Genomic DNA, 258,405 nt, shown 5'->3' on the forward strand with positions numbered 1-258,405 from the left:
TACTGGCAAAATATGGAGTGGTCAAGTTAAAAGTTTTGACTTACTCAACAATTTTTTTTTTTGCTAAGCGTTTTTTATCTTTGTGCCAATGTGTCAACTATAGTTATTTATTTTTTTCCATATTTGCCCCTCTGTGCTCCCTTCAGAGGTAAACCGCACCAAATGATCGCTTTCATTCTTTAGTGTTAGGCGTTAAGGGGTGGACCCCTCCTGACACCCATGCACAATGACTTGACCGTTTTCCTGAGACAGCTGTCCAACTCATCTCCTGACTCAGTCCCCCTGCCTCATTCATCACTTTTGTTGTTTCTCCTTCAATTTTCTCAGCTACTTAGTATCATGCTGGGATTAGCTCAGCTTGATATAATGTCAAATTTTCCATTTCTTTTTTTACCACCTCCTACATGGTTGATATCCTGGATAATGGTAAACTGTTAAACTAGACTGCTTTACTAGAGATTCTCTGCTGACATTTTGGTCATAGAGAGAGTAGGTACATTCAACTCATGATTTCCAAGCTGACAGTTTATGTAATGTGCCTCTAGGACCGTGTTACTGCTTTTGCTTCTGGAAAGGGCGGGGCACACCAAGTTTATTACATGCAAAATTTTCCTTCTAACCTTGGGGAACCCTTTCCAACTGCTATTATGGTATCCTGTAATCTTTTGCTGCCCTGATCAAAAAGAAAATAGACTCAGAATCAGATTCATAGGTGTAGAGAACAGACTTGGGGTTGCCAAGGTGGGGGGGGGGGGATGGAGTGGGAGTTTGGGATTAGCAGATGCAAACTATTACATATAAAATGGATGGACAACAAGGTCCTACTGTGTAGCACAGGCAGATATATTCAATGCCCTGGGATAAATAGTAATGGAAAAGAATATAAAAAAGGATGTATGTATATGTATAACTGAGTCATTTTGCTGTACAGCAGAAATTAATACAACTTTGTAAAACAAATACACTTCAATTAAAAATAAATAAATGTAATAAATGAACTCATTATATAACCTTTTTTGAGCCACCTCTTTTCAGTAGAAGGAGGCTGATGGTTCCCTTCTTAGCATATGGTTTTTACAGTCACGCTATAAAAGACATACCATAAAGAAAACCACTTATATTGAAATACAGACCTCAAACTATCTTTTTTTTTTTTTTGGCCTTGCTGCACAGCTTGTGGGATCTCATTTCCCCGACCAGGGATTGAACCCTAGCCCCGGCAGTGAAAGTCCAGTCCTAACCACTGGACTGCCAGGGAATGTCCCAAAATGTTTTTTAAAAATTGTGATATAGGGCTTCCCTGGTGGCGCAGTGGTTGAGAGTCCGCCTGCCGATGTAGGGGACACGGGCTCGTGCCCCGGTGCGGGAAGATCCCACATGCCGCAGAGCAGCTGGGCCCGTGAGCCATGGCCGCTGAGCTGAGCCTGCGCATCCGGAGCCTGTGCTCCGCAACGGGAGAGGCCACAACAGTGAGAGACCCGCGTACCGCAAAAAAAAAAAAAAAAAAAAATTGTGATATTGTAATATGTGCTTCATTCATTAAATAACAAGATTTGGAGATAGGTCTAATAACTATTGTAATTTCAAAGTAGTGATCCGTGATATTTTGCTATACCTGCAATATTATATTGTAATGTGATATATTTTAAAATATTGATGATTTCTTTAGGAATTAAAGTTACAGTGCTAATTCTACAGTGATTGATTACATTCATAATTGAAGGAAACGTTAAATTTCACTTAGGGATTAATGCAAACAAAAAGTAATATATTCCACTGCTATAAATTGTAGGTGACTTAATGCATTACTTCTTTCCTAGGTATTTGCATTTTAAAATAAGACCTTCAGGGAGAGAGAAATGGTTTACAAAACATAATAATGGAATTTCAAGCACTGTATGGTCCTATTTAATGGGGGGGTGTGTATATATTTTGCTGTAATAGTGGTATATGTTTTAACAAACATGACAAAATCAAACATGTATAAATGCTTTCTCTATCAATGTTGTCACTTCCTTAAGCTATGATAACATTTGCAAACTATTTATATTAGAAATTTCGTGGGAAAAATTCTTCCTTAATTTTCTTTATAGACAGAATCCTAATCTCCTTTGTCCATAGTATATCTTTCAATAGCAGGTTGTTAGAAAAAGACAAAAGTCATGATGAGATAAACTGTTTAGGATTAAAAGAAAAAGGGTGTACATTTAAGGCAGTGAAACCAGTTTTTTATGTTTCATAAATTACTTTTTAATTTAATCCTGAGAGAGATTTCAAACATCTTTTGAGGAATGGCAGAAACACTAAAGAAACATATGGACTCCCCAAGGTAACTTTCTTTGTAGATAACGTTCATATGGATATAAGTTAAAAAAATTCTGACCTCAGGGGCTTCCCTGGTGGCGCAGTGGCTGGGAGTCCGCCTGGCATGCGGGGGGCGCGGGTTCGTGCACTGGTCTGGGACGATCCCGCGTGCCGCGGAGCGGCTGGGCCCGTGGGCCGTGGCCGCTGCGCCTGCGCGACCGGAGCCTGTGCTCCGCGGCGGGAGAGGCCACAGCAGTGAGAGGCCCGCGTACCGCAAAGAAAAAAAAAAAAAATTCTGACCTCATGAGCCATGTGCTATAATTTGGGAGTAGAGAGACCCTCCTGTTGAACTTCAAATCCCACGATTTAGACATTCATCTTTTCTGCTTCAGTGTGAAACTAGTTCTGGCTACTTAGACTCTGCACATTCCAAGTAAGATGATGCACTGATGATGGTGGCATCCATTGGTTAATAATCATGTTTTGGAGTTTCCCAGGATTCTGCTGCTTGAAGCATCCTATGATTTAATTTACATTGAGATGCCTCTGTGAATCTTTTTGAGGAGTTTTATGGGAGCAGAAACAAAGTCTTGTCTGAATCTGTCATCAGAAATAATCTAGCTCTCCTCCCCTCTGTGAAAAGTTTGTGTAAATTAATCTAGTGATTGATTTCATTGTCTCTGCTTTCAAATGCCTGCGTAACAAACAGCCCATGGATGCAAGTAGACCCTTTCCAAGCATTCCTCTTTTTCTTCTGCCTCAGGGGCTGCTGTTGACTTTCTCAGCTTCTGGGGGGATTTTGCTGTAATATTATATTGTAATGTGATATAAAAATATGGATGATTTCTATATAAATTAAAGTTACTGTGCTAATTCTACAGTGAGTGACTGATACATTCAAAATCTCTGGAGATTTTTGCCATCCCTCCCTCCACCTTGCCGCACACTGTCAGAGCTCCAATGGCAACAGTCATCACTCACTCCCTTCTCCCATTAGGGAGAACTCAGCCTCTGCCACCACTCCCCTGTGACCTTGTCCCATTTTCAAACTCTGTCCTCTTCCAGTGGGGTTGGCCTAGAAATGGGGGAAGAGCCCTGGGGGAGCAGGATTGGGAGAGTCTTTTTACCTTCCTCGTACAACTTGCCCACTTCCCTGTATCAGCTTTCAGCTTTCCATAGTTATTTCTGGAAGGACATTCCATTACAGTGCCTATTAAATTGCATTTTTAGTATGATAGTTCTAATTTTAGAAGTTAAATTGGCTTTGTGGATTGAACTGAGAACTTTAGTTCATTTTCCTATGTTCTTCTAGAAAACCAAAGCAGTTTGCGAGTAAACTTTTCATTTCTGTAAACTGAGAATTACTGTAGTGTACTTTTCCTTTGGTTAGTCCTAAAGACATGTATTTTAACCAATTCTTGTAAACCAGAACACTGAGTTCATGGACCCTAAAATAGTGGTTCTCAAATTTTAGAATTTCCTAAAGGCTTGTTAAAATATAGGTTGCTAGGCCCCATCTCCAGAGTTCCTGATTTAGCAAATCTGAGGTAGGGCCTGAGAATCTGCATTTCTAACAGATTCCCAAGTGATTCCTTGCTGCTGATCCAGAAGCAGACTTTGAGAACCACTGGTCTAGAGGACAGGCCACAGACCTAAAATTACTGTCAATCTTTATTATTCCTAATACAGTTTGAATCCCAAATTTTCACCATAGTGTGAATTTTAAATTTCTCTGGCAAAGTCACAACTAAATAGAGGTGCATCCAGGCTCACTTAGAACTTACATTTAATTGACGATTATCAGGTTTGCTATCAGATATTAACTTCATAATTTGTAATAAAAATTTTTATAAGTTGGCCATAAATGGGCTAGTATTCATGAATTCACATAAAAATGCGTGTTCAACCAAACTAAGCTTACTTTTTTTGTCATCAGTTTTCCTCCCAGCTATTTCTTTTGCTTTTGAGCCATACTTTCTTAAGTCATGTTTTTCAGGAGTTTTAAAAAAGAAATTCCACCAAGTTTGTTATCTTGGTAAAGTTATTATTATTTTTTCGAGGCTCTATTGACGAACAGCTGCCAGTATGTGCCTGCTGCTGTAGATGGGAAAAGGTAATTGATTTTATAGTGATTCTGAGTGCTCAGCTCTGGGACCTGCCTGCACTATGCAGACCTGTGAATTGAATAGGGATAGGAGACTTCCATTGCTAATCACGGCAAGACTCCAGACTGTGTTTGGGAGGTGAATGGCCTGGGATTGCTTTTCTTTTCTGGAGAAAAAGAGAAATCAAAGCTATATATATATATATATATATATATATATATATATTTTTAAATTGAAGTATAGTTGATTTACAATGTGTTAATTTCTGCTGTACATCACAGTGATTCAGTTATACATGTATATACATTCTTGTCTATATTTTTTTCATTATGATTTATCACAGGATATTGAATATAGTTCCCTGTGCTATACAGTAGGACCTAAAGCCACATGTTTTATTTCTGTTAGCTCTCATGATCTCACTTCCAAAAACAAGCACCTTTTGATCATCGTGGAGCTGTCTTAGTTCAGTTGTCATCCTGAAAGATGAATAATTTTGATATACTGGGTTGAGGTTTGCCCCTAACTGAAAGAAGCCTAGGTTTGGCCTAATTTATGCAAATTAATGGGTATTCCTGTGTTTGAACTGGAAACTTCTAACTACTGGGGAAGCAGAGCAGCATCAAAGGACAAGCCCAGCCTTGGGGACATCAGTTTTGAGTTCAAAGCCCAAATGTGTCATTTGTTAGCAAGTGTTCAGTTTCCTTGTTTATAAAATCATACGGAGCCTGCAGGCTGTAAGGGATGAGAAACACTAGATGGAAAACACCTGATACACAGTAAACAGCTAATAAATGGAAATTATTTTTATAGACAGAAATTTGCTCAAAAATTTCAAATTTTCTGACTTCTTCATTTGCAAAAGCACAGCTGCTGTATTCATTTGAGAAAAAAAATTTCCCAAGGCCCTGAATAATAACCAGAGAAATACCTGTGTACCTCTTACTGAAGTTTTATTCAACGTGATTTATGCTTATTTGTCCTCGCTTTCGTCTACTGTGTGGAGATGGATTTGTGATTGGTTTGTTGAATTTTAATAGCCACATCAGACCTTTTACCAATTTGATCAAATTCTTATTTATTTGTTTATTTATTGAAGTACAGTTGAGTTACAATGTTGTGTTAATTTCTGCTATACAGCAAAGTGATTCAGTTATACATATATATATATATACTCTTTTTTAATATTCTTCTCTATTATGATTTACCATAGAATATTGAATATAGTTTCCTGTGCTATAGAGTAGGACCTTGTTGTTTATGAGTAAATTCTTTAAAGCAACGTTTAAGTATGTCATACTTATATATAGGATTTCTATCACGAGTCTGGTAAATGTTGAAAATCTCTACCGCATTGCTTAGCATATACCATTTATCTGATAAATATTAATGATTTTTGTTAGTAACTGTACTATCGAAAGATTCCATGATACATGTTTCCAGATTCTAAATGTTTTAAGATATGAAAGGGCTATTTTTTTCTCACCACTACTTATATGGGGCCATAGTTAGGATGCAAGTTAAGATATCACTTCAGTGATATCTCACAAAGAACTGCTTCCTCTTTTTATTCCTGATGGCCTCCTGGTTTCCCAAGCCATTGAGGCAGTCTTCCCAATGACTCAGAGCCCAGCACCAAGGCTACTGCCTCCCTCTATCTAGAGTCTGTCAAGTGATGCCCCCAGGGGTCAGTCCACGAAGCCAACCCAAGACTTGCATTTGTCACTTGTTTCACTACAGTTAAAAGAGGGGATTTGAATGAGTATATTTCATCATTACAGAACCATTTTTTATCTCATTTTTTATGGTTGACAAATGATTCAAAGGGTGAGAAGATAATTTCTATCCCAGTTAAGAATGCTTTTCAATAATAAGGTGAATGATTTCACTGGTTTTTAGCCTTCTAAAGCCTCCTGCTCTAGTGAGCATCAGATGATACATTTCTGACCTTCCTGGAGAAGCACTTACCTCCCTGCAATCACCCATCCTTCCCTGCCCCAATGAGTTTGGGATGAATGGATGTACCGGGGCGGATTAGGATGGAAAACCTAAGGCCCCTCACTGTAATCTCCGTTGGCCTTCCCAAAGCAGCCCCCCCAGCCAGATAATCATAAATCTAGCTAAAAATCGCATGCTGACTGCGCAGTCAGAGGAAAGTGTGGATACTGTTTTCCTCTACCCAATCCACACCTGGTTGATGTCTCTGGGCTTTGCTTGAACAAAGGCTACTGGACCATCTTGCTGGAGGAAAGCATCTTTAGGGCACTGCCAGTAAGATTTAGTTAAAATGAATGCAATGTAAGGCACACATATTCTGTGTGAGGCGTGTCTGTGGCCAGTGTTTGATGGAAACAGAGAGCAGCCTCATAGATGGTCTCTGGGTGGCTTTTCCCAAGCTTCAAAGAATAAATTTTGTATAGTGTCCTGGAGGTTCCACCAACATAGAAGCCTGAATACAGTTTCATCTAAAACCGCCCTGCATGAAAAGTAATGCATCTCCTATATTCCCCAAATGAGTGTGTACCAACTGATTAGGAGGACTGGTTTGGGAGTGTGTCTAGGCGTGATTTCGGCTAGTGTTTTCTGGTGGTGAGGGTGGGATTTGACAGAGGCTAGAACTTTAATGGATTTTTTCAAAAAGATAAAAGGAGAAAGACATCAAACTGAGTTGTTAACTTGATTCTTATAGCAACTGGATAACTAGCTCTTATATCTGCCAGGAGCAAAGGATGGAGGTGAATGACCCACTGAGAATGGTTTTTGCATTAGACTGAGTGAGGAGAGAGCCCCTTTGCCAGGCAGTGTGTGTGTATGTGTGTGTGTGTGTAAAGCTTTATTGAGATATAGTTCACATATCATGCAATTCACTCATTTAAAGTGTATAATTCAGTGGTTTTTAGTATACTACAGAGCTATGCAACCATCACCACCATTTAATTAATTTATTTTTCTTTATTTTTCCATATATTTATATTATTTATTTTTTAGTTATATTTAACATGCAAAATTTTATTAGTTTCAGGTGTACAACATAAAGATTTCATATTTTTATACATTTTATACAAATAATCACTGCAATAAGACCAGTTATTATCTGTCACCACACAATGTTGTTACAATATTGTTGACTGTATTCCCTGTGTGTACTTTCTATTCTCTTGACTTATTTATGTTATAGCTAGAAGTTTGTACCTCTTAGTTTCCTTCACCTATTTCATCCATGTCCCCATAACCCCTACCTTCTGGCAACCACAAATTTGTTCTCTGTATCTATGAGACTGTTTCTGTTTTGTTTTCTTTGTTTTGTTTTTTTAGATTCCACATATGAGTGAAATCATGCAGTATTTGTTTTTCTCTGTTTGACTTGACCTATTTTACTTAGCACAGCACCCTACAGGTCCATCCATGTTACCAAAACTGGAAAGATTTCATACTTTTTAATGGCTGAGTAATATTCCAGTGTGTGTGTGTGTGTGTGTGTGTGTGTGTGTGTGTGTGTGTGTGTGTGTGTGTGTATACCACATCTTCTTAATCCATTCATTTGTTGATAGGCACTTAGATTGCTTCCATATCTTGTCTATGGCTTGTGCTCCCATGAACTTTTCAAATTAGTGTTTTGAAACACTAATAGTGCTTTTCAAATTAATGTTTCTGTTTTCTTTGGATAAATACCCACAAGTGTAATTGCTGGATCCTATGGTAGTTCTATTTTTAGTTTTTTAAGGAAACCTCATACTGTTTTCCATAGTGGCTGAACCAATGTACATTTTCATCAACAGTGTACAAGGGTTCCCTTTTCCCCACATCCTCACAAATACTTGTTATTTATTGTACTTTTGATAATGGCCATTCTGACAGGTATGTCAGAGAAGGTATCTCATTGTGGTTTTGATTTGCATTTCCCTGATAATTAGTGATGTTTAGTACCATTTCATGTCTGTTGGCCATCAATGTCTTCTTAAAAAACATCTATTCAGATCCTCGACCCATTTTTTTTTCTCTACCCATTTTTAATCAGTTTATTTTTCTGATATTAGTTGTATGAGTTCTTTATATATTTTGGTTATCAACCCCTTTTTTTGGATATCAGAAAAAGATATTTGCAAATATCTTCTCCCATTCAATTGCATTTTCTTTTTGTTGATGGTTTCCTTCAATGTGCAAAAGCTTTTGACTCTGATGTAATCCCATTTGTTTGTTTTGCTTTTGTTGCACTTGCCTGAGGAGACATGTCCAAGCTGACAGTGTTTTAGACTTTGTCTCTCTTCACTATGCAAAGCCTGAATTATCAAAGCTGCCGTACTATTCTAACTATATCCAAATCAGCTCCAGAGGAGCGATCTGTCCCCTTGACTGGTGGTAAATGTTTGTTTAGACCAGAGGTTGGCAAATCTTTTGTGTAAAGACCAGAGAGTCAATATTTTAGGCTTTATAGGCTGTAACTATTCAACCCTGTGGTTGTAGCAGAAGACAATGTGTAAATAAATGAGTGTGGTCGTGTTCCAATAAAAGTTCCTTTTCCAAACTAGGATGCAGGCCAGAATTGGTCTGTGGACCTTAGTTGCAGACCCCTGGTTTAGACCATTTATGGTCAACCTATAAAAAGTAGACTATATTAATATATTCAATATTCAAAATAATTATTTAATGTGATCTTTCTTGAAAAACATACCAAACTCAACTTTTCCTTAAAAAATTAAAATGGGAAGGAAGCTTTAAAAACCACATGCCCTATAGCAGTCAGAGACTGTGTGTCTTATTAAGGTTGGGAAAAGGACTTCCATCTACAGACTGATGAAAAAGTGGGACCCATAGCAGCAACAGTTTAGAGCACCAGCTGACCTTGGCACAGCATTTATAGTCTGCAAGCAAGCAAGCAAGCAAATGCTTTAAGAAACATATGGGTAAAGCTCAATCAAGAGCGTTTATCTTCCAAATACATGACTCGGGACATATGTTTTCTTGCCAGACATATAGTTGGATTATTTAAACTGTTACTGAAGGTTATGGACCATTTTTGCATTAATGAGAAAATAACTTTAAATTCAGGTCAAAATCGACTGTTTTATGTATCTGGAATCCACTTTGCTATGGTCCAGGTTGTTCTCGTTTTCACTCATCAGTTTAACAGAAAAATGGAATAATGACCTGAATAGGTTGTATGACCATCTGACCTACTGTCATTTTGGCAGAAATGTTTCAACTGGTTCCATTTACTGCTCCTGATAGCCAGGGGGGTCTTTGTTGTATCAAAGCTACTCCCTTTGAGACACCTATTGCTTCAGGCTTTCACAGATTAGGTTAACAGTGCTTGAAAATGAATATGTAATCAATTCATTTCACCCATTTCTCCCTTAAAAAATGTGCTTATAAAATACCACACAGAGAGTTAGTAGACAAAGTAGATCTCTAGCTCTTGTTTGGGTCTTGGCCATTTTTAGCAAATAGAAACACAGGAGGCCCAGTTGGACGTGAATATCAGGTAAATGACAGATCTTTTTGGAGTTTAAGTATGTCACATGAACTATTTGGAACACGCTTATACTAAAAATTATTCCTTCTAAATATTTGTTGGGGCATAATTATATTAAAAACCTATTTGGTGTTTACCTGAAATTCAAATTTAACTGTATACTGAAGCATGTTCTAGTAAACGGAGCTTTTGCTGTCTACTATGTTTTATATTGGGTACTGCTAAAATTGAAAAATGCAAATGCTTCTAGTGGACAATTCTTTAAAAAACATTTTAATTGAAGTATAGTTGATTTAAAATGTTGTGTTACTTTCTGGTGTACAGCAGAGTGATCTAGTTATATATATTCTTTTTCATATTCTTTTCCATTAAGTTTTATTACAGGATATTGAATATACTTCCCTGTGCTATACAGTAGGACCTTGTTGTTTATCCATTCTATATATAGTAGTTTACATCTGCTAATCCCAAACTCCCAGTCCATCCCTCCCTGCCTCAATGCCTTGGCAACTACAAGTCTGTATCTGGGAGTCTGTTTCTGTTTCCTAGATAGGTTCATTTGTGTTATACTTTAGATTCCACATATAAGTGAAATCATATGGTATTTATCTTTCTCTTTCTGACTTACTTCATTTAGTATGATCATCTCTAGTTGTAACATGTTGCTTCAAATGACATTATTTCATTCTTTTTTATGGCTGAGTAGTATTCCTTTATATATCTGTACCACATCCTCTTTATCCATTCATCTCTGTTGATGAATATTTAGGTTGTTTCCATGTCCTAGCTATTGTAAATAGTGCTGCAATAAACATTGTGGAACATGACTCTTTCTGAATTATGGTTTTCTCTGGGTAAATTCCCAGTGGTGGGATTGCTGGGTCGTATGGTAGTTCTATTTTTAGGTATTTAAGGAACCTCCATACTGTTCTCCATAGTGGCTGTATCAATTTACATTCCCACAAACAGTGCAAGAGGGTTCCCTTTTATCCACACCCTCTCCAGCATTTATTGTTTGTAGATTTTTTTGATGATGGCCATTCTGACCGGTGTGAGGTGATACCTCAATGTACTTTTGATTTGCATTTCTCTAATGATTAGTGATGTTGAACATCCTTTCATGTGTTTGTTGGCTATCTGTATATCTTATTTGGAGAAATGTCTATGTAGGTCTTCTGCCCATTTTAGGATTGGGTTTTTTGTTTTTCTGATATTGAGCTGCATGAGCTGCTTATATATTTTGGAGATTAATCCTTTGTCAGTTGCTTCATTTGCAAATATTTTCTCCCATTCTGAGGGTTGTCTTTTCATCTTGTTTATGGTTTTCTTTGCTGTGCAAAAGCTTTGAAGTTTCATTAGGTGCCATTTGTTTATTTTTGTTTTTATTTCCATTACTCTAAGAGGTGGGTCAAAAAGAATCTTGCTGTGATTTATGTCATAGAGGGTTCTGCCTATGTTTTCCTCTAAGAGTTTTATAGTGTTTGGTCTTGCATTTAGGTCTTTAATCCATTTTGAGTTTATTTTTGGTATGATGTTAGGGAGTGTTCTTATTTCATTCTTTCACATGTAGCTGTCCAGTTTTCCCAGCACCACTTATTGAAGATGCTGTCTTTTCTCCATTGTATATTCTTGCCTCCTTTATCCAAGATAAGGTGACCATATGTGCATGAGTTTATCTCTGGGCTTTCTATCCTGTTCCATTGATCTATATTTCTGTTCTTGTGCCAGTACCTTACTGTCTTGATTACTGTAGCTTTGTAGTATAGTCTGAAATCAGGGAGCGTGATTCCTCCAGGTCCATTTTTCTTTCTCAAGATTGCTTTGGCTATTCAGGGTTTTTTGTGTTTCCATACACATTGTGCAATTTTTTGATCTAGTTCTGTGAAAAATGCCATTGGTAATTTGATAGGGATTGCATTGAATCTGTAGATTGCTTTGGGTAGTATAGTCATTTTCACAATGCTGGTTCTTCCAGTCCAAGAACATGGTATATCTCTCCATCTGTTTGTATTATCTTTAATTTCTTTCATCAGTGTCTTATAGTTTTCTGCATACAGGTCTTTTGTCTCCTTAGGTAGGTTTATTCCTAGGTATTTTATACTTTTTGTTGCAATGGTAAATGGTAGTGTTTTCTTAATTTCACTTTCAGATTTTTCATCATTAGTGTGTAGGAATGCAAGAGATTTCTGTGCATTAATTTTGTATCCTGCTACTTTACTAAATTCATTGATTAGCTCTAGTAGTTTTCTGGTGACATCTTTAGGATTATATATACTATATATAGTATCATGTCATCTGCAAAGAGTGACAGTTTTACTTCTTCTTTTCCAATTTGGATTCCTTTTATTTCTTTTTAGTCTCTGATTGCTGTGGGTAAAACTTCCAAAACTATGCTGAATAATAGTGGTGAGAGTGGGCAACCTCGACTTGTTCCTGATCTTAGTGGAAATGGTTTCAATTTTTCACCATCGATAATGATGTTGGCTGTGGTTTTGTCATATATGGCCTTTATTATGTTGAGGTAAGTTCTCTCTATGCCTATTTTCTAGAGAGTTTTTATTGTAAATCGGTGTTGAATTTTGTTGAAAGCTTTTTATGCATCTATTGAGATGATCATGTTTTTTATCCTTCACTTTGTTAATACGGTGTATCACATTGATTGATTTGCATATATTGAAGAATCCCACATTCCTGGTATAAACCCCACTTGATAATGGTGTATGATCCTTTTAATGCGCTGTTGGATACTGTTCGCTAGTATTTTGTTGAGGATTATTGCATCTGTGTTTATCCGTGATATTGGCCTATAGTTTTCTTTTTTGGGACATCTTTGTCTGTTTTTGGTGTCAGGGTGATGGTGGCCTTGTAGAATGAGTTGGGAGTGTTCCTCCCTCTGTTACACTTTGGAAGAGTTTGAGAATAATAGGTGTTAGCTGTTCTCTAAATGTTTGATAGAATTTGCCTGTGAATCCATCTGGTCCTGGGCTTTTGTTTGTTGGAAGATGTTTAATCACAGTTTCAATTTCAGTGCTTGTGATTGGTCTGTTTATATTTTCTATTTCTTCCTGGCTCAGTCTCAGAAGGTTGTACTTTTCTAAGAATTTGTCCATTTCTTCCAGGTTGTCCATTTTATTGGCAGATAGTTGCTTGTAGTAACCTCTATGATCCTTTGTATTTCTGCAGTGACAGTTGTTACTTCTCCTTTTTCATTTCTAATTCTGTTGATTTGAGTCTTCCCCCTTTTTTCTTGATGTGTCTAGTTAATGGTTTATCAATTTTGTTTATCTTCTCAAATAACCAGCTTTTAGTTTTATTGAGCTTTGCTATCATTTCCTTCATTTCTTTTCATTTATTTCTGATCTGATCGTTATGATTTCTTTCCTTCTGTTAACTTTGTTTGTTTTTAATAAATTTATTTATTTATTTACTTATTTATTTTTGGTTGTGTTCGTTCTTCATTGCTGCATGCACGTTTTTTCTAGTTGCAGTGAGTGGGGGCTACTCTTCGTTGTGGTGTGTGGGCTTCTCATTGCAGTGGCTTCTCTTGTTGCGGAGCATGGGCTCTAGGCACGTGGGCTTCTGTGGTTGTGGTGCACGGGCTTAGTTGCTCCACAGCATGTGGGATCTTCCTGGACCAGGGCTCAAACCCGTGTCTCCTGTATTGGCAGGCAGATTCTTAACCGCTGTACCACCAGGGAAGTCCCAACTTTAGGACTTTTTTGTTCTTCTTTCTCTAATTGGTTTAGGTGTAAGATTAGGTTGTTTATTTGAGATTTTTCTTGTTTCTTGAGGTAGTGTTGTATTGTTATAAACTTCCCTCTTAGAACTGCTTTTGCTGCATCCCATTGGTTTTGGGTCATCGTGTTTTCATTGTCATTTGTTTCTAGGTATTCTTTGATTTCCTCTTTGATTTATTCAGTGATCTCTTGGTTATTTAGTAGCATATTTTTTAGCCTCCATGTGTTTGTATTTTTTACATTTTTTTCCCTATAATTGATATCTAGTCTCATAGCCTTGTGGTTTGAAAAGATACTTGACATGATTTTACTTTTCTTAAATTAACCAAGGTGTGATTTGTGACACAAGATGTGATCTATCCTGGAGAATGTTCCATGAGCACTTGAGAAGAAAGTGTATTCTGTTGTTTTTGGATGGAATGTCCTATAAATATCAAATAAGTCCATCTTGTTTAATGTATCATTTAAAGCTTCTGTCTCCTTATTTATTTTCATTTTGGATGATCTGTCCATTGGTGAAAGTGGGGTGTTAAAGTCCCCTACTATATTGTGTTATTGTCGATTTCCCCTTTTATGGCTGTTAGCATTTTTCTTATGTATTGAGGTGCTCCTATGTTGGGTACATAAATATTTGTAATTGTTATATCTTCTTCTTGGATTGATCCCTTGATCATTATGTAGTGTCCTTCTTTGTCTCTTGTAATAGTCTTTATTTTAAAGTCTATTTTGTCTGATATGAAAATTGATACTCCAGCTTTCTTTTTATTTCCATTTGCATGGCATATCTTTTTCCATCCCCTCACTTTCAGTCTGTATGTGTCCCTATGTCTGAAGTGGGTCTTTTGTACACAGCATGCATATGAGTCTTTTTTTTTGTATCCATTCAGCCAGTCTATGTCTTTTGGTTGGAGCATATAACCCATTTACATTTAAGGTAATTATTGATATGTATGTTCCTATTACCATTTTCTTAATTTTGGGGGTTTGTTATTGTAGGTCTTTTCCTTCTCTGGTGTTTCCTGCCTAAAGAACTTCCTTTAGCATTTGTTGTAAAGCTGGTTTGGTGGTGCTGAATTCTCTTAACTCTTGCATGTCTGTAAAGGTTTTAATATCTCCATGGAATCTGAATGAGATTCTTCCTGGGTAGAGTAATCTTGTTTGTAGATTTTTCCCTTTCATCACTTTAAATATGTCCTGCCACTGCTTTCTGGTTTGCAGGGTTTCTGCTGACAGATTAGCTGTTAACCTTATGGGGATTCCCTTGTATGTTATTTGTTGCTTTTCCCTTGCTGCTTTTAATATTTCTTCTTTGTAATTAATTTTTGATAGTTTGATTAATATGTGTCTTGGCATGTTTCTCCTTGGATTTATCCTGTATGGGACTCTCTGCACTTTCTGGACTTGATTGACTATTTCTTTTCCCATATTAGGGAAGTTTTCAACTATAATTTCTTTAAATATTTTCTCAGTCCCTTTCTTTTTCTCTTCTTCTTCTGAGACCCTTATAATTTGATTGTTGGTGCATTTAATGTTGTCCCAGAGGTCTCTGAGACTGTCCTCAATTCTTTTCATTCTTTTTTCTTTTTTCTGCTCTGTGGTAGTTATTTCCACTATTTTATCTTCCAGGTCACTTATCCGTTCTTCTGCCTCAGTTATTCTGCTACTGATTCTTTCTAGAGAATTTTTAATTTCATTTATTGTGTTGTTCATCATTGTTTGTTTGCTCTTTATTCTTCTAGGTCCTTGTTAAACGTTTCTTGTATTTTCCCCATTCTATTTCCAAGATGTTGGATCATCTTTACTATCATTACACTGAATTCTTTCTCAGGTAGACTGCCTATTTCCTCTTCATTTGTTTGGTGTGGTGGATTTTTACCTTGCTCCTTAATCTGCTGCTTATTTCTCTGTCTTCTCACTTTGCTTAACTTACTGTGTTTGGGGTCTCCTTTTCACAGGCTGCAGGTTCTTAATTCCTATTGTTTTTGTTGTCTTCCCCCAGTGGGTAAGGTTGGTTCAGTTGGTTGTGTAGGCTTCCTGGTGGAGGGGACTGGTACCTGTGTTCTGGTGGATGAGCCTGGATCTTGTCTTTCTGGTGAGCAGGACTGCGTCCAGTGGTGTGTTTTGGGTTGTCTGTGAACTTAGTATGATTTTAGGCAGCCTGTCTGCTAATGGGTGGGGTTGTGTTCCTGTCTTGCTAGTTGTTTGACATGGGGAGTCTAGCACTGTAGCTTGCTGGTCGTTGAGTGGAGCTGGGTCTTAGCGTTGAGACGGAGATCTCTGGGAGAGCTCTCACTGATTGATATTATGTGGGTCCAGGAGTTCTCTGGCGGTCCAGTGTCCTGAACTCATCTCTCCCACTTCAGAGGCTCAGGCCTGACACCTGGCCAGAGCACCAAGACCCTATCAGCCACACGGTTGTTGTTGGCAGGAGCCAGTTCCTCAGAAGCTGGCAGACTGAGGAGGTCAGTTCCTCACTTGTTGTTGACCAGAAGTCTCAATCAGTTCTTTGCCATTTGAGTCTTTCCATAATGTATCTTACACATGGCAGGTAGCTTCCATATGTATATGTCTGCAGATCCTCTCCCTGGTAGGCTGCTGTCACACCAGTGTTCCCTGTCACTCATGGAACGTCCAGAAGCTGCGGAGGCACACTCAGGGAGCTAGGCGCATGCAGCAGGAGGACGAAGCAATGCTATGAACATAGGTGTGCATGTATGTTTTGAATTATAGTTTTGTCTGGATATACGCACAGGAGTGGGATTGATGGATCACATTAGGAGAGTTCTCTTTTCTCCACACCCTCTACACCATTTGTTATTTGTAGTATTTGTTCCATCTTTTACATGTATACATATATAATAAGTAGAGCAGTTATGATGTCTTGAATATTTGAAAACACTTCAGCTGTGAAACATCACCTTTAGCATTACCATTCTCTGATGGACCTTCAACCATCACCCTGGTTGTCACTCTTCCTCTTTTCACATTGTTTAATCTCACATTAGAAATGGGCCCTCTCACTGCATTCCTCCAAATGCCACTAACACAACACTGTTGTATGAAGTTGACTTTTACTGGAGGTTAGAAAGTCAGTGGGGGTGGATCTACAATGTAGCACAGGATGGGAGGTACTTGACATTGAGTACAGAACATTCTGTTCTTAGAAATTTCTCTGCCATCACCAGCTGTGGGGCTTTTTCACTGGGCTCTGGCCTCCTGCCCTGTTGTAATTCCTAATGCAATACAATACCCCTTCCCCAAGACTTCTACTGGGTGCCTCTTCTCATTCTAGAACCCTGAATACCCTTCCCCCAGTGCCTTTGCTTCTCTCACCTCCTTTAGACTCTAAACTCCCAAATGCTTATGACTTTATTATGTAGAGCACACAGTAGATGCTTTGTTTCACCCTCTCCTCTCCCTGGCCTTTCCCAGGGCTCTTAGATGTTCTCAGATAAAAAAGTTATATTTTTAAATTTACATATTTATGTTTTAAATTGATATTTATATTTTTCATATATTTATATTCTGACTTTTACAACAAAGTCATTAGATTAAGCCCCTTTATTAACCTTTAATAGATTAATAGATTTTAACAGATTTAAAAATCTATTTATCTACCTATCATTGTTCTCTCTCTCTCTCTCTCTCTCTCGATATAGATATATATAGATATATATAAATTTTTGTCTGAGAAAAAATTATATATGTACCACACCTTCTTTATCCATTCATCTGTTGATGGAAGTTTAGGTTGCTTCCATATCTTGACTATTATAAATAATGCTGCTATGAACATTGAGGGGCATTTATCTTTTCAAATTTTAGTGTTTTTGTTTTTTTCAGACATATATGCAGGAGTGGATTGCTGGGTCACATGGTAGTTTTATTTTTAGTTTTTTGAGAAACCTCCATACTGTTTTCCACAGTGGCTGCCCCAATTTACATTCCAACCAAGAGTGTACAAGGGTTCCATTTTCTCCACATCCTTGCCAACATTTGTTATTTGTGTTCTTTTTGATAATAACCATTCTGATAGGTGTGAGGTGATATCTCACTGTGGTTTCCATTTACCTTTCCTTGATGATTAGTGATGTTGAGCATCTTTTCATATGCCTATTCGCCATCTACATGTCCTCTTAGAAAAAATGTTCAGTTCTTCTGACCATTTTTTTTTAACATCTTGATTGGAATATAATTCCTTTACAGTGGTGTGTTAGTTTCTGCTGTATAACAAAGTGAATCAGCTACACATATATCCCCATATCTCCTCCCTCTTGTATCTCCCTCCCACTCTCCCTATCCCACCCCTCTAGGATTCTGCCCCTTTTTAAAATTGAGTTATTTGTTTTTTTTTTTTTTGATATTGAGTCTTATGAGCTGTTTATATATGTTGGATATTAATCCCTTATTGGTCATATAATTTGCAAATATTTTCTCCCATTCAGTAGGCTTTCTTTTCATTTTGTTGATGGTTTCGTTTGCTGTGCAAAAGCTTTTAAGTTTAATTAGATCCTGTTTAGTTTTGCTTTTATTTTCTTTGCTTTAGTAGATGTATCCAAAAAAATATTGCTGCAATTTATGTCAGAGTGCTCTGTCTATGTTTTCCTCTAGGAGTTTTATAGTATCTTACATTTATGTCTTTAATCCATTTTGAATTTAATTTTGTATATGCTGTGACTGTTCTAATTTCATTGTTTTACACGTAGCTGTCCAGTTTTCCCAGCACCAGTTATTGAGGAGTCTGTCTTCTCTCCACTGTACACTCTTGCCTCCTTTGTCATAGATTAATTGGCCATAAGTGGGTGGCTTTTATTTCTGGGTTCTCTATCCTACAGATAGATATATAAATTTTTGTCTTAGAAAAAATTGTATCTATCTAGATAAAGATATAATATAGATATATAGATATAGATGATATAGATATAGATATACCATCTACCCAAAGAACCAGAAGAAACTATGAAAGTACTGTGCACTTTCTGTTTCACTTGAGTCAGACCAATTGTTCCTGGATAAGACTTCATCACCAGTCTTGGTGAAAGAACATTTATTTCACCTCCTTTTATGCTCTGCTTCCCCCAATCTTCCTTACCCTGACCTCACAGATCTTGTTTAAAACGAGCTCTATTCCAACTCTTAAGAGTCATGATTTTGTGATTCTGCCTGAAGTGCCCTTCAAAACTTCTGTGAAGGGCCATTTTATTTTATTTTACTGTTCAGACCAGCCTCCCCACCTCCCTGGTCCCCTCTGGCAATGATGTACCCGCCTCTGGTGCCCTCGTTTATTCACGAGTCTCTCTGGGAGCTTCCTGCAAGCAGTAGATTACTTGCAATTCACCTTCCTCCATTTGCTCATGACAGTGGCTGAACACAGTAGGTGATTAATAAGTGTTTGTTGACTACACTGCTGAACTACTGCATGGCGACATCAACAGAGAGATGCCATCTCTCTCTTGCTCTCAACATCCCTCCATGGCTGCCCACTGGTGGGATCAAGCACTGTTCAGTATCACAGAAAATATTTTGCTCTGAAACTGAGTTGCTGTCAAGCAGTTTGATTTTCAAGAGGAGCAAGATCCTGGGGAGGCGCTACTTCCATATTTGTAAGACGCTCCCAGGTTTCCATCGGTGGCGATGAAAAGAGGGACATTTAATGCTTGTGCAGATTACATAGAATATTTGATCATAGCAACTATGTTCAGAGTCTCAGTTGCAAGCAAATGAATAGAAAGCAGTGAGCCCTCTAAATCAGTGTTTGGATGAATATATTTTTATCAAAAAAATTTAGGATATTCTGACTTCTCCATGGCAGATTTATTTTTTGATACCATAATGACCCACCATCATCTTATTCACTTTAATTTCAGTGTTATTTACCTTGAGGCAGAACCAATTGCTCCTTTACCTCTGCTTTTGTTGCAGTTTTGGAGTTTATTGTTAGTATCTTAAAGTAGTTCTGATCCATAAGAAAGAGAAATAATGACCTTTCAATATTAAAGGAAACTTCTTATCTACCTCTTTCTATCTTATTTTTCTCACTCTTGCCCAGAGTTTACTATCCTGGGTTTAGTGTTCATAATTTTCATGAGCATTTTATACTAATACCACCTATAATCTATAAAATTATATGTAGCTGGTTTTGTGGTTTTTTGAATACCACACAAATCATGTTATGGTAGTTATTCTTTTATAATTTGCTATTTTCACAATATTCTACTTTTAAGAGAGAGGTAGGTTGATACATATAATTCTAGGGAGTTAATTTTATTGCTTTGTACTATTTCACGGATAAATACATCAGATATATTTATCTATTCTTAAGTTGATGGGCATTTAGACTACTTTCTTCTCGTTTTCCTCTAATGTAAAACATCAATACAATATTCATGTACGTGATTTCTTGGGCCGGGTGCAGGAGCTTCTCTCGGGTATACATCTAGGGATGAGACTGCTGGACATTGAGTGTACCCACGGTCTCCTCTTCTGAGGTATTGCCAAACTGCTTTCCAAGGTGGCCTTACTCTCCCTTTAGCTGTGTGTGATGCTACCTGTTGCTCTGCATTCTGGCAGCATCTAATGTTGCCAATTTGGTGGGGAGGATATGACATTTCATTATGGGTTTCATTTGTGCTTTCCTGATTACTAGGAAGATTGCATATCTTTTGCTGTTTTGTTTTTGTCATTTGCCTTTCTCATTTTGTGAATTTTCTCCTTCCATAATTTGCTAATTATTCCATTTCATTTTTTAAAACTTTTTCTTAAATAATTATTCCATTTCTTAAAAGCTGATTTGTGGAGCCCTTAAAATATATTTTTGACTTCTGAATCCTTTTTTTTTTTTTCGATTTTATGTACTACAAATATTTTCTCCCCATCTATGAATGAGCATAACATTTTCCCCATCTATGGATTAACGTAACAGTTACCTCATTGTGCAATATTTTGTGCTTGTCTCTTTCTCTCCTAAGGCTATGAATTCAAGTGAGAGCAAGAACAGACCTTTTCATTTTTATTTCCTTAGTTCCTGGCACATAGATGATACCTAGCCAAATTGCTTGAGTTGACTTGAGAGTGCCACTTAATTTAATGTAGATGCTATTGTAAATCTGAGGTTTTTACTTAAGGCTTTCAATTTAAAGTTGTTTCTGTCAATCTTTGTCATTTGATATATACATATATATTCATATACACACACATGTATATACATGCATACATACATACATACATATCACTTGAAAGAGTGACACTTTTGCAACCAAATCAGATTAGGCCCTTTTCATAGCCTTTAAAATAGGGCTTCCCTACATTTCCAGAGGAAGAGTTTCTCTTAGAACACTGCTAAGGTTGAGACAGGTTGATATATTCAGATGAGATTGCAATAACAGATGCATTTCTATTTCTGGTCCAGAGTTGTTGGGGAAGCGGGAGGAAGGAGGGCATAATTGTACAATGCTTTGTCGTCTTTGCAGCTCATCAATATCAGCAGCTGGCACAGGCAAGTGTTTGTCAATTAAGGTCTGTCGGCTGACCCTGACCTTGTCGTTACAATCACTGCTTTCTTGACATCTACTAGTTTGACATGTGGCACCAGGCTCTGTAGGCAGCCTGGACTTGAATGTACTGTGAGTTCTCTGGCATTACTACTGAAATTCCTTGTTATTGTCACCATGTCATACTTTTGACATCTACGATTACTATGTCCTGTCTTCGTGTTTCTTCTTTCAAATGGCAGTAGTTATGATGTAGTTGATGTGACTGTTTACAATGTAAAGATGACAAGTGTTCAAGTTGCTGTGGATGCTCATCTTAGAATTGCTCCAGGAAAAGTTGATTTTACTGTAACTTTATATAACAAGAAGTAATTTAAGTAAATTTTGGGTTGGACTGAGCATCATGAGTTTAAAGAATTACTTTTTATTTAAGATGTAACTAAACTTTGAAATGTATTAAAAACACATTTCAAAATGCAATTTTAACTTCCTAACATATTCTTAGTTATGCATTGGGATAGCAAAATTCAGAAGCCATGGTTCTCACTCTTCCCCCTTGGTCCTTCCTTGAACTTCCCTCCTATTTCTCTTTCTCCCTCTCTCTCTCCATCCCTCCCTTCTCTCTTTCTTAGCCTGGCATTCGAACATTCCTACGCTCTTCAGGTGACACTTTGCACTCCACTTATGAAGTTTCATTACTGTATTTTTTTCCAATAGTGTCCTTTGAAACTGAAATTTATCCACAGTAGTAGCTGGAGATAACGTTGTTTATGGTGCTGTACATAATTACATTTTGTGTTGGGTATGTCAGGCCTATGACGATGAAATAATAAATGGGTACAGAATGTTCCTGCAGCTTTTATTTGCAAGGAATTGCTCATGCAGTCAGGGTCACATGCAAGATGCAAGTGAAATAGGACAGGGAGAAGAGGATTTATCTATTCCACCATGAATGCATTCCAGAGTGATTTGATTGTTTTTCTATACCTTCTAGCAGGTGGATATGTGTACAGCTGCAATAGCTGGGGACATTTTTTATTTCAGCTAATAAGGAGATAAAAGTGTTCTTTGCTTGCAAATTCAGGCATTTTTTTCCTTCTAGAATTCCTCAAATTGGGAAGATTAGTGCATTTTCATTGCCTTTTAAGCTTGTTCACCCAGGGTAGCACAGCTGTAACTCTTCCCAATATATCCTGGCTATTGTAAAGGCCTTTTTATCTCAGAGTCAAGGGAGCAGCTGAATACTAAGTTTTTGTTCCAGAAATTCAGCCGTTGTGAATTTCTGTAAACTTCTGTCTTTTCTTCAGTTATATTCTGTCTGAAAGTTGTATATGTTAAGACTTGAAGGTTCTTTGAGATGATGTCAAGTTACTCTAGAAATGTGTTCCGGTTTTGTAACAAGCACTTATATTTTGCAAGATCCAATAAGCATGGATAGGTCTGATTTCAAATCCACTGCACTTATCCTGTAGATGGCTTTTCACCAGGAATTGCATCCATGGGAGACTTTTCACCTTTAGTAAATCCCAGGCTCCAAATGGGAGTTCCTTAACTGAGGGACATGGCCAGGTTAACTGAGAGTACGTCTCCATCCAACTCCTTTCTCTTTAGTCCAATCTTTTCATTTCCAGCCGGCCACTGTCACAAGTTGCGCGTCTGAGAGGCATCTCTCTGAGAAGTATTTTAGGATAAAATGGTTAAGATCACAGTTCCATGGAGTCAGAAAGACCTGGGTTTGAGTTCTGGATCTATCATTTTCTTGGTGTAGGTCCTTGTGAGAGGTTATCTAACCATTAAAAAAAAATTATTAGGACTTTATTTTTTAGAACAGTTTAAGGCTCACAGCAAAACTGAAGGTCAGGTATAGAACTTTCCCATATACCCTCTGCCTCCACACATCCATAGCCTCTCCCATTACTAACATTCCTCACCAGAGTGGTACATTTGTTGTGGTAGATGAACCTATATAGACACATCATAATAACCCAAAGTCCATAGTTTTGTGACCATACAGTCTTTCACAGTGTTCCCTTGTTATTCTTTTAATGTCCATAGCATCTGTAGTGATGTCGCCTTATAACCATCTCCCAGATCAAAATATAGAATCTCACCAGAATCCCAGAAGCCCCTCATCCTCCCTTCCTTCGAAGAGGTCATTGTATATAGAGCTGCCTACCAGGGTTTGTCCTCCTATAAGCATCTATTCATACTCATTTTCTTACTCAGGTCCAAAACTTTGGAGTGACCATTGACTACTCTCTGTCATACCTCATATCCAGTCCATTAGCCTCATCATAGATCTACTCTGAAAATATATTGACTCTCCTCAGTTCTCACTTCCTCCACAGCCATTGCCCTGGTCCCAAACTCATGCTTTCTTGTCTATACAAAATTAGAGCCTCCAATCTGCCCTCGTTTCTTCTCCCTTGTCCCCCTGTAGTCTATTGTTTTCTTCTTCTTTTTTTTTTTTTGCTGTACATGGGCCTCTCACTGTTGTGGCCTCTCCCGTTGCGGAGCATAGGCTCCGGACACGCAGGCCCAGCGGCCCCTGTATTCTAGTTTTAAGTGTAAATTTTTATTCTCTTGCAAAGTTTTAGATCCCCCCACCCCTGTTCTTTCCTAGGATATCTTGTCATAACAAATCAGTTTAAATAAGCCCGTATGATTAGCATCTATTGCCAAATAACTGTCTGTACCTTCAAAATAAGTAAGTAGTGACAGTTCAATTGTATTTTTGCTTCTGGCTAACAAAAGCACATTGATAGCTGATATTTCTGATTTGTTAGAACTAAAATATGCATATTAAAACAAAAACGTTTTAATAGATATATTCTTTTCAAACTTTTAACCTTTTTATTTTAAAAATATCAAAGCTACAGAAAAATTCCAAGAAAACTACAGTTAACACCAAATACCCTTCACCTATATACATCCATTATTTAACATTTTTGCCATATTTGCTTTATATCTCTATCTATCTATGTATCTATTTATGTATCTATCTATGTATCTACCTATCTATCTATGTATCTATCTGTCTATCATTGTCATCAACATTTATAATATTCTGCTTCATTTTTGTTGAACAAGTTGAGAGTAAGATATGGACATCACAATATTTTATCCCTAAATACTTCTACATGGATCTTCTAAGTATAAGAAAATTTTCCTATATAACCCATTACAGTTATCAAATTTAGGAAATTTAGCATAGATACAATACTGTTTTTGAACATATATTTTATATTAATTTCCACAGCTAGTACCCTCATCCCAAATCATTCTTTCTTGCCCAGATTAGTGCAAAATTAGTGCACTGTCCTTTATAACACTGTTTTTATAACACTGTTGTTTTTCAATCCAGAATGTAACCCGGAGTCATGTATAATATTTAGATGTATGCCTTTTTGGTTTCCTTTATATAGGACGTTTTCTCAGCTTTTCTTTGTCTTTTCTGACATTGACATTTTGAAGACTGAAGATATCTATTTTGTAGTCCTTTTTTAAAATTTTTTTGGTACGTGGGCCTCTCACTGTTGTGGCCTCTCCCATTGTGGAGCACAGGCTCCGGACGCGCAGGCTCAGCGGCCACAGCTCACAGACCCAGCTGCTCTGCTGCATGTGGGATCTTCCCGGACGGGGGCATGAACCTGTGTCCCCTGCATTGGCAGGAGAACTCTCAACCACTGTGCCACCAGGGAAGCCCTGTAGTCCTTTTTTTTTAAAAAAAAATTATTTATACAGCAAGTTCTTATTAGTTACCTATTTTATACATATTAGTGTATATATGTCAATCCCAATTTCCCAATTCATCCCACCACCCCCACCACCCCCACTGCTTTCCCCTCCTGGTGTCCATATATTTGTTCTCTACATCTGTGTCTGCCTTGCACACTGGTTCATCTGTACCATTGTTCTAGATTCCACATGTATGCATTAATATACGATATTTGTTTTTCTCTTTCTGACTTACTTCACTCTGTATGACAGTCTCTGGGTCCATCCACGTCTCTACAAATGATCCAGTTTCATTCTTTTTTATGGCTGAATAATATTCCATTGTATATATGTACCACATCTTCTTTATCCGTTCGTCTGTCGATGGGCATTTAGGTTGCTTCCATGACCAGGCTATTGTAAATAGTGCTGTAATGAACATTGGGGTGCATGTGTCTTTTTGAGTTATGGTTTCCTCTGGGTATACGCCCAGTAGTGGGATTGCTGGCTCATATGGTGGTTCTATTTTTAGTTTTTTAAGGAACCTCCATATTGTTCACCATAGTGGCTGTATCAATTTACATTCCTGCCAACAGTACAAGAGGGGTCCCTGTCCTCCACACCCTCTCCAGCATTTGTTGTTTGTAGATTTTCTGATAATGCCCATTCTAACTGGTGTGAGGTGATACCACTTTGTAGTTTTGAGTTTCATTTCTCCAAAATTAGTGACATTGAGCAGCTTTTCATGTGCCTCTTGACAATCTGTATGTCTTCTTTGGAGAAATGTCTATGTAGGTCATCTGCTCATTTTTTGATTGGGTTTTTTTTTTTTAATATTGAGCTGCATGAGCTGTTTATATATTTTGGAGATTAAGCCTTTGTCTGTTGATTCGTTTGCAAACATTTTCTCCCATTCTGAGGGTTGTCTTTTCGTCTTGTTTATAGTTTCCTTTGCTGTGCAAAAGCTTTTCAGTTTCATTAAGTCCCATTTGTTTACTTTTGTTTTTATTTCCATTATCCTAGGAGGTGGGACAAAAAAGATCTTGTTGTGATTTATGTCGAAGAGTGTTCTTCCTATGTTTTCCTCTAAGAGTTTTATAGTGTCCTATATAGTGTCCTATATAGTGACTATAATGTTTATAATCTAACATTTAGGTCTTTAATCCATTTGGAGTTTATTTTAGTGTATGGTGTTAGGGAGTGTCCTAATTTCATTTATTTACATGTAGATGTTCAGTTTTCCCAACACCACTTATTGAAGAGACTGTCTTTTCTTCATTGTATATCCTTGCCTCCTTTGTCATAGATTAGTTGACCATAAGTGCGTGGGTTTAACTTGGGGCTTTGTATCCTGTTCCATTGATCTGTATTTCTGTTTTTGTGCCAGTACCATATTGTCTTGATTACTGTAGCTTTGTAGTATAGTCTGAAGTCGGGGAGTCTGATTCCTCCAGCTCTGTTTTTTCTTCTCTCAAGATTGCTTTGGGGGGCTTCCCTGGTGGCACAGTGGTTGAGAGTTTGCCTGCCAATGCATGGGACACGGGTTCAAGCCCTGGTCTGGGAAGATCCCACATGCTGTGGAGCAACTAGTCCTGTGAGCCACAATTACTGAGCCTGTGCATCTGGAGCCTGTGCTCCGCAACAAGAGAAGCCATGATAGTGAGAGGCCTGCGCACCGCGATGAAGAGTGGTCCCCACTTGCCGCAACTAGCGAAAGCCCTTGCACAGAAACAAAGAGCCAACACAGCCATAAATAAAATAAATAAATTTTTAAAAAAAAGATTGCTTTGGCTATTCAGGGTCTTTTATGTCTCCATACAAATTTAAAAATTTTTTGTCCTAGTTCTGTAAAACAATGCCATTGGTAATTTGATAGGGATTGCATTGAATCTGTAGATTGCTTTGGGTAATATAGTCATTTTCGCAATACTGCTTCTTCCAATCCAAGAACATGTTATATCTCTCCATCTGTTTGTGTCATCTTTCATTTCTTTCATCAATGTCTTATAGTTTTCTGAGTTCGGGTCTTTTACCTCCTTGGGTAGGTTTATTCCTAGGTATTTTATTCTTTTGTTGCAATGGTGAATGGGGTTGTTTCCTTAATTTGTCTTTCTGATCTTTTGTTGTTAGTGTATAGGAATGCAAGAGATTTCTGTGCATTACTTTTGTATCCTGCTATTTACCAAATTCATTGATTAGCTCTAGTGGTTTTCTGGTGGCATCTTCAGGATTATCTATGCATAGTATCATGTTATCTGCAAAGAGTGACAGTTTTACTTCTTCTTTTCCAATTTGCATTTCTTTTATTTCTTTTCTTTCTCTGATCGCCGTGGCTAGGACTTCCAAAACTATGTTAAATAATAGTGGCAAGAGTGGACATCCTTGTCTTTTTCCTGATCTTAGAGGAAATGCTTTCAGTTTTTCACCATTGAGAATGATGCTTGCTGTGGGTTTGTTGTATATGGCCTTTATTATGTTGAGGTAGGTTCCCTCTATGCCCACTTTCCGGAGGGTTTTTATCATAAGTGAGTGTTGAATTTTGTCAAAAGCTTTTTCTGCATCTATTGAGATGATCATATGGTTTTTATCCTACAATTTGTTAATATGGTGTATTACATTGATTGATTTGCATATATTGAAGAAGACTTGCATCCCTACCTGGGATAAATCCCACTTGATCATGGTGTATCATCCTTTTAATGTGTTGTTGGATTCTATTTGCTAGTATTTTGTTGAGGAATTTTGCATCTCTATTCATGAGTGATATTGGTCTGTAATTTTCTTTTCTTGTAGTATCTTTGTCTGGTTTTGGTATCTGGGTGATGGTGGCCTCACCTAACTCCTTCCTCTGCAGTTTTTTGGAAGAGTTTGAGAAAGATAGGTGTTACCTCTTCTCTAAATGTTTGATAGAATTTACCTGTGAAGCCATCTGGGCCTAGAATTTTGTTTTTTGGAAGATTTTTAATCACAGTTTCAATTTCATTACTTGTGATTGGTCTGTTCATATTTTCTATTTCTTGCTGGTTCAGTCTTGGAAGCTTATACCTTTCTAAGAATTTGTCCATTTCTTCCAGGTTGTCCATTTTATTGGCATAGAGTTGCTTGTAGTAGTCTCTTAGAATGCTTTGTATTTCTGTAGTGTCCGTTTTAATTTCTCTTTTTTCATTTCTAATTTTATTGATTTGAATTCTCTCCCTCTCTTTCTTGATGAGTCTGGCTAAAGGTTTATCAGTTTTGTTTATCTTCTCAAACAACCAGCTTTTAGTTTTATTGATCTTTGCTATTGTTTTCTTTGTTTCTATTTCATTTATTTCTGATCTAATCTTTATGATTTCTTTCCTTCTACTAACTTTGCGTTTTGTTTGTTCTTCTTTCTCTAGTTCCTTTAGGTGTAAGGTTACATTGTTTATTTGAGATGTTTCTTGTTTCTTGAAGTAGGATTGTATTGCTATAAACTTCCCTCTTAGAACTGCTTTTGCTGTATCCCATAGGTTTTGGATCGTCGTGTTTTCATTGTCATTTGTCTCTAGGTATTTTTTGATTTCCTCTTTGATTTCTTCAGTGATCTCTCAGTTATTTAGTAACATATTGTTTAGCTTCCATGTGTTTGTGATTTTTTATGTTTTTTTCCCTGTAATTTATTTCTAATCTCATAGCATTGTGGTCAGAAAAGATGCTGGATATGATTTTGATTTTCTTAAATTTACCAAGGCTTGATCTGTGACCGAAGGTGTGATCTATCCTGGAGAATGTTCTGTGTGCACTTGAGAAGAAAGTGTAATCTGATGTTTTTGGTTGGAATGTCCTGTAAATATCAATTAAATCTATCTGGTCTATTGTGTCATTTAAAACTTTTGTTTCCTTATTAAGTTTCTGTCTGGATGATCTGTCCTTTGGTGTAAGTGAGGTGTTAAAGTCCCCCACTATTACTGTGTTACTGTTGATTTCCTCTTTCATGGCTGTTAACATTTGCCTCACGTATTGAGGTGCTCCCATGTTGGATGCCTATATATTTACAATTGTTATATCTTCTTCTGGATTGATCCCTTGATCATTATATAGTGTCCTTCTTTGTCTTTTGTAATAGTCTTTATTTTAAAGTCTACTTTGTCTGATATGAGAATTGCTACTGCAGCTTTCTTTTGATTTCCATTTGCATGGCATATCTTATTCCATCCCCTCACTCTCAGTATGTATGTGTTCCTATGTCTGAAGTAGGTCTCTTGTAGACAGCATATATATGGTCTTGTTTTTGAATCCATTCAGCCAGTCTGAGTCTTTTGGTTGGAGCAAATAATCCATTCACATTTAAGGTAATTGTCAATATGTATATTCCTATTGCCATTTTCTTAATTGTTTTGGGTTTGTTTTTGTGGATCTTTTTCTTCCCTTGTGTTTCCCACTTAGAGAAGTTCCTTTAGCATTTGTTGTAGAGCTGGTTTGGTGGTACTGAATTCTCTTAAATTTTGCTTATCTGTAAAGCTTTTGATTTCTCTGTCGAATCTGAATGATATCCTTGCCAGGTAGAGTAATGTTGGTTGTAGTTTCTTCCCTTTCATCACTTTTAATATATCATGCAACTCCCTTCTGGCTTGTAGAGGTTCTGCTGAGAAGTCAGCTGTTAACCTTATGGGAGTTCCCTTGTATATGTCATTTTCCCCTTGTTGCTTTTAATAATTTTTCTTTGTCTTTAATTCTTGTCAATTTGATTACTCTGTGTTTCTGCATGTTTTTCCTTGGGTTTATCCTGCCTGGGACTCTATGCTTACTGGACTTGGGTGGCTATTTCCTTTCCCATATTAGGGAAGTTTTTGACTATAATCTCTTCAAACATTTTCTCAGGTCCTTTCTCTCTCTCTTCTCCTTCTGGCACCCCTGTAATGCGAATGTTGTTACGTTTAATGTTGTCCCAGAGGTCTCTTAGTCTGTCTTCATTTCTTTTCATTCTTTTTTCTTTATTCTGTTCTTCAGCAGTGATTTCCACCATTCTGTATTCCAGGTCATTTATCCATTTTTCTGCCTCAGTTATTCTGCTATTGATTCCTTCTAGTGTATTTTTCATTTCAGTTATTGTATTGTTCATCTCTGTTTGTTCTTTACTTCTTGTAGGTGTTTGTTAAAAATTTCTTGCATCTTCTTGATCTTTGCTTCCATTCTTTTTCCAAGGTCCTGGATCATCTTCACTATCATTATTTTGAATTTATTTTCTGGAAGGTTGCCTATCTCCACTTCATTTTGTTGGTTTCTGGGGTTTCATCTTGTTTCTTTATCTGGTACATAGTCTTCTGACTTTTCATTTTGTGTATCTTTATCTGAATGTGGTTTTTGTTCCACAGGCTGAAATACTGTAGTTCTTGCTTCTATTTTGTAGTCCTTTAATTTAGGTGTTTTTTGCTTGTTTCTTCATGATGAGATTCAGGTTATTATTTTTGTGTAGAATGAAACACAAGTGATGTATTCTGTTATATCACATGAGAAAGCACATGATTTCAGTTTGTTAATTTATTGTTGATGTTCACATTGGTTAGTTACATAAGTTGGTGTCGACCATAGTCATCTACTGTAAAGATATCCTTTCCCTTTGCAATTAATAAGTAATATATGAGGAGATACTTTGAGACTATATATCCTGTTTCTGAACTTTCACCTGATGGCTTTAGACTTCATTAGGATTCATTTTTTTCTAATTCTTATATTGCTTCTCTTATTAGTTGGCACTTTCCTGCTAGGAAAAACTTTCTCTCTACCCCATCTATTTATGTTCTATATGTAATTTTTAGTATTGTTACTGACCAGGGTTCTTGGCCTCCTTAATCATTAGAAATTGATCAGAGGCCAGACAAGAAATTCAGGCAAGGCTTTATTGGTGCCCCTGTTGCAGCAGAGGGAGCGAGGACAAGAAAGAGTTTCCCTTGCTTGTTCCCTGAGGGGGGGTGAGCTGGTTCCTTATATGGCATGAGGGTAGAGGTGTGTCCAGTGGTTGGGCTGGATCAGTAGCTTAGGTGGTTTGCCCACCCCTTTGGTGGTGCTGTGTGCAGGGGGGCATGCGCAGTACCCTGCTTTTGCTCCCAGCTCTTCAGAAGTGACATTTGGGTTGTTTTGGTCTTTTTGTATCTTATTGTCCATAATTTGCCCCATCTGTGCATGCATGCAGCTATTTTTAGTCCCTTATAGTTTCTTTGTATTTTGTTCCTCAAGGAGGCACTGCAGTAAAGGGTCCCAGGTCCCAGGTCCCAGCCTGTCTCAGTATCATCTTGTACTTCTCTTGACTCAACTTTGGAATCAGTCATTTCTCCAACCCTTGTCCATTTTAGGGGGGAGTGGCATATAGGAATCAAGATTTGGGTGTCCAATATGCTCATTGTTTCTGGGGTATCCTTGCCTCTAGGTCCTTTCAGCAGACAAAACTAGGATAAACCAATATTTTTCTTGTCACCTCTAACATCCAACAGATTGGGGTTCTTCCTTATCTTCCGCCTTCATATTTGTATCTCTTTTCTCCCACAGTAAAGTTTCTACAACTGCACATAACAGTATGCATTAACCTTACACATATAATATTGAGAAAAACAAGCCAGACTTAAAAGAGTTCATACCATATGAGTCCATTTATATGCAGTTAAAAAAAAAGGTGGGGGGGACACCAATCCATGCTGTGAGAAGTTAGGTAGCAATTACCCTTGGCAGGCTGGGGTGTTGGTAGTGACTGGAAGGGAGGATGAGGGCTTCTGGGGGTGCTGATGAGGTTCTGTTTCTTGATCTGAGAGATGGTTGAAGGGTATATTTGATTTTATAAATACTTTCAGTTGTACACTGATGTTTCATGCATTTTTTTGGTGTATATATATTAAACCTCAAAAGTTACTTGGATTAATTTCTTTTGCTTTCCTTTGTGTGATTATGTTGTCACTTCTATATCTGACTATGTTAATTTGTTTCTTTTTATAGGCACTCGTAGGATTCCCCCCATTATTGTTGATTTAATTTTATCTTTTTGAATATGTAAAAGACTAGGGTTATATCAACAGTCAAAACTATACAAAAAAAAGTGTCCTGGAGTAGACTCCCTTCAGTATCATCCTGCTTTTCCGACCCCCTCCCGATTGCAAGTCACCAACTTATTCATTTCTGTCTTATCATTTCCTATTATTTATTCCTAATACAGCCAGAATGACCCTTCCAAAGTATAACAAGATCATGTTACTGCTTTGCTCCAAATATTCCAGGAGTTTCCTGTCTCACTCAGGATAAAAACCCAAGTCCTCACAGCAGCAGACAAGCCTTTGCATCTGACCCCTGTTCTCAAGCCTCTTCTTGCCTCATCTCCAGGGGCTCTTCCCCAAGATGACTCATCTTCAGCCACCCCAGCTTCTGTTCCTCAAATATGTCAGATCTTCTCCCCTCTTTGGTTCTTTACTTTTGCAGTCCCCTCTTCCTGGGGTGTTTTCTCCAGGTATCTGCATGGTTCATTTCCGCACTTCCTTCAAGTTTCTTCTTAAAAGTCACCCTCAAGGAAGGCTTCCTGTTCACTTTATTTAAATATATTATACTCCCATCTCCACTCCATGGCACTCTCTATCCAGCTTCTACAGTTATCTTTTTCTCAGCATTATCACATTCTAGTACATAACTTGCTTTCTTTTATGTTGTCTGTCTCTCTCCTGTAAAATAGAGGCTCCAAGAGGGCAGGGAGTTTTGTGTGTTTAGTCCACTGCTGTGTCTCCAGGACCTAGAATAATACACAACTCATGCTCAGATTAACATTTATTGAACAAACAATGAATGCACACAGTTGAGGAGATAACAGTAGGGAAAGGCCTTTGAAAATTCCATACCAATATGTCACCAAAGCCAAAATGACATATTTTAACAGCAACTCTTCTGTAGCTGTGAGGGTGGAGGGTGGGGCGGGGGTGTTACAAAATCTGCCTCAGGGACATACACTGCTGAGGATGTGGAAGTTTCAAATTGATAACAATAAGCTTTGCGGTTTAGACTGTTTACCAATTAATAAGAATGAACCTAATGACTCAATTGAGGTGGATATTTCATGGAGGGAAAGTGTTTCAAGAAAAGGAAGGGAAAAAAAGAAATGGAAAATAAAGGAAATGAGGGAGAAAAAAATAAGGGCAAAGGGAAAATGAATACAATTAAAATAGCCAAGGAATTTCAGGTAAGTAAGAACACCCTTGAAAGCTCTTTGTGGCTTCTCCTGAGTGCTCCTGCTTCTGCACCGTGGGGCACATGCTCTTAGAAGTATGCATCAGTGAAAGGAAAAGAAGGCAAGCTCTCAACCCTTGTGGACACATTTCTTGGGAGAATACTACTTTGCTTAAATCAGAGAAAGCAGATTTAGCCTGGGCAATGCTGCCATTTATTGAACTGATTAAGAAAAATTTAAAAAGCATAGGATATATTCAGATGCTTGTGAAGGAAATTCCCGTTTTGGACTCTTCTATTTTCCCTTGAGATCCTTACCCTTTGCCAGAAGGCCTGTCTTTCTGAAGATCCTGAAGCACTGCGTGGGGAATGTGTCCAATGGGAAAACACCTGGGGGGAGAGGGGAAGGCCAAGCTTACTCTGTATTGAACTTAACTTCTTGAGCTGAGCAGCTGTGTTTGGGAGTCTTCAGAAAGAACCCTGGGGATATTTTCCCATTTGCTCTTGTTCCGAAGAAGAAATGTGCATCTTCTTATGCTAATGTGTTTTCCAAATGTCAGACATTTAGTTGAAACCAGGTGGTTTTAGAATTAAGGTACAAGAGTTTGTCTTTTCTGAAGAAAATCCCAGGAAAAGAGAAACTTGTGTGAGGTCTCTGAGGTATCCAACTCCCTGAAGACATCAAGGGTCCGATGCTGGAGGTTCAGGGAAGGAAAAGGTGTGAATATAACCTAAGTGGGAGATCTGAGGGACTGGCAAGGCACACAAGTGTAGGACTGGCAAAGTATAGATTTATTTTACCCTTCATTGCTTCCATGGGGTTCTGTGGCAAATGAGACAATGTCCAAGCCAGAGTTGGAAGAGGCCAGAGAACATGACCAGCCATAAAGCCTGGGTTGTGTCTTAACCTTACGTAAATGCCCCTTATCCATCCCCACCATCTCTCTAGCCCATTCTTTAAATTACAGGGACATCAAAGAACGTCTCCAGAAGCACATCTGTCTCTTGAATGTTAGGGCAATCTGGCTTCTCACCTTTGGTGAGTATTGTTTACCAATCCCCATGAAGCTCAAGAAACACTGCATCATAAAAATCAGCCATGCGTGGTGCTTGAGTAGCTTGAGTTATACCTATTGCTGTGGTCTCAGAATGGGTAACACGTCTCAGCGGTTGTGCCAGGCAACCTGTTAGTGATCTTGGCAGTGAGGTGGCTGGAAGAAAGACCTTGGTCCTTGTCTTCTTTGAAGAAAGAATTCAGCAAAGAGACCAAGATAGTGAAACAGATAAAGCATTTATTTGAAGCAAAGTACATGTCGAAAAGCACACGGGTAAACTCAGAGTGAGTTGCATGCAACAGGGGCAGCTTAGGTTGCTTATATGGGGTTAGTTTCCAGGTTGTCTCTGGTCAGTCATCTTGCTTGTGCCCATGTTCGGTCTGAGTCAGGGTCCTTCCTGGTGGGTACACGCATCTCTCAGCCAAGATGGATTCCAGCGTGAAGGTTTCTGGGAGGTTGGCAGGACATATTGTGGGCTGGCGGCTCTTCCCTCCTTTGGTGCCTCCCTAGACTGAGGACCTTCTCTGTGCATGTTCCAGGCTGGGAAATCCCCTTGACCACAAGAATGAGGAAATTGTGGTCTCTTTGTCTTCTACTCAATCAGAGCCTGATGCTCCTGCTAGTATCTTATCTTGAAGTCTCAGCAGGAGACTGGTTGCAGCTGCTCAGCCTGGGGCCCATCTATCTCCTACATCATTAGGGCATGGGGAGAAACTAGGGCATAGGGCATGGGGAGAATCTGAATTAATTTTTGTTTTCACTATTTTGATTGCCCTTTAGGTTCAAGATTTACACTGTACGTTTGTGCTGGAGTACATGCACAAGATAATGAATAAATAAGTAAATAAACAAAAAAATAAATATTCATATAATGGATGCATGTGTACAGATTATTTTACTGATGGGTGCATACTCCAGGAATCTTGGAGACCACTGCATGCACTTTTTTTTTTTTTTTTTTTTTTCTGTACGCGGGTCTCTCACTGTTGTGGCCTCTCCCGTTGTGGAGCACAGGCTCCGGACGCGCAGGTTCAGCAGCCATGGCTCACAGGCGCAGCCGCTCCGCGGCATGTGGGATCTTCCCGGACCGGGGCACGAACCCGTGTCCCCTGAATCGGCAGGCGGACTCTCAACCACTGCACCACCAGGGAAGCCCCGCTGCATGCACTTTGATATCCCCACCTCAATCTAAACAATCTTTATGTGCTAACCCGTGAGACTGACACTTAAGTGTTTGTGTCCTGTATTTGCAACATGATAGAGGATGCTGACCCACTGGAAGGGATTTTCTTTGTCTTTTTAAAGGGATATGCTCATTCTTATGCTGTAGATGATAACTCAATACACTTCCCTAAAATTTTTTTTAAATTAAGCGTTTTTTCCCCAAATTAAAACTTTGTTTTTTGAGGCCAATAGCAAAGAATTTGAACTGTTTCTAGTGGAACATTAAAAAAAAAGAATTTAGACAAAATTCTGGTGGATTTTTAAAAAAAAATTGTTTCCATAGCAAAAGTATAACATAAGCATCTTTCTTTTCAAAGACACCTGGTTTTCTCTGAGAGTTTTAGTTAAATTAGAAACAAATCGACTTCTTAGGATTTAAAAGATATATATGAATTTTCAGAGGTTCTCTATACTTGTAGCCGTGCTGAGTTACATTACTTTAATGATTAAAAAGAGAAGTCTTTTTATGATAATAGTATTTCAACAAGGCTGAAATACCTATTTTTCAGGATATAAATATTATTGGGAATTACCTTAGCTGAGCTCGAATTGTGGGCTGCTTGACATTTTATATTACCTGAATAAGCTTTTATCCCAAGGTCACAAGATAATTTTCCTTTCAGGATTCAAAACCGTACTTCTCTTAATAGAGTGGAGAATGTGATTGAAAATACATTTTGGTTCTGAGGAATGACAGGTGAGCTGAAAGTTCTAGATTTTGGGACAGTTCTAATTCTGACGGATGGAATGCTCATGCAACAGCTCAAAGTCTGAAACTGTCCCTCCCACAGAATTCTCCTACCTGACTGAGTCTTTCAGGAGCCAGAATCAGAATCCCATTGAAACACCATCTCAAAAAAACAAAATGAAAGGCCAGGTCCCATTACACCAAATATCCTTGAAGAATTTGCTAAACCCTGAATTAAGTCCAAATATTGAGTTTATTTTTTAAACTAAAATCTATATTGAACAAAGATATTTTTAAAGGATTTCTTTTGAACTGCTGCCAAACTTGAATATGTCAAAAACTACAGGACTTTTACCAAACAAGGCCATCAATATATCCTCTGAATGAAATTGGACTTGATCCAGTGCCTTGGTGGTATGTCCCTGGATTGAACCTGCTCACCCTCCCACACCTCTGCAACAAATTTCCCATGAATCCTTATGGATACTACCTCCCCGCCTCTTAAATAACCTTGTCTCTAATTTGGAAACATAATTCCTAGAGAGATGAAAGTGGATAATCTAACAGGTTTTGTTTCCTGATTCTTGATTTCTTTTCCTGTGCAGTTGCACATTTAAAGTAGGAAGAAACATGGGGCTTCCCTAGTGGCGCAGTGCTTGAGAGTCCGCCTGCCGATGCAGGGGACATGGGTTCGTGCCCCGGTCTGGGGAGATCCCACATGCCGCGGAGCGGCTGGGCCCGTGAGCCATGGCCGCTGAGCCTGCACGTCCGGAGCCTGTGCTCGGCAACGGGAGAGGCCACAACAGTGAGAGGCCCGCGTACCGCAAAAAAAAAAAGAAGTAGGAAGAAACATAAGCAGCGGGACTCAGACTTCATCTCCCCATCATCAGAGGGACTCTGATCCCTGAGGGATTTATGTTTTCTTCTCAACTCTTCATCAGTAACAATCCTCCTACCATGTCTCCTTTGGCAGAAAAGGCTCAGACGGCTGTATAAAGTGCACCAGCTATCTTATAAGGATGTCTCGAGATACAGACGTTATACACAAGAATTATGTTGAAGATGCCTATTCTCTGTTGGAATCCACTAGACTTACAGATAACTCTAACCCTCTCAGCAAGATACTCCCACTCTGTCATCAGTTGGCATATCTGGCAGCCTTATTCTAAGTTTTTCACTTTAGTTGGTTTTAATTTTCACCTTCTCTCCAGAGCAACTTTCTTTGACCGTTAGAATCTTCATCCTTCTGACTCCAAGGTAATCATTTTAGCCCTCTCACTCTGAGGTTGGTGTGGGTAACAGCCTTCACAATGGAAGGAGCACAAGTAGTGTGCAGGGCATTCTATCTGTGTTAAGTAGAGTGTGTGTGTGTGTGTGTGTGTGTGTGTGTGTAAGAGAGAGAGAGAGAAGCGCCCCCGCACCTACACACACACAAGACAGGACCGCAGATTTTAACAGGCATGACTTTAAAATTCTCCAGCAATCCTGAATTGCTAAGTCATGGAGTCATGAAGGGATCTGCAGCTTTGCTAATCATGAAGTTGAATCCCATCTACTTGAAGTTAAGGTGGGGGAGCAAGTCACTTAGCTAATATTTAAGCCAACTGTACAGACCAAAATACAACACTGTTGCAATCATGTTGTTGTTTTTGTTGTTGTTGGGGAAACACTGTAAAGCAGGTTTGTCACCCTCTGCACTACGGATATTTTGGGCCAAACAGATCATCGTTGTGGAGGGTGACCTGTGCATGGTAGGATGTTTAGAAACATTCTTAGCCTCTACCCACTAGACACCAGTAGGAAACCTCTCTCCATGTTTGTGACAACCAAAAGCGTCTCCAGCCATGTCCTTGGGGGAATAAAATAGTCTGGGTTGAGAACCACTTCTGGATTGATAAGTGATACTTAAGTCACTGGAATTTTATTAAAACTTTTATTTTTTAAGGACATTTATTAAATATGGAAAATGAAATACTCTAAAATCTATGTTTCTTTTAAGGAAGACATCTGACAGAGAGGAGGCCTCTAAAATCTTATTCACTGAAGTTTGAACTAATATCTTCTTTTTCTGTTGAATATCAATGTCTCCAATATAGGCATTGTTCTTTAATGTTGTTTGAGAGAAAATATTTATCAATTGAAGATAAGATGAAATGGAGAGTGGGGAAGATTTTATTCATAGAATCTGTTTGGGAGACTATATGGACTGCCTTGTCAATAAGATAGGAGTAAGGATGTGTTTTCAAGATCCTTGGGAAGAAAAATCAGTAAGTTCCAAATAAATGCTAGTTAAAAAAATTTATTTTATTTTATATTGGAGTATAGTTGATTTACAATGTTTTGTTAGCTTCAAGTGTACAGCAAAGTGATTCAGTTATATATATATACACATGTATACATTCTTTTTCAGATTCTTTTTCCATATAGATTATTACAGAATATTGAGTAGAATTCCCGGTGCTATACAGTAAGTTATGCTAGTTTTTATTACACCAGTGAAATCTAACCATCCCCTGACTGCAGTGTGAACAAGCAAAAACTTGACCCTTATAGTCTGGGAACAGCCCATGTACTCAGCCACTGCTCTGAGGATCAACTCTGGTGATCCTTCTAAATCCTGGGTCTCCAGCTATAGATTTCTTTTAATTAAACTCATACCAGTTGTTGGAAAACTGGTAGACATTCAAAAATTCTTATTTTACTGTCTCACTTCTTTGTACTAACGAGTTTTACGATTTCTACTTTTAATTCTTGTTTTCAGTCTTTCTGTTTTCTGCAAAACTGGCACTAAACTGAGCTTGTGTTTCTGAATACTAATCCATGAAGATGGTTTTCAAAAGGGAAACGGCAGCTAAAGGAAATGGCACTGATAATTTGTCAATTTGGATACTTTTTACAACATGACTTGACTAGGATCTGGAATTAAATGCCCACAAGAGAGGATTAAAAATAGAAAGGGTTTCAGTTTCAGAAAGTGAATTCTTGAAGTGTCTTTCCTGTCCTCTTCATTCAATTTATCACACACCCTGGCACCACCATTTCTGCAAATGGTGCAGAGTGTCCTCTGGGGTTTCCAGATTGAAATGGAACCCAAGTGCTGAATTCTTTTGGCTGGATTTTTTCTACAGACTGGTGAGTTGCCATTTCAATGAAAATTATAACATACTGGTCCAGCACGAGCATTGACTATGTCTTCATTTGGAAACAAGAACTGGAAAGCTTTGTCCTCTTTGTATATCTTGGTACATGTTTGATTCTTTTCAAAGTGGTTCCTACACATATATACACTACCAAATATAAAATAGATAGCTAGTGGGAAGCAGCTGCATAGCACAGGGAGATCAGCTCGGTGCTTTGTGACCACTTAGAGGGGTGGAATATGGAGGGTGGAAGGGAGACGCAAGAGGGAGGAGATATGAGGATATATGTATATGTATAGCTGATTCACTTTATTATAAAGCAGAAACTAACACACCATTGTAAAGCAATTATACTCCAATAAGGATGTTAAAAAAAAAAGGGGGTCCCTACGAAATGTTTTATTTGGTCTTGTTTTACTTATATGTAGGCAAGGAGGGACAAAAAATCAGGCAGGTTTTTCAGAACTTATTTCTTTTTTGATCATATTTTCCCAAAGTATATTTAAATATAGATATAATGACATTGTATCTATAATGTAGCAAAAGTGTCATTACTATTAGTTAAAGTATTCATAGTGTTACGGTAATGATCTAAAGAGCATTGTAATAGAATTCATAATATAATAGAAACGAATTTATAATAATAATAGAATGGTTATAAAGAATTTCCCAACAATTGCCAAGACTGAGTGCTGGGGAGATTTGTAAGAATTAAAATTCTATTGACTTTCCATCACTTCAGTGTGTGGTTTGAGTGGTTTTATTGCAGTGAGAATAGGTTAGGGAGTTATTGAATCTTACAGCTGCACAAAGCTCTCAGATCATTTGGTCCAATGGCTTTCAAATTTGTGGCCCACAAATCCTGTGTGTGTGTGTGTGTGTGTGTGTGCACGTGTTTATATAAATCTGAAACAGTCTCTCAAACAGTGCTTATTGGGATATTTTCTATTACATTTGATTCTTTTCCATTCTGTTCTTTTCTTTAATTCATTTAAAAATGCTGACCGCAGTTCACCATGGTCATAACTTGTAGTTTGAAAAACACTGATCTAGTGGAAATTTTTTTTCCTAAAATCTATTTGTTACTATCTGACACCCGTTTTTTCTAAGTCCGTGTCTCATTAAAGGGAGGACTGGTTCAGGGAATGGAAAAAGTTTTCCTAAGTTAAACTGTAGAGATATTTTTCGGCATCGCGATGCTTTCTTCAAGGCTTGGCTGTGTTTGCCCTGTATATTGGTTCCTGAAACTGATAGATATGAAAGTTTGTGCTAGAAAAGCTCGAGAGGTATTCTTCTCAATCTGTTTATCCAGAAAGGCATCTAGGTTTTCTTTTGTAGATGAGTAAACTATAATCCCCTAAAAACCCCCAGAGAACAACAACAACAAAAACAACCCGAACAAATGCTGACAGAGTCCAGCAGCTGTGTTTCCTGAGTCAGAATCTGGGGCCCTCGTGACTTGCCTTTGGGCCAACAGCTCACTGGCAGCTAAAGCGAGCTCTCTTCTAAACACACATATGGAATTTCAGATTCATGCCATTCAGCACTTGGCTCTAACAAAATGATTTATGGCTAGTCCAGAAAGTACGTTCAGATTGCTCTGGTGGAAATCAGGAGGCGGGCTTACCCACTGCCACTGTGCATGCACACACACACTTGCTCATCTGGGTGACTGGCCCTGTGACACCCAGGCCAAAGAAACCCGACTCATGTTGCTGGCTTTTAGTTACCTTGATACCTTGGGAGAAATAAGAAATTCCTGAGTTTGGCTCTTTACAACTCTGAGCCCTGGAGAACCCACGTGGATGACACAGCAGGAGGAAAGAAGGGAGCCGGGGCCAGGTGAAATGCCCCCTCTGCCCCAGGCCACTGTCATGGTGCTTGCCTTTGAGAAACCATTTAACCTTTTTGTACCTTAGTTTTTCTCATCTGCTGCATGGGCATAATAACATAGTACTTCTCTTCTTCTTTTTTGTGAAAATCAAATGAGAGAAAAGAGTGAAAACTTTTTGAAAGGCCAAAATGGCACCTACATACTGAATGAATATTGAAAAAATTTTCCCTCTTGTCAACCATCAGGTATTTTTTTTCTTTATTTTTAAAAAATAGGAAGGCACAAAAATGATTATTGATGATTGTTCTTGTGTTTCATCTGAAGAAAAAACAGTAGTAAAATCAAACATTGGATTTTCTGGTTCTATTTTTTCATGCATTTGAAAATAAGGGGAGCTATTAAAATGCTTACACGTGTATTTCCTAAAATCATCTTGAATAGCAGTCAGGCGTACGTGTAACACACTGACAAGGTGGAGAGCAGATGGCTGGTTGCCCTGGTGATGGCTACACCTAGGGTCTCACCCTACCCTCCATCTGCTCCCTGTGTGACTGTGGACAAATGACTCCATCTCTGATATGCCTGGTTTCCTCACCGGAGGAATGAAGATGCTCCTGCCAAGCCCACAGCCTCGTGAGGATGCTGATGAGATGATGTGAGCTGGTAAAGCAGGGCCAGCAGCCCACATCTGGCCCACCGTCTGCTTTTGTAGATAAAGTTGATGTGCACGTTTTTGTGACTGCTTTTACCCGACTGAGTAGTTGTGCCAGTTGTGACCCCAAAAGCCGAAAATATCTACTCTCTGGCCCTTTACAGAAAAAGTTTGCCAACTCCTGAGAATTATTTCATCATGAATGTAGAATACTTACTGTTTCTGGCACATGGTAAATTCCAAAGAAGAGCAGCTATTCTCATTATATAGTGGTAATAGAGTTTAGGGTGAATTATGATAGTGTTGTTGATGATATTAATAGAGATGATGATGTGTTAATAGTAAAGATGGTGATCATGATGAAAAATTAATTCTTTGGCTACCAGCTTCAAATTCTTTTACCCTATTATAGAAACCACCCCTTCTATTGCCAGATACCTAACACTTAAGGAGTTTTTCCCTTCCCCTGGTATCAAAATTAATTTTCAGGAAAGGATCTGAAACTTTGCTACAAGGTAAAAGAATGAAGTTCTAGATTTTAGGCTTAATCAGCAGATGTAGGGACATATTTTGAAGGGAAGACCAGAACTTCTCCTTGTCCATTTCTGAAAAAAGTGGCCACTAATCTCTTCTTATTTTTTCATTCTGGACAACTCCTTTGAAAATGTATGTGGAGTGTTCATGATTTTTGTTTTACCCTAAGATCACGCTTAAGTGTGTACCAGAGGCCTTCACCTGTGTTGGGCTTTGTGATGAGTCCTGGTCATTTTCCCAGATCCCATGGATTTCCTGGGGAAAATGTTGTTTGCTTTTCTTGATTTGCAAAGCTAAGAAAAGGGGAAGAAAGAATTGTTTTTATTCTTAATTTCTAGGCTACAGTAAGAAGGTTTCCTATACAGTGTATAATTTTGCTAATCTATGGCCTAAAAAATGTAACCCATTCTTACCATCAAGTACAATTCGAAGTGAGACTCACTCAGAAACTTAGCATCTGTTTCTTCTTCAGGTTATAAATTCACAAATAGGATCTGTTTCTCCCTTGCAAGCAGTTTCCCTGGCAACGAAACCACCTTTCTATGATCAGAGCACTTTGTCACTTTGGAGGTTTGACTTTCTGACAAGGCTTCTGGCTCAGGGAGATGAAAAAAACAACATCCAAACACAAACATTTCAAAGACACCCAAGTGGTGGATTACCAATAGGAACTCCATTGAGGTGGCTTTGCTGTGGACAGTGTGTCAGACAGCATCACCGTCACCCTCCCCAGCCAACCGGCGAAGACAGCAATCTCTGGAAGTAGCTATCTTTGTAGCAGAGAACAGATGGGAGTGATGCTCTGAGTGGATAAATTACCATAAAGTTATATTCTGGGAAGTGGCAGGTAGAGGAGAGGTAGAAAGATTTGCAGCAGGCCGCCACGCCAAGTGAGCTCACCTAGGGATTGTTCAATCTTGCTCATCTCTAGGCTAAAATAAAAGTATTGGTCACAACCCAGATACATCATAGGAACACAGCCTTCTCCTCCCTATGCTCACAAATGACCAGGATCAAGTGAGAGGATGCTGGTCTTGGCTGATCCTCCGACTGGTTTTTGACTTATTACTATTATTATTATTGTTTAGCCTTGGTGCTTTCTCCCCCTGCTTTTTTCCCCCATGATCAACCAGTGACCAGAGTCAGAACCTCATTCAATTCTGGGTTTCCTTCCCCCCAAATCCTGTGCCAACCCCCGTTGTAATTGGAGTGCAGTTGGGGGTGGATGGTGTACTTGGGGTAGGAAAGTGGGCAGAGTAAACAAGAAAGGTGCCTGTTTCCTTATGTCAACGGCTACTCACCCTTCAGAAAGGGTGAAAAGACCTATAGAAATTGACGAGACTCTGCAGAGACCCCCGGATGAGCTTAGAGTGAAGGAGGATTGGAGGATCAGAGAAAAACAGAAACCATAACGGGGGAAACTTCGTCAGAGTGTTTTTGTCGTGAGCTTGCTTCCGCGCTCTCCAGATGAATGGTGAGTTTTCTTCCTAGGAAGATTTCCCCCAGGAGAACAGTGTTCCTCATAGAAGCAAGTCGAATGGGCAGCTCCGTCCCACGTACTCCTACTTCATATTGTGTGTGTTTGAAGGCCCTGGCAGCATGGTGGGAGGCATTAGATGGAATTAAGAAAAAGGCATGTTCTGCAAAACAACGGATTTAGAGCTTTTGTGAAGTCAGTGCTGATTCCAGGAAGCAGAAGGAAAAGGTTTTAAAAAGTTTCTTCTTCCTTTTCTTCCTTCCTTCCCTTCCTCCCACCCTCCTTCCCTCCCCCCTTCCTTCCTTCCTTCCTCCCACCCTCCCTCCCTCCCCCTTCCTTCTTTCCTTCCCTTCCTCCCACCCTCCTTCCCTCCCTCCTTCCTTCCTTCCTCCCTCCCTCCCTACCCCCTTCCTTCCTTCCTTCCTTCCTATGTTGGCTGCTCTGCACGGTTTGCGGGATCTCAGTGCTCCAACCACGGATCAAAAGTGGGCCACGGCAATGAAAGTGCCAAATCTTGACCACTGCACCACCAGGGAACTAAAAAGATCTTTTCTTATAAAGGCACTTTTAAAGACCTTTTCTAAAAGTGTGAGTGGATTCACTCAGGAATTTCATACTGATTACGTTTCTTAGGCTAGGCATAGAGTAAGTTTTCTGTAAATATTTATCAGACACCTATTGTTGGTTTAATATTAAAATTGGTGTGTTGGGCAGAGAAGCATAGAACTCAGACACAGGGGGGTGGGCACAGAGATGGGTACCCAGCTTCCTCTTTGAGGAAGGTCTTACTGCCCAGTGCAGGGAGTGTGTTGGGCAGACAGCTTCTATCTGTCACCTCGCTCAGGTCTGCCTCACCTGCAGAGAGATGCCATGCTAAATTCACACCTTCCCAGGGCAGCCCACATTGGGCAAAGGCCTGGCCACTTTGGCTGGATGTGGGATGCTATTGTGGTAATACTCACTCCTGAGCTCCCTACACAATCAGCCTCAGAATCACAGTTCAACTTCTCCCTCTCCCAATTCTGCTTCTGCTCCATCCCTCTCACTGTTGTTGATCTCTTGTAAATACCTGACACTCTGGACTTTGTCTCGGGATCTGTTTCTGGAGAACCCAACTTGCGACCCCAGGTTATTAATGATCTTACAGATAATCCAAGAGGCAAGATTATCCTATGGGGATAATTGATGATGTGGAACAGAATAGAAATGCTACAACATTCAGATGAGAGGGAGAGAGGTGAGCATTTCAAAAATCAGTTATGGGCTCTTGCTGGATCTGGACCGTTTTGCTGAGCAAGCCCAAGACACTTGAGGGTGAGAAAGCAGTACAGGCAAAGTGAGTGGGAGACTGTGAGGGAAGGGGACCTGACTAGAGTAAGGGGTGCATGTCAGAGGAGAGTCAGCAATCGAAATGTTGTTAATTCACTTAAGATCAGATCTGGCTGTAGACAGGAGAGAAACCTCATGATAGACATTTACTTCTCTCTCACATTATTAAAAAAAAATGTTCAGAGCTTGTTGGTCCTGACCTTGATTGGCGGCTCCCCCTGTCAATTCATGAATCTATCATCTTTAGAGTGAAGCTTTCTATCATCAGGGTCTCATATAGCTGCCAGAGATCCAGCCATCACATCAAAATTCCAGACAGCAGGATGGAGAATGAGACAAAGAAGGGCATGCCACAACATTTTAAGGAGACTTACTTCTAATTACATCTCATTGGTCACAGCTTAATCACATGGCCACACCTATAAGTAAGGGAGGCTGTAGAATGTAACCTTTAAACTAGTCAATGACATATACAGCTGAAAAACATTCTTTTTATTACAACTGAAGAATATATTACCATATTTTCTTTCAGATGATGGAAACAAATGATAGAAAATAATAAAAAGCCTAAAATCTTGTGTCTTGAAATTGATGGGGACAGTAAAACATTTTAGAACTTACGGAGAAGAAGAGTTACTTAACATAAGAGTGTGGAATGGCAAAAGATTTTGGACATATTCAATTGGACATTAATATTAATAATCATCTAACATGTTTTCTGTGGACCAGGAACTATGTCAAATGATTTATATCTGTTGTATTGTTTAATGGAGCCTAAGAGGTAGATTTTCTAAATGATCTATTACAGATGAGGAGATGGAGATTTCCAGAAATTAAGAAATTGATCAAAGTCACACAACTTGCAAACGGCAGAGCCAGGCTTCAAACCCATGTTTGTCAAGCCCCCCAATCCAACCACTTGCACTATGGTGCTCGTATCAAACATCAGAGAGGAAAAGCTGGAGCTCAGGAGAGAGGGCAGAGGTGGAGGTGCTGGTGGGGAGCCAGCCAGCGCCTAGGAGGGTTGAAACCATGAGAGCAGAGGACAACCACTGGGATGGAGAGAATCAAGCAAAAGGAAGAGGAGGCATTAGGTGCTGAGTCTTTGGGCTCTTTCTCCTGGAGGAGGAGAAGCAAAGGAGAGACTGGGGAAGAACTAGGCGGGGTGGGGGGGTCCGAGAGACCCAGAGAAAGACTTTCTTGACTGTGAAAGGAGCCAACAATGTCTATAACACAGACGTTCAGAAAAAAGTCAATTATCTGAGCAGTAAGAGGTCATTCATTCTTTCGAAGTAAGTGTTGAAAATGGGATGTGGGAATGGGTGGAGGAAGGTTGGAAAAAATGGACCAACTATTTCAAACTTATCTGGTCATCCTGTTGTTAACAATGGTTGATCATAACCGTGAATATTTATGGAGTGTTTACTCCATGCTGGGTTCTGTTCTAAGGGTTTACGTGCACCCCACGGGGTAGCTACTCTGATTATTCCCATTTTACAGATGAGAAAATTGAGTCATCGGTCTAAAGTCACACAGCTATTTAGTGGTAGAGTTGGGACCCAAACCCAGCAGTCTGGCTCATGAGCTCATGGTTAGGAGTCTAGAAAAGCCAAAGTTTTCTTAAAAAGTAATGAAATGGCAAGAGTCCACAGATGTTTTTTTCTGAGGTAAAAATCTCACATCCATCTTCATAGGAATTGTTAAAGGTATTTAGTGATTATTCATTCTTCTTTCCCTAAAAACCTGTTTTGAAGAGGGATCAGTTTTGTTTTATTTTTTCCCGTGTCAGTTTTTAAAGAGAAAAAATAGTTTAAAAATAATTTAAGTGAAATTTGAAAATATTGAGGGAACATATATTGCATTTTTGATGGTAAGCTTATTGAGAGAATTGAAATGATACATTATGGTCCTTAGTAAATATCTCCAGAAAGAAAGAGGGCATTCTCTTTTTACAGAAAAACATTTTAATAATTCTGCACTGGAACAATGATTTTTTGTGTCTCAAATTCCTTTATGCCTACAGACTGTCCAGCTGAATGTCATTAGAACCTCTAGAGCTTATTTTCACATAGCTTGAAGCCTCACTCATCGCCTACACAGTCACATGTTGATTTGAAAAAAAAATATATATATATATACATGTAACTGCATATGAGACACATGGGCAGCCTATTGGGATCTAAGACTTACAGATACCAGCCTTACAGCATTCCTAACCCTTTCAGGTAACCAGATTTATTCATGTCAATATGGGCTTTCAAAAGACTGAGAAGTAATTCTTAAAATATTTCTACCTGGAATCTTATGGTTCAATTTTCAAATAAAATTGTACTATGATATTCAAAATTAGAGACTCTGGAAAAGTGTTTCTGTTTAGAATTTGCTGGTTACTGTAATAGGCAGATTTGAAGGGAATAGATTTGCCTCTCCATGCAGACTAATCAATGAACAAAATCATAGGTGGGAAGAGAGTTTCATTGTATATAGAGATGTAAAATAAAAAGGCAAGAAAAAATAGTAAAAGTTGATCAGAAAAAAAAAAAAAAGAACTCAAAATACTCATTTTAAAGAAAAGTACTTGGGAGTATATATTCAGTAATAATATATATTTTTGAAATTTTAGAATGATTACAGAACTTGCATTTATTGGTTTTAAATATATACTTAATGTTAGATTGCTGGTCACATTAGGCAACACAATATTATAGCCTACAGCTACAACAATAGCTGATCATTTCTGAGATTTTATCATATGGTGGGCCTCATATTGAGAATGTCTCATGTATCATTTCATTTAATTATCCTCAAATCCCTATGAGTTAGATAATCTAGTTTCTTTATGGAAATGAGGGAGCCATTCTTCACTGCAAATTTTATTTTTTTAATAATTTTTTTAATTTTTATTTTTGGCTGTGTTGGGTCTTCTTTGCTGCACGTGGGCTTTCTCTAGTTATGGCGAGCAGAGGCTACCGTTCATTGTGGTGCGCAGACTTCTCATTGTGGTGGCTTCTTTTGTTGCGGAGCACAGGATCTAGGCACACAGGCTTCAGTAGTTGTGGTACATGGGCTCAGTAGTTGTGGCTCACGGGCTCTAGAGTGCAGTCTCAGTAGTTGTGGTGCAGGGACTTAGTCACTCCGTGGTATGTAGGATCTTCCCAGACCAGGGTTTGAACCCATGTCTCCTGCACTGGCAGGCAGATTCTCAACCCCTGTGCCTCCAGGGAAGCCCCCTGGTTTTTCTTGAGAGCACAAAAGATGCAGGAATCTCCCATGCACTTGTGAGTTGTAAGCTGCCTAAAGCTACGTCGAAAGATGTCCAAGTGCCATAAAACCTTATCTTTGATAAAGGAGGCAACAGTATACAATGGAGAAAAGACAACCTCTTCAATAAGTCTTCACTGCAAATTTTTAATGCTGTCTTTATTCTAACCTGTGGACAAATTTTATAAGTAGGTAAAGTGCTTTTTTCAGGTAAGATGGTTGCTATTTCAGTTTCCCTTTCATGATGTATAAAATACCTTAAAATGATCTATTAACTTGAAAATCTTCCTTCTTACATCCTGCATATTACTTCATTGCACACTGAGAGAAGATAATGAAGAAACATGTTTTCCTTGCATTATCTCCTGTATTGCTTCTTAAAATCCCACCTTTGAAACCCTAGCCATTTCTGAACTAGGAAGCATCCTGTCATCTAATGTGATGTAGTCAGAGAAGTGACAGTGGACGGCTAAATTACGGTAGCTACTGACTTACCACTAATAAGGTGAGTCATGGGGAGAAAAGCTTTGCCTTTTATTTTCTATTTCTTTATACTTGACCCCTAGCACCTTTATTTCTGACCTCTTCTTTTCTTTAGGGTTGGCATGAACTATTAATTAATTCATTCAACAAATATATATTTAGTATCTACTCAGTGTTAAGTACCAGAGATGCAGTGGTGATCCAAAAGGGCATCATTAATTCCTGTCTTCGTGGAAGACTGCTCAGCAGTGTTGGTCCCAGGGACACCTCTCATCCTGGGGCAATATACTGGCTACTGTAGCGGTCAGCTGGTTTTTCCCTCTGTGGAAATTCTGGTGTCCACCTAAAAAAAAAAGAAAAGATCATCCCAGTGTGCTTTGATTCACTGGCATCTCTTCACCCACTGAATCACTCTTTTACAAATGCATATGCACCTTCTTTCAGGACAACCCTTCGGTCTAAGTCATGGTTGATTCTGGAGGATATGGAGCACTGAACGTTGAGTCTATTAATGTGCTGCTGGAGTGTTCTGTAACTCCTGATGAATCTGGTTTTCTGCAGTTGTGGGCAAGTCACAGCGTTTGTAAAGGATCTTTAGGATGACAGTAGATGAGGATGAAGATGGTTAAAATCTGCCTTTCTGTTTTGCTTTGGAGTGAACACATTAAGGGGAGAAAATAGAGGACACCACAAGAAAACATGGTAGTATTCTGAGACTGTATCCATTAGAGATTTTTGTTAAACCTTATACATTTCATCTGTCCTAGAAAGAAAGAGAGAAATTAACATTTACTGTGTGCCAACTGTGTGTTGGGTCATACATCAGGATCTTATATGTCATCTCATTTAATTTTCACATTCACCCTCTGAGATTTGGATGCCTTTATTATGCCCATTTTATAGATGGAGAAATGAAAGCTCATGGAATTTAAATAACTATCATAGTGTTGTTGGCTAATTATTGGTAGATTTATGGTTTGAATCTGACTCCACATTTCATTGTTTCCATTAGTAGAATTAATAAATCGATGGTATAAAACATGTCAGAGTTCACACATTAGTTTAGATGTTTTTGAAGATAAATATTGTTTATTAAATATAAGGAAATACTTGTCATAAACATATTTAGTGATCCAACAATATTTTTCTGGGTCTATGTTGCACTATCCATATTGAAATTTAGGTAGCTTTAGCATTCATACCAATACAATTGGATTTTTTGCTGATATCTCATTTCCATTTTAAAGTTATGTTGCAAAATAACCATGCATTGTTTTTATAGCAAGAATGACATAGAGACAGAAAATAATGGTGATGAAAGCTAGAAAAGTCAGAGTGTATAGCCTCATTTTGGGAATGAATACTGGAGGCTTTAGGGAAACATTCACCTGAGTCCAATTCTCTTTAACGTTGTTAACAACAAAATCTTTGCTGGCTGCTCTCTCCTGAACCTTTCTTATCACTTGTCTGTAAGTGAGTATCTCTATGGTAAGGCTGGGAGAAGCAGTCAGCAAATAAGAGTCCACATGAAACTGGGTTCTAGCCAGGCAGACAGGGATTCAAATCCAATTACATCTTGTGCTCGTTAGGCAAGTAATTTAATCTCCCCAAGTCTCAATTTTCTCACTTGTCTGATGGACATGATAATTCTCTTGCTGGCTTGTTGTGAGAAATTCAAGAGATGATCTATATTAAGTACCCAGAATAGTATCACATAAAACTCGTTAAATGGTATTTATACATAGTATAAATTTGATCAAATCTGTTCCTGTGTTGCAGGAAGGGGAAGCCCTTCCAGGGTCCAAGACTGGGCTCTTGTCTAACACTCAGAAATGAATCGTCTGTGGAGACACACGTGCTGACAAAGCAGAAGACTTTATTGGGACAGGGCACCTGGGTGGAGAGCAGCAGGGTAAGGGAACCCAGGAGAACTGCTCTGCCACGTGGCTCACAGTCTCAGGTTTTATGGTAATGGGGTTAGTTTCTGGGTTGTCTCTGGCCAATCATCTTGCCTGGCCCATATTTGGTGTGACTCAGGGTCCTTCCTGGTGGTGCATGCATCTCTCTGCCTAGAAGGATTCCAGCGCGAAGGATTCTGAGAGGTTGGTAGGACATATTATGGGCTGGCATCTCCTCTCTCCTTTTGGACCCTCCCAAATTCTCCTGGTTAGTTTTCCTTGGCAGCACCATATTCCTTGTCGGGAACTCCTACTGTGAGATAACTCATGCAAGTGGTTATCATGGTAGTTGGCCAAGGTGGGCAGTTTTGGTCAGTGGTTCCCTAACAACTGTATGTTCCTTGAAGACAGAAATCTCTCTTGCCCTCTCTGAATCCTCCATACAACCCTCATGTATGCCCATGGTCATTTGTTTATTTAATGGACATTTATTGACCCCCTGCTATGTGATAAGCACTATACTAGGTGCTGGGGGTACAGCAGGAGACAAAATAGAAATGTCCCATTGACCTGGTGCTTATGTTCCAACTGGGGAGCCAGACATTAAAGAATTCACTATACATGTAATCACATAATTTTAATAGCAGCACATGCTATGCAGAAGTACAAGGCCTAAGAGAGCAGCAACAGGTGGCTGTATCTCACCCAGGAAATCATGGAAGGAGTCTTCAGGTAGTGATTTTATGAAGTATACTGTGGGTGAGCAATTGTGTTAACCTCATCATGCAAATTAGAATGATTCACCATAGAATCTCTGAGTGTCTTAGAACTCAGCAGGGTGAAGAGAAATGAAGCAGGGAGATGGTTGCTGGAGAGCACTGCAAGCAGAAGAAGCAGTAGGTCAACCATTTATCTTGCTCCATGTTTTAAAAGATAACACAATTAGCCCTTCACATCATCCCCATCCCCAACCAATACCCAACTGTTATTTATGAGAAGGGAAAAATAACTTATTGAATACGTGCTGTTAAACTTCCTCCGTAGCCTATTATATCATGCCATTTTTAACCTCACAACACTTTTGAGATATTATGGCCTCAATATTGCAAGTAAGTAGGCTGATTATGCCTTGGTTTGCCCCTTATAGTCCCATTTTATGCCTGTTGCCCTGAAGGAATTACTAATTGTGCCCCCCATGCCCCCATCTTTCACACTCGAGAGTGTCCCAGTTTGTGTGATGAATTCTGTGGTCCTAAATAAAGGAAGTTCAGAGAGATCAAGAATCTGCACAGCTAGTAAGTAGCAAAGGGTGGGGATACCACACCAGTACTCTCTCACCCAAAGCCCCATGTTCTCTCTTCTGTATTGCAAACACAGTCAGTTAGTTCTACCCTTCTTCTATTGCTATTTTATTCTTCTAATTATGGTTAGGTAGTTCAGGAAAAGAATGGACCGACACTGGCTTTCTGACATCTGTCTTCAGTTATTCTGCAGAGTCATGAATTTCGATACAGTACAATGAAAAAAATGATGGATTAAGATAAAATATAAAATATGTAGAGGAAGTAGTAGTTGTTTTCTTGGTATGCACATTTTTACATTTATATCTAGCCTATTCTTTATGTTGACCAATATAAGGAAGCTAATTTAAAATACAGTTGCTTCGGAAAGAGCAGATGTGACTCTAATGACAAAACATTGGTTATGATCTCTCTGTGACCAGATACCTGTGGGCAGGGGTGTTTCCTGACTTGTCCTGGTGGGCAGAGCCTGAATGTAAAGAGCTTAGAGCTTTTAAAAATAATCAATTAAAACTTTTATCTGAGCCATCCTAAAATCACTTTTTGAACACAGTTTTCATCAGCAAAACTGAGTAATACAGATAAAATTTGTATGTGTAGTATATGATGAAGGCTTTTGAGGGCATTCTTCATATGTAAGTATACCTGGAACATAAAATAGGAGGTTATTGCTTCGCCTTTGTTTTATTTTTTTTTAACATCTTTATTGGAGTATAATTGGTTTACAATGGTGTGTTGGTTTCTGCTATATAACAAAATGAATCAGCTATACATATACATATATCTCCATATCTTCTCCCTCCTGTGTCTCCCTCCCATCCTCCCTATCCCACCCCTCTAGTGGACACAAAGCATCGAGCTGATCTCCCTGTGCTATGTGGCTGCTTCCCACTAGCTATCTATTTTACATTTGGTAGTGTATATATGTACATGCCACTCTCTCACTTCGTCCCAGCTTACCCTTCCCTCTCCCTGTGTCCTCAGGTCCATTCTCTACGTCTGCGTCTTTATTCTTGTCCTGCCCCTAGGTTCTCCGCGACCATTTTTTTTTTTAGATTCCATATATATGTGTTAGCATACGGTATTTGTTTTTCTCTTTCTGACTTACTTCACTCTGTATGATAGTCTCTAGGTCATCCACCTCACTACAAATAACTCAATTTTGTTTCTTTTTATGGCAGAGTAATATTCCATTGTATATATGTGCCACATCTTCTTTACCCATTCATCTATTGATGGACACTTTGGTTACTTCCATGTCATGGCTATTGTAAATAGAGCTGCAATGAACATTGCAGCATTGTGGTACAATGTTTGACTCTTTTTGAATTACGGTTTTCTCAGGGTATATACCCAGTAGTGGAATTGCTGGGTCGTATGGTAGTTCTATTTTTAGTTTCATGAGGAACCTCCATACTGTTCTCCATAGTGGCTGTATCAATTTACATTCCCACCAACAGTGCAAGAGGGTTCCCTTTTCTCCACACCCTCTCTACCATTTATTGTTGTAGATATTTTGATGATGGCCATTCTGACCAGCGTGAGGTGATACCTCACTGTAGTTTTGAATTGAATTTCTCTAATGATTAGTGATGTTGGGCATCCTTTCATGTGTTTTTTGGCAATCTGTATATCTTCTTTGGATAAATGTCTATTTAGGTCTTCTGTCCATTTTTGCATTAGGTTGTTTGTTTTTTTGATATTGAGCTGCATTAGCTGCTTGTATATTTTGGAGATTAATCCTTTGTCAGTTGCTTCATTTGCAAATATTTTCTCCCATTCAGAGGGTTGTCTTTTCATCTTGTTGATGGATTATTTTGCTGTGCAAAAGCTTTTAAGTTTTATTAGGTCCCATTTGTTTATTTTTGCTTTTATTTCCATTTCTCTAGGACATGGGTCAAATAGGATCTTGCTGTGATTTATGTCATAGAGTGTTCTGCCTATGTTTTCCTCTAAGACTTTATAGTGTCTGGCCTTGCATTTAGGTCTTTAATCCATTTTGAGTTTATTTTTGTCTATGGTATTAGGGAGTGTTCTACTTTCATTCTTTTACTTGTAGCTGTCCAGTTTTCCCAGCACCATTTATTTAAAAGGCTGTCTTTTCTCCATTGTATACTCTTGCTTCCTTTATCCAAGATAAGGTGACCATATGAGCGTAGGTTTATCTCTGGGCTTTCTATCCTGTTCCATTGATCTATATTTCTGTTCTTGTGCCAGTACTGTACTATCTTGATTACTGTAGCTTTGTAGTACAGTCTGAAGTCCAGAGCCTGATTCCTCCTGCTCCATTTTTCTGTGTCAAGATTGCTTTGGGTATTCGGGTTCTTTGTGTTCCTATACAAATTGTGAAATTTTTTGTTCTAGTTCTGTGAAGAATGCCATTGGTAGTTTGTTAGGGATTGCATTGAATCTGTAGATTGCTTTGGGTAGTATAGTCATATTCACAATGTTGATTCTTTGATTGGAAATCCAAGAATGTAGTATATCTCTCCATCTGTTTGTATCATCTTTAATTTCTTTCATCAGTGTCTGCATACAGGTCTTTTGTCTCCTTAGGTAGGTTTATTCCTAAGTATTTTATTCTTTTTGTTGCGATGGTAAATGGGAGTGTTTCCTTAATTTCTCTTTCAGATTTTTCATCATTAGTGTATAGGAATGCAAGAGATTTCTGTGCATTAATTTTGTATCCTGAAACTTTACCAAATTCATTGATTAGCTCTAGTAGTTTTCTGGTAGCATCGTTAGGATTCTCTGTATATAGTATCATGTCACCTGCAAACAGTTTACTGTTTTACTTCTTCTTTTCCAATTTGGATTCCTTTTATTTCTTTTTCTTCTCTGATTGCTGTGGCTAAAACTTCCAAAACTATGTTGAATAATAGTGTCAAGAGTGGGAAACCTTGTCTTGTTCCTGATCTTAGAGGAAATGTTTTCAGTTTTTCACCATTAAAAACGATGTTGGCTGAGGGTTTGTCATATATGGCCTTTATTATGTTGAGGTAAGTTCCCTCTATGCCTATTTTCTGCAGGGCTTTTATCATAAATGGGTGTTGAATTTTGTTGAAAGCTTTTTCTGCATCTATTGAGATGATCATATGGTTTTTCTCCTTCAATTTGTTAATATATGGTTTATCACATGATTGATTTGCATATCTTGAAGAATCCTTGCATTCCTGGGATAAACCCCACTTGATCATGGTGTATGATCCTTTTAATGTGCTGTTGGATTCTGTTTGCCAGTATTTTGTTGAGGATATTTGCATCTATGTTCATCAGTGATGTTGTTCTGTATTTTTCTTTTTTTGTGGCATCTTTGTCTCATTTTGGTATCAGGGTGATGGTGGCCTCATAGAATGAGTTTGGGAGTGTACCTTGCTCTGCTATACTTTGGAAGAGTTTGAGGAGGATAGGTGTTAGCTCTTCTCTAAATGTTTGATAGAATTCTCCTGTGAAGCCACCTGGTCCTGGGCTTTTGTTTGTTGGAAGATTTTTAATTGTAATTTCTATTTCAGTGCTTGTGATTGGTCTGTTTCTATTTTCTATTTCTTCCTGCTTCAGTCTCGGAAGGTTGTGCTTTTCTAAGAAGCTGTGCATTTCTTCCAGGTTGTCCATTTTATTGGCATGTAGTTGCTTGTAATAATCTCTCATGATCCTTTGTATTTCTGCAGTGACAGTTGTTACTTCTCCGTTTTCATTTCTAATTCTATTGATTTGTGTCTTCTCCCTTTTTTTCGTGATGAGTCTGGCTAATGGTGTATCAATTTTGTTTATCTTCTCAAAGAACCAGCTTTTAGTTTTATTGAACTTTGTTATCATTTCCTTCATTTCTTTTTCATTTATTTCTGATATGATCTTTATGATTTCTTTCCTTCTGCTAACTTTGGGGTTTTTTAATTCTTCTTTCTCTAATTGTTTTAGGTGTAATATTAGGTTGTTTATTCAAGATGCTTCCTGTTTCTTAAGGTAGGATTGTATTGCTATAAACTTCCCTCTTAGAACTGCTTTTGCTTCATCCCATAGGTTTTGGGTTGTCATGTTTTCATTCTCATTTGTTTCCAGGTATTTTTTGATTTCCACTTTGATTTCTTCAGTGATCTCTTGGCTATTTAGTAGTGTATTGTTTAGCCTCTATGTGTTTGTATTTTTTGCTGATTTTTTCCCTGTAATTGATATCTAGTCTCATAGCATTGTGGTTGGAAAAGATACTTGATATGATTTCAATTTTCTTAAATTGACCAAGGCTTGATATGTGACCCAAGATATGATCTATCCTGGAGAACATTCCATGTGCACTTGAGAAGAAAATGTATTCTGTTGTTTTTGGATTGAATGTCCTATAAATATCAATTAAGTCCATCTTGTTTAATGTATCATTTAAAACTTGTGTTTCCTAATTCATTTTCATTTTGGATGATCTGTCCATTGGTGAAAGTGTGGTGTTCAAGTCCCCTACTATTTTTGTATTACTGTCGATTTCCCCTCTTAGGACCGTTAGCATTTTCCTTATGTATTGAGGTGCTCCTATGTTGACTGCATATATGTTTATAATTGTTATATCTTCTTCTTGGATTGATCCCTTGATCATTATGTAGTGTCCTTTTTTGTCTCTTCTAATAGTCTTTATTTTAAAGTCTATTTTGTCTGATATGAGAATTGCTACTCCAGCTTTCTTTTTATTTCCATTTGCATGGCATATCTTTTTCTGTCCCCTCACTTTCAGTCTGTATGTGTCCCTCAGTCTGAAGTGGGTCTCTTGTAGACAACATATATATGGGTCTTGTTTTTGTACCCATTCGGCCAGTTTATGTCTTTTGGTTGGAGCATTTAATCCATTTATATTTAAGGTAGTTATTGATATGTATGTTCCTATTATCATTTTCTTAATTGTTCTGGTTTGTTATTGTTCCCGTTGTTTTTGGTGCCTGCTTCCAGTAGGTAAGTTTGGTTCAGTGAGTTGTGTAGGCTTCCTGGTGGAGGGGACTGGCGCCTGTGTTCTGGTGCATGAGGCTGGATCTGGTCTTTCTGGTGGGCAGCACCATGTCTGGTGGTGTGTTTTGGGGTATATGTGAACTTTTTATGATTTTAGGCAGCCTCTCTTCTAATGTGTAGGGTTGTGTTCCTTTCTTGCTTGTTGGCATAGGGTGTCCAGCACTGTGGCTTGCTGGTTGTTGAGTGGAGCTGGATCTTAGCGTTGAAATGGAGATCTCTGGGAGAGGTTTCATTGTTTGATATTATGTTGGGCCAGGAGGTCTCTGGTGGACCAATATCCTGAACTTTGCTCTCCCAGCTCTGATGCTCAGGCCTGACACAAGGCAGAGAACCAGGACCCTGTCAGTCACATGGCTCAGAAGAAAAGGGAGAACAAACAAAGAAAGAAACAAAAAAAGAAAAAATGAAGAAGTAAAATAGTTATTAAAATAGAAAATAATTATTAAAAATAAAAAAATTAAAAAGTAATAAAAAAAAAAAGAAAGAGAGAAATAACGAAGAGAGCGACCAAACCAAAATACAAATCTACCAATGATAACAAGCACTAAAATCTATGCTAAAAAAACCCCAAAGAACCCAAAAAACCCTAACTCTAAATCCAGAACAAATGGCAAAAGCAAAGCTATATAGACAAAATCACACAAAGAAACATACACATACACACTCACGAAAAGAGAAAAAAGAAAAACATGTATATATATATATATATATATATATATATATATATATATATATAAAAGAAAGAGAGAAACCAAATCAATAAACAAATCTACCATTGATAATAAACTGTAAATACTCAACTAAGATAAACATAAAACCAGAAACCCATTAGGTGCAGAAAGCAAACTCCAAGTCTATAGTTGCTCCCAAAGTCCACCGCCTCGATTTTGGGATGATTCATTGTCTATTCAGGTATTCCACCATTGTAGGGTACATCAAGTTGTTTGTGGAGATTTAATCTGCTGCTCCTGAGACTGCTGGGAAAATTTCCCTTTCTCTTCTTTGTTCACACAGCTCCCGGGGTTCAGCTTTGGATTTTGCCTCGCCTCTGTGTGTAGGTCGCCTGAGGGTGTCTGTTCCCTGTCCAGACAGGACAGCCTTAAAGGAGAGGCTGATTAGGGGACTCTGGCTCACTGAGGCTGTGGGGAGGGAGGGGTACAGAATGAGGCGGTAGAGGCCGGGGTGTGTTCTTCCCAGAGAGTTGTCCCTGGATCACGGGACCCTGGCAGTGGTAGGCTGCACAGGCTCCCGTGAGGGAAGGTGTGGATAGTGACCTGTGCTTGCACATGGGCTTCTTGGTGGCTGCAGCAGCAGCCTTAGTGTTTCATGCCCGTCTCTGTGGTCTGCGCTGATAGCCGCAGCTCTCGCCCTTCTCTGGAGCTCCTTTAAGCGGCACTCTGAATCCCCTCTCCTCGCGCACCCCGAAAACAATGGTCTGTTGACTCTTAGGCAGCTCCAGACTTTTTCCCGGACTCCCTCCCGACTAGCTGTGACACGCTAGCCCCCTTCAGGCTGTGTTCACGTAGCCAACCCCAGTCCTCTGAAGCCCGAGCCTCAGCCCTCAGCCCGCACTGGCCCTGGTGGGTGAGCCGACAAGCCTCTCGGGCTGGTGAGTGCTGGTCGGCACCGATTCTTTGTGCGGGAATCTCTCCACTTTGCCCTCTGCACCCCTGTTGCTGTGCTCTCCTCCGTGGCTCTGAAGCTTCCCCCCACACCCCCCGCCCGTCCCCACCAGTGAAGGGGCTTCCTAGTGTGTGGAAACTTTTCCTCCTTCACAGCTCCCTGCCAGAGGTGCAGGTCCCGTCCCTCTTCTTTTGTCTATGTTTTTCCTTTTTTCTTTTGTCCTACCCAGGTACGTGGGGAGTTTCTTGCCTTTTGGGAAGTCTGAGGTCTTCTGCCAGCGTTCAGTAGGTGTTCTGTAGGAGTTATTCTACATGTAGATGTAGTTTTGATGCATTTGTGGGGAGGAAGATGATCTCCGTGTCTTACTCCTCTGCCATCTTGAAGGCGCCCCTCTTCCCCTTTATTTTAAATAAAATACATTTAAATCATACTATACCAAAAGTCATTTTGGAAATCAATATTACTTTGCTCTGTTCCTTTATGAAATTATGCTGTAAATTCTAAAGATGCTAGTGTTACTCTATTCACTTACAAATAAGACTTTATGAATAGTGTTGTGGGCCAGAATTTAGGTTTCTCTTATGATGTATATAGAAGTGATTCTCTACATATGGAATCTCTGAGTATTTCTATTAAATAATATGCTTTATCCCCAGTGTTTTGCACCACACTTTATTAATATCTCTCTGGATATGTTTCAAGATCTTCTAGTCAATTTATTATCCATATTTTCAGTTCATATTCCTGTGCTGCTGAATATATTCATAACCCATGGGCCCACGTGTATTTATAGTGCCCACTAGACATAGAATGTGGACCACCTCTTCCTTTCTTCCTAATTCAGAGGACTTCTGCCAATATCCATCTATCTCACTGTTCTCCCTTCCAAGCCCAGATCAGGAATAGCACTTCATCTAGTAACTTTGTGGAAACTTCTTGATTTGTTTGACCAAAATATCTCTTTTTCATGCCTTCATCAAATATCACAGCAGAAAGACACCTTTGTGGACAGCCCAGTTCAGGAGTTCACACTGTGAGTGGGTTGGAAGTGGGCATTGGGAAAGCCAGGGCTTCTGTGGCCAAATAAATGTGAGAAACTGTGGGCTAAGCCAAGCTTGAAGGGCCTCTGGACCATGAGACAACTCCACAAGGTCGATATGGAATAAACCAATTCCTAAATTTATTTGACCACATAATCCTTTCATCACTATTTATCTTGCAAGGCTGGTATTCTAAAGAAGGCACATCGGGAAACCAACACTGATTCTAGAATGTTGTTTTAGAAACAAATTGTCCCTGAGAAGTTAAGTGACTTACCCAAAACCTCACAAACTATTTGGTGGAAAATCTGAGATCAGAACAAATTTTGTCTGCTTTTGACCTAGATGGTTGGACAGTGCATAGCTCTGAGCATCTTGGTATTTCTTGCTACAGGTATTTGTATGTAAGAGTCATGGGAGGAAGCTGACTGCAGTTACTCTCATTTTGCTATGACCTTTAGCCTCTAGACCTTTGATTCTTAGTAAGGACTTGTGAGCCCCAGCAGCAACTGGCCCAGTGGAACCGAGAAACTTGAGATTGGGATGATTCTGTTTTCTTTTAGAAAGTCAATTCAAATTTAATCAAAATTGTCCTTTTCATTAGAAGAAAAGAAGTGCAAGAAATATCCACAAATAAAGATCTCAGTCAGTCAAGAAGTTCACTGGATAAATATTTATGGCGTGGTAATAAGTGCCACATTCTATTCTAGGAAAATAAAGGTGATCAAAACCAAATCCTTACCCTTATGGAGTTTAAAAACCAATGATAAAATTGTATGTGTATTGTATGTATAACTGAATCACTTTGCTGTACACCTGGAACTAACATGACTTGTAAATCAAGTATACGCCAATATAAAATAAATTTTTTTTAAAATGACAAAATTAGATAGGAATCAAGCGTGAGAAGTTGTTACAGGCTCTAGAGCAAATAACATGGGCAAAAGTGGATAGAGAGTACGGGGAAGGGGCTTGAATTGGGGTTGCAGTCTCATGTAGGGTGGTGAGGGACGTTTTACAGTTAAAGTGACTTTTGAGCAGAGACCTGAGGAAGTGAAGGGACAGTAATAAGCTTGGGAAAAACATTCGAGGGAGTGGGATTTGCATGCTGTAGGAATACACAAAATTCAACGTGGCTGGAGCTGAGGAAGCAGGAGGGAGAGTCATAGGGACCAAGTCCTGTTGAGCTGTTGACTATTTTAGGGAATTTGGCCTAGCCTCTGGGTGTCAGGGGAAGCTGCTGGAGGGTGTTGAATAGAGAAGTGATGTGGTCTGACATGTTTTAAAGGCTTAATCTTGCTACTGTGTGGAAAGCAACTGGGGAGATGTGATAGATCAGTTTCCCAGGAAGAAGATTCTGAGATAGAGATTAGCATACAGGAAGTTTTCCCTCTTGGAAGTGCTCTCAGGACCAACACCAGTGGGAGATGGGAAGGAAACAAGATTACACAGAGGGAGAATTGGGCTGCAATGAAGTCTCAGTAAAAGGTTCGCCAACTTGAGTGTAGCTCTGAAACTGGGTTCACCCTTCAGCATTGTCTCAAATTGGAACAGGGGTGCCAGGTTTTTGTATGGATGTATCAAGCAGCCATTGGATACAGGCTGCCTCTGAGAAGGGGGGTGACTTTATAAGGAGCTTTATTCAACCAGGAACAACTCTTGGAGAAGATAAACAGCTGAGCACTGTCACAGCACTTCCAGCATCTGGGGATAGTCCTCCAGCCAAAGGGAGATGTGGGTGGTTTATCAGATATTGACTATAGGAGGCAAAGTAGAAGCAGGGAGACCACTTATGAGAAAGTGATTCAGAAAGGAGATTATGGTACGTTCTGCTACTAGGATGTTAGAAGTAGAAGTAATGAGATAGATTCATTTTCTAGATTTATTTTGAAGGGAGAGCTGACAAGTTATACTAATATATTGATGGGAGGTTTTGAGAAAGCAAGAATATCAGTATATTGACCAATACTGATATACTGATGGGGGATTATGAGAAACCAACAAAAACCAATATAAGCCCTCATTTCTGGCTTATGCAATGAGAAATAAGTACAACTATATGCTGGTGGGGAGAAATTAGGGGGAGGGGTGGGAAACAATTTCAGGAGAAACACAAATAATTCAGTTTCAGACATATTAAGTTTCAAATGTTTGTAAAATATCTAAGTGAAGATGTTAGTTGGCTATAGGGGTGTATTATCCAAGGACACTGTACAGGCTGGGGAAACAAATTTGGAACTCAATGGCTTATAAATGTTAATTAAAGCTATGGGACTGGATAAGATTATCCAGGAAGTAACTCCTGGGTCACCTCAATGCTGCAGGGTCAGATGGCACAAAGCAGGCAGAGAGGGAGGGTATAGGGGCTACGAGGGGACCAAGAGAAATGGTATACCAGAAGCCAAGCTGGACAGTGATTCCACAAGGGGAGAGTGACCACCAGACACTTATTCCTGTTGGATATATGTTTCTTATCATTGTCTCTGTTCCCCTTTCAAATTCTACCATGTACAAGGCCTATTTGCCTCTTCTGAATATCTAAGTATGTCAAACATTTTCACTTAGGTGCTAGATTTTCTTCAATACTTTGAAGCTCTTGGTTTACTTGAATTAAGGTGGACTTTTAGTATCATTTTACCTAGGAGGATATACCCTCAAGAGAAGAGACTCTACAAGGAGTAGTAACAGGAATAGAAGAAATCCAGATGAGGCCAGCACACATGCCAATATAGATGAGGACAAACTTAGACTGTGACAGTGTTACCAAACTCAGGTTTGGCTGCTTGTTCCTCAAGAATCCAATACTGAGGCACAAGTGTTGGGTAAAAGGAAAGATAGCTTTATTGAGGAAGCCAGCAATCCAGGGGAGAAGGTGGACTCATGTCCTAAAGAACCAACTCCCAACTCCCCAGGTCTTGTTTGGAGATAATATAGAGAAAAGAGAAAGGAGCTACATGCTGGAGAGAGGGTAGTATTCTATTTTCAGAGATGATTATCATGATCATTGGTGCCAAAGTTTCGTCACGTCTTGCTTATGATTGGAACATCATTTTGCCATGAGTCTCTGGTTAGTTATCTCTAAAAAATAAGGAGCAAGTGTTAAAGCAAAATAGAACAACTAATCTTCCATTTCAATATGTATCATTAGCTTATTCTTCTGTAAATTAAGTTAAAGTTGAAGGGGAACTAGGGCAGGAGTCAGGCTTAGCATACTTGAAGCTGAAATTCCTCAGTTACAATAGGATCTCATGCTTTTTTTTTTTTTTTTTTTTTTTTTTTGCAGTACACGGGCCTCTCACTGTTGTGGCGTCTCCCATTGCGGAGCACAGGCTCCAGATGCTCAGGCTCAGCGGCCATGGCTCACGGGTCCAGCCGCTCCGCGGCATGTGGGATCTTCCCAGACCGGGGCAAGGACCTGTGTCCCCTGCATTGGCAGGTGGACTCCCAACCACTGTGCCACCAGGGAAGCCCCCTCTCATGCATTTTTTATGAGATGTCAGGATTCATTTAAATATCATACAGCTAATTCTGAGTTGTGATTATGATTCCTACAATCACCTATTATTCTGGAGCAGGGGTCCAAACCCTGGGTGATTCCCATCTTCAGAGGAAAAACGCCACCCAGGGCTAAAACAGAATGAGAAGTGATTTTGATGTTGGTTACCAGGAGTAGAAACTAAGTGCAGAAGCTGAGTGAAAGCTCCCTGGGGATGGCCTGAGGCTGCTTCCCCGAACAGCCTAGATTCAGCACATCACTTGCCCTCTCCTCTAACTTCATTCACCAGTGGTGTAGCTGTGAAGGTGTCTCCTTCATGAGAAGGAGACTTCATGAGAATGGGGTCCAAGTCTTTATCTTGATGTCTCCTAGAGCTTAGAATAGTGCCTGTCACTCAACAGGAGTTTATTAAGATGAATAAATGGGATTTCTAGTGACTTTTTTTTAAGCACAAGGCATAAGAGCAGTCAAATAGACTTCTGGATGGTCTTGACAGCTGGATCTGTTTAATAACTTACATGTTTCTTAGCAATATTTTGTAGAGGTGTCTTTTTTTTTTTTTTTTTCCCTCAAATTTGTTTTCCATGTCAGGAAGAGAGACTATTTGTTCTATACTGTTTGTTTTAAAAGTAATACCTTAAGATTCTCTTGGCTGGAAGGTATTGCAGTAATATCTGTTTAGTAAGAAGGGTGAAGGATGCCCTACTTCAGCCATCAATAATGCCAAATTTTAAAGAGAATTTTGGATTATATTTGTCTGTTGCAATGTTCAACAAACTTTACTTTCTTTTGGGAATAGATTATTCAACAGAAAAGTTTGTGTTCCTTAATAGGATAGAGATCATTAAAAGTTTGTGTTTATAAAATGCTTCAGGGTCTTAGGCAGACCCTACATGGCCTTCTTATCTATAGAAAAAAGTAGTTGTAACTGGAGGCTAGACTCTCCCCTTCTCCCACCCCCAATCCTGTGTCGGTAACTCACTTGGTCTTCATCATCCAAGACTGAGGCCTATTTTTTGACCAGGTGCCATGATTTTCTATTCCAATGAGGATGGTTTCTATAGAAATTGTTCTAAATACATGTGCTCTTTGAGTATATATGCAGTTACTAAGCAGATGGCTGAAGCATGCTATTATAATGCATGACTGTTCTGCTTTTTGTTAAGTAAAACTTGCCTTCTATCAATATAAGGAATAGTCTATAATGCCAACAATTACTAAGAAAACAAGGGAAAGAAAATGAGTACAGAAAAGTTCCCAATAAGACACAGAACAAAATAGCAAAATAATGGATTAATTTCATTGGTTCTTATTGTAAAATGACTCAAGGAAGAAATCAAGTAGGACAAAGGATAGGGGCTGAAGTATTTCCTCTCCCAAATCTGACTGTACCAACATGTGTGAATATTGCTTTATGTTTGGGGGAGGGAATGAGAAAAATAACAGAGGGAGAAAGACAGAATGAGATATAGGAAAATAGCTTCCTTATTGTTTGAATCCACTTAGAATAAACTGATTGAACCACTGACAAGGGATGGATCGTGGAGATGAGTGTGGTCTCTAGGATTTGTTAAGGCTCCCCTATTCAGTAAGGAATAGGAATTAGGATTTTATATATATATATATGATGATATATATATGCATATACATATATTTATGTAATTATATAAGATCTTTGTTCCTATTCCCTACTGAATAGCATCAAAACATCTTAATTCAAGATCTCTGATGATCTACAAAGGGGAGGAGAGATGAATCTGAATGTAGAAAGTAGAATAGTGGTCACCAGGGATTGGGGGTTGGGGTAGGGAATGAGGAATTATTGTTTAATGGGAACGGAGTTTCAGTTTGACAAAATGAAAAAAAGTTCTGTGGATTGATAGTGGTGATGGTTGCACAGCAATGTAAATGTAATGCTACTCACTAAACTGTACACTTAAAAATAATTAAAATGGTAAATTAAAAAAAATCTCATGATCTAGACTGAACCTACTTTTCTAGTCTTATTTGCCTTTATTCTCATGTATGTTATTTACCAAACTGAGTAACAATAGTGTTCACAGGTGTAACATTTATTTGCCTGACACAGAGCTTTACATGCTGAATTTAATTGTAATTTTCATGAAAACCCTGTGAAATAAATACTATTTTGATCCATATTTTGCTGGTGGGGGACTGAGCCTTCGAGAGGTCCTGTAACCCCGGCTTGGACCCAGGTCCCACAGCCAGTGGGTGATCTGACTCCCTGGTTCCCTGCTCTGTGGCTACCCCTGCTGCTTACTGCCGTTCTGATAGGTGCCTTCACCTGAGCTTTTCTCTCTGCCTGAAATAAGGGCTATTCTATCTCACCTTCAGAGGTCCTATTCCGCTACTCTTCTAAGTGAGTCCAAATGCCACTTTATCCTTGAATTACTTACCCCAGGTGACTATGATCTCACAACCCTCCAAAAATTCCTCTAAGTCTTTGCTACTCTGAGTGTCACAGACCAGCAGCTGCGTACCACTGGGAGCTCGTGGGAAATGTTGAATCTGAGGCCACACCCAAGATCTCCACAATCAAAAACTGCATTTAGGGTCTTCCCTGGTGTCGCAGAGATTGAGAGTCCGCCTGCCAATGCAGGGGACACGGGTTCGTGCCCCGGTCGAGGAAGATCCCACATGCCGCGGAGCGGCTGGGCCCGTGAGCCATGGCCGCTGAGCCTGCGCGTCCGGAGCCTGTGCTCCGCAACAGGAGAAGCCACAACAGTGAGAGGCCCGCGTACCGCAAAAAAACCAAAAGACAAAAAACTGCATTTAAAAAAAAATATTTTATGCATTTAAGAAAAATTATTTACGGTTGATTTACAATATTGTGTTAATTTCTGCTGTACACAAAGTGATTCAATTATACATGTACCTAACAATACATTCTTTTTCAGATTCGTTTCCATTATGGTTTATTACAGGATATTTAAGAAACTGCATTTTAAGATCTCCAGGTGGCTTATGTATAAACTTTGAGAACTGCAGGATGGGAATTTTTCTCTTCTTTTTTGCTTTGCATCTCTGTACTTGTACACCTGTTTTATATTCCCAATTGGACTGTAAGCTCTTTAAGGGCAGGAGGGTATTATAGTCTCTTGAATATCCATAAATATACATAGCATAGAAGAAGGCACATAATTTGGTCTCTGATGTAACACAGCACTCACATTAAAAAATTTAGATCATTTACTAGGTCAAAAAGTACTGGGTTATTTGAAATAGTTTTTCCCAGTGTGCTAACAGTATCACTTTTGACAATTGGTTCACTTGTAATGTTTCCAAGAATTCAGGCTTCTGATAATGGTGAAAATGTTAAGAGGTATAATCTAGGTCCCTAAAATAAAACCTTCATTCCTTCCCAGAGCCTTTGGTCTATAACCAGCCCTTGTGACACAACGTCTTTCATCACCAAAGCACAAATATAGATATTACAGATTTGGAGAAAATTCAACACTTAGAAAATGGAAGTGTGAAAGCTGAAGACTCCAATCAATTTCACATGTAAAGCTTTGACGTTTGTCTATAGTCAGGAAACTCACTGTCTTCCAGGAACATTGGAATGGAATTTAGTTTTGACAAATATTTGATTCCAAGCTCTATTTTAGAGCAAATTTAGTTAATAGCAAAACTTCAGTCCCTAGAGACACTCCTGTACCATTGCTCGCTAGGTACATGCCAAGGACCACTAATTAAAGCTATTGATTTTTGAAGGGATGACTGTGTATTTTCTCATTCTTTATTTAGACCCAGTGTTTGCATGTATTTGTACCTCTAAATGTTCCCAGTGAGTGTGACCAACTGGTTGCTGGAATTGTCAGCTGTGCAGGTCCTTCGATCAGCTTCTTGTTGCTGTACAATCTGGATTCTCTGTTCTTTTTGCAGAATGTTTAATTGGACTACATGCATAAAAAGAAAAGAGGGGAAACACATATAGGTGGTAATTCTTCTTTTACTTCTACTGGCTCCATTTCAGCAGTCAATCTGACCTCTCCTGAAGTTCCAAATCTAAAAATTGTCTGAACATAAATCTACTCTTTGGAGCTGACAAAACCCTTTCGTTCAGGGAGGATTCCTCGTTACCTCTTTTTTAGAATTCTTTTTTTCCCTGCGAGTGTGTGTGTTGTTTCAGGGAGTGGCTCCCTTCCCACCTCACTCATTGGTTTGCTCACGCCCTTATGGGATGAATCAATGCTTCCAGAAAGCCGGGGGCTTCCGAGGGACTGCGGGAGCAATTACTTCCAAATGATCTCGTGCATCTTAGCAAGGAGCATTCAGACCACACCCCAGGTAAAAGGAAGTCTTTCCTTCATGCTTTTGAGAACTTTGAAAGGCTATGCACTCTGGTGTTTACTGCAAGAGGGTTTGAGGGAGAGATGCCCGGGTGTAGATAAATTTGACTATGTCAAAATGAAATGTTATAGGCAGTTAGTGGAAAGGATGAGCAGATAAAGGCAAAACTGCTTACTGGCAACCAAAGAAGATGCTCAGGACAGTCCTTGGCGCAGTGTAAATGCTGAGAGACACCCTGTCATGTCTCTTCTCAACAAGAAGCTAGTGGCCATCTGTGAGTGTGGGTGTCAACGTCAGAAGGAAGAGAACTTATAGGGAAATAGAAGAAAGGAAGGCACTGGAGCCTGAAACTGAGCAAAGAAGCAGTGAGCCTGCATGGCACGGGGGGAAAACAGTTTCTTAAATTATTAGTCGAGTGGCCAGTGAGAAGGTGACAGTCTCAGAGTTTCGAGCACTTGAAACTATACTTAGGAAAATATTTTCATCCTTTCAGCTCTAATTTTTATTATTAAACTAGTTTCTCAAGGATAGGAACTAAAATGCGTTTTTAAACAACACTGACAATGGAAAGTGTTAACTGGCATTTAACCAATGCAATGATATTAACATGCATCTGGTTCTGCTTTGTGTGGAAAATGATTTTTCATCACCATAGCAATTCATTTCTGGGCTCCATTGGAACTGGGCTACGGTATGCAGTAAACAGCAAAATTTTTGTTTTTCTTTCCTGAATAAGGGATTCAGCAGTCTACCGGCTAACACGGGGCTCTTCATCTAAATGTTGTATAGAGTAGCTAGTATAATTTCAAATCCTTTTCCAACTAAATTTTGTGCAAAATATTCTGTACATCCTTGTTAGGATAAGACGATGCTAGGTAAAAGTGATAAAAAGAGCCTCATGCTAACAATGTACTCTCAGCTTAAAAGTGAATACCAAACCATTGCCCTTTTTGTGGTTAATCTGAGGATAGGAATTTATCCCTGATCTTGTTCTCTGACAGTAAACTAGGAAGATGAAAAGTCTTTAGTACTGTTGGATTTTCCATTTTTAATGTTATTCTTGTTGACATTATATGTTGGCTCAACTAAAATTAAAAACAAACTGTTCTCCTTACCTGGTGAAGAAATTTTATGGAGACTATGGATGTTCCTGTAAGAAAATATAACAATAAAAAAGAAGGAAACAGTTTTACTTATTTTCAGTTGCTTTCATTGTCAACATTTGGTTATGTTTAGAAATTCCTTTGAGGATATGTTCTAAAAGCACACCTCATTCATTGAAGCATCCATTTTTATTCATACTTTGTTTCAATTTTATTCACTAAAATTGTAACTATTAACCTTTAAAAAGTCAATAGTTCACAATGTATCAGTAGTGACGATCTATTTGTATTTTAGAGACTTTAGTAGCAAGCTAAAGTAAAGAAGTAAATTTTTGGAGAAATAAATCTTGGTCACTGTATATGCTTTAGAAGGCAAAGCCACTTACTGTTAATAATGGTTATATGTATTTTGTAACCACAGGGCACTTATACTGAAGTGCATACCTCAGTATTTAAATTTCATTTGGATAGAACATAAGATAGACCTGTAGTCATCATGTGGGGAGATGAGGGCAGGCCTATAGCACCTGAGGACAAAGTCACACTTTCACCTCTTCTTTGACTCCTAAAAGACTATCTTTATTTCCTACCCAAATGAAATTCTATGATAAATTATCTGAACTACCCTCAGTGATTTTCTTGTTAAAACCCCTCTCCACCCATCAAGATATTGATGAGATTAGTCATGTAAAGAAGACTTCCTAGAAAATAATCCATCTAGAAAGTGTGTTGTATTGTGTATCACTGATAAGACTAGTGGGTTCCCTGAATCTCATGAGGGATCTAATGTCCCTTCCTACAAAGGAAAGCATTGATTTATTATTTTTGGATGATAAGCCTGGGAATTGCGACCTGAATGCCATGGGGGAATAGACAATTATTTTTAAAGGCAGAAAATAATATTGAAAAATGAAAGTTGGCTCAGAAGGGTTTCTCTGTGTATTTTTTATGCCCTAAGGAATAGACATTGTTTCTAGAAACCCTAACCCTAACCCTACTCTGTTATAAGCCTAGACCTTATAATCATCTAGTCTTACCACCCTACTAAATCCTAAGCTCTCATAACCCATACTGTGACCCTGGGCCATTCTCCCCAACACCCACCATGCTTTCAAATCTGATTCCTGAACCAAAGAGACCACTAGTCCCTTAGTCTGAAGTCCCTCTTCTTCCCTGTCCACGTTGAACTTCATGGTTGACCCTTTGCTCTTCTCCCATCAGTACCCTCAGTTTCCTGACGCTCACAACATTCTTCTGCCAGAGCCACCTCTGAACATCAGTTCTATAAATGCTGCAATTCACTTTCTCTGCTCCTATGATAGGCAGTTGAGCATTCCTGGAGACATTATCAAAAAGCCAAGCAAATTGCTTTTACTACAAATTCACAGATTTACATTTAGGCTGGGCCCTCACAATAGTCTGTCAATCCTTTTACTTATTTATAGTCAGGCTTCTTTCTCACTGCATCATCCTACATCAATGGTGTTCCAGGATTTTCCATTTCTCTTAAAATCCTGTGTCACCTTTGCTACTTCTTCCTCAGCTACTGGACCACTTAATGGTAGAGCTGGATGGTTCAACATTGGACCTCTTCTTTTCTTATTTGTGCTGACTCCCCTGATGATCTCATCTGGTCTCATAGTTTTCAATACCATGTAGAGGTCAACAACTGTAATAATTTTATCTCCAGGACAGACTTTCCTCTGAACTTTTCTCCCATCCCCACATTTCCACTTGGATATATATTTGTCATATCATATTTGATCTTTATTTTCAAACCAGCTTCACCTCTTGTTTTCCCTGTTTCAGTGAAGAATATCTTATTTCTTTTTTTTTTTATTATTTTTTTTTATTTTTTTTTATTTTTTGCGGTACGCGGGCCACTGTTGTGGCCTCTCCCGTTGCGGAGCACAGGCTCTGGACGCGCAGGCTAAGCGGCCACAGCTCACGGGCCCAGACGCTCTGGGGCATGTGGGATCCTTCCCGGACCGGGGCACGAACACGCGTCCCCTGCATCGGCAGGCGGACTCTCAACCACTGCGCCACCAGGGAAGCCCCAGAATATCTTATTTCTTTCAGTTATTCAGGTCAAAAATTTTGTACTTGTGTTGACTCTTGTCTGCCTCTTATATCGCACCTCTAATTTTTCAGCAAATTCTAAGTTTTTCCTTTAGATTCCAGCCAACCCAAGTTTTACCTATCATTTTCTCTCCTATGGGTTATTATACTAGTCTTCACAGCACTTATCACAATTGAAAATCCTATTTTATTGCATATTTATTTGGTTTCCTGTCTCCCTCCCACCAGAATGGGTACAGGTTTTTGTTCACTGTGTGTCGTCAACCCCTAGAATAGAGCCTAGCATCTGGCAGGCATTTAATAAGATCTTGTTGAGTAAATGAAAGTAAGTAGAAGGCAACGTATTCAAGTGAGGTTTGGTTTAAGTAGGAGTGTAGTAGCAGGACTGATGGCTATGTAAAAGGACAAAGATGTAGGTGGGTGACTAGATGTGGTGATGAGGGTTTTGGAAGTTCTCTTCGGATTGCTTCAACTGTCTCAGTGAAGTGGGAAACAAAGTTGTCAGCTCAGAGTGAGAATGAGGAAGAAGATGTAGGGGTTTGAAGAAAGAGGAGAAGGTGTGAGTTTTCTAGCGAGTTGGAGAGTAAATGGGCTCTGGAACTGTATAGTATGATTACAAAGAATTAAAGTGCCAGATTGAGGCTCAGGGTCATAAATTTGAAGTGAAACCAGCAAGCGGGGTTGTGTGATTTTTTTCTGTGACCACATTTACCCTTGTGGTGCAGGAGGAGAGTAGGTATGTGGTAGACTGAGTGATCACTATGATTTACCCGAAGTGGATGGTGATGTGAGAGAAGGTAAGGTATTTGAAGGGCATGCACAGGAGGAGTTGTGGTCAACTCGGTCATTAAGTCTGGCCAAAAAAAAAGAAGTCTGGGAAAACTTAATGTTGGAAGGATCAGTAGACTTTCATTTTGGTGGTTTCCCAGAAATGTTGGAGTCCAGAATTGAAGAGATGGTGTGGAAAGAAAAGAAGTGTTGATCCGAGAAGGAAAAAACCCTGAAATTATGGTGGTGTTGTGGCTACTGGTTGTTGCTAAGGATGTGACGGGCAAGGAAGAGTAGAGGTAGTGAAATACGCTATTAGAAAAATTACCCATGGGATAGCATATTGGGTATTATAAAAAGTGCGGTGTTAGAAGGAGTGGAATTAACCCCAGAAGTAAATCTTCAAAGAAAGAAGGGTTTGACTTGGGGGTGGGCAGATGGCTGTAACAAGAAGAGGTAGTGAATGGTGTAGACTTGTGGATGGCAGGAGCTTCAAACCTGGAAGTTTGTAGGTAAGAGGGAAGAAGAATGATCTGGAAGCAGAAAAGAGTGCACAGAGGATACCTAGCCTACTTCTGGTGGGTCACCCAGTGTGAGAGGAAACAGAGAGCTTCTTGGGAAGCAGAGTCCTTCAGCAGGAACCATGTTTAGTTAGAGTCAGAACATGTAAAGAAGAGGTTAAGGATGTGGAGGGATGTGTGACAACTGCCTGAATTCCAGAAAGTGTATGGTGAAAAGTTTCCAAGAGTTGGATCGTGGTATGTTGCTGAAACTCAGTCTCTGTTCACCAGTACTGAATAGAAACTCAGAGACAGAGTTTTGGGTGAAGTAGAAAAGACTAGCTTTTATTGCTTTGCCAGGCAAAGGGGGCCACAGTTGGCTAATGCCTGCAAAACTGTGTGTCCCGCCCTGGAGAGGGTAGTGTTCAAGGAACAGGGTGTGGTCAGCTCATGGACATTCTTCTGATTGGTTGGTGGTGAGGTAACTGGGAGTCAGCATCATCAGCCTTCTGGTTCCAACCGGTATGGGGTCTATGTGCTTATGGGCAGCAAACAGTTAACTTCCTCCACCAGGTGAGGGTTTCAGTAGCTGCAAAACAGCTCAAAGGACATGGCTCAGGATATTATCCATAGTCCTTGAGGAAGAACTAAATGCCCTTGACTTTGTTTAATGGCTAAAGTATTATTATTTTGTCTTGCTTGACTGTTTTCCTTTCTTTCTGCCTTTTCTCACTTCCCTGATTAAATTTATTCTTTCACTAAAGTTTTTCTACAGGCAAAAAGCAGGTGAAGGACATGGGTGGGGATCTATTCTGGGAAGGCCTCATAGGGTCCTTCTCGGTTACAGGTACAAGAAGGGAACAAAACTAGGGGTGTGCATTGCACACAGAGACACAGGGATGGCTGGGTTTCTCATGCAGCTGATGTGATCGGGTTTAAAGGGCATGTTGAGATATGACACACAAGGGTGGCACGACCTGAAGGGAGAGGAGCCTGGGGGTTCCTGCCGGGGCTATTGCATTTCTTGTGACAGAGGCATGGAGGTGGCAGTGTGGCAGTTTCCCTCTGACTAGATGGGGCTGATCCCATCATGAACATGGATTACATACCAAATGAGTCCCCTCATCTTCCAGCTTCTTTCACTGCCTCACAGTCAGAGCTTTTCTGTATCTCCGTTAATTTTCTCCATTCTCAGAAGAGGCCATGTTCTTTCTGTTGTTGCTTGAGCTTTCGCTGCCTGCTTCCTCCAGGACTTTGCTCCACTTTCCTTCCTACTGGTTCCTTCCCCGAGTCTACAGACGTCTTCATGTCTATCCTGTTACAGACCAACAAGGGCACCTCTTTGACTGGACTTTCCTTTCTAACTACTCTCCATCTCTCTTCCTCCTTCTCACCCAAACGTCTCAAAAGAGAAATCTCCAGCACCATCTTCTCTTTCTGCCTTTCCATTTAGTCCTCCGTCTATTACTCTTGGCTTTCTGTCCTGATCACTAGCCTTGAGTCTTATAAAACCAGCATTACCTATCTGACATGCTAATGAGACGATCTCATTCCCAATCTATAGCACATGGTTCTCAGTGTCAAAAGGACAGGACTCAAGCTTGATTCTCACCCAGTGCTGTTTTCCATGCCTTCACTCAGCTGGTTTCCTCAGCCTGGAAGACCCTTATCTTTCTCTTTACTAGGACTTAAATTCCAGGTGCTGCGTTTTATGGAGCTTCCCAGACTGGCTAGGCATCCCTTATCGCTTTTCCCTTCCTATTCTGTGCGTATGCTTTTCCGACTTGTGACTGGTCTATTGGCTGTTTCTTATTTGCTGTTATATCTCTAGCTCCTGAGTACCTGTCACACAGCAAATGCTTAACAAAATGGTTTTTGAATGAATAAAGAATGAATGAAAGAGAAGGTATATCCTCGAGAAGAGGCATTGGTATCCTGGCAGCAAGAAAAGTAAACTTTCAATTCACATTTTAGCATTCTCATTCATGATATATGTCAGAAGTTTCACACATGCTTGGTGATTATGAGTCACACTGAACCTGCTAACCCAGAGTTAAATGGATAAAAGTCCTTGACCTCTGTGGGGTCATCACAAACACAGCATCTGGTCTGTTTTGAAATTAACTTTTATCCATGTTAACTTGCAACATTCCAGCAGCTCAACTTGCCAAGCTGCTCTTCTGTTGCCATGTCCTACAGTAGGATCTTCCTTGGGTTGTATTTCTTTCTCCGATAAATATTTTCACAAAAAAAGTGTCAGATAAACTATGAATATTTTAATAGATGTTCTCTTTGCCAACCATACACATGATCATAGGACAATAGGCAATTTATCAAAATAAATGAGATAAATATAATATGTAGAGAGTAAAGTCAAAATAAACCTTTGATAAGACTGAAAGTCTAATTTATTACGTGTCTCATAGGTCTCTTCTGGTGATTCTGAAGCCAAACCTCTGATCTTCACATTTGTCCCCACTGTCAGAAGACTACCAACCCAGTCCCAGTTGGGTGACACCTCTAAATTCATTGTTAAAATTCCTGAGGAACCAAGTGATAAGACTCCAGAAACTGTAAATAGGGTAGGATTATTTTTTACTATTTTTTATATCAAGCAGTTAACATTAAATTATCCATCATAATGACTTGCAAATTTGTATGGTTGTTTATTTTCTCTGCTTAAAGTGAGATAACTGGGAAATCTAAGATTGGCTAAAAATATAACTATGTAATAGGAACTTCAGTGTTACCAAATTTCAGGTTCTCTCCAATACATTATTCTCAACCCTTTTGATTTGATATCCTTTTGTTTGCTGTTCACGTGATATATTCGGCCTCCTGACACCTCCCCTCCCAAATGTATCTTAAAATAATAAAAACAAAATATTTACAAAGTTTAAATTTATCTTTAAAGAATACTAGATAAAACAGCAAGGTGTTATTTTACGTGTAACAGATTAGCAACATTAAAAAAGTGTAATATCTGAATTTGGGGCAATTGTGGATATGTTGGCAGGCTCACACTTTGCTGCTAGTTTTGTGAATTTGTACAATTTTGGTGGAAAACCCTTATCCACAGTCATACAACTGTGTATAACCCTTTAATGTTTAAACTCTTGGAAATGCATCCCAGGGAAATAGTACAGAGGAAAAAAAAGTGTTATATAGGAAAATAATTAGAGAAAAATAAAAGGAGCCTAATATCTAACAATTAGAGAAAAGCTAAGCATATGATAATACATCACCTTGACAAAGTTATAATTATAATGGTTATATAATTTCATGGAACATGTTAATCTTACAATATTAAGTGATACAATAGATTATAAAGTTGTATTTATACCCTGATTGTACATATCTAAAGAGACACCAAGACTGAAAAAGAAATTAAAACAGACAAAAACCTAAAAATGACTTGTGTTAAGTAGTGACATTTTGGGTAAAAAATTTTTCTCTTTAAAATGTATTGTAATACTATCTTATTATAAATAAAATGTGACTGGGGGAACTTTGTGGTATTTTTGAGCCAACTTGTAGGAGATAAAATTATCTGATTCTCGTTGTCTATATGAAAACATCTTATCTAGCAAGAAGTAATATATAACCTGGGACTTACAATGTCACCTTATTTCAAAGACTGTTAGGACCAAATTATTTCAGAGAAATTCTGAATGCCACATAAAGCACTTCTGGGAAATTTCTCCCTAACAGTACTCAAGTACACATAATATATTCATGGGATCCTTTGTGATTAGGTGCTATTAGTGTGGGACTATAGATGTATGAATCAATCTTGGTTGCATATCTCTGAAGCCTCCAAAGATAAGGATACAGATGGCAATGGTATCTACACAGCCATAAGTTTTGCTTGACCATTAACTAAACCCATGACACATCCCCATTTGTTTTGTGAATGTCTTTATGGAAAACATTGCTCTCTTCCTCTCTTTTTAAAAAGTCATACCAGGATTTATTTGAAAACAGGTTTTGCTGACTTTGATCCTGAGCCCTAAATTGTTTGGGCTTGGACCAGGACAAACAAGTGGGTTAGTAAAAGTAAACCATTAGCTTCAACCCAAATCTCTCCTATGCCAACCTGATTTTTAGATATATTTGTAAAAACTTTTGTCCTTGGGGGTTATAAGCAGATTAAGGTTTTAAGAAAGAGTACATGCAAAAAAAATTTACCAAAGCAACATCAACGCTTTTATGTCTCTACATTTATTGCAGTCTGATTCCAATGAGTACTTGACCTTGAATGTTGGGAGCCAACGGGAGAGAGACCGAGGAACATTGACTTATCCTTTAGAGGTCAAGGACAAGGCTTCCCAAGGAAGGGGATTTAAAGCAAACGAACCTCAAGGAATGCAGCAAAGTGACCTCTTCAAAGCTGAATATGTCTTTATTGTGGACTCTGAGGGGGAAGATGAAGCTCCAAGCAGACAAGGTGAACAAGGCCCCCCAGGAGGGATGGGCACCACAGCTGCTCGGCCCACGTCTCTAGCAATCTCCTCCAGTCTGGTCTCTGATGTGGTACGCCCCAAAACTCGGGGGGCAGACCTCCAGGTTCTGTCACATCCTGAAATGCCTCATGGGATGGCTCCTCAGCAAAAACATGGGCTGGTAGGTTTTTCTCCTTGTCATTAAAAAAAAAAAATGTTTCATACCCTTTGTCTGCAAAGACCTTTCTATTTATTCAAGGCAGCAAGGTGTACAAAACTCTCAAGGAAAGAGATATTAAAAAACGAAAATCGCAAGATCATAAACCATCACAGTGTAAATATAGATAATAAATTCAAAAGAAATAAATTTCATAAGATGAAAAGGATTATATACAATTATGCTGTGAACTGGCTGAAGAGAATATGTAAAACACTTAGCTGGAGTGGATTTGGGGGAATATTAACCCTTCCTTCTGAAAATTCTTGGAGAAGGTCAGTACAGGGAATTTCTTAGGAGAGAGTTCTTGGTGGGCTGGGTGCATGAAGAAGCACATTTCAGAGATGAGAAAGATCCAGCAAAAAGACATCAACTGGATGCAGACACTTTACTTTTAAACTAGTAAAAGAGTAGTAAAAGGATACACTAGGAATTAAGAGTGTGTAAGGAAAATCATTTCCTCCTGTGTGACTTCAGGGAAATATTGACTGTATTCCTGGAAACCACCAGAAGCAGGGCTGGCCTCAGAGAATTGGGGAGAAGATCCCACCCCAAAGCTTAGCAGCAAGATTGAATGGTTCCTTTAAGGTGTCAAGGGTTTGATACTGTAGGAGAAGACTCATAGCTGTGACAGCAGGAAAGAAAGGGGGTGAAGAGGGTGGGATTTTGAAGGGAAAAAAATAGGATGACTGGCTATTTGTTGTCATGAAGCTATCAGATGACTTTGACAAGGCGTAGAATGTTAGGAATGCAGAGACTGGCTTGGCTTTGGGAGTAAATAATGGGTGCAGAGCTCCCTGTGACAATGAGGATGAGTCAGTACCAAGATGTTCTATTTAGAAACTGCTAGACCAGGCACTTGCAAGCATACCAAAGTAGTTGGGAGAACATTTTTATTGTTGAGTTGGCCTTTTCGTACTACTAGGACCTATGCAAAACTGTAGCTTAGGCATCTTATCTTTGGTGCCACCTTATCTTTATTTATGCAGCCTTCACTGGACTTCCTGATGATGTATTTATGTCACTCTCAAGCATCCAGTATCCTCATGCTGTCTTTTGGTGATAGAAGACTCTCACTGGGGTAGCACCACCCAGGTCTATTGGATTAAAACATTTATTTCTTCTTGAAATTTATTCTTAGCTAGTTATTGGGAATATTCTAATCATATAATTAAACATATTCTCAGTAAGTGGTGGTAGGCTTAAACATTTCTTTCTTGCCTTAGGAAAGATGATGAAATAAGCAAGTTGGCAATGTGGAAGTTTCCATAGTGTGTGGAGTGTAGTTTAACATGGCCTTTGAAGACATGGTGATACCAAATATAAATAAAGAAAAGTATTCTTAATGAAGCAATGTTTGGATTTTCAATTTACTCTTTTCCCCAACTGATAGATTTCTTCTGCTGAGTTGGTCATTTATTTTGTTTTCATGTGACCAAATATATAGAGGGCAAACCAGAGACAAAACACACATTTGGGATCTTTTTGCCAAAATCAGTTAGTTAGAAGTACGTTATAGCTCATGGTATCAAAGCTCCAAATGAAAAGGCAAAGCTCAGCCTAATTCATTAGTGGTGGATGAGCATTATGATTACTGCAGATGGAGGAAAACTGGGTCCTGAAATGTTTGGGAATAACCATTGTTCCGGATTCCATTTCCTATAGTAATCCGTTTGAGTGATGAATAGTAGGTCATCATGAAATAAACATTAAAAAAAAGAAAAGTGAAAATGAGATGACTGTTAAATGTAAGCTAATCAGAAATGGCCAGAGCATTAAAGAAGTCACTCTGAGAAGTTAGTACAGTCAGTAGTCGAAGCTTAGTGTAAAAAGCCCAAAGATTATCCCATAATTGGATTACCTGATGCCAACAACATCAGCTTTTCAATCAGAAATGTAGTTAATTATTTCTGGTAAAAATGAATCCATGTACAGAATTGTCTATATATTATCACTATCAGTTAGTCAGGAATAATTTATGAAGCTATTCCTAAAAAAAATTTACTTAGCTCCTAGTCTGACCTTTATCCTTTCTATAACCTAGCCTAGATGTCGTTTTCTATCCACATTGGTACTTCTATTCTTCAGCTCTCCTGAACTGTCATCGAAGTATACACGTCATACCTTTGCATCCCTGGTCCTTGATTCCTCTGTGTGTGATTCTTCTCTCTTCTCAGCCCATCTACATGTGGCCACGGCTATTTGATGCTCTAAGCTCAGCCCAAGCAGTACCTTTTCCTAGAGACATTCCCTTTGAAGATGAGTTAGTTTCTCTCCTATATCTTTGTCATTTTCCTTGTAGTTTGTAGTCGTTTTAGAAAATCTCCAATATAACTCCTTTTCACCTGATTATAATGGTGGATTTTATCTTTCTTCCTCACTAGACTGAGAACTATTTGAAGTCAAGGTCCGTCCCTTGTACATTTCTGTACCTCTAGCACTTAGTAGAGTGTCTTGCATATACATGAGGTTCAGTAAGGTGTATGAAAAGCATAAATATTTAAAAATTCACATCTTTGAAGTCCTTGCTCAGATATTGACTCCTTCATGAAGCCTGCTTTGGTTCCTTCAGTGAAAGCAAACTCTCTCTCAATATAATTCTGGTAGCTTTTTCTGTACATCTTCTATAACAATTATCCTATTCCAGCATGTATTATAACTATTTAGGTTCATGCCTTATCTCACCTAACAGACTGTAAAGTTTTTAGAGGTAAGGTCCACGTTAAGCCCATTTTTATTAAACACTTTTTTCTCTATAGTGGTTACTATATTATCTTGAACAAAGTCAGTATAAATATTGGGTTGAGTGTATTTTGTGTTCCAAATACTTTTGCTGAGGTGGCATGTTTAAGCAAAAGTACATTATGTTAAAAATCATTAAAGAATTTAAAATTTTAAAGTGTAAGTCAAAATTAAAAAGACTGTATAATATAAGCAGTTGAATCAAAAGCCTTTCAAATAAACTTCAGAAAGAAAAGAGTAATGTTTTTGAATGTTAATGTCTTGAATGTTGGTGTAGATGGCTAAGAATTGACTTTCCTAGGGATAGTATTAGACTTAAAAGAGAGGTGAATATACACGTATAAAAACAGAATGATTTGTCTGAAAGACCTACAATAAAGCCTGGAGCTAAGACAGTGTCTGTGGGAATAAAAAGAGGGACTTTGTGGGGGTAGAATGAACTGGATTTGTTCATTACCACATACGGAAAAAAAAATCAGTGATGAATGAAATTTATAACCAAGGAAATTGAATGAATGTTGGCATTAACTGAGGAAAGAATAACAGGTCTTGGGAAGGGATAAGAAGAGATGACATATCTAATGTTGAGTTTGAGATGCCTGGTGGCAGAATGCAATGCTATCAAGAAAGAAGCTGGAAATATAAATCTGGACATAAGAGGGAGATGGGAGACTGGAAGTATTTCCCATATGAGCTGAAGCTATGAGAATGGAGCTGTTTACTTGTGGAAATAATGCAAAACAGGAAGATACAAGATACAACGTAGGACGCAGTCAAGTATAAAGGGTCAGTGAAAGATGAGAAGCCAAAGAAGGAGGCTGAGAGGGGACCAAAGAAGTTGGAGAGAGGGGTTTCATGCAGGGAAAGCTAAAGAGACTTTCGAATAAAAGGTAGTTTATAAATGAGGCCAAATGCATAAACTATATAAACATTAATTAATTAATCAATAATTTAAACGTAGCCCAGTAATGTTTTCTTTCTAAAACTCAAATGAATCTGTTATCAATCATATCCATTCTGGGATACAAAATACCAACCGTGAAAGAACGTTCGGGTGGCATGACATGTTTTGAGAATGAACATGGAATTATCACATAGGAATCATATGGTTCTCCCTGTTTTACGCCGGGAGACCTCCTGGAGAATGCAGCTTTCCTCTCCAATATTGTACTTTCATATTTTCTAGCTGCCTTGATGACAGATTTTCTTACTGTCCTGCAGCAAGTAATTCTGCCAAGTGGGACAGCCAGGTTAATATATGCTGCTGCTTGATTTAGAGAAGATTAGAAGCTAGGAGATCAAGAGGCCAAGATCAAAGGGAAGGGAAGGATCAAAAGGCCTTTTGCTGATAGAGTTGGAGGTGAAGCACTAGGGGTCCCTGCAGGGAGGTGTGTCCTCTGCAAGGAAGGGAGGGGACCCTCTCCTGCATGATTATTATTAGAACCAGATGTGTAGGGATGGGGCTAGGGATGCGGGGTCTGACCTGGCCGCTGTCTCAATTTGGGATATGGGAGCCCTTCTGCTCTCCCAGGTTAGAGCCCAGAGTCTGGTCCCATTACCTGCTTGGACACACACCTCCTCTGGGCTCCTCCTCTGGGAGAGAGGATGGGGTTGTCCAGCATGTGACCAGCTCTGCTCCAGAAGAGCAGCCTGGCACCTTCTACTAAAATATTATTCTATAATATGATTTATGAAAATAATATAATATATAACACAATAGAAAATATTATAAATTTAATACAAGTCAAAATAAAATACAAAACAAAGCCAAATAAAGTAGGGCCTTCAAAGTCCATTAAATATAGGACTTAGGAGGTCATTTGGTGACCTTGATGGGAACAATGTGAGTGGGGTGATGGGGCAGAAATCAAGTTGAGGAATGGATAAGTAGTGAAAGGGAGATCACACAGTAGAGAGATGGTATGAAAAAGCAAAAATGAGACTGGCAACTTATGTTCACACTCCTCTGGGCAGTTACTTGAGGTCGTAAACTTTAGTGTCCTCATTTGTAGAATGGGGTGATGCTATCAACCTTCCTTGGGAAGATTAAATGAGATTAAATATATGGCCTAGAACAGTTCCTGGCCCATAAGTGTTCTCAGGAATGATTCAGTGTATTTAAAAAGTTGGAAATGGCAGCATGTTTGGGGGCACAGGGTAAGGAACATGGGAGGAGGGAAACATTTTATATATTCGTTCAAACATAGCTTGGATGTCAGAACGGAAGAAAGGACACAAAAAATAAGATCAGTAGAACTAGTGGTGGCCAAATAGAGGAGGCTCTTACAAAAAATTCTGGGAAATTTGGACATTGGCACACATATTAATTAAGAACCTAGATTTTAGGGATCCATGGAAAAGAGATTGCAACAAATTATTTGGACAGGGCATCAGACATAGAAACCTTTTTTATAGTCGTGGGCCTTTGTTCTATAGTGAAATACCCTATTCATACCAGCACATTGTATCAGAGTAGCTTTTATATGTCTCTCTTACACCAGTAGATTTGTGAGCCCTGTGATGACAAAAAATCTTCTCGCCTTCTGTCTGCATCACCTAACTCCAATGCCTGAGACACTATAGGTACTAAGAGAGTATCTGATGAATGAATGAATGAATGATCCTCCTTTTCCCATGACACTGCCATATAAATAGGGAACAGACATCATTACATAACTCTCTTAATTTACAGCAGAGAAAAATTATATTAGAGGAGGGAAGACAGCCTAGGACTCCAGCCTCATAGCTTGGCTGTTGTTTTGTATGTTGCCTGTTAAAACACATTGTCCATAGCTTTGGGCCTAGGGATTTAGAGGTTTAAGACTTTGAAAAAAGCTGGGAGGTTAAACTTCCATGTTAGTTCTGCTAACTGCTAGTCTTCTGCTACTCTAACTGCTGAGAAGACTAGCTTGGAGACACAGGTTCCTGAAAAATGGCATGTTTCTATTAAAATGCAAGGAAGTCATTTGTACATGCCCATCAGCAGGATGACTTCCTAACTGTAGGCAGAGCAGAGCTACATGGGGCCCAGCAGCAAAGAAAACAAAACAGGAGTCTGCCTTGCATAGCAGGTGGGAGGTCATCCAAGTAGTATCGCAGATTCTGGCTGGGCCCACTTGATCGTATAATTGCCTTGAGGCAGTTGAGATGATTAAAAATGTAGAGGGGGCTTCCCTGGTGGCGCAGTGGTTGGGAGTCCGCCTGCCGGTGCAGGGGACATGGGTTCGTGCCCTGGTCCGGGAGGATCCCACGTGCCGCGGAGCGGCTGGGCCCGTGGGCCGTGGCCGCTGAGCCTGCGCGTCCGGAGCCTGTTGCTCCGCAGCGGGAGAGGCCACAGCAGTGAGAGGCCCGCGTACCGCAAAAAAAAAAAAAAAAAAAAAAAAAAAAATGTAGAGGCCCTCATTCTTTTAATTGATATACATACCCCTGACCAACTGATTTTATTGCTTTAAAAACCTTTCTCTAGCGCTCTTCCCATTGCCAACTCCCCATTTCCTTTCTTGTTTAGGGTGAGTATATGATTCCATCCTATTCCACTCACTTAACCTACGTTGTCACCGTCCATGGTGAGTGACACTGGACACACCAAGGAGAGTTCCTCTGACTCAGTGGGGGACCCTGGCTCTGCTCTGATGCTGGCAGAATCCCTGTGATGCCTCGCTGGTCGTTGGTTGCTTCTTCTGGTTGAGATCAATTGTACCAATAGCCCGAGGGGCAGAGGAAGTGCATTTATGGAAAATCAAGTTGCTTTGACAATTTCAGCAGAAGGGTGAGGAAGACTTTTAAAAGGAGGGACTCCCGACTTTTGGTATCAGAACTCAAATATTTGTCTTGCTGATGAGGAAAAGACAGACCTGTGGATCTAAGAGCCATCAGTCTCTCCACCCTCATGCCCAGAGTCTGGAGCAGAGTAAGAGTGGCCAACTGTGGAGGGAGGTGATGATGCCACTGTGGAGGGAGGTGTCAGGATGTGACACCACACCCTCCTCTCTGGCTTTCTGTTCCTACACCCACTTGACACTTTATTCCCTCATTCCTGCATGAAGGTAACATGCCAGACATTAGACACTAGGAGAGTAAACTTTAAAAGAACTTAGTACCTGCCTTCAAGGAGCTTGGAAAACAATTGCACCTGAAAATGATGCCAATGAAAGGTGACAGGTTCAAGGAACAGTGGGACGTCTAGAGGGAGGACACCTAGATCATCCTGGATCACCAGGAAGGGTTCACATTGTCTGAGCTGAAATGTGAAAGATGAGTAAAAGTGTTCTTGGCTGACGAACAGGGCCCAGGCATTCCAGACAGTGAGGACAGCCAGGGAAGTACTGACACACAAGAAGAGGGTGGAAAAGAGAAGGAGTATGATAAGGGCTCATCAAATATCCTAGGAAATACACTAGGAGAGAGAGATGTTATAGAGGCCACAGATAAAACAGTTTTGAAAAGGAGGAAGAGATTGCAAGTCAGATTCTGTAGAGAAATCAGAAGAGATAAGGGATTCAAGTGCCTGAGGGGCTTAGGAAAAAATAAACCATTGTAGATATTGGTGATAACAGTTTCTGCAGAAGAGCTGGGGGTAAAATCTGTTAAGAAGTCAGGGGAAGTATATTACTTTTCTATTGCTGCATAACAGATTATCATATATTTAGTGGCTTAAAAAAAACACCTATTTATTTTCTCCAGGGATTTTTAGATCAGAGGCCTGGGCACAGCTGAACTGGGTCTCACAAGTTTGAAATCAAGATGTCAAGTTCATCTCACCTGGAAACTCTCCTAAGGGAAGGGTCCGCCTCTAAGTTCCCCCATGTTATTGGCAGAATTCATTTCCTCGAGGCTGTAGAATTCATGGCAGCTTGCTTCTTAAAGCTGCTACCTTGATCTCCAGCTTTCTGACCCTCTTTTAAAGGGCTCATTTTATTAGTGTTGCCAAGTCTGAGCTCGTACTGTTCACCGCATGTCAGGCTAATAAATTGAGAGATGAGTTGTTGGGGCCAGGAATAGTGACTTTATTTGGAAAGCTAGCAGACCAAGAAGATGGCAGACTAGTGCCCCAAGGAACCAGCTTCCCTGAGTTGGAATTCAGTCTTCGTTTATCTAAAAAGGGGAGGTGGTTTAGTTAGTTGTTGCAAACTTCTTGGTGTTGGAATCCTTTGTTTTTGCAGCTGTCCACATAGGTCTGTAGGTCTGGTCACAATGTTCCTATAAACCTTCAAGACAGATGTTACTCTGTTCTGCAACTTTTTATCTCTATATGAATGGAAAAGTGTTACACCTTTAAAGGTTAGAGCCTTGAGAATGCGCTATCCTGCATATTTCAGGCTATAGGCAACATTCTTAACTTGTAGCTAAAGCAATAGATACACAGGTTAAAGTAAAAGAAACACATCCAATATGGAGTCAGATTTGTTCTTCCCTATTGCATTAGGGCATGCCTACTCAGGAGGATCTCTTATTTGATTAAGTTAAAGTCACCTGATTAGGAACCTTAAATACATTTGCAAAATCCCTTCACCTTTGCCAGGTTCTATTAGCTAGAATCAAGTCACAGTCTCCATCTACATTTAAGAGGAGGGGATTAAGGCAGTCTGTGTGGGGGCGGCTGTTTGAGAAGTCATTTTAGGGTGTGTTGGCCAGAATAAGTAAGTAAATCAACACAGTGATGGTAGGGAAAGGTGTGGCTGAGAAGAAATCTACATAGACCTGTAACTAGGGCATTTACAGGCACCACAGATCTTGGTGCATGTGTGTGCATGTGTTTTTATCAGTTAGATTTTGTTGCTTAACAAACAGTACCAAAATTGTGTTTTCAAACAGCAACCATCTATTTAGCTCAAAAATCCGCAGGTCAACAATTTGGCTGTGTTCAGCTGCGTGGTTCTGCAGCTCTGGGTCAGGCTTGGCTGATCTTTGCTGTGGTTCACTTACGGGTCTGCAATTGGCTGCTGGGTCAGCTGCTGGCTGGTTAGCTGTCTGGTGGTTGGTTAGCTGAGATGTGGTCTGGCATCTTCCAGTGGACTAGCCTGGGCTCATTTATATTGTGGTGATGCTCTGCACTCAGCAAGCCAGTAAGCCCCAATGCACAAGTGCTTTTCAAGCCACTGTGTCTTGTATCACATTTGCTAACATCCCACTGGTCAAAACAAGTCATATGGCTAGGTGAGGTTAAAGGGTGAATGAGGAAAAGGACTTTGCCTTTCTTACGAAAAGAGTAGAAAAATGTGGACATTTTTACAGTCTACTACATGATAGTTATTATTATCTTTTTAATGATGGGAAGTATTCTGCTTTATGTTAGGATGAGAGAACCAGTAAAAAAGAAAAAGGATGAATACATAGCATACAGGGGATAGTTAATGAAATGGGATCCCTGAGAAGGCAAGAGCTGCTGGGATTCAGAGTACAGAGGGAAATTTACTCTTAAAAAGGGAAAAGACATTATTTTTCTTTAGAATGAAGGAAAGGGGATAAGAATAGGTCTAGAAAAAATTTAATTTTCCCAGTAATCATAATTTTCCTTGGAGAAAAGGAATTTCAGTTATCTGTTGCACACAGTGAGGGAGGTTCTGGGAAAAGGGTTAGTGAGTGCTAACTTTGTGGAAGGCTGTTGTTTAGAACAGGAGAGGAAGCTGAGGTCAAAATATAAGAAAAGAAAAAAAAAATCCCAAATGACCCACACAAAAGCTGAGTGGTACACAGCCCAGCTGAGACTATAGACCTTAAGTTTATGATGACACCAATTTACAGTGCCTTACCCAGCCCATGTGTGAATTAGAAAAATGTACCCCCTCTGCTTAGTGTAGGAAAGTTCAGCCCCACTCTCACCTGGTGCCCTTGTACAGGACAAGTTCTTAAATCAAGTGCAGTGGCCCTGGGTTCCATTATATTTTTAAAATAACAGCTTTAAGTAGACTAGGTCTAGGAGCATAATTGATTTAAGAATAATGATTTGCCAAGTGGATTAGCAAAAGAACAAGATGGCTAGAGTGTTGACTATATTGGCAAGAAGGTTGAGATTAAATAAGTATTTCTAAAACCTAAAATGCAAAATAGCAGGGGATGAGGGAGATGAGACTGGCTAGGAGGAGAGGGGCTCTGTTGTGAAGGAACAATCTTGAGTTCTTGGTAGATGTGGGAAAGTATTGGTGACATCTTGAGCATCGGTGTGTTTTGATTAGATTTTTTTTTTTTTTCTGTATGTGGGCTTCTCACTCCTGTGGCCTCTCCCGTTGCGGAGCACAGGCTCCGGACGCGCGGGCTCAGCGGCCATGGCTCACGGGCCCAGCCGCTCCGTGGCATGTGGGATCCTCCCGGACCGGGGCACGAACCCGTGTCTCCTGCATCGGCAGGCGGACTCTCAACCACTGCGCCACCAGGGAAGCCCTGATTAGATTTTTAACAGGTCAGTCTGAAGATAGGTGCAATTGGGTGCAACTAGAAATAGGAATACCAAAAAGATGACTTAAATTGTTCAGGTAAGAAAGGCTGAGAATCTGCTCAGTCACATTGCAAGTGTCCATCAGTGAGAAGAGGACAGATCAGCAGGTTTGTTTAGGAGGCCAAGGAGCTATAATGTAATGATTGCATGCAAGGACAAAGGAGAATCGGGAGTTTCTGCCTTGCAGAAACTGTACAGATTCAGGAGAAAGATCACAACTATATGGACCAACATGGTTTAAATCTTGGGAACTATTCAGACCATCAGGCAGCAGATCAGACATTTTCGTTTTTATTCAGATGTTTTGGAATCTCATGGACACATTAGGAAAAACTGAATATACACAGAAGCAGTTAATTTTATTTGTTTATTATTGAACTATAATTTATTTACAATGTTGTGTTAATTTCTACTTTTCAGCAAAGTGATTGTTACACATATATATACATTCTTTTTTTTAATATTCTTTTCCATATGGTTTACCATAGGATACTGAATATATTTCCCTGTGCTATACAGTGGGACCTTATTGTTTATCCATTCTCTCTATATATAATAGTTTGCATCTGCTAATCCCAACCTCCCAGTCCATCCCTCCCCCAACACCCTCCCTTAGCAACTGCAAGTCTGTTCTGTATCTCTGTGAGTCTGTTTCTGTTTCATAGATAAGTTCATTTGTGTCGTATTTTAGATTCCACATATAAGTGAAATCATATGGTATTTGTCTTTCTCTTTCTGACTTACTTCACTGAGTATGATAATCTCTAGTTATATCCATGTTGCTGCAAATGCCATTATTTCATTCTTTTTTATGGCTGAGTGGTATTCCTTTGTATATAATACCACATCTTCTTTATCCATTCCTCTGTCTATGGACATTGAGGTTGCTTCCATGTGTTGGCTACTGTGAATAGTGCTGAGAAGCAGTTAATTTGAGATTGACTAAAGTGACAAGGCAGCTATACTACAGAGACTGGTTGTTAAAATAACTGATAGCCTCTATTATGCAGGATCCAATATGGATTTAAGATTAAGACCATCCACTTGATGAGAGCAGAATATTGTAAGCATCCTCTGTTACAGAGATTACTGTGAATGTATTCAGAGCTCAGGATAGTTTTTCTAGGAGAAGAGAGTTCTGAAAATGATTTTGGAGGAGGTATGTGGTAAGGGGGCTCAAGGAATCAGAAGAGGGCTGGGGATTGGAGAACATAGTCAGCGGTGATTTTAGAGAGGTGCCTGAAGCGAAGACATCAACAAATATCAGGTTAGAAATAAATGGTGGAGAAGACAGAGAACAGGTTTGAGAGAGAAGGAATTAGAGAACCTAGAGAACAGAACTGGGGTTATTAATGGGAGAGGATGGAAAGATTGATACAATTTGTAGGCATCATCAGAGAAGTTTATTATCATCAGTAAGGGATTTACAGGAAAGAGCTAAAATAAAGGGCCTATTTCGAGCTACTTGACTGAACATTTGACAGGTATCCATCCTTTCTTCCTGCATAAAATCATTCATGTCTTTACTCGCTCTTTTTTTAAAGTTATTAATAAGAGGAACTCAGGAAAATGAATCTTTTTCATTAAAAAATGCATTCCCTTCTCCTGGAAATTTTATAAAAATATGGTGCCACATTTTTATATTAGTATAAATTAGGATAACATCAAATTAGAAAAAAACATATTGCAAATGCTTATTAATACATCAAATAGGAAAATATAATAAAAAACATTCTTAGACTTTTCAGAATCTTTCCCTTTGAACTTTTCTTAGAAGTTCTTCAATGATAAGCTATTAGAAAGTACAGTAAAATTAAGAGTTACTTATATTAGGTAAGATATGACTTCATGTAATAGAATGTTTGGTAATTAGAAGCCATAGTCTTGGGGAAATTGAAGGGAACAGTCTTTTCCTCTGATGAGACCCTCAAAATCACAGTCCTGAGATTTTAACATGATAATTTGGTAGATAATCAGGATGAATTAATGAGTTTGTTATATAAACTGAAGTTATTTGGAAACATGACTGAAAAGGTAATGGAATTTTTGTGGCTGTTATTAATTTACAATTTTTTTATAACAAAAGCTATGGCATAGCATGCAAAGAGACTGTACATAGCCTCGAAATTTCTTCATTCCTTCCATGAGGACAGACCAATCATAGGAAACAATTAGAGAAGACCTTTCACTTATGGCTAAACACAAGAGTTGGTTTTACAAATACTGGATAAGCGAATTGTTTTTAAGCAAAACTTATGTGAGGGAATTGTTAAGCTTTCTTTTTCAATTTTATTGAATTGTTTGATTTTCAATTATTGATGATTTTCAGATATTCTGGGTTGCATGCCAAAATTATTCAAAAATAATTTATGTGGCAAGAATTCTGTGTTGCAAATACACAAATGAATTTACATATAAAAAGAGAAGAATATTTTGGGTACATTTGCTCAGAAACTTAGAAGTTTGGGGTGAGTTGTTTGAATTTATCAGTCTTAAATATTTTTAGAACTCAAAACTCTATGATGTGAAAATCTTTGCATTAGGTCTGATGAACACCTTCTTAACATGTTATAGAGCAAAATCAAGAAATATCTTTTACTGAGTTTATAAATGAAGCTCTTGCTAAGTTTAATTATTATGGTCGTACACTTTTCTGCTATGTAATGCAATGTATATAATATTATACAACTTAATATATAACTTAATAAATTAAGTATATAACTTAACAAATACAAATTAATATTTTGAATAACAGATATTCCCTAAATTCTGTATTAGGTACAAATATTTTCTTTTCTCTTATGGATCAATAGACTCAAATCAATAATTTTAAAGGGAAACCTCTGTTTAAAAGATTTGGCTTTAGAATCATTTATAATTTCAGTACTTGTCTTAAAGTACTGGATAATTTTAAAAATAGGGCAAGAATAGAGCTACTCAGTTATTTTACAGGCTCTCCCTAGCTTCTCTTGAAAGTGATACAATATTTCTTTATTTTCTTTTTATTTGATGTGGGATTGGTGGCTTGCATTGTTTCAGGCAGATTAGATGAACCTATTTGCAGGGCACCTATAGAGACATAGACGTAGAGAACAGACATGTGGACACAGTGGGGGAAGGGGAGGGTGGGATGAATTGGGAGATTAGGTTTGACATAAATACACTACCATGTGTAAAATAGATAGCTAGTGGGAAACTGCTCTATAGCACAGGGAGCTCAGCTCGGTGCTCTGTGATGACCTAGATGGGTGGGATGGAGGCAGGGGTGGGAAGGAGGTCCAAGAAGGAGGGGATATAGGTATGCATATAGCCGATTCACTTCATTTTACAGCAGAAACTAACACAACATTGTAAAGCAATTATACTCCAATTAAAAAAAAAACAGATAATGTACTCTGGCTTCTTTCCATATGAAAGAGTATCTATTCATTCCTTCCAACATAACTCACATCATTTATTAACTGTTCATTCTGGCAAGTAATTAGGGAAAATATTTTTCATAAGCTAAAACTCCCTCTCTGTTTCAGCCTTGGCTTTCAGTCTCTCAGTTTATTACAGTTATGTTGATGTTAAGCACTGCATCTTTTGAATTCTGGGCATTATTTTCAGGTTTACAATATGTAGGAGTAGTCCAAGTTTTTAGAATTTTTAACATTCAAAGTGTGGTAAAGTTTTTAAGGATTGTAGTCATTATTATTATATTATGGTTTATATTCTTGCAATGGAAGAAGACCTATTTCCTTTTCCAAAGTGCATTTTGAAATTTATATTGACGGTGATTTAAATCTTTTCAAATCACACAATTCCAAAAGAAGATAACTCTTTTAGATTTTTGTCAATGAATTATCTTCCAAAGGGAGACATGCAAATACAATTTTATATTGATGTTCATTCTGGAGAATAAAAGAGATATAGTATCTAAGAGTTCACTGTTTATTTATATTTTATTTCAAATTCAAAGCAATGCCTCATTAGCAAAACAGAATTTCTGCCATTTTCTCAGAGGTTTAAGGGCCTCTTTTTGTGTAAACTAATAAGACTGTTTGCATAAATGCACAAGTGACAAGAATGTTTTGACAGTTTCACAAATGATGTCCTATGACCCTGTCTGTTTCTCTTTCCTCTAGTTAACTTCTCCCACTGCCTCTGAGCAGCTTGCCTATAAACCACCTGCTTTCTCCTTTGTTTCTCCAACTAATCAGAAAACACCACCTGTCCCAGTCGACCTAGCCGGAGCCTCTGTCCTGGAGGAGTTCCACCCGAGGAGGCTGGATGTCAGTGGGGCCCTGGTGGAAGAAACAGCCATGTACTTTCAAACTTCCGCTCACTCTGCACCATTTTTTGCACCGAAGGGCACGTCCTCGACGTCACAGTTCCCCCATCCCGCTCAATTATCAGGTTCTCACTCATCCAGTCCAAATGCAGTCCAGCAAAAACCTGGCCTGACGTCTGAAGTCCTCAAGAAGACTGTCACCTCGCATGTCCTTAGTCCCAGAGAAAGTCCGAGAACCTCTTCTCCTTCGCTGCCCTCCGGTGCTTCTCTGAAGTCGAATTCAGCCTCCTACATCCCGGTCCGCATCGTCACGCACTCACTCTCTCCGAGTCCCAAACCCCTCCCCTCCCCTTTCCACGGCTCTTCTTCCACTGTCTGTAGCGAAGTGTCATCCAGCGGGAACTTCTCAACGTCAGGGGTGAAATCCCCAGTGCCCTCCCGGCTTTCCCTCCTCACTGCCATCCTCAAATCCAACCCTTCTCACCAAAGACCCCTTTCCCCGGCATCCTGTCCCACCTTCTCTCTCAACTCCCTGGCTTCTTCCAGCCTCACACTCGATCAAAAAATTAAACAAACCTCTCCTACGCCTAAAAAATCCCTCTCAAGTTGCTCCCTGCGAGCGGCGTCTCCAGAGCAAAGGGAAAACCAGGTTTCTGATCTCAGCCAGCAATCCTTTCCCTTCCCTTTTTCCACTAAAGCTGTTCCCCTTCCTCTGGCATCCTCCCTTTCTCCCCCGAAACAGGGCAGTAGCAGCCTTGCTTCTTTGAATGTAGAGAAAACGCCATCCCCCACTTCTTTAAAGAGCAGCCCAATGATTTCCCAGCTGCAAACCAGTACCTCCAGTTCTACAGGTCTGCCTCCTGTCCCTCCAAGCTTTTCTCCTTTGTTTTCCAAGGGCAGACAGGATGCTGACCTCAGGGGCCCAGGAAAGCCCAGGGATATTTCCCCACATCCTTCTACGTTAGCCTCGTCGGCATCGTCTTCGGTGTCTCCTCCCACCAACCCAAGAGCCAGGCTCCCCTCTCCAGAGAAATGCTACCATCCTTCCCCAGCTCTTTCAAACCTGATAAACAGATCCAAGAGAGCATCAGCACCTCTCTCTGGCCCGGGGCAGACACCTTTAGCTCCTCCCCCACACCCTGTCTCCAGCGCTGGCTCTGCCTCTCTTCCCCAACTGGGGTGCTCCGCTCTCCCTCGTGCTAATCCGCCCACCGAGGTGCGCCACCTCAGTCCCTCAGCGCTGCACCCAAATCTTACCCTGCCTTCAAGACTTGGGAAATCCGAAAGCTCCATATCTGACCACAGGTCATCTGTTTCATCCCCATCACCTCCCATCTCTCTAACAAGAACCAACGAGCTGATTTCACCTTGTGCATTGTCCATGTCAACAGGCCCTGAAAATAAGAAACACAAGGTATTTTTTTTTTTTTTTGCACGTTGCATGGTGCATGTTTCTTTTGAAATACGGAATCATTTTTTTTTCAGGGGAAAAATCATCAATTATGATATTCTTTCTGTTCCTACAAGGAGATAGTGCAAGGGGATCTAAGATTTGGTATATTTGAATGCGTAGATGAATTATAAATGGTCTAAAATTGTGTATGTTTCTGAAAGCCTCTTTGATGTTGCAAATCCTCTTATGGTAACCTTTTATATCTGTGGCTCCAAGGGCATTTTTTTCCAGGCATAATATAAGTTATATTATTGATCCCGAAGATGGAATTTAGAGCAGTTAGATGGAATTTGGGAATATGATACATTTCTGATTCTTTAATAACATGGACCCTATTATCCATCAAAATATCCTGTACTGATAAAATAGTAGACAGGATTACTGTAAAATGGACTATTATCATATATCAAGCCCCATATAACTGCCCAGACAATCTGACAACTTTCTATTTCCTTTACTGGCATTTATTTATTAGTAGTAATTTTCTTCCCCTTCCACCATGATGATTTCTTTATTGCTCTCCATACACCTCAAGCTAAATCAATATGGATTTAGCTATATATATGTTGGGCAAAGAGAATAGAAATTTCCTTTGTATGTGAAAATTATTTGATTTATTATGAACACTGAATACTTAATGATTATAAAATACAGAAAGGGTGGACAGGCTGGGTAGAGGGAAGTAAAGTTAAGAGAGGAGAAGTATTGACTTTTAAATGCTCTGAAGCGACCCATTGAGGAAGGATGTGAAATCAGCATTTACTTTAATATGAGAAGGGAAACATTTGAAGGAGTTACCCATAGCATTCATTGTTCCTTTTTCCTGGAGGAAGGCAACTCTGCCCTAGAGTGTAGCAGCTTCCCAACTGTTCTCATGTAATTTAAGATATCGAGTTTAGACACTTAGGGTTCAGTCAGTATTCTATAAATGAAATAAAATTATGAAAGTGTCTGTATTAGGAGGGGGTTTGGATTTTCAGTTCAGTGCATTGAATTAACACCATTTTAGAGTGTCCAAGTTGGTTCCATGAAGATTGTATTCAACTCTGTCACTGTTGGGATGATGAACTTACCATGGAAAAGATAAAACAGCCCACATGATGCTGTTAATATGTTACAGTACAATTCAACTTAAAAAGCATGCATTAGACATCTACTGTATGCCCACCACCATGCTAGCTTTTTTGTGGATGTGTTTTATTTTTAAGGAAAATAATCCTTTATCTTAAAAATATATTTTATTCAGCAAAACAACATATACATATATATAATGTGGAGAAGCTATAGAGAGTTATTAAATCTATAGTAAAGCTAGAAAACAAGGATAAGGCAATATTAATATAACGTAATACAGATTGTGTATAAGAGTTCACTGAATTCAGTATAAGAGAAATATTATTATGGGATATGTTTAGTAAGGGAAGTTATCATAAATGTCAGGCCTGTCGGAAATGTTTAGGATTTAGCTTAATGAAGAGGAAAGCAGGTGGCATTTCAGAAATGGTAAACAACTCCACCAAATATACAGAAGACGATCCCAGAGGAGTATATGTGGACATGTAAGAAGATTGGCCTTATCATCGAATAGTGATGATAGTAATGATAATTACAGTAACAGATATCAAGTACTTTCTGTGAGTCAAGGACTATCCTAGTAGTTAAGCAAAGTAGTTAAAATTTAATTAACAGGGACAGTGTTAGTTAATTTTGTCATGACCATATGAGATTGGTAATATTATTTTCTTCATTCTGTATACCAAGAAACTGTAGTTCAGTGAATAACTTGCCCAGGTTACATTTCTTATACTGGCAGAGCTGACATTTATATTAATTGAAATCTACTGATTCCTGAAGCCATGTTCTTTATTACTGAGATTTATTGCTACAAAGCAATAACTCATATTAATTATCATTTTAGCCTTATTTATTAATTCTTATGAAGGAATGAAATGATGATTAGAATTATCAATTTGTATAATATTTGAATCACTTTAAAATGTATTTTTCAAGATTATTAAGTCCTTGTATTTTAAACTTCAAAGCAAATGGGATGGAGGAAATCTAACTTTCTCTCTAACTCTAAGTTTGAAAATATGATGTATTTGAGGTGAAATGACCTGGTGATTATCTTTTCAATACATATGTGTGATTATGGTATTCATTTGTAATGTATTGAAAAAAAACCCCTGGTGATCTAAACATTACTTTTTCCTGAATTTATTGGCAATTGTCTCTTAAACCATACTGCCTTACACTTATTCTTTACCTCTATGAAAAGTAGTGTTACTCCACAGGTTTCTTAGAGGGTTTCTGTTTGTGGTTCACTCTGTTTTGTTCATGTTTTGTCCCATTTTTGGAGAGTTGGAAAAGAGTGAGCCCAGAGCGGCTTCTGATGAAGTCCTTTTTTGCCCTAAAATCAAGTTTTTTGAAGACCTGTTCCTCCCCAGCTCATTTACTGCCCCCAATATTGAAGAATTTTCAGTGTTAGCTTTATTTTTTCTGCTTATTTTCTTTATATCCAAGTTAATAAAGTTCAACTTGTAGAAATGCTTCTTAAATTTGATGAACATGTATGAAAATATGGAGAATGATTATAACTAATCCATTTTTATCTGTTCCTTTGAACAGAAAAAATGTTTCTTATAATGGGTAAAATTTATAATAACTTTTGCAAAATTGGTTTCTCTCGAGACATATTTGTCATATTTATCATATATATATCATATTTGTCATATTTATTTCCTCCTTGCTTCTTGCTGTTATCTCTGTAGGTAAAAAATCAGTATGTGTATATATATATATATATATATATATAACTATTCTTTGCAAGAATTGTACCTTGAGTGTAAAAAGTTCAGTAAAATGGACACTGTTGGATACTGGAAGAGATAAATCTTATCGCAGTTTCTTTTGATGTTTGACTCGTTTTGTTTAAATTGCTAAGATTACTTTATAGATTGATAGGAGGAAATAGACAAAAGCTTTGGGATATCAAAGAATTTATATGCTTTTAGGGACTGTTTCTTGTCTGGCTCGTTCCACTGTGGTGCTAATCTGAGCACAGGACCCTCTTTGAAGTCAAAGAGTTTCAGATTTAGATCAGCTTCACTCAGTGCCAGATCCTGAAAGGAAAGAGGTCCTAGAATACAGATAGCCATCAAATTAAAACATCAATGCTTGAAAGATATTAGTTCCAAGTCTGGCCTTACTGTCCTTTGATATGAAAATGAACTGGAACAGCTAGCTTAGGCTGAGCTAAATTCAGGTATAAGGTATGTTTGATGTTTCTTTCTCATAGATAGAATCTTAAAGTTCTGAATCTGCTTTTATTAGTATAACGGCTATATTTTGATTTCAGATATGGTTGAAAAATATTATTTCACATTAGAATCATGGTCCTAGACAGGATGGGTGTCTCCCTGAATGTTGCTCCCATGGCTCTTTGATCAATGTGTATATTGTCTGAGACACTTTTTCCCCTTGGGAAAACCTGAATATCAGAAAATTAATCTATGGAGTTGTATTTGGGTTCCCAATATCTTTTGCCTTCATTATAATTTACATTTTTCTCCTAGTGAGTTATTATGATGTTCCAGATGGAAATTTGGGATGGCCATTACATCAAAACCTCATACATTTTGCCCCTCAATGATGATTGTCTGAAGCTCTGTGCGGGCTCCAGTGGTGTCACTGTCCTGGCCTGAAAGCTAGATGGACACATTGATTGGTTAGGGAATCAGTTGGGAGCTTTTAGATATTTTATGAACTTTTATAGTTGATGTTTTATTTATAAACTCTCATTCTTTTAAGGCATCATAACATTTCCAAGTATATCACACTGAAAACTTGGTGGTTACAAGCCTCTATGTGACTTTCTCCATTTCTGCTGATCCTTACATAATCTGGGAACAGAATGAAATGTACCTCTATGAGCAAAAATGGTCAATCTGAGTTCAAAAAAAATCACTCATTGGTAAAATAAATACGTATTGAGTGCTCATTATGTACAAGTTTCAAAGTTGTGAAGATGCTGAAACAAATAAAATTGCAAAAAATGCCTGCTAAAAGAACATTTATATTCTACAGTGAAAGAGAAACAGTCCACGACCCTCCCCCTCCCCAATAAGTAAATTTTCTTGTATGTTAGAAGATCATAAGTATAGAGAAAAGTATAGCAGGGTAAGAGGTGGTTGTCACCAATTTATGTTGGGTGGCGGAGATAGGTTTCTTTGAAAGGGTGACATCCAAGGAGGTGATGCTTCTTGAGAGAGTATGGTCAGGCCCTTCCTCAGGGTCTTGTTGTTTATGTAATTTGAGGTCCTGCCATTTACCTGTACTTAAAGTGTAACCATGAGTTCAAATCCCTGATTCTCAAGGCAAATAGTACAGTTTGTTTTGAGATCTCATAGGTCTTTATTACTAGAGCCTGTGGTGAATTTTATGTGTCAGTGATGGGGGTGGTGGTGAGGAGAGTGGTGGGAAATATTTTCTGAAGGGGAAGGGTGTGTTCTTGCTATCCCCACCTTCACACCCAAGATTTATGTTACAATATCTAGCACTGCCTATAAATAGAATTAGCTCTGATAAACTTACATACAAAATACAATTTCCTTTTTTTTTTTTTTTGCGGTACGCGGGCCTCTCACTGTTGTGGCCTCTCCTGTTGCAGAGCACAGGCTCCGGACGCACAGGCTCAGCGTCCATGGCTCACAGGCCCAGCCGCTCCGTGGCATGTGGGATCTTCCCGGACCAGGGCACGAACCCGTGTCCCCTGCATCGGCAGGCGGACTCTCAACCGCTGCACCACCAGGGAAGCCCCAATTTCCTTTTTTAAACCTAAACTTTGCCCTGTACCTGTTATGTAGTGAATATTTAACAGATATTTATGGAAAGATGACTAAAAACATAGATTGCAAATTGCAGAGATATAGTAGTTATCACTGAATTTTTTGCTGGATTCAAAGTCAGGCTGGTCGGTTCTACCTTGTATGACTAGCTAATGGTGATTCCAGCCTATTCCAGCCTATTCCAGCCTATTCTTATTATTTAAGTTATAATTACAGTGACTAGAGTGATCTGTAATTTTAAGCCAAGGAAGGGAAACAAATGAATTTGCTTTCATACCTGGAAGCCTTGACATACTAAAAAAGAAATATGCTCCAAATTTGGATATTGTTAGGAGAACCTAAAAGAAATATACTGAACACAAAAAGTATCTCTTATGGCAACAAGAATGATGTTTGGACTGAGAAGGAAAGGCTACATATGTCTTAGAGATGCATAAAGCCCAAGATAGATGAAGAACTAGAAAGGACAACTAGTTGCTCTAAATAAGTTCATATCTCCTGGTCTAGATAAATCGTATCTCAAAAAACACATGAAATTTCTAATTTTATTGCAAAAGAAGTATTGTAAATGATGGGAAAGAGGAGATTTACCAGAAAAAAGAAGCAAGCTGTTTTTTTAACACAAAAAATGGAAGGTAAATTCTGAAAATTATGGCAAATTCTTAGGTTGTGAATGTTTACCAAAACAGTTATAACTGGAAGTCAGACATTTTCTTCAGCAAAAGACATTTATTGAATTCTTTCCAGCTTCTAGCTTTTGTGATGTCTTTCATGATATCTTGAACAAGGAGAGATATTTGAGAAGTAGTGATATATTTCTGTGAATTCTGAATGCTTAATCCAAAGCATCCTCGAGATCACTGTCTATCTCATCACCTTATTTTAATTTTATGCATATTATTATCTCTCTATGGCTTTTCTTTTGCTTTCTTATTTATTTGTTTGTTTATTATTTGTTTCAATTCATTAAGATGTAAGCTCTAGAGAGTAAAGGCTTTGTGTGTTTGTTTACTGCTGAATCACCAATACTTAGAGCAATGCATGTTACAAAGTAGATACTCAATAATATTTTGTTGAGTGAATCTATTAGTTGAACTGCCGTATCCAAATAAATTTACAAGATGGATTGATGCCCACCAGGTTGGCAGAATGCAGTAGGCAAGAGCTCCCTATCCTTGTATGTGACTTGAATGAAGATAAAGATGATATGCCTAAAAAATGGTTCATGAAATAATATAAAATTATTATCTTTGAAGTTTACAATGACTGACAAATCTAATCAGTGAAATTGGATAGAGATAATACTTAAAGTACTATTTTTGGATCTAGAAGGAAAAAAGCATAACTACAGGATAGAGGTTAATTTCAACAAATGTTAAGAAAAAGATGAAAGGATTAGGAATTTTAGGTAATAGCATACACAATGTGATCCAACAATATAAAATGACCTCAACTTCATTCTGTGTATTCTAAACACACCACAAAAACCAAGGAGGCAATGCCAATGAGTATCATCTTCACTGTATTAATTGAGTTTATTGTCAATATCATGTCAGTGATGATGATATTCTACTTCGTGTTAAAAATACATCTAGATAAACACACCTTTAAAAAATTTATGTATAATAGTGTGTTAATCCCAAATTCCTAATTTATCCTTCTTCCCACGTTTCCACTTTGGTAACCATAAATTTTTATTTTTTATTTGTTTTTAGAAGAAATGTAAATGTTCTTTTATTTTATTTTTAATTTTTTTTTTATTTTTTGGCTATGTAGGGTCTTCACTGCTGCGTGTGGGCTTTCTCTAGTTGTGGCCAGTGGGGGCTACTCTTCGTTGCAGAGTGCGGGCTTCTCATTGCAGTGGCTTCTTTTGTTGCATTGCATGGGTTCTAGGTGCGTGGGCTTCAGTAGCTGTGGCACGTGGGCTCAGTAACTATGGCTCATCGGCTCTAAAGTGCAGGCTCAGTAGCTGTGGCACACGGGTTTAGTTGCTCCGTGGCATGTGGGATCCTCCCGGACCAGGGCTCAAACCCGTGTCCCCTGCACTGGCAGGCAGATTCTTAACCACTGCACCACCAGGGAAGTCCCCATAAATTTTTTTTTGAAGTCTGTGAGTCTGTTTTATAAATACGTTCATTTGTATCATTTTTTTACACATTGTAAATCAACTATAATCTAATATAAAATAAAAATTAAATTAAAAATATTTAAAGGAATATTGACAGAGGAAAGGGATAGTGAAATTCTTCAGCTGAGGATCAGTAAGGAAGGGGTAGGTGGAAACAGCAGTATAACTATCACACAGAAGAGAGCTTTTAGTCCAAGCAGGGAAAAAGAGGACCAAAGTCCTATAGGAGTAACTTAGCAGGAAACATATTTTGGCTCAATATAAAGGGGAATTTTGTACCAATTCTAACAATTAGACCTAAATGTGCTGCCTTGGGAGGTAGGCAATTGTTCATGGTGTGCCTGAACAGAGAATCAGAGAGATTGATGCCTTGGATGAGGGGGTTGAAACAGATTGCCTTCAATATCACTTCTAATTCTAAGATTATATGGCATTACATTTATAATAAGATATTGCTCTGTAGAGGCTTCGTCAACTATATTCTTTAGGACAGCTGTGGATAGGAGAACAAGCATTATAAATGATCACGCATCCTGAAAGGAGAGGCAAGAGCATATGGCAGGTAAATCACAGTTGTTGAGCTGGAGCACCCTTGTCCAAATCCCAGCTATGATTTAGTAGCTAGTGACCCTGGATAAGTTTCTTAACATCTGTTTGTTTTAGTTTCCATATATAAGGTAAACATAATGTAATACCTACATAATAGGTTTGTTGTGAAAACTAAATGAGATAATACACATTAAGGTTTCAGAAGAGTACCTGGCTTGTAGTGATTGTTATCTATTATTGTTGCAACTATTGCTACAGTTAAATATCCACAAACCATTGTGGAGTATTAATAACATATTTTATTCTGCATTATTTGTCTGTTTAGATATTCCTTGGGAAAAAGTATCTTATAGAGAAGCATGGATATTGGATCCAGATGGACCTAGATCCCAAATCTGTTTGTTTTTTATGGGCTGTGGTCTTAGATGAGTCACCTGAGCTCACCACATCTTCTTTTCCTAATGACTCTTTAGTTATAGGGATTCTGCAAAATTAAATGAGGCAATGCATGTTATTCGCCTAGTCATAGATGTCAGCTCTAATTCCACATGCTGAGATGGCATTTTATTTTAGTACTTATCCAAATACATTATTTTCTGGAGACCATAGCAGTGCTGGATCAATAGAGAGACTTATAATTAATGACTTTAGTCATTAATTATAAAATTACAGAATTCTGCTTCAGTAGATAAGCTCAAATCTTGAAGGGACCAGAGACTTTCTTCTTCCAGGTCTGGCATTTTGATTTTTTTCTACTTGAACTTCTTCCTAAGGAATATGAATGTGCCAGCCTCTTACCTTCCTCACACCTGTTGAATGAGGGTACACCAATCCCATCCATAAAATTCAAGGTTTTATTTTACTTGATTACCATGTCTTCTTCTGTAGATCCTTTGGTCTTCTTTCCAGGGGACGAAGACAGCCTGGAGCTGTGTGCCAGTTTCCCGCTGGCTCTGGGCGAGTGGGGAAGTTGCCTGAGAGCTTTTGAAGTGAGAGGAACCTTGAGCTTAGTTAAGCAGCTTGGGACCCAGAACAATATCAAAACTGGGCCTTTGGTTATGTATATGATACTGGTTTCTACAACTTTCTCACGCTCAACCCTCTCCCCCAAATACTTCCCAAAACTGAACTAGATTACTCTGAGTTTTACTTAAAACTCAGAATGTTGGGCTTCCCTGGTGGCGCAGTGGTTGAGAGTCCGCCTGCTGATGCAGGGAACATGGGTTCGTGCCCTGGTCCGGGAGGATCCCACATGCCGTGGAGCGGCTAGGCCCGTGAGCCATGGCCGCTGAGCCTGCGCGTCCGGAGCCTGTGCTGTCCAATGGGAGAGGCCATAACAGTGAGAGGCCTGCGAACTGCAAAAAAAAAAAAAAAAAAAAAGAAAACTCAGAATGTTTTATCATTTGATTCATTAACATCACTGTATTAGAAAGTGCAGGAAAGGGTGATGAGGTTTAAAAAAATGAAATTAAGATCAAGAGCACAGCCTTCTAGTTTTTCCATTATGGAGTTAAATTGCTGATATCACTTCTATTCAAAATATACTACTCTCTAAAAATTACTGCTAAATTTTACGTGTTCTGATCATTGTTTTTATGAATGATGCAAGAGAATGTATTGAGTTCAATTAAACTTATTGGCATAATATTTGTTAATTATGACACTATAAAAAAAGAATTGCTTTCCTTTGAGAATCAAGCAAAAATACCCCAAATATTTATACAATAGTATTCTTCTCAGGGTATGCTGCTAATGAGAAATCTATATATAACTTTGTAAAAATGAATGTTTTTAAGTTCTGAAATGATATAGCATATACTTGCCTATAATCCCTAGGCTGATATTTTACTGTGATATTTCTTTGCTTCTCATTCTAATAAAATATTACCATGATAAACTAATTTTTTTCTGTCAAAAACAAGTTGTTGAAGCATAATCACTGTTTTCTTCATTTGATAACATGTGGTTTAACTTGGTAGAACTAGTCTAAATTTATGTCACGTTCTTTCCCCTTTTCAACTCCACTCTTGCTTTCTGGTTACCCCCATTCTAGCAATACAAGACCAAGTCCAGCTACAAGGCTTTTGCAGCAATCCCAACAAACACATTGCTTTTGGAACAGAAGGTCAGTGTTGGCTCAGAAGCAGAGTGAATTTTGGTGATGTTTTCTAAAATTGCTTATGTCATTTTTGTTATGTTTTAAAAAAAATTCTGTTTTCAAGTTCTGCCTTTACTAAAATAAAATGCTGCTCTTAGTTTAGGATGACGTAGTGAAAGCATCTTGGATAGAATCGGAGACATCACTGATTTATTGGTAGAGTCTTGGTAGGAGCCTGGAGTTATCCAAGCTACTAAGCAGCTCTGAGAAACTTGATTCAGATTTGGGTACATCCCTGTCCTTTGGAATTTTAAATGGTTATTAATATTTAAGAGCTTCTACCTCTATTCACATTGATCAATAGAGTAGAGGTAAAATGCGGTTACGTGTGGGCAACTGGCCACCTTTGAAATTTGATGATTAATAGTGGCTTCCACAGGGTGGAAATATTATAGCCAAACATCCAACTTAGCCTCTTAAATCCCATCACGGTCTGAACATCTTTATCCATTTTCCTCAGCCATTGATCTGACCTCCATGAATGGGAGGGAGGGGTTGAGATCCCTTCCAATGACCCAGCTACTTTTACATGGCTCCAGGGTATTTTTGACTTGCTATTGAGTCATTAACTATAAAATTACAGGATTCTGCTTCAGTAGGTAAATTAAATTAAAGCCCCTTGTTTCATAAGTCATTACAAATACTCAAATGAAGCCCCAGTGGAGGATCATATCAGAATTGAAGTGAAATCAATTACCAAGTCTATGACATGATACATTTCTTATGTTATTTTTATGATATTTATTTTGGCAATTTATCTTTGCATGAAGCCCATTTTTTTTCTGTGCAATTATAGTGTTTCAAATAATGTTATAATTTGTCAGAATGTTAATGTTTGCAACCAGGTGGTATTTTGACCACTGGCTTATGAGCCTATATTCTTGTTATTTTAGCATGATCTGGAGAATAAAACTGTTATATATTCTTTTGTCTAAAAAAGTAGGAGTTGTTAGTGGGATATTCTAAGTGGTATATAGGTGAACATTGGTTGGCAGTATCTCTTATATCATGTATCTCTGATAACAAATTCCCAATTATCCACCTGTGGCCCAGAGTCTGTGCTCTATATATCTGAATGCCTTGAACTGGAGGTGGGAGGTGAGGGGGCCATCTGTAACTTTTTCTCTAGCTTCTCTTCTGAATTTTGACCTTCTATGGTTCACTGAAAGATAAGATGGGCGTAAAACACCAATTTCAGGAGGTTTCAGGTGGCTTCAAGAAGTGACACCTTCACCAGATGCCCCTTATCCTATTTTCTAGAGTTAAATATTATGTGGAGTCATAGTAGAAGTGTTCCCTCACCATAGACTTTCTCCCCATTTCAGATGGACATTTCCAAAATCTGGTGACAAGTGCCTGCCTTCACAGAAATGGGAGAAGCTCTCCCACTCAGTAGCCAGGAAGACAGAATAGGGGCTGTTCTGCCACAGGGTCCTTCCCTCGTGCTGGCCAGCTCTCTTCTCTTCCAATTCAGTGGATTTTAGAGATTATAATCCATTAGTCAGTCATTAAAAATGAGGAATGATTAGCTTAATTTCAAATTGCATCACAAACCCATTTCATAAATGTCTATGGTGGTATTGCTTTGCATTGAACCTAATGCAAGTTCATTTGGGAGAGGTTTTGTGTTTTTAATTTTGAATAAAACATACTCTTCAGTAAAATTATTATTTTTATTTTTAGTACCACAACATGTAAATATCATGATATCTAGTTTAAAATATCTAAGTTTAAATATCATGATATCTAATTTAAAATATCTAATAAAATTATCTAGTGTGGATAATGGTCTCTTGACTAAGATGTTGGTTTTGGACAATAAATATTTGAATTCTTCAAAGGTCACAGGATATAACATGATGTTTGTTTTTCTTTAGAGCCTTTTATAATTCCACTTTTTTTTTTTTTTTGCTGGCTCTCCCATGTTATGTATTCCTCAATAAGAGATTTTACTTTGTAAGAATTTTTAAATAACAAAAGTATTATCCCAAGATTTATGAGAGTTTATTTCTATTTTCAGTAATATTTCTTGAATGGTATTGTGCTGTTTCTTTCATGGTTGTTGTTTTTAAAAAATAAATCTGGTAATTTCTATCTTTTTGCCCATCTGTTTATACAATAGAACTCATCCTATGCCATTAAAATCAAAGGGACTTATTTCTGAGTTGAGTGAGTAAATTAAAACTATAATCATCAGAGACTCATCTATTTGGGAGAGGATTAACATTTTGGAATATTTTAAATCACAGAAGCTTTTCTGAGATCCCTTTAATATCTTACAGAACAGCACAATTAAGGGGTAGGAAGATGGAGCAGTGTCATTACAATATTCTGTTAGGGTCTGTGCTGTGGAACACCTTGAAGATAGAAAAAGCACATTTACTTCGTCTTAAGATAGATGGACAATTAATTCTCTCCCCCAACCAGATTTTTTAAACCACATTCTGTTTTATAGCATATAGTATAATTAATGAGGAACCAGAATCACTTTAAAAAATAATACTATTTTTAAAAGCAAAATTTTCTCCAAATTGAAATACAGGCATCCCTTCCAATCAGACATTAAGCTTTCATTGAATCCTTGGATTGGTTTCAGTTTTAATCACCCCTTGATGAAGCCCATAATTTTCAAAAGAGTACATTTTGTTGGCAGGGGACATGAGGTTTCTGATACTTCAATTCTGTAATTTATTGTCTGTGTCAAACTTAAATTTATAGCTTATTCCATTTTCTATCATTTTTTCCCCTATGAACTTTTAGGAGGGAAGAATTTTTAACTAAAGCCTTAACTAAGGCTTTACAGCCATCATATTTTAATGTGTTGGTGTTGGGGTCTTTGACTTAATCTCCTGCCAATAATCATCTTCTCTAAGATTGAGATGAGGATGTAATACAAGTGATTATAAAGCAGGAACAAAATAATCAGATGAACGTGCATTTGTGACTGTCCTTATTACAATATGTTCAACAATATACTGGACTCTGTAGAGGAAATAAGTTTGATATAGACATTATTTTTTAGTCTCAATGTGGGTACTGCTGTCCTTTTCAGAGAATGTTGAAGATCTCTCTCTCTCTTATTGACTAATTTTTCTTCTTAATCATCTGAGTCTGATAGCAATAGGTAAAAAGTTAAAATTAAACTGAAGGGCACATTTTAATATTCTAAATAAATGGATTATTATTTTTATTGAGCAATTATATTAAGGGAAGGGAAGATGAAGGGATATTTCCTTGAAATCAAATATTGCGAATATATATTGTCTCAGAGTGATTAATTTTTTTCCATGAAAGAATACACTTTTTCCTTGTAAGTAATTTATCTGTTCCCTTCCTCACCATTATTTCTCAGGATAAAGTCAAGGCTATGGTTAGGTACTGTTTCTCAACAAATGATATCACTATGCATTTAATTCATAAACTTAATGTGTTTGAAAGAATTTTAGAGTAGCTCAATTTTATAAATAGCACCTATAAGTTATAGGATTAATTATTTAAATGAAAGTTACAGGAGAAAAATTATTTTATTTTTCCTGGTGGAAGGAGGATAAAGAACAACTGTTTTGAAGACAGTAGCAAAAACTGTGCTACAAAAATAGAAAGGTAAAGATTTGAGATATCTTGTCAATTGTCAAATCATTTTATTCTAAGTTGCCAGTTTAATTTTTTAAAACATGAGTTGGTAAACTCCAATCTGATTAAACATATGCCTTTGGGTGAGACTATTTTAGGATCTTTGCATGTCTCAAAAATTTAACAAAATCTGGTTACCGAATTAGCATATGGTCTAGACTAGAGAGACATCTCTTCATTTAGGTTAGTTCAAGAAGTAAATGTGTTCCCAATTTCTTTAACAATGGAAAAGTGCCCAGGACCCAAATCTATACCAATTGGTTCTTCTTGGGCAGTTGTCTACCATGCAACTATTTCTTTTAAGGTGCTTAGTAAACCATATTAAAGTATGCATACTGTTTTTTTTTTTTTTCTACTATAAACTATTTGAGAAAACATAGTCGTTTTTGTTAAACATTCATTGAATGAATTAATTTAGTTTGCACCTGGGTAGGTCTCTTAAATTTCCAATTTTATTCCACACTATTTTAAAGCAATTTTTTGCTCATAGGATTGTAAAAATAAGGGGGCCTCGTATATGGCAATTAGGATGATGATAAGCATCTTCCTTTAGGGTAGAATGAGCTTCATCAATTCTAATTCCATGGAAAAGATATAAAAGGCCTTCTGCTACAAGGAAAGTAAGTTGGTTTTAGACTTGGTAATTTTTAATGGTTAAATAATACAATCACAATGGCTGCCATACTGAGTACTTTAGCATGTCAGACACTGAGCTAAATGCTTTACTATCCTCACAACTCTGAAAATTTTGATGCTCCAAAATGTCAACTAAATTTCCCAAAGCTGCAGGGCTAGTGAGTTGTTGAAATGGACCTTAAGTGGGATCTGATTATCCCCTAGCTTTTCCCTGTTCACCATGCAACAGTGACATCAATTAGCTAAAGTGAAATATTGAGCAAGAGGTGATGTTTTGGATAATTTTTTATTACTTGCTAGAATATATTTAAATCTTCATTAAATTAGAGCAGCAAAAGTTTATTTTTTTTATTTTTTTAATGAGGAAGAGTTAAAGGGAATTGGAAATAGCTTTGTTCTGACAAGACTTGAGTTAGTGAGGGTTTACAAAGCAGCCCAATTTTTTGAGTTATTAAAAGAGAGGTGGTGAATTACAGTAGAGGAGGTGCTGGCTGGGAATCAGGAACACCCTTCTGATATACTTGATTAAACGAAGAAAAAGTCTGGTGGCTTTGCCATTAAGTCTTCAGGAACAGGTTTGAAACTGGCCGTAATGACTTGCCAAAACTCCCTTCCTTCTGTGTGAGAAGAACAGACATTTAACCCTCCAGAGATCTTGGGATTAAAAACACCAAGTAAGTTTCCTCAATTCTTGAAATTTTTAAACCAATCATATGAAAATAATCTGCTGATAAATATTCCTAGACCTTTAAAGAAGCTGTAATTTTATATATTGGAGGCCCCTTTGGCTTACAGCATACATTTCCCCCTTTTCTTCAGATCTGAACGCTATTCAGACCTGAATCTCCAACTAGAGAATCAAAATGAGATTTATTTAGCTGAGAATATCTCCAATCCTACAAATGGTTTTGTATTAATGACTGAAAATCAAGCAAATCTCTTGTTCTCACAGGATTTATTCTACCAAATAGCTGGTCAGATTAACAAAGTATAGCAGTTTTGGGGTTTCTGCCTGAATTGCTTTTTGGGAGGTTAATTTTATCTTTATTAAAATACAGTACTCGCCCATTCAATTTTTGAAATCCAATCCAGTTAGATAGTCCAGGCATCACAAAAAGTTTACAAGCCCTTTTAGAGTATCCTCTCTTTGGAAGCAGTTTACTTTCTAACTCTTAGTGCAACTAATTCAATTTTCAGATTTTTAGAACTTAATCCTAGTTCCAAAGAGAGCAGGTTCTAATCAGTCTGCTGATTCAATATATCTGACTTAACAGTGTTTGTAATTCCATGAGAGATGCTCCTTTTGGATGGGGAACACCTATTACAGTGTGCGGTCATATATTCTCATAAAGACTTTGATTTACAATGCTTGCTCCTAGTTCTTGCCTCTTAATTATAATGTCATGCTGAGCTCAGAAACTATTCTCTTCTAAAAGGAGATTCACTATGTCTCTTTTCAAAAACTGGGCCCCAAAGTTGGTTGTGCTGAGTAAAATATAACCACTTTTAATGAGACTATTTCTAACTATTAGTTAAGAATCTTTAAAAATAGGATTCAGGGCTTCCCTGGTGGCGCAGTGGTTGAGAGTCGGCCTGCCGATGCAGGGGACACGGGTTTGTGCCCCGGTCCAGGAGGATCCCACATACCGCGGAGCGGCTGGGCCTGTGAGCCATGGCTGCTGAGCCTGAGCGTCCGGAGCCTGTGCTCCGCAACGGGAGAGGCCACAGCAGTGAGAGGCCCGCGTACCGCAAAAAAAAAAAAAAATTCAGAGCATGTTCCATTTATGCCTCACTTGGCTATCAGCCAGTTTGGTAGAAAATATATGTTTTTGAAATAAAATCTTTAATTGGAGAATATTCTGAGAGAACTTCACTCAAAATGAATAAATCTAAAGAAACATCAGTACAATCCTGCCGGGCTAAGTTGTCAAAAAGCAATCTACGGTCAGGCTTCACATTAATGGAGATTTAATATATTTTCTTTTAATACATTTTTGTACTACAGAGAAAAAACCTACTTTTTATGGCTGCTAGAAGGAGTGGATCAAGATGATATATTTGACAGAGAACTCCTTGTCAATAAAAAAAATCAATTCTAGTGAATTTCAAGGCTATTCAAACTTAGAATAATCCCCCTTCCAAATTTTAATGCAGTTCGAGTATTATCTCCATTTCAAAGTTTCAGCATTACTGACTGAATACTAGTTATCTTCCTTAATTTTCCAAGCATTCTGAGTAGGTAGTTTTTTCATTGAGTAAATTTCAATACTTTAAGTAGCATAATAAAAGTTGTGTTTGCCTATAGTAATTTCCCACGAAGTAACCAAGATAATAACCCTATTTGATTTTGGCTGAAAAAATATTTGCTCATTATATTAACATGGATCACATACTCAGATCTTTGATGGTAAACACATTTAATTGAAATATGGGAAAATAAATTGTTACTTAAAATATTCAGAGTTTAAACTCCTTCTCTAGAGCATTTTGCCGAGGCATATTAAGATCATCTTCTTTCTATGATTCATTTATTCATTTAACTCCATTTATTTGTCAGTCTGCCCTTTCAAGTCATCCTAAAGATCTTTACTGAAGACATATCATGTGTTCTATCCTGAGACTGCCAAGATAAATACCATAGTTTCCTAATTGTTATAGGACAAATGGTCCAGTAGAGAGGAGATACAGTTGAAGAGTAATGATGATACAATATGCTTAAGGCATGTATGGAATGATGCAGTGCCCCAAGGAGGGAGGGGAAGATTTTGCCTGGTGCAAACGCCAAAAAATATTATAAAGGAGCTGGATTAGGATTTTTAGGATGAATACGAATTCTAAGTGAGCTGAGGATGGAGGAGGGGTAATCTAGGCAAAGTTAATAACGTGTGCTTGGAAGGTCAGCACAAGTTCAAAGAACTCAAGTGATCCATTGTGGTTAAAGAGCAGCATGCAAGTGAGGAGTGGGTAGAAGGTGTTGTTGGAGAGCAAGGAAGAGCTAGACCAAGGTTCTCTCCTAAGGAGTTTGTTGTTAATCCTGGTCACTAATTTTTTTCTTCTTATTTTTTTTTCTTTTTTAACTTTGCAAGTATTTTCTCCCAGTCTATGGCTTTTTTTTTTTTTTTTAAATATAATTGCTTTACAGTGTTGTGTTAGCTTCTGCTCTACAATGAACTGAATCAGCTATATGTATACCTATATCCCCTCCCTCTGGGTCATTAATTTCTGACTTTTTTCTTCTCTATAATGACCGTCATAGTTAGAAGCCATGTGTAGTGTAAAGTCTAAAATTAAAGCCCAATACTACCTGCTTGGCACCTGGTAGAATTGGGAGGGCCTCAGCTGGTCTAATTGCAAGCTCACCTCCCCACTCTGCTCCCCCAGATAAGGTCCCCTAACCGTCCCTATCAAACCGACCAGGTGCAGTGCCTACTTATTCAAACAAGCCGACCACACCCTTCTAAGGAAGCAGGGATGCCTCACTCTCTTGATCCTACAAAACCTGCCTTCCACAGTCCCTGTTGTTCACTGTTCCCCGAGCACCGAGCACAGCTCTTATGTGGCCCTGATGGAATGCACAGTTTCTTCCCCTGGGCCGTGGCCACCTCTGACTATTAAACTGCTGTTGATTTCACCTGTCCAGTGTCAGGTGTCATGTATTCGGCCATCCCCATCACCACAGAGTGGGAAGCTCTTCCTCTCCCCACCAGCAGGGTAAATAGGAGGTGATTAGAACACCATGTCAAGGAAAAATTAAGCTGTCTGAACACCAGCGAGGAGTTATCTTTACGACATCTTCTGTTCCCTGCTATCCATTACTCATGATTAATCAAAAATATAGAGGATGGGCTTCCCTGGTGGCGCAGTGGTTGAGAGTCCGCCTGCCGATGCAGGGGACACGGGTTCGTGCCCCGGTCCGGGAGGATCCCACATGCTGCGGAGCGGCTAGGCCTGTGAGCCATGGCCACTGAGCCTGCGCGTCCGGCACCCGTGTTCCGCAACGGGAGAGGCCACAGCAGTGAGAGGCCCGTGTACTGCAAAAAAAAAGAAAAAAATATATAGAGGATGGAGGAGGAGAGGAAAAGAGATTTTTTTTATGGTAGGAAAGAGGCAGTCTCAAGGGTTTCTATTAGGTTATCATAGCCAATATTTTATATTTTATTTAATGCAGAGAAATAGATTTTGAAAAAATGATTTTCAGACAGTATTTTCCTTTGTGAGTTATTGAAATAAGGGGGATAGCTTAACATAATAAATGTTTATTTCCTACCCACAACACAGTGAGGTATAGCTCAACTTGGCCATTCAGTATGGCTCTCTGTCGGTGACTCAGCGATGTAGACTATTTCCATTTTGCATCTTAGGTATATGCTAATAAAAACATTTGGTTGTATCAGGCAAAATAGAGATTAAGACACAAAGCACTATTAGGGATATAGAGGGTTACCTCATAATGACAAATCTTTATTTCATGAGGAAGGTATACTTCTAATTATGAATGTAGCTAATAAAATGGTTTCAAACCACATTGAGAAAAATTGCTAAGATCACAGGGAGAAATTAACAGACTCACTACAATTCTGTGAGATTTTATGGTGACTTTCAATTAATTGATGATTTTCAATTATTAATAGAATAAAGAAAAAGAAAGAAAGTAGTAAAACTAAGATGATTTGAAAAAAATGAAAAATCGTGATCTGATAGATACATACACACACACACACACACACACACACAGCTCTGCAGCCAACAGTTAGAGAATAGATGTTTTCTTTAGCATAAATGGAATATTTACAGTTCTCTAATTGTAACTGGAATATTTACAATTAGAGAATAGATGTTTTCTTTAACATAAATGGAATATTTACAAAAAACTAATCATGTCTTATACCATAAATCTCACACTACATAAGAAATGGCTATTTTGAAAAGTTCTATGGTTATAACTAAATAAATAGGTAATTTAAAAATTGGGGGAAAAAAACCCTTATATTTTAAAAAAATTAGAAAGAAAAACTACCTTAATGGAAATACCTAAAAATGTATTTAGAATTGAATGACAGTGACCATACAACATATCACAACTTGTAGAATGCAACAAAAGGGATTCTTTGAGGGAAAATAGGATAAATCCAAAGAATGTAGAAGGAAATAAATAGTAAAGATATGAACAGAAACTACTGAAGTGGAATGTGAGTATGCCGAAGAAGATCAAAGCCAAAAGTTAGTCCAATTAAGAGATTAGAAATGGATGATTCTACATGGAACTTGATTAAGAAAAAAGCAGGTGGACACAAATAATTATTAGAAATGATGAAGGGGATGGACCAAGATGGCAACATAGGCAGTTTCTGAACTTCTCTCCTCCTAGGGACACATTGAATATAAAGCTGCACATGGAGAAATTCCCTCTGAGAGAAATCCAGAAACCAGCTGAGTGACTCCAGCATCTCAGATTAATAAGAAAATACCCATACGAAACCTGGCAGGAATGGCTGAGATACATTCTTGCCAACAACCCCATCCCTGGCACAGTGCCAAACAATTGGGAGGGAAACCCCAGCTCCCAACTTTGCCCTGAGGTTTTAGGCTGTACATCTAATGTCCCAGCTTTTAAGGCTCCCACCCAAGGGACAAACCCCCAAAATACCTAGCTACAAAAGCCAATGGGGCTTGTGCCCACAAGAACTACAAGACTCCTTATATTGGAGATACTAGTTCCACAGGAGAAAGTAGGCAGTTGTGGGCAATGCCTCCAGGTCAGAGAATAGCTCATCAAATGTTTCAAAGATATTTCTTCTTGGAAACATTGAGACATACAGGGATTTCTTTGAATTCAGAATTTACTACATGTATATTTGACTAAAATCCTCACATGAGAACTATTTCATTTATTATCACTAGGCACTAGACGAACCAGCCAAGACAGAGAGCATCTCCAAGGACAACACATTAGATCCACCTCTGGAGGTAATGGCTTCAGATCACCTCTGCTTTTGAAATGCAATCCCGAAACTCATTGCTAACCCAGTACCTGGTTTCAATTCTTCCAGTTGTGTTTCCCTGAACAGCTCAGGCAGCAAACTGAAGAGCTCTGTGCTACCATTGATAAGGTCTTACAGGATTCCTTGTCTATGGTAATGCCTTAGACTAGACCGTGCAATTCAAACCTTTGCTTTGCTTCACTTCATTTCCCTTTGCTTGGCTAGGATGGATGCATCATAAGCTTGTCCTTTTTTTTTTTTTTTCTAGCATTCTTCTGATTCTCATTCAAGTTCCCTACAGACATTTTTGGGTTCTGACACAATGAAAGTATGTATGTATTTAATATAATTTACTGAACCATAATATAGTAATATTAATGATTTTTAAACTGCAGGTCAAGGCCCAGTAGTGATTTGGGAAATCAGTGGATAGCAACTAGCATTGTGGTTTTTTTGTTTTTTGTTTGTTTATTTGTTGTTAGCAAACAGCATATTAAAATAGAATAATAAGAATGTAAACTATCAATCAGACTGTATTATTCCAAGCAGTGAGTAGGTATTGTTGACATTTATTTCAATTCGTTTACAGGTACAGGTATAGGCATGTGTATATAGATTGCAGTAAAATCTATTTCTAACTGTAGGTCAAGTTCAAAACAGTTTGAAAGCCAAAGTATAAGACTGTGTTGTTATATGTTGGCATTTAGGATATAGAAATGTATGTAGAATTTGTGACTTATTCTCATCCCAAACTATAGCTTCAGTCCTTATGTAATTCAGAGCTCTTACACTTGTAGAAACTGAAAATGAGGTAGACTAAAGTAGTGTTAGTCTTAGAGCTTTAACACTGGTATTATTTCTGGAATTCTTTTCTTTTGGTTAACTGAATTTATTTCATTGTTCGTTGACTCAGAGGGACAGAATCCTGGATATTTTAGATAATTTGAGGACTACTAAAGCATTGTTATAATTGAATATTTAAGTACTCCCTTCTTATCATGTAGCCTTTTTCATTTGTTGGGATAAAATATTACATTTCTCCAAGTTATTTTTTTTTTGAATGCTTTGTACAGATCTACTTACCCAAATTTCAAAATGATTGTGGTTTTTCTTTTATTGATAATTGTTAGGTTTTTTTGGTCAGTTTTATTTTCTCTCTTGGAATTAGTATAAATACTTTTTGCATATTCTTTTTCAAAACTGGACATTGTATGTATCAAGTAGATTTTATTGTATTTTACTTATTGAAAATTTTTATTAGTTGATTTACAAAGTTGTGTTTCTTCAAACACAGATTTTAAATGTACAGATTTTAAAATGTACAGATTTTAAAATGTAGATTTTAAATGTACAGAATTGCCTATAACTAAAACAGTATTTCTAATTTTCAATTGGAACATTATAGATGAATATCCTTTAATAATGATGTAGAAGCCAGGTAATCACTCATTGTCAGTATTATTACATTTCAGTAGAGAGAACCTGCAAATGGATAGTTATAGCTTCTCTATTTGTAGCCTATTTTGTATATTCTTTAAGTCTTTTAATCTAAAGATAGAAAAGTTTGATTTGCCAGAGACTATATAAATTTTAAATGTATTTTTTTCTCATTTCATTTGTTGAACATATAAAAATACCCTATATTACATTAAATGTAATAGGAATAGGACTTAAGTAACATGTGAGTAATAACCTGTATTATTGATTTATTTAACAAATATTTAACGCTTATAGTGTTAAAGATACATTATTCTAGGCCATTCAATTTAAGGCAATTTTTCATTTAACAAATATTTATTAGTGCTTACTATGGGCTTGGCACTGTGAGGTACTATGGTGATAAGTGTGAGCAAGGCAGAGTAATCGGAGAGGCGTATTTCTTTTTTTTAATTGAAGTAGAGTTGATTTACAATGTAGTGTTAGTTTCAGGTTACAGCACAGTGATTCAGTTATACAAATATACATATATGTATTCTTTTTCAGACTCTTCCCTTATAGGTTATTACAAAATATTGAGTATAGTTCCCTATGCTATACAGTAGGGCCTTGTTGTTTATCTATTTTATATACAGGAGTATGTATATGTTAATCCCAGCTTCCTAGTGTACCCCTCCCCACACCCCCTTTCCCCTTTGGTAACCATAAATTTGTTTTCTATGTCTGTGGGTCTGTTCTGTTTTGTAAATAAGTTCATTTGTACTTTTTTTTTTAGATTTCACATATAAAGTGATATCATACGGTATTTGTCTTTGTCTGACTTATATCAGTTAGTATGATAATCGCTAGGTCCATCCATGTTGCTGCAAATGGCATTACTTCATTATTTTTTATGGCTGAGTAATATTCCACTGTATATATGTACCACATCTTCTTTATCTATGCATTTGTCAACAGACATTTAGGTTGCTTCCATGTCTTGACTATTGTAAATAGTGCTGCAATGAACATTGGGGTGCATGTATCTTTTCAAATTGGAGTATTCTCTGGATATAAGCCCAGGAGTGGGATTGCAGGATCATATGGTGGTTCTATTTTTAGTTTTTTAAGGAACCTCCATACTGTTCTCCATAGTGGTTGCACCAATTTACATTCCCACCAACAAGGTAGGGGGGGTTCCTTTTTCTCCACACTGAGAGGTGTACTTTGGATATAACGATCTGAAAGTAGGATTCAAACTGAGACCATGAGGGAAAGAAGCCAGTCATAGAAAGATCAGGGAGAATAGCTTTCAGGAAGAGGAGTAAACATGTGCAAATATCCTGGCAAGAAAGAGCTTAGTGTGCATGAAGAAGGCCAGTGTGGTTGCAGTATGGTGAACAGTGTGAAATGAGGTGAGAAAGGGGTGTAGGGACGGCGAGGATACTTACATGCCATGCCATGAAGTTTGGATTCCAGGGAAAATGGGAAGATATAAAAATATGGGGGGAATAATATGAAACTATTGAGAAAGCTGGCTGATGGCTGCTGTGATGAGGCTACCGAGGTCAGAGGAACCATGACAGTGGCCTGGTGCAGAGGAGCTGCAGAGAAGCACTGAGTATGAAAGAGATATTGCAGCCTTGCTTGGGTTTGGATGTGTGCAGAGAAGGAGAGGAGAATCGTGGAAGAGCTCCTGCTCTTTGCCTCGACTGTAGACAAACGTGAAGGAGGCTCAGTGTGGTAGAGGGAAGAGGGTTATGTTTATTTGGATAAGGTAAGTTCAAGATGTGTGTCAGGGAGGCCTTAAACCTGTGTGGCTGGAGCTGGTACGAGAGATCGGGGAATGACTGGTACGTCGATGCTGTGGACACCCGGTATGGAGCTCCCAGGAACAAAATATTGCAGGTCCAATCAAGGAGAATGAAAGTCTGTTGTGCTCAGAGCAGTGTGGTAACATGGAAGCTACAAGAGCACAGTGTTTAAGAGAGTGTGATCGTGGTGATTGTTGCCAAGAAAAAGAGAACGAATAAGGCTAGAGAAGTGTTCATAAGATTTGACTTTGATTTTGAAACTATATTGCTATTGCTTATGTGTTTATTCTCATCATTTTGATTTTTCTAGTCTTTATTAGCCTATAAAGTCCTTGTGAACCTGAGGCTGTTCTTTTTAGTCTCATATGAAAATTGTGACCTTATATATTGATACATAACATATATGTAATTTTTAATTCATGTTTTCCTAGATGTATCTTTTATTACTTTTTTCTATTATTATTATTTTTTTACTATTTTCTATTACTTTATTTTTTTTATCTTTTTGTACACTCATCTTATTTTCTTCAAGACAACATATTTCTGGATATCACTTTTATAGTTGATCTGAAATTCTGTTTATCCAGGACCTTAAGCCATTAGCAATTACTGTAATTCTTCTTATATTAGGACTAATATCTCCTATCTTATTTTATATTTACTACTTGAAATGTTTTCTTTTTTGACTTTCCTGCTTTCCTTTGGATATTTTGATATTTACTGGTTTGAAAATTTTACTTTGCTTTTTTGTTACTTTTCATATTTACCTCTAAATTATTAAAGACAATAATTATGTTTATTTTCCTATCAATTTTAAAGCTTACATACATCTTTTTCTAAACTTAAGTACCACAGGATTTTGCACTTTCCTGTTGTTTTTAATCAAGATCGATCTATCTATCTATCTATGCATATGTATGTAGACGTAGTTTGTTAGTATTTTTTGGACTTCTAGATCTGAATTTTATATGGTTATATTTTTCTTGATTTCTTCTTTATTTAGACACATACTTTATTTAGATCCTTATTTCTTACACATTCATAGCTTTTTCCTGGATTTATTTTTCTTCTTGTTGACCTCTTGGTTGTATTCAATAAGGTCTTTTTGTATTGATTCTATTGCCTGTGTTCCTGAGATCATCATTATTTTGCCCTTTCTTTTATTTATTTATTTATTTTTAGTTAAATTTATTTATTTATTTTTTAATAGATCTTTATTGGAGTATAATTGCTTCACAATACTGCGTTAGTCTCTGTTGTACAACAAAGTGAATCAGCCATATGCATATATATATCCCCGTATCCCCTCCCTCTTGAGCCTCCCTCCCACCTTCTCTATCCCACCCCTCTAGGTTGTCGCAAAGCACAGAGCTGATTTCCCTGGGCTATGCTACTGCTTCCCACTAGCTATCTATTTTACATTTGGTAATGTATATATGTTGATACTACTCTCACTTTGTTCCAGCCTTCCCCTCCCCCGCCCTCCATGTCCTCAAGTCCATTCTCTTCTATGTCTAAGGCTTTATTCCTGCCCTGCCACTAGGTTCATCAGTATCATTTTTTAAAATTTTAGATTCCATATATATGCGTTAGCATATGGTATTTGTTTTTCTCTTTCTGACTTACTTTACTCTCTGTGACAGACTGTAGGTCCATCCACCTCATTACAAATAACTCAACTTCATTTCTTTTTATGGTGAGTAATATTCCATTGTATATATGTGCCACATGTTCTTTATCCATTCATCTGTGGATGGACATTTAGGTTGGTTCCATGTCCTGGCTATTATTAATAGTGCTGCAATGAACATAGTGGTACGTCTCTTTTATTTAAGATTTTTTTTTAAATTTATTTATTTTTGGCCGCATTGGGTCTTCATTGCTGCATGCGGTTTTTCTCTAGTTTGGTGAGTGGGGCTACTCTTCGTTTCCGTGCGTGGTCTCCTTGTTGCAGTGGCTTGTCTTGTTGCAGAGCATGGGCTCTAGGCAGGTGGGCTTCAGTATTTGTGGCACGTGACCTGAGTAGTTGTGGCTCGCAGGCTCTAGAGTGCAGGCTCAGTAGTTGTGGTGCACGGGTTTAGTTGCTCTGCAGCATGTGGGATCTTCCCAGACCAGGGCTGGAACCCATGTCCCCTGCATTGGTAGGTGGATTCTTAACCACTGCGCCACCAAGGAAGCCCACATGTCTCTTTTAGAATTATTGTTTTCTCAGGGTATATGCCCAGTAGTGGGATTGTTGGGTCATATGGTAGTTCTATTTTTAGTTTTTTAAGGAACCTCCATACTGTTCTCAATAGTGGTTTATCAATTTACATTCCCACCAATAATGAAAAAGGGTTCCCTTTTAACCACACCCTTTCCAGCATTTACTGCTTCTAGATTTTTTGATAATGGCCATCTGACAGGTGTGAGGTGATTGCTCATTGTAGTTTTGATTTGCCTTTCTCTAATAATTAGTGATGTTGAGCATCTTTTCATGTGCTTCTTGGCCAGCTGTATGTCTTCTTTGGTGAAATGTCTATTTAGGCCTTCTGCCCATTTTTTCATTGGATTGTTTGTTTTTCTGATATTGAGCTCCATGAGCTGTTCGTATATTTTGGAGATTAATCCTTTGTCCATTGATTCATTTGCAAATATTTTCTCCCATTCTGAGGGTTGTCTTTTCATCTGGTTTATGTTTTCCTTTGCTGTGCAAAAGTTTTAAGCTTAATTAGGTCCCATGTGTTTATTTTTGTTTACTATTTTGTTTTCTATTTTGTTTTTATTAATCTAAGAGTTGGGTCCAAAAATATCTTGCTGTGGTTTATGTCAAAGAGTGTTTTTCTTATGTTTTCCTCTAAGAGTTTTATAGTGTCCAGTATTACATTTAGGTCTTTAATCTATTTAGAGTTTATTTTTGTGTATGGTGTTAAGTAGTGTTCTAATTTCATTCTTTCACATATAGCTGTCCAGTTTTCCTAGCACCACTTATTGAAGAGGGTTTCTTTTCTCCATTGTATGTTCTTGCCCCTTTGTCATAAATTAAGTGACTGTATGTGTGTGGGTTTATCTCTGGGCTTTCTATCCTTTACCATTGACCTATATTTCTGTTTTTGTGCCAGTGCCATACTGTCTTGATTACTGTAGCTTTATAATATATTTTGAAGTTGGAGAGCCTGATTCCTTCAGCTCCGTTTTTCTTTCTCAAGATTGATTTGGCTATTTGTGGTCTTTTGTGTTTCCATATGAATTGCAACATTTTGTGTTCTAATTCTGTGAAGAATGCCATTGGTAGTTTGATAAGGATTGCACTAAATCTGTAGATTGCTTTGGGTAGTATAGTCATTTTCACAATATTGATTTGTCCAATCCAAGAACATGGCATATTTCTCCAACTGTTTATGTCATCTTTGATTTCTTTCATCAGTGTTTTATAGTTTTCTGAGTACAAGTCTTTCACCTCCTTAGGCAGGTTTATTCCTAGGTATTTTATTCTTTTTGTTTCAGTGGTAGATGGAATTGTTTCCTTAATTTCTCTTTCTGATTTTTCATTGTTAGTGTATAGGAAGACCAAAGATTTCTGTGCATTAATTTTGTATCCTGCACCTTACCAAATTCATTGATTAGTTCTAGTAGTTTTCTGGTGGCATCTTCAGGATTTTCTATGTATAGTATCATGTCTTCTGCAAACAGTGAGAGTTTTATTTCTTCTTTCCCAATTTGTATTCCTTTTATTTGTTTTTCTTCTCTGATTGGTGTGGCTAGGACTTCCAAAACTATGTTGAATAGGAGTGGTGAAAGTGGACATCCTTGTCTTTTCCTGATCTTAGAGGAAATGCTTTCAATTTTTCTCCATTGAATATGTGGTTTAATGTGGGTTTGTCATAAATGGCCTTTATTATTTTGAGGTAGGTTCCCTCTATCCCCATTTTCTGTAGAGATTTTGTCATAAATGGGTGTTGAATTTTGTCAAAAGGTTTTTCTGCGTCTATTGAGGTGATCATATGGTTTTATTCCTTAATTTGTTAATATGGTGTATCACATTGATTGATTTGCATATATTGAAGAATCCTTGCATCCCAGGGATGCAAGGATCATCATAGTGTATGATCCTTTTAATATGTTGTTGGATTCTGTTTGCTAGTATCTTGCTGAGGATTTTTGCATCTATGTTCATCAGTGATATTGGTCTATAATTTTTTGTGTGTGATACCTTTTCTGGTTTTGGTATCAGGGTGATGGTGACTTTGTAAAATGAATGTGGGAGAGTTCCTCACTCTGCACTTTTTTGGAAGAGTTTGAGAAGGATGGGTGTTAGTTGTTCTCTAAATGTTTGATAGAAGTCACCTGTGAAGCCATCTGGGCCTGGACTTTTGTTTGTTGGAAGATTTTTAATTACAGTTTCAATTTCATTCCTTGTGATATGTCTGTTTATATTTTCTATTTCTTCCTGGTTCAGTCTTGGAAAACTGTACGTTTCCAAAAAATTTTCCATTTCTTCATAGTTGTCCATTTTATTGGCATATAGTTGTTTGTAGTAGTCTCTTATAATTCTTTGTATTTCTGTTGTGTCAGTTGTGATTCCTCCTTTTTCACTTCTAATTTTATTGATTTGCATCCACTCCCTTTTTTTCTTGATGTGTTTGGCTAAGGGTTTATCGATTTTGTTTATCTTCTCCAAGGGCCAGCTTTTAGTTCTATTGATCTTTGCTATTGTTTTCTTCATTTCTATTTCATTTATTTCTGCTCTGTTCCTTATGATTTCTTTCCTTCTACTGAGTTTGGGTTTTCTTTGTTCTTCTTTCTCTAGTTGCTTTAGGGGTGGTGTTAGATTGTTTATCTGAGATTTTTCTTGTTTCTTGAGGTGAGATTGAATTGCTATAAACTTCCCTCTTAGAACTGCTTTTGCTGAGTGCCATAGGTTTTGCGTCATCGTGTTTTCATTGTCATTTTGGTTCTATGTATTTTTTAAATTTCTTCTTTAATTTCTTCAGTGATCTCTTACTTATTTAGTATTAGTAGTGCACTGTTTAGCCTCCATGTATTTGTGTTTTTTAGAGTTTTTTTTCCTGTAATTGTTTTCCAGTTTCATAGTGTTGTCATCAGAAAAGATGTTTGATATGATTTCAGTTTTCTTAAATTTTCTGATTTTTTAATTTTTATTTTATTTATTTATTTATTTATTTGCGGTACGTGGACCTCTCACTGTTGTGGCCTCTCCCATTGTGGGGCACAGGCTCCAGACGTGCAGGCTCAGTGGCCATGGCTCACGGGCCCAGCCGCTCTGCGACATGTGCGATCCTCCCAGACTGGGGCACGAACCTGCGTCCCCTGCATTGGCAGGCGGAGTCTCAACCAGTGCACCACCAGGGAAGCCCTGAGGCTTGATTTTTGACCTCAGACGTGATCTATCCTGAAGAATGTTCTGTGTGCACTTGATAAGAAAGTTTATTCTGCCACTCTCCGGTGGAATGTTATATAAATATCAGTTAAATCTGGTCTATTGTGTTATTTAAAGCTTTGTTTCCTTATTTATGTTCTGTTTGGATAATCTGTCCATTGGTGTAAGTGGGGTGTTAAAGTCCCCTACTATTGTTGTGTTACTGTCAATTTCCCAATTCATGGTTGTTAGCATTTGCCTTATGTATTGAGGTGCTCTTATGTTGGGTGTATAAACATTTACAATTGTTATATCTTCTTCCTGAATTGATCCCTTGAACATTATGTAGTTTCCTTCCTTATCTCTTGTAACAATCTTTATTTTAAAGTCTATTTTATCTGATACAAGTATTGCTACTCCAGCTTTCTTTTGATTTCCATTTGCATGGAGTGTCTTTTTACATCCCCTCACTTTTAGTCTGTATGTGTCCCTAGGTATGAAGTGGGTGTCTTGTAGACAACATATATACGGGTCTTGTTTTTGTATCCATTCAGCCAGTCTGTGTCTTTTGGTTGGGGCATTTACGCCATTTACATTCAAGGTTATTGTTGATATGTATGTTTATTACCATTTTCTTAATCGTTTTGGGTTTGTTTTTATGGGTCTTTTTCTTCTCTTTTGTTTCCTACCTAGAGAAGTTTCTTTAGCATTTGTTGTAAAGCTGGTTTGGTGGTGCTGAATTCTCTTACCTTCTGCTTGTCTGAAAAGCTTTTGATTTCTCTGTTGAATCTGAATGAGATCCTTGCTGGGTAGAGTAATCATGGTTGTAGATTTTTCTCTTTCATCACTTTAAGTATATCCTGCCACTCCCTTTTAGCCTGAAGAGTTTCTGCTAAAAAATCAGCTGATAACCTTATGGGGATTCCTTTGTATGTTATTTTTTGTTTTTCCCTTGCTGCTTTTAATATTTTTACTTTGAATTTAATTTTTGTTTTTCTGATTAATGTGTGTCTTCATGTGTTTCTCATAGGGTTTATCTTGTAGGGAACTCTCTGTGCTTCCTGGGCTTGGGTGACTTTCCTTTTCCATGGGAAAGGATTATAGTGGGAAGTTTTCCACTATAATCTTTTCAAATAATTTCTCAGACCCCTTCTTTTTCTCTTCTTCTTCTGTGATCCCTATAATTTGAATGTTGGTGTGATTAGTGTTGTCCCAGAGGTCTCTGAGCTTGTCTTCAATTATTTTCATTCGTTTTTCTTTATTCTGCTCCTTGGCAGTTATTTCCACCATTTTGTCTTCCAGCTCATTTACTTGTTCTTCTGCCTCAGTTATTCTGTTATCAATTCCTTCTAGTATATTTTTCATTTCAGTTATTGTATTGTTCATCTCTGTTTGTTTGTTCTTCAGTTCTTCAGACCTTCGTTAAACATTTCTTGTATTTTCCTAATCCATGCTTCCATTCTATTTCTGAGATTCTGGATCATCCGTACTATCATTACTCTGAATTCTTTTTCAGGTAGATTGCCAATTTCCTCTTCATTTATTTGGTCTTGTAGGTTTTTGTCTTGCTCCTTCATCTGTGACATATTTTTTTGTTCTCATTTTTTTTTTTTTTTTGATGAGTGGGATTGTGTTCCTGTCTTACTTGTTGTTTGGACTGAGGCTTCCGACACTGGAGTTTGTAGGCTGTTGGGTATAGCTGCATCTTAGTGCCAAGATGATGACCTCTGAGAGACATCACTCCAATGAATATTCCTTGGGGTCTGAGGTTCTCTGTTAGTCCAGTGGTTTGGACTCAGAGCTCCCATCACAGGACCTTTGGCCTGACTCTCGGCTTGTGAACCAATATCCTGCAAGCTGTGCAGGGCAGCAGCAAAAAAAAAAAAAAAAAAAGAATGATAATAAAGTAAAAAATAAAATTAGACTAGGAAACTAACAGATATGTTAGAAAGAATATAAAGATAAAAATATAGATGAAACAACAACCAGAAAGCAAAACAGAACCACAATAGTAAGAAAGAGGAGGAGAAAAAAAACAAAAAGGTGGAAATGGCCTTGGCTGTGGAAGGCATGTCCTAAGCAAGGGTGGGGTTTGAGGAGTGGGTGGGACCTATGCTTAAGACCCACAGGGCTGGCAAAGGCCCTGGGAGGTATGGGGGGCGGGGCTTAGGCTTAATGGAACAGAAGGGGCCTAGGTGTGCCTCCCACCTCTGGTCTCAGAGAACAGGGGCCCCACCCGGGAGCCCAGCAGGCTTCCCAGGCTCAAGTAGGCAAGGCAAATGCCCTCTGTGCCTCTCCTTCTCCTCTGGTCCTGGAACGTCTCTCCCTCCTGCCTCTCTTGTTCTTCCCCCAGCCTCCATCCTATGCCCCCAGGACCAACGCAGCCCAGAGGGTGACTCTGAATGCTTAGGACATGGCCCAAGAGCCAGGAAGACTTCCCCAGCCTATTGGGCAGGGGAAACTCTGGGTGCACTCCCCCCAGTCCAAGCCCCTGAGGGTCCCTCCACTTGGGAACCCCTCCCCTCTCTCAGCCACCCCTCAGGGGCACCCATCCTGTCTGGCCTCCACTTCTCCTCCCCCCTCAGTCCCCCCACATCCTACCGGTTTGCTTGGAGGTTCCTCTCATTTCCTTGGGCATCAAGGTCCCCCACCAGTGTCTGGCACGTACCCTAGTTGTGGGGAGACATGAACTCCACATCTTCCCACATTGCCATCTTGACTCTGCCCTCCTTTCTTTTAAATTATGGTTTTGCTGGATGTAAAATTATAGGTCCCCTCTTTTCAACAGTTTTTGCCCTAAGTTCTTTTTTTTTTCAACAACGTAACTTGTGAAGTATTTTGTCAGCATGATATTTACTCCTCTGCTACAGAGTGATCATTTACAGAGTGGCACTGTGATCTTTTAGAATTTTATATTTATCTATGATGTTACTGATTTTTCCTATTATGTGTCTAAATGTGCTTTGTTTTTCTCTTATGTATCTCTTTGACCTTTCATCTGAAGTTTTCACTCTTTTTTCCCCCTTACATTTAAGATAGCTTTAGTCATTATTTTTTTTCAAACATTTCTTTCCTCCTAGGACTCTTACTAGACTGATTTTGTCACTTTTGCTTCTGTATTCTATAGCTCTTAATCTTTAAATATTTTCTTAATTTATTGTTTCCTAATGCCTCTAAGAGGATTTGTCAATCTGATATTCCAGTTCAAGGATCTGTTCAGTATCTACTATATTCTTCAGTCCCTATGTTCAGTTCTTTATTATAGCTTATATAGTTCTGTTTTAAAAGCCAGGTTTATTGAGGTATAATTTACCTACTGTAAAATTTTCCTTTTTAGTATACAGTTCTATGAGTTTTGACAAAGCATAGAGTTGTGTAACCTCCACCACATCCAAGATATAAAACTTCCATCAAAAGAAAAAGTTTCCTTGTGCTCCTTTGTAGTCTATTCCTCCCTGCAACCCAAGTGCACTTGCATGTATCCATAGCTAATTTCTTATTTTTTATTGAAATATAGTTGATGTACAATATTATTTCATAATTTTTAATGAAATCAGTTAGCTTAATTGAGAGACTTTCCTCAGCCATGTTTTGCATCTCCAGTACAAATTTAGAGAAAATATATGATACGGTCCATCCAGGTTTTTGTTGTTGTTGTTAGTTTTTGTGAGTTTGTCACAAGGAGAGAAGGAAGCAGGATAAATTAAGGTACTATTAAAATGGCTGAGAATATGAAACATGTAATGAGAGAGGCAGTAAAGCCATAATGGAGCTGGGAAGGCTCATTGATTTTGAAGTCTCAGTGAGGCTGAAGAAATGTTGTTTTGGGATATTTGAGAAATGAAGGTGGTAGATGAGAAGTAGAGTTCTAAGAGGAGGATGTGAAAATGAAATTTCTAAAGTTTTCCATTTTATTTGTGAAGGTAACATCTAGGAATGGTCCTGGCAGTGGATGATTGAAAAGGAGTGGATAAGAGTATCTTTGGAGTTGAGTGGCTCAAAGAATTGAGGGGATAGAGACTTCTGTGTGAATTTTGAAATCGCCAAAATTACATAAGGAACTATTATGATCCATGAATGAACATCATCAATAAATAAAACTTCCTAGAAAGCTGATCAATAACAGCAATGAAAAAAACAATAAAGTGATAGTATTTAATGAAATAATTTTCAAAGGGACAGGGGGTTTTGTAAAGAAAAGAGGGAGCAATGGTTAGAAAGTCTTAATAGGAAAAAAAAAAGGTGAACATATTTATCCCAGAAGTTGATCTTTTAACATTTTCTTGATTACTTCAGTAGTGTAATTGTTTTTATTTTCATACAGATGCCTACAACTCTTCCAAGAGCAGCTGGTCGAGAAACCAAATATGTGAGTCCCTTCATAATTATACATACTGCTTTTTATTTTATTTTATTTTATTTTTTTTGCGGTACACAGGCCTCTCAGTGTTGTGGCCTCTCCCGTTGCGGAGCACAGCTCCAGACTCGCAGGCTCAGCGGCCATGGCTCACGGGCCCAGCTGCTCCGTGACATGTGGGATCTTCCTGGACCGGGGCACAAACCCGTGTCCCCTGCATCGGCAGGTGGACCCTCAACCACTGCGCCACCAGGAAAGCCCCATACTGCTTTTTTAATGGGTGCATGTGCATGCTTTGGAGGAAACTCAATTATATAGTCATTTAAATTGAATTAGTTGAATTTTTCATAAATGGAAGGGGTAGGTGGAAAATCACATTATGTCAGGTAAGTTTATTGAATAAATTCCTTCTTAAGTGAGGTCTCATTTGATTAGTTTGGCTGAATCAAACAGAATCCTAACACCTGCTTTCTGTCTTTCTAATTATCAAGGCTTAGATGATATTTTCATTTCTGTAATGGTTTATCATGCTTATTATGAAAGAGTCAACTCACATAGCTGAAACATTAAGATTTGTCTGTTTCTAAGGGGATTGCCAATTTATTTGATTTGGACTAGTTTGTTGCTTTCTTTCATTTAAATTGTTTTCAAATAAATCGATTTCCACCTATGAGCAAAAATATAGTAATAATGGGTACGTAGGTATAGACTCACACACTTGATTCAATTAATTGTGGAGGTCTGGCTCCGAACATCCTAGATGCACACTCACACACATAGTCTCATCCCATTCCTATTCTTTATTTACCTAATAATCCATCATGTGGCCAACTTCTGCTTCTGACCCAACATATTCTAGTATAAGCAAGATTGTCTCATAAGCAAGTGTTTAGCTTTTAGTTTAAAACAAACCAGTAAACTATTCCCTTTAGTTTATACTTCATATTTTCTACTATGTAGTTTTCATCATCATCATCATTCAGAGTCAATAATTAGTAAATATAAATTTTGTGACATATCTTCTTTGTAATTTATACATTTCTGCCTTCTTTAGAACCTCCCTAAGGCAGATAATAAATTGGGTGAAGTTACTGAGCTTCATCACATTCAGAAAATAATGTTTGGAAGGTATGGATGGGAACACTGCTTAGAACATTTTCTAGAAGCCTTCACTGTTATTTTCTGTTATTACTGGAAGTCATTTGGAGTAATACTTAAAAGAGTGGAGGCATTTAGCGGTCTATACCCAAGTTTTAATCACAGTGTTGCTGCTTGCTAATGAATCCTGGAAAGTCACTTAACCTCTCTATGCCTTAATTTTTTTCATCTATAAAATTGGGATACTAATATTTAGTTGATGTAATGTTTATAACTGTTAACATATGAAAAGCCCTTACTGTAGTCTGACACATAGAAATGATTCAATAAATAATGGTTCTTCCATTTTTTCCCTCTCTTTTTCCTTTGTTTTTCCCTTCATCCATGTCTCCCCCCTTCTCTTCCCCTCCTTATCTTGGAAAGACTAGACGCACCATGATTTAGCTGAGTTCCTTGATTCTCCAGTTGGATATAAGAAAAGAAAGTCCCTAAAAATGCTTCTATTTTTTTGTCACTGAGACATTCTACAAGAGCCAGACCCAAGAAAAAGTAGCTAGAATATTCTTTACTCTCACCTTCCTTTCTCATCTACTCCTAATTTGCACCCAAGTGCATCTGATTTAGACTCATTTATAATGAGGTACAGAGAGCTGATGCCTCCTCCCACACCTCCTGGAGGTGGATAATTTGATAACAATGGAAACAATTCTGGAGGGGCTGCTTCAATCTCCATAGTTAGAGGTTATGTCACATTGTTCTTCTGTCAGTTATCCGACTTGATTAAAGGAGGTTAACATTTGCCGCAAACTTTGTGAGAGCATTTGAGTCATTCAAAGTTAACACTGAATCATCAAATAGATTTAATATAGCCTCGAACAAATATAAACTCTAATTCAGATAAAATTATTGGCTTTGATTAAATTTGGTTTCTTGGAAAAGCTTTGTTTATTAATTTCTCTCACAAAATGACATTTGAATTGTTTGTGACACCTCAAATATGTCCATGTCTTTTGAAAGACTAGATGGGAGCTAGCCAGAGCACTGGCTGATGTTAAAACAAATGTACAAAGTTGCTAGTTTTCAATGTGTCAGTATGTCCACTGGATTTCCAATTTTCCTGGGATGATGAGAGTGGTTTAATTAAATAATGAGAAATGATATGACTAATTCCTCTTTAGGGGACTTTGATAAAAAGCTGACTTTCCTTCATCAAAAAAAAAAATCCATGTAAAATAATTCATTTCCTTTTCTTAATCTTGATTGCACATATTGTTACATTTCACTTAGTCTGTTTTTTAGGATGAGCCAGATACAATAAAGGACCTTCAACTTAGACTAATTAAAGTCCAGGTTTTTCTTCAATTCATCGTGTACTTGAATTGCAGTTTAAAGTAATTTAATTGAGGTTCTCTTAAGTGTCATAGAATTTAAACAAGGCGAACAAACACGTTGAGTGGTCCTGATCTCCACAGGTCACCTGTGGGATTGATTAATTTATCATTCGTATTTCACTTGATTGTTTTTAACAGATGCCAAATTCAACAATCATAATAACTAGTGTTTTGAGTTCTTACCTTGCAAATCAGTTTTAACTATCTCATTTAACCTTATACCAGTCCTATGAAGTGGGTATGATTATTTCAAATCTCCATTTTATGGAGGAGGAAACAAAGTCACAGAGAAGGTAAAGTCCAACCCAGGTCTTCCTCATGTCAAAGTCCCTGTTGTTATTATTTGTGTGTACCAACAGGGGCTAGAAATAATTTGTCTTCCTTAAATATTTTATCCATTAGTATTCATATTCTGGGTTTAAATTAATTCTTCATCCCCAGTAAACTACAGCTTAAACCTTGAATGAATAATTTCATATTTGGTGACAACTTCTAAGATGATAATGTTTAGTATATTTCTAATGTTTTAAATTATTTGCTTGCATGTAAATTAACTCATAATTTATCAGTTAATCTACAAGTGATTTTTTCTCATCGCACTCATTTTTAAAGAGTTTCCTTCCCTCTATGTAATGGAATGAATTTTCTAATTAAATTTCTATTTCATTCTGTTTTCACTCTATCATCTTTGGAGGGGAGTGTTATTTTTTTTTCTTTGCATTATACTTGCCTTAGTAAATGTTTATTATTTTTCATTAACTGCTACCAGTATAAATTCATTTCACTCATGTAATTCAAAACCACAGTATGCTTTCTTAATAAAGAGCAATCTCAGAAAATAGGGCAAATATTTGGACCTATTACTAGTTTATCAAAAAAACTGTCATTTGGAGTCACATTCTATTGATAACAACTTATTTAATAAACTCTCTACATTTAAGAAGTTACTTTTAAGTGCCAGAGAATTAACAAAGACAGCTTTATTGAATATGATATAGCATAGAGGTAAAATCTCATTTTAATGAGCTTGAGGGACAGAAAAATATCATTACAGTGGAAGCATATTGCTTTAAAAATATCACAGAATATGAAAAATGTGTCAAACTTTATTAAGAATATTTCCCTCTATATATACAGATGTTCAAATAAAGGTCATCTTCTCCAATTAAGCCACCTCACTCAGTCCCCTTGTTGCTATGCTTGGAAACGTTGCTATGCTGGAGTGTTTCAGAGGTAATGTGCCCTAATGCAGCCATAGATCTTAAGAGTAAGAGGTGAAAAATCCAATCTACTTAAATCCAGACATGGATCCAAATCTGCTTCTATATGTTGTGACCAGAGATTTGATGAATTATGAACAATATAAGCAAGAAATTCCACTCTACTGATCATTCTTCATTCTGTCTTTCTTTCCTTTTTTTTTTTCCCACTGTTCAGAAATGTTTCCAAGATATGCATGTGTGAGAGGGGATGAGGAGGGAAAGGAAGGTAATTATATAGGCTGAGCTAAATGAGGAAGAAGAGAAATGATTTAATGAGACATCCTTTATGCCTTGGTCCTTCTCTTCATCATTTTAGATGTCACCAAAAATGAAGGCGCCATATTTCAGCCACACTTCCCTTGATCTGATTTTTTATTCCTCTTTTGCACATGTAAACTGTGACTGTCGCTGGTCACTATGCCCTTTTATTCTGCCTACCAATTATGTTCATAACAATGTGGAATCATCATTCCCTAAGTTACTGAGTCAAACTTTTTAAATACTTTCAACTCTACTTTTTATATTTAGACCTTTTGGGGACATATCACTAACTCATAATATAGCTCTTAGTGAGATATTCGTATAGGGTAAGGTCTACAAGTAGAATAAACAGTATGAAGCAAGAAAAATATGATGTCTCATACATATATCTCTCTGTCCTTGGTGCCTACCATGCTCACCATTGGATTCAACTTTTTAAAATTTTATTGAAGTGTAGTTGATTTACAATGTTGTGTTCACTTCTGCTGTACAGAAAAGTGAGTCAGTTATACATATATAGATTCTTTTTCATATTATTTTCCATGTTGGTTTATCACAGGATATTGAATAATTCCCTGTGCTATGCAGTAGGACCTTGCTGTTTATCCATTCTATATAGAGTAGTTTGCATCTGCTAATCCCCAACTTCCAATCCTTTCCTTCCCCACCTCTCCTCCCCCTTGGCAACTGCAAGTCTGTTCTCTATGTTTGTGTGTCTGTTTCTGTTTTGTAGATATATTCATTTGTGTCGTATTTTAGATTCCACTTATAAGTGATATCATATGTTATTTGTCTTTCTCTTTCTGACTTACTTTGCTTGGTATGATAATCTCTAGGTCCATACATGTTCCTGCAAATGGCATTATTTCATTTTTTCTATGGTTGAGTAATAAGCCATTGTATATATGTACCTCATCTTCTTTTGGATTCAGTCTTTTGAGTAGTGCCTTATGTACAAATAACAGGAATGTTCTCTAGATAAAGGGTAAGACAGTGTCTTATCATCTTATAATTTTATATTTCCTCAATGCCAAGCTCAGCAACTCAGGGATTATTAGAGGCTCTGTTGATATTTTAAGTTTTACCTTTTTGCTTGTCTGTAGATCAGTCTTATCTGGGAGAACTAAAATAATTCAATTAACACATTATCACTAATTAGAGTTCTTTGAGCCTTAAGAAAAGAAAACTCAGGACAATTAAAGTCAACAGAGAAAAGGTCAAAGAGAAACATTTTAATCCTATTGAATTGGATGTTATATTCAGGGAGGAGGGACATGACTGCTGAAAGAGAAAAAAATATTGCCCAAAGTAGAAGTGCATAGGGTAGAAGGCAAAAGTAACTGTTCAACACTTTTTACCTGATACAATTTGATTTTGTCCCAATCTCCCAAAAGGTGTCTGCTAGTGTGATGCCTGACACCCATGAGTCGAGAATGGGGAAAAGCTGTGGATTGCAAGGAAAAGCAAATCTAGACAACAGCTGAGGAGCTTGGATATACTTTATGTGCCTCTGGCATGAGGTCTTTGGAAGAAGAAAATGGTTTCTCCAAAGTGGGCTTGGCCTAAGTGGTGGCTTTTGTGTAGCAATTTATTTTTCAGTGGTTCTTAAATCTTCATTTCTTTCCTTAGTCTTAACTCTTTCAGTTTGCATATAACCTACCGCTTTAATAGGTTTTCTTTGAAATATGAAATTTTGACTTCCCAATTTTTTGACTGCTCTGTTTGTTTTAAAGTTTTGTTTGTTTCTTAATGGTGATATGCTGGTTAAAATCCTCCTACTCTATCTTCCTCTCACTTTTTTTCTTTTGTAATTAAAATGATGTCAAAGGCTGTAGAATACAGGTTATGGGATCTTGTTTCACACAAGAGTCATTCTTATACTCATCTCTAACCTTCTTCATGGTTAGTATTAGCGTGGATAGAACAAATGACTAAAAGCATCAGTGCTGTTCAAGTCCAATTTCAAGTTTATTTTTAGGTACCTCATGTTGCTTCTCTTCCTTAGTTTAGTTGACCAACTGGCAGTTTTTTAAATATAGTAGCCTTCTCTTGCTACTCACCATTCCAATCTCAGCTCACCAGACAATCTTTCTTTACTTTTCAAAAATCATTGCTGCAATATTGTAACATAACTATAGCTACAGAATTTAATAAACATTAACATGTATTGGGCAAGCAAAGGGAAGCTTCTCAAAGAGTTTGACACAACTGGGTTAGTTGAAAGCATCTGGTTATATTTGTGATGATACACATAAGCCAATATTCTTTTTCTCTGATAAAGGATCTGCAGTAGATTTATAAATATTAACTCTACCCTGAGGTTCAAATTTAATTCTGTTTTTTCCTCTAGGAATAGTTTCTCATAATAGTGATATGAAGTCCATTATATTAGATGAAATAAAACTGTACTGGGGATGTCTAAATCACCTTATTGTTATGTCATAATTCCCAGTGAAGAAATTTTGGGGACTTTTGGAGACTGGATACTAAGATATTTGTGTTTTTCCCTAATTTAATTAATGTGTTTGCCTGAGCATTTTCTCTTTTTTCTCTATGATAGTTTGGTATTATTTAGCACAAAGTACTGAAAAATGTTAGTAATATAGTTAAATTGTGCAAATACTTTATTTTTAGTGTGTGACTTCTTTTTTCCTATAAGTATTGAGGTAAAAATATAACTATATTTTGTTCCTGTCAAGATACATTCAGTTCAGCATATTTCATAGAAGTCATTTAACTTAGGGAATTCATAGAGAATTCTCTCATTACTGCAATAATGAATTAACCAAAAGGAAAAGATCCTAAGACATTAGAAGAAATCGTTATTACTCATATTACATTATGAGGTTAAAAATGAAACCCTAGGTGAATTGAAAAATCACTGGGATAGGCATTCTGCAGGGTAATTTTCTGCAGCACAGAATAACCATGAACCTCAGCGCATGGTAACCTGGTCCACAGCAATTAGAGGTGGGGAGAAATTAGCCAGGACATACTGCTGCTGTAGAGCAAGCAGGGATGGCAGTGAGCAGTGACCATCCTGGTGAAGAATGTCATTAGTCAAAAAATCAAAAACAAACCATGTTGGACACAGTATGAGAAGGACAGCAGGCGCCTGGTCGTTATGTTTGGTGACTCACACTCTTATGTACTTGGCAATACCATAGGAACCACTCAGCTTTCAGTTATCATTCACTTCTCAGAGAGTAAAAGCAATATTGACACATCTGTCATAACCCCGAAAATATCTGCAATTTCAAAAGGAATAGAGATAGTGTAGGAACACAACTTTATCATGTGTCAGCCAAGTATATTTATGATTGTGCATCTGTATGTTGACCACTTCCCTGATGTGGAAGCCTGGTCTCCCATTCAAGGGCAGCAAAGCTTGAGAAAACATAACTATTAAAACATATATATGTAACCCAATCTAAAAGAAAGAAAGAGTAACTGTGAGTGTCAGAAATGAAGAGGGAGTCCCAGGTGGGAAAGTTAAGAAGAAGCTTAAGCTCTGGGGGAACACAGGTATGTCAGAACCCAGGTGACAGTAGCCAGGAGCTTAGAGTTTAACTTTCACTATATAATGAGTCAGAGCTGTGGATGAATCCTTTGTGTGCATCCAGGAGCCTAGAAGGCCACATGGCCATGAAGCATGTGATAGAAATAGACATAAATCCTCCCACCATCTTTAATTTACACTCTTGGGTGGTAATATAGTCATCCATGAGAAAATGGGTCCTAAACCTGTGAAAGTTGAAGATGTGGGGACCTGCCACCCTGTAAGTTCAGGAATATGAGGGTGATGAAATAAAACGGAAACTGGTCCAGAATCAGTGAAATACCTGGGACCCCATTAGGGCAAATGTGAAATGTATTGTAGGCATGGTTTCCCAACCCAGGGTTTCTCAGATACCTACAGAAATCATCACTGAAATTACCCTGACTGAAGAGGAGCTCAAAATCAAAAGTAAAAAGCCATCAAATGAGTAAAGAACATCATGGGGCAGAGGCATGAAGGAGAGTCAGCAGGTACAAGAAACAAGGGATTTAGCCAAGAGAGATTATAGAAAAATCTGGAATGAATTTATAAATATAATAAAATGTTGAAATAGTTAAAAGGAATTACAGATACCATAAAGAAGATTTGATAAAGAACCAAATTGAACTTCTAGAAGTTAAAAATAATGTCATTAAAATATAAAATTCAATGGCCGTGTTAAATGTATTAATATACTGCTGAAGAAAAATGTGTCAGCCGTCAGACTTATATGTGGAAACGATCAGGAATGCAGCATAAAGAGATAAAAAATATGACAGGGAATTTTATAGAGATGGAGAATGGATTCAGAAGACCCAACATATATTTAATCAAAGCTCCAAAGAAGAGATTAGATATAATGGGAGAGAGGCAATATTTGAAGTAATTCCTGGAGAATTTTCCAGAAATGAAGAAAGATATGTATTCTCAGAATGAAGGACTACACCAAACCCCCAAAAAGGATACATAAAAAGAAGTCCATGCCCAGACACATCATAGTGGAATTACAGAATGTCATGGAGAAAAACCTTAAACACTAAGCAAATGTGAAGACGGATGATCCAAGTTATGACGTTTACATTGGCAGCAGTAACAGAAGTCAGAGCAAGTGGGCAGTCCTCAGAATGCTGGGAAATAATAACTATTACCTTAGAATTCTATGTCCAAGTACACTCTCATTCAGGATAAGAACAAAATAAAAACATTTTCAGACAAAGCCCAAGACAGGAAGTTCTGAAAAAACTACCAGAGCATTTACTTCAGCAAGAAGGAAACTAAATCCAGAAGAAAGGAGTGAAATTCAGGAACCAAGGATGATGAAACAATATTAGCCTCCTCTTTAATTTAAAGCAATTAAAAATTTTTTTCATGAAAACTATTTTCTAATATGAGTAATTTAATGAAAAAATCTGTTATTTGTTTCATTTTGCTGTACATAAATATAAGTAGCTAACAATGTTGGTAAGTTTGAGTAAAATATGGAGTATACAGAGCATGACATATTACAACACCTTGAAGAATTTTTTATGTCTTACGCTAGTACTTGTGTTAAGATGTTAAGGAAAAGCAACATAGAAAACATCATATTTACTATTATGTGAGCTGAATAAAAATGTGTAAGAGAAATATTGTAAGGCAATGTACAAAAAATGTAAAAAAAATCATTTTTTGGTGGCATAATGATATTTTTTCTTTTACTTAATACCTGTCAAAATTCTACAAGGGACATGTATTATTTTAGCAATAAAAAACTTCAGAATACTTGAAAACATAGATATATTATCTTACTAAATTATGAATTTCACTAAATAAACACTATGTTTATAATTTTGCAGGCAAACCTCGCCTCACCATCTTCTACGGTATCTGAGAGTCAGCTGGTACGTATCTTCTTACTAGACATAGACCTGGTACTTTAGAAAATTCTGATCTTTTAAGACAGCTTTATATAAACAAATGTGAACTGAGAACAAATTGACTGTATATAAGTTTATTTGCTTACTTGTCTAGTAAAAGTTCACCGATGCTTTACTAAAGCTCCATGTGGTTGTTTTGCAAGTCACAGACATACATAAAAACATATATAGAACTTATTTGCCAGTAACTTGCATCCTAGTAGTGGTGTTAGGATAGAATGGGCAAGGCCAGAAGGAAGATGCAGATGGAGGTTAGAGACAAGGACTCACTTGCGGATGGGAGAGATCAGAAGAGGATTCAAGGACAATGTAGCCTTTGATCATGTAGAGTAGGTTCTGCAATTGAGGAAATGAGATATTTCAGACAGGAAGATTAGCATGTGGATGATCTAGACCAGGGACGAACAGTAGAAATATAGTGTGAACCTCAAATACAAGCCACATTTGTAATTTAAAATTTTCTAAGAGCCACGTTAAAAAAGTAAAAAGAAATAGGTCACATTAATTTCAATAATATATTTTATTTATATACATATTATCATTTCAATATATAATCAGTATCAAATTGAGATTATTTTACATTCTTTTTTGGGGGGTAAAGTCTTTGAAATCTGCTATGTATTTTACATTTACAGCATACTTCAATTCAGGCTAGCCACATTTCAAGGGCCCAACAAGGGGGCTGGTGACTACTATGTAGGACAACACAGATGTAGGCTCTAGAATCTGTTATTTATAGATAAAAATTTGATAAAGTGGGAAAATTACTTTTTCTAACAGTGTTTTGTATTATTGTTACAGTGATGAGCAAATTGGAACCATGATATGTTACCTAGATATTATTAAATATTTTCTTTATTATCTTTTAATTTTTATTGTTTATAATTAATTATAAACACCTTCAGTAAAATCGAATGAAAATATCTAGTAAAGCACTGTAAGACATTAAGAAGACAAAATCAGTTTAATACTGATTTTTCCCCCTATTTTAAGCAATTATTTCTGTGCCCTACATCCATAGCCAACAAGTCATCTTGTCATTATCATGCCAAAATGACAATGATATTTTTATTTGTAGTGCTGGGGAATCATAAAAAGTGTAGTTTGACTCTTAAAATAGCATGATTGAAGCAAATGGCTTAGGCATGTTGGTGTTTATACATGCAGTGTGTATATGGGGTGTGTTTGTGTGTGTGTGCATGTATGTGTGTGTGAAGTGTTATTTTAGTGTCAGTTGATTTAGAATAGTGGGCAGCAGTATAGGATAGTTGAAAGAATGCTGGAACGGGGCCAGGAGACCCATCTTTTACTTCTTGCTCTAACGCTAACTACTGGGCTGATAGTGGAGAAGTCAAGAATCTGGGAGACTGGGCTTCAATCTTCTAAATGAACAATGATTACACTCTGTCCAAGCCTCTCTAAGGCAGTGAGTCCATGGTTACTAGTTCAGGGGAGCAAAGGAGTTGCCATGGACATAAGAGGCACAATAACATTGTGAAGTTGAACAGTTTCCCACTTTAGTATGGAACTATTGTTACAACTATTTTAATATTTAAAATAATGATATATGTACTTGTTTCTTGAGAGTAATGTGTGAAAATTAAGAAATATTTTGTATACTCAACATAGATACAACAGATTTTAGATGTTGAATGTGTGTGAATATATATCAGACTGACATATACATATATATATAGATAGATAGATAGATAAATATCAGTTCTTGACAATATTTTAAGAAACTATTTCAAAGAAGCAAATATAGATAATGATTTCATAAATTAAGACATAGTATAAATGACCCATTGTAAATGTAATAAGTGAACTTTTTTGGCCAAATAATTCTATGAATTTGATGTTTGTGTTCTGAGAAAAATACGAAGTGTTGCTTTGACTGACTTTGATGATATTATTTTTGCATTTACTTTAGACATTTTCTCTAGAGAGTTCAAGGAATTTCTTAACCAAGTTTTAAATTAAGTTTTAATCCCAAAATTCACTTGAGATCTAGGTAGGTTTGTGAAGGGATTATTATCAAGCAGGCTATCACACACAAAAAGAACATCTCTTGGATGGATGTAATTGTTCAATTCAATCACTGACTTCTACTTCATGATATTAACCCTGTATTTACATTCTGTGAATATAGAATAGAGTAGAAGTAATTGCATGCAAGGGATGCTATATGGATTTGCTTTTTTAAGGATTTGTAATATTTTCACTCTTAAGCATTGTAATTTATGAATGAATTATATTTTTATGAATGGATTTCCAATATTTGCCATCATGAACTCTCTTCAGGGTTAAGTTCTGAGTAATTTCAGTAAATAAGAATGCCTTTGAAAAACAAATATGTATATATACACACACAGTATGTGTGTGTGCTTATAACATATACTATACATATAGATGCCATATGACAGATAATTCTGATAGCACACACACACATATACATATTGCTTTCTGTTTATATGTGTGTGTACATGTGTATAGCATATAAATACAAGATTTTGGGGAACACATGATAGATTATAGTTAAATTATGTAAGTAAATATTGTATGTTTTGCATAAAGTAAGCAATTAAAATTATTTGATTCCTATTTTAGGGGAGAAATGTAATAAATTGAAGTGAAAATAAATGTTGAATTGCTATGATAGCACAAGCTTAACACAGAAACCATTTTGCTTTTGAGCTTTGGCTTTTTAAGAATATATCATGTTTTCATACTTTTTCTTTTTAATGTGGCTTAGCTATTTGCTTGTTTACATTGCAACTGTACCCATTCAACACTGGAAGGAAAAAAAGAAATATGACCTTGCCCATTACTCTTAAAATATTTCCACCGTTTACTCTGAAAACCAAATTATGTAGCGTTAGGCTCAGAGAGAAGTGTTTTGGGGGTCCTTATGAAACTAGTTCACCATTTTGTGCCTCAGTTTCTCTTCTTCTATTAAACAGTAATGCAGTACATCAAAACTGGGAAGGACTTAGAGATGAGGATGTTTTAAATACACATCTAGAAAAAATGGAGGTTGGGACAACTACCCTGTCAACCTGAAAGCGTTTTTGTAAGGCTCACATATCATAAAATGTAAAGTTGCCAATGTAGCCCTGTACATATGGGGTGGGGGATGTTATTATTGCATATAAAGTCTCTGAAATATTATCTCTGAGATTTAACGAGTGGCCATTTTTTACAGATAAAGAAACAGAGGGTCACAGAGTTTGAGTAGATCAACTAAGATCACAGTGTTCGTGGTCATCTTTGTTCCGCGTGACTTTCAAAAGGAATCATTATTGATTTTAAATAATTCAAGGGGAATAAAAAAGGCTGATGAAGGAGTTGGGAAATAGGGCCTCTGCGGAAGTGTGACTTCCACCGGCACATGTGATCATTTTCTGAAGAGAAGGGGCTGAGTAGGATCAGTTAGGGTCCTGAGGCTTCACACCTGTGGATAGTGCATCCCCTGGCATCAGAAAGGGAACAAAAGGAAAGGAAGATCCCGGATCTAGGCTGAACCTTCACAAAGCTTTCCTAATTGCTGAGCTGACTCATCATAATATTAACAGAGGCTGGTGGGGTCTCTTTTCTCTGGGTAGGAAAACAGGTTAGGCTTTATAAAATGGGTAAACACTGGTCTTCCTTGGCAATAGGTAAGGGAACCTGGTTTAGGAGACATTTGGCTTTTGCTTTTGAAATTTCATGCCATTACAAAATGCTCATTGTTGCCCAAGATGGAATACTGAATTTAGAGAGTACAAAACGATAGATTTAAAAAATAAACCACATGGTTATATATAGGTAAAAGCAAAATGGAGCTTACTGGAACACTGTACAGAAGAGGCGCTTAACCTTGCAGATACTTTGTTCCCAGTTCTGAAAGCCAACTGATGTGTCCTGTTTTAGTGGTGCATGACTGATCTTTCTAAGGGCCCTTGAGGTCTCTGTTGTTCAGAAAATGCAGCCCTGAAAGCTTTTGCATAGAACTAATGTCTTCTTCAAGCTTGAAGGTGGTTTGTCCTTGACTAATTTTCCTTGACACTACAAGCTCAAGTGCTACAGCATTTATCATGTATGCCTCTTCAGGTCTGAGTCATGCTATTTTCTTTTAACTGTTGAAATATTTTAAACTGGCCAATCTGTGTTGTGTACGTTCCAAAAAATATTTTTGGAGTTGTGAGCTGTGGTTTATAATTATTGAAATCCTGCATACGTTTATTTTAATACAGCTATCATAGTAATTATAAAATATATTTTTGGAAAAAGTTCATCAGATAAGTATTTTCCTGGGTAGTCTAGATCATTTGGTATCAATACTCTGTATTATATAATACAAAGTGCAAAAACAGGAAAAAGGAAAGGTTTTTTTTTTCCTTTCAAGTTCCTTTTATATTTTTTCTTTACAAATTTCTGTCACGCATATGATCTCCTTAGATTCACACAATCATGTTGTGAGTTAGTATGGCATTGATTGTTATTTCCATTATTCTGATGGAAAAAATCCTGAAGTCTAGATATCTACCATGTGTCAACAGTCTCACACCTAATGGGTGGTATTAAAAACTGTCTGCCCCCTCCTCCCTAATCTTGGAAACTTTACTCTGTACTATAGTGTTTTGAAATGTTTCTTTGAGGGGAAAAAAAAAAAAGCTTAAGTATTTGCTTCAAGCATATAATATTTTTATTAAAAAAAAGAATTTGAGTTAATAAATTTTTATTAATTGTGAGTGAATCAGCTAAATAATTTAGAAAATATTGCTTTTGTCAACAGTCTTGACTAGGAGAATGTTTTTGAGTTTCTCTGAGCTTGTTGCCACAGAAATTCTAAAGAAAAAAAAAATAACACTGGAGAATATAGACAAGACAGAAGCAAATGGCTAAAAGAAGCAGTGATGGTACTTTCACAAACTCCTTGGATCCATCAAATTAGTCAGACTCACAGAATTTTCTATATGATGTGTTTTATTACTTTCTTGCTTTTTTTTTTTACACATCTTATTTCTTCAAAAAGATAGAAATAAACCCTTGAAAACTGGGATCCTATTCTTTATTTCTTTTCTTTTCTCATCACATGACTCCAGAGCTTACTACTTCAGTCAAAGGCAATTAAAAACACTAGTCCACTAGTTGGAGTTAATTTATGAAAGACGTGGTTCTAAGAAGGCATTATCCATATAATGGATTCTCTAGGTCAGTGTTGACAGTTAATTTTCAACTTTGGTCTCCAGCCAGAGGCAGTACCAACTTGTTGTCATAGAATTATGATTATAAGTTCCAAAGGACAGAAACAATATCTATTTTCACAGTGCCCGAGTAGCAATATTCAAGGATAAGTGTATACTTGATGAATTATAAACACAAATGAATAGTGGGATCAGTGCCCTACAGGCCATTAAAACCTGCCCCCAGGCCCCGGGACTCCACATACTGTATCTCTTGGACTTTTTCTCCCTTAAGACTAATAATAGAGTTAGATGTGATCGCCCAAGTTCCACCCACTCTTGAATTCTCCAAAGAAGATTATGTCATTTTCTTCCATGTTAAGACCTAACGCTTATCACTGCAATCAAATAGGGGGAAAAAGAAATGATTTTTTAAAAATAGAGTTAAAATCTTGCAAAGTCCTTAAAGATGTGGCCTCTGGTCCCTGGTCTTGACTTCCTGTATCATTGGAGATGATAACTTCAGCTTTCTACTCTTTCTTATCTCTGAGGGTGGAGCTCACCAACTCACATTCATTCTTCTGGTCCCCTAGGGGTGAAAGGCACGTAGATCTTCTATCTGGCGAAGTTCCTTCTTCCTGGTTATACTGTAATCAAAAAGTCAGTCCAGGAAAAATAAGGGGAGACCCATACTGGATCATAGCCAGCATATTGAACTTCTGCCTGTCAATTAGTTTATTCATCCTTCAAATGTCTATTTAGCATCTATTAGGTTCCCAGCACAGTTCTAGGTTTTGGAGAGATAACAGTGAACAAAACAATGATCTCTGGTCTCACAGATCTTAAATACATTCTAGTGGAGGAAGGAAGAAAATAAACATAAACTGAGTTCAGATTGTGTTAAGTACTATGGAAAAAAAATAGGGTGAGTAAGAGGAGGTGGGGATTGATATTTTACATGGGTCATTAGGGAAAACCTGTCTGCTAATAAGGTGGCATTTGAGCAGAGACTTGAAAAATTGAAAGAGAGAGTCCTGGAAAGGGAGAAGAGAGTTCCAGACAATACAAAGAGCAAATTCAAACTCCCAGAGTAGGGAACACAGTGTGTGCCAGAGTGGAGAGTGAGGGAGAGAGAGGGGCAGTAGCAGGAGACAAGATTGGAAAGGGAGAAGCTGGTTGGAGAGTGAAAGATTAGGTCATATGGAGCCTTGTAGGCATCATCCTGCAGGCATTGTAAGGGTTTGGGTTTTTACTCTAAGTGAGAAGATGAGGAATTTCAGTGCTTTGACTGGAGTCCTGTGACATGGCTTGATTTACTCAGTGATTGTTCTGTGCTTAACTCACCTGAATTGTGAGCCCTCTGAGTACAAGTGTTATGTCTTATTCATCTGGGTAGACACTACAGTTACTGACATAGAATAGGTCTCACTTGGCAAAATGCCTGCAGAGAGCATCTGAGAGATGGTCTGATAGAGGAATGCTTCAGAGCTCCAAGACAATGGTTGCTTTGTCTTTAAGGCACTTCAAAAATGTCAAGAATACATACGTATATGTCATACATACGTATATGTCAAGAATGCATGCATACATACATGTATATATATATACACGAATACATATATGTATACATATATATGTATAGCAACATATACATATAAATGTATAACTGAATCACTTTGCTTTACACCTGAAATTAACACAACATTGTAAATCAACTATACTTCAGTTTTTAAAAAAAGACTTTATCAGTATTGTGCGAACTACTCTTCTCATCAAAGCAAATGGAGAGCAGAGTTGTCCATGATTGTTGGGATCTAGCACTCTTGGAATTGTGTCAAGAAGAATATAAACAGGCAGACTCCCCATCCAATAAAAGCCCATATGTACTCCTGGCTCTAATGAGGTTCTCAGATTTTAAAACTTACAATAGCAGAATCACAGTATTCTGTTATCAGAATCACAGTATTCTGGTTCCAGTTAAAAATAAAACATCTGCCTACCCTTTTCTGCAATGATAATGCTTTTTTTCTAAAGGTGGGGGAAATATTTTTCCCCCACCTTTAGAAAGGTGGGGGAAATGAATGAATTCATTCATTCATTCTTCATTCAAGAATGAAAGATTAACCTTTTTTTTTTCTCAAAATATAGCTCCAAAAGAGGGGGGAAAAGTCTTACATCCAGTGTAAATCAATTCTCAGGAGGTTCATCACAATACATTGAAATTTACTATTTGGAGAACCTTCTTGTTGTTCTTTCTGTGCTCCTTTTGCTGACTATGGGAGTCATTACCTATTTTTATTTCTCCACGTAGGCTGGAACGAAAATTATGGTATTGCTTTCCCTGGCATTGTAAGAATGACATTTGTTTGTATCACTCACGAGTCTAGCTGGATCTTTCGATTCTTTAGCAGCTAAAAAATGAAGGAAGGGCCTCCTCTGGTGAGTTTAGTTGTCATGTTGCTGGCAATGATCGTCTTAGAGTAGTTCACCTTTTTAGAGTCTTCTCACTTGTTAATCTAATTTCCTTTGTTTTTGTTTGGATGCAGACTTAGCAAATTAGGTTTGCCAGAATTAGCGAACCAGTCTACTTAGAGTCTGAAGATACCAGATGACTATGAGCAAGGAGGCAGCATAGATTAGGAATTGATAAAGGACAGTCTGTTCTAAGCCTTATGCAATAACTTTGTGTGGTGTGGTTCTTGAGGAGGCAGGAATGTAAATAATCAAATGTGCCATTATTCATTATTAAAGGACCTAATCATGCAGGAGGATTAGGATCCTTTAGTTGATGGTCCAGACAGGTCGAATGGCTTTTTTCCAAGGTCATACAGTCTATTAACACTATTGGAAAAATCAAAATCTATGTCCTTATACTTTCCCCCCACCAATATCATGCTGCTTCTTGGGACTGGATTTTATACCAAGTCCAGAGAAATATCAGTATAAATTTTGCTGTCTGGCTGTGCAAACTACAGAATCCTTTAGGAGGCTAAATGTAGTGTTTGTGCCCTGCTTAAGGTAAGAAAAACTGGATTTACTAAGACTAGTGAAAAGAACAGTAAAATGACATGTAATAAGTTAACCATGGCCTAAGTCATGAATGTGGCAATTGGCAGTGGAAATAAAACAGAAGCAATGGATTTAGAAGGAATCAAAAACAAAAATACTAGGACTTTGTTAGTGATTGCCCAGAGGACGTTATAGAGAGGTGGGTGTTTAAAAATCATGTTAAGTTTCTCTCTATGCTGTTTCTCTCCCTGTCTCTATCTCTGGAGTAGACATCAGAGTAATTAAAACCCTGGGTTTATGATCAGACTAGACCTGGATTAAACCTCGACTTGTTCACATATTAACTGTATGGCTTTGGCATGTGACTGATTCTAAGTCTCTCACAGGGTTGTTGATAAGGAATTGATGAGATAATCAATTTAAAATATTGAATGTAGTGCCTGTAAGATACGGAATCTGGGTCTATGGGATAATGATGATGTCATTATCTGCAATGAATCCTCAAGTGTTTTGAGGCTGGTTTCAAAGCATGTGCAATGGTATGAGCAAGGTGCAGAGGCTGCCATATACAGGATTGATCAGTGTACCATGGTTTATGGAGAGTACATGAGGCTCAGAATTGGGCCAACAAGGTTTGAGTTTCAATTTGACCAAAGGCCGACACACAGTTAGGTGTGAAGGGTATGGTTAAAGGTTATAGGGCAGGGCTTCCCTGGTGGCGCAGTGGTTGAGAGTCCGCCTGCTGATGCAGGGGACACGGGTTCGTGCCCCAGTCCGGGAAGATCCCATATGTCGCAGAGCGGCTGGGCCTGTGAGCCATGGCTGCTGGGCCTGTGCGTCCGGAGCCTGTGCTCCGCAGCGGGAGAGACCACAACAGTGAGAGACCCGCATACCGCAAAAAAAAAAAAAAAAAAAAAAGGTTATAGGGCAGGAAGTGTGAACAATGTCAAAGGCAAACTATGTTTAGTATTCCTTTGCCTGGAGTTGGCTTCCCTGTCCATGAAATGCTGGCTGGTAAGTGACAGCAAGTTATGGTGCAGGAATAAAAACAGGACTAAGGAAAGAGGTAATGAATAAAATGGAAGAATTGGGGCAACTGTATTGAGACCAAATAAGCAAACTAGAATGAGGAAAATTCAGAGATTTCAGGTAGACCAAAGCCTAGGAACACAGAGTCCAAGAAAAGAGCAGGTGGAAATAGAGGAAATAGGGAAAGAATCCTTGTTCAATTGCCAGACAACTATCAAATCCAGGAAATTCATAACCAAAAAAGCATCAAACCTGGCAGAGAAATAAGCATGAAGGGTCAGTAACTGATTCTGATATTAAAACTACTTGATATCCAGCCAACCAGAGGACTGTCTTTTCTGGATTCACCCTGGAGGATGATGATCCCGAGAGAGATGATCTGAGTGGAAGTTTCCAGGCCAGGATGACCCAGAACATCCACCTGCTAGCAATGCAGGAACCAGGGCATCAAGTTTCTCTGGCAGGGGGATTCTCACAGCATATCAAGTGCTTCTGGTCAGATTTCTTCCCTCTGCTTTCATCTTTTGGCTGGTGCCACCAAGTTTAGTGTCTAAACTTCCGTGTTGGTTTTAGAACCCGGTAAGCCCTGAGTACCGGAGTTGTACTGATTGCCTGCTTCCCAAAGGAGCAGGAGAGAAGGTACAAGAGTAGGAGCAGCAGGAAGGAGAAATGAAACAGGAAGTCACGTGGAAAAGAGAGACAGGAAATCTGGACAGTTTCGGATCATGACCCAGGTATCAGGCGTCTCCCTATGACAGGTGGCTGTAGAAATCAGCACCTGCTTGAGCTTTGCTCTCGTGCTGAGTTCATTGGAGGATATTACTCTCATATGTATACTCAACTGTGTGACGTCATGCATAACTCGTTGTTACTTGCTCATCTTTTCCCCTGGAGAGAAATCAGAGTTTCTTAAGTGGGAGATATTTCCCTGCCTGGGGAAGATAGAGATTTTTTTCTCAATCTTTATTCCCCCAGTTGGCATAGATATGAAAGCCAGCTGGGAAAATATGGGTTGAAAAAAATATTGCAGAGTGGCATTTATTCAAGACTCAAAACATAACGGGTGGCTTATAGGGCAGAGAGATAGATGTCCTCCCTTAAGGCTTAATTCGAGAGCATCAGCACAGACTGAGGAGAGCTAATTTACTATTTTCTGAAAGGAAATGGGCTTGAGAAGAATGATTACAGCAAAATGCTCAAAGAGAAAAAGCATCACAACTTTTTACTGAATTCTTGTTTGGGATTTTTTTTGTAAACTTATCAATCATTTTGTGACATTTTACAGTGTAACGAGATTTTGGTGTTTGTGAAACATCATTTTGAAATTGCCCCAAACTAGATTCTTCTCTCTCTCTCTCTCTTGTCAGACTGACATTGGGTACAAATCCACGAATCTGAAATGACTGGTCTATTCACTCAAACTCTTTTGATTGCAAGTTATAGAAGTCAAACTGAATTGGAAAAAAAAAAGGGAATTTTGTGTAAAAGAAAAGGAAAATCTTAGGAAGCCTCAGAGAAGAAATTCAGCTGGGTCCCAGGAATGTTTTGGAATTCAATTCTGGAGAGCCCTCAAGTGTGTCTCTTTCCATACACTTTGCTGTATTTTTCTTGATCTCATCAGATCTGCTTTTATGGCAGATTAAGTCTTTCCCATAGCTCCCAAATCCACGTATTATAATTTCAGTCTCCCAGCATGGCTGCAGAGCAGTTTAAAGCAGTGTTCCATATTCATGGAAGAGAACATCTGTTTGCTACCCAGCCCCCAGTCCCTTGTGTCAGAAAGCCACCCTTGGTTTCATCATACACAGTCTGAACATGACTTCTGGGATTTTAGGGTTTCCAGAAAAAGAAAGTTGTTTTGGGCTTGCTGGATTGTACTAGATTCGTCTATCCTATCATGCCCCAAATGAGTACGCTGTCTGGCACCGAGGATGCTCTCAATAAATATTTGTCAAATGAAATATTTATTGACTGAATACACTGGCAAGGATATAGGAACATGTTTGACTAGATAAAAGAAGATGTTTTTGCATTTTGAACGTCACAATAGTAGATCTTAATGAGTTGATTGTGCTGTAACAGGTAACTAAAACTAGTTACATTAGTTAAAAATCATTTGATTTCTAGCTGTTTTTATGTATTTATAAAATCATTTTAAAATAAAAAATTGCTGTGAGAATATATGAATAACTTAATATACCTATGTATTCATTTTAATAGTATTTTTTCCTTTATTTTTTAAAAATTTGATATTCATGAAGACGAAGCCTGGAGTAATTCGCCCTGTACCTGTAAAATCAAAAATATTACTGAGAAAAGAGGAGGAAGTCTATGAACCCAACCCTTTCAGTAAATACCTGGAAGAGCACAGTGACTTCTTTTCTGATCAGGTGAGTGTGCATATGAGAAAGTCTTTGATATTTGGATAAATAACTGTACAAAATATAGAGATGCCTCTATGAATATGGTGTGTGCAAGAAAATATTTGTGATTGGAATATCCTTAGTAATAAAAAATATCTATTTTTTTACATAATAAAACAATTCTTAAGTATTTTCAGGATGATATTTTGAAGTATTTAAATGTTTTTTCCTAAAATTTTTCTACCTATTGTTGGTATTGTTTTGGGGACCAAGATATTACTTCTTATAAAGACATCATGGAGTCACTGATTAAATGAGTCATATAGGTGCTGCAGTCTTAGTTCTAATATCTGCTTCCTTTTGAAGTAATGCAATGCTTTAGGTTTGGTATATTAGTACATTTGACAGAAGATCTATTGTTTCGATTCATATCAACATAATAGAGATGATGTGATACCCTAGATTGAGTGTTACTAGATAGGGAATAAGGGCTTAAGTTCTTTTAAGGCATCATTGTTTTTTTGGTTTATGTGCAAAAAAGGTATACTATCTTCCCCTTATATATCCTATATGTTGAAGAAGGTATAATGGAAGGTTGTTGATGGTGCTTTATAAAATATTCAGGAAAAACATGAAAATATACATTTATGCAATATAAAATTTCATAAATTATCTCAAAGGGAAACCTTACATCCTTATTTGTCTTCTTCAAATTCAACAAAGTGACATGGGTTATATATTTTATATCTCAAATATTATTACATGCTTCAGCAATGCAAGCAATCCAGAAATCTTTGTGGGTACAACCAGGATACGCAAGATCACCACCACATTTGGTAATCTATAATAGAATAGACTTGCAAAAGAATGTAAGGTGCTATACTCTTTTTAAAGTTCAGTTGGAAAATGATAACTAACAATATTCTTGAAAATAGAAATTACAGTCATATTTGTGAAGCATAAGAAATATCTTGTCTCGTATTATACTAGCTCTATGACACTGAGCAAGGTATTTCATCTCGCCCAGTTTGTGTCTTAACGCATAAAATGAGGCATTCAGAAGAGGTACTTTTTAAGGATCCTTCAAATTCTAAAATCTGGGTTATTTAAAATCTAAGAACTGTGAGTAGGCTAAAAGCCTTGAAAAAGTTCATTATAAATACTTTCTCATGCTTAGCTACAGTTTTTATTTATAAAATGGAGATGATAATGTTTTCTGCTTATTTATATATACTTTGTGAAGACTGATAGGATTTCAATAAGTTAAGCATTTTTAGGAGACTAATATCATTGAAAATGATAATTAGAGGCAATTATTCTCATTTTATAAAATAAAAGGGAGCCCTTAATTAATTAAATTAAATAGGGAAATCTTATTGATATATAAGGTGTGTTCACTAAATCTGCACATAAAAGAAATGGAAATTCCTGTTTGGAAGGCATATTTCCATCATCAATGAAAATATTCATTATATATCTATTGCTTATATGACACTGATATTTTAGAGGCTTAATGTGACATTTTAGACAGTATGGGATTATTATAAAAATTTATAGAAGTAATCTAGTATTATATGACAAAAATGCCAACAGTTAAAATAAATTTCACATATCCATGCAACATATTCTTCAAATACGATCTAATTCTGTAAAATAAAAGTTTTGTTCTTTTGTATTAGTATAATTTTAAATTCATGCATTTTACCTTAAACAAGATTCTTTGTAGAATGTCAAGTTAACCTAACTATAATTTATCACAATTTATTGTCCTCTGGAATGATAAACTCCATTTTCCGCTGTAAGAAATTCTTTTCGTTAAAAGGAGTTGCCAGTTCTTTTCATAGCTTTTCCTGACTATACAACAAGTTTAAAGCTCTGTTTATGTACACATAAACCTATGTATTTTCAGATAATTTGTAGAAAATTTGAGTTCTTCTGCAAGTATTTTGGTGGTGCATAGACTTATTTATATTTTCTTTCAATCAGTTTATTCTTGTGTATATCCCAACTTCTGTGTCAGCAGACTGTCAGAATTGAAAGAAGTCTAGCAGAGCACTTAAAAGTGAATTCCAGACCTTTCCTGATCTTATTCATTGACCTTGCAGGAGAGGAAAAATGAATATACTAGGAAACCGGGAAGCTGCATATACTATCAACTGGCCTCTACATGAAGCTATAACCACCACTTCAATGTGGCCAAAATCTACAGTGGAGGCAGACACAAAAGACAGCTCACAAGCATAAATGCTGAAAGCTCCTTAAATAATGAATTGAGTAATAACAATTTATGATCTCAGCATGGCTACTTCATCAGAACTTAACTCAAATTCAGTTCTGGTCGCTATTGCGTTCTCTTTTGCTGCTGCCACAGAATAAATTGAATGGTTCTAAACTCAGTTGATCTCACCATCCATCCATGTAATGCAAAATTCTTTAGCCTGACAGTTGAGCCAAACTGAAACAGCTCACATTCACTGATCTGTCCTGTCCTGGGGACAGTCCCACATGACAGGAGATGTTAGATAGGATTGTTAAATCCATGAATTTCCCCTAGCAGCTTCACTGCCATAAAATATGATTTCAAAACTCTGTTACAAAAAGTTACACACCAAAGATGATGAGACAAGACAAAAATGTATTTATTGTAGCATAAGAAGGTACAACCAGGCAGACTTTTGAACTTATAATGAACTGAAAAGTTGCCTGGAGATAGCCCCTGAGCACTAAAAGCAAAGTTTGAAACCAAATGCTTAATCAAGTAATTGAAACTTATTAATCAACAACTTTTACATCAAAATGGCATAGGCCAGGAAGCATCATTCTATTTTTTTAAAAAATTTAACAACTTTACTGGAGTAAGTAAATTACTGCTTTACAATGGTGTCTTAGATTCTGCTTTATAACAAAATGAATCAGCTATACATATACATATATCCCCATAACTCCTCTCTCTTGCATCTCCCTCCCATCCTCCCTATCCCACCACTCTAGGTGGTCACAAAACACTGAGCTGATCTCGCTGTGCTATGCGGCTGCTTCCCACTAGATATCTACTTTACATTTGGTAGTATACAAAAGTCCATGCCACTTTCTCACTTCATCCCAGCTTAATCTTCCCCCTCCCCATGTCCTCAAGTCCATTCTCTACATCTGTGTCTTTGTTCCTGTCCTGAACCTAGGTTCATCAGAAACATATTTTTTTGTTACGTTCCATAATATGTGTCAGCATGCAGTATTTGTTTTTTTCTTTCTGACTTCACTTTGTATGACAGACACTATGTCCATCCACCTTACAACAAATAACTCAATTTCGTTTCTTTTTATGGCTGAGTAATATTCCATTGTATACATGTACCACATCTTCTTTAAACATTCATCTGTTGATGGACACTTAGGTTGTTTCCATCTCCTGGCTATTGTAAATAGAGCTGCAATGAACATTGTGGTACATGACTCTTTTTGACTTATGGTTTTCTCAGGGTATATGCCCAGTAGTGGGATTGCTGGGTCATATGGTAGTTCTATTTTTAGTTTTTTAAGGAAGCTCCATACTGTTCTCCATAGTGGCTATATCTATTTACATTCCCACCAACAGTGCAAGAGGGTCCCCTTGTCTCCACACCCTCTCCAGAATTTACTGTTTGTACATTTTTTGATGATGGCTATTCTGACTGGTGTGAAGTGATGCCTACTGTAGTTTTGATTTGCCTTTCTCTAATGATTAGTGATGTTGAGCATCCTTTCATGTGTTTGTTGGCAATCTGTATATCTTCTTTGGAAAAATGTCTGTTTAGGTCTTCTGCCCATTTTTGGATTGGGTTGTTTGTTTTTTTGATATTGAGCTGCATGACCTGCTTGTAATTTTGGAGATTAATTCTTTGTCAGTTGCTTCATTTGCAAATATTTTCTCCCATTCTGAGGGTTGTCTGTTCGTCTAGTTTATGGTTTCCTTTGCTGTGCAAAAGCTTTTGAGTTTCATTAGGTCCATTTGTTTATTTTGTTTTTATATCCATTTCTCTAGGAGATGGGTCAAAAAGATCTTGCTGTGATTTATGTCATAGAGTGTTCTGCCTATGTTTTCCTCTAAGAGTTTTATAGTGTCTGGCCTTACATTTAGGTCTTTAATCCATTTTGAGTTTATTTTTGTGTATGGTGTTAGGGAGTGTTGTAATTTCTTTCTTTTACATGTAGCTGTCCAATTTTCCCAGCACCACTTATTGAAGAGGCTATCTTTATCCACTGTATATTCTTGCATCCTTTATCAAAAGTAAGGTGACCATATGTGTGTGGGTTTATCTCTGGGCTTTCTATCCTATTCCATTGATCTATATTTCTGTTTTTGTGCCAGTACCATACTGTCTTGATTACTATAGCTTTGTAGTATAGTCTGAAGTCAGGGGGCCTGATTCTTCCAGCTCTGTTTTTCTTTCTCAAGATTGCTTTGTCTATTTGAGGTCTTTTGTGTTTCCATAGAAATTGCAAAATTTTTTGTTCTACTTCTGTGAAAAATGCCTTTGGTAGTTTGATAGGGATTGCATTGAATCTGTACATTGCTTTGGGTAGTACAGTCATTTTCACAATGTTGATTCTCCATTCTAAAAACATGGTATATCTCTCCATCTGTTTGTATAATCTTTAATTTCCTTCATCTGTGTCCTATAGATTTCTGCATACAGGTCTTTTCTCCTTAGGTATGTTTATTCCTAGGTATTTTATTCTTTTTGTTGCAATGATAAATGGGAGTGTTTCCTTAATTTCTCTTTCAGATTTTTCATCATTAGTGTATAGGAATGCCAGAGATTTCTGTGCATAAATTTTGTACCCTTCTACTTTACCAAATTCATTGATTAGCTCTAGTAGTTTTCTGGTAGCATCTTTAGGATTCTCTATGCATAGTATCATGTCATCTGCAAACAGTGACAGCTTTACTTCTTCTTTTTTGATTTGTATTCCTTTTATTTCTTTTTCTTCTCTGATTGCAGTGGCTAAAACTTCCAAAAGTATGCTGAATAATAGTGGTGAGAGGTTTCCTGATCTTAGAGGAAATGGCTTTAGTTTTTCACCATTGAGAATGATGTTGGTTGTGGGTTTGTCACATATGTCAATATACAGCCTTAATTATGTTGAGATAAGTTCCCTCTATGCCTACTTTCTGGAGGAGTTTTATCATAAATGGGTGTTGAATTTTGTAGAAAGCTTTTTCTACATCTGTTGAGATGATCATATGATTCTTCTCCTTCAATTTGTTAATATGGTTTATTCCATTGATTGGTTTGCGTATACTGAAAAATCCTTGCATTCCTGAGACAAAGCCCACTTGATCATGGTATATGATCCTTTTAATGTGCTGTTGGATTCTGTTTGCTAGTATGTTGTTGAGGATTTTTACATCTATGTTCAATAGTGATATTGGCCTGTAGTTTTCTTTCTTTGTGACATCTTCATCTGGTTTTGGTATCAGGGTGATGGTGGTCTCGTAGAATGAGTTTGGGAGCATTCCTCCCTCTGCTATATTTTGGAAGAGTTTGAGAAAGATAGGTGTTAGCTCTCTCCTAATGTTTGATAGAATTCACCTGTGAAGCCGTCTGGTCCTGGGCTTTTTTTTGTTGGAAGATTTTTAATTACAGTTTCTATTTCAGTGCTTGTGGTTGGTCTGTTTATATTTTCTATTTTTTCCTGGTTCAGTATCAGAAGGTTGTGCTTTTCTAAGAATTTGTCCAATTCTTCCAGGTTGTCCATTTTATTGGCATATAATAGTTTGTAGTAATCTCTCATGATCTTTTCTATTTCTGCAGTGTCAGTTGTTACTTCTCCTTTCTCATTTCTAATTCTATTGATTTGAGTCTTCTACCTTTTTTCTTGATCAGTCTAGCTAATGGTTTATGAATTTTGATTGTCTTCTCAAAGAACCAGCTTTTAGTTTTATCGATCTTTGCTATCGTTTCCTTCATTTCATTTTCACTTATTTCTCATCTGATCTTTGTGGTTTCTTTCCTTCTGCTAACTCTGCGGGTTTTTTGTTCTTCTTTCTCTAATTGCTTTAGGGGTAGGGTTAGGTTGTTTATTTGAGATGTTTCTTGTTTCCTGAGGTAGGATTGTATTGCTGTTACCTTCCCTCTTAGAACTGCTTTTGCTGCATCCCATAGGTTTTGGGTCATCATGTTTTCATTGTCATTTGTTTCTAGGTATTTTTTGATTTCCTCTTTGATTTCTTCAGTGATCTCTTGGTTATTAAGTATTGTATTGTTTAGCCTCCACATCTTTGTATTTTTTACAGATTTTTTCCTGTAATTGTTAAGTAGTCTCATAGCATTGTGGTAAGAAAAGATAGTTGATATGATTTCAATTTTCTTAAATTTACCAAGGCTTGATTTATGACCCAAGATATGATCTATGTTGGGGAATGTTCCATGAGCACTTGAGAAGAAAGTGTATTCTGTTGTTTTTGGATGGAATGCCCTATAAATATCAATTAAGTCCATCTTGTTTAATGTATCATTTAAAGCTTGTTTTTCCTTCTTTATTTTCATTTTGGATGATCTGTCCATTGGTGAAAGTGGTGTGTTAAAGTCCCCTACTATGATTGTGTTACTGTCGATTTCCATTTTGGCTGTTAGCATTTGCCTTATGTATTGAGGTGTTCCTGTGTTGGGTGCATAAATATTTGGAATTGTTATACCTTCTTCTTGGCTTGATCATTATGTGGTGTCCTTCTTTGTCTCTTGTAATAGTCTTTGTTTTAAAGTCTATATTGTCTGATATGAGAATTGCTACTCTAGCTTTCTTTTGATTTCCATTTGCATGGAATATGTTTTTCCATCCCCTCACTTTCAGTCTGTATGTGTCCCTAGGTCTGAAGTGGGTGTCTTGTAGACAGCATATATATGGGTCTTGTTTTGTATCCATTCAGCCAGTCTATGTCTTTTGGTTGGAGCATTTAATCCATTTACATTTAAGGTAATTATCAATATGTATGTTCCTATTACCATTTTCTTAATTGTTTTGGGTTTGTTATTGTAGGTCTTTTCCTTCTCTTGTGTTTCCTGCCTAGAGAAGTTCCTTTAGCATTTTTTGTAAAGCTGGTTTGGTGGGGCTGAATTCTCTTAGCTTTTGCTTTTCTGTAAAGGTTTTAATTTCTCTGTCGAATCTCAATGAGATTCTTGCTGGGTAGAGTATTCTTGATTGTAGGTTTTTCCCTTGATCACATGTCCTACCACTCCCTTCTGGCTTACAGAGTTTCTGCTCATTCCCTTTTATGTTATTTGCTTTTTTTCCCTTGCTGATTTTAATATTTTTTCTTTATATTTAATTTTTGATAGTTTGATTAATATGTGTCTTGGCATGTTTCTCCTTGGATTTTTCCTGTACGGGACTCTCTGTGCTTCCTGTACTTGATTGACTATTTCCTTTCCCATATTAGGGAAGTTTTCAACTCTAATCTCTTCAAATATTTTCTCAGTCCCTTTCTTTTTCTCTTCTTTTCCTGAGACCCCTATAATTTGAATGTTAGTGCATTTAAAGTTGTCCCAGATGTCTCTAAGACTGTCCTCAATTCTTTTCATTCTTTTTTCTTTATTGTGCTCTGCAGTAGTTATTTCCACTATTTTTTCTTCCCAGTCTCTTATCTGTTCTTCTGCCTCAGTTATTCTGCTGCTGATTCCTTCTAGAGAGTTTTTAATTTCATTTATTGTGTTGTTCATCATTGTTTGTTTGCTCTCTGTTCTTCTAGGTCCTTGTTAAATATTTCTTGTATTTTCTCCATTCTATTTCCAAGATGTTGAATCATCTTTACTCTTCTTACTCTGAATTCTTTTTCAGGTACACTGCCTCTTTCCTCTTTATTTGTTTCGTCTGTTGGTTTTTATCTTGCTCCTTCATCTGCTGTGTGTTTCTCGGTCTTCTCATTTTGCTTAACTTATTGTGTTTGGTGTCTCTTTTTGCCCACTGCAGGTTCGTAGTTCTGATGTTTTGGTGTCTGCCCCCAGTGGCTAAGGTTGGTTCAGTGGTTTCTGGATACTTCCTGGAGGAGGGGACTAGTGCCTGTGTTCTGGTGGATGAGGCTGGATCTTGTCTTTCTGGTGGGCAGGACCACTTCTGGAGGTGTGTTTTGGGGTATCTATGATCTTACTATGATTTTAGGCAGCCTCTCTGCTAATGGATGGGATTGTGTTCCTTTCTTGCTAGTTGTTTGGCATAGGGTGTCCAGCACTGTAGCTTGCTGGTTGTTGAGTGGAGCTTGGTCTTAGCATTGAGACAGAGATCTCTGTGAGAGCTTTTGCCATTTGATATTATTTGGAGCCAGGAGGTCTCTGGTGGACCAATGTCCTGAACTCGACTCTCCCACCTCAGTGGCACAGGCCTGACAGCTGCCCCAAGCACCAAGACCCTGTCAGCCACACGGCTCAGAAGAAAAGGGAGAAAAAAAGAAATAAAGATAGAAAGAAATAAAATAAAGTTATTAAAATGAAAAATAATTATTAAAAATTAAAAATATTAAAAAGTAATTTAAAAAAAGGAAAGAAAGAATGAAGGGAACATCCAAACCAAAAAACAAATCCACCAATGATAACAAGCACTAAAACCTATACAAAGAAAAAAAAACAACGGACAGACAGAACCCTAGGACAAATGGTAAAAGCAAAGTTATACAGACAAATCACACAAAGAAGCATACACATACACACTCAGAAAAAGAGAAAAAGCAAAAAAATATATATATAAACAGGAGGAAGAAAGCATCCAAATCAATAAAACAATCTACCAATTATAATAAACTCTAAATACTAAACTATGATAAACATAAAACCAGAAACAGATTAGATGCAGAAAACAAACCCCAAGGCTACAGTTGATCACAAAGTGCCCTGCCTCAATTTTGGGATGATTCTTTGTCTAGTCAGGTATTCCACAGATGCAGGGTACATCAAGTTGATTGTGGAGGTTTAACCCGCTGCTCCTGAGGATGCTGGGAGAAATTTCCCTTTCTCTTCTTTGTTCGCACAGCTCCTGGGGTTCAGCTTTAGATTTGGCCCAGACTCTGCCTGTAGGTCGCCTGAGGACATCTGTTCTTGCCCAGATAGGATGAGGTTAAAGTAGCAGCTGATTAGCGGGCTCTGGGTCACTCAGGCCCGAGAGAGGGAGGGGTATGGAATGCGGGGTGAGCCTGCTGCAACAGAGGTCGGCATGACGTTGCACCAGCCTGAGGCATGCCATGTGTTCTCTGGGGGAAGTTCTCCCTGGATCACGGGACCTTGGCAGTGGTGGGCTGCACAGGCTCCCGGGAGGGGAGGTGTTGATAGTGACCTGTGCTTGCGCATAGGCCTCTTGGTGGCTGCTGCCACAGCCTTAGCATTTCATGCCCATCTCTGGGGTCCATGCTGATGGCCACAGCTTGTGCCTGTCTCTGGAGCTCATTTAGGCAGTGCTCTGAATCCCCTCTCCTCATACACCCTGAAACAATGGTCTCTTGCCTCTTAGGCAGTTCCAGACTTTTTCCTGGACTCCCTCCTGGCTAGCTGTGGCACACTAACCCCCTTCAGGTGGTGTTCATGCAGCCAACCCCATTCCTCTCCTTGGGATCTAACCTCTGAAGCCAGAGCCACAGCTCCCAGCCCCCTCCCACCCCAGTGGGTGAGCAGACAAGCCTCTCAGTCTGATGAGTGCTGGTCGGTACTGATCCTCTGTACAGGAATCTCTCTGCTTTGTTCTGTGTACCCTGTTGCTGCACTCTCCTCCGTGGCTCCGAATCTTCGCACCCACCCAACCCCTGTCTCCTCCAGTGAAGGGGCTTCCTAGTGTGTGGAAACTTTTCCTCCTTCACAGCTCCCTCCCAGAGGTGCAGGTCCCATCCCTCTTCTTTCATCTATGTTTTTTCCTTTTTCTTTTGCCCTACCCATGTATGTGGGGAGTTTCTTGCCTTTCGGAAAGCCTGAGGTCTTCTGCCAGCATTCAGTAGGTGTTCTGTAGGAGTTGTTCCACATGTAGATGTAGTTTTGATGTATTTGTGGGGAGGAAGGTGATCTCCATGTCTTACTCCTCTGCCATCTTGAAGGTCTCCTCTCATCATTCTATATTAGATGGATTTTTAAACAAAGACACTTCAGAATGAAGTTTATGCTTCTCTGAAATTACCTTTCAATCCATTATTATATCAATTTGTGGTCCTTTTGAGTTCTTACAAAATATCCTCACACTCCACCTACGGATATAAAACTATGGTGATGTACTTTGAGGCATAGTTCTATTGATAACTAAAGGCAGAGTTAAATAACTAATAGAATTGATTGGACAAATGGGCATCCAGAAGACATAGAGGCTTAGAAAATCAATTCACTAATTAAAATGAAGATACCAAAAAGAGGAATGGTGTTTTGTTTATCTGACTACTCGTGAGTTTGCAAAATATACTGATTGCTTTCTGGTCATTTAATGTATTTAATTAGACAATAGTGATTTCTGCCCTGAAGAGTCTCAACTTAGTAGAAAAAGCAATTGCTAACCTCAGTTATATAAAATGTGGTATAAAATATTTTTCTCTCATTCTTTATAAATTAGTAATGAAACCCATGATATTAGGTATGTCATTTCTTTCTTGAAACCCTAGAAAAATGTATAAAAATATTGTGGACAGAATTGAAAGGGGGTTGTATTTTAGTTTCATCTCATTTTCCTGGAAATGTTTTCCTTTTTTCTTTTTTTTAAAATGAGAAATAGTGCTTTCCAGCATGTATGCCTCTTAAATTTTATTTTCCTCCTAATTTGCTTCAATAGGGAAAAGAGCATGTTTTTGTGTGAAAATGACCATTTAACGAGTTTCCTTCCCACCAAAGAGAATGTAAATGAGTAATTACAGGGAATTTTCTTTATTGTAGTATTTACATTCTTTCTTTTCTTCTGAGTTTTCTTAGACATCTGACTTCCCAACCAAACTATCTGTTTGACTTTCAACTTTGACGACAATGCGGGTGACTTTCAGTTTTCTATCTAATTATTCATTAAATTTTATATATATATATATATATTTAACATCTTTATTGGAGTATAATTGCTTTACAATGGTGAGTTAATTTCAGTTTCTGCCTTATAACAAAGTGAATCAGTTATACATATACGTATGTTCCCATATCTCTTCCCTCTTGCATCTCACTCCCTCCCACCCTCCCTATCCCACCCCTCTAGTTTGGTCACAAAACACTGAGCTGATCTCCCTGTGCTATGCGGCTTCTTCCCACTAGCTATCTATTTTACGTTTGGAAGTGTATATATGTAGCTGTGACAAAGTGAGAGAGTAGCATGGACATATATACATCAAATTATATTTTTACTGTGACCTTCACCTGCACTTCCTTATCACCCATGTGTTACAATTATAGAGCAAACACCTTTGTTAAAAGGTGAACTAGATAATATTGCCTTTTATTATGAATGACTACTGGCTTTGTCACAAGTTGCTACTTTTTCAACATTTGTTTCTCAATCAAGATGGCTCAATCTCTTTTGTCATAAAATTATCTTTTTATCATTGCTAACCTTTTATCAAGAAATTTTTTCAGTTTAAAATGTTTAACATTTTTAGATCTAGAAATGATTAAGTGGTTTACTGAATAGTTTTGAGGGAAGAGAACAAAAATTGCTTGCAGGGTTACATTTCTTTTGGAAGAGTTAAGACCAGAGATTTGGCTTCTCCAACTGTTACTAGGTTGTTTTTGATTATTCAAGTAATGAAATCCTTGTGAGTTTTTCTCTTCATCTTTTCCCTTTACTCCCTCTGACCCTCCCTCCCTACTCCTTCCTGCCTTCCTTCCTTCCTCCCTTCTTCCCTTCCTCTATATGTAATAGGTAACAATTTGTCATATACAGGTTATGTATGATATGTAATAGATAATTTATCAGCACAATAAACTTTTTAATGTTAAAGAAATTTTCCTACAGAGACAATATTTACTTTTTCTTCCAGGATATAATCATATAGGAGCTCTTCGTCAAACTTAGGCTTTTATCTCTCCCATTTATTATTTATTTATTTATCATTATTTTTATTATTATTGCTTTAAGATTTCTCTTGACCTTGTGTATGTACCAAAGAAGACAGGAACTAAGGAGTGCAGGTTTCCACATTGCTAAGGGTGCGGGTTTCCACAGCAAAGATTTCTACTCCTGCCCCTCTTCCATTGTTTTATGTAGGTTTAAAAATCTTAGATTTTTACTTGCTTTATTTATTTATCTTTTTTAATTTTAGAATTTTCTTTAATTTTTTATACAGCAGGTTCTAATTAGTTATCCATTTTATACATATTAGTGTATATATGTCAATCCCAATCTCCCAATTCATCACCCCCCCCCCCAACACTTTCCCCCCTTGGTGTTCATACGTTTGTTCCCTATATCTCTGTCTCCATTTCTGCCTTACAGAATATTTGTTTTTCTGACTTACTTCACTCCGTATGACAGTCTCTAGATCCATCCACCTCTCTACAAATGACCCAATTTTGTTCCTTTTTATAGCTGAGTAATATTGCATTGTATATATGTACCACATCTTCTTTATCCATTCATCTGTCGATGGGCATTTAGGTTGCTTCCATGACCTGGCTATTATAAATAGTGCTGCAATGAACATTGGAGTGCATGTGTGTTTTTGAATTATGGTTTTCTATGGGTATATGTCCAGTAGTAGGATTGCTGAGTCATATGGTAGTTCTATTTTTAGTTTTTTAAGGAACCTCCATACTGTTCTCCATCGTGGCTGTATCAATTTACATTCCCACCAACAGTGCAAGAGGGATCCCTTTTCTCAACACCCTCTCCAGCATTTGTTGATTTTCTGATGATGCCCATTCTAACTGGTGTGACAGGATACCTCACTGTAGTTTTGATTTGCATTTCTCTAATAATTAGTGATGTTGAGCAGCTTTTCATGTGCTTCTTGGCCATCTGTATGTCTTCTTTGGGGAAATATTTATTTAGGTCTTCTGCCAATTTTTGGATTGGATTGTTTGTTTTTTTTAATATTGAGCTGCATGAGCTGTTTATATATTTTGGAGATTAATCCTTTGTCCATTGATTCGTTTGCAAATATTTTCTCCCATTCTGAGGGCTTTCTTTTCATCTTGTTTGTAGTTTACTTTGCTTTGCAAAAGCTTTCAAGTTTCATTAGGTACCATTTGTTTGTTTTTATTTCCATTACTCTAGGAGGTGCATCAAAAAAGATCTTGCTGTGATTTATGTCAGAGTGATCTTCTGATGTTTTCCTCTAAGAGTTTTATAGAGTCCACTCTTATATTTAAATCTCTCCATTTTGAGTTTATTTTTGTGTATGGTGTTAGGAAGTGTTCTAATTTCATTCTTTCACATGTAGGTGTCCAGTTTCTCCAACACCACTTATTGAAGAGACTGTCTTTTCCCCATTGTATATCCTTGCCTCCTTTGTCATAGATTAGTTGACCATAGGTGTGTGGGTTTATCTCTGGACTTTCTATCCTGTTCCATTGATCTATATTTCTGTTTTTGTGCCAGTACCATACTGTCTTCATTACTGTAGCTTCGTAGTATAGTTGACGTTAGGGAGTCTGATTCCTGCAGCCCTGTTTTTTTCCCTCAAGACTGTTTTGACTATTCGGGGTCTTTTGTGTTTTCCATACAAATTTTAAGATTTTTTGTTCTAGTTCTGTGAAAAATGCCATTAGTAATTTGATATGGATTGCATTGAATATGTAGATTGCTTTGGATAGTATACTTATTTTCACAATGCTGATTCTTCCAATCCAAGAATATGATATATCTCTCCATCTGTTTGTATCATCTTTAATTTCTTTCATCAGTGTCTTATAGTTGTCTGCACACATGTCTTTTTTCTTCCTAGGTAGGTTTATTCCTAAGTATTTTATTCTTTCTGTTGCAATGGTAAATGGGAGTGTTTCCGTAATTTCTCTTTCACATTTTTCATCATTAGTGTATAGGAATGCAAGAGATTTCTGTGCATTAATTTTGTATCCTGCAACTTTACAAAATTCACTGATTAGCTGATTAGCTCTAGTATTTTTTTGGTAGCATCTTTAGGATTCTCTATGTATAGTATCATGTCATCTGCAAAAAGTGACAGTTTTACTTCTTCTTTTCCAACGTGTATTCCTTTTATTTCTTTTTCTTCTCTGATTGCTGTGGCTAGGACTTCCAAAACTATGTTGAATAATGGTGGCAAGAGTGAACAACCTTGTCTTGTTCCTGATCTTACAGGAAATGCTTTCAGTTTATCACCAGTGAGAATGTTGTTGGCTGTGGGTTTGTTGCATATGGCCTTTATTATGTTGAGGTAGGTTCCCTCTATGCCCACTTTCTGGAGAGTTTTTATCATAAATGGGTGTTGAATTTTGTCAAAAGCTTTTTCTGTATCATTTGAAAAGATCATATGGTTTTTATCCTTCAATTTGTTAATATGGTGTATCACATTGATTGATTTGTGTATGTTGAAGAATCCTTGCATACCTGGGGTGTGTGATCTTTTTAATGTGTTGTTGGATTCTGTTTGCTAGTATTTTGTTGAGGATTTTTGCATCTATATTCATCAATGATATTAGTCTGTAATTTTCTTTTTTTGTAGTATCTTTTTCTGGTTTTGGTATCAGGGTGACGGTGGCCTCATAGAATGAATTTGGGAGTGTTCCTTCCTCTGCAATATTTTGGAAGAGTTTGAGAAGGATGGGTGTTAGCTCTTCTCTAAATGTTTGATAGAATTCACCTGTGAAGGCATCTGGTCCTGGACTTTTGTTTGTTGGAAGATTTTTAATCATAGTTGCAATTTCATTACTTGTGATTGGTCTGTTCATATTTTCTATTTTTTCCTGGTTCAGTCTTGGAAGGTTATACTTTTCTAAGAATTTGAAAATATCTTCAAGGTTGTCCTTTTTATTGTCATAGAATTGCTTGTAGTAGTCTCATAGGATGCTTTGTGTTTCTGTGGTGTCTGTTGTAACTTCTCCTTTTCCATTTCTAATTTTATAGATTTGAGTCCTCTACCTCTTTCTTGATGAGTCTAGCTAATGTTTCATCAATTTGGTTTATCTTCTCAAAGAACTTGCTTTAAGTTTTACTGATCTTTCTTATTGCTTTCTTTGTTTCTTTTCCATTTATTTCTGCTCTAATCTTTATGATTTCTTTCCTTCTAGTAACTTTGTGGGTTTTTTTTTTCTTCTTTCTCTAATTGCTTTAGGTGTAAGGTTAGGTTGTTTATTTGAGATTTTTCTTGTTTCTTGAGGTAGGATGTTATTGCTATAAAGTTCCCTCTTAGAACTGCTTTTGCTGCATCCCATACAGTTTGGATCATTGTGTTTTCATTGTAATTTGTCTGTAGGTATTTTTTGATTTCCTCATTGATATCTTCAGTGATCTCTTGGTTATTTAATAACGTATTGTTTAGCCACCATGTGTTTGTGTTTGTTATTTTTTTTACCTGTAATTGATTTTGAATCTCATACCATTGTGGTCAGCAATGAGATATGAGATATTGATATGATTTCAATTTTCTTAACTTTACTGAGGCTTGATTTGTGACCCAAGATATGATCTATCCTGGGGAATGTTCCATGTGCACTTGAGAAGAGAGTGTAATCTGCTGTTTTGGGATGGAATGCCCTATAAATATCAGTGAAATCTATTTGGTCTATTGTGTTATTTAAAGCTTGTGGTTTCTTATTAATTTTCTGTTTGGATGATCTGTCCATTGATGTAAGTGAGGTGTTAAAGTTCCCCAAGATTATTGTGTTACTGTCAATTTCCCATTTTATAGCTGTTAGCAGTTTCCTTATGTATTGAAGTGCTCCTATGTTGGGTGCATATATATTTATATTGTTATATCTTCTTTTTGGATTGATCCCTTGATCATTATGTAGTGTCCCTCTTTGTCTCTTGTAACATTCTTTATTTTAAAGTTTAGTGTATTTGATTTTTGATTCCCATTTGCATGGAATATTTTTTTCCATCCCCTCACTTTCAGTCTATATGTGTCCATAGGTGTGAAGTGGGTCTCTTGTAGACAGCATATGTACGGGTCTTGTTTTTGTATCTATTCAGCGAGCCTGTGTCTTTTGGTTGGAGCATTTAATCCGTTCATGTTTGAGGTAATTATAGGTATATATATTCCTATTACCAGTATTTATTTGTAATGTGTTTCTTTCTTTCTTTCTTTCTTTTTTGGCCATACACGGGCCTCTCACTGTTGTGGCCTCTCCCGCTGCGGAGCACAGGCTCCGGACACGCAGGCTCAGCGGCCATGGCTCATGGGTCCAGCCACTCCATGGCACGTGGGATCTTCCCGGACTGGGACACGAACCCGTGTCCCCTGCATTGGCAGGCAGACTCTCAACCACTGCGCCACCAGGGAAGCCCTGTAATGTGTTATTTTTTTAGGTCCTTTTCTTCCATTGTGTTACCCATTTAGAGAAGTTCCTTTAGTATTTGTTGTAGAGCTGGTTTGGTGGTGCTGAATTCTCTTAGCTGTTGCCTCTCTGTAAAGCTTTTGATTTCTCTGTCGCATCTGAATGAGATCCTTGCCGGGTAGAGTAATCTTGGTTGCAGGTTCTTCCCTTTCATCACTTTAAATATATCATGCCACTCCTTTCTTGCTTGTAGAGTTTCTACTGAAAATCAGTTGTCAACCTTATGGGAGTTCCCTTGTATGTTATTTGTCATTTTCCCTTGTTGCTTTCAATAATTTTTCTTTGTCTTTAATTTTTGTCAGTTTGATTACTATGTGTCTTGGCGTCATTCTCCTTGGGTTTATCCTGCTTGGGACTGTCTTCACTTCCTGGGGTTGGGTGGTTGGGTGACTCTTTTCTTTCCCATGTTAGGGAAGTTTTCGACTATAATATCTTCAAATATTTTCTCAGGTCCTTTCTCTCTCTCTCTTCTCCTTCTCCTTCTGGGACCCTTATATTGTGACTGTTGTTGCATCTAATGTTGTCCCAGAGATCTCTTAGGCTGCCTTCACTTCTTTTCTTTTTTTTTCTTTATTCTGTTCTGCATCAGTGAATTCCACCATTCTGTCTTCCAGTTCATTTATCCGTTCTTCTGCCTCAGTTATTCTGCTATTGATTCCTTCTAGTGTATTTTTCATTTCAGTTATTGTATTGTTCATATCTGTTTGTTTGTTCTTTAGTTCTTCTAGGTGTTTGTTCTTTAATTCTTCTAGATCTTTGTTAAACATTTCTTGCATCTTCTATATCTTTGCCTCCATTCTTTTTCTGAGGTCCTGGATTATCTTCACTATCATCTTTCTGAATTCTTTTTCTGGAAGTTTTCCTATCTCCACTTCATTTAGTTATTTTTCTGGGGTTTTGTCTTGTTCCTTCATCTGGTACATAGCCCTCTGCCTTTTCTTCTTGTCTATCTTTCTGTGAATGTGATTTTTGTCCCAAAGGCTGCAGGACTGTAGTTCATCTTGCTCCTGCTATCTGCCCTTTGGTGGATGAGGCTATCTAATCCTCATCCACTGAAGATGAAGGTGGGGCTGATGGGTGGGGCTGGATTCGTTCCCTCTTGGTTGTCTTGCCTGAGCTGACCCAACAGTGGGTCATACCCAGCTCTTTGGTGGGGCTAATGATGGACTCTGGGAGGGTTCATGCCAAGGATTACTTCCCAGATCTTCTGCTGCCAGTGTCCTTGTCCTCATGGTGAAAGACAGCCACCCCCTGCCTCTTCAGGAGACTCTCCAACACTAGCAGGTAGTTCTGGTTCAGTCTCCTATGGGGTCACTGCTCCTTCCCCTGGGTCCTGAAGCACACACTACTTTGTGTGTGCCCTCCAAGAGTAGAACCTCTGTTTTCCCCAGTCCTGTCAAAGTCCTGCAATCAAATCCCACTAACCTTCAAAGTCTGATTCTCTAGGAATTCCTTCTCCCATTGCCAGACCCTCAAGTTGGGAAGCCTGATGTGGGGCTGAGAACCTTCACTCCAGTGGGTGGACTTCTGTGTTATAAATGTTCTCAAGTTTGTGAGTCACACAACCAGCAGTTATGGGATTTGATTTTATTGTGATTGCGCCCCTCCTGCCATCTCATTGTGGCTTCTCCTTTTTCTCTGGATGTGGGGTATCTTTTTTGGTGAGTTCAGTGTTTTCCTGTCAATGATGGTTCAGCAGTTAATTGTGATTCTGGTGCTCTCACAAGAGGGAGTCTTTTTACTTGCTTTAAAACAGACACACAAAGAAGACCTTTGCCACTTCTATCATAATAGATGGAATACTTCTAATAATTAGTTAAGCAACTGAATTCTAATAATTAGTTAAGCTTTGAAGCATTAGTAGTTTAACAAATTGGTGAATATGTAGTGTCTGACTGTACCCCAGTCTATTGGGAAACAATGATAATCTGAAAGCTTTATATAAATATGTCCTATGTTTTGTTAACTCGTGATGTCCCCAGATATCTTTATTTATGAGAGGTGATGATTACCATATTTAGAACCTCTCATGTAAATTATATTCCTTTTCTTTGTTTTTTGTTTTGGTTGAATTCAATCTTTATTTTCATTTTTATCTACATCTAATAGGGTTGAAGTTTATGAAATAAAAAGCTGTAGTCATTATATCTAAACTTTTATTACTTCTATTTGGAAGGCTAAGTTTCTTTTCTTCAAATTTTTAAAATTAAAAAAAATTGTTTTATTTTATTTTTATTTAAACATTTTTGTATATTATGGTTTTAAAGTAAGGTTTTATTTCCTTTATATTTGTTTGAGAAAAGCCAGGGAAAGGCAAGACAAATAGTACTTAAAATAAGGTTTTGTTAAAACAGAGTTTAAAATTCTCCATTGGTTTCACCTGAAAAGTATCAGACAACAGAATTTTAAGAGGAGAAGGTAGCTGTGTAAAAATAATTTTAAGTAATAGCCAAGATAAATATTATTCAAAGTTTAGAAAGTTCATTTTATTTGTTGGCAAGAGAAAAGATGTGTTCTTATGTTTTACTTCAGAGGAGTCTATTTCTCAAAACTTCTTGAACTTTGAGTCAGTGTCAGCCTGTGAATACAACTATATGGTGACAGCAACATGGCTTTGGTATAGTTTTGTCTTTTATACTGTATGTCACACGTCTCCCAGGACATTGTCTACAATGATCTCCTCCCTCCCCCTCTAAACAGATTCAATTCTACAACTTCCTTAACATATCTGGGGGGCTAGTTATCAATAAATGTACATAGGAAATGCAACCTGGGTGAGGGGCTTGTGGTTTTCTTTTCTCTATGAACATTTTCTTTGACCTATGAGAAATGGACTCTAGGTAGAATATATTTAGAGGAGGATGTAGTAAAAAACTGTATGTATTCTTTGAATATAAATGCTAAGATTGATGTGTTTAGAATAAATGTTATAATCTCTAACTATTGGAGAGATTGTTAGATATTTTAAAGTGTGGGTGAGATTAGGCCAGCTTTGCATGATGACAAATGTAAAGGTCACAGCAAGATATAGAAATTTGAAGCTGAGTCATATGAAGAGACTTGGAAACTTTCTCTTCCTCACTGTGATCTAAGATAAAATAACTGTGAGTTTGTCATTTTGGCAGAGAAAACAATAAATCCAAATGAGAAGAGCAATCAAGAGGGTGCACAGGACAGAATGAAACAGAGAGCTAAAACTGGTAAATAAACTATTTTTTAAGTTCCGTTAAAGAAACCAAAGACAGCTTTAGAAGTCCAACCTGTGAAAACTGAAATCAGGTTAGTGAAGCAAGTGATTTAAAATAAATATATGGAAAAAAAAAAACGCCAGGATTAAAAATGTACTTTTCTTTATCTCAAAGGCTGTGTGAAAAGAACAATTTGTAGTAAATTTGTAAGTTCAAAACTGGTTATTCCTTTGAGATGGGAGAGCTGATAGGTTTATAGGGTTTTAAAAAATAATGTTCTAACCTCCAAATCTAGACATCCTAAGTGAAATTTAATCTACTGTAGCCCAGCCATCCAAATACAAATTTGTTTTTTGAACCTTTAGATCTTTAATATTTTTTACCTTACTTTTCCTTGAAAACAGAAAATGCATTTGGTAAGAAACAACTTACCAGGACCCAGATTGTCAGTTATCTTTGTCCAGTAGAGCTGAGAGGCTTAGCATCTTTTACTTGCTCAAGTAAAAGCAAGTATATATGATATTTATCCCATAGGGTAGGCTCAGAAAAATAGAGGTGTTTTTCTCAATCTGTGGCTTAATGGCTTTTGGGAAGTATTAGGCCCTCATGAATTGCATTTGATAGAAGGACTGCCCCTTTGCAGCATATTCTAAAGTCAGGCTAGTTTCACCTCACATTTCAGAAACCACATTCATGCAAATCTGATGCCCTTATTCATTATGATACATAATTGAACCAAAGGGAAACTAGGGCAGGTTGGTTTTTCAGAAAGAGCTCTGAAGTATGTGTTCTAGTTGTGATTGTGTGGTTAACCAGTTCTACTCAGTGCATTTGTGAAATGAGGGGACCAGTGGTTCTCAACTGGCATGACTTTGCCCCAGATATTACTGTCATGACTGGGGCTGAGCATGCTGCTGGCACCCAGTAGGTAGAGGCCAGGGATGCTGCTAAACATCCTACAGTATCCAGGACAGTCCCCCACAGCAAAGACTTATCCTACCTCAAATGTCACTAATGCTGGGGTTGAGAGACCCTGGGTTGGCCCACCTATTGCCTCCCTTCCAGCTCCAAGAATTCTATGACTAATGATGCTCAAAGCTACCCCTGCCAGGGGCATTTCCTTTCAAACAACATTGATTAGGTGCCTTCTTTTTTGTTTGAACTAAGAACTTTTCCGTATTTGATTTACACAAAAGAGGTAAGTAAGCCTCCATTTATGAGAATTTCCACATTTCATAGAGCCACTACTCATAATGATAGCCCTGTTTGACAAGGGACATACATTTTCCTTGGCTCTATGTCAGCAAAATTATGGCTTTACCACTTTTCTAGACATTTCTCTTTCTTGTATTTCCCCAATTGTTAGGTGTAAGGACAATTAACTGAAAGAGAAATTTTAAAAAGTCAGGCAGTCTGATGTTGACTCTTAAAATGCATGCTGTTAGACTAAGTCATTCCTGATCCTGGATTTAATTACACATCTGCAAAATGAGTGTGTTGTATGAAGTACTTTCGAAGGTACCTCCTTACTATGAAATTCTGTGTTCGTGCCCTTAAATATTACTGGAACCCTTCTGATATTTCACATCCTTAGATGATCCCCCCAAAAAAAAAAAAAAGAGCAAGTATTAATCAGGTCATAACTTTGGAGAGATGGAAAATCTTATAATCTACTGTCTAGGTCAAAATCATGACAAATAAGACTACTTCTACCCCCACAGAGTTTACTTTGATTCTTTTCTTTTTGATTGAGAAAATTGGGGTACGGAATATTTTCTTTTATTTTGATTTTTTTCCTTTTTAAAAAAATCATGTCCTATTTACTTCCTATTTGTGGAGTAATAAGAAATTATCAATATGATTCATTGTCATTATTTCCCTTTGAATAACTATACTTTGTTTTGCTTTTCCTTAAACTAAAATCCCTGGGAGAGAAATGATTTCTTTTCAAAATTAAATTTATATATACATATATAAATGTATATATAACATATATACATTTATATATGTGTGTGTGTGTGTGTGTGTGTGTGTGTGTGTGTGTGTGTGTGTGTGTTCATATGAAAGACACCATATATAACAGCCTGTATCAGGGTCCTGGTATTTGCTACTAAAATTACTTTTTTCCTGTTTTTACATTGGCAAACTTGACAACTATTTCCGTTGCAAATATCCTGAATAGGAAGGCTAAGTAGGCAACCTAAAATTTAAACAAAGATGCTTTCTATAATGAAAGTGAAGTCTTGGCTGTGTCTGGATTTCTTGTTTCTGCATCCTTTAAGTGTAGAAGACACCATGCTTTGATTCCTTTGTTTCATAATCACAAAAGACTCTGGGATAATCCTTGTAATGAACTTTGGGGATAATTTTTGCCTTTCTAGATCTCTCTGAAAAGTGATTTTAGACTGGGTGACAGGCTGTGTACAGGAAACACAATTTAGTTGGTGAACATCAACACTTTCACTTAAATTTATTGGTGAAACGATAGTAGAGTCAAAGGAACAAAACCTCAGGATATTAAAAACCACAAGATCATTTTTTTTTAAAATTATAACACTTTGTTAACATGAACAATATGAAGGATACATTTAATGTATCTTGTACATTAAATGTACTGAATTTCTCTTTGAAATTCAGTTTTAACAGTCACCACCAAAATCCTACCCTGAGATATGAAGATGGTATTAAGCCTTAGCTGCCCATGTTGGTGGAAGGACCACAGAGCACAGGAGTGTAGGGGAGAAGGGACTGGAAAGTATTCCTGGGCTTGTAGTCCTTCCTGTGGATGGTGTCCCTGATGGATGGTGTCGCTACTTCTATCCACATTCACTTCCGTTTTGTCTCTTCTTAGCATCCAGCCACTTATGTTTGTGCCAATAAAGATATGGGTGCTTTCTCAGGAAACAGAGCAGACAATATCCTTGATCCCATGGAGCTTATATCCTAGTGGGTTCTAAATATCTGAACCTTGGTCTCTGTCTCTTTCCTGCTACTCTTAACCTTCTCTGCAACCCTCTGTACTTTCTCGCTCTTACCTGTCTACTTCACACTCAGGCTACAGACTCCAAGGCCTGGCCCTCTGGTTGCCTAATCCATTAAGGGACCCTACCTTCACTATTGGTTACTAGAGCCTACTGCTCCAGCAGTAACTTTGCTGCTTCCTGCAAAGGAGAGAAACATTACGATAGAATGCAATGGAAAGAACATGGGCTTGGTGTGATCCTGGGAAGATCAGTCAACTCTCTGAACTTCAGTTTCATCCTAGAAAAATGGGGCTACTAATCTCATTTCTAATGGTACCCATACTCATATCCATTCATGATTAAATGAAACAGTCACTGTGAAAGAGCTCTGGACACCTTAAAGGGAATGCAAATTTTTAAATGTTTACTGTTGTTATCATTTCTTTTAGGAGCATTATAATTTTGGAAGAAAGGAGTTGACTTCCTACTAAAGGGCCGCCAAATACATTCTCTTCTTTCTTCCCACCATGATGAGAAATCAGAGAAGCCTCTTTTCTGTGTTACTTTCTAACTTCTTCAACTTAAATTGCGCCTTTTTCCCCAAATGAATCCATGTCAGAATGTAGGATGAAAATTAAACTATATGTATAGAAAAACATAAAACTCAGCATTTTCATGCTCTAGTGCCCACTGTGATTGATTATAAAATACTTCCTCTTTCTTTTCTCTTGAGCATGTCTTAGTCAAATATCTTCACACTTTATCTATGTTATCTGCTCTGTGAAACTTGCTTTCAGACAACCACAAACTTTCAGAACTAAATAGTCCAAATCCTATCTTCACAATTATGTTTTAGTCCTTTAATTTTTTTTAATAGGGAATTTGAAGTAGCTAAGCATATGCTAACTTTTTCATATTTAACAAGTTCAAATTTTTTTGTTCAAGTCAGTGTCTGAAATAGATGTGTTGCTTTAAGTATGTCTGTTTTTAAAATTCACATGGATGCTTTAAAATTAGGGCTGATAAGCAAGAAGTTATGCCATATGTTCAAAATTAAGAGACCTAAGTTATCTTGGTTTGATCTTAGTGAAATGTAGATGATTAGAATCTCTTCTTAGTAATTTGGAGTTTCTGAGATCATGTCTGTAAAATGTTGATACCTCTTTGGCCGAAGGAGGCACTCTTTAAGAAATACATTGTAATCGTCCTTGACTTTACGAACGGGATGTTGTTTTAAATTAAAACTTTAGCAGAAATGCTAAAATTCTGATTTTGGATTACTATAGGCTCCAGGCAGGAAAGAAAAGCTGACTATAAGTGCTGCATTTAAAAATGTGTTGTTAAAAAAAGAAAAAAATTCATTTTCCCAAAGAGGTGGGAAGAGGGAAGAAAGGATGGAGTTAAAGGCTCCAGTAATTTCACGCAGTGGTGCTCTGAGTTTCAAAAGGCACAGATAACTGTGTGTGGTGTGTAGAGGGGACAGTGAGAGCAAAGGGAAAATGGATTTTCACCTTTCACTACCAAACCACAGGAAAGGAGGTTTAAAAAAACAGATAGAACAAAAGAGCCTCAGATGTGTAGGCTTTAATGAAGAGCCCATATGCATTCCAATGTCCTTTTGAGTGTTGCAATGGAAAGAGCTTTTATGGTTAAACAATTTGACTTGATGGCTGAGTAGAAAGTGGGCTTCTTCTAGAGTGATGAATGCGTCAGATATTGCTATAGCATTACTTTTATGATGTCTCTGTCAATATCTAATTCTACTGGCTCTGTAGTTCTTTTAACAAATAAAACTAAATGAATTTATTCTCTGCATGTTTTTGGTAATCCTTCTGTAATGAACAAAGATGTTATTTACTTCATAACTTCGTGTGTTCTTGAAGTTTTGCAGGATATGATAACCAAGCCAAATTGTCAATTCTTTTTTAAAAATAAAGCTCTTAAATAAAGCTTCTTTTCTTTTGAAAAATTTGTTCTAAGTATTTTTACATTGAAAAAGACAATTCTCAAGTAAGTGAAAAGCACTGTAAGGATTTTATGGGAAATAACTATGTTACATATCTCACTGATAAAAACACATACAGGAGAATTTTACGATTCCTGTTCTTCCCTCAAAAACTAGAACCTTATGAGATTCATCTATTGAATACCAAAGCAGCGTAGAATGATGTTCATTTTCAAGAATCATTTTGAATAGTGATCTCCAAAGAAAAATGTACCAACCTCAAGATAATTCATTGGAAGGGAGGTAGGGTGCAGGTCAAACGTTAAAAAGATTTTATTAATGTGTGTTGTTTTCAAACCTTTAGGTTTAGAAGCTATAGCCTGTGGGTCAGATCTGATTCACCACCTCTTCAATAAAGCATTATTGGCACACAGTCATGCTTATTCATTTATATATTATCCGAGGCTGCTTTCACACTATCATAGCAGTAGTAATTACGACAGAATATATGGTTTGCAAAGCCTACAAAATACAGTATCTGGGTTTTTTTTGTTCTTCTTTCTCTAATTGTTTTAGGTGTAAGGTTAGGTTGTTTATTTGAGATGTTCCTTGTTTCTTGAGGTAGGATTGTATTGCCATAAACTTCTCTCTTAGAACTGCTTTTGCTGCATCCCATAGGTTTTGGGTCATCGTGTTTACATTGTCATTTGTTTCTAGGTATTTTTTGATTTCCTCTTTGATTTCTTCAGTGATCTCTTGGTTATTTAGTAGTATATTGTTTAGCCTTCATGTGTTTGCATTTTTTACAGATTCTTTTCCTGTAATTGATATCTAGTCTCATAGCATTGTGGTCAGAAAAGATATTTGATATGATTTCAATTTTCTTACATTTACCAAGGCTTGATTTGTGACCCAAGATATGATCTATGCTGGAGAATGTTCCATGAGCATTTCAGAAGAAAACATATTCTGTTGTTTTTGGATGGAATGTCTTATAAATATCAATTAAGTCCATCTTGTTTAATGTGCCATTTAAACCTTGTGTTTCCCTATTTGTTTTCATTTTGGATGAGCTGTCCATTGGTTGGAATGTAAATTGATACAGCCACTATGGAGAACAGTATGGAGGTTCCTTAAAAATCTAAAAATAGAACTACCATATGACCCAGTAATCTCACTACTGGGCATATACCCTAAGAAAACCATAATTCAAAAAGAGTCATGTACCACAATGTTCATTGCAGCTCTATTTACAATAGCCAGGACATACAAGCAATCTAAGTGTCCATTGACAGATGAGTGGATAAAGAAGATGTGGCACATATATGCAATGGAATATTACTCAGCCATAAAAAGAAACAAAACTGAGTTATTTGTAGTGGGGTGGATGGACCTGGAGTCTGTCATACAGAGTGAAGTAAGTCAGAAAGAAAAACAAATACTGTATGCTAATACATAAATATGGAATCTAAAAAAATAATAATAATGGTTCTGAAGAACCTAGGGGCAGGGTAGAAATAAAGACACAGATGTAGAGAATGGACTTGAGGACACGGGGAGTGGGAAGGGTAAGTTGGGGCAAAGTGAGAGAGTGGCATGGACTATATACACTACCAAATGTAAAATAGATAGCTAATGGGAAGCAGCCGCATAGCACAGGGAGATCAGCTCAGTGCTTTGTGACCACTTATAGTGGTGGGATAGGGAGGATGGGAGGGAGATGCAAGAGGGAGGAGATATGAGGATATATGTATATGTATAGCTGATTCACTTTGTTATACAGCAGAAACTAACACACCATTGTAAAGCAATTATACTCCAATAAAGATGTTAAAAAAAAATACAGTATCGGGGCCTTTACAGAAAAAGTTGGCTAACTCCTAACCTAAAGCAGTAAAAAAGATTTTAAGCTTTCCTGTTGTATATGGTTTTACATTGGTCTCTTTTGTAGTTCTGAATGCTAGACACAGCTCATGTATATTCTAGGTGAGATTTCCTGAGTAAGGGTCTCTTGCCCCATCCCGTACTTTCCATCATCATTGAGATTCTTTCAACTACAAGAATCTAATAAGTATAGTCCTGAGGGTGAAAAAAAGAGTCATGGCTCTCCAACTTGTTGCAATGGACAGAGAGTCCTTAGTTGGTTATTCCTTAAGCCTGTTGCACCTTATTGCCGTTCATGTGCCCAACTAGGTATATGACTTATCATTTCAATTATTTTTGACTAAAATAATCTTCAGAGAGTGAGAAGATAACTTTACTAAAAAGACTCCTGCAAAATAATCTAGATTGAATACTCCACTATTCATATAGACATAAACAATAAGAAATGACAGAGGTCATCACATAACACCTAGGTCTAGATAAGCTATGTTATCAACCATAAATATAAGTTATATATTTATCAGTGTTAACCTACTGGAATTTGACAAGAAGTAGGCTAATTTTTTGAAATTTTTGAAATTATTTGCAATAAGATTTTATATCTGCTTTCATTATTTTTAAAAATTTTATTGAAGTATAGTTGATTTATAATTTTGTGATAATTTCTGCTCTACAGCAAAGTGATTCAGTTATACACTACATTCTTTTTCATATTCTTTTTCATTATGGTTTATCACAGGATACTGAATATAGTTCCCTGTTCTATCTACAGTAGGACCTTGTTGTTTATCCATCCTACATATAATAGTTTGCATCTTCTAATCCCAAACTCCCAATCCATTCCCCTCCCCCACCTCCCACCCTTGGCAAACACAAGTCTGTTCTCTATGTCTGTGAGTCTGTTTCTGTTTCATAACTACTTTCATTATTAACATACCTAGCCCTAACCTTATATTTTTGCCTTGAATTTTAACTAAAAATTGTATTATGACATCATAATTAGTAAGACATTTCCAAAGTAGGCATCTGGGGCTTGGAAATGATGTTCAATTTTCAGGAATGTTTGAAGACAAAGAGTACTCAATATTATAATTTTTAAAGTTTTGCTTAAGTAAATGTTGAGAGTCTTTTATGAGGAATCTTAATAAAGGAAAAATTGAAAACCCAGTTTAATTGGGGATACATGTGTTCTTCCTGCTACAGTAGACGTCATAATATAATACATAGAAAACAAAAGAATGATGAACTGAAATTCATTCCTTTGTATCAAATACCATTAGAAAATGCATAGAAAATGCCACTGAAGATTGGAAAAAGTAAGAATAAGCAAATTATGTTATATTGGAATTTTATTATTCAGCCGGATCAAAGTATAAATTTAAAAATATTCTCAATTTATAACATTTGTGTTCTAAATATGAAATATATGAGTGACATTTTTTTCAGACTTAAAGGAAAAATAAGTCAGCACATATTTTATTTTCTAAAATAAGTGACTTTAATAAAATCATTTTTTCAGACTTTAAAGGAAAAATAAGCCAGAAATAAGTCAGAATATATTTTATTCTCTAAAATAAGTGAATTTAATGAAATCACTGTTCTTTGGGAAAATACCCATCTTGGATGTGTGGGATACACCTTAATATGCAAACCCCCAATCCCTTGTCTTTGCATGGGTGCATATGTTGGCAACAGAAGATCCCTGAACTGATTTTGTTCTAGGAATCGGAGGAGGTAAGGCTATAGAGTGAATCACAGAGGAAGTCATATTTGCAGGAAGCTCTCTCTTTCTGTGACAGCCTGGACACAGATAAGTTGCTTATCTGTGAAATACTGTATGTGAAATACTGTATAGCTGACAGTCTTCATTGTTTGAGGAAAAATAAAGACTAAACAGACTCACACCCCAAAGCCTGTATCTTTGGAGCACAAAGACAATCTCAGGCAGTGGTCCCTTCCTCATATGAACCTCTTGCAAAAACTTATGGTCTAGGAAAGATTCCTTTACTATTGAGATAAATAAATTTTTAAAAAAGGGAAAAGAAAAGTTCCTAGATTAGATAACAGAAAAAGCAGTCTTTAAGCTGGGACTGTTAAACCAAGTGATTGAGAACAGCTGAGGATAACAAAATGTTCTAGGTGCTACAAACAAAAGGAAAGGAGAGGTTATAATGTTCAGAATGGGAAGGTTGAATTCAGGCCAAAATTTCCTTAAACAAGACAAACAAGACCCCCTTATATGCTAAAGGATAAACTTTACATGGAAAATACAATCATTAGAGTATCTAAACATTAAAATATAACATCAACGCTCATAAGGCAAAAGCAAGAGATAGGATGAGAAAAAGTGAAAATATATTGGTGGTAAAATACTTTAACTCATTTTATAGTTGTTGATAGATTACATAGGACAGTAGGTAAAAATAGATCCTCTAAAGTAAATTGAATTAATATAAATGTAGTTGGGCTCTGTATCCTGCAAAAAAGCCAAACCAAAACAGAAACTATTCTTTTGCATATCTGTGGACTCTTCACAAAACCCAACCATGTATTGAGATTAGGCCCAAAAGGAAAAGCTTTTAGTTGGCATGATAAAAGTAATACAAGATAGGGGTAGGGAATTAAGAGTACAAACTACTATGTAGTTATTTATTTATAAAATAAATAAGCTACAAAGATACATTGTAGAGCACAGGGAATATAGCCAATATTTTATAATAACTATAAATGTAGTATAATCTTTAAATTGTGAATCACAATGTTGTACACCTAAAATTTATATAATATTGTAAATCTGCTCTACCTCAGTAAAAAAACTATTAACTTCCAAGATAAAAATAATACAGAGAAATTTCTCTGATCACAAAAATTTTATAAATTAATAACAAATTTAGAAAACACAAAAAGTCCCTGCCATCTGTATGTTGAAAAATTTGCTCTTTAACAAATTATTTTATTAAAGGGGAAATTCAAAATAAAATTTCTATGTGGAGAAAAAGACAATGAAAAAATCATCTATTATAACTTATAGAATATAGTTAAAATAGCCCTTGGAAGAAAATTTATAACTCTAAATATGTTTAATGAATAAGAGAATAAAAATAAATCAATTAAATATTCAATTTGGAAAATTAAAGAACAGTAAGATCTCCTGCTCATAAGAAAAGTAAAAGAAAGGAACTGATGCGAATTGACAAAAATAACTGTAAAACAGAAAAGCTGTAGAAATCATACATAAAAAATATGTTTTTGAAAAAAGTGTGTAAAATAGTAACAGTGTAGTAACACTATTACAGTGTAACAATACTTTCAAAATTCTGAAGGAAATTATTTTGCAACTTAGAATTTTGGATTTAATTTTAAAAATTAAATGATTTAATCCAAAAAAATTAAATGATTTAGTACAAAAAATTGTGCAAGGACAGAACAAAGTTTTCAACATGCAAGGTGTCAAAAATTGGCTTCCCAAATTCCATTTCCCCAGGAAGCTCCTTTAAGTCCCAGTGAATGAGAAGAAACATGGAAAAGAAAAAACATGGGCTACTGGAAACAGGAGATCAAACACAAGAGAAAAGCAAAGCAAATTCCCAGGACAAAGGTAAAAAGAATCGCAGGATAACAACCTACACAAAGCATAGAAGACAAGCAGCACAGATTGGAAAACGTGCCTCCAGTGACATACCTGTAGAGGCTGTCACCACCAACGGTCCTTTCTGCTTTGTACAGTCCTGACCACAGACAGTGCTCAAGTGAGCTTGTCCAAAATTCTTAGCTCTCTTTGGCCTGTGCAAATGCTGATAAAATTCTGCTCTCTCCTCCCTGCCCAGCTGCCTGGAATAGCTGATGCCATCTGACCGTACAGAAGTGTTCAGGTTTGAACGACTCCTGAGAGATGGAGGTTAGCCCAGAGAGCTTAGAAGCGTAGAACACAGAGCAGCACACCCTCTTCAAACTTTTCCCTCTGGATTGGTTAGACCTTGGTTAGATTGCTCCCTATAAGGAACTCTTGGATTCCCCTGGATCACTACAGGCTGCCTCCTGACATTTTCTCACAATGAATTCTTGAACCATCTGAGACAAATGATACAAATGAACTTATATACAAAAGAGAAACAGACATAGAAAACAAACTCATGGTTACCAAAGGGAAAAGGTGGGGGGAGGGATAAATTAGGAGTTTGACATTAACATATACACACTACTGTATATAAAATAGATAAACAACTAGGACCTACTATATAGCACAGGTAAGTATACTCAGTATTTTGTAATAACCTATAAGGCAAAATAATCTGAAAAAAATAGATATATGTATGTATAACTGAATCATTTTGCTGTCTACCCAAACTAACACAATATTGTAAATCAACTATACTTCAATAAAGATAAATAAATAAATTTTAAAAAAACATTCAAGGGAAACAAAAAAAGCTGAAGCCAGACTATAAACCAGAGACTGTTCAGCTCCTCTTCCTAGGCACTGTCAACTATCAATAACAATGCTGTCTTTTTCTTACACAGCTAGTCTTTGTGCTTACTACTCAATTTTCATATTAATCCTTTTCCACACCGATTAATTAGTTGTTGATAAAATAATGAAATGGTTGATTGAGAAATAAAACTCAATTAGAATACATTTTAATCTAAAAGCCATCTTTAGTGGGCAAATACTACAACCCTTCCATTAAATTGCACATTAACGTGACTATTATTTAATAATAATAATGTTAGAGGCAATAGCCAATGGGATTAGACAAAAGAAAGTCCTGAAAAGTATAAAAACTGGCAAAGAAGAGATAAATTTATGACTGTGTTAAGTGATTTAATATTTTAGGTGATATACCTGGGACTTCCAAGAGAATCACTGAATGATGATTATCATCAGTGAGATAACTCAGTAATGTGTGTTATAGGGAATCCATAGCTTTCATGTACTGATATAGAAATGTTCCAAAACTGTAATCAAATGGAAAAAAAAAACCTCAAATAAGATGCAGAACACTGTGTATAGGATGCTATCTTTTTAATAAGTGTATGTTTGTAGTCTGTGTGTGTGAAATGAGAATGTATATTTGTAATTGCTTGATATATAAAATAAACACTTGAAGCACAAACAAGAAACTAATAAAATAAAACACTTTTAGTCATATTTTCAAGGTACATAAGGTTAAAACCCCTCATTTTTACAAACTTAAAAACCCTAGAATTTAATTTTCTAACCTGCTTAAAATTTTCCAAGAGTTTTTTAAAGTATGTTTTGGAGTAAGTTTTTAAAGTAAGTTTGAACCCATTGTGGGGGCATCTACTGACACAGCAAACACATTCAGCATAAATTTTAGAAAACCAATCAGTGGCTTAAAAATACATGGCTTTGGCAAAATCAATTCAGCTTACATGAAAAGAAATATTAATTGTATAGTCTTAAAAGTTGAATTTACCTGTTTAGCTGAATGTCATTTTGAGCAATGTGCATTATTTTGTACTGAATTTCCATTTCACACAAAGCCAAACACATTCATTCATTACTAATGGCATTCTTGACCTCATTGAAAATATTATATTCTTTTGAAAACTCAATTGTTACTGCATTAAACATCTGCTCTATTAGGCATTATGCTTGATGCTGAGGTCTCAAAGGTGAATAAAACAGGTTTTATTTTAGAAGTTTTATCCCCTAAGAGATTTTACTGTAGGATAATCACTGTCAATTTATTACCTTACATTAAAAATTTCAGGAATATAAGAGGTGCTTTAAAAAGATCTGCAAAATAGTAGCCCTTTTCTTTTATGATGGGTATATATATATATATATATATATATATGTCTTATATATATATGTCATATATATATATATGTCTTTCTTGTGAGTTTTCTTTGTAGATTCAGGACTTCCCTCTTGTGGTTTCCTTGTTCTGTTCGCATAATTCAAGGCCTCATCTAGCAGCTCTTACTTTCTCAAAGACTTCCTCAGGCAGGCATCCCTTTCCAGGGGATGGAAAGACCCTCTCTAGTTAAGACCTCATTACCTTTCCCCTCTACATTTGAGCACGTCTGTTTGTTCTCCAGTTTCTTTCCAAAGTAACACCCTGCCTGGAATGGACATTTTCGTTCATTCTTTCTAGACTCACCTCTTCCTGAGCCCTTCCCCATACTCAGCTCAACCGGAAACTCATGGCACCATGAATTATACAATGATTTGATACCCTCTATGATGCCCTCCCCCTTTCTGCCCCCAGTTTCTTCCAGACCAAATCACAAGCACCTTTAAATTAATTTCCACTGTTACTACCTCTTCAATGAAAATTCTTCTAGTCCCATCCTCCCCACTTTGGGATGAGCTCTCTCCTTCCTTAAACAAACATGGCCCTGTTGGGAGACTCTGTGGGCACTTGATTAGTTCTGCAAGAGAGGCTGGAGATGAGCGACCAACGGGAATTACTGGAAGAGACAGACAATGCACTATAAAAGCAGGAGTCTTGTGAGGATCCAGAATATGATGGGAGGTTTTCTTCCAACTAGTAAAAGATTCTGATGCAAAGTCTATAATATTTAGACTTAATTCCAAGTGAGCTTGACCTTTGCCCACTAACATCCTCTTTATGCCTTTCTTCTTCCCAGGATGTGCCTGTCCCTCCCAAGCCTTTTTCTCTCCATCCTTTATATCAAACTAAACTCCATCCTCCTGCTAAGTCTCTGATGCATCCACAGACCCTCCCACATGCTGACTGTCTTACCCCAGGACCCTTCAGTCACTTGTCCTCCTTCTCCCTGAGTGATGAACAGGAGAATTCTCACACCCTGTCTAGTCACAACGCATATAATAAGGTGAGAATGCCCTGTGCTGTGAACCTTCTTCATGCTTAACTTTCGAAACTTATATGTGGACGAAACATATATTAAGTATATTTAAATATATTAAGAATGTTAAATATTTGTGTGAAGACACATGTCCTTAAAAAAAGATAATAATTAACCTTGGGGAATTATGAAATATTTATGTTTCCTTTAAAAGTCATTTCCTAATTTGCATTGCTCATTGTTTCATGTTCTAATCCCAAGGTGGAAATCCCAAGACATGTTTCAAAACCTTAAAAGATGCCATTATTAATTTATCTTCTAGTCTTAGTTTAACATTCTTAAAAAGCTTCTTAAAATGACAATACCTTGATGAGGAAGCATTTATAATTGCATTCAGTGGGCAAATAAATAATTAGAATTTCTGCAGATATCTGCAATAAATATTAATATTTTATTTAAAAATGTATCTATCTGCCTCATAATGTATAGTGATGGGATATGTAACAAGTAATGAGGTGTTCAGTACCTAAAAATATGTATATATATTTTTAAAAAAGCAAAAATACTTATAGTTGGCTTTGGAATGTAATCATAAATATTCTATTAGAAGCAAGCAGTCAATAGCACATAAGGCTTATGTATAAGCATCCTTTGCTCTTCTGAGCATCACCATAAAGACATTCTGCCTTAACACAGACTCTCAGACCTTGAAACTTTTCTAAAAGAATTGACTAGTCAAAATCAACCTGCAATTAAATCTTTTTTTAAAATGTAAAATCTTGTTTTAAAACATTTGTTTTGCAAATTCTCTATATTTAATGAAATACACCTCTATATTTGGAAATCAATCAAGGGCATATGTAGTTGAACAATATTCCTTGGGCCTTAAAGCATTCACAAAAATGTTCATAAACCCAGTCTAAACACAAAGAATCATCTAAAAAGTGAATATAATTATATGAGGAAAAATTATCTTTTTATATTTAATAACATTTATCATGACTGAGTTGTCAACCCTGAATTAAATTTTTAAAACAACCGTTTTCTGCAAAACAAATGCTTTTAGGCAAAGTTCAGGATGACATTTGTATGGCCTTTGGTTGCTTCTCATTCTAGGTCTAGAAAAAGAAGTATTTCAGGGAGAGTATGATATTTTAAAATGATTTTATATTATCTGTAATTCTCCCTCTTTTAGTACTAGCCAACGTCTATGACATCCATTTAGCTATTAAATAGAGTTAAAAATTCTGATACTAACAACCATTTTCTTATATAAATTATCATCTACGATAGGATTATAATTGTATTTTATAGATATCAATTGCTTCAAATAGCTCTTCTTTTGACATTTTTAGTGGTGTTTTCTGGAGACATTTAGCAAAGGTAGAGTCAGTATTTCATACATAATTTAGCCTTTGCTTGGTCAGGCTGTGAAAAACAATATATGAAAGCCATTTGAGGCTAGACAACTATTTTCAGTCTACACAAGCTTCACAATAGATTTCATCTCTCAGTGTCTGAGATTTATTGATATTTTCACACCTGAAATAATAATAATGATGATGATGATGATGTTGTAGTTAGACAACATTTCTTGATGGAAGATTCAGTTGCTTAGTTTTGTATTTTAATTGCTCCTATTAAAATGTATGAATTTTACTCAATTTGATATCAATGTTTACAAACACTGTGTTGTAAATATTCAGCCAATAGCATACCAAGTTATCAAGACTTGTGTTTCTTTTTTACTGAAAATAGCTTCTTGTCTGAAATTGTAAAACATAACTGTCATTTAAATTAACTTCTCTCCAATATCCTAACATCCTTCCCAGATCTCACTTTGCAGCTTTATCTGCTGGGCTCATCTCCAAACTCAAACCTTCCCTTCCCTCCCCTCCCCCAGAGGTCCACATTGAACTTGACCTTACATAACTGCCTCTGGGGCTCCCTTATCAACTGGGGCTACAGAAGATGTTTGACAAGTTTTGTTCTTCTGTTTCATCTGTAGTGTGTGCTTCTCTCTTGTTCTAAATACTTACACTAATCCCTGTTCTATTCTCTTACTGTCATTAGTTCATATGATGAACTTCATATGATGTCCTATCATATATGAAGATGCTCAGGTGTTTCCCTGTTATTGTGCTTAAACCAGTATTTCCTCTCTTTTCCCCGTCTCATGAAGGGAGTCATTACTCTTATTTCCTTCTTTAACCCTTATAACTAGCATAGCCCAATGGATAGAGCATGGTGTCTTTAGTCAGTCCATCTGAGTTCATTTCTTGAACCCACTCCTTCCAGATGGTGATAGTGGGCAAGTGAGGATGATAATAGTACTGTCTTAATAGAATATTATGAGATTAAGATGGACTAATATGTATAAAGCACTTAGAATAGTGCCTGGGACATAACAAGAACCATACAAGAGTTAGGTCTTTGTATTAATAAGCCTTCCTGAATTGTCATTGCCATCACTCTCTTACATCTTATTTGTTCTTTTTCCATTGAACCCATCCTTTTAGTATGCATGTCATCACTCTCTTACATCTTCATTTGTTCTTTTTCCATTGAACCCATCTTCTTTGTATGCAGAAACTTCAAAACACAAAATAAAATGAATACTTCCCCTTCCTTTTCCTTGCTGATGCTACAAACCTAGAAATTTCAAGACTTTCTCTCAAAGTGATCAGTAGCCGTCCCTCTTCTGTAAATTACTCTTTAATTCATTCTTGAAGGCATTTTGTCTTTCACCTCAACCACTCTACTGAAATTTCTCTCTCAAGGGTAAACTTCTTGTCAGCAAACTCAGCTGAATTTTCTGAGTCTTCTATCTCTTTTATGCCTTTTAGCAGTTGACACCGTTGATCATTCACTCTTGAATCTCTGTCATCATTCTGCTCTTGGGATAATATGTACATTTCAACTCCCTGACTGTTCCTTCTTTGTTTTCTTGGTGGACATGTCCTCCTCTACCTCTTCTCTCTAACTGCCTCACTTCAGATATTCACCTACTCACAGGCTTCTGGGGTGATCTTACTTGTACTGATAATCCTCAAATCCACATGTCCAATTCTGCTTCTCCTCTGAGATCCAGTTTTATACCTTCAGATGCTTGCTTGTCAGTTCCCCCAGGGTGCCATGTTGTCACCTCAGACTTATCATTCATGTCGTCTCAAACCAATTCTGTTCTGGCAGAACCCCAAATACCCTGTATCGTAAACAACCCAACCCATTAAACTCAAACACAATCTCCACCTTCTCACTCTCTAAAACGTATAACACTACTAAAAACTCTACCACTAATCCTAAAAGAAATGCTCCTAACACAACCTTATTAGAAACCCAAACCTCAGGGTACTGCTCAGTAGCCATAGCTGTTGTGTAACCAAACACAACCAACATTCCCCCAGATAAATCAAAAATACTATTAAACCTAAAAATGAACCACCGAAGTTTAAAACAACCCCACACCCAACACCACCACCCACAATCAATCCTAAACCCCTATAAATAGGTGAAGGCTTTGAAGAACCCCCACAAAACTAATTACAAAAGTAATGCTTATAATACAAACAATGTATGTCATCATTATTCTCACATGGACTTCAACCATGACCAATGACATGAAAAATCATCATTGTCATTCAACTACAAGAACACCAATGACCAACATTCGAAAAACACACCCACTAATAAAAATCCTCAATTACACATTTATCGACCTTCCCACCCCATCAAACATCTCTTCATGATGGAACTTTGGCTCCCTACTTGGTCTCTGACTAATTGTACAAATCCTAACAGGCCTATTCCTAGCAATACACTACACACCAGACACGACAACTGCCTTCTCATCTGTCACACATATTTGCCAAGACGTTAATTACGGCTGAATTATTCGATATCTACATGCAAACAGAGCTTCCATATTCTTCATTTACCTTTATGCACACGTAGGACATGGCCCATACTATGGCTCCCACGCCTTCCAAGAAACATGAAACATTAGGATAATACTACTATTCACAGTTATAGCTACTGCATTCGTAGGCTATATCCTACCCTGAGGAAAAATATCATTTTGAGGCACAACCATCATTACCAACCTCCTATCAGCAATCCCCTACATCGGTACCACTCTAGTCAAATGAATTTGAGGTGGCTTTTCCGTTGACAAAGCAACACTAACACGCTTCTTTGCCTTCCACTTCATTCTCCCCTTTATCATCCTAGCACTAGCAACCGTCCACCTACTATTCCTCCATGAAACAGGATCTAACAATCCCACAGGAATTCCATCCAACACAGACAAAATCCCATTTCACCCCTACTACACAATCAAAGACATCCTAGGTGCCTTACTACTAATCTTAACCCTACTTACACTAACCTTATTCACACCTGACCTGCTAGGAGACCCCGACAACTACACCCCAGCAAACCCACTCAGCACCCCAGCACACATTAAACCAGAATGGTACTTCCTATTTGCATACACAATCTTACGATCAATTCCCAACAAACTAGGAGGAGTTTTAGCCCTACTACTCTCAATCCTTGTCCTAATGTTCATCTCAATACTCCACACATCTAAGCAACGAAGCGTAATATTCCGACCCTTCAGCCAACTTTTATTCTGAATACTAGTCGCAGACCTCCTAAGCCTAACGTGAATTGGAGGTCAACCCGTAGAACACCCATACATAATTGTAGGCCAATTAGCATCCATCTTATATTTTCTCCTAATCCTAGTGTTAATACCAGTAACTAGTCTTATCGAGAATAAACTCCTAAAGTGAAGAGTCTTTGTAGTATAACAAAATACCCCAGCTTTGTAAACTGGAAAAGGAGAAAACCACACCTCCCTAAGACTCAAGGAAGAAGCATTGCACCTCACTGCCAGCACCCAAAGCTGAAATTCTACATAAACTATTCCCTGAAAAAGGTTTATTGTAGAATAACCACAAGGCTACAGTGCTATGTCAGTAATGAAAATAATTTATTTTATAATACTTTTGTTATATAAATCATACACACATGTACCTCCACGTGTCAATAATAGCATCTTCCTGTAAATGTAAATGTACATGCTATGTATAACTGTGCATTCAATTATTTTCCCCACGAGCAGTTAAATCTCATATTAAATTTTATTAATTTTACATATTACATAAAATTATTGATCGTACATAGGACATGTCCTGAAACAAATTCAAGTCAGCTAACACTATGGCCACTCCATTAGATCACGAGCTTAATCAGCATGCCACGTGAAACCAGCAACCCGCTCGGCAGGGATCCCTCTTCTCGCACCAGGCCCATAAATCGTGGGGGTAGCTAACAGTGATCTTTATAAGACATCTGGTTCTTACTTCAGGACAATTTTAACTTAAAATCGCCCACTCGTTCCCCTTAAATAAGACATCTCGTTGGGTTAGTGACTAATCAGCCCATGCTCACACATAACTGAGATTTCATACATTTGGTATTTTTTATTTTTTGGGGGGGGGATTTGCACAGACTCAGCTATGACCTTAAAAGTTCTCGTCACAGTCAAGCAAATTGTAGCTGGACTTGTATGTATTTGTTATTTGACTAGCACAACCAACATGTGCAATTAAATTAATGGTTACAGGTCACAGTACTCCACTATTCCCCCCGGGCTCAAAAAACTGTATCTCGTAGTGGATCAAACCTCCCTTATCCCATACAAAACTAATCATCTGCTTAGATATTCACCACCCCCCTATACAGGTTCCTCCCTAGATCTATGAACCATTTTATTAATAAATCAATACTAAATCTGACACAAGCCCCATAATGAAATTATACAAACATCTTTTACACCCCATAGGTTAATGTAGCTTAAATTTTTCATAAAGCAAGACACTGAAAATGTCTAGATGGGCTCGCCAGCCCCATCAACATAAAGGTTTGGTCCCAGCCTTTCTATTAATTCTTAACAGACTTACACATACAAGCATCCACATCCCGGTGAGAATGCCCTCCAAATCACAAGGATCAAAAGGAGCGGGTATCAAGCACGCTACACTAGCAGCTCACAACACCTTGCTTAGCCACACCCCCACGGGACACAGCAGTGATAAAAAGTAAGCCATGAACTAAAGTTTGACTAAGTCATGTTAACTAGGGTTGGTAAACTTCGAGCCAGCCACCGCGGTCATACGATTGACCCAAATTAATAGAGACACGGCGTAAAGAGTGTTAAGGAATCACACAGAATAAAGTCAAATCTTAATTAAGCTGTAAAAAGCCATAATTAAAACTAAGCTAAACCATGAAAGTGACTTTAGTACAATCTGAGTACACGACAACTAAGACCCAAACTGGGATTAGATACCCCACTATGCTTAGTCGTAAACCTAAATAGTCACAAAACAAGACTATTCGCCAGAGTACTACTGGCAACAGCCTAAAACTCAAAGGACTTGGCGGTGCTTCATATCCCTCTAGAGGAGCCTGTTCTGTAACCGATAAACCCCGATTAACCTCACCAACCCTTGCTACTTCAGTCTATATACCACCATCTTCAGCAAACCCTAAAAGGGAGCAAAAGTAAGCATAACTACCATACATAAAAATGTTAGGTCAAGGTGTAACCTATGGGATGGGAAGAAATGGGCTACATTTTCTATACTAAGAACACCCCTCATATCCACATGAAAGTTTTTATGAAATTTAAAAACCAAAGGAGGATTTAGTAGTAATTTAAGAGCAGAGTGCTTAATTGAATAAGGCCATGAAGCACACACACACCGCCCGTCACCCTCCTCAAGTACCACAGCAAAGCCCCAGCTCACTAACCCATGCTAAGCTATGAGAGGAGACAAGTCATAACAAGGTAAGCATACTGGAAAGTGTGCTTGGATAAAACAAGATGTAGCTTAAACAAAGCAACTAGTTTACACCTAGAAGATTCCACAACCCGTGTATATCTTGAACTAAACCTAGCCCACACCCCCTCCCACAGCTACTACTATAAACTAATCAAATAAAACATTCATCATACATCTAAAGTATAGGAGATAGAAATTTAATCACCAATGGCACTATAGAGAAAGTACCATAAGGGAAAGATGAAAGAAACACTAAAAGTAAAAAAAAGCAAAGCTTACCCCTTGTACTTTTTGCATAATGACTTAACTAGTAACAACTTAGCAAAGAGACCTTAAGCTAAATTACCCGAAACCAGACGAGCTACTTACAAGCAGTAACCAGAACAAACTCATCTATGTGGCAAAATAGTGAGAAGACTTATAATAGAGGTGAAAAGCCTAACGAGCCTGGTGATAGCTGGTTGTCCAAGAAAGGAATTTCAGTTCAACGTTAAATAATACTAAAAACCACATCAAGTCTTAACGTATATTTAATCATTAGTCTAAAAAGGTACAGCTTTTTAGAAATGGATACAACCTTAACTAGAGAGTAATATAAACATAAACCATAGTTGGCCTAAAAGCAGCCACCAATTGAGAAAGTGTTCAAGCTCGACAATAAAACAATGTTTTAATTCCAACAATAAGTAAACCCACTCCTAGCCTGACTATTGGACTACTCTATACAACTATAGAAGCAATACTGTTAACATGAGTAACAAGAAATTTTTCTCCTCTCACAAGCTTACATCAGTAACTGATAATATACTGATAATTAACAGCTAGTAAATATAACCCAACACTAAATTATTTATTAAAAACACTGTTAACCCAACACAGGCGTGCATTAAGGAAAGATTTAAAAAAGTAAAAGGAACTCAGCAAACACAAACTCCGCCTGTTTACCAAAAACATCACCTCTAGCATAACCAGTATTAGAGGCACTGCCTGCCCAGTGACAATCATTAAACGGCCGCGGTATCCTGACCATGCAAAGGTAGCATAATCCCTTGTTCTCTAAATAAGGACTTGAATGAATGGCCACACGAGGGTTTTACCGTCTCTTACTTTTAATCAGTGACATTGACCTCCCCGTGAAGAGACGGGGATAACAAAATAAGACGAGAAGATCCTATGGAGCTTCAATTAATCAACCCCAAAATCACAAACCCAAACCACCAAGGGCTAACAAAGCTTTATATGGGTTGACAATTTCGGTTGGGGTGACCTCGGAGTACAAAAAACCCTCCGAGTGATTAAAGCCTAGGCCTACTAGCCAAAGCATAATATCACTTATTGATCCAAAGTTTTGATCAATGGAAGAAGTTACTCTAGGGATAACAGCGCAATCCTATTCTAGAGTCCATATCGGTAATAGCGTTTACGACCTCGATGTTGGATCAGGACATCCTAATGGTGTAGCCGCTATTAAGGGTTCATTTGTTCAACGATTAAAGTCCTACGTGATCTGAGTTCAGACCGGAGTAATCCAGGTTGGTTTCTATCTATTATGCATTTCTCCCAGTACGAAAGGACAAGAGAAATAAGACCAACTTCAAATAAGCGCCTTCAAACAATTAATGATCTAATCTCAGCTTAATAAATAAGCGCAAATCATATCTGCCCAAGACCAGGGCTTTGTTGAGGTGGCAGAGTCTGGCAATTGCATAAAACTTAAACTTTTACACCCAGAGGTTCAAATCCTCTCCCCAACAAAATGTTTATAATTAACATCCTAACACTCATCCTCCCTATCCTCTTAGCTGTAGCGTTCCTAACACTAGTAGAGCGCAAAATCCTAGGTTATATACAACTCCGAAAAGGACCAAACATCATGGGCCCACATGACCTGCTCCAACCCTTTGCTGATGCAATCAAGCTATTCACTAAAGAACCCCTATGACCAGCTACATCCTCCACCACTATATTTATCATCGCACCCATACTTACCCTAACCCTAGGCCTCACAATATGAACCCCCTACCCATACCATATCCTCTCATCAACATAAACCTAGGAATATTATTCGTGCTAGCAATATCCAGCCTAGCTGTCTACTCTATCCTGTGATCCGGCTGAGCTTCCAACTCAAAATACGCACTAATTGGAGCTCTCCAAGCAGTAGCACAAACAATCTCATATGAAGTAACACTAGCCATTATCCTCCTATCAGTACTCCTAATAAACGGCTCCTTTACCTTATCCACACTAACCACAACGCAAGAACAACTATGATTATTTTTTCCTTCATGACCATTAGCCATAATATGATTCATTTCCACCCTGGCAGAAACTAACCAAGCCCCCTTCGATTTAACAGAAGGAGAATCAGAACTTGTATCCGGCTTCAATGTAGAATATGCAGCAGGCCCTTTCGTCCTATTCTTCCTAGCAGAATATGCCAACATCATTATAATAAATATATTCACAACTATCTTATTTCTAGGAGCATTCCACAACCCCTACACACCAGAACTATACATAAAAATCCTCATTGTCAAAACACAAAACACTACTGCTCACAATATCCTTCCTATGAATTCGAGCATCTTACCCCCGATTCCGATATGATCAATTAATACACCTACTCTGAAAGAATTTCCTTCCCCTAACACTAGTCCTCTGTATATGACACGTCTCACTGCCTATTATAATAACAGGCATTCCCCCTCAAACATAAAAGACAAGAAATATGTCTGACAAAAGAGTTACTTTGATAGAGTAAATAATAGAGGTTTAAACCCTCTTATTTCTAGAATAATAGGAATCGAACCTACCCCTAAGAATTCAAAGTTCTCTGTGCTACCATGTTACACTATAATCTACAGTAAGGTCAGCTAAACAAGCAATCGGGCCCATACCCTGAAAATGTTGGTTTATACCCTTCCCATACTAATAAATCTATCCATCCTTATCATTATCCTAATAGCCCTCATCCTAGGAACAGTAATCATAACCACCAGCTCTCATTGACTATTTGCCTGAATTGGATTTGAAATAAATACAATAGCCCTTATCCCCATCATAATAAAAAATTCTAATCCCTGAGCCACAGAAGCCTCCACTAAATATTTCCTAACACAAACTACTGCATCCACGCTACTCATAACAGCAGTCATTATTAACCTACTACACTCCGGCCAATGGACCATCACAAAACTATTCAACCCAACAGCATCTATACTAATAACAATGGCCCTAGCTATCAAACTAGGACTATCCCCCTTCCACTTCTGATTACCCGAAGTAACACAAGGCATTCCCCTAACTACAGGCCTAATCTTACTCACATGACAAAAACTTGCACCCTTATCAATCCTCTATAAAATCTCACCATCAATCAACCTACATCTAATACTAATTATATCTTTACTTTCTATCCTAGTTGGAGGCTGAGGTGGACTAAACCAAACACAACTCCGAAAGATTATGGCCTACTCATCAATCACCCACATAGGATGAATAACAACTATCCTACTATATAACCAAACCCTAACTTTACTAAACTTACTAATCTATATCACAATAACTTTCACCATGTTCATGTTATTCATCCAAAACTCAACCACCACTACATTATCACTACCCCAAACATGAAACATAATACCCAACACCACAACCCTCACCATGCTCACCCTACTCTCCATAGGAGGACTCCCTCCACTTTCAAGTTTCATACTCAAATGAATACTTATTCAAGAATTAACAAAAAACGGTATTCTTATTATACCAACATTCATAGCCATTACAGCACTAATCAACTTATATTTCTACATACGCCTCGCCTACTCCACAGCATTAACCCTATTCCCCTCTACAAACAACATAAAAATAAAATGACAATTTCACTCCACAAAACAAATAACCCTTCTACCAACAGCAATCATAATATCCACAATACTCCTACCTCTCACACCAATACTCTCCATCTTCCTGTAGGAGTTTAGGTTAAATCAGACCAAGAGCCTTTAAAGGCCTAAGCAAGTATAATTTACTTAACCCCTGCCTAATAAAGATTGCAAGACTATACCTTACATCAATTGAATGCAAATCAAACACTTTAGTTAAGCTAAATCCTCACTAGATTGGAGGGATACATCTCCCACAAACTTTTAGTTAACAGCTAAATACCCTAATCAATTGGCTTCAATCTACTTCTCCTGCCCCGAGAAAAGAAAAGCGGGAGAAGTCCCAGCAGGATTGAAGCTGCTTCCTTGAATTTGCAATTCAAGATGAACATTCACCACAGGACTTGGCAAAAAGAGGACTCTACCTCTGCCTTTAGATTTACAGTCTAATACCAACTCGGCCATTTTACCTATGTTCATAAATCGCTGACTATTCTCAACTAACCACAAAGACATTGGCACCTTATACCTGTTATTTGGCACCTGAGCAGGAATAGTAGGCATGGGCCTAAGCTTATTAATTCGCGCTGAACTAGGTCAACCTTGCACACTAATCGGAGACGACCAAGTTTATAATGTACTAGTAACAGCCCATGCCTTCGTGATAATTTTTTTCATAGTCATACCTATCATAACTGGTGGGTTTGGAAACTGACTAGTTCCCTTAATAATTGGAGCACCTGACATAGCTTTTCCCCATATAAACAACATAAGCTTCTGACTACTTCCTCCTTCCTTCCTATTACTAAAAGCATCCTCAATGGTTGAAGCTGGTGTGGGCACAGGCTGAACTATATATCCCCCTTTAGCCGGAAACCTAGCACATGCAGGAGCCTCAGTAGACCTTACCATTTTCACTCTACACCTAGCCATTGTATCCTCAATCTTCGGAGCTATCAATTTCATTACAACTATCATTAACATAAAACCACCCGCTATAACCCAATACCAAACACCCCTCTTCGTATGATCAGTCCTAGTCACAGCAGTATTACTCCTATTACTACCCGTCTTAGCAGACGGAATTACCATACTATTAACTGGCCGGAACCTAAACACAACCTTCTTTGACCCTGCAGGAGGAGGAGACCCAATCCTGTATCAGCACCTATTTTGATTCTTTGGCCACCCCGAAGTATATAGTCTAATCTTACCTGGCTTCGGAATAATTTCACACACTGTAACTTACTACTCAGGAAAAAAAGAACTTTTCGGGTATATGGGAATAGTCTGAGCCATAGTTTCTATCGGGTTCTTAGGCTTTATTGTATGGGCTCATCATATATTCACGGTTGGTATAGACGTCGACACGCGAGCATATTTTACATCAGCCACTATAATCATTGCTATCCCCACAGGAGTAAAAGTCTTTAGTTGATTAGCATCACTTCACGGAGGGAATATTAAATGATCCCCTGATCTAATATGACCCCTAGGCTTTATTTTCCTCTTCACAGTAGGTGGCCTAACTGGCATCGTTCTAGCTAATTCATCACTATATATTGTTCTCCATGATACCTACTACGTAGTCGCCCAATTTCACTATGTACTTTCAATTGGAGCTGTCTTCGCCATCATAGGAGGGTTTGTCCACTGATTCCCACTATTCTCAGGATACACACTTAACTCAACATGAGCAAAAATCTACTTTATAATTATATTATTAGGTGTAAACCTAACATTCTTCCCACAGCATTTCTTAGGCTTATCCAGCATACCTTGATGATATTCCGACTACCCAGACGCCTACACAACATGAAACACTATTTCATCAATAGGCTCTTTCATCTCACTAACAGCAGTTATACTAATAATTTTCATTATCTGAGAAGCATTTACATCCAAACGAGAAGTATTAACAGTAGACCTCACCTCCACAAACATTGAATGACTAAATGGATGTCCTCCACCATATCATACATTTGAAGAACCAGCATATGTCAACCCAAAATGATCAAGAAAGGAAGGAATTGAACCCTCTCTAATCAGTTTCAAGCCAACACCATAATAACTATGTCTTTCTTTATAAATGAGATATTAGTAAAGCCTTACATAACTTTGTCAAAGTTAAGTCACAAGGGAAAATTCTGTATATCTCCATGGCATATCCCTTTCATCTAGGCTTCCAAGATGCAACATCATCCATTATAGAAGAACTCCTACACTTCCATGATCATACATTAATAATTATTTTCCTAATTAGCTCCCTAGTCCTCTATATCATCACCATAATACTTACAACCAAACTAACACATACCAGCAAAATAGACGCCCAAGAAGTAGAGACTGTTTGAACTATCCTCCCAGCCACCATTTTAATTCTAATTGCCTTACCCTCCCTATGAATCCTCTACATAATAGACGAAATTAATAACCCTTCTCTGACTGTAAAAACAATAGGCCACCAATGATACTGAAGCTACGAATACACCGACTATGAACACCTAAACTTCGACTCTTACATAATCCCAACATCAGACCTAAAACCAGGAGAACTACGACTACTAGAAGTGGACAATCAAATAGTCTTACCTATACAAATAACAATCCGAATACTAGTCTCCTCCAAAGACGTGCTACACTCATGAGCTGTTCCCTCCCTAGGCCTAAAAATAGATGCAATCCCTGGACGCCTAAACCAAACAACCTTAATATCAACACAACCAGGCTTATTCTATGGGCAATGTTCAGAAATCTGTGGCTCAAATCATAGTTTTATACCAATTGTTCTCGAACTAGTACCCTTAGAGAACTTTGAAAAATGATCTGCATCCATACTATAATCTCATTAAGAAGCTGAACTAGCGTTAAGCTTTTAAGTTAAAGATTGAGAGCCAAAGCTCCCCTTAATGACATGCCACAACTAGATACATCAACATGACTCCTTACTATCCTATCTATATTCCTAACCCTCTTCACACTATTCCAACTAAAGATCTCCAAACATTTCTACTCCCCCAACCCCAAATTAATATTCACCAAAACACAAAAACAACAAACCCCTTGAAACATTATATGAACGAAAATCTATTTACCCCTTTCATGGTCCCAGTAATACTAGGCATCCTTATCATCACTCTAATTATTATATTCCCCACTATGTTATTCCCAACACCAAATCAACTAATTAACAATCTCACAATTTCCATTCAACAATGACTAACCAAACTTACATCAAAACAGTTAATAAATACACATAACCTTAAAGGACAAACCTCATCTCTAATACTTATCTCACTTCTATTTATTGCCTCCACAAATCTTCTTGGAATATTACCCCACTCATTTACACCTACCACACAACTCTCAATAAACATAGGAATGGCTATTTCTCTATGAGCTGGCACCATTATTACAGGTTTCCGCAACAAAGCAAAAACATCCTTAGCCCACCTTCTACCACAAGGCACACCCACTTTCCTCATTCCCATATTAGTAATTATCGAAACTATTAGCCTACTTATTCAACCAGTAGCACTAGCCATATGACTAATCACCAACATTACAGCAGGCCACTTATTATTACATCTAATTGGAAAAACAACTCTTGCACTAATAAGCACCAGCCTATTCACAGCTCTCATCACATTCTCCATTCTTACTCTGTTAACCATCCTGGGATTCGCTGTCGCCTTAATTCAAGCCTACATATTCACTGTCCCAATAAGCTTATACCTGCATGACAATACATAATGACCCACCAAACCCACTCATACCACATAGTAAACCCCAGTCCTTGGCCCCTCACAGGAGCTCTCTCAGCACTTCTTATAACATCAGTCCTAATCATATGATTCCACTTCAACTCAATAATTCTACTAATCTTGGGCTTACTCACAAACATCCTAACAATGTGCCAATGATGGCAAGACATCATCCGAGAAAACACTTTCCAGGGCCACCACACACCAACCGTCCAAAAAGGACTTCGATACTGAATAATCTTATTCATCTTATCAGAAGTCCTATTTTTCACAGGCTTTTTTTAAGCCTTTTACCACTCAAGCCTTGCCCCCACTCCCGAACTAGGTGGATGCTGGCCACCAATAGGCATCCACCCCTTAAACCCTTTAGAAGTCCCACTCCTTAACACCTCTGTATTACTAGCCTCTGGTGTATCTATCACCTGAGCCCATCACAGTCTCAGAGAAGGAAGCCGCAAACATATACTTCAAGCCCTTTTCATCACAATCATACTCGGCCTTTATTTTACCCTACTCCAAGCATCAGAATACTACGAAGCCCCATTCACAATCTCAGACGGAATCTACGGGTCCACTTTCTCTGTGGCCACAGGCTTCCACGGACTACACGTCATCATCAGATCCACTTTTCTCATCATTTGTTTCATACGCCAAATATAATTCCACTTCACATCAAATCACCACTTCGGTTTCGAAGCTGCTGCTTAATACTGACATTTCATAGATGTCGTATGACTATTTCTCTACGTATCTATCTATTGATGAGGTTCATAGTCCTTTTAGTATTAATAAGTACAACTGACTTCCAATCAGTTAGTTTTGGTACACTCCAAAAAAGAACAATAAATCTCCTATTAAAACTACTAACAAATACAACACTAGCCTTACTATTCGTATTTATCGCTTTTTGACTCCCTCAACTAAACATGTATGCAGAAAAAACAAGCCCTTATGAATGCGGATTTGACCCTATAGGATCTGCCCGCCTACCTTTCTCCATAAAATTCTTTCTGGTAGCGATTATCTTTCTTCTCTTTGACTTGGAAATCGCCCTCCTACTTCCCCTCCCCTGAGCAACCCAAACAAACAACCTAAGCACAATACTTACTATAACCTTATTCTTAATCTCCCTACTAGCAGCCAGCTTAGCCTACGAATGAACCCAAAAGGGCTTAGAATGAGACAAATATGGTACTTAGTTTAAAACAAAACAAGTGATTTCGACCCACTAGACTGTGATTCAAACTCACAATTACCAAATGTCTCTAATCCATATAAATATCCTGATAGCCTTCACCATATCTCTTGTAGGCCTATTAATATACCGATCCCACCTAATATCTGCACTACTCGGCCTAGAGGGTATAATGGTATCACTCTTCATCCTAGCAGCCCTCACAATCCTAAATTCACACTTCACCTTGGCCAGCATGATGCCAATTATTCTCCTAGTATTCACAGCCTGTGAAGCAGCCATTGGACTAGCCCTACCAGTCATAATCTACGACACATACAGCACTGACTACGTACAAAGCCTCAATCTCCTCCAACGCTAAAATTCATCATTCCCACTATCATACTAATACCCCTAACCTGACTATCAAAAAGCAACTTTATCTGAATTAGTTCCACAACTCATAGCCTACTAATCAGCTTTACCAGCCTACTCCTCCTCAATCAACTCAAGGACAACAGCCTTAATTACTCCCTAACATTCTTCTCTGACCCCCTCTCCACACCACTCCTAATCCTAACAATATGACTTCTTCCCTTGATACTAATAGCAAGCCAATCCCACCTTCTCAAAGAACCACTCATCTGAAAAAAGCTTTATATACAATACTAATTATATTACAAACACTCCTAATTATAACATTCACCGCCACAGAACTAATCCTATTCTACATCATATTTGAAGCCACACTAATCCCCACTCTCATTATTATTACTCGCTGAGGTAACCAAGCAGAACGACTCAATGCAGGACTCTACTTCCTATTCTACACACTAACCGGGTGCCTCCCTTTATTAGTAGTATTAACATATCTGCAAAATACAACAGGATCTCTAAATTTCCTATTATTACAACACTGAGCCCAACCACTATCCACTTCCTGATCCAATGCTCTCATATGACTAGCCTGTATAATAGCTTTCCTAGTAAAAATACCTCTGTACGGACTACACCTTTGACTACCCAAAGCACACGTAGAAGCCCCTATCGCAGGTTCAATAGTCCTTGCAGCTGTACTACTAAAACTTGGAGGTTACGGCATAGTACGAATTACATCAATGCTTAACCCTTTGAGAGAACATGTAGCCTACCCTTTCCTCATGCTCTCCTTGTGAGGAATAATCATAACCAGCTTTATCTGCTTACGTCAAACAGACCTAAAATCACTCATCGCATACTCCTCAGTTAGCCACATAGCACTCGTTATCGCAGCTATCCTTATCCAAACCCCCTGAAGTTACATAGGAGCTACCACTCTAATAATCGCCCATGGCCTCACATCCTCTATACTATTCTGCCTGGCAGACTCAAACTATGGACGAATCCACTGCCAAACCATAATCCTAGCACGAGGCCCACAAATCTTTCTCCCACTAATAGCCACCTGATGACTACTAGCAAGCCTCACAAACCTCGCTCTAACCCCCACCATCCACCTGATTGGAGAACTACTCGTGGTTGTATCAGCCTTCTCATGATCAAACCTCACTATTATCCTAATAGGAACAAATATTGTAATCACTGCCCTCTACTCCCTGTATATGCTAATCACAACAGAACACGGCAAACATACTCACCATATCAACAACCTCACCCCCTCCCTCACGCGAGAGCACGCTTCAGTAGCCCTACACGTCATTCTCCTACTACTTCTATCACTAAACCCCAAAATTGTCCTAGGTCCCCTTTATTGTAAATATAGTTTAAGAAAAACACTAGTTTGTGAAACTAGTGACAGAAGACCAAAACTTCTTATTTACCAAAAAAGTATTGCAAGAACTGCTAACTCATGCCTCCACACCTAACAATGTGGCTTTTTCAAACTTTTAAAGGATAACAGTTATCCATTGGTCTTAGGAACCAAAAAATTGGTGCAACTCCAAATAAAAGTAATAAACCTATTCACTTCCTCTGCTTTACTCACATTACTAATCTTAACTGCCCCAATCATAATATCCAACACAAACCTCTACAAAAGCAATAAGTACAAACACTATGTAAAAAATATTGTCCTTTCCACCTTCTTCACTAGCCTAATCCCAACAATAATATATCTTCACACAAACCAAGAAGCACTTATTTCAAATTGACACTGAATTACCATCCAAACCCTTAAACTAACACTTAGCTTCAAAATAGACTACTTTTCACTCACGTTCATGCCCTTGGCACTGTTCATCACATGATCAATCATAGAATTCTCAATATGATATATACACTCTGACCCCCACATCAACCAATTCTTCAAATACCTGCTCCTCTTCCTCATCACTATACTTATCCTCATCACAGCTAACAATCTCTTTCAACTCTTCATTGGATGAGAAGGAGTAGGCATTATATCCTTCTTACTCATCAGCTGATGATTCGGATGGACAGACGCAAACACAGCCGCCCTTCAAGCTTATATAATCGCATCAGAGATATCGGATTCCTTATGTCAATAGCATGATTTCTATCTAACATAAACACTTGAGATTTACAACAATCTTCATACTCAACCAAAACTCCTTAAACCTTCCTCTCATAGGACTCGTACTAGCCGCAGCTGGAAAATCAGCCCAATTCGGACTTCACCCCTGACTCCCTTCAGCAATAGAAGGTCCCACCCCAGTCTCAGCCCTACTCCACTCAAGCACAATAGTTATAGCAGGAATTTTCCTACTTATCCGCTTCCACCCTCTAATAGAAAACAACAAACTCATTCAAACAATAACTCTTTCTCTGGGAGCCCTCACCACCTTATTCACAGCCATTTGCACCCTCACCCAAAACGATATCAAAAAAATTATTGCTTTTTCTACCTCCAGCCAACTAGGCTTAATAATAGTAACAATTGGTCTCAACCAGCCTTACCTAGCATTTCTACACATTTGCACACACGCCTTCTTCAAAGCTATATTATTCTTATGTTCCGGCTCTATCATCCATAACCTAAACAACGAACAAGACATTTGAAAAATGGACGGACTATACAAAGCCCTTCCCTTCACCACAACTGCCCTTATCATTGGCTGTCTGGCACTAACAGGAATACCATTCCTCACTGGATTCTACTCTAAAGACCATCATTGAAGCCGCCACTTCGTCTTATACCAACGCCTGAGCCCTATTATTAACTCTAACCGCTACCTCCCTCACAGCTATTTATAGCACTCGCATCATCTTCTTTACACTACTAGGACAACCTCACTTCCCTCCCTTCATGAACATTAATGAAAATAATCCCCTATTAACTAACCCTATCAAACGTCTATTAATCAGAAACATCTTCGCTGGATTCATTCTATCCAACAATATTCCTCCAATGACCACGTCCTTAATAACCATACCCTTACATCTAAAACTAACCGCTCTCATAATAACGACCTTAGGCTTTATTCTTGCATTCGAAATCAACCTCAAAACACAAAACTTAAAATATATACACCCCTCAAACTCCACTAAATTCTCCACTCTATTAGGATATTTCCCCACAATCATACATCGCCTATCCCCTCACCTAAACCTATCAATAAGCCAAAAACTAGCAACCTCCCTACTAGACCTAACTTGACTAGAAATCATCTTACCAAAAACTACAGCCTTTATTCAACTAAAGGCTTCCATACTAACCTCAAACCAACAAGCCCTTATCAAGCTTTACTTTTTATCTTTCCTTATCACTATTACCCTTGGTATGCTCTTATTTAGTTACCCCGAGTAATCTCCATAATAACCACAACACCAATAAACAATGACCAACCTGTAACAATCACCAATCAAGTACCATAACTGTATAAAGCAGCAATTCCCATAGCTTCCTCATTAAAAGACCCAAAATCCCCTATATCGTAAACAACCCAATCTCCCAACCCATTAAACTAAAACACAATCTCCACCTTCTCACTCTCTAAAATGTATAACACTACTAAAAACTCTACCACTAACCCTAAAACAAATGCTCCTAGCACAACCTTATTAGAAACCCAAACCTCAGGGTACCAGGAGGTCTCTGACCTTCCTCTGTTGTATGTGAATGCTGATATCCTTTGGCGTGTCCTCAGTTCTGGCTGGTACATGACCATCAATCCTATAATACATCACTGCATCCTTCTTTCTTCACCTGCAAGACATGACTTTATTGGCTCTAGGTCAGCTAATCCTGAACATCTATAGCATGTATGGGAGCATCTATAGCATGTATTGCTATTGATACCTACATTCTGGGAGCAGATAAATTCTGAGGCCATCTCAGAACCATCAGCTTAGAGACTCTACATATTCTCTCCTCTTCTGTTCCTGCTCCCTTTGCCATAGGGAATTCCACAAGATTCCATATTTGTGAACTTGCCTACTCACTAAAATGTCAGTACTCACTGCACTTCTGTGGTCATGTGTGGACATATGGGAACAGGGGAAAACTTGATTGACCTGTGCACATGTTCCCAGCTGAGGTGAACAAGGTGATGTTTTGTTTTGTTTTTCTTACGTTATAAGTAATGGTTCTTTTCACGGACCATCTGGTCCCACGTGTTTGGAATTATTGTGCTTTTTTGTTGGTGATTTTGCTATTTTAAATGGCCCCTAAGCCTAGTGCTGCAGTGCTGTCTAGTGTTTCAAATGCAAGAGAATGTTGTGATGGATGTGCCTTACAGAGAAAATGTGCATGTCAGGTAAGCTTCCTTCAGGCATGAGTTATGGTGCTGTTAGCTGTGAGTTCAGAGTTAATGAATCAATAATATATATTAAATCAGATGTCTTTAAACAGAAGACAAGGTAAACAAGGTGATGTCTGATGAAAATGTAATTAGAAGCTCACAGGAACCCAATCCTGTATTTCTTCTCAGAGCTATGGTTCAGGATTTGCTAATTCCATGGTTGTAGTTACTTTATGGGACAGAACTACCGCCAAGTAATGAGAATCAGTCATATCTTGGTTTGGATTTCCCTGAGAAAAGGATTCATATATTAGTAGTTAATTTGGGAGGTTCTAAGGAATAGCAATTAAGGTAGTAGAGACTGAGACGGGTAAAATAAAGGGTGTATCACCAAGCAAGGTGCCACTGTAGATAACTGGAGCTTGAGTTTCCCAAGGGATTCTGGGAGCCAGTGGAGAGCAGACAACTCAGAGTTGGACAACCTGAGGTTGGGGAGGGGAGCATTCCTCCTCAGAAAGAGCCCTCAGGCCAAGAGAAGCAGGGACAGGCTTTTTAAAGTTGAGAGGCTGGTATTAAAATGTCAGGGTCTGAGATGACACGTGTGGTTCCATGATTTATAAAATATATATCCACACATACCATGTTTCTGATCTAAATTTGAAGTCCGGGATCCTGAAAACCAAAACTTTGGCTATCAAAAATAGAGAGAATTTTCTTTATTTTTAATAATTATGATTTGCTACCTATAACTGCTGAAAAAATAAAGCTACCAAGGAATTTGTGTCTGGGTGTGTGAGGCTACTATCTTAAAATTGTCTCTCATCTAGAGTCATTTTGCCAATTTTTCCTCCATTTTGCAATGCATTTAAAAAGGTTTATCTTCAAAGCTAATAAAGTACCACCCACAACACATCTTTTGTGTTCAGGTCTAGTGCCACCCACTCTCTGTTTTTAAGAATTCAGTTCATTTAGAAAGACTCCTCTTCTCTGGCCCCATTAATACATCGTCATGGGGTCTCAGCTACTTTCTTGACCCTCAGGTGAGAAAACCTACGTGCATATAACGTGCATCTGTGGGAAGTTTATCGCTCTCCCAAATGTTTAACCTTTTCTCCAGCCTCTGCTTCACTTATTCTGTCTTCCACTCTCACAATCTCTGAGGTAGCCCTGTCTTTTTAGTCTAACCCAAATTCTAACTCTTCCGGCCCACTTTCACAGTGGGTACTCAGAAGTACTCACAGTGGGTACTCACAGAAGTACTCAGCTTTGTGCACCTTTTCCTCTTTTCTTATCCCACCTACATTTTTGACCTTTTATTTAGCACAACCATAGGCTATGGAGACAGGATGTTATTTTTTATATTTCCAGCACTTTCAATTTGAATATTTCAGTGCTTGTCTCTGGAGTAGCCTCTGAAAATCCCTTCCACTCTAGCTTTCCCTTCAGAGCAGGAGAGAGGTAGTTATTCATCTCCCACCTCTATTCTTCCTGTCCAGAACACTTTTCAGCCCTGTCTGAGGTAAGAGGTAGATGGGCTCTGGGGATGAGCAGCTGGAATTTGTCAAGCTGAGTAAATTGGGGCTTGTCTCCAACTTCAAGGAAAAAGTTAATGGCAGGAGCTGAGCTCTGCTAGAGTAAAGGGATAAGATGACCACATCTATCATTCTTGGGGTCAAGGGGACCTCCCTGACTGCACATGTGCAGAAAGGCTCCTTGGGGGTCAAAAAAGCAGGGGATGCTATCCCTCTGGGTGCTGTCAATCTCCCAGAGGACTGCCCCCCAACACTGGCATCCATCTTGGCTAAAAGATGCATACACATATCGGAGAGGGCCCTGGGCCAGGGCAGATGTGGGAAACTAAGTGAGATGATTGGACAGAGGTAAACAAAGACCCAGAAGAACTGCCCTATATAAGTGATTTAAATCACCTCCCTAGTGCACTCCTCATTCAGGAGGACACCTGCACTCTTCTCTGGATGTGTATTTCTGCCTTGCTTCTGTCTTAAATAAACTGCTTCTTTGTGTGCTCTCCCACATGTTGTGCTGTGCCTCTAATAATAAACTTTGTGCCTATTTTTACAGCTTCTGTCTCCTTGAAAAATTCTTGTTTTCAAGGGGGACAAGAGCCAGGGTGGCTCTAGTTCCAGCCACTATCCCCTGGTGGACTAGCAGTTAGGATTCCTGGTTTTTACCCAGGCTGCCCAGGTTCAATTCCTGGGCAGGGAACTAAGATCTCACTTCAAGCCACTGCTCACTGCTCTCTCCCCAAGGTCATGACCACTCCTAGTGCCGACGCCCAGGCTGCTGTCACCATTGCTAGATGTTAGGGCAAGACTTTAAGGTCTCCCACAGAGAGAGGAAAATGTATACTCCTATATAGGATGACCATTCATCTTGATCTTTCCCAGAAATGTTCTTTTTAAGTATACCAATGTCTTTTTCTATTTTTAAAAATAATTTTATTTAAAAAAAGCTTTTTTGTAAGTAAATATTTTATAGGTGTATTAATGTAACAAACCATTTTAATCAATCAATAAATATTTTAAAATGATATAGTTTCAGTTATTTTTACTGAGCCTTCTCATTAGCAGGTGTTTTGATTTGATCAGTGGGTATACCTATAGTGAAATACAGCTTAAAGTTTGTCTGCAGACTTTATAATAAGATATCAGTTACTGACAATTTGGTTGAATAAATGAATTGTTTTATGTCTGTATTTGGAAAAGCAATTCAAACTCTTTCTTTAGTTTCCTTACCTATAAAATAGCAATAAAAATAGAATCTCTAGCATAGAATTGTTACCATGATCAACTGGTAAATGAAACTTTCACATTCCACCTTAAGTACCCAGTTTTATATATTTTTCAACATGCTGTCTATTATTTGTAGAATTTCGGTGCTGGAGTAAAGAAATAATCCATCAACATAGCTAGTAGGACAATACTCTCATCTAATATAGTCTTTTTTCTTTTATTAGAATCTATTCATTACTTTTAATCCCTCCAAATTTATTCACATATGTATTCTCTTTCATTCTGATTTTTCACTTTGCTTTCCTTCCTCCCCTAGGCAACTATACTGAAGTGTTTTTTTGTTTCCATTTTTTTTTTTAGTATATTTTCTTTCAAAAGTTGCATTATTATTTTGTGTGTCTATAATTAAATTTACATAAATGCTATTGTGTCACATACTTCACTCTTTTTCTGTGGGTTTCTATTTTTTTAGCTTTATTTATTTATTTATTTGGTTAGTTTCTGCTTTATAACAAAGTGAATCAGTTATACATACACATATATCCCCATATCTCTTCCCTCTTGCATCTCCCTCCCTCCCACCCTTCCTATCCCACCCTTCTAGCTGGTCACAAAGCACCAAGCTGATTTCCCTGTGCTATGCAACTGCTTCCCACTAGTTATCTATTTTACATTTGGCTCAGTAGTGTATATATGTCCATATATACACTACCACTCTCTCACTTTGTCCCAGCTTACCCTTCCCCCTCCCTGTATCTTCAATTCCATTTTCTAGTAGGTCTGCATCTTTATTCCCATCTTGCCCCTAGGTTCTTCATGACTTTTTTTTTTTTTTGGATTCCATATATATGTGTTAGCATATGGTATTTGTTTTCCTCTTTCTAACTTACTTCACTCTGTATGACAGACTCTAGGTCCATTCACCTCACTACAAATAACACAATTTTGTTTCTTTTTATGGCTGAATAATATTCCATTGTATATATGTGCCACATCTTCTTTATCCATTCATCTGTCAATGGACACTTAGGTTGCTTCCATGTCCTGGCTATTGTAAATAGAGTTGCAATGAACATTGTGGTACATGACTCTTTTTGAATTATGGTTTTCTCAGGGTATATGCCCAGTAGTGGGATTTCTGGGTTGTATGGTAGTTCTATTTTTAGTTTTTTAAAGAACCTCCATACTGTTTTCCATAGTGGCTGTATCAATTTACATTCCCACCAATGGACAGGTCATCCCAAATGAAAGTAAATAGGGAAACACAAACTTTAAATGATACATTAAACAAGATGGACTTAATTGATATTTATAGGACATTCCATCCAAAAACAACAGAATACACATTATTCCCAAGTACTCATGGAACATTCTCCAGGATAGATCATATCTTGGGTCACAAATCAAGCCTTGGTAAATTTAAGAAAATTGAAATCATATCAAGTATCTTTTCTGACCACAACGCTATGAGACTAGATATCAATTACAGGAAAAATATCTGTAAAAAATACAAACACATGGAGGCTAAACAATGCACTACTTAATTACCAAGGGATCACTGAAGAAATCAAAGAGGAAACAAAAAATACATAGAAAGAAATGACAATGAAAACACAACAACCCAAAACCTATGGTATGCAGTAAAAGCAGTTCTAAGAGGGAAGTTTTTAGCAATACAATCCTACCTTAAGAAACAAGAAACACCTCAAACAAACAACCTAACCTTCTGTGGGTTTCTTTTTTCTCATCAGTAATAGTAGCATATTGGGTTTGGTTCCAAAACTCTTACTCTTGGAGATAAACTGGGCTGACTGCATCAGAATTACCTGGAGATCTTAGGCAAATGCAAATCAATGGGACTTAGTTGGAACTTCTAAACTTAGAACTTCCACTGGCCTGAGTGATCTTAAAGTATTTACTCCATTGAAAAGTCCATGCTTCCTCCATGATAGCAAAAGTTTCCTCTTTTGCTTTTTAAATTCTGTAATGATTCAGCAAGAAAATGAACTTCATTATGAAAAATAACTTTACAGAAAAACTGTTTATACTGACATGTTTATAAGTGTTTGATTATAATTGATTTTGTTCTCATAAAACCCCTAGTAAGTAAAAACAACTGTTAAGTAGTATATATACATATTTAGGTCACAGGATTTTTTTTTTTTATTAGAGTAAGTTGTAAAATGTAAGGTTGAGTTCTTAGTCAAAATTGTACCTATGTGCTTGTAGCATTTACAATTGGGTTGAGTGTTTATACATCCAGTATTCTTGGACTTATTGAATCAGAGGTACATATCTTTTTTCCAGTGCACTACTTCAATCATTAAAAGTCATTTCTCTTTGAAAAAATACCACAGCTGCCAACATGCACTTTCTTATGATTTACTTTTTAAGAAATTAAAGTGTCTTTTTCATAAAAAGAGATTTTAAAATATAACAATCTTTTATATTAGAATTATGTTTTTACTAAGAAAGATGAAGTATTTTACTTGAAATGTATTTTATCCTTATGATATGTCAACAGAATATTTACTGATCCGTTTTATTAGGCTGTTTTCCAAACAGCTGCTTTTGAGATTGTAGATTGAGAATAAAAAGGAAATATAACTTCTCTGTGATGAAAAATGAGAGTTCAGTGAGCAAAATGGTGGTGTTTTCAGCCCAATTCCATCCATTATTTGTCTTTTCTACATAAAGGATCATTCCACTTATAATAAGCCAAGGGTGAGACATCTATTAGAATAGTAAGGAATCTACCTAGAAAATGTATTATGAACAAGAAGTACACAGTTTCAGAAATAGGAGGGAAAAAAAAAAAAACGATTGTAATAGACAGTCACATCTTTGAGGGAACTGGGTCCTACTGACTTTTATTTTCACATAACAGAGTATTAGGGGGTAGGTGCACGGACTATGAATGAGGTAGGAAGCCAAGGAAGGAAAGAAACTTTTGTATCCAGGATGGTCAGAGGGACAGGTCTCTCCATAAATTGGCTTTAGCCTGCTTCCTAAATCATGACCATCCTTTCTTTAAAAGTTTTGGATATTTCACCTTTAATGTTGATTTTTCTCATTCTTTTTTCCCCTATTTTTATCTCCTACTTCTTAATTTTCAAATTTAATCCATTTGTGAAGTTTATATTTTTACCTTTATTGAGACTATCTTAACTGGTACAATCATTGCATAGCTACTTGGAGAACTGACCCTATGAACCTATAGAAATTCAATAAATGAATTAAAATATTAATATTAAAGACATATTTCCAACATGAGTTAAATTTTTTAGTAGCTCTTCTGAAATGAGATTTCTTTTCTGAGGTTTCTTTTGATATTTTAACAAAATCAATCAACAGAAGTTAAAGCAGATTATGACTCAGCTGGAGAATGGAAAAATTTAAAGTAATTCTAACTTTCATCAACTGCTTCAAAGGCTGAAGGGGCTTCGAAATAAAAACTTGCTTTTCTAATGTAAGCTGTAAATATTTAGATCTAAAGATGTGAAAAATCTTCTACAAATATATAAAGAATAAAGCAACACCCCTTTGAGCTAAGCAGTTTATAACTGGGCATAGCTTCAGAAGGAGAAAATGAACACTAAGTTATGTGACTGGGTTCAAGTTTACAAAATCCTTGTCCAACAAATAGCCTAATTCCCCACCAATAACAAAGAGCATAGATCTTGCAACTTTTTAATTTCAACACAAAATCTAGGAACTCTGGAGTCTGGCAGTTGACAAAGCACAATATATTCATTTCACAAAGATTTATTGAGTACCCCTTATTTGCAAAGAGCCGTATCTGTGATGGTCATGCATTGGAAAGCAAGGGCCTTTGCCAGGTACCTCTTCTCTATTTGGGAAAAACAGATATAACAAATAAGCAAAAAAAAAATCATTGTAAATGATCGTTGTGACACCTGCTATGCAGAAAACAAGTAGTTATGAGCACATAGAACAGAGGTCCTGATCTCATGTGATGAATCAGGAAAGGCTTAGTAAGGAAATGATGTCTCATCTGAGGTTTGGAAGGAAGCAAAAGTTGGGGCCGGGCTGGACATCCAGGCAGAGGGAACAGCATGGTTAAAGTTTTCCAGGCAGGAAAGAAAAGAAACAGGATGAGCTTGAGAAAATGAAAGCAAGCCAGAGTATTGAGGAAACCACTGGGATTGGGAAATACGGTTTAAAGTTAGCAAGAAGTAAGACTGCTGGACCGCTCTTCCTCTCTGGCCTCATCTGAACTTGTGAGAAGAAAGCAGGGAGTGAGGTGAGGCATCTCCAAGATTTTGTGCAAGAGGAATTGATATTTATAAAAAGTAGACCACAGGCCACTTCCTTTGTAGACAGTATTTTATTTCAGTTTCAAAACAATCATAAAGTAGGTTTTATCCCCTTTATTTTACCTATGAAGAAACTGAGGCTCAGAAAGTGTAAATAATGTGTACAGGATTCCACAGAATGGGCTTAAAAGCTGGTACTTGACTGATTTTTCTTAAGAAACTGCCCCCCTTCCCAAAAAAAAAATCTATCGCTGAAGCTGCATCACCACCCTCTTGGACATCTCCCCTCTGGAATCACAGGCTGCCTTCTGGTTAAATGACAGGATAGGACGGAGATATCAGAACAGGAACTAAGTAACCACCAAGGCCACCTGACTTCCTTCACTTTCCAGATGAGGAAACTGAAGACTAAAGATGCCAAGTGACACACCCAAGGGCCAGTGTGAGTGATTGCCAGAGCCTGGGTTTATTGTGAACCACCTTCTTTGGCAGCCACAGTTCCAAAGGTTAGTGGCTAAGAGAGCCATCGTTTATCTAAAACTCTGACAAAAATTTACTGAGGTAGCCACATTTATTGAAAAAAGTCATCTTGACTTTTGGAAGCAAAACCTCTTTTTATCCTCCTCATTAATAATGTCTGTTTGTGTTCTGTCTACATAATTAGAAATCCTTCTGAGTAAATCAAGGTAATTTATTTTCTATCATCATGGAGATAACCTGCCTTGCTCCTAATTCTAAAACTTCTCTGACAACTTTTGGAGTTAATGAGAATTGGATAACTATTAAGATGCTTTAGAAGAGAACATTTGAGGTGGGTGGAATAGGAGAAGAACCTCTATAAACTCAAAATTGGTTTTTAATGTTTGAGATTTTTCCGGAAACCAAAACCTGAGCCCTGTTGGCCTATGCCAAATTGTTTTCTAAATGGATGAATTTGTATAATATGTTCAGGAAGAACATTCTGTTTAAAATGGCTAAATGCAAACTAATTGGACTTTTAACATTAAAAAAAAAAAAGAATGCCAGTGAGCAGGTATTTTAATAGAAGCAGTTCTGAAAAATTAAGTATTAATTATATTTTGTTAGGTTCTCCACTAGAGGGCAAAAAGAACATATCAACACAATAGATGCCTTAATGACAGGCTGGCATTTGAAACCAGGCATGTTTTGGGTTATCTCACTGTCAGTTATCATTTAAAAATGTACTTGATATAATCACAAGCAGTTGACTTGTATATTTATTCCAGGAAAGAAGAACAATCCAATTTTTATGTATCTGTCCCTAAGCCCACATATTGCCATCTAGCTGAAAGTTTTCATTGTAATGCTTTTAATAAAATCACCTTAAAAATTAAGAATTTGCTAATTCGAAAGAGATGTGCAGTAGGATGCAGGCTGGATGGCATTTTTAGCATGGAAAAGTATATTTGGAGAAAGATTCGTTTTAAAGCTCTTGTAAAATAACATGCTGGCCCCTTAGAATTGATAGACCATGCTTGTGTTTCGTAGGCATTGTTTGCACCTTGTTCAGATGGAGGCACTAAGGAAAAATGAGCCCCTGGTGTTTCAAAGCACTCAGCTGCCACCTGTCCCATCCCCACTGCCTGGTGTCTTAGACCAGGTTCCTTAGAAGCTGAGCCTGAGACAGGGTTTCTGGTATTTGTGATTTGCTGAGGGCATGGCTCTCCAGAAAAACGTCCTGTAAGGGAGGGTGTACATTGTGATTTGGAAGGGCAAGGAGAAGAGGAAGAGTGATCTCAGACAGGCTAGCCATTGCCTAATTCACAGGGAGAGGGCTCTGGAGCATAAATTGCAAGGTCACCCACACTTGAGGCAAAGGAGCTGCCCTTGGATACACCTTACCAGTCATCATCAGCTGTGGGTCTCGGTGTGGGTAGAGGGTCAAGGAACTCAGCGTTGGGATGCTCCTCTCAGCTGAGGGCGATGGTCTGTAGAAGGAGGCAGCTGCGGACTCTGCAAAAATGAAATCCCTGATGGAGGCGTTTATCTTTGCAAACTGAGTCTTTAAAATATATGTATTTTGTACGTATGTATTCTGTGCTCACTTCGGCACATACATATATACAAAATACATACATATATTTAAAAGATATTTAAATATGTATTTCTTAAAAGATATTTAAGAAAAGGAATAGCATTAAAAGAAGGTTAGATAAGCAACTATCTTTTATATGGGGTTGATCCCTATGAAATTGCCTTATTCAATAGTTCTTGATGTAGGAAAACATCAGTTTTATCAGTTTCACATAGTTCAACCTAATTGTTGGTCTCATTGCTTTCATTTATTTTACCTTTCTACTTATTCCATGCAACAAAAGCCATATGTGATATGTGGCATTTACATAGTTAAGGAGTCTCTTATTTTGAAACTTAAGGGCAAGTTTCCTATGTTGCTTCCTTTTGCTTAATGTAACTACTGTTTTACTTCTTTTACTAAAATATGACCATAAAATTGTTTCCGATTACTAAATTTGTTGACGTTTACCCATGTGTGACTGATCAAAGTACAACTAGACACTTGATTAACAGCCATCAAATAATGATACCCATTTGTCCACATATAAGCCATATGTTCCATATGTCCTTTGAATCAAATAGAAATCTCTTTTGCACAAGAAGGATATCACAGTGGGATTGGACCTTTCCTCAGGTTGTATAAAAGTGTTCACTTAGCTCCAATTGGACACTGAAATGCTTCCTTAGTTCTTAAGACATTCAAACGATGTGTAAGATCACTCCTCAAAGAATTACAGCTCAATCATTGGGACATCTTAAAACTTTGGGACTATATTATTAGGAATGCATGTTTATGATGGTCACATCTTCCTGTTCAGTGAGTTTTTTTTACCAGCATGTAATTATTTTTGGTCCCTTATAAAACTTTTTCTTGAATTCCATTTTAAAGATAATAAGGCTGCACTTCTAGTTTTATCTTGGCTCATATTGGACAGATACATCTTTTCCTCCTTTTTTTCAATTTTTATATGTCTTCTTGTTTGTGTGTGTCTCTTATTGAGCGTATATTCTCCCATCTTGATTTTTTATTTTATCACAAGAGACTTCTCTTTGTGTCTGAGATTATCTTATTACATGACATTAATTCTGCCATATTATTTTACATTTTCCATTACTATAATTTCTTATCTCTTCTTTCCAGTTTTCCATCCAAGAGATATGGGTTTATTAGCATAGAATTTATTCATCCTACTTTGTTGTTATGGTTGCCTTTAGCTTAGGGCTCATATTCACTTTTATACACCCCTGTCAATATCTATGTTTTCTCCCAGGAAGACAAGTTCATTTGGTCCCTTCCATTATCTTTCATCATGTTCATATTGTCCAATTCTAGATTTTTATTTCTGGGATTTTATGGTTATAATTTCTCTCTTTCTTTCCCATAGCTTTTTGTGGCTTTTTTTTATGGCAATGATACAGTTGCTCAGGGTGTTTTATTACCTTACCTTCCTATATTTTTTGCTCCCTCCTTCTGTGTTTATTTATCTTCTTATTTGAGTCCTTGGTCCAAGAAAGTTTTAAGGTGGGTCTTTATTTGACAAATATTCTCAGGCCCTGTATGACTGAGAACATATTTTATGCTTCTGTATTTATATGATATTTTATCAGTGCATCTAATTTTAGGTGATAAAAATCTTAGACAAATATGGTAGCATTTTTACCCTGATTTTCAAAAGGTATCACTCACTCTTTGGAATGGCTGAAACCTACTAACATAACATAACTAAACATAGAGTTTTTCCATGGGTTTTTAGCAACCAGTAAATACCCCACCTATTTCATGATTTTTAACTTGGATAAAGAGATACCTTGATGTTAGGATGTGGTTCTAGCAGGAACGTAGCAGGGAGTGAAAGAAGACAGTCTCCAGAGGGGAGATCTTAGATTACAACAAGGCTCCAGAAAGCAAGGCTGTCGGAATCCCTCAGGAATGGCTGCCATCTAAGACCAAGTTGCAGCGCCTGGCAGGACAATATAGTTGGGGCAGGGGCCGGTGGTGGGGCAGAGAATATGCGTGCACTGAAAGCTCAAAGGCATATAACTGACACGATAAGAGTGTTAGGAGGTGCTTACATCGTTCCTGAAATGTAGCTTGGAATAATGCAGAGGGAGATGTGGAGATGAAGGAACAAGGTCCAAGTCCAGGGAGGCAGGACTGGCAGGCACCATGCAGGAGGCAGCCTTCCACTTGACCTGTAGGCTTACTGTCCTCAGCTCATCTGCCTACCAACGATTCACATGTCCTCTCCCTCAAAGATGCTGCTGGTGTTGTCGTTTTAGGAGAGAGCAGAGTGGGGTCTGGTCCGGGGTCTCTGGAGGTGATGGGGGCACAGACTGACCCCATCACAGTCATGCCTGTTCTTCATCTTCAGAAACACTTCCAAATTTTTATGATACACCAGTTGACATCTCTTGACATACTCCTGGGTTCTAGGGTAAGTTTCTTGCAACTAGTTACAAATTAGGAATAGCTGGGGTGGGGCTAAGGCAGGGCAGGGATTGTATGTCACATTGGAATAAAATGGCTAATACCCTTTCTGTTCTATAGAAGAGAGAGAATAGAGGGAGAAAAATTCTGCCAACATTATCTTTTGTGAAGGAGACATTTGGTTTATGATTGTACTAGAGTTAGTACTAGATTCTGAGAACAACTGAAAGGGATGTTTTGCCTGTAGTACTAAGCAACTAATTGTGCCCTTAAAGGATAGAGGAAAGAAAGAGAACAGCAAATATGCTTCCTTGTCAATTCCAACTTCAGGTTCCGGAATTTATTTTGAGTCCTAAAATGTTGCTAGAAGGTAAATTTTGCTTCCTTTCCATTCCAACCCGGGAGCTGTGCAATGAAGAAAGTGAATGAGGTGGTTAATCCCCCAGGGGATTAAGATTTTTCAATTAAGGAAGAAGCACCTTTAGATGAAAAATGTGAGTAAACACGGGGAGGTGGTGTTTGCCTTCAAAACAGGATGAACACATAGAAGAAAAAATTCCATCCTGCTGCCCTTTTGAAGGTGGTCTTTTGAGGAAGAGGGAATTCAAATGTGTCCCGAGTCTGGGCCTCCTAGGGTGGAAAGAAAAGGCCAAGAATAAAAAATAGTATAATTGCGGAATTTACAGCCATATCTCAAAAGACCTATTACAAAGATCAGAGCAGAAAATTCCTGTTTTCTTACTGGTATAAGACTCAACTGGTCCTTAGACACCCATATAATGATATTAATGATCAGAACTTAACAGGGAGTTGCCTGTGGGTTTTTAAAACAATTAACATGTACCAAATTCCAGCTCAGCATTTGAGAATACTCAGGGAATACCCAAAGGAATGCTGTGAAACTTCATAGTGTTTATAAAACTTCACACACGGAGCAAGTGGCACAGCTAAGAACTGATATTAAAGATCCCAGGTAAGATTCCATGGAGAGGTCATTTTTACCGACCCTGTAGGTGTAACTTCTGCCTCAGCTGTGGCTCAGTGCAGGAGATTCCAAAAAGGAAGAACTCTGTTTTTTCGGAGACAGCATCATTTATCAATGAAGAGATTTTTGCTTCATCCAAGGATAGAAGGAACTGACAATCACCTAGTTAGCACCCAGAATTTAAAGATGAGAACACTGAGGTCCAGAGACAAAATGGTTTTTCCCAGTTTACATCAGAAGGTAGTGACATAGACAAATGTGTAAACCTTTGGGCATCACCCAAAAAAGATGCTGTACCTTTAAATTCTAAAAATAAATATTCAAGCTACTGAAGTTTTATAATTTAAAAAAAATATCCCAGGCTAATGCAGATGAAATCTTTAAGACATATGGATAGGAGTGGCATGTTTCTGATCATGATGAAAGTAGGTGTGTCCTCATAGCACATATCGTGAACTGACCTCATTAAGGACAAACTCAGAGCACTTCCCATGTTTTGTTCCAGGAATAGAATCTTTTTTTTTTTAATGCACATAGTCTAATCTCCTGACTTTTTAAAAAAAATAAAGTATAATTGATTTAGTACAATGTTGTGTTAGTTTCAGGTGTACAGTAAAGTGATTCAGTTATATATATATGTGTGTGTATATATATATATATATATATATATTCTTTTTCAGATTCTTTTCCCTTATAGGTTATTACAAGACATTGAGTATAGTCCCCTGTGCTATACAGTAGGTCCCTGTTGTTTATCTATTTTATATATAGTAGGTGGATATGTAAATCCCAAACTCCAAATTTATTCCTCCCCCAACCCCTTTCCCCTTTGGTAACCGTAAGTTTGTTTTCTATGTCTGTGGATCCATTTCTGTTTTGTATATAAATTCATTTGTATCATTTTTTTTTAGATTCCACATATAAGTGATATAATATGATATATGTCTTTCTCTGGCTTACTTAGTATGATAATCTCTAGGTCCATCCATGTTGCTGCAACCAGGCATAGAATCTTGAGCAGTAAAATCAACCAACTAGCATATTATGGACCCTGTCCTCTAGCAGCTTGCAGTCTTTCTGGGCAATGAGACGGACTCATATTAAACAGCCTTGATTCATTTAATCAGTATTTTCAAGGGCTTAATCCTTGACTTCCGAAGTGGAGCTGATGCAGGCAAAATCCCTGCACAGTAATTCTCTAGCCTGGGTTTCTGATTTTCTCACTCGTTTGGTCCATTCATTCTGAATTTTCTCCTTATTTTCCCATCAGCCCAACAGTGAGTAACTTCTTTTCAGCTACTTACACCACATGAACTGTGTCTCTCTTATCTCTATGAGGAGAATTATCCTGTAGATTTCAGCCTCTTGGGAAGAGATTCCTTCCTATTTCTAGACCAAGTCTGATTTATCTGTGATGAACCATCCTAGCACTCTGAACTTGCCCTTCAGAACACATTATATTGTGTTTGTTTCTGTATATTCCTGATTATATAGTTAATATCTTCCTCTTCCACTGCACTGTGGTCTCCAAGAACAGGGAGGATGCTTGTTCACTTGCTGTCATAACTCTAACATCCAGTAAAGCGTCTGGTACATGAGCACGTACTCAATAAAAAAGTGCTGTGGTAAAGTATTTAATTACACAAGCACAGTGTAACTTAACTGACGAGGACATTTTGAATACAGCTAATTTCAGTTGTGAATAGATAAATATTTGAAAAACATCAATTCCATCAGTTCATACAAAAATCTTGGCTGTGGTCTCGCTCCTCAACTTATGGTATTGTTGGTCTCAGCTGAGACCCGTTAGAAATGCAGATGCTCAGGACCCTCCCCAAACCAGCTGCGTCAGAATCTGAAATTTACAGTACTCGCCAGGTGCTTCCTATGGGCTGGGATGTGTTGTAAATCAGAGATTAAAAACTCAAGTGTTTTGTTTGGCCAGGCAGATCCCCTAGGTGAGTGAAGTAAATCAGACATTTATGTATAAGCATGATCATAGGTGACTTCTGACCCTTGACCTCCCTCACTGGGAGTGGTGGGCACTGTGTTGACCTGGAGATTAGCTTCATCTAACAGGGACAGCCATGTGCATATCAAGACGATTGCAGGCCTAGGGTTGCAGGACCCTTGAGCAGTTCAAGAGAAAAAGACACAAACCTGCAAGTAGAATCTGTGGACTCAAGCACTGACAACTAAATTCAGTTCTTTTTATTTATTATTTTTTCTTTTTTTAAAATTAAAGTATAATTAATATACAATGTGTTAGTTTCAGGTGTGCAGCAAAGTGATTCAGTTATACATACACACACACACACATACACACACATATATATATATATATATATATATATATATATATATATGTATATTCTTTTTCAGATTCTTTTCCATTACAGGCTATTAAAAGATATTGAATATAGTTCCCTGTGCTATACAGTAGGTCCTTGTTGTTTATCTGTTTTATATAGAGTAGTGTGTATCCGTTAATCCCAAATTCCCAATTTATCCTCCCCCCTTTCCTCTTTGGTAACCATAAGTTTGTTTTCCATGTCTGTGGGTCTGTTTCTGTTTCGTATATAAGTTCATTTGTATCACCTTTTTAGATTCCACATATAAGGGATATCATATGACATTTGTCTTCCTCTGTCTGACTTTAAGCAGAAGAATCATGAAAGACTTAAGCCAAATGCACACGTGCCATAGTGCTGGTTGAAACGTCTTTAGTTTGCAAAATTTCTTATCAATGAAGAGACTGGGGAATGCAGTAAACAATTCTAAGTCTTCACTAATGCAGATTTCTCTTTTCTCTATTTCATTCCTTCTCTCTTTCATTATTAATTTATTTATTCAATACACATTCTGTGTCTCCTGTGCTGAGTGGTCCCTTTGCCAGGTACAACTGACCTAAAAGTGAATAGCATCGAATGTACATGACATGCAGTGGCTCACGGTCTCACGATGACAACACTGTACTCAGGAAACACAGTGCTTTATGTAGGTATCACTGCAATAATTGTCACGTCTATTTCTGAGAGATGTTCTTAAGAAGGTTACACTCTAGCTTGAGTGGTTCACAAATCTCAGTGGGAGACAGAGTAGGGGGGACAGCTTCCTGAAGACAAATGGAGCAAAGGAGGTTTACAAGAGGATGTGGTTCAGCTAAAAAGCAATCCCGAGGAGTGACTTCTGAATAGCAGGTGTAGCACCCTCAGTGATTTAAAATTGGGAACGTTTCTTGTAACACTTCATCATTTTTGGAAGGCAAGAAAATCTACTTCATCTTTGCACAGGCGGGAGAGCTGTTTCACAAAGTTACAGCTCTGAATGCCATTCCTCGGGTAGATTAAGACTTAATTGATTTCACCACATTCGGCATATTTTCTTCTTTTCTAGTTGTAGGGTTCTCTCCAGTTGGTTGGAGGTAATTTTATCTGTCTTTGTCAGAGAAGTTAGCTCTGGAGATGCAGTGACATTTATGAGAAAGCCCCACACGGATAACAAACACTCCACAAGGCTTTATATTTGTGTGGTGGCAGCTGTGATAAAGAATGTAATAAAACTCAACTGAAGATTTCATTCAAATACGGCTTGTTGATTATCCCACAGTGGTGAGTGAGCAAAGGTCTGATGATGTTATACAATATCTGGGACTGGAGTTTCCATCCAGGATGAAAGGATGTTTTGTCTCATTTCACTCAAGCTTTCCATTTCATCGATCCATCTATGTTGAATAATGGTCTGATGATAAAATTTGTAACTTTTCAGGTTTTTTTTTTTTTTGAGACAAAATAGTAATTTGTCCTCTAGAACACTCACCACCAAGTAAACAGGCTTGGAGGACTCTCTCTGTCTTCCTGTATCCACTGACTCTGGATAACAAGCCATCCACCCATATGGAATTTATTTCAATGTTTTAGTGTCATCATTCTCATTCTGACTGTGAGAGGATGTTCCTGCCATATTTGTTCTCCCCATATGACATCTCCAGACCTCATGTTTTACAAAACCTCTGCATTCTGCACACATACCAACTTCAACAGTATTCCTCTGGAACATTTTGTAGTTTTTCTTCCCTAATCAACAAAATATCAATGTGTCTGCCTGATGCTCCTTCACTCACACTAGAGAGTAGGGGGGCCTAGAGTCACCCAGGAAATCTTGAATTTATTCTATTCTTTAAGGCAACTCTTTCTTTTAGACTTTCTTCTTTATTCTCTGTCTCTCTGATTACTTACATAGTTTCCAACCCCCCTCCCCCATCTATATTCTGCACATCAGCCAGGGTGACATTATTTGACATGAAAATCTGATCACATGTGTCCCCTTCTTGCTTGGAGATTCAGTGGTTTCTCACTGCCTAGAGAATGAATCCCAGACTCCTCATCTGACATACGAACTTCATTGTCTGTGTCTCCTGAATGAAGACACCAGCTACACCAACCACTCCAAACTGCTTCTGACTCTGACACTCTTACACATGGCTTTCCCTTTTGCAAAATGTCACACACACCACTCCCTCCCTCTGTCTCCCCGCTCCTGTCTCCCGAGCTTCTTCCCAGTGACATGTTACCACTTCTTACTGCTTTGAAAGAATGGTCTCCAGAGACTGTCACTCTGGATTCCAATCCTGACTCTGCCACTAGCTCTGGACCTTGAAGAAGTTATCCTGCCTCTTGGTGCTTTTGTTTCCTCATCTGTGAATCAGGGTAAAATTAGCGCTCACCTCACTAGGTTGCTGTCAACACTAAATAAACAAATACATATAACGAATTTATCATGTGAGTACACAATAAATTACTATGACTAACTCCATTAACAGTATCACATTTTATGTAATGTTTTTGGTCACCTTGAGGATAATAAGAAAGCAAACCTATTGGGACCCAAGATCATAGAGGAAAGCATTCCAAAGCCAAATATAAATGATTTGGGGATTAACAATTAATTAGGATCAGTCATTTGCTGTTCTCTTTTGTTGGTTAGCATAGTTAATACATAGTTTTTGAAACTGAAGATTAGAATAAAATGGATTTAAATGAATGAATACCTATATTGGAAAGATGGGATAGAATGTAAAATAGATATCACATAATTACTCAATTGCTTTTCCAATCTCAGTTGAATATTTTATTGGGGCAACAACATTTTCAAACTTTAGGATGTTTATTCTACTCTATATTAGGAGACTAGGAGAATGGGGATTTGCCATGGTACAAACTTCAATGATTCATAGAATTACCATACCATTTAGCCTAGGTATGCTAAAGATTTTGCTGTCTCTAGGACCAATTGTCTTGGTCTGAAGTTTGAAGGGGTACATAGCATCTGATCCTAAGCCAGGTTTACAATCTCAGGGGACCCTGATGAACAGGAGAAAGTAGGTGCTTTCAGCTGATTTTTGGAAAACTATTTGAATCTCTAGCTGGCTTAGGGACAGATCATATTTCTATTTAAGGTAATGGTCTCAGGAAGCTGGGATCCCTGATGTTATGACACTCCAAGAATTTCATAGTTGGGACAGAGTTTGATGGTTGGAATTTAACGAAGCTCTAGCTTTAAATAAAAGCAGGCTCCTTTCTTGAAAATCAGCTAGAACAGAGGGAAAGTGAGATGGGACCTCCTAGGCCTCCCCAGCAGCCTCTGGTGATGTCCTCCTAGGGCCAAGGGTGCATCGCTAGGACCCCCGGAATCGCCCTGGAGCATCAGGGGCAGATCACTGATCCGATGATTTATTGATCAAATCAGGACCAGGTTGAGAGTAAAAGGGAGTCAATTATTTCCACAGCCCGGATTTGCCCAGGATAGTTGTAGAACCTGGGGATGCTCCAGTAAAATCAGGTATTATGGTTACTCTAATGTTGGAGTGAGGAGAGACGGTTAAAAAATAAAGGGGGTAAGCAGATTTATTATAAATGATTGTTTTCTCCTTGTCTGTGTCCCTCATTCTGTCTCTTTTGCTTGCATATCTATGACTTTTCTTCTGTCTGAATAGGTTTAAGTGTATGTATAGTGCTCAGAAGACCCATGCAATAATAAAAATTCCTATATAAACAAAAGAACCTCCCTCTGTTAAAGTGTCACTGTGTCGTAAACTGCATGATAATAGTGTCATCTGGTAAGATTACAATGTTTATGAAGTCCTTGTGTTTTGAGATTCTTAATGTTTACAATAATGCACAATGTTTTACATTTCACTTAAGCGTTCACTACAGATGCATCTGCATTGCAGGTCTAAGCGTGATTTGTCTCTTTTGCTTTGGAGCTTTTCGATTTGAGAGCTATTGTGACAGTGGCAACATAAATTTAACTTTGTTTCCTCTCTCTGATAACTGCCAGTGTGTTTTAACAATTCATTCATTCAATAAACATTTAATAACTGTCTATGCTGTGTGCCAAACACTGTTAGAGTTTATGTGGGACACAGAGATAAATAAGATGTGGTCTTAGGCTCCAAGGATTCACCATCTGCTAAAATTTTTTTCTATGTTAAGAATATCTTCCTTTGTTTTTAATAACAATCAAATCTTAATGTTTACATTGGTAGAATGTGATCAGCAATAATATACTTACATCATCATTTAACTGTCAACTTAAATGAAATTTAAACATTTATCTCTCCTTACTTCTATCCCTGTTCACTTCCTGGGCGTCTTTTCTGTGAAGTTGAGTCATCCAATGATGGCTATTCCGGAACACGAAACTCTTGATTCCGAAGAGGTAAATGGAAGATACAATTGAGATCTGGTTATCTGTTTCCATGTGATATTAGGTTGTAGAAATAAGCCAATCTTATTTTTTAAAAATATTAATAAAATCAGTTTTTTTTTTAAAAAAAAGAAAGAATGAACTGGTCTACTCTGATAGTCACATGAGTAAATTCTTGCTGCTTCTCAATGTAGAAGTTGTACTAGAGGTCCCCATGTGTGTAGCACCTTGGTCACAAACTAACTTCTTTCCCCTCTGTCTTCATGATTTTCTCTTTGGATTCATATGTGAAACCACTGTTGTCTTCTTTTTCTAGGATATCCAATAATACTTATATGTGTCTTCTGAGTCAGAGGTCTCAGGACCTCGTGGTAGCTCAGTTTCCCATCCCCCAAGTGAATTTTGCATATGGCGGGTAGCATACAGACCAGCGTGTGCCATCTCAAACATACCTCTGAATTTCATGCAGTGTTTAACCACTTTCACATTTTGAGCTAACAGATAAAAATAAATGCAAAAAACCTTTTTATTTTTATAAATGTTATGCCAAAGAGACACGAAAAAGTTTTGTAAAAAAATTTAAATTTTGTGTTAAGAGCAAGAATAACTGAACAATGTTTTCTTTTTCTATATCCCTTCAGACAAAGTGGTAAATATGGAAAAAACAATGCTTTTTAAAGGACTTATCTTTAAGATGGTAAAAAGTGAGCTTATTCATTCATTCCAGATACCCTCACAAATGAGGCCTGCTCAGTTTTGTAGCCTCTAAGTTTAGAAAAAATAGTAATAATACAAAAGAGCAATAAGAATAATACAATTCCAAATAAGGTTCTAAATGAAATCTGAATATTTTGCCAAGCATATTTTCCACAATTTAGGTGTATTTCATAAAGTCACATCCCTATTTTTGTAAATTTTGAAACGTATCATACAGGACCAATGTGTCTCTCTGCTATACTTTAGTCATTAAAATATAAAGGCATGTTATGAATAGGGGTGAATTTGTATCCTTGACCATATCTCTGATTTTTTTAAAAAATCAGGATTATTGGTGTAATGAGTATGGACATATGGGAAACTGCTGATACATGTAGCCAAGTTGCATTGCTGAACAACTGTAGTAATTCACCTTCCCAGAAACTTGCTATAATACCTGTTTCTGTGTACTATATATCTGTCAGCATTGAGAATTATTATAATTGCCAATTTATTGAGAGTTTATTATATGTTACCATGTTATGCACTTTAGATGCATTATTTTATTAATCTTCACAAAACATTGTAAGTTAAGTATTATTGTTCCCATTTTACAGATGAGGAAACTGGGGCCAAGAGAAATCCATTTATTGCCTAAAGTCAAATAGCTGACAAGTGTCTGTACAGTCAGGAATGGGATCCAGATATGACTGCCTGGGGCCTATGCTCTTAAACAATCTACTTTCCTCTATCCAGCTATCTTTATCTAAATCTCTATCTATACTATTTAAATCTTTTTCCCCTTTAAAATCATGCTTTAAAATATTTGCAGTTTAAAAGAGGAAATTATCTTTCATTTTTATTTGCATTTAAAAGTTCTATCTTTTTCTGTTATTCTTGTCTATTTTGCTTTTGCATCATGTTAAGCATTTATCTACTGGTCTAGTAATATTTTTATTATTGAGTTGTAAACTCCCTTTATATATTAAGGAGATGAACTCTGTCAAATGTGCCAGCTCTTTCACTGTGATGGTGGCAAATTGTGTAATAGTAAAACAATTGGACAAATATGTAGTTCCAAAAAAAGGAGAAAGTTTGAATAAATTTTGTACATTTTCAATGAATGTTAAAAAATAATCAAATGTTCTCTTTCAAACATCATAATTTTGGCTCAAGCTTACAGAGACTACAGATAGAAATAAGAATGTTTCTACACAATAACAGAAAGTCAGTTGGTTGTTTAAATAACAAAAGCATCTGGTTCAGATAACAAATACTGAATTAAGAGAATCTTATGTAATGTGAAAGACTCCATTGCTGAAAAGAACAGAGTAGATGTAGTATTTACACTTTGGGGGCACCAGTTATCACAATCCTAGAGATAAAACTTAGCATTAAGCTAGTGGATAAGATTGTGAAAAAATGATTTCACCTTTCATGTTTAGAATATATAAAGCAATACCATAAAAACCCCTACAGTTTGAAGTTTAACAGTTGTGAGAGATAGTGAGTTACTCTTAGTATTAAAAGAAATGTACACACACACACACACACACACACACACACACAAATCACAAAATGGAATATTACTCGCCATAAAAAAGAACAAAATAGTGCCATTTGCAGCAACATGGATGGACCTAGAGATTGTCATACTGAGTGAAGTAAGTCATACAGAGAAAGTCAAATATCATATGATATCACTTATATGTGGAATCTAAAATTTGACACAAATGAACTTATTTGCAAAACAGAGATAGACTCATAGGTATAGAAAACCAGCAAGGTTACCAAAGGGGAAAGAGGGGGGATAAATTGGGAGTTTGGGATTAACAGATACACACTACTATGTGTAAAATAGATAAACAACAAGGTCCTACTGTATAGCACAGGGAACTATATTCAATATCTTGTAATAACCTCTAATGGAAAAGAATCTGAAAAAGAATATATATATATATATATATATATATATATATATATATATATATGTATATATATATATCTGAATCACTTTGCTATACACCTGAAAATAACACAACATTGTAAATCCTATACTTCAATAAAAATAAATAAATATATATCAAACTAAAAAAAATAAAAGAAACATAAATAATTAAACTACCATTTTATCCACCTAGTATGCTGGGTTTTATGTCTTAGTTACACTGGCACATTTGGGAGCAATTTAATAACGTTTTACAATTCCTTATGATATGTGATCAGACTGTAATATTTACCCATGTATTTTTCCCAAACCCTCTTTTTGATATGTATTTACCCACAAAATAAGAAAACTACCTGTTTTTATAAAGCACCAAACAAGAAAACTACCTGTTTTTATAAAGCAATTCTCGTCTTATAACCATATGAACTAGGGAGTAAAGCTAGTTACAAATCCAGTGCAATTAAACACTCATGGAAGAACATTGATCAGATCTGAGAATTTCCCTCTTGGTTTTCTCTCATTTCCTAAAGACAGCAGTCTCCCTTTCTTACTGCCAGACTCCTGTTTCTTGCATTTGATCCTGCTATTTGTAGACACTAGTTTTTCAAATAGATCAGTAATTCATTTAAAAACAGAGACCTCAGATTTATCTGATTTAATATGATCATCATTTTTACAAGTCCTATGATTTATGAAATCCATTTAAAGACAACTAACTCAAAATGACAATTTGACTTCTCATCTAGGTCAGTGGTTCTCAGCTCTGGCTCAACATTAGTATCTCCTGGGACTTTTTAAAATCCCCAAGAACAGGGTTCCACTCTAGGAAAATGAAATCAAAAAACTTAAAATAGAACTACCGTATGACTCAGCAATCCCATTACTGGGCATATACCCATGGAAAACCTTAATTCAAAATGACACATGCACCCCAATGTTCATTGCAGCACTATTTACAATAGCCAGGACATGGAAGCAACCTAAATGTCCATCAACAGAGGAATGGATAAAGAAGATGTGGCACATATATACAATGGAATACTACTCAGCCATAAAAAGGAACAAAATTGGATCATTTGTAGAGATATGGATAGACCTAGAGACTGTCATACAAAGTGAAGTAAGTCAGAAAGAAAAACAAATATCATACATTAATGCATATATGTGGAATCTGAAAAAATTAGTATAGACAATCTTATTTACAAAGCAGAAATAGAGACACAGACATAGAGAACAAATGTATAGATACCAAGGGGAAGGGGGTGCTGGAATGAACTGGGAGATTGGGATTGACGTACATACACTATTAATACTATGTATAAAATAGATACCTAATGAGAACCTACTGTATAGCTCAGGGAACTCTACTCAGTGCTCTGTGGTGACCTAAGTGAGAAGGAAATCCAAAAAAGAGGGGATATATGTATACGTATAGCTGATCCACTTTGCTGTACAGTATAAACTAACACAATACTGTAAAGCAATTGTACTCCAATAAAACAAAAAACTATCAATCCAAAAAAAAAAAAAAGTCTTCACTGGTCCCTTGATAAGTTTTAGATTCTCTTTAGAAATCAGAGAAATTGAAATGGAAAAAAAAATCTCATTATTGCTCTGGTGCTCTTAAAAGCACGTGTTTTTGTTTTTAAAGCAATGCTTAAAAGTATTTTTTAAAAGTCAAAATCAAAGTAAACTGTTAAGCTCAAAAAAAAAAAAAAAAAAGGAATCTCTGGAGGTGGGCAAATGCTGGTTTAAAATCTCCACCGGTGATTTACATGTACAACAGGAATTGAGATCCTCAAATTCTATCTCCTTCACTGGCAGTCTAGAAAAGTCAATCATTTGGAACCTTGGAAACACAAATTTGAAAGTAAAAGCAGGAGGATCATAAGAAATGGTGTTTCAGGGAATGCTTTGAATTAATAAAAATTTGGGTCACAAATTCTTCCTGTCTGATGTCATAAAAGTTTAACCTGTACTTTAATCTATGGTAGATTACTTCTGAGATATCTGTTCTATGCTGAGATTCACTGTAATTGAGTTAGTAAAACCTAATGCTTTATGCTTCTTTTGACATTCTACACAGGTTTGGAAAATACTTAGGCTGGGGTCAGGCATAGCATTTGTTGTGAGTTAAGTCTGAGGGCTAGTACTTCCAAAGAATGTTTTATTTAGCATTTTATTTGGCACTTTAAAAAATACTTGGCCACTGATTAATCCTCATAGAAGAAAGAGAGACCCCTAAACAATGGACTTAACCATTGTGATCAGCTGGTTGATCAATTTTCAAAGGAAGATCATTTTCATATATTTTTCTTTTGAGTGTGCTTGCATTTATTTTTTAAATTTTATTGAAGTATAGTTGATTTAAAATGTGTTAATTTCTGCTTCACAGCAAAGTGATTCAGCTATACATATATATACTCTTTTTCATATTCTTTTCCATTATGGTTTATCACTGTAATTCATATTCTTTTCCATTATGGTTTATCACAGGATATTGAATATAGTTCCCTGTGCTATACAGTAGGACCTTGTTGTTCATCCATCCTATATATAATAGTTTGCATCTGCTAATCCCAGACTCCCAATACTTCTTCCCTTCTCCCAACCCCTTGGCAACCACAAGTCTGTTCTCTATGTCTGTGAGTCTGTTTCTGCATCATAGAGATGTTCATTTGTGTTGTATTTTAGATTCCACATATAAGTGATATCATATGGTGTTTGTCTCTTTCTGATTTACTTCGCTTAGTATAATAATCTCTAGTTCCATCCATGTTGCTGTAAATGGCATTATTTCATTCTTTTATATGGCTGACTAGTATTCCATTGTGTGTGTGTGTGTGTGTGTGTGTGTGTGTGTATATATATATATATATATATATATATATATATATATATATATATACACCACAACTTCTTTATCCATTCCTCTGTTGATGGACATTTAGGTTGTTTCCATGTCTTGGCTATTGTGAATAGTCCTGCTATAAGCATAGGGGCACAGGTATCTTTTTGAATTAGTTTTGTCCAGATATATGCCCAGGGATGGGATTTCTGGATTGCATGGTAACTCTATTTTTAGTTTTTTGAGGACCCTCCATACTATTTGCCATAGTGGCTGCACCAATTTACATTCCCACCAACAACTGTTGACACCAATGCAGTAATCTCCAAGTAGGTGTACATATGACACCATCTAATTTAAAGCAGACTCTCTGCCTGAGATAAATGCTTTTTGATTATAGTTACTTAGAAAAAATTAAATTCCACTAGCAACCATAATTTATGATTGTATTCATCATATCTGGTGAATTCAGCAACTTGGATCCACAACACGTCTCTATACCCACTTCTCTCTCTACAGGTTTAAATGTGAAAGTCATACTGGGGATGAGATATAAACCAACCTGCCACTCTTCACATCATCTGCTACACTCAGTCCTAGGCCTATTTTATTTTTAACTGAGGGTCAATTGATTTTCAAAAACATGATTAAACGCATTTGGTTCTGACCTTTCATATCCACTTGTTATTAACACAACTGGAGAGCTAATCATTCACTACCTGCCCACAGAACACATACTAGGCAAATTCTTCTCCTGTTATCTTATTCCTTCTCTTTGCAGATTTTTAATAAACACTTCAGGGTTCCCAAGATAACAATTCTGCTGGCAAGGTGACCATCTAGGATTGATTTTTTCCTGCAGTGTATATAAACTGCAAAACAAAAACAAAAATATAAGTTTTTGTGTTCATTTTATTTTGAATACCAGAACCTCCATTGATGACTCGAGTTCTAATTTTATGGGACAGGTGTCTCATTCCTTTATCTTTATTCTCCAGATTAGAACACATAAAAGAGAAAAATAAGTTATTTGTCCATGGAAGCAACTCTCATTTTCTGGTTTGATTTAAGGGTAAAAATGAAATTACCAAGAGGAATGGGCCCACTCTATTCTCTTCAGGCAATTTCCCATAAATATTATTCACCAAAATCAAGCTTTGGTAAATCTTGGATTGCAACATTCAAGGTTGTAACCGTAGAGAAGAACTTGGTATCTGGATATTTTTAACTGCTGATGAAAAGAAGATTCATATGCTTTGATCGACAACTTGCTAGAGGGCCAGGGTAAATCTGTCTTATAAAGAAACCTCATATGAATACCTGAATGAGTAGCTACCTTGCCCAGCCATCCAGGTGGGCAAGGACATTCTGACAACCAGATTTAGCAACAGTGGACCCCATCAAGATGACCTTCCTGTGTTGTAAGCCCACAGCCTGTGTTGAGGAAATAAAATTTAAATATATATATATTTGCCAACCCAGGAGTCCTCTTCACAAAGGTGGTAGAGAAAGAAAACACTTATATTATTGACTAAGCATTCAAACCAGAATGTGATACCTATCACAAACCCTAAGAGACTGAAAAGAGAGAAGAAATCTCACGCTTCATATAGCCGAGCAGGTGTAACCCATTATATATATGTTCTCAAGCTAAACAATAATTCAATTTATCCTCAAGTAAGAGGACTTGACAAGCACCATTTATTACACACAGTTCATCCTAAATCACCTGTTAATTGGGGGGACCATCTATGTTAGTTCATTGGCTTTACCCAAAGGAAAAAGAAACTTCTCATATCTTTATGACAGGAGGTAGTTTTATAACTTAGAGCCAGGTGTCAGCTAAAGTTAGGCTCCCACCCTCCCTCAGAAACTAGGAGAAACTCGGAGATAAGGCTGCTATCTCCCTCGGATGTTTACCTTCAAAGGAGATGGTTCTCAAGTCCTTGAGACTTTCCTGAGTCTCAAAGCTGACAAAATGCCCATCTAGTTTTCACAAGGATTTATCACCATTTCAAAGAGAGGAAAATGTACTTATAAAGACAAGTTTTCTAAAATAAATTGCTCTAGGAACAAGGGAGGGAAATCTCTTCACTTATTTTCAACACGGGGAATTAAGCCTCTTTTCGAACGTTTCTCTTTGTCCTTACACCTGGCTGACATGGGGCAGAACTGAAACCTCAGAGTCTGACCCTGAAATAGCCACTAAAAAGAAAGAAGTCTCACTGATTTTTCTTTTCTAGGGACTCCGTTGATAATACTGTAGGAGAAGTGGGGGTTTGACAGTTTGGGGGTTTCTCCTTCAAAGTCTTTTCAAGAGCTTAATGTTGATTTTTATATTGTAGTGAATCACAGTAAAAAGCTGAGCAGAAGTCAGAAAGTAGAAGGACAGACATTCCTGTGTGTGCTAGTTTTTCAAGATAAACAAACAAAATAATAGAATCAGGATTAATAACTATGTGGAGGTCAGGTAACCCAGATATTAAACGGTTTTGACCCCAGATTCAATATTGTCTTTCCTAGAGTTAATTATATCCACATTCTCCACCTACCATCCTACCTTTGCAGGACCTTAGCTAATGAACATCTTATCACTTCTGGCTTACAGATAATAAATTCTGATACTAGATCTTGTATTTTTACACCATAGTTAGTAGTTATGTAAATGTCCAAAATATATTTAAAATCTTTCAGAAAAAAATGAATATGTAGCTGTCAATAAATTATGATATACATTTTCTGGAAATGACAATTTGCTCTGGTTTCATCTTTATAAAAACATATATGTAGATCATTCTGCTTTCATTTGGCAGATAAGAATATTCAGAGTTGGTTATGTATTAAAAGGGAAGGAAAAATCAATTTACACAGCACATTCTTTAAGAACGTTCTTTCTGTAATATTGGATTAAAGTTTCACAGCTACATTATTTATTACCCAAAGTTAACTCTAAGCAAAACAAATTTTGGAATGTGACTCCCTTCAAAATTACGATTTTGTAAATGTCTTAAGGTCTTTCTTATTTATATTTTCTTATCCAAAATAACTCTGTTGTTCAACTGGTGATAGGATATAATACTGAGCCTTCACTGTCAGCGGTCTAGTCTGAAAATAATGATTTATTTATTTTATTAATGATCTCCATCTTTCTTAAATGTAGACATTTGATTTTCCCAGGTTATTCAGCTCTTTACCTATACTCAGATTGGCAAAGGAAAGTAGAAATGCCACAAAAGGCCCAAAATCATGACTCTACCTGTCATTGCATCATGCCATTTCAAACCAGCTGCTGAATCGTGGTGGCAAACATTACTTTGACCTTCCATCGCATTCAGGAAGAGCTGAGAAATAGTGCTCAGTTTGCCAGCCTGGTGTCAGAGGATGAGGTACTTATTCCTCTTCAATCTCATTTAATTATTCCTATAATTATAACATCTTACATTTGAAAGATAATTGAGAGGGCATTTAGTCCAATATTTTATTGAATGTTATAATCCCGTATAGCCTTATAAGTCTTCTGTTGAAACTCTTCTGGTGACAGAGAGTTTACCATTTATAAGCCAGACGTGATATATGTTTTAATATGGGTGAAACAAACTAATGACTGCATGAACAACAACAAAAAAAACCAAGAAACATTGAACAAACGAGGGTTTAGTTTCAAACACTGTGGCCTTGGGCATGATATTTAATCTTTGGAGCCTCAATTTCATTCTCTGTAATATGAGATCAAAGGATTATGGTGAAGATTTGCATTCATGCATGTAAAGTGCTTAGTATTGATATGTAAAATAAATAGCCCTTCATAAAGATTAGCCAAAGAAGATGATTTCTTTAAATCTTTTGTGAGAGTAAATACCAAATGTTGTTACTCTCAGGAAAATCAAAAACATGCTAATTTTTATTTGTTAGAAAGAAAAGGAGGAATTGAGGCTTTTTCTCCTTTCATTCGAAACCTTCAGAGAATTACAGATGATGAAAGCTACAACTCAGTTATTTCATGACTATTGATTTTCTGTGGCTAGAACAAATCAGTGCAGGAGTGAAGCTACTTCTTGTTTTAGCAACTTTTCCTCCACCTACTCCTTCTCATCTAACAAATACAGCTCCTCTTCCATGATGCAGGACGTGTCCTGTTTCACCATCCTGCTCAGCCACTTGGCTATGCCACCTGCAGTTTTCCTGTCTGCTTTCCTTATGCCTTGCACATACCCCATGTCCACCCTGGAGCCAACTTTGAGCCACAGCTTTCTCAGACGATTGCTTCTTCACCCTGTGATCCAGCCCAGGACAAAACAACGAACCAAACAACCAACAACGAACCAAACAAACAAAAAAACAACTTATTTACAAAACAGAAATAGAGTCTCAGATGTGGAAAACAAACCTATGATTACCAGGGGGAAATGGGAGGGGGGAGGGATAAATTGGGAGTTGGGGACTGACATATACACACTACTATATATAAAATAGATAATGAATAAGGACCTACTGTATAGCACAGGGAACTGTACCTAACACTCTGTAATGACCTATATGCGAAAAGAATCTAAAAAAGCGTGGATATATGTATAAATGATTCACTTGACTGTACACCTGAAACCAACACAACATTGTAAATCAACTGTACGCCAATAAAAATTTAAAAAAACAAACAAACAGGGCTTCCCTGGTGGCGCAGTGGTTGAGAGTCCGCCTGCCGATGCAGGGGACACGGGTTCATGCCCTGGTCCAGGAAGATCCCACATGCCGCGGAGCGGCTGGGCCCGTGAGCCATGGCCGCTGAGCCTGTGCGTCCGGAGCCTGTGCTCCGCGACGGGAGAGGCCACAACAGTGAGAGGCCCGTGTACTGCAAAAAAAACAAAAACAAAAAACAAAAAACAGAGAGAGTTGCCCAAAGAAGAGAAACTGACCTCCCTCAATTTCCACCAGCCATTTTGGGATGAAATGCTCCTTTGACAGCCATGCATTGGCACCTGGAAATACAAACTTATGGTCATTTCCTTCCACTGATGTCATTTCATCACATTGTTCTATTAGAGTACAGTTTTAGAACTAAATTTCTCTTTTGCCCTCCTCTCTGATATTTTCTTTTATACTTCTTTCTCGACTGGTATGATCTGCTAATACCAATCTCCACTCAGTTAAGTTTATCTTGTCCGCTCCAGACAGTGTAACCCTATCAAATACAGATTGATGGATAAAGAAATCAGTGCAACCACTCCACTCCATACTCCATAGCAAGAGGTTCATTTGCTGTCTCTCACTTTTGTAATGTTCCCTTTTGTGAAAGCTGGGACTTAATCCAATCCCAGTTCACTTTACCTCCTCCGTGTTTTAGAGGTTACATTTTACGGAATGATGCACTCAGTACTAAAGGAAAAGGTAACCAAGCGATTGAAAGGTGAGGAGGTGTGGGTGGGTTATGGCAGGGCTGTTCCTTAAGGTGGCATCAGCCCCTCAAAGCCATGGTCACCCCTCTCAGTAGGCCAGAACTGCTCTGCTGAGCTCTTGAGAGATCAGGGTCTGATCTGAAGATACAGCTGTGTGTCTTTATCCTGCCATTAACTGTATAACAAGAAAACAGCTACTGAGGAAAAAAATAAACAAAAACTTCCTACTCCAAACCATTTTTTTATATGAGATGCTACACCTGAATATGAATGGGGCATAGTTTTTAAAATTCTATATCTCCATTAACCTGACTACTATTTTCTCTTATTTTGCAGCAATGAAGATGAAGAAGTGAAAACCCAGACTGGGCTGAAGCTTTTTGGAGTGCTGGTGCTAATCACTTGCTAGATTTAACTTTTATTACTATTTTTTTTCAGTCTTAGTGTTTCCTTTATGAACTGCAGTGGAACTAAAAAAAAAGTTTCCTGCAGGCATATAACATGGAAGTACTCACTAATACCTGACATAGGAGATATTTACCTACAGTTTCTCCCACCACTGTTAGAGCCTTGAATGCCTTCTAGTAAGCTGACAGCAATATTAACATGCCCCTCTATTTAGCAGCCAAATCACAGGGAAATAGAAGGATGGGTGTGACGATTTTTCAACACCAGTTTTTTTTGTTGTTGTTGTTTTTTGCGGTACGTGGGCCTCTCACTGTTGTGGCCTCTCCCGTCGCGGAGCATAGGCTCCGGACGCGCAGGCTCAGCGGCCATGGCTCACGGGCCCAGCTGCTCCACGGCATGTGGGATCTTCCCGGACCGGGGCACGAACCCGTGTCCCCTGCATCGTCAGGCGGACTCTCAACCACTGCGCCACCAGGGAAACCCAACACCAGTTTTATTTAATGCACACATTACTCCCTGAATCAAGATTTATTCCCCTTCTGCTTAATTTCTTTTTCATGTAAAAAAAAAGAACAGCAACTTTTTAAAAAGGAGCCCCTGCCTGCTTTCAGGAGTTCATTGGGGGAGCTCTTGAATGTGAGAAAGTTGGTATTTTCACAAAACGCATGCTATTTTCCTGTTCTGTTTGGGTTCTGTGCTTGATGGGACAGACAGTCATGTTGAGGTGGTGTTGCTGGAATGTTTCTAACATCACTGTCTCTCTGACCATCACCACATGATTCTTGCAAAGGCTACTTCAGTGTTACTTTGTACCCATAATCTTGGGAGCAGCCAAGACTATAGAGCAAACCACACTGTTGGTGACAATCCCGGAGCCAACCTTCAGCAGGCCCAATGCCCACCATATTGGCCGTGGTCTCTTTTTTCCCAGCTGCCATCCTCAGTATCCTGTGCTCACCTTTTCTAAGTGTTTTCCTTTTTTCTAGCCTTCTACTGGGGCAACACACTAAGGAAGAGTCCACAATAGTTCTGGACAGTGAGCTCCTGGTAGCAGAGGACTCTCAGTAGAGACTATACCCTCGCACACAACACATGCTCCCCTGGGAGCCAGCTCTGTCTGAGCCATGGCTCCCTCAGACCACTGCTCCATCACCCCCATCATCCTGCCACAGGCCATTTTGGAAGGCTCCATTGCCAGTCATCAGTTGGCACCTGGAAACACAAAGTTCTCATCATCTCCTCCATTAGTGCGTGAGAAGCAGTGGAACCTTAATAAAGCTTTCTGCTCTCTCTCCTCCCCTAAACAAAAATCTCTACCTGCTAAATTGTGTGAGGCATCACTTTAGATTATTGATAACCATCTCTAGTATTCAGTGTGCTCTGATCATGTGTCAGGCACCATGAATTTGATTTAACCTTCACAATGAGCCTGTGAGACAAGTAATAGTATTTTTCAGATTTTATGTTTGTAAGAATAGGCTTCAAAAGGTTAAATCAAGCTAGTAAGTGGTAGAGACAGAATTAACATTCAGATAATCAGATTCTAAGACCAAGTTATTTATTCAATCATTTATCCATTCATTTTTGACTTTGAGAATGAAAGGTTGAGTTGATCACACTCCCTAGTTCATTGCTGTTTTAAGTTTGGGCAAGACCCCCTCTTCTGTGTACTTGTTGATTGGATGACTGATTGATTAACTTTTATAACAATTTCTATCTTCCCTTCTGCTAAAAGCACACATTCTTGTGTTTGATAAATATTCTTTACCTATATACGTTTTGAGGATGTGCATTGTTTTCCTCTGCATATGTATTTAATAAAAGTAAATGACATTATAGTTTATATTTTGTTTCTTTCCTTTTTCCACTTAGCACATGGTTTTTAAGCTCTATCCACATTGTTCTATAAATACCTAATGGATTGTTTCCTCACAGCTACCTGGGGTGCGGTCTTCACATCTCACCTGCCCACCTGCCCCACGGTGAGCTGTCAGGATGCATCCCTCTACCAGGAACAGCTGTGATGTGTATTGTTGCATGTAACCCCCTGTGGACCTTTGTGAGAATTTCTCTGGACTATATACCCAGGTTTAGAATTGTTTAAGTCTGTATGTGCTTAATTTGATGAAGTGCTCCCAGACTGCTATTCTCTAGAATGCATGTCCTCATTTTTATTCCCACCAGCAATGTGTTAGGGTTCTTATGTCCCTGAGTATCTCTCTACTTGGAGATATGAGCTTTGAAACCTCAGGCTTTACCATCTTTGAAGGCAACTTATAAGACAGGAAATTTGTTTGAATATGGTGTCCTATTCACCTTAGGTTTTCCAATTCTCAGAGATTTCTAGACCCTCTAACTCAGCGCAGTTGTTACTTAGGTGTTATTGTTTTCATATAATCGATGAAAGCCTTATTTCTGAAGGATTATTTGACTGAGGTCAAATAAGGTAGTGATGGATAAACCTAGCACAAGGCCTTTTGGCTTTCCTACTATGCTATTTCTACCAAAACAACCTGCATCCGAACATCATAGTCCAATCTGTTCAGCTTCTCAGCAAAGATCAGAGTGTTGAGACCATGAAAACAGGATGGACAAGTTGGTTGCAGGGAGAACATGGAGAACAGAGTGCTTTTCAGGTTGGTTGGTACTAGCATCAGTGTCCTGAGCAGCTTAGGAGCACAATGATTCTTGTGAGGAGGAAGGAGGTGGGAGTAGGTAGTGTGGAACAGACAGATGCCGAGGGTGTATCTTTATTTGGGTTCTGTGGCAAGCAGATTTGAAGACAAGTATTTAGCGTGATGAGTTTACCTGGGAGGTGACCATAGGCATCCCTGGTAACGGAGTGAGGCAGTGAGTCAGGGGAGGGAAGGAACCAGTAAAGAATCCATCAGAAGGCCAGTTACTACAGTGGATGACTGGAGCTCCTCCCCCTGGAGCTCAATCCCCCTGCGCAGGGAGGTTCTAGGACACAAGGTTGAATATGTCTCACAGTTGATTCAACTCAGAGGAAAGGAAACTGGGGTTGTCATTCTAAAGCTGGACTATCAACCTTTACTCAGCCCTGATTTCTTTCTTTGTAAAGTTTTTTTTTTTTTTTGACTTTTCATGATACATTTCTAATAGGACTCATTATTTCCTTATGAAATTTTAATTTGGAAAAAATGGGAAGTCTCTTGAATATTGTTCTTTATAGTCTCTGAAGAACATACAGGAAGGAATAGTTAATGGAAAGCTTAAGGAATAAGGGGAATTCTCAGGATTTTATTTATCAAACAAGCAGACAATTCTGCAATTAAGACTAGGAACAAAAATCTTTCTTTAACTCGACTGCCCTGGATTTTCACATTTGAAATAATCTTTCTCTATTAGAAATTAAATAAACTGTGTGAGAAGGTCATTTGGTTTGTAAGAAGGAAAGATTGTTTTCCTAAAGCAAGTCTAGAGGCCTTAGAATAATTAAATAATAATTAGGAAATATTATTGAATTTGTTTAAAATATATATATATATATATATATATATTACATTTTGGGGACTTTCCACATATTCCTGTGGTATGTCATAAAATTATAATTCCCTCATACTTTAGAACATATTATTCTCAATATATTTGACTAGAAATCCTTTTTCTTTATTTTATACTTTAATGAACACACTTTATTTTTGTAAAGGTTTTCTAATGGATTTATTTGGAATTGTTCAATATCACTTAGGCACCTGAGTCTAGACTTTCCTTAACTGAAAACTCTGGGAATAAATTTTAAAAAAATGAAGCTATACAACAGGCAAAGGAAGCTTAGTAAATAATGTAAATAAAAGACAAGATTTTTCCAGGGGGCTACAGATGGTGACTCAGATACTGAACAGAATCTCTAAAATGAAAACAGTGAAAGATTCAACCCAACGGAAAAAAGAAATCCCTGTGCAATATTTAGCTGAAAGCATGCCTCATGGCAGTACCAATAGAGAGGCAAAATTTTGGATAATAATGGGGATGGGACTGAAAAACTTTCCTGTCATGTTCTCCCTCATCGCCAGGCTGCCTGAATTTGAAACTCATCCTAGGCTCTGACCTGACGCTTGCCCGAGGGGCTGATCCCTTAACTCTAGGGACCTCTATGCTAGAAAATTTGCCATATTCAGGTCTCTGGTGCAGCTGTGATCTCAAGCCCCAGGGCTAACCTACACAGCAAAGGGGATGGGGGAGACTTGACCTTAGACCATTTGGGAGTCTCAATTTGTGGTTATGAATTGAATGATAAGCTATGGAGAAGGGGACCTGTGCTTTTCACTCTGTCTCAGAGTATGGGGAGAAACAGTGAAAAGTGCTGTGGGACGAAGTGAGAGAGTGGCATGGACATATATACACTACCAAATGTAAAATAGATAGCTAGTGGGAAGCAGCCGCACAGCACAGGGAGATCAGCTCGGTGCTTTGTGTCCACCTAGAGGGGTGGGATAGGGAGGGTGGGAGGGAGATGCAAGAAGGAGGAGATATGGGGATATATGTATATGTATAGCTGATTCACTTTGTTATACAGCAGAAACTAACACACCATTGTAAAGTGCCAATAAAGAGGTTAAAAATAATGCACTTGACTATCTGGAAAAAACTCCCAAAAAACTTTTTTGTTTCTATTGACTGGCTATGTGAGAGGTGTGCTTCCTTTAGAAGATCTAAATGGAGCAGAATATACAAAGCTGAGGTTGCCTGTCAGTTGTGAAACCCAAAGTCACGTTTGTTTTATAAGATACCTTTTTAGGCTTATTACCAGTATTTCATGTCCGGCCCTCTCCTGAGTAGTAAGTGATTTATCTCTACAATTAATAGGAAATATAAATGGAAACCTGCAGCTGACTGAATAGTCCTTTCAGCTTGCATCCTACTTCCATATATGCCTGGAGACAGAATTTAACTAAGAAAATATGCTTTGTACACCTGATAAGGTTGTGCTTTGTTGAATTGCCCTGGGGAGGGAGTTTCAAATATTTCCTGCGAAGAGTGTCGTTGGCTGTCAGGGCCAGTCCATACACAACCTCAGTGAAGGTTTTCCTGGCAGACACTTCCCAGTCAGCTCTCAGGGCAGGAAAGCTGTTCAAGCCGACATCTCATGGCCTGGGCATTGGCAGTGTCACAGCCTGTTAGCACTATCACCAGATTTGGGGATGGGAGTAGGGTAGACAGGGAACAAAAGCAGATGGGGTATCAAATCAATCTTTCATTTTTAATCCAATCACAATTCTCCAGTTTCTGAGTGCTTCTCAACTTACAAACTTACATCACAACACACACACACACACACACACACACACACACACACGCACATGCACACTCTCACACACACACATTCTCTCCCTCACATACCTATACACACACACTAATAGTTGCACTGTACTTCAACACTGGCAGCTGAGTTATAAGTATTCTTTTTTTTCCATTCTGATGGCTCTAGAATAATCTAAACATAATCCTGAACATTACAATACAAACCAGTGAGTACCAATATGACGGTTTATGTAAGCTTTTATAGAGATCCAAGGTGTAAGGGGTTGAGACAACTCTTCTCAGCCAGAGTGGAAAACATCTGACATCAGTTTCCCCAACCCCCATCCAGTACTCATGAAGCATCCTTTCCTGATCATGGTCTTGAGCTACGGAGTCTGGGTTTGGGTTCAGAATCTCCCACACAGAGGTCCAAGCAGCCATAATCCAATGGCTGTAATTCACATTCAAGAGGAAACCTGTTATGACTCCTGCCCTGATGTATTGCAAGTTAGCTCTTGGACAACACTTTCCTCTGTGCTCTTATTCCTCCTCCCCAAGGACTGTTCCCTCTGATTGTCTAAATCAACCCAGGTCCCCTGTACTCCCCTTATCCCTGGGCAACTGGGGCTGATGCTCTGGAATCTCCAGTTTAGGGGTGGCTGAGCTTTGAAGTGCTTTCTTCAAAAATGTCTGGACCCCTCTTTAGGCTGGAATGAGTACAGGTCAACAACACCACCCAAATGGGGCATCCTGAGTTTGGGTAGGAAACATCATAGGCTCTAGCTAGACCCTGTATCTCCCATTCAGGGTATCTCAATCATCTACATCATACTTGGGGCAGCTAGGTCCTCTAAGATGCATAGAGATTTATGCCTAGAGTGTTGTCCCATGGTTCTGCAGCCAGGCCCCAGTTTTAGGAAATTGGTCTGGTGAATGGATCATTCTGGCTGCCCTATGTGTTATTTCTTCCCCAGAATCATGCAAGATTGGACCTCTACAGGGTGCTGACAGGCTGATTTCTGCTGACTCAAATTGCTTATATAGGTACAGGCTTCACAAAACATAGTCTTCCTGAAATGTTGACACCTTTTGTGTTCTACTGCATCTTTCCTTCCTCCCAATTTCTAAAAACCACTATTTTTTTTTTTCTGCAGAAAAGTCCTCCCAATATTTTGCTTCTAAAATTAAAACCTACTTGTCCTAGTTCCTAGTGCCATTGGAACCCACTGTCATTGATGGTGTAAGAAGAGACTTGATTCTGGTCCATGAAATTTAAGAGGAAATCTGCTCAGGGTCTTCTAGTAAGAATTACTTAGCTCTTAGAAAGAGACACAATGGGGTGGGGGAGGGGAAGTCAGCAAGATGGCAGAGTGTTGATGGCAAAACCCAGCCTCTGTGCACCTACGCCAAATTGAATCTCGGAGACAGAGTTTTGGGTGAATTAGAAAAGAATAGCTTTATTGCAGGCGCAAAGCAGAGTCCAGGCAGCTAATTCTTTAGAGACCCAAACTCTCTGAAGGCTTTCAGGGAAAGATTTATAAAGACAGGATGAGCCAGGGGGTTTGTGAGGTGTGTGATCAGCTCCTGGACATTCTTCTGATTGGTTGGTGGTGAGGTAATTGGGAGTCAGCATCATCAGCCTTCTGGTTCCAACCGGTCTGGGGTCTATGAGCTTGTGAGCAGCACACAGTTAACTTCTTCCATCTGGTGAGGGTTTCAGTATCTGCAAAACTACTCAAAAGACATGGCTTAGAATATTATCTATAGTCCTTGAGGAGGAACTGAAGGTCCTTGACTTTGTTTAATGGCTAAAGTATTATTATTTTGTCTTGCTTGACTGTTTTCCTTTCTTTCTGCCTTTTCTCACTTCTCTGATTAAATATATTCTTTGACTAAAGTTTTTCTACAGACAAAACGCAGGTGGAGGACATGGGGGTCTATTTTGGAAGGTCTCATATGGTCTCTCTCCATTACAGTAGGAGGCCCTATTTCCTCCTTCCTGCCATGGAGACACCGATTCAATAACAATACAGGGACCAGTTCTCTTTGTGAGAGATCCAGAAGCCAGTTAAGAGGCTCCCATACTCCAGACAAGCACAAAACCGGGTGCATCAAAGCCAGAAGGAAAATTCATGGCTCTTAACAATCCCTACCCTTGGGATAGCGTCACGTGGTTGAGAGGAAAACTCTCAACTCCTGGCTTCTCCCTGGAGATGGAAAGAGAATACTGGACTTATAGCCAACATTCTGACTTTTGTGGGGCTACTCAAAGGACTGATTTCTGTTTCAAATCTCTTGGAGAATGTATGGGAACTGGAATAATCTAGATGTCTGGGGCCTGTTGAGAATGAAAAAAGAGCTGGGTGGTGTGCTGCTGTTTCACAATCCATAATCCAGCCACCCTAAGTATATCACCCATGTAATCATCCATTGATATACTACTACACTCACAATAATAAGAATAGTTCAAATTAAACGAGTTCCTATTATACCCCAAGAATTACTGTAACTTCTTTATTTGTATTATGTCATCATTTACTAGCGTTATTTTCATTTTACAAATGACAAAACTGAGGCACAAAGATGTTAAGTAACATGACTGAACTCACATCATTACTAGACCTCCTTGGGGTCAAATATTTTCCACCTAAGGAAAGATTTCTGGCTAACTCAGGTAGCAAAAGCAGCTTTCAAGGATGGGTTTGGGGTTTATTAATTAATTGATTCATTCCATTATTTTACATTTTTTGTTGTTGTTGTCGAGCATCTGCTCTGTGCCAAGCAGTGTACCGAGCTGGGCTGCAGTTCCCTCCGGACTCTCCGGTTGCTTGCAGACTCACAGAAAGACAGAAGTTACCACGGAGTGCTTAGCAGTGGAATGGGGTGTGGTTTCATTGAGGAATGGAGGTGAGGCTGAGACTGAAGGATGAAGTACAGTCGGCCAAGGTCAAGGAGGATGGACAGATTAGCAGAGAGGGCACTGCATGTGTAAAGGCATTGGGGGCACAGATGACAAGGGTACATTCTAGGAACCATGAAAAGAGTTTCTGAGTCTTCCTGGTATTTAAACTTCAGCCCTTTCTTTGCAGAGCCTATTTAAGGATGAGTGACATTAGAAAAGCAAAACCAAACCAAAGCTAAAACCAAACATTTGCATCCAAAGTGAACCTGGAATGAATTGAACTTGCAACAAATGACAATCTCTCATTCTGCCTCTCTGTCTCTCATTATAACTGAATTACATACCGAGTCAAAAAATTTGGGAAAATGAGATGAAGGCTATGAATCAAGCTGAATTGAAACTAAACTAAGTTCTGGCTTACTCAGTGTGGAACTGGAGGGCTGAGTTAGTGCAGTGCAAGGGCATTCATGGTTTCATGTATCATTGTATTATTAAAAGTTTCAAAGCAGCACTATTCACAATAGCCAAGACGTGGAAGCAACCTAAGTGTCCACTGACAGATGAATGGATAAAGAAGATGTGGTACATACACACAGTGGAATACTACTCAGCCATAAAAAGAATGAAATAATGTCATTTGCAGCAACAAGGATGGACTTAGAAATTATCATACTAAGTGAAGTAAGCCAGACAAAGACAAATATCATATGATATCACTTATATGTGATATGTGTATCAAAAAAAATGATACAAATGAACTTATGTACAAAACAGAAAGAGACTCACAGACATAGAAAACAAACTTATGGTTACCAAAGGGGAAAGGTATGTGGGGGGAGAGATAAATTAGGGGATTGGGATTAACGGATACACTCTACTATATATAAAATAGATAGTCAACAAGGTCCTATTGTAAAGCACAGGAGCTACATTCAATATCTTGTAGTAACCTATAATGGAAAATAAACTGAAAAAAATGTATACTTTGCTGTACATCTGAAACATTGTAAATCAAGTACACTTCAATTAAAAAAAAAGGTTAAACATTTTCATTAAAAATGTTTCAGAAAAGAGAGGTAAAAAGGCTCCATCAAAGGAGGGGATTGAAAGACTAGATCACCATATGGCCACAGTCCCTGTGTTGCGGAGGAGATCAGCCTTGGTGAACTGAAATCTTCTGTCCAATTGTTTTTCCTAAAATAAGAACATTAGACTATTCTCAGAACCGAACAACAGTTGAACATGACTATTTCATTAAGGGTGAGGACCTCTGGAGGCTCTGAGCTGTGTTTTGATAACTGGCTTTATACTTGAAGTGGCTGGTTTGAGGACCGTGCCCTCTGACCTCAGATTCAGGGCCCTTCCACTGCCAGCATGGACTCGTCCTCTATTTGGGGACACACTGGCCCTGCCTTAGGCTCAGCCTTTTCCCTTCTTGGTGTGCTGGTAGGAGGTAGGACAGTGGCTCTACCCCTGATGCTTGGTGCGAGTGTGGCTGAGTCAGTGTATCTGTTTGCGCCTCAGTTTCTTCATCTGTGAAGTGAGGATTCTACCCCTTCCCTCACTGAGTGATAGCTCAGAATCTTCCTGGAATTTATACTCAGAGATTCTCTGATTAATATGTACCAGATAATGTTTCACTAAGCAAAAATGATTGAATGAGGTTGTTAACCCTGGAGACTAGGCCGAGGGAACTGTGGTCAGAGCTTCAGAGTTCACTAGCAGACTATTCATTAACCAGGCTGGCTGTCCAAGTCCTGACTTATATGACATGATTTTCCTAGGCAATGGTCAGTGGAAATCCTGAACTAGTTACCAAGCATGTCTTACAGATTCCATCACTACACGGTCAGTCTTGCCTTTATACTCCCAGATCCTGAGCTTTTTCATTAGCTAAGGCTTTTCTCCTTTCCTTCTTTCCCTGATGTTTTCTCCATCTATGTGATTTACTATATTATTTGTATTTTATACTTTGCTGCCCAAATTCTTCAGAGCTTGAATTTTTGTTTCCCTTCTTATTCTAAAATGCATTTCTGTGTGCATTTCTCTGAGCCTGTGCTTTAGAGCCCGTGAGCCACAACTACTGAGCCCGTGAATCACAACTACTGAAGCCTGCATGCCCAGAGCCAGTGCTCCACAACAAGAGAAGCCACCACAGTGAGAAGCCCGCGCACTGCAATGAAGAGCAGCCCCCGCTTGCCGCTACTAGAGAAAGCCGGCGCACAGCAACGAAGACCCAACACAGCCAAAAATAAATAAATAAAAAATTTATAATAAAAAAAAAATTGATTTTAGGAAAGTTATTACCTCTTTTAGGTAATTTCACATCTGCTAAATGGAGAAACTATAGACCACTTTATACATAAAAATATTGCTGTGAGGATTAAATGAGATAATAAGTGAAAAGAGCTGATATTGTACCCTACACAATAAAGATTAGTTTTCTTGTGCCTTCCTTTGGATTACCAAGAACAAGTCCCATTAAGCGTCTTTGTCCTTTATTTTTCCTTTAGCGTCACTCATACTCAGCCAATCTCTGCATCAGATACAGGAAGGTGTACACCATGTATACGCTCATTCATGGGTGTTTGAGGTTGTGATTCTTTTATTCTTCAAAGTCTATGACATACACAAACAAGTTTGAGAATTATAGCTATGCTTTCCACCTTTCTTGTTCAAGGTGAACATCTATTAATTTACCCAACACATACTCTTTTTTTCTAGGAACTCCCAGCCTTCTACCTACACAGTTCTTGCAGGGGCATTCGTGCACATACAATTGTGATGACACCCCCAGCTCCCAGTTCAATTGTACAGAAACAAAATCCCAGCTCAAGAATATAGCTCAGTCCACATCTAGTTGGTCATAATGAGCACATGTTTCAGGCTGGACTAATACATTTCTTCCCCATAAATTTGGATTTTGACCTGAGAGAATTAATTTCACCTCCTATGTAGGTGGCTGGATGTTGAATTGTCTCAGAAGCATTCAGGGTCCTTTTCCACACTGGATACAGATAAACACAGAAATGTGATTTGCAATGAGAGTCAAAAGAAGGAAAGGCATGGAGGGAAATATGATGAGAGGGACTCATCTGAATTCCCTCTGGCTTTGCAGCCACTGGTCCCACTGACTCTTAAGGGGCACCTGCCTCCCTGCTTACATTAGCTCTCCATGTGCCCTTCCAATGATGTTCTTATTTTTACCTTCATTAGTTCAAGTTGCATTCTGTTACATGTAACCAAAAGAAGTTTAACCTGACTGATAGTGATATTAAAACTCACAGCTGCAGCTTCTTGGGTGGCCGCAGCAGTGCTTAGAGACAAAAGATCTCTTTTCAAAGATTTCCTTGTACATATGTTTCCTGCAGCAGCCTTTACTCCTAATAAGTATGTCCATGTTCTAATTATATTCAGATATAGGTTTTCCAGGTTACTTTTAGCTTAGCTTAGACTTATTAAGGCGGGTGGTTTGTTAGAATAAATTGGAACATTTTGGGGGAACTTTCATTAAAACACACCCTAAGAAGAGAAAGCCTGGGTTTAAAGCAGAGGACTCAAACTGGGGTTCAAGCACCATACTCTTAGAGCCCATTTAAATCGTCTCACTGCATAACAACCCTTTCATCACATTAGAAAACTAGTATGTAGAGTAGAAAGTGTGTTTCATAGAAATGACAGAAAGATTCCTCAGATATGCAGAAAGTAGCCAGTGTTGTACTGTAATATTTAAAACCATGGATTATAGACTAAAATGTCTTAATCTGAATTATGATTTTGACACTTAGCAACTGTGTGACTTTGAACAAGTTATTTAGACTCACCTGTAAAATAGTAACATTTCCAGTAGTAATGTTCTAAGATGCTGTGAAGTAGTACATGTAAAATTATTAATACATGGTCTGGTTTAGAGTAATAGTTCAAAAAATGTTATCTATTATTTTGATTGTTACAGCTATGTAGCCTTAGCCAGGTTTAGAAATTCATGTGTGCCTCAACCCCTAATTGGAATCAATATCTTGAAGTTATTCACGATTCTAAAGTCTAACTCCTTTACTTATATATTTCTGTGTGCTGGTTAACATTATTTTTATTGTATGCAGAAAAAATTCATACCAGTCAAAGACAAGTGATATAAAAAATAATTTTCTGTCTTTAGGAGATTAGAGTCTGGGCAATAGTTAAAAAGATTAAAAAATAACTTATTAATAAACAAAAAATAAATACATTGAATGTATACCACAAGTGCAAATATTTACTATATGTACAAGGATCTAGCCTGTTTTTCTTATTAATCCAAATGTGTGGATTACTGGTGAAAACGGAGGAGACCAGTATCTCAGAGTATACATTTTAACTGAAATTAAAAGAGAAGAGGTAATATTTGCAGCAATATGGATGGATCTGGAGATTACTATACTAAATGAAGGTAAGTCAGACAAAGACAAATATTGCTTACATGCAGAATCTAAAAAATATATATAAAAATTAACTTATTTACTAAACAAAAAGAGTCTCATAGACTTAAAGAATGAACTTATGGTTATAGGGGGCAAAAATGGGGCGGGGAGGGATAGACTGGGAGTTTGGGATTGACATATACACACTGCTATATTTAAAATAGATAACCAACAAGGACCTAATGTATAGCACAGGGAATGGGAAAAGAATTTGATAAAGCATAGATACAAGTATATGTATAACTGAATCACTTTGCTGTACACCTTAAACTAACACAACATTGTTGATCAACTATACTCCAATACAAAATAAAATTATAAGCAGTTCCTAACTTTGAAGGAAAAAATAAATAAAAGAGAAGCAAGAGTTTAAAGAGATAGAAGATGGAGCTCTTCAGAACAGGAGAAATATTGTAATAGACCTGAAGTCAGAGGTGGAGATATTCTTAATGTATTTCAACAAATAATGTTTGCACACCTGCCATGTACTATGCACTTTATTAGTCACTGAATTTTCAAGGACAAATAAAAATACTTACTGCTGACAGGACACATATTCTGGAGCAGCAGACACATGAATAGATGTGACGTGGGACTTTTTTCTTGCAAATATGAAACCCACACATTTTCATATCCTTCCTGAACGTGTTTCCTTGCAGCTCTTCTGCAGCTCAAGCTGAGCCTCCAGCCTTCTTGTTTCAAGGAGGAAGGGAAGAAATTGCTTAAAAAAGAGGCCACTGATTGGTCTTAAATTTTAAAGCTGGCTTTCTTGACCCTTGTAGGTAGTCAGTAGCTCTGCAACAGAGAGAGAAAATGATTTTCTAATGACTTTATTTTCCTTTGTTACCAAACCAAACTTGGGTCCATTCACCCATGCACAGTAAAGCCAATCTACTGACACTGGGTCAATATGAAGGAAAGTGCAGTGTTTACTGCAGGTGCCAAGCAAGGAGTCCAGGGCAGCTAAGTGATCAAAACATATGAACTCCCTGATGGGTTTCAGCAAGAATTTTTAAAGGCCAGGTGAGGGAAGGGCATCCCATGGTAAGTGGTCAGCTAGTGCACAGTTCTCTGACTGGTTCATGGTGAGGTAACAAGGGTTAGCATTATCAATCCTCAGGCTCCAGTAGGTCTAGCGGCTACGTGCTCATGATCATCAAGTAGTTAATTGCTGGGGTTTTGGCATCTGTAAAATAACTCAGGAAATGTGCATCAGATACTATTATCTGGGTACCTCAGAGAGGAGCTAAAGCAGAGGATATGGGGAAGGGGTCTGCCCCAGAAGACTCCCTAGGTCCTGCTCTATGCCCTTAGCATATCCAAAGAAAAGTGGAAGACTTCACTGAAGAAGTAGAGAAAATCTCAGGGTATTGGGGGAAGATGGAGAAAGCCAGCTGTTACCCCTGAGGTTGGTGAGAGAAGAGAAAGGAAAGATGTAACACGGGAGAAGCTGAAGATGTCTGGATGAATCCTAGCCTTCAGCTTGCTGCCACATCCACACGCCCTATAAGTGATGGGGTGGAGGTGCAATAGGAGGAATCCAGGGAGATCTCTGTCCCCCCAAGGCCTCCATGAAAAGTTCTGAGGATTCAGAGGTTCCCAGGTCAGAAGAAGGTGCTAGGGGCCCAGGTGTTAGCAAGGACTATGTTCAGAATTAAAAAAAAACAATGTATTTGAGCTTCAAGCCCAGAGCCAATAGCTGGGATCACAGATTTTATGGTAGGTCCATCCTGTCACTCCAAATGGTTTTCACTGTATATCTGAGAGTACACAGGACCCCACTTCACAGGGGACTACAATGTAATTTGATAAGATTGCATTGCTCAGAGTCTGGGTATGTTCATTTAAAAAAAAATTAATTTTATTGGAGTATAGTTGATTTGCAATGTTGTGTTAGTTTCAGATGTACAGCATAGTGGTTCAGTTATACATATGCATATATTCATTTCAGATTGTTTTCCCACATACGTTATTACAGAATATTGAGTAAAGTTCCCTGTGCTATACAGTAGGTAGGGTTTTGAGGGCAGAAGGAAATATATATATACCCTAACTCAGTATGGACTTGATGAGAGGGCTTCTTTAGATTGTGTTGTTCTTTGTTGACTTGATGTGATCTTCACGTCCTTAAGGATGAGTAGATCAGGCAAAATCAAGGAGGTGGGATTGGTGTTCCAGGCCTCAGACATCACATGAGCAAAGATCTAGAAGGACTTTTCTAGGTGCTGTTAGTATTTCAAGTGGATGCAGCACAGAGTTTGAGGCACGTTTTAGGTTCCTCCAGAAATGGAGTCAAGGACAGAGATGTCAGTGTAGGAGGTTATTGGAAAGTGTGTTCAGTTGACAGCACCTGTAACGGGGGGAGGGAGGCAGGACTGGGCAGTGGGAGAAGTTGGGATGTGATGAAGTTACAACAGGGATCTCGGACTCCCACATAGTGTGTTCTAGAACCAGGATGGCTCTTTAAATGTATCACAGATTGAAGCAAGTAGAGGGCCTTTGTATCTTCCACTGACGTTGGATAATGTTTCCCGGGGAGTGGGGTGGCAGTGAAGGAGTAAACTAGGGTGAGGCAGCTTCCTTTGGTAGAAGGCAATGCTGGAAAAGGGTTTCAGCCATGAGCCGTTAGCTGGCCACCTTCCAGTGACTCAAGAGAAGGGCCTGGGACTTGAAGGGGCTCTGAGCAGCGCAGCACCGCACCTACTACAAGGCGTGAATTTGTAAAAGGTGCAGTTAGAGAGGTAAGCATGTATCAAGTAATACACGGTCTTATAAATCATATTTGCAGGTTTGGGCATTTTGTTTTAAAGCAATGGGGAACTACTGAAGGATTTTAAGCTGGAGGTTAAGTCAACATGATCATGTTGGTATTTTTAAAGGATCACCATGGTTGCTGTGTAGATAATTGAATGGAGAGAATACTGTGGGCAGGGAGCCCTGTGAGAAAGTGGCTGTGGTCATCAAAGACAGAGGTGATATGAGTTTGAATTTACTAAGTGGGGGAATAAAGAAAAGTGGACTGACTAAGGAGATATAGAGAAAGCAAAATTAATGGTATCCACTTATGCATGGATGGAGTGTGGGGGTGATGGAGATGAAAGGGATGAAGTCATAGGTTCTGGCCTGGGAATCTGAAATTTAGTTAAAGACCATGCTGTGTGATTTTTATTTCCTGTTCCTTCTTTCTGCCACGTGGACAACTAGACTTGGCAACACCCTTGCAGTGAGGAGAGACCGTGTAACCATTGCCAGCTAATGAGACATGAGTGGAGGTGATGACTGCTACTTCTGGGATGAAGCCATAGAAAGCTTGGTGCCATCCTCGCCTCTCTTTCTTCCTCTTTGGCAAGAAGCAGGGAGGCCATATGTGGAGACGGTAGAGCCACAGAATCACAGCAGCTGAGAACCCTGAGTCACGCCGTGGAGGGCAGCTGCTCTGGATTGTTGCCCAGTCAAGAGAGGACTTTGTGTGAGCTGGAAATAAACTTCATATGTTATGCTTTGAGATTTTGGGGCTGTTTGTTCATACAGAATAAGGCTAGCCTATTCTGACAAATATTGGAACATAGGAAGAGTGTGTGTGTGTGTGTGTATGTATGTGTATGTGTGTGTGTGTGTTGTGGGTGGGAATGGAGGCAAAAAGAGAGGGGAATGGAAAAGGCAGAAGGTAAATTTAGTTTTACAAATGTTGAGTTTAAGATCACTGAGAGATGTTTAAGTGGACATATCCAGTATACAGTTAAAATGTGGATGAGGAATTTGAAGCAAAATCTAAATGGAGATATAGATTTCAAAAGGCATCATAGCCAATAAATGAAGCTATGTGAGGAATGAGATTCCTAAATAATCTGATCTAAAATCATCTGAGCATATAATTTTCCTGGGAATGGTCTCTGTTTGTTGGTTGGTCCTTTAGAGAAAGCAATAGAATTCCAGAAAACTTTACCTTTTACTTTTAAAATTGCATAAGTCAATCTCAATATTGTCATACAGTATAAAGCAATTTTCTCTTTTTCCCTTCTTCATGATACTGTAGGCATCTGGGTGCCTGAATGTAAGTGTAAGAACAAACTTCCACCTCACAGAAGGGCAGGCAAGCCAAAAAATTACTATTAAAAATCTGCAACTAGTTTTTATCTAAGTGATGTCTCAAACTCAAACTAAGAGTTGTTTTGAAAAATTATCTAAAAGGAACCTTTTAACATAAGTACCAAAATATTATTGTGGACAGCTATAAAATAAGCTGAATGTCATTATTTTACACACCGAAGCTAGGAAAGCCATTTGGTGGTGTAAGTTTTACACGACTGAACTAGACTTTATAATGCTGAAGATTTTGTTGCTTTGGGGGTATAAAACTATAAGACAGAATCTGATACTAATTCATTAGATGTGATACTGAGCAGGACCCTGTTCGCCCCCTGGGCACAAAAGCCATTCTGCGTCCCTTGTTTCTTGATTACAGGAAATAGGCTTCATTCAGCCTCCATGACCTTCCCTGAGTTCCAATGGGCAGGTTCAAGTATTTATTAATCAGGGAAGGGAAGGGATGCAGAGACAAGGGAGGAGCAGTCAAGAAACAATAGTGCAGCCTTGGGGCAGGGGCCAGGTTCCCCCTCAAGGGATACACATAACATATCTTTGGACTGTTTTGCAGATACTGAAACCCCCACCAGGTGGGAGAAGTTAACTGTATGCTGCCCACAAGCACGTAGACCCCAGACTGGTTGGAACCAGAAGGTTGATGATTCTGACTCCCACTTACCTCACCATCAACCAATCAGAAAAATGTCCAGGAGTGGATCATGCCATCTTTGAACCATTACTATAAGACTCCTCACTATCCCCTCCAGGTTGGGACACACAGTTTTGAGGACATTAGTCCGCTGTGGTCCTCTTTGCCTGGCAAAGCAATAAAGTTATTCTTTTCTCCTTCACCCGAAACTCTGTCTCCAAGATTTAATTCAGTGTTGGAATACAGAGGCCGATACAGCTTCAGATGGTCATTAGATGCCTAGACTGACTCTGAGTCCAGCAGCAAAAATGTATGGGCATGAGATTTGCACCATGTTGCAGGAGGGGCAGAAACATGGAAGAAGGTTCAGCTTGGTTCATGGTCTTTACTGTTGATGTCCTTCACACAGACAGCCTGCATGGGAGAAAAATATGCTGAACTGGTCTATTTATTGTCATTTCACTTAGAAACTGATTCACAGAAGTATTAAGTGACTTCTAAAAAAAATACACCAAAATTTGAGGGCTAAAGTCGAAACCCAAGTTTGGTCCTCTTTAATTCCAAACACAACACTTTCTTTTCTTGAACACACTGCTTTGAATGAGATCATTTCAGGTGTGTTATTTATATCCGTCTGTATTGTGGAAGGGATGTGTTCCTGTTTCTTTCTTTCTTTTTTTTTCCCTTTCTTTTTTGTTCTTGGAGCTTTGAAATATTTTAGAGGTAGTCCTTCATCTCCAATCTCCCTTTTGTTTGTGATAATGGAAACACTTCCCTTTCTCTCTCCTGGTTTTCACTAGAGCAGCTGCTGAAAATGACTCAGGTTTTCCAATCAGCTGTGGTTCTTGCCTCACGCTGGGGAGGGAAGGACCCACAACATATGATGCCTGTAAAACACATAAAAATGTGCCTATTTATGATGAGAAACAGGGAGCCCTATCCTTGTCTGGAACCGTCATCCTTCCCTCAACCCACATACAACCATCTCACTCAGTGTTTTATCTCATTTGCCTCATTCTGGTCTGATTGAACATCATCATTTTCGAATGGGTTGTTACCACTGTATCTGTGAGTAAATGGGAAGTGAATGCCCTCAGGATCCCCGCTTATGAATACAAACTCCCTTCTATTCTAAAAAAAGAAGAAATAGATTGCCAAATATTAATAGCCCACAAGAGTTTAGAATTTAAGGTTAGACAATTTAAGGTCTGCCTAATGCATATTATTATCCAAAGGTGAATGATAGGAAAGGGAGGGGTGGAGCAAGGGCATAATCTAGAGAAGAAACTAATATATATTGAGTGACTATTATATATCTGGTACAGAAGCTTTTCTTATTTTTAAATTGAAGTATAGTTGATTTACAATGTTGTGTTAATTTCTGCTGTACAGCAAAGTGATTCAGTTATACATATATATACATTCTTTTTTTATATTCTTTTCCATTATAGTTATCACAGGATATTGAATATAGTTCCCAGTACTATACAGTAGGAACTTGTTGTTTATTCATTCTATATCTAAAAGCTTACATCTGCTAACCCCAGCCTCCCACTCCATCCCTCCCCCAACCCCCTTGGCAACGACAAATCTGTTCTCTATGTCTGAGTCTGTTTCTGCTTCATAGATAGGTTCATTTGTGTCATATTTTAGATTCCACATATAAGTGATATATATAGTATTCTTCTTTCTCTTTCTGACTTACTTTAGTTAGTATGATCATTTCTAGTTATACCCATGTTGCTGAAAATGGCATTATTTCACAGAAGCGTTTCCACTTATAAATTTTCAATTCATGGACTCTCACTCTGTGAATGAAATTACGCTGCAATTAAAAGCACCCATCACCAGTAGATGGGGTTAGTAGTAATGTTAGGTCATTTTTGGTCATTGTGTTTCTTGAGTCATAGACTGCCACTCATGTGTTAGTTTTGAGATAATTTATCATCATGATAAACCCCATTCTGGTAGATAAGTACAAAATAAGTGCCAAAATGAAAAAGACATGATGGGATGGAAACTAGAGATAATTTTTTTTTTTTTTTTTTTTTTTTTTTTGCCATACACGGGCCTCTCACTGTTGTGGCCTCCCCCTTTGCAGAGCGCAGGCTCCGGACGCACAGGCTCAGCGGCTATGGCTCATGGGCCCAGCCGCTCTGCGGCATGTGGGATCTTCCCAGACTGGGGCACAAACCTGTGTCCCCCGCATCGGCAGGTGGATCCTCAACCACTGCGCCACCAGGGAAGCCCAGAGATAATTTTTATAAATTAAAAGTGGTAAAGAAATGGATGAGTATTGCACAAGTATATGGAATGACTCATTTTTCAATGAATCTAGAGGACATATCACAAATCAGGCCCTGGGTCTGTAACATTGAAATTAATAGACAAGAGATGAAAAAAAGTGAAAAAATGAAACAGCTTTTGAGTGTGTGGTTCCAGCAGCTGTTTTTGAGTTTCACCATATTTCATACTGTACCGATGAGATCATCATTTCTTGGGATAAGACCTGGAGACTGGTTTACTTTTATTTTTCATAATTTTTACTTCCTCAGTGATTCTATTCTACAGCCAGTGTGCAAACCACTAGGTTAGGAGTTCAGAGGGAGGCGATGGGTTTGTAATTGAAAGGGGTTTTAAACATTAGGTGTACTGGAATCGTACATTTAGGATGATTGCCTCAAGCTAGTGGAGATTCCACAGGCTCAAAGCTTTTTCACATTTTGCAAATTAAAAGTAGTGATGAGGCAGTAAACGCTATTGCCATATTCTAGGAATTCCCCTATCACTTGTGCAGAGATCATTGAGAAAGTGGCTGGCCTTATTCACATATTTTCATATAGATGAAACAGTTAGGTTTTGAAAAAGAGTTCTAAATAAATACAAATCAACAAAGAAGATAAGATTAGGTTTAATTTTAAGTCATTTTAGGAGAATGAATTAGGACCACAAGCTGAAGCAGTGGAGTCCCTTTGGATTTTAAATACATTGGCTTAAGATCAGCATTTTGTGAACTAATCCTTTGCAAGGAAAGGAGCTTCTGCATGTTTCCAGTACTTTCTCATAGATTATTTTATTTAATCCTCAAAACAACTTTATAAGATTGGTATTATGCTTCCTATTTTGATACGTGAGTTAACCAAGCCCATAAGAAGATAAAATAACTTGACTTATGTCACATGGCTGGTAAGGAATTTCGATCTACTTTTGACTTGAATCCAAAGCTAAGAATCATTCTGATATATCATGATGTCTCTCATAAAACAAATATCTGAGGAATATTTGGAATTTTCATATAGTTTATGAAAAAAATTATAAAAAAACCTTTCAGTATAGCCCATGAGATTGTAAAATAAAATTCCTTGCAAACACATTTACAAAAATTATTCAAATAGCTTCCTTCCAGAGTCTTGCCTTAGCCCTGGCTGACCATGGGCACTGCCATTCATGTTCATGGCTCTTACTATATGTTGATGACTTGCAAATCTACACTCTAGCAAAGATGGAAGTCAGTTTCTCATTAGGCATCCCCATCTGGATAAGCCGCCAGAAAATCAAAATAGATTCCAAACTGAGCTAACTTTTACCCCAAACTTCTTCTTCTGTAGCTACTGCTACTATCTAGTCATAAGTGCAAGAACCCTGGAACTCACCCTGGGTGACCCCTATTCCTTTATCTCCACATTCAGTGAAACATTTTACAAGTATTACCTGCTTCATATCTTTCTTATTTTACTCTATTTCAGAACCACTTTTCAAGGCCAAGTTCTCATCATCCTTGCTGACACTCCTGCAATAGTTTCCCAGTCTCCAGTCTCACCCTCATCTGATCCATCCTCTGTTTTGCTAGCATGATGATCTACCAAAAAATGCCATCCTGACCATATCCTTGTCTTGTTATGAATTTGGAATAACTTCCTGTCCCAAGGATTCATTAGTTAAAAATGACAGATACTGACTATGGTTAATCGAAGGTCTCCCCAAAAGAATTTTTTGAAGGATATTGGTATTCACAGAAATTAAAGAAAAGATGACTGACCGAGGATCTTGGTCAGTACCTCCTGGCCAGTTGTGGGGGTGTCAGTATCTGAATACCTCAAACCAGTCACTCCACTCAAGATTCAGTTCTCAGGAGAGAGTGACGGGCTCAGTTTATGTCACATGAGATCTCCAGAAGTGGTGAGATGAAGACCTATGATGGTCACCTTCACCAAGACTCCATGGCTTGGAGGAAGAGTAGATCCCTAAAGGAAAATGTATGTTGTTACTTTAAAAAGTTTGGGGGTGAGGGAAAACAACTGACTAATATTCCTTCTTATTTTTAAAGTGAAGTCTATACTTGGTGTGTCCTTGTCATTCAAGATCCAAAAGTATCTGGCCTCTACTAATTTTTCAAATGTGTCTTGTGTTATGTTCTGTTTCTCAGTCTAGAATTATATCTACTTTACATGACAAATATCCTCCTTACTTACTTTAAGCCTCAAATGAAATGTCATTTCCTTAGTAACATCCTTCCTAATTCCACCAGGAAGGGTTGGCCACTGCATCCTTTGTGCTTTTATTAAACCCTCTGACGGTCTCTGTAATAACAATTTTCAAGGCTCCTTGCAAAGATGTTTTTACAAGCTGGCTTCCCTGGCTATACTGGGTTGCTCTGTAAGGATTAGAATTAGGTTTTATTAATCTGTGCATCCCTCAAATATAGTAGTGCCTGGAGTACATTTGAAGTTTTATATATATATATATTTTTTTTGAATAAAATAATGAGTAACTAAAACTGCCTTTTCTCAAAGTGTTGTTCTGCTAAAAGCATGCTAAGAGAATTAGATGGCAGGCCTATTTCTTATTTTCAACTGCCTCATGTGAAATAAAGCATTAATTTAAAAAAATTTTATTATCTCTAGAGGATAACTGTTTGCATCCCCTATTGTTTCCTGTTTAAATATATTGAAATTAGAATTTTGATGTGAAAGAAAATTTTGTTCTCACTCATATGCACACCTTTTCCTCTAATAACTTTTTTTCTGTTAGCTTTTTCTCTTTTGTAGTCTTTTATGATCTCCTTTGCCTCCTGAATTTTCTTTCATTTTCTTTGATTTTTTTTTCTTTCTTTTTGGGTCTTATCATTATGAGATTTCATAGGCTCCTCCCCTATTTACATCAAGGCAAAGAATGGGCAGCATACGGGCTTCCCTGATGGCGCAGTGGTTGAGAGTCTGCCTGCCGATGCAGGGAACACGGGTTCGTGCCCCAGTCCGGGAAGATCCCACATGCCACAGAGCGGCTGGGCCCGTGAGCCATGGCCGCTGAGCCTGCACGTCCAGAGCCTGTGTTCCGCAATGGGAGAGGCCACAACAGTGAGAGGCCCGCGTAATGCAAAAAAACCCAAAAACAACACAAAACAAAAAAAAGAATGGGCAGCATAATCTCTGTAGGAGGTCTTTGAACCAGAGTGGAGACCAGGTGGGAGGCAAAATGCGGCCTTGGTCAGGGCCTCTTTTCCTTCCAGGCCCAAACTGGATGCATTCTCTTGGCCCATTAGAGGTTTGCTTTGGTGCCTATTGGTCTAAATCAAATATTCCCACTAGACTCTCTTAATCTGCAAATGCATGCTACATAAATAGCTGTACATGCAATTCTATGTTGGAAAAAAAAATTTTTAATGGAAAAAGATGTTGACATTGCTATTTCAAAAAAAGTAAAAGACAAGGGGAAAGTAAACCCAAAGTATCTGTTTAATTACTGTGAGAGGTGAGAAGATTTTGAGACAAATTGCTACATGCCTAGACCTGGGTCCAGCATCCTGAACTATTACTTGTTAGGGAGCTATTTAAGATTCTCTTTTCCATTTCATGGACCTACTAATTTTTTTTTTTCAATTTTCTCAGTAATGTATAATTAGAGACCAAGTCTGCATTAACTGGTAAACTTCCACAGAGGATTAGGGTTTCACTTGAGTGTTTTTACAATGTAGAACCAGTCAGTGAAAAACCCCATGATCCTTTGCTAGATCTCTACCCCCTCTCATATTCTCCCCACCTCAGGACTCACTGGGTTGGAAAGAATCTGGATAGAGTATCCATGTCATGGGCTAAGGGCAGGGTTTAGTCAAGATGACCAGGTGAATACTTAAACAGAAAGGCTGGATGGGGCAGGAATGTGTGCCCTGATCTTGGGGTCAACAGCTTCATCATTGGCTGTGTACTTGCATAGTCACTTGAGTCTTAGTTCTTCATTTGTAAAAATGAAAATAGGGATAATAATTATAAATTCTACCATCATGGACTACTGCAAGATCCAAAGAGATTATGTGCACTCTCTAACACACAATGTGTATTGTGTATTAAATAGACATATATATGTACATATACAGACATATATTGTAATTACAATGTGTAAAATCTTCCAGTCCCTCTTAGCAACCTAATCCAAAGACAACTACACTTTGTAGGCAAAAGTTTTCTTTATGTCTCATTGAAACTCTTTACTCTAAAATTTGAGTTCTCTCTCTTTCTCTCCCTCTCTCCCCATTTTTGCCTATTTAAATATATCTAAAAATTTCCAATTATGGTACTACCCTCTTAACCACAGGGCATACATTCTAAAAGCCCCAGTGAATGCCTGAAACCTTGGATAGTACCAACCTGTATGTATAATACTATGTTTTTTCCTATACATACATACCTATAGTAAAGTTCAATTTATAAATTAGGCACAGTAAGAGAATATCTGAATTGCCAGTATCACTACTCTTGTGCTTTGGGGCCATTATAAGTAAGATAAGGGTTCCTGGAACACAAGGACTGGGATATCCCAACAGTCAATCTGATAACCGAGATGGCCACTAAGGGATGAATAGGTGGGTAGCACATACAACCTGGGCATGCCAGAAAGAGTGATGATTCATATACTGGGTGGGATGGAGCTAGTCGGTGTGAGATTTCATTACGCTACTCAGAACAGTGCACAATTTAAAACTTATGAATTGTTTATTTCTGGAATTTTCCATTTAATTTTTGCAGACCACGATTGACTGTGGGGAACTGAAACCATGGAAAGGGAAACTGTGGATAAGAGGGGACAAATGGTTAAATGTGACTAAAATCTCCAGTGTCCAGTCCTTTTTTGTAGGATCTAGCTAAGCTCTAGTGTTAAGACAACTTATTTGATTGCCTTCATTCTTTCCTAGGAAACATCCAAAGGTGCTGATTTCCTCCATTGTTCCTGTGTAATGAAGGTAGTAAAAATCACAAAAAGAGGAAATGCAGCACTTTCTTCTCATCGGAAATGAAGCTCATCCAAGGAGAATGGTCATGTTGAAAGAGGGTGTGGCATGGTGGACTCTAACCTTTCTAGTTATGCATATGTTACACCTCCAGTTTTTGAAAATCCACCCACTGTATTACAGTTATTGATTATTATGTTGAAGAATCATTTATTGGAGATTCATCTGATCAACCTTCATGTAAATCCAAATTGCAAGTAAATACGAGCATTTTATTTTTTTCTGATTTCTTGTTAGTTGTTTTAAAATGTTTGTAATGTGTCAATCAGCGTTAATTGCCAGTGTCATTATGGACAATTTTGGCCAGATAATTCTCTGTTGTGTGTTCTGTCCTGTGCATTCTAGGAAGCTCTGCAGCTTCCCTAGCCTCCATCCACCAGATGCTTGTGGTCCAGACAGTCAAAGCAGTCTCCAGACATTGCTAAACTTCTCTTGGGAGGCAGTCATCCCCTATTAAAAACTACTAGTCTAAAGGAATATATTAGTAGTAGAACTTGTGTCAAATATGTCACTTTCAATGTGAAGTTTCTTTGCAGGGATATTTGAAAGCTTTCGTAAATGTTGAGACAGTGAAATGATTGAAGTGAGATAGTATAATCAGTAGATACACTTAAACTGTAATATTTAACCATGTGCTATAAACAAATAAGTTAGGGCACCACTGTCAATCCCTTCTGACTGTGGGGTTCCCAATCTTACCTCAGGGTGAGAGTTATGTGTATGTGGGTATCAGACATAACCCATCAAAGAATAAGGAGAGTGGGGTACTTATACATCAACTCTTCCATGCATTATTTAAAGGGCTTCTTCTGGGTTACAGGGAGGGTGTTAATTCTTAGCACTTCTGGATTGTTATGCAGTGGGGCTGGGGAAGGAGGGAGCTCTGGTCACTAACTCATAGGGATGCAATTTCAGCCAGCTTTTCCTAAAATGGTACAGATGATGGGAATATGGACAGAGTGTCAACAGCGTCTGCTGAATCCTACCCAGGGGCTGAAGTCATTGGATGAGAAAAGGGTTGAAGATGTATATGAACCAAGTGATAAGTGAAGGACTAAGAGAAATGGTGGAAGACTAAAAATCATAGATGGAAGAATTCCCTAGGAACAGGATGACACCTCATCTTCTGGGTCTGGAAGGAAGATGGAGAGGATGGCTGCAAATGTAGATTGGTTTATGAGTTTGATGACAGGAAGGCATGGGATTAACATTTGCTGTCTTTGTTTGCTTGGTAACCTCTGAGAGAATGTCTTCCCTAAAAGTGACGTTCTCTAGGAAGTTAGGAAATCAAAGTTTGTAATGGCTCCAAAGGGAACAAGTTAAAGAAATATGAGAAGCACTTAAGAGCTTAGCTGAGACCAAAGTCAAAAAATTTGTTGTGGTAGCAATTCTACAAGCTGGTGGATCATCTCCAACAGTAGACATAGTACAGGGGTAGAAAATGCAAATTGTAGGATTCATATATTTATTGAATAAATGCTTTTTGAGTGCCTAATATGTGTCAGGAACTAAGTGATGAAGATAAAATGGTCAACAGACAAATTATACATAGACACAATTCTATGATTTTGTAGAGCTTTCTGGAGAGGAAATACAGAAAATAAATAAGATTGATGAATATAATGTTAATATATCAGTAATAGGCACAGAGAATGGGGATAGAATGAGCTGGGACTGGAGATGTGGTGTCATTTTAGGTAGGAAATGTAGGCAAGGTCTCTCTGAGAAGGTGTCATTTGAAAAAGGGCTTGAAAGAGATGAGAGATTGAGCCATGTGTATATCAGGGAAGCATGGTTCAGGCGGAAGGAACAGCAAGTGCAAGGGTCCTAAGATAGGAGTGTGCCTGGCATGGTGAGGAAGGGCAAGGTTATTGTGATGACCAGACCAATAAGGTTGAGGGGTAAAATGGTTTAAATTGAGGCCAGAGAGATACCACGTTTGGAGGTCCACCTCATACAGAGTCTTGTAACCTATGGCTTTTAGGTTGATTCAATGCTGGGTGTTTTGAGGAAAGATGATACGTGAGGACCAGGGAGGGAAAGGATTGAGGATATTGATAAGAACACTTTAAATGACCACAGAGAAGAGAAGGAAGTGAGTCCAAGAGTAAGCAGATAAATTGGGAACTTTATGAAAAATGTGACGTGAAGCAGGAGAGCATGAAAGCATCGGATTTAAAGGAGGAAAGGGTTTTTAGTTGGAGATTGTACTTTTGAATGATAACTGACATTTATTGAGCATGAATGATGTGCTAAGTACTTTATGTATTATCTCATTTAAGTTTCCCACCTACCTGATATGATAATAAATATTGTTATCTAAATGTTGCAGATGATGAAATTAAAGTATAGAGAGACTAAGCCACTTTCTCAAAGACGTGCTGCTGGTCAGTGGTGAAACTAGGATTTGAACTTCATTAGTCTAACTCTTTGACTCCTGTTCTTGACTAGTTCACTACACAGGGTTAAATGCTGCAAAGGGTTCAGGTGTGATCAAGATGGACACAGGTCAATGGGAATCGACGTTAGCGATGGTCGGTGGGACTGGAGACAGTATTTTGCAGTAGTTTAGTGACTCAGCTGGTGGCAAGGAAGTGGAGCCAGCAGTTTTGGGATTGGAGAGACAGTGAGATTATGGAAATTGACACCATGATGATGTAAAAGTAAAATGACAAAAGATAAAGAGATTTGCACTGGTTTATAGCCTGAGAGGAAGGTGCCAGAAGAAAGGGAAACAATGAAAATAGAAGTGTGAGTCAGATAATTTACAGAGCAAAGTCGGGGAACAAGTTCGAATGGTTGGCAGTATGGATTAACCTTGGAGAGGAAGGCACTCATTTTATAGGAAAATAACTGAGGACCAGAGAAGAAAATTGTGAGCCCAAGATCATAAAGCCAATTCAGCAGTAAGCTCAGGGACGAGAGTCCAGGTTTTCTGATCATCAAGAGCAGTCCTTTCCTCTAGGCAACCTGGCCACTCTTGCTGAATCATCGTCTGCTGGTTATTTATCCACAACCCAAAGGGAGTTATTATAGTTAATGAATAAATACGGTATAGCAAACTGCACAGCTTTATAGAAACACGAAAGACATCTTGACATTTGAGTTTCCTTCACAACTGCCCCCTACCCGCACCCCCCGCCCAAGCTCTTTAGCACACAGGATTGATTTTTCTTGACTATAAGCTGCTTTTCAGATACTGCAGATTCCTGCATTGATGTCAAGTAGAGATTCAGGTAGAGAAAACTAAGGTCACCATCAGGGAATTTCTAGCTGAATTAGGCTCCACTAAGCCTTGAAATCAAAATGCTTCTGGTAGGTGAGTGGGGTACACATGGAAAAATCAAGCCAGTGTGTGACTGGGCATGTGTTATTGTTATGACAGATCCTAGCAGACAACCCCAGGAGAGATTGGATTTTAGTTGCAGTGCAAGTAGGTGA

At 37.9% G+C, this 258,405-nt stretch overlaps 1 protein-coding gene across 1 annotated transcript; it reads left to right on the plus strand.

Annotated features, from left to right (window-relative positions):
- The first annotated feature begins 67,222 nt into the window (after positions 1–67,222).
- MLIP (muscular LMNA interacting protein) lies at positions 67,223–219,064 on the plus strand. The gene is made up of 13 exons (XM_060021348.1): positions 67,223–67,321; positions 74,201–74,356; positions 76,005–76,397; positions 90,738–92,297; positions 101,914–101,985; positions 112,189–112,254; positions 112,338–112,421; positions 112,537–112,596; positions 125,182–125,226; positions 134,600–134,644; positions 146,145–146,273; positions 179,278–179,484; positions 218,983–219,064. Exons 1-13 carry the CDS (start codon positions 67,223–67,225, stop codon positions 219,055–219,057), a joined length of 2,991 nt encoding a protein of 996 aa, XP_059877331.1. The 3' UTR covers positions 219,058–219,064.
- Positions 219,065–258,405: the final 39,341 nt, after the last annotated feature.

Source organism: Delphinus delphis, chromosome 10 (genome assembly GCF_949987515.2).
Source record: "Delphinus delphis chromosome 10, mDelDel1.2, whole genome shotgun sequence".
NCBI classification, from domain to species: Eukaryota; Metazoa; Chordata; class Mammalia; order Artiodactyla; family Delphinidae; genus Delphinus; species Delphinus delphis.

Coding starts and splice junctions, on each gene's coding strand:
- MLIP (XM_060021348.1), top strand. CDS start 67,223: ATGCTTCCAGAAAGCCGGGGGCTTCCGAGGGACTGCGGGAGCAATTAC. Junction 112,255..112,337: donor CATTAGATCCACCTCTGGAG/GTAATGGCTTCA, acceptor CAATTCTTCCAG/TTGTGTTTCCCTGAACAGCT. Junction 146,274..179,277: donor GTGACTTCTTTTCTGATCAG/GTGAGTGTGCAT, acceptor TCTTCTTCCCAG/GATGTGCCTGTCCCTCCCAA.